A 269836-nucleotide genomic window follows, 5' to 3' on the forward strand; every position below is an offset into this window, starting at 1 on the left:
AAAGAAAGAAAGAAAGAAAGAAAGAAAGAAAGAAAGAAAGAAAGAAAAAAGAAAGAAAGAAAGGGAGGAAAGGAAAAAAGAAGGGAGGAAGGAAAGAAAGTGGGAAGGAGGAAAAGGAGGGGAGGAAGAAAAGAGAAGAAAGAAGGATGGAAGGAAAAGGAAGTTCATTAGTTCAAGGTTTGTTGTCTAGGGCTAGCTTTAGGCATAGGATGATTCTGGAACACAGCTGACATTACCAGCACCTAGTTATGCTGCATCCTTTGGCTTTGACTTCCATGGTGATAGATTTTCTAGAGATTCATCCCTTATTGTAGTAAGGTCCTATAGCAGCTCCAGCCTCCCAACCTTCCAGACTTAAATCCAATAGGAATAAAGAACCAGAAAAACTCTCATTGCATCTCACTTGCTCCAGGTGGGTAACATGCCCATCCCCTAAGTAATTGCTCAGTCCTACGTAATGCTGTGCTTTGTGCTTTGATTGGCCTTCCCTAAAGCAAATGCCTTACCCTTGGAACTAGAAGGAAAACCTTGCTTGAAACCTATGAACAGTCAGGATTGTGGTGGTGGTATAGGAACATCCCTCAAAAGCAGGGTTGGAATACTATTATTGGACAAGAGGTGGATAGATGCTTGTCAACAAAAACAGTAAGTGTGTACTCTAGTCACATACTGGTCATATTTGCAGTGCCTCAATACTTGGTAATATTATAAATGTCAGAAGATATATATATCTATATAAACATATGTATATATAGATATATTTCTAATGAAAATGGGAGGTGAGAAAATATGTTATAGATATGTTAGAAAATGTTGTGTGCATATATATAGCATATTTTCTTGCTCTACCATTTTCATTAGGAGAAAATATATCTTCTATGTATACCATCTTAAAGACTAAGAAACCTGGCAAGATAGTTAGAAGACTCTTTCCCCAAAATAAGTTGTCCTACTGTAATCATATATTCCACAAATCTCTGTTATGAGCATTAGTTTCACTTATCAAATGAACACATGAATATTCTGGTCTCACTTTACAAATATGCATAATAATAGGCTTTTGTATAACAAGATTCTGATTTAAAAAAATAAATTAAGGAGTAAAACAATTACAAAGTGATTTGCCAAGTGTATTTTTTGGGGGAGGTTAATCATAATAACACATACTGCACTATTTTTGTCAGGCACTATTTTAAGAACTATAAAACCATTTAATTCTCATCACAACTTGATGAAATAGATGCTGTGATTATCCCCATTTAAAACATGAGGAAACTGAGGCACCAAGAGGTTAAATGATTTACAACCTGCATAAGTTTTCACAGCTGGAAATAGCAGAGACAGAATTCTAACTCATGTTCTCCGGCCACAGAATCCACGTGCCTAAACATTATGCAATGCTTCTCCAGCCTTTTCCAGGAACCACTTGCTATCAGGAAACGCCAAGATAATGGGCAGTTTCTTTGACATCGTGGTAGTTGTAGGGTCACCCATTTCTGTACCATCAGTCCTAGCTAGTGAATGTGTCCTAGGATATTTAAAAGGGTGAACACAAAATGTTTTACCAAAACATCCAAGATATATGATGAGCAACATGTGAATATTTTTTCCATCTTAAAAATACTTTTATGCAATATAGATTTGAAATGAGAATCATAGTCTCTTATTTCTGATTTCCCAGGATGAAGTTTTCAGAAGGCTTGCACATTAGCTTTTCTTCCATTTGCTCTTGTTAACACCAAACTGACATTTTATGAGAATGCTAAATGGCATGTTACATGAAGTTTTTAAACTTCATTCAGTTGCATTGCTTTGCAGACAGGTGATTTTACGTTAGAACTTCTCAGGCCAGACATTATATATGGAAGATTCATAAGTAATTGGAAAGGCAAACAATATTAAGTAGTCAGAAAGGAATGAATATTATGAATTAGATTTCTAAATAGTGATAACATTTTTTGCCTTTCAATCCCGTCTTTTAAAAATTTTTCTCACTTATAAAAGAGGAACATTAATTTTCTAAATTAAAATATAAAATAAACCATTTTGTAGATGACATCTACAAAAATAATAGAGTTATCTGAAAGATAAAGTAATTATAAAACAAAGATATGTAGTAAAAATAGTATATGACTCTAATTTCTTTCCATAAAGATTCACTTTAGAATAATTACTCTAAGGTTCAACTTATACTGAAAAAAAAATGGCTTATTTAATCTCACAGACAAGGAAATAATTATATAATAGTTTATGTTATAATTAATGATTGTGGATAAGTGCTCAAAAAATTTAGAGGATTTTTACTCAAGAAAGCTGAGAAAGACTAAGAAATGTCTTTCTGAAAGTTATTTTTTAATCCTATTTTACAACTAATTTTTAGTTTTCTTCATTACATTAGAATAATGCTGGAAACATAAACTAAGAAAAGACTTGCTAAATGTTATCTGAACATTTATTTTTGTATTTTCTAGTTTACTTAATCCACAGATTTCAATCTATTTTTTCAGGAACTTTTTGATTGTCACTTACTGTGTTTTTACATCTTTCTCTCTTTAACCTCAATCCACTCGCTCATTTCTGTAACTAACAATTTTGACAAAAGGGAGAAAGTTCTGAACAACCAGACTTAGACATGTTTTTCCACTATAGATTAGGATCAGAACATAATAGAAAATGAAAGACATAGGTTTGGTATGTACTATTCAGATAAATCATCATTTTTCTTTCAATTCTAAGGTTAGTTCCAATATGAAAAAACTTATTTTCATCATTTTATATTCATAGTATAATTGTTGGGCAATATCCTTTATAGAAGTATAGGCATTCCTTTAAATGACTGTTGTATTTTTAAACATTATTTTTTTCTTTAACAGATATGCACACCAATATTATCATGATCGTGATGATCCCTGAGAAGTAGTATTCAGTGTAGGAAATAATCACTTTACATCCAACTTTCCTGGGAAAAAATAAATTACATATAATGACATATGCCTATATCTTTATCCAAGTAATTTTATTCTATTGCAGATAGTCTGGCAACACAGTTTTACATTCTTTCTTAATCTTTAGATATATTAAGTGCATGTTGGTAGACATCCATGAACTCCCTTAACCCTTCTTAAATGATTTATCAGCTGGAAGGCCACCTCTACTCTGATTACATATTTGTTTATTTTTGATGGCTAGATTTGCTAGAATCACAGAATTCCAATTCTGGATTTAATAGGCAAGCAAGAAAATTTCCCAAGGCATGGTCCTCCCCATAAAAGTGAAAAATTGTTCCAAATGCCTGAATATTTCCAGCTCAGTTTTCTTCATTCCTTCATTCCTTCCATTTCATTGAGGAGCTCTACCTATAACTTTTCCCCTCAGCCCTCACCCTCTTCAATGGGGGAGGAAAAAAAAGCAGCCTCTAAACTCCTCAGTGGGGTAGTGGGTCTGAATGTCCAGGCATCATCCCCAGGAGAGAACAAGTAGGCAGAGCCAAGAGCAGAAGGTCTTTGAAACGAAAAACAATGCTCAAAAAATAGCTACATTCCAAAATATCCCAGATACAAAATTTGTGCATGAGTGTGTGTATGTCCCTGTGTGCACCTCAGAGAGACAGAGAGAGAACTAGATATGAGAGAATGACACCATAAGAGACCATGGATTTGTGTCTTCATGTCATGTTAACATGGTCTAAATTCTGGCACTCTACTTGGTTCTCAATATTCGTTATCTCATTTAATCCTTGTGATATTTTGTAAGGGGAGTAGTGCTGTTGACACTTTTCTAATGTGGTGGTGATCTGGGCTTACGGAGGCTGTAAGGAGGGACTGCCACACAGAGCGAGCATTTAAACTCACATGTGTCTGATTTCAAATTCTAAATATGCTTCATCATCCCATTTTTGGAGAAATGTACCATTGATACACCAATTGAGAAGGGTAACGTGAAATATGTCTGATTTTTTAAGTCACTGGATCCCTATCTATACCTGAGGTATTTTCACAATACCATAAGCCCGCTGCTATTAAACTGCTGACCTACCATATAACTGAGTTTCCCCTTATAATCACGTTATTGTGGGGTTATCTTGACTTCTGCTGGAATAACATTTAAACTCTCTGAACCTTAGTTTTCTCATCAGTAGAAATCAAGGCTCATTTCGAGTTTTATGAAATAAATTTATAAGAAAAAACTAAGCACTATACTTAGGACATAGTAGATACTAAATAAATGCTGGTTTCTTTTTTCAGAGACATCTTAGTGATGTTTGTCAGTTCTACTTTTTATTAAAGTTATCCATGTAAAACCCATCTCCCCTATTATCTCATCTTTCTTATCTGAACCCATCTTTCTTTGTGGTTTTTCCACAATGTCCAGCATAGTACATCACCTGAGATAAATCATCCAGTAAATCATTGGTGAATTAACAGTTGTAGCCCTATATTATTCAGAAGCTCTCTTGTTCTTTTCAGTCAGGACACTTTCTTTTCTCATCAGTATATATTTATGTGTCATACACCAGCCTAATTTCAGGTTTCCAGTTTGTTTCTTTCTTTCAGCTATCCAGGGCAGTGTAAGCGCCGCCATTCTTTTATGGCCCCTCCACTGTTTGAGCTTACTTTACCTTTCTTAAAGTCAGACTGCTTAACAAAAGTCAGACTACTCTCTCCACCGCCTCTCCTCTCCACTACACACACACACACACACACACACACACTACATTCATGCGCATGTACACATGCATGCTTGTTTCTGCCTCCGTGGCTTATTTCACCAACCCAGACAGTTCAACATTTATTTGCCTTTCCCAATCTTTAAATTTTTCAGGTGCAATTGCTCTGAAAAACTTTAAGAAATCTCTTCTTCCTTTTCTGAATTTCCACTCTATGTACAGTAGAGAGTGCCATTTTTCTTAATGCATTCCTATACATATATTTTTCTTTGCTTCAATTCACTCCCAAAACATGTGAACTTCTAAGTCAACTTAATGAAACTATAAACTTATATTTGTCACCCTCATCCAAGAATCTTCAACCATTCTCCATGACCATTCATATAAAGTAAAAAATAGTCCTCTCCCTGACATTTAAAGAATGCTCCAAATTCCCTTTCCAATGACAACCTCTACTAGCACTTTATGGTAAAGAGGAAATAATTTGCTCAAGTTTTCCTAAACTTGCACCCTGATCTCTGGGTTTCTACTTCCAAGTTGCTGCTTATGTTGTTTTCACAACCTGAAATTCACTACAATTCAACCTGACAAGACAATAGCCATTTTAAATCTCAAATGTTACATTTCCCACGAATATTTCTACATCCTTTCAGCTGGGTATGGCCTTTCACTTTTTCAAACTCAATAGCACTTGCTTCTCACACACTATTTGTTGTATTTATGTAATTACCTTGAGGTAAGGCTATGACATACTCCCTTTGTGACTCTTGAAGTACATAAAGCAATACCCTGCACATAGTAGATGCTCAGTAAAAGAACTGGATAACAGACAATTTCAAAGAGACACAGTTTTAAACAAGCTGTCATGTTGCAGGGGGCCTAGATGTGCAAAAGGCTCTTCTGACCATAGAGGACAGATCAAAGACAAATATGAATGTTATAGGAAGAAAATCTGATTTAATATAAACAATAATGTTCAAATTCTTAGACCTGCCTTAAACAAAGTGACTATTTTTTAATAAGAAATAATTCTCAATTACCAGAAAGATTCAAGCAGATACTGTAGAAATCATGCCTGTCTGGGCTAATAACTGAAACATATAAAAGCAAAATACTTCCAACCTCCAGATTATATGATTATACATATTAAAAAAAAACAATAGGGAGCATCAAATTATCTCTTACTAAGAGAAGAAAAATGAAGACAGAATTTAATTATTAAGGTTTTTTACATAAATTCTGGATTAAAGATAACTCAACATCCAGGTGTTCACAGAACATGTTGTCTCCCTGATCAGTGGCTGTTCCTGCTTGGCTCTGGGCCCCAAGAGGGCAGGGAGCTTGTCTGGGCTTGCTGACCACCCTCCAGTCTCCAGTGCCCATTGCATCATGTGGTTTCTCCATACATACATGGTACTGAATTAAAAATGAGACATAACTTGCATTGGTATCACTAGATCAAAAGAGGTCAAAGAGAGGACACAGTAAAAAAGGATCATACCGATAAAATCTGGCTTGTTTTAAAAATACAATTAATTACTATTTCTTAGACTGCAGTAAGAAGACACTGAAGAACTGTTCTTCCTGCCTTTTTAGGATCAAGAAAGAATCTATTTGTCTTTGTTACTTTCACATTGTAAACAGTATATTTTCAGCAAATATGTCAAAACATTTGTCCAGAAACATCTCTTCCTTTTTAAGTTAGTTACCTTGTAGGTCCAGGCACTTAAGCCAAAGGTGCTATGGCTCTTTAGATGTCCTTCTTTTGGCATAGTCGCTTATCTTTTTAGGAAGCTAATTTACAGCTCTTTTTTTTTTTAACCAATCATTTTTGGCACTCAGTTTGTAGCTACACCTGATTTATGCAAACATCATTGATTTTGAGGGGCTCTTGTTGACTTGCTATTATTTGGTGGGCACCATGCTTTGAAGAAAAGGCAGTAACTTTGGAGCCAGATGAAACTAGCGTGCATGATTACTCTGCTACTTTCTTGCTGTGGCAAAGGACTTGGATTATAGTGAGGATTAAATAAGTAAAATACCCAGTACACACAGCAGATGCTACTTATCCAATTTTTCCCTGTGCCCTTAAAACTCTTACACATAGTGCTAAGCTGAATGAATAAGGCCAAATACAAAGACCAATATTTCAGAATTTGCAATGCAATGTATCACTTAACAATAAAACACAACTTTTTAAAAGTGCTAAGAGCCAGCTTTCTTCCAGATGCTTAGAATACAGTAAGTAACCAAACAGATCTGCCCTCATGAAGCTTGTATTTTATATATCCTAATGATACAGATTATGTACAAGTACTTCAACATGGAACAGAGCAGGTGGTGCTAATTTCTGTGGAAAAAGATATTGCAGGGAAGGGAGGGAAAAGATATCAGGGTAAGCAGAGGGGGAGAATGGTGCATTGAAAATTTAAATAGGGTGGGCGCCTGGGTGGCTCAGTTGGTTAAGCGACTGCCTTCGGCTCAGGTCATGATCCTGGAGTCCCGGGATCGAGTCCCGCATCAGGCTCCCTGCTCGGCGGGGAGTCTGCTTCTCCCTCTGACCCTCCCCCCTCTCATGTGCTCTCTCTCATTCTCTCTCTCTCAAATAAATAAATAAAATCTTTAAAAAAAAAAAAAGAAAAAGAAAAAGAAAATTTAAATAGGGTGCTTAGGGAAAGTCTGGCTGAGGAAGTAACATTTAAGCAAAAGGCCCCTAAGGACCCAAAGAAGGCAGCCAAGTCATGAGCCTTCCTGGATAATGGAGTTCCAAGCAGAGAAAATGCATGAAAAGAGCTACAGAAAGAAACTCATATTTGGAAAGGCCTGTAGAAAGGTAAATAGCACTGAATGAAAGAAACAGCCACACAAGACAGTAACAGCAACAGGAAGAAGAAAGTAGAGCAGGTAGCAGGGACAATGAGTACAACAGCAGATGCCGCCAACCTCAGTTAGGCCTGCCATCTGGTTGCCCAGCAGCTTCACCGGTGGCACCTGTGACATAAATGGCAAGATCAGAGCCCAAGCCAGACCCTGAGAAGCAATAATCATACCAGAAATAAAGGAAAGTTCACTGCCACTCAAATGTCCTGAGCCTGAGCACAGAACAGAATGGGGACATTGAAAGTGGGATGGTCATGCCCGGCTGCTCGGGAAAGTCTAAACCTGGATGACTATTTGCAGGGTGGACCCAGGAACAGCCCTGCAGATATGAAAAGTATAGCAGCCAAATTTAGCATCTAGAAACAGCTCAATGTCAGAGAAGCAGACAAGGCAAAATGCTGCCTATCCTTAATGCCTAGAAATATTTGTTGAAATTTTAAAAGATTAGAAAAGAGATAATCTTTCTGACCATGATGCAGTTTTTAAAATAGACCAATATAAAAGCAGCACCAATTAAGACATATAGCTACAAAACACATATTGTTACAAAACTTTTTGTTTGTTTGCTTTCATGTGTGGAAAGTGTTTCGGTAATGTATTTGTTCAACATGTTGGTAACCACCTTCACTGGCAAATTCCCTTACTTCTAATCACGCCTATATTTTAGAGAGAAAAATAGAGAATTAGCCATTCTGCTCCTCAGTTCACTTAATCTCTTGACCTGTAGGGCTTTTCCCTCTCTTTTTTTCCCTTCTTGTTTCTTCTCTCTTTAGAATAAAGGTAATTCCTGTCCTGATCAAATCAACAATGTTGCTGCTGGAATGAATTCAGATCATTTGAAATAAAATATTTTTTGAATAGCAAAGCATTATGACATTGCTCATTCATTTTCTTCTCTTTTTTAATATTATTTAATATACCTATTTTTGCCTGTAAGAATGAATGAAGAAATGATCTCTTGCATTCTATATTTGAAAGTTGCTCTATATAACTTCATGTATGTGAATTATAAAAGTATGGTCAAAACTCGTAAGATGGTTAGATTTTGAATAGCCTTCTATCCACGTACATAGATGTGATTGCCACCCCACCACATTGCTGCACTGCTTTCATCTGTAAATGAAAATATGAGAAACTGCAGGCTTGAGAAGGGAAAAGGGCAAAAGGCTCAGGAAAACATACTGCTTCCCTCCAATAAAGTAATAATCATTTGCCTTCTACATATTCATTTGCAAGCTCATACTCATGAATGACATTTCCCATTTATTTTTCTCACTCCCAACCAAACAAAATATACTGAAATCATTAAAAGTAGGGACTGATCTGTAAAAGCAGCCTCGTCACTTGGAAATTATCAAAGGGCAAGACATGACTCACACATTTTTTTGAAAAGTTCAAATCATGATCACAAATTTCAAACTGAATATTCTTTGATTTCTCATAAAAGACACACAGTGAGAGAGAGAGAGTGAAAGGGAGAGTGAGAAGAAGAAAAAGGAGAAGGAGGAGGAGGAGGAGGAATGTTTGGAGTTCTATAAAGAAAATATTCTTCCAAATAAACGAATTTATAAATTAGAAGATACGACTTAGATTTAGAATTAAACCCCTATTATTCTTTATGGCAGTGAGCAAATTTTTTCCCTTGTGTTGGCACCATAACTAACGCTAATTAAAATCATAGGTTTTGGACGCCTGGGTGGCTCAGTTGGTTAAGCGACTGCCTTCGGCTCAGGTCATGATCCTGGAGTCCCTGGATCGAGTCCCGCATCGGGCTCCCTGCTCGGCAGGGAGTCTGCTTCTCCCTCTCCCACTCCCCGTTTGTGTTCCCTCTCTCGCTGTGTCTTTCTCTGTCAAATAAATAAATAAAATCTTTAAAAAAAAATCATAGGTTTTGTGTTTGGAAGGGGGCCTCCCAATAGATCATTTAGTCAGACTGGTTATATTCATTAAGGACTGAACTAAAATCAGAGACAGATGGTTTTGTCTCAGATCTCAGAACAAAGATTTCACAACTTTTCTTGGTTGTCTATTCAACTTTTTAATCACTGATTAGCTTATTCTTTAGTTATAATCTTTGTCAATATTAACACTATTCAGACTATTTTTGCTACTGTTTCATTGGATGAAATAGAAGCTTCATACATATCCCTATATGGGATTTATCAGGGAAAAATTGCCAAAATATTTATTTAGCATTCTGTTTATTGACACTGAAAGGATATTTGCCTATTAGGTTAACCAATATCCAATGACTTCATTATACTTGTAATAGAATAAAAACATTGGCTAATGGTAGGCATGATGTCTATAATTTTCAATCTTCAGTCTGCTTTTCCACCTATCCCCTTTCATGTTATTTTGATTGTTAATGTTAATTTGATCAATCAGTTCCTGAGACAAAAGAATGATTAAAAGGCATGAACACACAGATTTTTAACATGTTGTATTCTAATTGTCATTCAATATAGAACATTTTCAAATTTTCCTTATGATTTCTTCTTTGACCCATGGATTATTTAGAAATGTGTTGCTTAATTTCCAAAATAATTGGCTTTTTATACATACCTATTGTTACTGGTTTCTACTTTAATTCTACTGTTGTCAAATACTCTGAAATGAATTAAGGCTTATTTCATGGCCTAGCATATGGTCTTTGATGAGTGTTTCATGTATACTTGAAAAGAATGTATATTCTGCAGTTGGATGCATTATCCTATAAATGTCAATTAGGTCTTCATGTTCGATAATTGATAGTATTATTCAAGTCTACTAACTTTTTTCTACTTACCCTATCAACTATTGAGAGAAGACTGTTAAAATCTCTAACAATAATTGTGTATTTGTATATTTCTCACTTTATTTCTGTCCATTTTTTAAAAGATTTTTATTTATTTATTTGAGAGAGAAAGAGCACGAGCAGGGCAGAGAGGAGCAGAGGGAGAGGGAGAAGCAGGTTCTCCACTGAGCAGGGAACCCGATGCAGGGCTCCATCCCAGGACTCTGGGATCATGACCTGAGCCGAAGGCAGACGCTTAACCACTGGAGCCACCCAGGCGTCCCTATTTCTGTCCATTTTTTCTCCTTTTATTTTGGAACTCTATGATTTTGTCATACACATTTAAGATTATTATGTCTTGTTACAAATCAGCCCTTTTATTCCTATGAAATGACTTTTTTTTTTTTAATAGGCTCCATGCCCAGTGTAGGGCTTGAACTCACAACCCTAAGATCAAGAGTCATATGCTCTACTGACTCAGCCTACCTTATATATTAATATAGTCATATCAGCTTTCTTTTGCTTAGTGCTTACACACTGTATCTTTTGCTATTCTTTTATTTTCAACCATCTATATATTATACTTCAAATATGTCTCTTAAAAACAGTATATCTTTGGATCTTGCTTTTTATCTAGTCTGCTGACAATCTTAAGAGTAGTGAAAATATGTACCCACAAAAGACCTATGAATGTTCATAGCAACCTTTTTCATAATCGCTAATGCCCAGAAACAACCCAAATGAACACTACTAGGTGAATGGAAAATAAATTAAGATATATTTATCCAATGAAGTATTACTCAACAACAAAATGTTATGAACTACTTATACATGCAACAAATGGTTGAATCCCAAAAAGGGTGCTGAGTGAAAGAAGCTAAAAAAAAATAGTACATACTTTATGGCTTTATTTATGTGAAGCTTTTGAGCAAAACTAAGCTAAGGTGATAGAAATCAGAAAAGTGGTTGTCTCTGGGAGCAGGAGGGATTGACCAGGAAAGATCACTGGGGAGGTAGAGATGTTCTCCATCTTGATTGGGGTGGTGGTGATAGTGGAAGAATACATTTGTCAAAACTCAAATGAATATGCTTTTTATTTTATGCAAATTATCCTTCAACTAAAGAAAATGGCATGAGCCGAAGCCACACTGTGTTTCTTCTACTTCTTGTTTCTCAGAAAGTCTAGTGACTACACCAAACCAGACCTGGGTAAGCTCAGACAAACCAACTTTTTTTCACTCCCTTGCTGATCCTCTTTCAGTTGAAGAGTATTCCTATCAGGTATCTTCAAGTCACTGTCTCTGTGTGGCTAGGATGAGAATATATGTTTCTCTGGTATGGATTTATACTTTAGGAGGAGGTACAATGCCTCTAAGATAATTAGTTCTAAGATAATTGGGAGTTTGGCATTTTGATCTTAATACCATCAATATTCCCTGCCCCCAAAGAATTAAAAACCTCATTAGATAGTCAAACATGTAGAAATTTAAATAACAGTACCAAGCCCAGTAACAGCATAAGAGAATAATGTACAAAAATAATACAAAGCAACTAACAAGACAGTATATGATTTGTTTGTGATAACAATGATAAACTTGAATAGATATTTTAAAAATTTTACAAAATGTTTTTATATACATTATTTTATTTTTATTAAATTTTTAAACTGAAGTATAGTTGATACAAAATACTGTATTAGTTTCAGGTTTACAACATAGTGTGTGGACAATTCTATACATTATGCAATGCTCACTAGGATAAATGTATCACCTACCATCTGTCACTACACAATGTTATTATAGTAGTATTAACTATGTTCTTTATGCTATACTTTTTGTCCCTGTGACTTATTTTATTTAAATGAATAACTTATAACAACGTAGATCAGGGACGTGTAAATAACTTCATCTTAAAAGAAACTAAGGTTTTAGTCAGCCTATGTCACTGACCATAAGCAAATAAACAACAGATTGTAAGGCTGCAACATTTATTTTGACTTTCCCCCAAAAAAGATTTATTCTATGTCTTTTGTTGCTTATAAAAAGTTATGGGCTGACATGATCAACAAAGACTTCTCTGATGAGGTGGAACTTAGGCTGAGCTTTAAAGGCTGGGCCAGAAATGGAGGACATTCCAAGTGGAAGGGAGATTATGAGAAAATGCCCTAAGCAGGACCTGGGCTCAGACGGACAAGAAAAAACAAGGCAGGTCAGGGCAATAGTAAATGAAAAGATCAGATGGACTGAACTAGATCATGTTGCAGATCTAATCAGGGAAAAATGATACAAGCCAAAGTGGAGATTATCAAAATAGAATGTCAAAGGTCAATGACAACTTGCTGAAGCTTTTAATAAGACAAGTGAAATATCAAGAAGAAAAGTGCATATTACAAAATATCTTAAGTATTATAAAATGTGAATATGAAAATAATAACACATACTTAAGATTACAGTTTTCATACACTAGTGCAAGTAGATAAGCAATAAGTGGGTTATAAAGAAATAAAGGAATTAGGTGTACAAACTTATTTAATATTAAGTATGGCGAAAAGTCAGAGTAAATGGATGAAAATAGTTAAATTAAGGTTAACAGAAAGATCAAATTCCCCTAATCACCTCAATCTTTTGAGCAAAGCACTGTGCCAGATATTGCTAAAAAAAGTTAGGAGAAAACAGCTGGAATTAGAAAATTCAGGAAAGAATAATAAGACCATTTGAATCATCACTGAGGAGAAACAGAGTTTGTTGGTTATTTACTGAAGAAATAGGATATTATAATAACAAAAACAGAAATTGTGGAGATGATTCTTAAAAATACATAAATTTAGGTAAAATTCATACATATATAGGATCTCTTACTATTAAATTAGCATTTTTCTCCCACTTAATAAAAGAGACTATGATGTCCTCATGTGAGGTCAACTTTGGCTTAAAATTAGAAAAATTTTTCTATCTGAAAACTCCAGAAATGTAACACAATAGAACATCATAATAACCAACATTTTGGTGTTGTTAGTCAACAAAAGCTAGTATTTGTTGAAATCTTACTAAGGCCAAGTACTGTTCTAAATGTTTTACATGTACATTATATTATTTAATTCAATTTTCAGAACTTCTGGGGGAGGAACAATTATTAACCTTATTTTACACAAGGAGGCCCAAAGAGGTTTCTTTCTTGCCCAAGGACAAATTAGTAAATAGAGAAGACAGAATGGGGACTTGGGCAACCAGATATCTGAGTCCAAGTTCTTAACCTCGATGTTTGCATAGTGACTAAAATCACCTATGTAAACTATAAAATGTTAGTCATGTCTCTACTTCCTGTTCAGTGTTATGATTTCAAAATTTTATTTTAGGTCTTCTATTATCAGGTCAGATTGTAACTAATACCATCTCTCCAGGCTTTATATCCAGTAGACCCTCATGTGGAGTATGAAGCCCATGGGTTGGAGTTGCTGCATGTGCAAATTGAACAATCTGGATTTTATACTAAGGACATAAGGAACATTGGGGAACACTATTCAGAAAAGCTATACAATCAGATTTATTTCTTAGATACTACTTTGATAGTATAGAAGAGATCTGGAATGTAAAGTCCTTTAGGGCAGGAGATAAGATAAAAAGCTATTGTAAGAGCCCAGACAAGAGACAATGTAGGCCAAAACAAGGCAGAAGCAATGGGATGAGGAGATGATCTAAGCATTTCTGAAGTTGCTTTAGTAAAATTTGAAGTTTGACTGCACATAGGTGGAAAAGGAGCTACTGAAGATGAAGAGGACTCCAAAGTTTTGTCTGGGGGACATGATACACAGGAGGTAGACAACTTCTGTCTTTCACAGCCCTCATTGATTATTCATGTTCTCTGAAGTCAAATTCCTTATGAAGCGACCCAAATTTATGGAGCAAAACAGAATGAAAGTTGTATTAAAGAAAGCTTATTCTGCCCTGAGATACTAGAGCGAGAGGAGGACAAAAGCAGGGATGGTAGTGAGGAATCTTGTGCAGTAAGAAAGCCAAGTCAGCTGGAAATTCAATTGTGTGTGTTCAGGGGCAAGGCGGTTAAGAATGAATGCTTCTATTATTTCACAAAAAAAAAAAAACAGAGAAGTTTGAGTGGCTAATAAATATTCTCTTTTTTAATACAAAGATATACAGGTATATGCTTTTTAAGAGTAGGTGAGTATTTCTGCAGTTCATTAGAATCATAGACTTTTTTTCTAGAACAAGGAGAAAAATGATGATCTTTCAGAAAAGGGAGTTGAAAATTAGATTATTAACTAAAATAAAATATTTAAAAATTATTATAGTAAAGAGAAATGTAATGAAAAGGTAAAAAATAACCATCTTCCTTTATTTAAATTTTGTTAGTCTGGCTGCACAGGAAAATAGTATTAAGAAAAAATATCTTGATATTTTAAACTGTCAATGAATATAAAAAGTGAGTGGAATTTTTGTTCAAAGGAAAGTTGAATTATAGCTTCATTAAGGAGGCCAGTAATAGGGGGGGAAAAACCACCAATACTTAAAGATTTAACAAAAGGCAGCGTCTTTGGTACGGAATGGGGTGGAAAAGCATGTTAAAAATTCCCAGTCATTAGTAGAGATGGGCGTGAAACAACACATACACAGAAGGTCAAAATGTCCACACCTGGGTATTTTATGAACTACAGTCTGTATCCTTCTACCATTTCCAGGTAGGATAGACATCTGGATAAAATACTATTTGGGTTTAAGACTTTGTATTGCAACATTTTTTTGCTTACAACATTTTCCATTAATTGCCAATTTAAAAAAAAAAAAAGGCCATTCCATTGGAGAGATAACCAAAGCACTCAAAAGCTACTTTTCATTGTATGGATTAAGAAACACCTTGGGAGGGGTGCCTGGGTAGCTCAGTCGTTAAGCATCTGCCTTCAGCTCGGGTCATGATCCCAGGGTCCTGGGATCGGGCTCCCTGCTTAGCGGGAAGCCTGCTTCTCCCTCTTCCACTCCCCCTGCTTGTGTTCCCTCTCTCGCTGTGTCTCTCTCTGTCAAATAAATAAATAAAATCTTAAAAAAAAAAAACAGTAAGAGTAAATTACTATTTATTACAAATCAACACTTAAGTAAGACTGAAAGATAATCCCTTTTCTCTTTTTCAAAAATCCAAAACACATTCCACATCATATGCAGTGATACACAGTGATGGAAGTGGTGGGGATGCTCAGGCAAGGTGTGAGGAAAGGTAAAAGAACTGGAGCAATATTGTCTGTGAAAGACAATCTGCTGCAGAAAAGATCCCCATGGTGCATTCCCAAATCACTCTCACAAGTGTACACCTCACTTGAGGTATTTGGCATATTTTCTACTGCAAATAATATGAGGTCAATAAGACAGAGAAAGTTAATAGGGTAAAGCCAAGAATACCCCCATTGAATAGCACACCGGTTAGCTAGTCTCTAAATTCTCTGTTTTACTAGTGATCTAGAACCGGAATGCTGAGGCAACTCTTGTGTTTTAAACAAGAGATTAACTTCATCCCTCCTTGTTGATCTCCTCTATATAGATTTTTAAGTGTGGATTCAGTCTAGCAATGGTTCCATTAATGGGAACTTGAAGAATTACAGAGCTAGAAGGTGCTTTAGAGAGAATGTAGTCTATTTCTTTCATTTTAAGGGTGAAAAAATTGAAGCTTATAGTATTTCAGAGTATAGATAGCTAGCATCAGATCTGGAACGAGAGCTGTTTTTCTAGCTTTTAATTCCGTCCTCTTTTCACTGGTAATAATTTGTTATTTCTGAAGAAAAGAAAAAGCTATGAGTTTTTCAAAAAGAAAGATAACAGAAGCAATTTGAACTGAAAGATTATAAAAATGGGAATTGTTTTCTATTAAGTAAATAAAAATATCTATTTATTAGAGTCGGCAAATATTTCTATTTTATCTCTTTACTCAGGAATAATCTTAGGATTTGAAGGCATTTACTTTTGGGTGAAAGTCTGTCAATCACAGATATCTAATCATTCTCCTTCCAACTCACCATCCTCTCGTTTGCCAGATGCGAGTGAAAAGAGCACTGCACACTGAAATGAGTTGAGGAAGGAAAACGTGGCTCGTTGCTAGAAACTAGGAAGAGAGTGTCTTTTTCTAGAACAGTCCACAGGAGCTGACTGAAGGAAAACCAAATATATCCAGGATTGTGGGCATAAGGAAGATCAGTTTAATTCAGAAATAAATGAAAAATGGGCCCACAGAATATTATGATCACAACTGGATCCCATGGCAAGGGTTGGAGCAAGAGTAAGTTTTGTTGCAGCAGGAGGACATTGAGAATATCACCAGTATTGCTGAGATGTTTGCCAGATGGCAAAGTGTATGCCCAGCTTACAACAGGTGCAAACAGTCATGCCAAAGAATAGGAATACTGCTCCCCATGAAGGCAACTGAATTCAGGAAATAATGCCTCACTTCCCAAGATCAGTCTTGACTGCCAAATCTACACAGTCCCTGCTGTGATTAGCTCCTATTTTTCTCAGGCCACTGGACCTTTGAACCGGCAAAGTTAAAACAAGTGGGAATTTAAAGCTTTCTCTTTGCCTAAAAGATTTTTAGATGTTTATAGGAAACCGATACCTGATAGAACCATCTCAAATCCCAATGTTATACAGCATAGACTATCATCTGTAAGGATGAGTAAGCAGAGAAAAATCAGACATGTAAAAAGAAGTCATGTTCAAAATAAGGGGCATATTCTTAATAATGTTGCAGATAACTCCTTGCGAAACATAATAACTACAAAAAGGAGAAGAGGACATTTTAATATTGAAATATACTCTGATTAAGAGAATATTAAAAAAAAAATTTTTTTTAGGGGTAGGTGCAGAGGGAGAGGGAGAGAGAGAAAATCTCAAGCAGGCTCCATTCCCAGTGCAAAAGCCCAACATGGGGCTCCATCTCATGACCCTGAGATCATGATCTGAGCTGAAACCAAAAGAGAGATGCTTAACTGACGGAGCCACCCAGGCACCCCAAGAGAACATTTTAAATATGAAAGTAAAGCTAACAGTTAGCAAGAGAGTCCAATTGGACTGCATGGGTAAATTCATAGTACAATATAAACAATAATCAGCAGATTTGGAAATGCAGAAAATTAAGTCTGTTAAATAGAAGACAAACACAAGAAGTTTCTACAGATTTAAGAGGGAAAAAATAGGAATAAGACCAGAAGATGCTATAATTAAAGATAGTAATTTCAGAAGGAGAAACTAAAGCCAACATAGTTGCAGCAATTTCTAATCTTAAGAAAGAATACAATCTTTATAGTGAGTCTGTAAATCAAAAAGGGTCATCAATACAAGTAAATTGATGAAAATAACCCCAAATCTGGATATATCCTACTAAGACAGGGAAGGTAAAAAGATAAATAAAAATTCATATCCTTCAAGTTGCTGGTAAGGCAAAATGGTTAGCTTCCAAGGAGGGGAAAAACACAAGCAAAACTCTGGCTGTATATTATCTTCCACCTGAAATTGCCATTCCTATATAAGGGCACTTTAGAAACATTCTCACACAGCAAGAGGTTAAGAAATATATCATCAATGTATCCTTTATAAAAACATGATTTTAAGGTATACTTTAACTCTACAGACAATAATGGAAAGAATGGGGAAATTGTAATAAAAACTCTTAGGACATGAAGTTAAACCATAGGGCTAAATTTAAATCACTGTTGTAAGCATGGTAACAAAACAATACACTTATAAAGAACATTTCTTTAAATTAGTATGAAATCCAAATAATTCTTTTAAAAACCAGGAAATAGTTGGACAAGGAAGGAAAAAATTAATATATTTATCTTACATGGAAATAGTTAATATGATAACTTCATTTATGATGCTGACAATTTCTTTTAAAATAATGCAGTAAAAAACAAGACCCTCTATGCATTCCAAATAACTAGGAGAAAAAAAAAAGAGATAGAAAAGAAAAAAAAGGAAAAATATAGTTGATGTAGTCCATAAGCAAATCAGGAAAAAGAATAAAGGATAAAAGTAGAAACCACAAAACAAGTTGTCAGAAGAGAGACCAAATATACCTAACATTTATGATAACAAATTGTGAATTGGTTTGTTCACATTAAATAACAAAAAGGACTAAATTAGATCACAAAGCAAAAGTTGAACAGATGCTGTTTATTTAAAAGAAGCATGGAACAAATTGCCCAAATTAAAAATAAAAAATGGACAAAAAATATATGAGGCAAATACAAACAAAAAATGTAGGGCTTACAATGTTATTAGAGACAAAATATATTTCAAGGCAAAAATGACTTAAATAGATAAATAAGGTAACTGCATACTTATAAAGGCAAATATTTCAATAAAATATGAATCATAAATTTATAAAGCTAATAATAGAGTATTATTATGCAAAACTATTAGAAGTTCAACATAACTGTAAAGACATAAATTCATTTGTCTCAGTTTTTGAAAGATGAAGTATGAAAACAAAGTAAAGGCATTAAAGATTTGAATAAAATTATTATTACTGTTATTTTAATAATTATATATTGAACTTTGTTCTGTACAAAGAAAACTTTCTTTTGTAATTTATAAACCTAATCAATTACATAGTAACAAAGCAGCAAGAAAACAAACGAGTAATTAAACAAAAAATCCTACCTCGATAAATTCTAGAAGGTAGAATTTAAAGACCTAACCTATATGTTTTGACCACAATACATTAAACTTACAAAACTTATTTTGAAATTTATAAATATTAGCAATTTTCTGTGAAATGGTTAACATATGAAAGTGAAATTATCAAAATGGCATAATATAGAAACTGACCAGGCAAATTATAAGAAGACAAATAGAAAAAATGTAAAACTACTTTAAAAATTTTTTAATTTTAATTTTATTTTTTAAAACTACTTTAAAATAATAATGTGTCATTTTATAGGTGAGTTATTGATATCTTCTAGAAAAGAAATATTGACGATATCTAGAAATACTTCATTTCTGCATTTTAAAAACTGACTCAGCATATTTTATGGAATTGTCCAATTCCTATGGTGTACACCTGAAACTAATGCAACATTGTGCATCAATTATATTTCAATTATAATAAAAAAACTCAAAAAATTCTCAAAGAATAAAAAAATAGAAAATCACCCAAAAGTTTTTTCAGAAAAAATATAAATTTGATTATAAAACTTTACCAAAAACTAAATCTACAGGGGTGCCTTGGTGGTTCAGTCAGTTAAGCATCTGCCTTCGGCTCAGGTCATTTATCTCAGGGTCCTGGGATCAAACCCTGCATTGGGTTCCCTGCTCAGCAGGGAGCCTGCTTCTCCCTCTCCCACTCCCCTCGCTTCTGCTCTTTCTCTGTCAAATAAATGAATAAAGTCTTAAAAAAAATTAAATTTACAACCAATGCCATTAGTGAATACAGACATAAAAATCTAAAATAAAATTCATCAACTACTTAATAAAATAACACACACACACACACAAAAAAAACCTAAGATAGGAATTTTAAAATGATGCAATATTAGAAAATATATTCATGAAATCTATTATGTTAGTGGATCAATAAAGAATATGAACTATATTCAGGTGTGAAAAAAGCATTTAATAAGTCTTATATTTATTTGCAAATTATTATAAATGTTCTTTCTAAAGAGAAATAAAAGAAACCTCACATGATAAAGTCTATCTGTCTCAAATAAAATTTACTTTGATACAATTACATCACTATGGGTACTGATTTAAATATATTTTAGTGATGAAACATTATAAATATTTATATCAAAGTTAGGAAAAGCTAGATATTTTCACTATTAATTTTTCCAAGAAAATCTGTCAATGTAATTAGGAGAAAGCATTGATTGGAAATAGCTAGAGGAAACCTGATTAGCAGAAGTATTGAAAAATTGGGGAGAGAAGATGGTGGCAGATTAGGAGAATCCTAGGCTCACCTTGTCCTATGAAAACAACTAGATAAATATCCACTCATCCTAAATACCCCAGAAATCAACCTGAAGACTGGCAGAACAAACTCCACAACTAAAGGTAGAAAAGAGGCCACATCAAAGAAGGTAGGAATAGCGGATACTCAGCTTGGAGGGAAACCAGATGGTGGCTGCTGCAGTGGGGAGGAAGCCCTGGTCGCAGAGAAGGGCAAGAGACAGACTAACACACAGGGGAGCATATGGGGAAAAAGAATCTCCATAGCAGTTGGCTTGGAAAGTCAGAGGGCCTGAATTTTGTGAGTTCTTGCAATCAGTGGGGCTCAAAGCCTGGAGTTTTAAAGGTCAGCGTGCTTGGCTCTGAGAGAGTTCAGAGGACATCGGGGATGCTCTTGGAGAAAAGGCAGGGCAAATAGCAAGTAGACATACATGGAACCAGCGATCTGGAGAGACCTGGAGCACACACTGGGGAGCATGCTCATCTTGCTCATCTTGAAGCATGTCCCAGAGAGACAGTGTTCATGATGCCTTTCACTTTTTTCTCAAGTCCAGTGAGTATTATGATCACTGCTTTAAATGCTCCATCAGGGGGCGCCTGGGTGGCTCAGTCATTAAGCATCTGCCTTTGGTTCAGGTCATGATCCCAGGGTCCTGGGATCAAGCCCCACATCAAGCCCCACATTAAGCCCCACATTGGGCTCCCTGCTCCGCGGGAAGCCTGCTTCTCCCTCTCCCACTCCCCCTGCTTGTGTTCCCTCTCTCACTGTGTCTCTCTCTGTCAAATAAATAAATAAAATCTTTAAAAAAACTTTTCTCTGAAATGTATGCAGCATGTCTTTCAACCTAGGAGTTTTGTGAGGCCTTGCTTCTGGTGGCAGTGGCAACAGGTTTCATAACACAAGCAGGCCAGAGCACACCTAGTTAAAATGTGCCGCATTCAGGCCAGGGATAAAACACTGCCCACAACAGGCAAAGAAAGCCTCTGCTGATGACTGTTCTAAAGGATAAAGCAGCTAGGACACAACAACACAGCACATGCAGCACACATGAGAGACATTCCCAGAAGCACGAGGCCCTGGGGAACAGGGGACACTACACAGCAGGTCACTACAGGACCTCCTCTTCATAAGGCCGTTACCCTCAAAAACAGGAGATGTGGCTGACTTTCCTAACATGCTGAAACAGACACAGACTTAGACAAAATGAGAAGATGGAGGAATGAAAGAATAGGGTAAGGCCATGGCAGAGGTCTAGGCGAAACTGATATAAGCAACATGTATGATGGAGGATTTATTTTATTTTTTTTAAGATTTTATTTATTTTTTTTAAAGATTTTATTTATTTGACAGAGAGAGAGATAGCAGAGAACAGGAACAAAAGCAAGAAAGCAATAAAAATGAATATTTTTGTAAAGTATCAGTCAAGGAATTCACAAAAGCAAGGGGAATGGAAGAGGGAGAAGTAGGCTTCCCGCTGAGCAGGGAGCCCGATGTGGGGCTTGATCCCAGGACCCTGGGATTATCCTTATTATCCTTATGATCACTGCTTTAAATCCTCCATCAGGGGGCGCCTGGGTGGCTCAGTCATTAAGTGTCTGCCTTCTGTTCAGGTCATGTTGGCAGAGGTTGGGCCAGTCTTCTGGAGGGGGGCGCCCACCATGCGGGGACTGAGGCAAAGTGACTGGGAAACACAGTTCCACCAGAGCATGGTGGGGGTAAAGCCTGATGTAAGCAAGTTAGGTAGCAAGTGTTGCTGCTGTGTTGGTTCCCTCAGGTGGCCCTGTGCTTATGCTGAGGGGTGGAGGAGGGAAACTGCACTGGCCAGTTCCTTTGTTACTGGAGGGGTCTCTCCATAAATGCTGTCTCTCTGGGACAGGCTCCAAGATAAAATATCAGTGAGACCCTTAACACAGGAATAAAAATGAAACAATCAGAAATGAAGAGTGTAATAAACAGGGTTAGAAACATGCTTGATGCAATGAATAGCAGGCTGGAAGAAGTAGAGGAACAAATTAATGACCTAGAAGACAGAGTAATGGAAAGTAATCAAGATGAACAAAAGAGAGAAAAAATAATTATGCAAAATGAGAATAGACTTAGGGAACTCAGTGACTCCATCCAACATAATAACATTTGTATTAGAGGAGTCCCAGAAAAGGAGAGAGAGAAGTGGGGAGGAAATTTATTTGAAGAGATAATAACTGAAAACTTCCCTAATCTGGGGAAGGAAACAGATCCAGGAGGCACAGAGAACCCCCAACAAAATCAAGAAAAGCAGATATACACCAAAACATATTATAATTAAAATAGCAAAATATAGTGAGACAGAAAAAAATTTTAAAAGCAACAAGACAAAAGAAGACAGTTGCATACAAGGGAAACCCCATAAGGCTATCAGGGGATTTTTTAGCAGAAAATCTCTAAGCCAGAAGAGAGTGGCATGATATATTCAAAGTGCTGAATGGGGAAAATCTGCAGCTAAGAATACTCTATCTAGCAAGGCTATCATTCAGAAAAGAAAGAAAGATATAGAGCTTCCCAGACAAACAGAAACTAAAGGAGTTCATGACCATTAAACCAGCCCTGAATGAAATAGTAAAGGGGACTCTTTGAGTGGAAAGGAATGATCCAAAAGTGATAGTAGAAGATAGGAAGCAAAAAAGCAATAAAAATGAATATTTTTGTAAAGTATCAGTCAAGGAATTCACAAAATAAAAGGACAAAATAATTCACAAAATGGAAGGACAAAATAAAATATGACAACACATTCCTAAAACATGGGAAGGAGAGGAGTAAAGGATGGGTTCAAACTTAAATGATCATCAACTTAATATAGATTGCTATATACAGAAGGTGTTATATACAAACCTAATGGTAACCACAAATCAAACCACTAATAAATATGTATAAAGAAGACCAAATATATCACTAAAGAACATCAGCAAACCATGAAAGAAAGACAAGAAAAGATCAGAGAAATCTTCAGAAATAACCACAAAACACATAATAAAGTAGCAATAAATACATATCTATCAATGATTATTTTAAATATAAGTGAACTAAATGCTCCAATCAAAAGACAGAGTGACAGAATGGATAAAAAACAACACCCATCTATCTACTGACTATAAGAGACCCATTTTAGATCTAAAGAAACCTGCAGATTGAAAGTGAGGAGATGGAGAATCATTTATCATGTTAATGGATTTCAAAAGAAAGCTGGAGTAGCAAAACTTATTTTGGACAAAATAGAGTTTAAAACAAAGACTGTAACATGAGATAAAGGAGGACATTATGTAATAATAAAGGAAACAATCCAACAAGAAGATATAACAATTGTAAATACTTATGTACCCATTATGGGAGCACCCAAATATATAAAATAGTTAATAACAAACATAAAGGGACTAATGGATAATAATACAGTAACAGTAGGGGACTTTAACACTCCACTTACATCAATAGACAGATCATCTAAACAGAAATAGCTTTGACTGACACACAGGATCAGATGGATTTAACAGATATATTCAGAACATTCCATTTTAAACAGTAGTATACATATTCTTTTCAAGTGCACATGGGACATCTTCCAGAATAGATCACATATTAGGACACAAAACCAGCTTCAACAAATTCCAAAAGATCAAAGTCATAACATGCACCTTTTCTGACCACAATGCTATGAAGCTAGAAGTCAACCACAAGAAAAAATCTAGAAAGACCACAACTACATGGAAATTAAATAACATGCTACTAAAAAATGAATGGGTCAACCAGGAAATAAAAGAAGAAATAAAAAATTACATGAAGACAAATGACAATGAAAACACAACAGTTCAAAACCTTTGGGATGCAGCAAAAGCTGTCCTAAGAGGGAAGTTTATTGCAACACAGGCCTACTTCAAGAAGCAAGAAAAATCTCAAATAAACAACCTAACTTTACACCTAAAGGAGACAGAAAAAGAGCAACAAATGAGGCCTAAAGCCAGCAGAAGGAAGGAAATAATAAAATTAGAGCAGAAATAAATGATACAGACACTAAAAAAAAAAAAAAGAACAGTTCAATGACATCAGGAGCTAGTTCTTTGAAAAAATTAATAAAACTGATAAACCTCTAGCCAGACTTCTGAAGAAAAAAGAGAACAGACTCAAGTAAATAAAATCATAAATGAGAGAGGAGAAATAACAACCAACACCATAGAAATACAAACAAATATAAAAAAATATTATGAAAAACCATATGCCAACAAATTGAACAACCTAGAAGAAATGGATAAATTCTTAGAAACATATAACCTACCAAAACTGAAACAGGAAGAAACAGAAAATTTGAACAGACCAATTACAAGCAAAGACATTGACTTAGTAATAAAAAAAATACCAACAAACAAAAGTCCAGGACCAGATGGCTTCATAGGCAAATGCTACCAAACATCCAGAGTTAATACCTATTCCTCTCAAACTACTCCAAAAAATAGAAAAGAAAGAAAAACTTCCAAATTCATTCTATGAGGCCAGCATTACCCAGCTACCAAAACCCGATAAAGACACCACGTAAAAAAAAAACCTACAGGGGCACCTGGGTGGCTCAGTTGGTTAAGCGACTGCCTTCGGCTCAGGTCATGATCCTGGAGTCCCGGGATCGAGTCCCGCATCGGGCTCCCTGCTCGGCTGGGAGTCTGCTTCTCCCTCTGACCCTCCCCCCTCTCATGTGCTCTCTCTCAATCTCTCTCAAATAAATAAATAAAATCTTTAAAAAAAAAAAAAAACTACAGGCCAATATCACTGATGAACATAGATACAAAAATCCTCAAAAAAACACAAGCAAACTGAATCTAACAAAACATTAAAAAAAATCAGTCACCGTGATCACGTGGGATTTATTCCTGGGTTGCAAGTGTAGTTCAATATTTGCAAATCAATCAGTGTGATACATCATATTAGTAAGAGAAAGGATAAGAACCATACGATCATTTCAATAGATGCAGAAAAAGCATTTGACAAAGCACAACATCCATTCATGAAAAAAAAAATTCAACAAAGCAGGTTTAGAGGGAACATACTTCAACATATTAAAGGTCATCTATGAAAAACCAAAACTAATATCATCCTCAATGGGGAAAAACTGAGAGCTTTTCCCCTAAGGTTAGGAATAATACAAGGATGTCCACTCTCACTACTTTTATTCAGTACAGTACTGGAAGTCCTAGCCACGGCAATCAGACAACAAAAAGAAATAAAAGGCACCCAAACCAGTAAGGGAGAAGTAAAATTTTCACTATTTCAGATGACATAATACTACATACAGAAAACCCTGGGCGCCTGGGTGGCTCGGTCGGTTAGGTGTCTGCCTTTGGCTCAAGTCATGATCCCAGGGTCCTGGGATGGAGTCCTGCATCAGGCTTCCTGCTCAGCAGGGAGTCTGCTTCTCCCTCTGCCCCCCTCCCCCCGCCTGTGCACACATACTCTCTCCCTCTCTCTCTCAAAAATAAATTAAAAAATATATTAAAAAAAAAGAAAACCCTAAAGACTCCACCAAAAAAAACCCTACTAGGACTGAAAAAACAATTAGTAAAGTCACAGGATACAAACATCAATGTACAGAAATCTGTTGCATTTCTATATACCAATAATGAAGCAGCAGAAAGAGAAATTAAGGAACCAATCCCATTTACAATTGCACCAAAAATCATAAGATACCTAGGAATAAACCTAACCAAAGAATTGAAAGACCTGTACTCTGAAAACTATAAAAGACTGATGAAAGAAATTGAAAACAACACAAAGAATTGGAAAGACATTCCATGCTCATAGGCTGTAAGAACAAATATTGTTAAAATGTCTATACTACCCAAAGAAACCTATACATTTAATGCAATCCCTATCAAAATACCAACAGCATTTTTCACAGAACTAGAACAAATAATTCTAAAATTTATATGGAACCATAAAGACTGAATAGACAAAGAAATCTTGAAAAAGAAAAGCAAAGCTGAAGGCATCACAATTCTGGACTTCAAGTTATATTACAAAGCTGTAGTGATCAAAACTGTATGTTACTGTCACAAAAATAAACACATAGAACAATGAAATGGAATAGAAAACCCAGAAATAAACCCACAATTATATGACCAATTAATCTTTGACAAAGCAGGAAAGAATATCCAGTGGGAAAAAGACAATCTCTTCAACAAATGGTGTTGGGAAAACTAGACAGCAACATGCAAAAGAATGAAACTGGACCACTTGCTTATACCATCCACAAAAATAAATTCAAAATGGTGTGAGACCTGAACCATAAAAATCCGAGAAGAGAGCACAGGCAGTAACTTCTCTGATATTGGCCATAGCAACTTTTCCTTCCTGAGGCAAGGGAAACAAAAGCAAAAATAAACTATTGGGAATACATCAAAATAAAAAGCTTTTGTACAGTGAAGGAAATAATCAACAAAACTAAAAGGCATCCTACGAAATAGGAGAAGATATTCCAAATGCCATATCCAATGAAAGGTTAGTATCCTATGCATACAAAGAACTGATAAAGCTCAACACCCCAAAACCAAATAATCCAAATTAAAAATGTGCAGAAGACATTAACAGATGTATCTCCAAAGAAGTCAAACATTTGGCCAACAGATACATAAAAAGATGCTCATCATCACTTATCATCAGGGAAATACAAATCAAAACCTTAATGCACAAATACAATTCACGTCCGTCAGAATGGCTAAACTCAACAACATAGGAAACAAGTGTTGGTGAGAATGTGGAGAAAAAGGAACCCTCTTGCACTTGGTGGGAATGAAAACTGGTACAGCTTCTCTGGAAAACAGCATGTGCAGCTTCCTCAAAAAGTTAAAAATAGAACTATTCTACAATCTATCAATTGCACTACTGGGTATTTACCCAAAGAATATAAAACCACTAATTTAAAGGGATACATGTATGCCTATGTTTTTGGCAGCATTATTTACAATAGCCAAGATATGGAAACAGCCCAAGTATCCATCAATTGATGAATGGATAAAAGAGAATGAAGTTGCAATAACATGAAGACTAATGCTAAGTGAAATAAATCAGTCAGAGAAAGACAAGTACCATATGATTTCTCTCATATGTGGAATTTAAGAAACAAAACAAAGAAAAAGAAAGGCAAACCACTGCATGGAGCACTGGGTGTTATGTACAAACAATGAATCATGGAACACTTCATCTAAAACTAAGGATGTAATGTATGGGGATTAACATAAGAATTAAAAATAAATAAATAAATAAATAAAGGTAAGAAAGGCAAAAAAAAAAAAAAAAAAAGAAAGGCAAACCAAAAAACAGACTCTTACCTATAGAGAACAAACAGATGGTTACCAGAGGGGATGGGGGGATGGGTTAAATAGGTGATGCGGATTAAGGAGTGCACTTGTGATGAGCACCGAGTGATGTATGAAATTGTTGAATCACTATATTGTACACCTGAAACTAATATAACACTGTAAGTTAACTGACTGGAATTAAAATAAAAACTTTTAAAAAAGGAGTATTGGGAAAAAATAGATATAATTAGCATAATTATCTACAAACAAAATTATATACATAGAAAAGCTAAAAGAATTAACTGAAAAAATAGTAAAAGTAATAGACTATACCTACAATGTAGATATATCTATACATTTTACTGTATAAGTTCATTCATCCAGATGTTTAAATACTGTCAAATACCTATACTTTGCAATTAGTACAATGTGAGTATATGGGCCAGAGGTCTGCTGCTCAGCTGCTAAAAGTTAGGCCATTTAGTAAATGTTTTAGGCTCGTGGGCCATATGGTCTCTGCTGCAGCTATGCAACTCTGTCCTAGTAGCATGAAAACAGCCATTGACAACACATGAACAAATAAACATGGGTGCTTCAATAAAACTTTATTTCTGGACACTAAGCTTCACATTTCCTGTTATTTTTACATGTTACAAAATAGTCTTCCCTAACTTCCCAACTATTTTAAACAAAAGAGGCTATAAAAGGCCATAGTTTGCTGACCCTTGCTATATGCTATAAGTGGCCTATTAGTGATGTTATCACAAATCAATCTGCAAGGTGCATTATGCAGATCAAAACGGCACTGTGAAAACCTGTCATGTCAGCAAGAACTTCATAACCTTCAGGAAAGAGATTTTTTTACTACCAGATATATAGGTGGGAAGAGTATTTTGAATATAAAGGTTAGGAATGGCAGGTAGGAGACAATGAGAGGTTTAAAAAAAAAATAGTTGTCATCTTCTCTTCTAGTTTCTATAGATGGAATAACAATAAATTCTGATGTCACTTTTGTCATACTCCTATTGAGATCAGCAAAAATTTCTCACTAAATATTTTTTTCATCTTTTTGTTTTAATTGCATGAGGCTTTTTTAAATTAAAAAGCCAATTAAGAAAGACAATGAATGTGAGTTTTCAGGGAGAAAATTAATAAGTGAAATGCATTTATTGCTTTTACAGTAACAAATCTTTAGAAATTTACTAATTTTTTCATTTTAATCTAATTTATGTTTCTGGTCACTGAAAAATGATCACATGTGACAGCAGGTAGATTATCTGTTTCAATTAATTTGTATGACATATTTGTATTAATAAGAGGCTTTCTTTGTATATGGAAGAAAATGTTGTCCTCTCATTTCCATTTTCATAAGAATTATGATACTAAATAATATCCTGAAGCATTCAGACATAAAGAATGCATGTACTAGACTATTTCCAAATACAGATCTCTGTGTCTTCTGTGTTAGTTTTATTACTTATAAATTAAATTTTCCTGACATGCTTCTATTTATTCTATTTTTTCTGTACTTAAGTCTTGTCAATGGGATTTATATAGATACTAAAAAATGAGATTATCTTTAAAATCATATTAACTAATTTATTACTACATCTAAGATCAGCGCTGGAGTCAAATTCATTGGAATCTATTATGGCTTAGACAGTTCTTAGCTATGTGACCATCAAGTTATTTAAACTTTATGTTTTTCAGTATTCTCATATTTTAAATTTGGTTAGAATAGTACCTAACTCACAGGGTCACTGTAAAATCAAATAACGAGTCATATCAATTGTTTCACTACTGCCTGTATTATGGTGAATTTTTCTGGTGGAAAAATAGACAATACAAAAGAATTTAATTGAAGGGATGAAAACACACACACAAAAAGACTATAATGCCTGTAAGGTTTAAGGGAAACCAACAAAGTGTTGGTAAGATTATACTACCCCAGGGCTAGCAATAGTAAGAAGCAAGAGGAAGAAATGATTATTGTAATCAAGAAGGAGTAGGAGTTGCTTGGCAGGAAATATGACCTTCACATTCTATCATGGCAGTCTGGAAGGGAGGAATGTGAGGAATAAATACCCTAACTTCATTCTCTTCCAACCCTCCAACCCTCCAGTCCCTGCTGGTGACTATCTTTGGCCATCTTAGCCAGAAGCCACAGGTCAAGGGGACCTCTTGATAGGGGCCAGCAAGGGACATCCCAGGTCTCAGAATATGGTGTAACGGAAGAGAGGAACAAATTACATGTATCCAGTACAGCTGTTAGGCCATCACCATTTTTTTGTTTAAAGTAGGACTATCACATTTCATTATATGCTACTAGTTGGTACTACTTGGAGTCTGTCTGCTAATCCAAACCACAAATGCCCCAAATATATTTCTTGATAATCATAGGAAATATGAGTTTAATATGATAATTCAACCTATGCTTCAGTTCACCAGGTAGCCATCAATAAAGCTGAAAATTAGTCTTCTCCCTTTGACTATAAAGTTGATAACATGCTCCTCAAATTAGCTTTTATTTATTTTTTTAAGATTTTATTTATTTATTTGACAGAGAGAGACACAGCGAGAGAGGGAACACAAGCAGGGGGAGGGGGAGAGGGAGAAGCAGGCTTCCGCAGAGCAGGGAGCCCGATGCGGGGCTCAATCTCAGGACCCTGGGATCATGACCTGAGCCGAAGGCAGACGTTTAACGACTGAGCCACCCAGGTGCCCCTCAAATTAGCTTTTAAAGAACAAATGACAGATGCTCACTGGTAATATTTGAGGTAGTTCCTTCCTTTAGATCATCAAAAATTGACTCACATAGAAAAAAAAAAGGTTATTGCATTAAGGATTCTAATTTGCTGAATGCCCTAGTCATTTAATATTTAATAGCAAAGTGTACTAGTTTCCTATGGCTGCTATAACAAAATCAATACAAACTTGGTGGCTTAGATAACACAAATTTATTCCTTTACAGTTCTGGAGGTCAGAAGTCAGAAATGAGTCTTACTGGGCTGACACCAAAGTGTTAGGAGAGGCTCTAAGGTAGAATACGTTTCTCAGTTTTTTCTAGCTCCTGGAGGTCACTTACATTCCTTGGTCTGTAAATCCTCCTTTGCATTATTCCAACCTCTTGCTTCTGTCATCTTGTCTCCTACTTGTTCTATACTTAAATATCCCTCTGCCTACCTCCTGTAGAGTTCTTGTAATTACTCTTAGTGTTCATCCAGATAATTCAGGATAATCTCCCTATCTCAGGATCCTTAACTTAATCACATCTGCAGTCTCTTTTGCCATACAGAGTAACATACACAGGATCCATGAATTATTAGGGCATGGACATCTTTGGGGCCATTATACAGCCTACTACAAAAGGCTATGAAAGTCCTTAGTTTACAAATTGAAAATTGCACACAAAAATCCCTATCTTTAAGTTCCCTCCTTCCCTCCCTTCCTTTCTCCCTCCTTCCTTCTCTCTCCCTGTCTTTCTCTCTCTCTCTCTCTCTGTGTCTCTCTCTTCCCCCACTTTTAATCTGTCCCTTTACTCCCAGGAACCACTAAGTGTAAAGCTAACACATATTAATTTACATTATAATTCAAAAGAAATGCAGTAGAGAAGTTAATCTTTCTATTCAATTTGACAGACTTATCAGTGGCTAGTCCAAAGGAATTCAGGATTCTCTAATCAATTCTCATTTGTTAAACTATCATGGAGAACTTTATGCCATGCAAGGTAACACAATCACTGGGCTAGAAGATACCCAACATATCAACATATGCAAAACTTTGCATTAAATCCCTGAGACAAAATTGTTGTCATGCTTTCTTTGAAAGTCTAGATGTAAAAATATACCTCCCCATTGATTTTTTTCTTTTATTATTATTGTTGTAGCTTGTAGTGTTTTGTTTTCTGACACTCCCTTTTGGAATCACTAATGTTCCACTGGTTCTTACCATCCATATATTGGAACATCTGCATACATGTCCTTTCTGACACCATGTCTATGAGCTACCCTATACCGAGATATTTTTTAAATAACATTTTCCTTAGTCTGTTTCTGTTACTTGCTATAAAGAACATTAGCTCATGACATATCATGTCCCTTCATTTGCTAGAAACATTGTCACAAAAACTAAAATATTATATACTGAAATATCGCCCAAATTCATTCACATTGTAGAATATTTTGAATTGTAAAATGTATTATATTGACTTATTAAATCATATCTTGTTTCATTTATAACTCTTTCTGGTCTTTAATAATGAGCAGAATTTTTTTTAAGAGTTAGCCAAGGTCAGGAATCTGAGAAACTGGAAGCTCAGGGGAAAATGATATTCTACATGGGATCAGAGATTAAATATATTGGCTGAGGAAGGTGTTATCTTAAACAATTCTGCAATTAAGGATTTGAAATATCCTACAAAATATACATTTCCTGCTGTCATGATGTCAAAAGAGTATTGTAATCTATATTTCACTAACTTCTATATAAGCTAGGTCATTTTATTTACTATGTTGCATTTTTGAAGATAGATAATGATGACTGGAAGGGATAGACCGTGGGTATTTTTGTGTGTGTGTGCACATATGTGTGACTATTGTTGATTAATTCTGTTATTGGTTATAAACTATTCATGGAGTAATAGAATTCATTATGAATGAGATTTGGAAATTGAAATTGTGTAAGAGAGACAGAGAGACCTTCTCACAATTATATTTATTATTTAAGTTTTCTCTGGAATTTTAATATATGCTTAATCTATATCCTTTTACAAATAACTATGTAGTCTACTAAAACACTAAATTTAAAAGCTATTTAACACAGTTATAATAAAGTAAACTGCAGAGAGCTATTTTAAGAAGTCACTTGAAACAGAACATAGTTATGCTGTGAAAGTAAGAAATTTCAAATAGTATCCTAATCGAAGTTTTAAATGACTAAAGCAGACATATTGATCACCTGCTATGGAAGGCAATATGTGTAGATACTGGGTAGCTCAGTAGAACTATAAGACACAATGTCTGTCTTTATACAGTGCACAATTTCATATGAGAGATGACCCAGGTATGCTTATATCTGACTAGCCCACATTATGACAAGTGAGAGACAGCTGCAGGATGCAATGGAAGTACAGGGGAAAATGTGACATCGCATATGAAAACATCAGAGAGAGCATTACAAAAGAAGTGATATTTGAGTTAGATCTAATTAGGAAAAGTTCACATATATTTTAAAATTTTTTCACTGAAACCTTGAAATCTATTGAAGACAGAAAAATTAGTCAGTGGAAGTTGTTTTCAGTATAAGATCAATTGGAAAGTGATACATTTTCTAATAACCAGTTGGCATATTTATTTAGAGGAAACTTTTTTCTTAAAGATTTTTTAATTTTTATTTATTTGACAGAGAGAGAGACAGCAAAAGAGGGAACAAAAGCATGACTCTTTAAGAGAAATAAACTGAATAATTTCAATTATATCCTAATGGTTTAGTGAAGTGATGTCAACATCGTAAGGCATCCTTCATATTTCCCTCTCCAACTTGCACAACAAAAATTCGGTATCCACCCCTGAACAAAAGTGCCTCCATGGAACTTGTGGGATCCAGTACTATATGCTGAGGGACTCGAGTCTTATAACCTGTGCATCAAGTAATAGGCAGAGAGACCTCAGTACCACTTGTAGTCCCTGCAGAAACCCATGAACTGGTTCTGGTCCCTCTCAGCCATAGTCTAGGAGTACCTGAAGAACACTGACATAGGCAGTCACCCATGGACAAGAAAGGCCATGTGTGGAAGTCCAGATTTCCAGAAGAGAATTTCTAGCACTATGGCATTAGTAAGTCCTACCTATCCATAATTACTCTGAATGTAAATGGATTAAGTTCCCCAATCAAAAAGCATACAGTGGCTGGATAAAGTAAAAAACAAAAACGAACAAAAAAAAAACAGGACCCAACTATATGCTGCCTACAAGAGACTCACTTAGCTTTACGGACACACACAGACTCAAAGTGAAGGGATAGAAAAAGTTATGCCATGCAAGTAGAAATCAAAAGCAGGGGTAGCACTAAACTTAAACAAAATAGACTTGAAGCCAAAAACAGTAACAAGAGTCAAAGAAGGTCATTATATAATGATAAAGGGGTCAATTCATCAAGAAGATATAGCAATTGTAACATATACACACCCAACATCAGAGCACCTGAATATATTAAACAATACTCACAGATCCAAAGGGAGAAATAGGCAATACAATAATTGTAGAAGATTTGAAGACCTCGCTTCAATGACAGATAGAGCATCCAGACAAAAACCAACAAGAAAACAATGGATTTGAACCATACTTTAGACCAAATGGGCCTAACAACATATAAAAAACATTCTATCAAACAGCAGCAGAATACACATTCTTCTTAAGTGTGCACAAAACATTCTCTAGGATAGATTGATTATATGTCAGGCCACAAAACATGTCTTAGCAAATTTAAGAATACTGAAGTCATACAAGATATCTTTCTCAACCACAATGATACGACACTAGAAATCAATAACAGGATGGAAGCTGGAAAATTTTCAGTATGTGGAAATTAAACAACAGACTTTTGAACAACCAGTGAGTCAAAAAAAAAATCTTGAAATAAATTAAAATGGAAATACAACACACCGAAACTCATGGGATGAAGCAAAAGTAGTTCTAAGAAGGAAGTTTAGTGATAAATACCTACATTAAAAAAAAATCTAAATAAACAACCTAACTTTACTCTTCAAGGAATTATTAAAATTATTATTATTATTATATAAAAATATATTTTTAAGTATAAACTAAGTACAAAGTTAGTAGAAGGAAGGAAATAACAAAGATGAGAGCAGCAATAAATAAAATAGAAACCAAAAAAGGTAATAGAAAAGATCAATGAAACTAAGAACTACTTTTTGGAAAAGATAAACAAAATTGGCTAGCCTTTTGTTGGACTAAGAAAAAAGAGACAACTCAAATAAAATAAAAAATGAAAAAAGAGACATGATTACCGATACTACAGAAATACAGTCATAAAAGACTACTATGAATATGCCAACAAACTGGGTAACCCAGAATAAATTGATAAATTTCCAGAAACATACAACTACCAAGATTGAATCATGAAGAAACAGAAAACCTGAACAAGCCAATAACAAGTAAGGAGATTGAATTAGTAATCAAAAATCTCCCAACAAAGAAAAGTCCAAGATCAGATGGTTAAAGATGAATTAATGCCAATCCTTCTCAAACTCTTCCAAAAAAATTGAAAAGGAGGGAAAACTCTTAAACTCATTTGGCAAGGCTAGCATTACCCTGACACCAAAGCCAGAAAAAGACACTACAAGAAAATTACAGACCAATATCCCTGAAGAATATATATGCAAAAATTCTTAACAAAATATTAGCAAACTGAATTCAACAGCACAAAAAAAGGATTGTATGCTATGATCAAGCAGAATTTATCCCTGGGAAGCAAGAATGGTTCAGCATATGCAAATCAATGATGTGACACACCACACTAATAGAATGAAAGGTGAAAAAACATATGATCATCTCAACAGATGCAGAAAAAGCATTCAGCACAATACAACATTCTTTCATATTAAAACTCTCCACAAATTGGGTCTGGAAGGAACATACTTCAACATAATAAAGGCCATATACAACAAACTCACAGCTAACATCATAGTCAATGGTAACAGATTAAAAATTTCTTTTCCTAAACAGGAATGAGACAAGGATGCCCACTCTCACCACTCCTATTCAATATAAGCACTGTAAGTCCCAGCCAAAGCAATCAGGCAATTTATAGAATTAAAAGGCATCCAAATCAGACAGGAAAAAGTAACACTGTCTTTGTTTGCAAATTATATGATCTTATGTAGAGAAAATCCTAAAGACAACCAAAAAATGTTGGGAGTATTCTGCAAATTCAGTAAGGTTGCAGAGTACAAAATCAACATATACAAATCAGCTGCAATTCTATACTCAAAAAATGAACTATCTGAAAAAGAAATGAAGAAAACAATCCCATGTATAGTAGCATAGAAAACAATAAAATACATAGTAATAAACTTAACCAAGGAGGGAAAAGATCTGTATGCTAAAAAGCACAAGACTTTGATGAAAGAAATTGAAGGAGACATTAACAAATGGAAAAATATCCCATGTTCATGAACTGGTGAATTAATACAGTTACAATGTCCATACTACCTAAAGCCACCTACAGATTAAATGCAATCCCTATCAAAACTCTGATGCCACTTTTCACAGAAATAGAGTAAACAATTTTAAAATTTGTATGGAACCACAGAAGACACCAAAGAGCCAAAGCAAACCTGAGAAAGAACAAAGCTGGAAGAATCACATTTCCTGATTTCAAACTATACTATAAAGCTATAGTGAGCAAAACAGTTTGGCACTGGCATAAAAAGAGACACATAGACCACTGGAACAGAACTGAGAGCCTAGAAGTAAGCCTGCACATATTTGGTCAATTAATATTTGACAAGGAAGCCAAGAATACTGAATGGGGGAAAAATAGTCTCTTCAATAAATGGTGTTGAAAAAACTGGATAATCATACACAAAAGAATGAAATTAGACCCCTATTTTACACCATACACAAAAATTAACTTGAAGTGGATTAAAGACTTAAACATAAGGCCCAAAAATGTAAAATTCCTAGAAAAAAACATAGGGGAGAATCTTCTTAACATTGGTCTTGGCACCATTTTTTTTTTTTTTTTTTGGCTATAACACCAAAAGCACAAATAAGAAAAGCAAAAATTAGTAAGTGGGACTACACCAACTAAAAAGCTTCTGTGCAGCAAAAGAAGAAATCAACAAAATAAAAAGGCAATCTACAGAATGGAAGAAAATATTTGTAAATCATATATTGAATAAGGAGTTAACATCCAAAATATGGAAAGAACTTCTATAACTCAATAACAACAACATCAGAAAGTAATCTGATTTTAAAATGGGCAAAAACATGAATAGCAACTTTTCCAAAGAAGACATCCAAATGAACAACAAGTACATGAAAAAGTGCCCAACATCACTAATTATCAAAGGAATGCAAGGCAAAATGACAATGAGATATTCATCTCACACCTGCTAGAATAACTATCATCAAAGAGACAAGATATAACAAATGCAGGTGAAGATGTGGAAAAAGGAAACCCTTGTATACTGTTGGTGGGAATGTACACTGGTACAGATCCTATTAAAAACAGTATAGAGGTTCCTCAAATAATTAAAAATAGAACTATCATACAATCTAGCAATTCCACTTCTGGACATGAAAAAGAATATTGTAAAGGTATTTACACTCCTTTGCTTATTGCAGCATTATTCACAAAAACTAAGACATGGAAACAACCTATGTGCCCATCAATGGATGAATGGAAAAAGAAGACATGGTATATATGTTTTATACATGCATACACACACACAAACACATACACCGGAATATTATTCAGTGAAATTATTCAGAAAGAAGGAAATCCTTCCATTTGCAACAACATGGGTGGCTTGGGGGATTATGCTAAGTGAAATAATTCAGACAGAGACAAATACTATATGATACAACTTACATGTGGAATCTAAAGTAGCAATCTCTTAAAAATAGAGACTATCTCAACACCCAAAGAACAAATAATCCAATCAAAAAATGGGCAGAAGACATGAACAGACATTTCTGCAAAGAAGACATCCAAATGGCCAACAGACACATGAAAAAGTGCTCAACATCATTCCGCATCAGGGAAATCCAAATCAAAACCTCAGTGAGATACCACCTCACACCAGTCAGAATGGCTAAAATTAACAAGTCAGGAAATGACATGTTGGTTAGGATGTGGAGAAAGGGGAACCCTCCTACACTGTTGGTGGGAATGCAAGCTGGTGCAGACACTCTGGAAAACAGTATGGAGGTTCCTCAAAAAGTTGAAAATAGAGCTACCCTATGACCCAGCAATTACATTACTGGGTATTTACCCCAAAGATACAAATGTAGTGATCTGAAGGGCCATGTGCATCCCAAGTGTTTATAGCAGCAATGTCCACAATAGCCAAACTATGGAAAGAGCCTAGATGTCCATCAACAGATGAATGGATAAAGAAGATGGGGGTATATATATACAATGGAATATTATGCAGCCATCAAAAATGAAATCTTGCCATTTGCAATGACATGGATGGAACTAGAGGGTATTATGCTAAGCGAAATAAGTCAATCAGAGAAAGACAATTATCATATGATCTCATGGATATGAGGAATTTGAGAAACAAGGCAGAGGATCATAAGGGAAGGAAGGGAAAAATGAAACAAGATGAAACCAGAGAGGGAGACAAACCATGAGACTCTTAATCTCAGGAAACAAACTGAGGGTTGCTGGAAGGGAGGGGGGTGGGAGGGATGGGGTGGCTGAGCGACAGACATTGGGGAGGGTATGTGCTATGGTGAGCTCTGTGAATTGTGTAAGACTGATGAATCACAGACCGGTACCCCTGAAACAAATAATACATTTTATGTTAATAAAAAGAAAATAAATAAATAAAATAAAATTTTTACTGATTAAACAAAAACGGAGACTAGAATGGTGGTTACCAGGGTCTGGGGGTAGGGGAAATGGGGAGATTTTGGTCAAAGGGTATAAACTTCCATTTAGAAAATATGTAAGTTCTGGATATCTAATGCACAACATTGAGATTTTAGTTAACAATAAAGTATTATATAGTTGGAAGTCATTCAGAGAATAGACTTTAAATGTTCTTAAAACAAAAAAAGTAATGGTAATTATGCGACATAATTGAGACATTAGCTAACACTACAGTAGTAATCATTTTGCAATGTATAGCAAATCAACATATTGTACATCCTAAATTTATACAGTGTTATATGCCAATTATATCTCAATAAAGCTGGACAAAAATCCTGGTTGTTTATATAAATTTAGTAAATGATATTTAACAACTATGGAATTAAAAGCACAAAATATAAGGTCAAATTTTCCAACTTAACTATAAAATAAACAGCACATAATTCCATATTATTCACAAAGCTAAAGATTTGCTTCCAACTGTAAACAAAAACAAAACATTTCCCCAAAATGTGGCATTGTAAACATTCCTTTCAGTCATCTCTAAACAAGGAAGTATATCTATGATATAAACACTAGAGAGCAGACAGTGAGGATACTGTGATGGTTGAGAAACAATGGAATCTTGGATCAAACACCAGCTTTATCACATTTGTAAAAATGAGACCTATACTTTCTTCAGGATTGTTATAAGAATTAAAGGAATCTTCACAGAGAAAGCTCAAGACACATAGCATATGCTGGATTGATATTAAATTTTTTGTATTTTCATTCAATGATTAAACTAGAAACATATAAACTACCAAAATTGAAATAGGAATAGAAAACTTGAACCAAAGACCGATTATAAGCAAAGAAATTGCATCAGTAATCAAAGAACTCCCAACAACCAAATTCCAGGGCCAGATGGCTTCACAGGAAAATTCTGCCAAACATTTAAAGAAGGGTTAATACCTATTCTTCTCAAACCATTCCCAAACATAGAAAAGGAAGGAAAACTTCCAAACTCATCCTATGAGGCCAGCATTACTCGATATCAAAACCAGATAAAGACTCCACTATAAAAGAGAACTACAGGTAAACTAGTATTAAAAAAACAAAAAACGAAAAAGAACTTATGTGCCAACACTGTGGTAGGTGCTTGAAAGACAGATTTGAAGATCAAGTTCCTTACTTTGAGGAGCTCCCAATCCAGAACAATGACAAATAAGCAAATGAAGCCCCATGAGAAATATACTAAATTTTATATAAATTAGAAATATACCACTAGCCAGTATTAATGATATGCTTACCCTCATGGAAGGCCAGATTTTATAATATTAATACACATTTCATTGTTATTGGCAGAAATACTGATGGAAACATCAGGCAGACTGTTCTGGGCATTTGTAAATGTGAATCAGCTCAATAAAAGTGAAAAGAGAAAACATGGTACTTCTTAGCATGCTTAAAAGATTATACTTTAAGTTTCAAAGATTCATTCACTTTTAAAACAAATATTATTTTAGTTCTTCTGTAAGTCAGAATACATTCTAAATTCTTGTGATACATCAGTGCACCAAAGAGATAATAATCTCTGCCCATTTGGAGGTTACATCACTGACAGAGGAGATAGAAATTATACAGTATGCTAGAAGGTGATAAGAGTTGTAAGATGGGAGGGAAGGAAGCAAAGGAAATGAAAGAATAGTAAAGCAAGAAACAAAAACGAAAGTACCATGAGTGTGGAGGATCAGAAGAATAAGGCTGGGAAAGGGGGATGAGATTTTAAATAGGATAGTCAGAGTGGCATCATTTCAAGTGACATTTGAGCACAGACTTGAAGCAGGTGAGGGAGTTAGTCATGCAAATATCTGAAGCAAAAGCCTTCCAGGAAGATGAACCATCTCTAAAGATGTGAGCATTCCTGGAATATTCAAGAAACAGTAAAAGTGAGTAAGGGAAAGAGAAACTGGAGATGAGTTCAGAGAACTAATGAAATGGAAACCAGATTCAATAAGGAAATTATAAGATAGGTTTTAGACCGAGAAAATTTACTCTTACAGGATTTTGAGCAAAGATGTGGTGTAATCTTACTTCTTCCTGCTGTGTTGAGAATAGATTGTGAGGAGGAGTAGAAGCATAAAGTCCACTTACGATATTAAGGCAGAAATCCAGGAGAGTCTTGATGGCTTAGACCAGGCTAGTAGCAGTGGAGGTGGCAGGAAATAGTCTGATTCTGGCTATGTTCTGAATATGAAATAAACAGGAATTCCTAAGGGGTAGGATATGGGGTATGAGAGAAAGAGAATACTCAAAAGTGACCCTAGAAGTTTTTCGCCTGAGAAACAGGAAGATTGGAGTTACCTCCCTGACAAGTAAGATGGGGGAAGGGTGGGGGTGGAGCAGGGTGGCCAGGGAGAGGAAAAGTTCAGAAATTTAGTTTAGGGATTGTTAAGTTTGAGATGTCTACCAAATATCCAAATCAATAAGCCAAATAAGCAGTTGGACACATAGATCTTAAGTGCAGCAGAAAATTGGAAGTAAACATTTTGGAAGTCATCATTATTTGTATGAGATTTAAAGCCTTGAGATTCAATGTGATCATAAGAAAGTGATGAAGATACAGAAGAAAAGAGAATCAGAGACTAAACCAGGGATACTCCCAAATATTGGCATTTGGTAAGGCAGAGTAAAAAGTAGAATGACTGTGAAGAAGTGAACAGTGAGACAAAAGAAAAACCAGGATTACAGGCTGTCCAGGAATCCAAGGGAAAAAAAGTGTATCAAGGGAATTCAGTGATGCATGATGTCCAATACTGCTGAATGATCGAGTAAGACAAAGACTAAGAATGGACCACTGAATTTTATAGTGTGGTGGTCACTGGATTCCTATCAAGAATTGTTTTGGTAAAATGTTGGAAATGAAAACCCAACTAAAATGGATTTAAAAGGGAACGGGGGAGTGGGAAGAAAAAGGGAGAGAGACAGAATACAGTGAACACTTATGGTAAGTATTTTTGCCAAGAGGAGGAAACAAATCGAGAAATACTTGATGAAGGAAAAAAATTATTTTAATATAGAAGCAATAATAAAATGCTTGCATGATGATACACTAAAGAGCTAAAATTATTGAAGTAGGAGAGAGAGAAAAAATTGCTGAAGGAATGCCCTCTTGTAGATAGGAAGAAACAGAGAAGATCTGGTGCACAGACACAGGGATTACTTTAGGTAGAAGCAGGGATAGTTGATTTAAGGTAACAGGTGGAAGTCAGATTATGGGGGTGTAGAACTTGGTAGGGAGGTACATGTAGTGATAAAAGTCTGAAGGCAAAAATCTCTTCTGATTGTTTCAATTTTCTTAGTGATGTAGGAACCAAAGTTGTCAACTGAGAATGAAGATGAGGTAGGAGGTGATGGTGATTTGAAGAGAAAAGAGCGGGTGTGGAATCCAAGTCCAGGACACTAGGTCAGTGAGACTCTGGGGAACTGTGGTATGATTGCTGGGCAGTATCAAGGGCCCACTGGAGGTTGTGCTTGTGTCTAGCTGCATGGATGGAGGCATGGAAAAGGGGAGAGTTGGATATGACTAGGATGGAGATTTTTCCAGATAATTAAAAAGGGGGGTAGTTAAGGGTGTATGTGTATGTAAGAACTGATTATTATAGATGGCCATAGAATTTAGTCTATTTAATAAAAGTAAAGAGGACATTCAGTAAGCGAGGACAGTGAAAAGTGTGGTAAGATCAATGCACTGGAGTTCTGGTTGGGTTAAAGGATTGTTTGAGTTGGGTTCACGATGAAATGAGGCAGAAAGATAGGTGGTGCAGACTACTTGAAGTAGAGATCATGGTCAGGTCAGTTATTGACAAAGAAGATATCTAAGATACAACCATGAGAGTGCATACCTGAGGAAGGGTAAAGAACACCACCATTGGAGGAAAAGATTTTAAGAAAGAGAGCTAAGTTGGTAATGTAGGTTTTCACATAAACAATATGTTGAAAAGCCATCTATATACAAACTGAAATTACCAAGATTTTGGGTAAGGGAGTCAGGCTGGAGATAGTGCCAGTGAGCTCAAAGCCAATTTCCTATTTTCAAAGAATCACATATTTGTGCAAATTCCTAAGAAGATGCATCTCCAAATGCACAAATATTCTGAATCAATATTTTATCCTGGTTTTGCTTTTAAAGTTTGAATCATTTTGTGATGCTAAGAAGAGACAGAGAGGAAGAATAAAGTACACACAAAATAAAACCCCTACAGAAAAATCTCACTTAGGATAAATATTATTATTATTTTTTTAAATGTTTTATTTATTTATTCATGAGAGTCAGAGAGAGAGAGAGGCAGAGGCAGAGGGAGAAGCAGGCTCCCCGCCTAGCAGGGAGCCCGATGCGGGACTCGATCCCAGGATCCTGGGATCATGACCTGAACCGAAGGCAGACACTTACCCATCTGAGCCACCCAGGCGCCCCTTAGGATAAATATTATTAAACTATATCCAAACAGCATGGATCTACATTAAAAAATACTTTGATATAAAGTATAACATTTAAACATAAAAGGAAAAATATCAGATGGTAAATAATGGATAACATTTTATTTGTATTTTTAGTATACAAAAGAAATTCATGATTACTATTAAAAATGCAAACTGAATAAAGGAAAATAAAGTAAAAATAAATTAAATATCCTACATACCAATCTCCCCATACAAATCCAGAGCTCCAAAATAACCAGTTAAAGACTCTGTATATTCATCCAAAATGTTTCTAAACATATGTAAATATATATCAACATATGTAATTATAACAGCCTTCTTTTCCTTTTTTTTCCCACAAATGAGATAACACCATTCATAGTGTTATGAAACCTGCTTTTTTCACTTCACAATATTTCTTGATCATTTTTCCATATCAGTATATAAAGGCCTAAAATTATTTTTAATATATATATGATATTTGTTATAAAGATGCATCACAATTGATTAAACCTGTCCCCATTAATGGGTATTTCGGTCATTCCCAGGTTTTTACTATTAACAAACAATGCCATAATGAATGCCATGTGTGAGCATATTTATAAGACCAATTCCTAGAAGTGAAAATGTTGCATCAAAAGATAAGCATCTTTTAAATGTTGACAGATACTGTCAAGTTGTCTTTCCAAAAAATTAATCACATGAACACTAAGAATTTTCCATTTACTTTTCTTCAAAATTTTATAATGGGTTTGCCTTCTGTGAAAGAAAGTAGATTACAACTATTATAAGGTTGGTGGTGGAAATTTGGACTATTGACTAATTATTTGAACTACAATCAAAAGAGTAAAACTGTAGGGGCATCTAGGTGGCTCAGTCAATTAAGTGACTCTTCATGGTTGTGAGTTCAAGCTCCATGTTGGTGCTCCACACCCAGTGTGGAGACTACTTAAAAAAACAAAAAAAGAGTAAAACTGTCAAGCAAGATATTTGATCTACTATACAAACTCACGTATAGATGAAAAAAAAATACATAAAGATATTCATGGCAACATTGTTTATAATAGTAAAAAATCTATCCATCATTATGGAATTATAAATAATTTGGGAAATATTCCTATAATGGAAAGTTATACATCAGTAGAAATTACTGAACCTTATGTCCATGTATCAAAATGATCAATTCTCAAAAACATCATTTTATACTTTTAAAAAGTATAAAACATTATACTTTCAGTATAATACCACTTGTAAAATTTTTAAAACATGTAAAACAGTTCATATTCTATATGTGTGCAAGTCATGTGGACTAAAATTTCACAATATGAATGTAAAGATTGTGCATCAAATTCAAAATAGCTGTTACCTAAGAAGGGAGTGATAGGATTGGGATCAATACTGAGTACAAAGGAATCTTCCACCATACCATGTTTTATCTTTTCTTCTGAGAATCTAAACTAATATGACAAAAGAAAATATGAATTTTTAAAAGAACAAATATGTAAAATCAAGTAAGAAATATATTTCCCAAATTCTGACCAGTCTCATTTTGTTGCCTTGAGTGCTTCAGGTAGACTTGGTCAGCAATGAAACCATATGAGTAGTTTTAAGTAATTAGTTCCAGAACCATCCCATTTGGTACATGTGTGCCCCCTTCTATTTCTGGCCCTTCTGCTGCTGCTCTTCAATTGCTCTCTCTTGTCTAGCGTGCTCAACTACTTATACATTCTTGTCTTGTACTATTGGCTTCCTTTATTGGATCCCAAGTAACATGTCCTAACTTATGCATTTTAAGTAATATATATATATATATATATATATATTTTTTAATTCTTTATAAATGACCTTTTTTTTTTCCCTGAAAGACAGGACAGAGATAAGTTTCTTTGAAGTCCTGTTTCAACAGATTACATTTTCTAATTCTCATTTCAGTGAGAATAGAACTTTTTGAAGCTCTATGCTCTACTCAGGGTTTCTCAATTTCAACTCCCTATGTTACAAGTCAAGACTTCAGCCTTATACTTGCACAGACTTTAAAAGTAAACCCTCTAGGAATTTGGACTTTTCTCTATGTATCTCTTTCTACTCCCCAGATCCCTGGGTCAGCTTTCATGTTTATGACTCAGGTTTTTTGTATCACTTTATTTCTGATTACTGAAGGCTTCTTTTTATTTATTTGGAGCTTAACCATGTATTTTTAAGGCATTTAAAAATTGTGTTTTATTGAGAGTTTCTAGATGTTGGCAAATGAGTTCTATGTTCACTCAACCCACCAAGTCGACAGAATTGAAGATTCTCATAGGTTTTGTGCAAATTATTACTTTTATTTTAGTAGCTCTCATTTCACCTTGAAATTCCTAGGGATATAGGAAGCTCTGATTCTGAGGATACAGGACTCATGCTGGATGCCATCAATACAGATCTTCTTCTGAAAGCCTGTGAATAAGCTATATCAAGTGCAAAAGGGTTTCCTGTACTCTGCTTCTTTCAGCTGAGTCTATGTTGGTAATAACAGCATATATTTACTAACACAGTTGTTTCAACATTCTTAGGAAGTCAGGCTCAAAATTCATAAAATTATGACATTCCTGGTGATATAACTAGGGATTCAATAAAGAGTCATTAGAGATTCCAGTTGATAGGTTTAGCAAGGCCAATAACTGAGCAGCTCATCTTCATGCTCTTTATCTAAACTGATGGGCCATTTTACATTTTAACTTTCTGACACCTAAGCACCTAAACCATGGACCATTAATTTAGGTAGACTGATCAAATATAAAACATGGCATAGTACTTTTTTGACTTTCCTCTCTTTCAACTGTTAGAAATGTGATGACCATATGCCACACTTTGCCTGAGACAGTCCTGATATACACGTTGTTCTGGAGAAATTATTAACAAACCACATCCTAGTTAAATGATACACTATGGTCACCCTGTCTAAATAAACAGGCTCCCCAGACTTCTAGGACTGTTGATGCAAGAAATAGCAAGTGTAAGTCTGGATACTTCTCTGGCATTATCCTATTTCAGGGCCATTTCTGAGCCACCAGAGTTGCTCAATCCAGCTGAGACACAAAAGGAGGAAAACATCCTAGCTTGTAATGTTGGGTTGATAGAGATACTATCCAGTTGGCCTCTAGCTGGTTTGCTTCATGCCTTACATATTTCACCTTTTGACATCAGTTATTCAGAGAAGGGAAATAGTGTCAGTCTTCTCTTACCATAATCTTATCATAAACTCTTTTTTCATGATATTCCAACTAATCCACTATTCTTTACACAAAGCCAAAAGGAACTTTCTTGTCTCATTGTCACTCTCCCATACAAATCAACCAACACAAGATGTAACAGGGCATAATTATACAATCACATAATTGCACACTTATCTGCTAATACCACCAAGACATGCTCATGCTGAAAGTGTATTATAATCCCAACTGAATTCTAGATAACAATACAAGATTTAATCTTTCCAAACTTAATAATTCAAGCAATTCAAAGTACTTCTTGAGGATGACTGCTTCCTAAGATCATTTTATTCCAGTAAAAAATTATATTTTAGCAAGCACAAACAGAAAGTTAACTAAAATTACGATATTTTTACCCTCAAAAATCTTTTAGCACATTCTGATAAATAAAACATATTTAAATACCCTTGATTCTTAAACCAGTCTCCAGAATTTTCACAAATAACCAATAGTTTAATAAAAGTTTTTTCATTATTAGTGTGGTTAGTAATGATATTTTCTTGCAAATAAAGAGCTTGACTTAGAAGTTTAGTGGAATATTACCAGGAAAAATCTACACCTTTGATTTGCGAAGTCTACCTTCACCTCTGCTTCAACCTACCTCTAAATGTAATAAGGAAGAGATGACACTACTGTATGTACATTAAAGGGAGACAAATGAATAACTTTTGAGATTCAGTATGATTTCATTTTGTGTTCTTAATGCTGGTCATCTTTCCCTACATAGAAATAATATTTCAATAGGCACTACTATGTTGCTAATGGTATTCATCATTATAATCAAAATGTACATAAAATTTGAGTGCTCCTTAAAACCAAGATAATATGAAAATACATTTTGATTATTAAAGATCTTATTGCCTTCATTGGCATATGACTTTTCTTTTTTGAGTCCTAAAGCAAGATCTTTCACCAACATATAGGCAAACCATATTTTTCATAAATCTTACTGCTATTATAAACAAAATTAGAGAAGATCATATTAAATTTGTATTCTACAGGTAACAGACATGTGAAGTAACTGCTGGAAAAATCCAAATCCACATTATTTCAAAATGCAAAACCTATATTAAATCTCTTGAATTTTTTTCCAAATGGGTTTCCCTTGTTTAAAACTATCATCAATATTTAAAGAACACTGAATTAGATGTACTAAAAATTTATAAAGCAAAAAGTGATAAAATCAGGGAAAGTAGTGGGGATTTTTTTTTCTAATGACAGCATCTGAAAGTGGTTTGGAGTTGATATTAAAGTATTTGCAACCTTTGTTAGAGAAGTTCTTCAATAGAAATTTTAGAAGACCTTGATGTATACCTTCTAGGATGTTTGTTTAGAGCAGAAATCTGAAAAATATTATTCCAAGACCTGCTTTGTATTTTGTATGACCTATTATAAAATTATAACGCTATAAAATAAATAATTTTCAATGGAAATTAACAACAAATCCAAATATAGAATCTGTGAAACTAATCTAAGCTGAGAAGTGATAACCTAGTTTTGCTGTATGGTAGCACTGCCTATGACCCTCCTGTGGGTGCGCAATAGCTGTTAATGGAATAATAATTAAACTGACTCTTTTCCTTCTCTTCACATATGTCCCTATAAAAATACTAATGAAACAGGGAGGAAAAGGCACAAGCTTGAATAATTAATTCAGATGCTAGCAAACCAGCCTGTAATAATCAAATTAGAAAAAAGAAGATGTGAGGATGGAATCAGAGGCCAGAGTGATTTGGCCAAGAGCTGAGGAAAGTGGGCCACTTCTGCAAGCTGGAAAAGGCACAAAGAAGTACAGCATAGAGAATATAGTCAATAATATTGTAATAACATTGTATAGTGACAGCTGGTGAGTATACTTATCCTAATGAGCAATGAGTAATGTATGTAATTGTTGAATCAATATGTTATATACATAAAATGAACATAACATTGTATGTTAATTATACCTAAAAAATAAATTAGATATGTATAATAGATAAAGTTTAAAATAGAATCTGTTTTTAAACAGGTCATTCTGTAAGAAATAGGTAACTGAAGTATATTCAATAAGCCTAATGTGAAACAATATTATTAGTTTCCAATTCAAGGATTAATGAAACTAAAAAATGCTCTATTGGAAAGTGTTTTGCTACTGAGAATTAATTATTTCTTCCAGAGAGTGCACATACCACAAATAGCTTTTTCTGAAGAAACAACTGATTTAAATAGAAGAGATATTTTATCTTACAGACAAGGTTTTAATTTCCAAGTACAGAGCACCTAAAGTGAGTTACATCAGCTTTCTTTTATATCACCTACTACCCCTTCTTCCTATCTCGAAGAAAAAACATTCTTGAATCTTCCCTCTCTCATCTCCTGTGGGACTTCAGTCTATTTTTTGTTTCTTCTTTCTTCATTTTCTCTCCACTGACTTCATATCTTTATTTTATGAAGGGGCTGAAGTTTTTCTAATCCTGACTAAAATCAAATTTCACTCAATAGTACGTTCCCCTCAAGATAAAAAATATTATCTATCTTTCCCTTCACTGGTAAATGTCTTAAAATTTAAAATTACTCTTCAGCTTTCTCATTTTCCGTTTAGTCCTCAGTCCAAGCCCCTGTCTCTGCAAATCTACTAAACCTCTTCTCTTAAAACCTATCCACGAACTAATAATAATAACAAAGTCTATCAGCTCCAACTCCATTCTCTTATTAATCAACCACTTTATGGGTTTGTTATTGTTTCTAATCCCTATTTTGGTAGTCCGTTTACTTGCTTTGCTTCCTAGGAAATTGTTATTCCTCCAATCTCTTCTATTACTTTCCCACAATTAATTAATATTCTTTCTAGACTTTTTTCACTCTACCCAATCTTAAAGTTATACTGAAGTCATCTTTACCTCACTTTTATTCCCCGTTGATGTTCATTTATGTGTGATCTAACTCTTGCCACAGCTTCATGCACACCCATATATTCAGCTTTTCTTTCTAATCTGATATCTGGACATAAAATTTTCACACTGTTAACAAAATCGTTTTTACCTCCTTATAGAACATCTTTATGTGAGAGTATGTGTTAGTATATCAAATACATAACATCAAAAGCCAAATTCATTATCTTAACTTTTGCTGCTCCAGAAAAAAAAAAAAAGCCACAACACTCTCAGGCTTCACTGATTGGATTACCATTCTCTGTAATTTCTCTATATGATGTCCTGGAGGTCTCCATTTGCCTGCCTCACCCCTTTGTTCCTGGAATGAGCAACTTTCTTTCTTTTTTTTTTTTAAAAAGACTATTTATTTATTTATTTATTTGACACAGAGAGACAGCGAGAGAGGGAACACAAGCAGGGGGAGTGGGAAAGGGAGAAGCAGGCTTCCTGCTGAGCAGAGAGCCCAATGTGGGGCTCGATCCCAGGACCCTGGGATCACGACCTGAGCCAAAGGCAGATGTTTAATGACTGAACCACCCAGGCGCCCCATGGAATGAGCAACTTTCTACATTTATTTGTTTATAACAAACTCACCCATAAAGATCTAATTTAACTATCATATCCTCTTAAAATTGTTTTCTCTGGGTTCTGAACTCCTCATGGACAGAAATTCTGACTGTTGGCTTATTACATCTCAGGATGTAACACAGTGTGCCTGATGGGTGCACATCATATACCTGTTCCATTCACCTTCTCACCTTTCTTCATTCTTACTTTGATGTTTATAATATTTTGAGGTATAGTACTATTTGTACGTGCATATTTCCATGAAGAAAACTCTGTGCCTTTGTTTATGTCTCAATCTCTACCATGGACAGTTCTTGATAGATACATGGTACTCCATGAATATTGTTTGTGTGACACATTTTATTTAATCCCTTTACTTTCTCAAGATATTGCAGAAGTAGGGCACAGTCTGTGCTTAGTAAGTGGAAAAAAAAAAAAAAAGGAAGGCCAGAGCATGGGATGATGTTTTTGTAAGCGTCAATAGACTAATCTATAGGTACAGTCTACTCTTATTAGGTAGGAGGAATAGAGATGTGGGCTAGTATGTGACCATCCATATCATTTATGGATATAGAATAGAATAATATACCTCATTGAATGGGAAAGGAGAATACTAAGAAAAGAGAGTCTCCATAGTTGTTTTAGTTTTCCTGGATGCTTTGTCAAGAGCCTTGAGAAAATTGAGCACTGTATACAATATGCCACTAAGTAACATAACATGTACCTTGAAAGAAACTATATTTCATAGAATTCACACACACACACACACACACACACAGAGTCAATATCAACACCTGGTATATGCCATTTGGATATGTCCACACTAGAGGTAAATTGTGTTACTGCTATGAAAGACATTGAAAACTGTCAATCAGTGTTCTAGCCTTGCTTCTGATTCTAATTTACCATGTGGCTGTGGGAAACCGAGTCTCTCAGTCACAGTTTTTTTTTTTTAAATGATGAAATAAATAAATGCTAAAAATCTCTGATTCTAAAAATTGCCATATATATAGAACTATGTGGAACTTAAAACTCCTTATAGGCCTCACATGTCAAAAGAATGGATTTTTTTCCTTTGGTGGTTCAAACCATTCTATAAAATCACGACCCATAGCTTTCACAACCTGTGATACAGCACAACTACCTCTTTAAAGAAAAATTATGAGTAAGATAGAAACATACTGATGCATCTCCATACCTGCCATCTCTACCACCACCATCACACAGACACATATACACACACTGCTCTTCTCAAAGAGACAGAAATGAGATATTTTAAAACAATCTTACAAAAATAATTTTTCAATGTTTAAAAATTTTACTTTAAATTGATACAAGTGACAATTACGATTTTTAAATGCAGGATTTCTAAACTGCTTTCTCCCTATTAAGTTGATAACAATAAAAAGGGGATTTAGGGGGAAATCATAAGAAGCAGCAGAGAAAAGCAAGGCTGTTGCATGCAATTTCCAGCTCCTGAGTCATTCCACCTTTTAGCACAGTTAATGTTACAAGACCAAAAATAATTTAAAATGTGAGTACCTTATACAATATCAACTAGTTTAAATGGCCTATCATCACAATCCACCGAAACCTAAGAAAAATCCATTTTCTCAGCAATTAATCTGTTTTTAGTTTTCTCCTTACATCCATACTGGGAGAGGGAGAGGGTCTGTACTATCATTCCAAGTCTATTAAACACATTACATAAATCTTTCATGGGAGAAATGACTTACATATTTTTTCCTAAAATGGAAAAAAAACCCATAAATAATCCATACCATCATTGCTGGCAGGAATTGTTCAGAAGGCTTTTGGGTTCAGAATGTTGGTATGCCTCTGATGCGTCTATCACAAGGCTCAGTCCTGGGCTTTGGCAAAGCCACTGCCATGTTAATCTGCTTCATTACATCTCTATAATTTGTTCACCTCATTAAGGAGCAGTATTTCCCTTGTGAGAGAAAGACCCATCCTTCACTTTGAAAGCTTTACCTTCCAAAGGTACACAAATGTAGTCATAGATGGGCGGTAAAGGCCAGAAAGCCAAATAAATATTAAAATACAGCATGTCAGAGTTGAATCTCATTTCAGTGCAGGAAGATTTAAAGATCTAGGGCAGCTAGAATTAGAGCTATTCAATCTTTTAGATCTAAATCCAAGCTTACAAAGCACAGACCTTATTTTAATTATCATTAACACAAATAACAATTCATGGATAGACCAAAGATAGAATCATGTTGCCTTACCTGAAATAAGGGAATTGTAAATCATAGCACAGAATCCATATATGTGGTGAATATAATAGTCTCCACTGCAGTTCTTCAGAATTTTGACTAAAGCAGAAGGTTAAAATTTCATATGTGCTCCATCCTCACTGAAGAAGGAAAAACAAGAAAGGACAGCTGCAGCATCCTCTCTGCTTCTTGCTTTAGCTTTCTGTTCTGACGCTCACTCGATGGTACCCACTGTCTGTTAGAAAGCAGCATGTTAAATTGAAAAATAAATAAATAAATAAATGTAAGCCTGCATCTTAGATGACAGCTCCATCTCCTGGCCAAAACTGGAACCATTTTCATTCAAGATCCTTTAGCAACACTGTATTTAGCAAGTTTGATTAAATGGTGTATAGCACATAATTCCACTGTATTTGAAATCAGCTACCTTAATTACTTATAAATTAAACATTTAAGAAGCATTAGGTTATACATTTTTAAAATTTGTAATCCTAATTTTGGGGTTTAGTTAAATTTATTTACATTATATTTAAACTAAATGGAAGCTTTTCATAGCATTACAAACAATGTTTACCTTAAGACTTACTTAACTTTATTTACTACCTTAAAAAGTAACATGTATCTCCTATAAAAGAATTTTAGATGCCAAATTTATCTTTGCTGGTACCTCTTCGTGGAGAAGTTGTTTAATTTTTGTTATTAGAGAAATTCTTGTTATGTTGTTATTTTTGCCATTGGGAGGCAATTTTGGAGGATTAAAGTTAATTTTGGACAATGAAATTACTAAAAGGCAAATGAAAATCTTTAGCCAACCCAAGTTCTTAAGATAGTTCAAAATATACGGATATCAATTTACATGCTATATGAAATTTGATAATTGTAGTAAATGTGTAGTTACACCTTCTTAGCAGGATAAGAGAAAAATTATTATGAGAATGCATTTGGCAAATAACACCAGTTACACTGAGTATATTATGTGTTCAATATAGATCTGTTTAATTAATTTTTCTGTTAGCAATTGTGAAGATCTGGTTCATTCTTAAATTTCTAATTCTTTCCGCTTTTTCACAATACCATTCAAATCTGGGGACAGGTATATGAACTAAAAATTCTCCCTGCTGAGGTCTTTTGATCCTAAAGCCTTAATCTTTCCCAGCGTTTGCATTAACGCTATCCGTGGTGCTGAAAACCAATTCCAGGACTCACAGGATTCCAGGCCTTAAACTGGTCTGAAATGTTGTCTTTGTAATATTTGATATAAATTTTATTTTTAAAAGTCTTATATCATCCAGAATAAATGCCAGGATCTAAGATACAAATATCTAAGTCATATTTTATTCACAGAATATGTAGTATACATGTTGACTGGAAGCCATAATGCTGATAAGTCTATTTAATAAAAATATGATTATCAGTCACATGTGTTTTGGTCCTTTATATAATACTTCACTCTGTCCTTGCTGGGGTTGTATCATGTAGCCTGTGCCAGCATTAGTGCCCCACTGAATAGATGGAATAGATGAGGATAACCAGGCCCACTTTTTAGTAACTTCTCCAGAGTTAACTAATAAGCAAGTCAGAAGCATAAATCTGATTCTCTAAATTTACTCCTATTTCTACAGTATCATTAAGATACATTAGTATTGTTTTTAAAATGCATTATTAACATTTCACAAAAAAATAAAGTGACTTGGTCACATTATTTAAATATGTATACTCAACTATTTCATTTCATAAGTTTTCTGCAAAAACATAGGATACTGTTATAAATTCTCAGGGCACATAAATCATCATCATTCTTCTCAAATTTTCCAGCAAAGCACTCCTAATGGCCAAGAAGCTTGAACTCATCATATTAGAGCTTGAGATGTCACAAGCATGAAATATCATTGAAGCTTCACTTTACCTTTAAAATCACAGGAATTTTATAATAATTTATATAGCATTTAAATATTTTTCTTAAAATGTGAATCATTTTTCCCATTGTTTTGAGGGTAAATTTTACCCTTTAGGAGGATGTGTCTAACTTACTCTGGGATTTTGTGTACTTCCAGGTATGCCACTGCATACAATATCCCAGGCTGAGGACCATGAAATGATGTGATGTAAAACAACTTATCTCAGCAAATAGATAATTATTTAAATTTTTTTCGTGTATTCCTTTCCAGCATATAACTTCAGTTTTGATGAATCACAAAACATAGAATTCAATATTAATAGGTTATACCTTTTAAAAAATTATGAAATATATTTGCATTCTTCATTTTTAGCATGCTCTTGTCAGTGTCACTATGGTAAATTGTAAACATTGTCACAATCCTTTCCTCCTCTCTTATTCATGTTGTTTGCAACGTGACTACTATTAGGAGATGGAGATTATCTTTCCATTTTTTATCTGGGCTGACCTCATGATTTAGCAAAAGAATATAGTGGAAGTGATACTGTTCCAGTTTCAAGTCTAGGCCTCAAAATTTCTTAAACGTCTTTTTTTAAAGATTTTATTTATTTGAGAGAGAGAGAGAGAGAGACAGCAGGGAAAGAAGCAAAGGGAAAGGGACAAACAGACTACACTGAGCACGGAGCCTGACATTGGGCTTGATCCCATGACCCTGAGATCATGACCTGAGCCAAAATCAGGAGTCAGATGCTTAACCGACTGAGCCATCCAGGCACCCCTAGGCCTCAAAATTTCTTGCATGCTTCTGCTTATTTTCTTGGAACCCTCCCTGACCATCATATGAAAAAGTCTGGGCTGCCTGATAGAAGACATGAAACCACATGAAGTAGATACAGGTTTCCTTGCTGTAAACTTCCAAGAACAGCTAGCCCCAAGCTGACCTGGCAGCCAATGCAGGTGAATGAACATATCCAGCTAAGACCAGCTAAGTCTAACCAGGATCAGCAGAACCAAAAAAACATGAACTAACTAAATGTTCATTTGGGGATGGTTTGTAATGTTCCAGACCCAATTTCTTCCTGCTCAATTCAATGTTACATTTTTCAATCATAATATTTGAAAGCATTTGAAAAGTTTGCTTACTTCCTCTTTCTTGAAATACCTTCCTCACTTGCCTTTGCCTGGCACCATTCTATAGTCTATTTCTTCTACACATGGCTGCTTCTTCTCAGTGCCTTTTGCTGCTTTTCCTCTCCACTATCCTACCTTTGAACATTGACATGCCCCAGAAAACAGTCTTTGACAACTTCCAAATTATTGCTCTAGCCTAGTCCTCTCTCCTGAACTATAGACTTATAATCAAATGCCATTTAACATATTTGCTCTCTATTAACTTGTCTAAAATGAGCTTTTGCATCTCTTGTAATATTCACCATCTTGGGTAATAGCAATTCCATCTTTTAATGATGTTAATCCAAAACTTTAATGTCACCTTGACTCTTCTACTTTCATACTCCACATCTAATCAATTTGTGAATACTGTTAGCTTCTCTTTAGAAATGTATCCAGAATCAAACTCACTACTTTACTATTTTATCTTGGCATAAACCAGCATCATTGTATTTTGTATCTTTGCAATATCTTCTTAACTAGTTTCTTTCTCTACTTCTTCTCTTGCCTTTGCTACAAGCTATTCTTAACTCAGAAACTGAAGCCATCCTATTAAACTGTACATCATATAATGTACTCCTCTTTTCAAAACTTTCCAGCAGCTCTCCATCTCCCTCAGAATAAAGCCAAAGCCTGACCAAATGCTCACAGTGTTCTGAGCACTCTGGGCCTCTTTACCTCTCTGATTTATTCTCTAGTTACTCTTGACCTCACTCATGCTACTCCAACCATTCTAGTGTGTTTGCTAGTTACTCAAACATGGCAGCAATGTTCCTTCTTCAGTAAGTTTCCATCTTTTGATCTCTTTGCCTGGAATGCTCTTCTATGGGTTTCTCATGGCTCACTTTCTCTGCCATTCTGGTCATGGCTCAGAATGACCTCCTCAGTAAAGCTAGCCCTGATCCCTACCACTACACCCTACCTCCCCTGTTTTTATTTTTTTCCTGTATTACTTAGCTGACATACTATACATTTTGTGTGTCTCTGCTAAGAAAAATGTAAGTTCCATGAAGGCAGAGATGTTTGTCTGTTTTGTTCATTGCTATAAACCTGGTTCATAAAAAAGTACCTGGAATATCAAAGCTGTCCAAATAATGAATGAATTAGACACAGAATATGCATATCATTTTTTATTACTATATCACGGAAAAGTTATTTATATGTGGACTCCATGTTTTCATTAAGAGAGTGTGAAATCAATGTGGTAAATAGCACACCTTCGAATAAATGATCATCCAAGATATTAACAGAAAGCTGAACTTACAGTGGGTATTCAATAAATATGTTGGGTTAATTATATAAATATTAAAAGTAGACCACTATGCTCTACAATTGTTTTCAATGGAGTTCTAAAATAATTTTGGTAAAATATCATTGAACAACTCTTATTTCATATTAGCATTTTTTGTCACTTTGAAAAAGACTTTGAACAAACTTTGAGGAGATTATTACAACTTTATTTTTATTAAAAATGTTTATTCTAATCTAGAATATATATATGAGACAGAATATATATATTCAGATATATGTATTCTGAAATCAACTTGACTTGATATTCTTTTAGCTAGCAACAGTAAACCAATAAAACATAATTTCTTAATGATACATCTTTCTGGCACTATTTTTTTTAAGATTTTATTTATTTATTTGACAGAGAGAGAGACCGCGAGAGAGGGAACACAAGCATGGGGAGTGAGAGAGGGAGGAGCAGGGTTCCCACTGAGCAGGGAGCCCCATGCAGGGCTCGATCCCAGGACCCTGAGATCATGACCTGAGCTGAAGGCAGACACTTAACGACTGAGCCAGCCAGGCACCCCTCTGGCACTATTTTAATCATAAAATCTATAGTTTTATTTTGGGAGCTAGATTTTCAAAATTACTTTAACTTTTAGGGATAAAAGCAAGTGTAGTCATTAATTTTATGTGTCAACTTAACTGGTTAAGGGAGCCCAGGGTAAACATTATTTATGGGTGTATCTGTGAGAGTGTTTCTGGATGAGATGAGCATTTGAACTAGTGGAACTCAGTAAAGCAGACTACCCTCTCCAGTGTGGGTGGGCGTCATCCAATCTGTTGAGGGCCTAAATAGAACAAAAGGTAAAAGAAGAATGAATTATCCCTTTTTCTTCAGCCTCCCTCCTTAAGCTGAAACTTCTCATCTTCCCTCAGGATGGGATTTGCACCATTGGCTCCATCGGTTCTTAGGCTTTCGGACTCAGACTGAATTACTCCACTGGCTTTCCTGGGTCTCCAGTTTTGTGTGTATGTATATATATATTATATATATAATATATTTATATATTTAAACACACATTTTATATAAAATATATATGTAATTTATATATATTTTATATATGTTTATATTATATATAGCTACATGTATTATACATTATTCTATATTTTGTGAATTATATATAATAATGATTATAATAATTATTAAATAATATATCATTTTACACATTTAAATGTATGTTTGATCAAAACTTGTACAATTCAAGAAATGGAGAAAGACAGTCTAGTTTGGGCCTAATATTTGTTTTACATTTTTCTTGCATCAATTCTTCCCATATAAAATATCTACACTGAAGAAATACAACCAAGGAAACACCTGAAAAGAACACCTAATAATTTATACAGTTTTAGTCACACTGAAATATGTCAATCTCTTTTAAATTATTGGTTGCCAACTTCAAGACAGTTTTAAAAAGTTGAACTTTATATCTAATGTTTTTTCCTGTAGCATTACCATTAGGGCATCACAAACCTTCAAGCTAGAAAAGGCAAATTTTTCATCTGCCTTCGGCTCAGGTCATGATCTCCAGGTCCTGGGAAGGAGCCCCACACCGGGATCCCAGCTCAGCAGGGAGTCTGCTTCTCCCTCTCCCTCTGCCTTAGAATAAATAAATCTAAAAAAAAGAAAAGGCAGATTTTTTTATACCATGTTCAAAGATTTCTAATACTGATAGAAAAAAAAAGGGTAGCTTTTCATACTAGTTCCAGTTAGTATGAATTGACGTTTACTAGTATGTTATCAAATGATGGATGAAGAAATAAAGGGGCAGTACAAATTCGGCTGTCAAAAGCATATAATTTCCATAAACAAAATATTACAAACAGAATATGTGTCATAATCTTTTGAAAGAGGAAGGATTACAAATAATTTTAGCAATGGCTAATGTATGTTGAGTACTTTTTATGTGCCAACCAGTGTGCTAGGCACTTTGCAAAGATTATCTCATTAAATTCCCACAACAGGTCTGTGAGCTAATTTTTTTTTCTTCCCTCATAAAGATGAAGAAAATAAATGTAAAAATCCTACAGCTTACTAGCTGTGTCTTGTGTCTGGAACTCCAATTCAGACCTCTATTCTCAATGGTCAGGTTCTATTTTTTTTTTATTATGTTATGTTAATTACCATACATTACATCATTAGTTTTTGATGTAGTGTTCCATGATTCATTGTTTGCATATAACACCCAGTGCTCCATACAGTACGTGCCCTCTTTAATACCCATCACCAGGCTAACCCATCTCCCCACACCCCTCCCCTCTAGAACCCTCTGCTTGTTTCTCAGCGTCCATAGTCTCTCAAGGTTCATCTCCTCCTCCGATTTTCCCCCCCCTTCATTTCTCCCTTCCTACTATCTTCTTTTTTTTTTTAACATATAATGTATTATTTGTTTCAGAGGTACAGGTCTGTGATCCAACAGTCTTACACAATTCACAGTGCTCACCATAGCACATACCCTCCCCAATGTCTATCACCCAGCCACCCCATCCCTCCAGCAACCCTCAGTTTGTTTCCTGAGATTAAGAATTCTCATATCAGTGAGATCATATGATACATGACTTTCTATTATTGACTTATTTCACTCAGGATAATACCCTCCAGTTCCATCCACGTCATTGCAAATGGCAAGATTTCATTCCTTTTGATGGCTGCATAATATTCTATTGTGTATATATATACACACCACATCTTCTTTATCAATTCATCTGTAGATGGACAGCTTGGCTCTTTCCATAGTTTGGCTATTGCAGCCATTGCTGCTATAAACATTGGGATGCACGTACCCCTTCGGATGACTACATTTGTATCTTTGGGGTAAATACCCAGTAGTGCAATTGCTGGGTCGTAGGGCAGCTCTATTTTCAACTTTTTGAGGGACCTCCATACTCTTTTCCAGAGTGGATGCCCCAGCTTGCATTCCCACCAAGAGCGTAGGAGGGTTCCCCTTTCTCCGCACCACTGCCAATATCTGTCGTTTCCTGACTTGTTAATTTTAGCCATTCTGTCTGGTGTGAGGTGGTATCATATTGAGGTTTTGATTTGGATTTCCCTGATGCCGTTCATGTCTTCTGCCCATTTCTTGATTGGATCATTTTTTTGGGTGTTGAGTTTGGTAAATTCTTTATAGATTTTGGATACTAGCCCTTTATCTGATATGTCATTTCCAAGTATCTTCTCCCATTCTGTCAATTGTCTTTTGGTTTTGTTAACTGTTTCTTTTGCTGTGCAAAAGCTTTTTATCTTGATGAAGACCCAATAGTTCATTTTTGCCCTTGCTTCCCTTGCCTTTGGCCATGTTTCCAGGAAGGAGTGGCTGTGGCTGAGGTCGAAGAGGTTGCTGCCTGTGTTCTTTAGGATTTTGATGGACTCCTATCTCACATTGAGGTCTTTCAACCATTTTGAGTCTATTTTTGTGTGTGGTGTAGGAAATGGTCCAGTTTCATTCTTCTGCATGTAGATATCCAATTTTCCCAACACCATTTGTTGAAGAGACTGTCTTTTTTCCATTGGACATTCTTTCCTGCTTTGTCAAAGATTAGTTGACCATAGAGTTGAGGGTCCATTTCTGGGCTCTCTATTCTGTTCCATTGATCTATGTGTCTGTTTTTGTGCCAGTACCATACTGTCTTGATGATGACAGCTTTGTAATAGAGCTTGAAGTCCGGAATTGTGATGCCACCAGCTTTGCTTTTCTTTTTCAACATTCCTCTGGCTATTTGGGGTCTTTTCTGGTTCCATACAAATTTTAGGATTATTTGTTCCATTTCTTTGAGAAAAGTGGATGGTATTTTGATAGAGATTGCATTGAATGTGTAGATTGCTCTAGGTAGCACTGACATCTTCACAATATTTGTTCTTCCAATCCATGAGCATGGAACGTTTTTCCCTTTCTTTGTGTCTTCTTGAATTTCTTTCATGAGTATTTATTATAGTTTTCTGAGTACAGATCCTTTGCCTCTTTGGTTAGATTTATTCCTAGGTATCTTATGGTTTGGGGTGCAATTGTAAATGAGATCGACTCCTTAATGTCTCTTTCTTCTGTCTTGTTGTTGGTGTATAGAATTCTGTGCATTGATTTTATATCCTGCCACTTTGCTGAATTCCTGTATGAGTTCCAGCAGTTTTGGGGTGGAGACTTTTGGGTTTTCCACAAAAGTATCATATCATCTGCAAACAGTGAGAGTTTGGTTTCTTCTTTGCTGATTTGGATGCCTTTTATTTCTTTTTGTTGTCTGATTGCTGTGGCTAGGACTTCTAGTACTATGTTGAATAGCAGTGGTGAAAGTGGACATCCCTGCTGTGTTCCTGACCTTAGGGGGAAAGCTCTCTGTTTTTCCCCATTGAGAATGATATTCGCTGTGGGTTTTTCATAGATGGCTTTTATGATATTGAGGTATGTACCCTCTATCCCTACACTCTGAAGAGTTTTAATCAAGAAAGGATGCTGTACTTTGTCAAATGCTTTTTCTGCATCTATTAAGAGGATCATATGGTTCCTGTTCTTTCTTTTATTAATGTATTGCATCACACTGATTGATTTGTGGATGTTGAACCAATCTTGCAGCCCAGGGATAAATCTCACTTTGTCGTGGTGAATAATCCTTTTAATGTACTGTTGGATCCTGTTGGCTAGTATTTTGGTGAGAATTTTTGCATCCATGTTCATCAAGGATATTGGTCTGTAATTCTCCTTTTTGATGGGGTCTTCGTCTGGTTTTGGGATCAAGGTAATAGTGGCCTCATAAAACGAGTTTGGAAGTTTTCCTTCCATTTCTATTTTTTGGAACAGTTTCAGAAGAATAGGTATTAATTCTTCTTGAAATGTTTGGTAGAATTCCCCTGGGAAGCCATCTGGCCCTGGGCTTTTGTTTCTTGGGAGATTTTTGATGACTGCTTCAATTTCCCTAGTGGTTATAGGTCTGTTCAGGTTTTCTGTTTCTTCCTGGTTCAGTTTTGGTAGTTGATACATCTCTAGGAATGCATCCATTTCTTCCAGGTTATCTAATTTGCTGGCATAGAGTTGCTCATAATATGTTCTTATAATTGTTTGTATTTCTTTGGTGTTGGTTGTGATCTCTCCTCTTTCATTCATGATTTTGTTGTTTTGGGTCATTTCTCTTCTCTTTTTGATAAATCTGGCCAGGGGTTTATCAATCTTGTTAATTCTTTCAAAGAACCAGCTCCTAGTTTCATTGATTTGTTCTTTCGGTTTCTATTTCATTGATTTCTGCTCTGATTTTTATTATTTCTCTTCTCCTGCTGGGTTTAGACTTTATTTGCTGTTCTTTCTCCAGCTCCTTTAGGTGTAGGGTTAGGTTGTGTACTTGAGTCCTTTCTTGTTTCTTGAGAAAGGCTTGTATTGCTATATACTGCCCTCTTAGGACTGCCTTTGCTGCATCCCAAAGATTTTGGATAGTTCTGTTTTCATTTTCATTTGTTGCCATGGATTTTTTAAATTCTTCTTTAATTTCCTGGCTGACCCATTCATTCTTTAGTAGGATGCTCTTTAGCCTCCATGTATTTGAGTTCTTACCAACTTTCCTCGTGTGATTGAGTTCTACTTTCAAAGCACTGTGGTCTGAAAATATGCAGGGAATTATCCCAATCTTTTGGTACTGGCTGAGACCTGATTTGCGACCTAGGATGTGATCTATTCTGGAGAATGTTCCATGGGCACTAGAGAAGAATGTGTATTCTGTTGCTTTGGGATGGAATGTTCTGACTATATCTGTGAAGTCCATTTGGTCCAGTGTGTCATTTAAATTCTTTATTTCCTTGTTGATTTTTTGCTTAGATGATCTGTCCATTTCAGTGAGGGGGGTGTTAAAGTCCCCTACTATTATTGTATTGTTGTCGATGTGTTTCTTTGCTTTTGTTATTAATTGGCTTATATAATTGGCTGCTCCCATGTTAGGCTCATAGATATTTACAATTATTAGATATTCTTATTGGATAGACCCTTTAAGTAGGATATAGTGTCCTTCCTCATCTGTTATTATAGTCTTTGGTTTAAAATCTAATTTGTCTGATATAAGGATTGCCACTCCAGCTTTCTTTTGGTGTCCATTAGCATGGTAAATCACTTTCCACCCCCTCACTTTCAATCTGGAAGTGTCTTTGGGTCTAAAATGAGTCTCCTGCAGACAGCATATCAATGGGTCTTGTTTTTTAATCCAATCTGATAGCCTGTGTCTTTTGATTGGGGCATTTAGCCCATTTACATTCAGGGTAACTATTGAAAGATAGGAATTTAGTGCCATTGTATTGCCTCTAAGGTGACTATTACTGTATATTGTCTGTGTTCCTTTCTGGTCTATGTTACTTTTAGGCTCTCTCTTTGCTTAGAGGACCCCTTCCAATATTTCTTGTAGGGCTGGTTTCATGTTTGCAAATTCCTTTAGTTTGTTTGTCCTGGAAGCTTTTTATCTCTCCTTCTATTTTCAATGACAGCATAGCTGGATATTGTATTCTTGGCTGCATATTTTTCTCATTTAGTGCTCTGAATATATCCTGCCAGTCCTTTCTGGATTGCCAGGTCTCTGTGGATGGGTTTATTGCCAATGTAATGTTTCTACCATTGTAGGTTACATATCTTTTTTCCCGAGCTGTTTCAGGATTTTCTCTTTATCTCTGAGACTCGTAAGTTTTACTATTAGATGTCAGGGTGTTGACCTATTTTTACTGATTTTGAAGGGGGGTTCTCTGTGCCTCCTGGATTTTGATGCCTGTTTCCTTCCCCAAATTAGGGAAGTTCTCTGCTATAATTTGCTCCAATATACCTTCTGCCCCTCTCTCTCTTTCTTCTTCTTCTGGGATCCCAATCATTCTAATATTGTTTCATTTTATGGTATCACTTATCTCTCGAATTCTGCCCTCATGATCCAGTGGTTGTTTATCTCTCTTCTCCTCAGCTTCTTTGTTATCCATCATTTGGTCTTCTGTATCACTAATTCTCTCTTCTGCCTCATTTACCCTAGCAGTTAGAGCCTCCATTTTTTATTGCACCTCATTAATAGCCTTTTTGATTTCAACCTGTTTAGATTTTAGTTCTTTTATTTCTCCAGAAAGGGTTTCTCTAATATCTTCCATGCTTTTTTCAAGCCCAGCTAGTATATTTAAAATCGTCATTCTGAACTCTAGTTCCGACATCTTACTAATGTCCATATTGATTAGGTCCCGGGCATCGGTACTACCTCTTGTTCTTTTTTTTTTTTTTGAGGTGATTTTTTTCCATCTTGTCATTCTGTCCAGAGGACAATAGATTAATGAGAGAACAAAATGCTAACAGGGTAAGAACAACCCCAGAAAAATATACACTAAACAAATCAGAAGAGACCTGAAACTGGGGGAAAAGAAAGGGAAAGAAAGAAAAAAGAAAAAAAAAGAAAAAGAAAAAGATAAAATAAAAAAGAATATGATCAAATATGATCAGGATGGTGCATAGATCAGTGCCACACACTAGATTTTGGGCGTATTTTGGTCTGTTAGACGAAAGTGCCTCCCAAAATTTTAAAGAAAGAAAAACTTACATATGTACAAAAATAAGGGTAAATATGATGAAGGGATGGAATATGACTGTAAAGATGAAAATTATAAAAGATTTTATAAAAGAAATTGATAAGAAGCTGGTTGAAAAAAGAAAGAGAAATTTAAAAAAAAGGGGGGGGAGAGAATGTGATCAGGCAGGAGACTAGAACAAAGCCAAACACTAGAGATTTAGGGTATATTTTGGTCTGTTAGAAGAAACTGTATCCCAAAATTTTAAAGAGAGAACTTATAGATAGATAGATAGATAGATAGATAGATAGATAGATAGATAGATAGATATACACCAAAAAATAAGGTTAACTACTATGAAGGGATAGAATATGACTCTAAAAATGAAAAATAAAAAAGACTTTTAAAAAAGGGATTGATAAGATATTGGTTGAAAAAGGGAAAAAGAAAAAAAAAAGAAAAAAGAAAATTAAAAAAATTAACTTTGAAAGACTAAAGAATCAGGGAGAAAAAAGCCATGAATTCTATGTGCTGTATTCCCCTAGTGCTGGAGTTCTGCCATTCTCATTGATGGGTAAACTTGGTCTTGGCTGGCTGTTCTTGCTGATCTTCTGGGGGTGGGGCCTGTTGCCATGGTTCCCAAATATCTTTGCCGGAGGCAGAATTGCCCCGCCCTTGCCGGGGGCCTGGCTAAGTAATCTGCTCGGGTTTGCTCTTGGGACCTTTTGTCCCTGCAAGTTTTCCATACAGCTTTGGAGGATGAGAGTGAAATGGCGGCCTCCCAATCTCCGCTCTGGAGGAGCTGAGAACTCGGAGCCCCACTCCTCAGTGTGCCCCCAGAGAAAAGCAGTCAATCACTCCCATCTCCCGGGTCTCCGGCCACACTCCGTGCTCACCCAGCCTGTGATGGAGTGTTTCTATCTCTGGCATACAACCCCATGTGGAGTCTCCAAACCCAGCTGATTGCTGCAGTGCGCTCCTGCACCGCTCCTCCCGGGGGAGGAAGGGGAGTCTCCCCCGATCTTCCGCTTGTTGGGTCCCTGCTGGAAGAGCAGTGGCCCAACTATGCCGCAGATCACGGTTTACTGTGCCCCGAGCTGAGAGCCCACTCCTCAGCTCTGTCTCTGCAGCCAGCTTCCCCGCTCCAATACCTGGGAGCTCTGCCGCACTCAGGCACCCCTGGTCTTTCTGTGACCCCGAGGGTCCTGAGACCACACTGTCCCAGCGAGGGTTCCACCCCCCGCTTAGCCACTGGAGTGATGTCCCTCAGCTGAGCAGACTTCTAAAAGTTCCGATTTGGCGCTCCGCTCTCTATCACTTACCAGTAGCGGCTGATGGAGGCCCCCTCCCCCGCCATCTATCTTCCCGAGTATCGCCTCGGATTCACTTCTCCACATGTCCTACCTTCCAGAAAGTGGTCGCTTTTCTGTTCAGAGTTGCTGCTATTCTTTTCTTCGATCTCCTGTTGAGTTCGTAGGTGTTCAGAATGGTTTGATCCCTATCTAGCTGAATTCCTGGGACCAGACGAAATTTAGGTCTCCTACTCCTCCACCATCTAGCTCCTCCTGCCCCCCCCCAGGTTCTATTTGAGTTCTACTTCAGACTTAGGAGATAAAAACACTGAACAAAATATTTTAATAAGCTTTGGAATTTATGTGCTTTTTGTTCTCAGCTCCAGGTCCTCACCAATTATGTGAGCCAAAAGGGCAGGATGGAAAAGGATGATCTTCCGGTTTGCTTCTCTTGACTGCATTTTAGAATGGATAATGGGTTTGCAACTGATTGAAAAACTAATACAGGAAGACAGAAAGAGAAGGCAAAGAGAAACAGAAGGAGCCAGAGTGATTAAAGTAAATAAACTGTCAAGAGATTAATGACTGGGAGAAGAGGGCAGAGTGGTGAAGAAGAGAAGCATAGGACCCCTGGAATTCTTTCAGAGATTCTTCTCTTCCCAGAATATAGTTCTTTGAAAGAAAGTGCAGCTTTCCATGATCAACTGAGTAAGTTCTCATACATGGCAAAAGTCTCATGTGATCCTGTTACGGACACCAGAAATACATGAATGCTGGTTGGTGGCTCCCTGCTGAGGATAACAAAAGTACAATCATGTTATCCTGACATCACTACTCAGGAGGGGCGCTTTTGTCCTGGTCAAAAATTCAACCAATATGATGCACCACTTAGACACACTGATACTCTCTGAATCCTATGACAAAATATGGTCACTTGGTGTCTACAAAAATCCCCGATAGGCAGAAGACTGATCATAAACTCCAAATCCTTTTTTATGGTTCTTATGGCAGCCATTTCATAGAGCCTCACTTTTCTAAGCTTATCATTATTATTACTAATAATGGTAATTCTCAGCTAAAAAATTTAGATTAAAAACTGCATTTGGTAAATTCCTAATTTTATTTCCTGACAAATTCACCTCTGTGAGATAAATAACAGAAGATAAAGAACTACAACCACACTTTTTTTTTAGAGAGAGTGAGAGTGCACACGAGTGGTGGGGGGAGGGGCAGACGGCAAGGGAGAGAGAGAATCTCAGGCAGGCTCCACGCCCAGCACTGAGCCCAATGTGGGGCTTGATCTCATGACCTGAGATCATGACCTGAACCAAAATCAAGAGTCCAAAGCTTAACCAACTGAGCCACCCAGGTGCCCCTACAACCATACTCTTAATTCAGCACAACAAATTTTAGAGGAGCTCACCAGGATGGATTATGAGATGGGATGGAGAAGTCAGAGATGATTAGAATTCTGGAGGCTGCATGGGGCAGACAGTCCTGCTCCGCACCTATATGAAGTATGAAAGCTGAACTAGGGAAGAGAGTCAGGAGAAGCCTTAATCACTAGAAGCAGCCCTTTCCCTTATTGGATTTATTGCACCACAGCAAGTTATAGGGACCTAAGTCACATAAGAACATTGTAGCATGGCAAATGAGAAAAATGAACTCAAAATAAAACCCTAGAGGATGGGGCCTGAAAGATGTTAATTGTTTTGTAAATGGAGCAGAGAAAGGAAGATAAAGTCTAAAGAAATTTCTGAGTGTCTCCAGGTTCACCTTACAGTGAGGATAAGTACTCTCTGGTAAGTTTCTGGAGATAAGAGGTGGCACTGCACATCTTTTCCCTTAACCCATGCTCTTATCGACTTGCCAGTTACTTAAAGTCACCTCTATCATATTGCACTTCACTGGGGAGGTGCTTTCGTGAGCCAGGCAAATCTACTAACTCATGGAAGATAAGGGATGTCAGGAATGGAGGAAACACCTAGAAAGGAAATATCACAGAATTAATAATTTTGCCACCTGGGCACCAAATAGTGTTCCTCCAGCATCCACCATCATTGGATGATGCAAATAAACCAGCAGAGAGCCAGCTTGTTTTTCCCTTGGATTTGGATCCAGTAGGTATTTCTTTGTTCTAAAAATTAATTGGAAATGGAGGCCTCTGGATGGATAAACACTGTTTTAGGAATATAGCCAGTCACTGTGATGTCAAAGTAGAGAGGAGGATTGAAATCAGAGTAGTAGTTTAAATGTTTCCTTTGAATAAGTGAAATACCACCAGCAGCATGGTATTATCCAAGATAAATAATATAAGGACAGTGGTAGGGGAAGGGGAATAGAGGCCCTTGAATAGGCCAGTCAGGTCCTCAACAGCTGTGTAGGTATAATGTCATAACTCCTCTTGTGATCGGCTAGGATCAGTTAGTGATAGATTCCGAGTTCAAGAAAATAATCTCAAAAGAAAGTGCTCAGGCTTCAAAGGAGATTTCATTGGTTAATTGATCTTACTATTTGAACAGGACCGGTTACCTAGAAAAACATAAATGGTATATAAATGGTATAGAGTTTTGCTGGAGGAGTAATATCCTTCTGGCATGTTGGAGTCGTAATTACTTTTAAGCCAGCTTGCAGAGCAGAAGTCAACAAGATCTTTGGGTGAGGAAGTCTTCAGTTCTCCCTGAAGACTCTAGATAGGGAAATCTTTGCCTTCTTGAGATCAGTAAGTATGACAAACACTGGGAATATGAGCAGTGACCCATCATTAGTAACTACAAAGCCCTAGAAATGACAAGATACATTGATCAAATCAGGATCTCCCAGAGTAATTGCCTCATTTAACCTTGTCCACACACTTTGCGGTCATGTACACGGAGTCCTGCATATTGCCAGAGATGACTTGAAATTCCCATTTTGATGTTTACCCTTCCACCAGTTGAGGTCTTTAGAGGACCTGGGGGAAAATGTCTGCAGATCTGGGGACATTTAACCTCTCCCTTTTTTGGATAAAAGGAGAACAGGGGCTGAGCAAGGAGAAGTTTCCATATGTGGCTCTGGAATAAGAAGGGGCAAAATTGTCAATACATCATAGTAAACTATAACAGAAATTAAATTCATATTACCATGAACAATGTGAGTAGAATAAAAGATGCTGGGATACAAAATGAATCCACAAATAAGGAGGATAAAGCTGTCAGAGGATATCCAGTATTTAGCAGTGCCTTTTTATGTTCTCCAGGATTGGTGGGCAGAGTTGTTGGAGGTGTGGTTTCCTCCAAAAGAGGAACAAACACTTGCAGATGAAAGAACCAAATGATGAGATAGAGTATTTGAACAATTATGATGACATACAGTATTCGAACATTTATGAATTATAGGTGGCATGACCCACTGAAATAGTGAAGAGTGCAAAGGAGCTATCAATAGATTCACAAGTAACTCAGGTAAAGAGAAGGCACTAAAATCTTTAAGTTCCACCTGATTTTATCATTTTACTTTGCTCAATGTAAGAGAGAACTTAATGATAACTATATGACAATGGAGAGAGCTACTCTGCAGAAAGGAATTTTTTTGAGTTCCACCAGAGTTTGAACACTTGTTAGAAATGCTGTCAAATGGATTTTGTACTGAAGATTTCTCACTGATGTAGGAATAGCTGGCTCCTATGATCCACTTTGTCTCTTAAATAACAAGATGCTGTGGCCAAAGCAAATATCTAAATACTCTCTTGTTTTACAAATCAGGAAACTGATTTCATATCTCCTTGAATTTATACCTCAGAAAAGGGAGGTGGCTTGTGAGATAGCAGGTGAAGAGAGAGAACTAGAAGCCCCACCACCTTATCTTCCAACCAGTTTTCTTTCCAGTAAACCAAACAGTCCCTCCTATGGAAAGGATATGTAGTTTTCTCATGGGAATTACAGTAAGAGTGGTTTCATTGCTTTGCCTTGCTTTGTGTGAAAGCATTTTATGTATTTCTAAAAGAGAATGCAATTAGAAAGAGTTGAATTAAGGAAATCTCTAACATTTTTCAAACTCCAGGGGAGAAGAGACAATGCTCTGTGTTCACCAAACCATTACATTTTCCTCTTTAATATACAACTAAGTTACAAATTCTCAGTTTCCTGGCAGTTTATTGGACTATGTGACTTATAATCAAGACAATGCATGCAAGAGTGATTCTCATCTCTTTCAGGATGGATCTTCAATCTTTCATGTGATTCTTGATAATCTCTTTTATTCCTTATATCCTGGCCAGGTCCAGTGGAGGATTCTGAAGAGCCATTAGATAAGATGGAATTGAGTCTTGAATCATCAATTATAGGAGTGCCAACCCAGGAGATAAAGAATAGTAAGGAAAATCATGGAGCAAGTATGCCTCAAAGCATGTGGAGTTGATTAACAAATCAGAATTAAAGAATCCTTTGGCATGGCCCAGTATTGCCTAAAGTGTGTTCCCTAAAAGTTTAGTTTTTCAAAATGTTAATGGATTTTCTACACAAAGGGGGAAAGTAGTTTTCTAGAGTCAAAAATGGTTTAAAGAATGTTGAGTATAATAATAGCATAAGCTGAGATACGGTAACAAAGTTATACCCTGGCTCAAAAAGGACAGAAAATTATCTCTCCCATAATAGCCTAGATTATAAAGGCAAGTTCATACATAGGGACCATTCTGCTGTTCTGCTCTCTCTCCTAGGGAACTGTCCTCATCCTCATGGTTGAGACTGGTTGACTTTCATATCCACATTCTAGCCCATGGGTAGAAAAAGTAGGTGGAGAACAAGCAATTTCCTTCGAAGCAAATAATGCAGAAGTTGTACATGTACTCAGTTACAATCAACTGGTGAGAACTCAATTGCATTGCCATGCCTAATTTCAAGTGAAGAATTTGGGTGGCCATGTTCCCAGGTTAATCTCAATTACTATGGGAAAAGGAGAGAACATACTTCGGGGGAAAACTAGCAGTCTACCACGTTGGATTAAAAATATTAAACAAGGGTGCCTGGGTGGCTCAGTTGGTTAAGCGACTGCCTTCGGCTCAGGTCATGACCCTGGAGTTCCGGGATCGAGTCCCACATCGGGCTCCCTGCTCAGCGGGGAGTCTTCTCTCCCTGACCCTCCCCACTCTCATGCTCTCTCTATCTCATTCTCTCTCTCAAATAAATAAATAAAATCTTTAAAAAAAAAAACCTTAAAAAAATTAAACAAATTCTTTTTTTACTGAAGGATTTCTCAAGATATTTAAATCACTATGTATATTACGTGTTCTATATTGTAGTGTTCTATAGAACATACCATCAGAAACATTATCAATTTCCTCCAGTTATAAAAGTGGGAACCTACTATCTACCTCACCTGCCACTGAAAGAACAAAAAAGTGGCCACTGAAGGAGACCACTACTCCAATCCCCCAGCTTCACTTCTAGAGTTCTGCTGGAATAAACTAATGATGTAGAACCTAATATAGCACTTTCTATCCATAGATTCCAAAAGGGAAACAACAAAAATAAAAACAGCAGTAGAGAACTTATCTCGCTGCTCCCAAATTTGTATATGTGCTTGGAAATAAACATAAAAGGCTTTCTTCAATTGAACTTTTTGAAGGAGAAAAACACTTTACCCACACGTTAAAATATCCACAGACTACAGTCAGTATTTTTAACACTTGTTAGTTAGGAGTCATACAGCCTTATAAGTTTAGAACAGAGCACCAGCACAGAAGGCTTAAAATATAAGAGTGGGAGTTTTGCTGTTGGGACAAATTTAATGGCAGTTGTGGTTACAGCAACAAAACTCAGGTTTTCTGCCATGTGCTAATAATTCTAGGTCTCTCTCCTGGCTCTCTATCTCACTCTGATTGCTCTTTTGTCTTGCTCCTTCTACTACCATTTCTATCTGATCAGATGCAGTATTTTAATTATAAAAAATATTATATTTGATCTGTTAGTAATGATAATAGGCCCATAGATGCAAATGATTATTTTAATTTGAAGTATAGTTAATAACACAATGTCACATTAGTTTCAGGTGTACAACATAGTGATTTCACAAGTCTCTATGTTATGCCTCGCTCACCACAAGTGGTAGCTATCATCTGTCACTATACAAATGTTATTACACCACTGACTATATTCCTTATGCTGTACCTTTTAAAATTATTAATTTTTAATATAAAGTGTATCTGAGATTATCCCTCTAATACCGTGAGTCCCACTCACTGTCATTCAGAGATACTTTCTTTAGAGGGGATGAAGGTTAGATTTACAGTTGGCAGGTTGGTGATAGCACTTTACTTTGGGTACAAATATGAAATTGGATCGCTAGCGTAAAGAGCAAAAATTTTGAAGCAGAAAAATATTACATGTCTCTGTTCCAATTATCAGCAATTGTGCTTTTTAAATAATTTCTACTAAGCACAGAACTAATTATGATTACCTGCCAGAAATCATTCATGGCTCACTACTGTCGAGGGATGAAGTCCCAGCCCCTTAGAATGGCAAGCAAAATCTTTGTGATGTGATTTCTGCTTGCTTTCCCTTTTCAGGTTTATCTCCTCTCCTCTACCATGTGCCATTAGCTTTCATATTACTGGATATTCCCAATCACAGTATACACTTTCATGTCTCCATCCCCTCCTTCATATTGTTATCTCCACTGTGAATCTTCTTTCTGTTCCATCATCTGTCTGGAAATCTACTAATCTTGTAAATCTCAGAACCTGTACAGACCCTGCCAACCATCTAAAGCAGATTCATCACTCCCTTCTCCCTTATCTTGGATATGGTATTATAGCTCCCTCTATCACCCAAATTCACAAGGTTGTTACAAGCCTCAATCAAATAAAGTTGTGAAGTTATTTCTGAAAGAACAAACTGCTACAAAATCAATTTAAATTATAAGTAGGCAGTGCCGGATAACAATCCCAAGAGAACCTTTGAGCTTCTTTGTTTTTCTCCTTTGATATTGACGTAAGATGCTGTCATACTGCAATATCATATTTATTTAACTTTTTGTCATTGCAGCCCCTCCTTCTTTTAGCCTGTCTCTGGGAACACAAAGAGCAGACTGCTAATCAGAAGAGTCCCAGCTGGAATGAAATTGACAGTGTGGGTGCTGAACAAAGTGTTATTAACACTGTGGGCAGAAGCAAAGGATCAGAGAAATGCTTTCTTCCTAGAAATAGCTCCTGGGCTCTCCTCCACCTCATTTGCACCTCTAGGTGTTAGTCATGTGGATTTAAAAAGATAGGACAAAAAAAATTCAAAACTGTCCTGTCTCTTTAAATAAAGGCAATCCCAAATGTCTGAGTACATGCAGACCATTGTGTAGATTCACTTAATGGGATAAATGTCTAATAGCAGACCCCGTGTTAGGTGTTAGGGATTCAAAGATAAACAAAAGCAAAATCTCTGCATCAAGTAGTTTACCTTCTAATAGGTAAGAAGGAAAATGAAACCAGGATTAGCACAGAGTGAGATACATTTCATAATGCAGACAAGTATAGCAGATGACAGAGCTAACAAATTTGAGGTTGGAAGCAAAGAGAAAAACCAAGAAAGGTTTCTCAGGTGAAAAAAATAACAAAAGTATTATCTACTAGTGTATTGATACAACACTCCACCCTAAACTTATTTTGTTTTTTGGCCCAGTCCTTCAGAGCATATGTTCTCTGAAGTTATCACTTGGTCAAATTCTTCTAAATTTGGGAAAATATTATAATCTACATTTGGAATTACCAGTTAAAGCACTTTCCTCTCTTGCCTTCTATCCAATCTGAATTTTAAACAAAATTTGATATTTATTTAAATATAACCTTAAGTTATATTTATTTTCTCTGCATATTTCTTTTCTTACAAAGAAATTTTTTATAGTCAAATATTATAAATTTTATGGCATTAAATGTTGCAGTCAATTATTTACAAGTTAAATTTTATTTTAAGCCAATTTCACTTTTTTTTTTTTTTTTAGATTTTATTTATTTGAGAGAGAGAGACAGATAGTGAGAGAGAGTGCGCAAGTGGGGAGGAGAGGGAGAAGCAGGCTCCCCACAGAGCAGGGAGCCCGATGCGGGACTCGATCCCCCGACCCCGGGATCATGACCTGAGCCGAAGGCAGACGCTTAACCATCTGAGCCACCCAGGCATCCTCATTTATGCATTTCTGAAATTATTAACACTTTCTAGTTTTTGAACAGATTGGAGACCCAGTTATAAACACAGAGGATCATTTTAAGTCCCACTACCATATTCAGTAAGGCCATTCCAGACAAATATTACAAGGTCAAAACCAGAACTAAACCAGCATCATTTGAGTAAAAGGCTAATGAGTAGAAAGCAATTTTGACTAGATTTTTAAGCTTCTTATATATTTCAAGGAATCCTGAAGTGTCCTTCTTCAGAACAGAGTCAATAAAAACAATTTATATCCACTGAAACTCCATAGTAAATGCAATGGAAATAAACCTGCTGCTTACAAAAATTTTTAGAAAAAAGTGATTGTATAGAATTCAAGTGGAAATTTTAAACCTCCCTAGAAAAATCTTCAAAAAGGTATAAGATGACCCTTATACTGTTGATTCCATTTGGGCAGTTGCCTTGTTGTGCACATAAGCTTATCTGATGACAAATTTCATGATTAATTTCAATATAAAAACCCTGCTTTTGTTTGAGTCTAGTCATCAGTGAAACAAAGAAAATCTCTTCTCTGGCAATGCACTGGACCAGCTTCAACTAGTAGGAAATACGAAAAAATGTAGTATAAGGCACTGCTTTTAAAAAAGAAAGCAATGAGGCTAAAAACAGAATGAGAGCCAACAATCACAGCGTGTCTCCTAGGGTGAAGAGCTAATTTAATGATGCTCTTTCACAAGTAAATAGTTTTCATTCATGCTTTAATTAATCAGATTAATGTAAGCACTATTTGGATGGAATAAATGTTTGTCTTTTCCATTCTTGTGTGTTATGATTTGCTTATTGGTATCTCAGCTCCATTTCAGAAAGCTTAGAGGAATAATTCTGCTTATTCAAGCATGCTGGCAGAGCTGGTTCCAACAAGAAATATCTCTACATTCAGAGTATGGCTCAAAGGTATCTGCAGAAAAAATACCATTTCTATTCAATCAAGCAAGAACATTTGTCCCAAAGTGATGAATCAAAAAAAGTAATCTTTTATAAGGCCCAGACTGCACATTCTAAATGACTGTTTTCTTATACCATGATATTCTTTATGTAGAAGACCTCCACCATCTCTCTGTATTTCCTTGTTAGGGTTGGCTTAAGAGTCACCTCTTTCTGACCCATCCTGACTACCTTGGCCCACACTGGCTTCCTTCTTTAAACTTTTTTTTTTTTTTGCGTTGATTCTGACAACAATAGGATGAGTATAGGGTCAACACGTTGATGTGTGCTAAGGCTAAAAAAGAATGTGGGCTTTGGAGCAAGATAGTGCTTGGATGAAATCTCAGTTCAGGGGCTCCTGGGTGGCTCAGTCATTAAGCGTCTGCCTTCGGCTCAGGTCATGATCCCAGGGTCCTGGGATCAAGCTCTGCATCGGGCTCCCTGCTTGGCGGGAAGCCTCCTTCTCCCTCTGCCACTCCCCCTGCTTGTGTTCCCTCTCTCGCTGTGTCTCTCTTCAAATAAATAAATAAAATCTTTAAAAAAAAAAAAAAGAAATCTCGGTTCAAATATTTACTAGGTCTGTGACTCTGGACACTTTACTTAACCTTTTTAGTATCAGTTAACTCCTCTGTGATACTCATGTATAAGGTTGTAAGTAAAAAAAGAAAGTAGCATACCGAGAACACAATAGATATTCCATAAATGTCACTGTAGTTTCTATACAAATGACGTCATAGACTATGACTATATATTAAATATATACATTAAAAATTCCCAAATGGCCCTTCTGAAATATTAAGATTCATTTACTTGTTTCTTGTTTAAAAGACTAATATTTGAACCCTAAAACAAAATATAGGAAAAGCAAAGTTTGCCATACCCTCACTCTTCTTTGATCCATACAATTTCACTATCATGTCCCAGCCTCTCTCTTTCCCCTCAGTAGGACCACTTTCCTCATTCAGGCACTCAATCCTTTCCTCATCGTTTACTTGCTTCCTAAAGAACCAATGAAAAAGGTGGTTTCTAAGAACTCAGACTCACAGTTTGTGATAACTGAAGAACTGCTCTTCAGGTGATTTTCTTTTTAAACATTTAAATCTTTATAGAACAGTCTGTTTCATAAATAAGGAATTTAGACACCACACAAAAAACATGGTGATATATATATACAGATGAGATTAAACACATACACACACACACACACTATATCTAGATCTAAATGTATACCTTATTAGTTCTCATTGTGCCTTAGTCCTAAGTAAGGCAGAGGTAACAGAAAGGAAAGAAGAATAGAAAAGAGATATTAAAAACATATATACTGCACAGTATTTAAAAACAAGATAAGACAAGGGTATCAAGAAAATTCATTGATCTTTTCAACAAATGGTGCTGGGTCTACTGACTTTTCACATACAAAAGAATGAAGTTGGATCACTTCCTTATGCCATGAAGAAAAATTAACTCAAAATATATCATAAACCTAAATTTAAGAGCTAGAATTATAAAACCCTTAGAAGAAAACACAGAATTAAATTTTCATTACCTTGGGTTAGGCAATGATTTCTTCACTACAACACAAAAGGCACATGTAACAAAAGGAAAATTTGAAAATTCAACTTCATCAAAATTAAAAACCTTTGTCTTTCAAAGAACACCATCAAGAAAATGAAAAGAAAACCCACAGAATGGAAGAAAATATTTGAAAATCATATATCTGATAAGGAACTTGTATCCAGAATATATAAAGAACTTTAACAACTTGACAATTAAAACACAAAAACAATCAAACAACAATAAAAAAAAACCCTCCACTTCCAAAATGGGCACTGGGCAAAGGATTTTTACAGATCTCCAATGAAAATATATAAATGGTCAATAAGTACAGGAAAAGATGTTCAACATCATTGATTATTAGGGAAATGCATATCAAAACCATAATGAAATACCACTTCACACTCACTAGGATAGCTATAATAACAATAAAAAAAACCCCAAATAGACAAGTGTTGGTGAAGATACGGAGAAATTGAAAACTTCCATGTGCTGATGGTAATGTCAGATGGTTTTAGAAAACAATTTGGCAGTTCCTCAGAAAGTTCAAAATAGATGTACCATGTGATCCAGCCATTCCATTCCTAAATATACTAGAGAAAATTTCGTATACCATACAAAATCTTGTACATGAATGCTAATCACAGAATTATTCATAAGAGCCAAAAAGTGGAAACAATTCAAAAGTCCATGAACTGATGAGTGGATAGTCAAAATGTGTTAAATCTCTATAATAGACTATTATATGACAATTAAAATGAATGAAATACTAATACATGCTATACGATGGATGAATCTTGAAATCGTTATGTTAAGTAAAAGAAGCCAGTCACAAAAGACCATTTAATGTGTGATTCCATTTATATGAAACATCCAGAATAAGTAAATTGATAAAGACAGAAAGTAGGTTAGCAGTTGCATAGGGCTGGAGATGTAGGGGCGGAGGATTGGGTAAAATGGAAAGTGACTACTACTGAATACGGGGTTTCTTGTTGGGGTGGTAAAGATGTTCTAAAACTGATTGTGATGATAGTTGCACAATTCTTTGAATATACGAAAAACCATTACATTGTACATTTTAAGTGAGTGAATTGTATGGCATGCAAATTATTTCTCAATAAAGCTGTTTAAAAATCAAATCCAGTGTGCTGGGGAAGGAATATATATGAGGAATAAGTTTAGGCTGCCTCTGTTTCTGGCTTAGATGGATAAAGACCTGACACCAAAAACTACCAAGGTAGGAGAAAAGTCACTGAGATAAATGTTTTCACCAAAGACAACAGGGAGTAGAATTCTACAGAAAAAGAAGTCAAGAGTGCAAAATAACAGAAATATCAAGTAACATAAGAACAGGAATATGTCCTTACATTTGGTAATTATAAGACAATGGTGACCACAAGGAAATTGGTTTCTGAGGAATGGTAGGGGTGAAATCAAATTGCAATAGTCAAGAATTAAACGAGGACTTGACCGGCCATTTTGCTCTCTCTCCTAGACTGAGAGAACACACGCCAAACATGACACCTAGATGACACTTAATCTTCTTTTCCTTCTCACCCAAACTTAATATCTTTGTTCCTCTTCCTCTGCCACATTGTACACAGATGTCAAGAATTTAGAGGCCTTTCTTCCTATACCCTTTCCCAATATGCATTCACAATCTTCAACTTAGAACCTGATCATAAATCCTGGCTCCAAGAATTTTAGGGTGCATGCCACCCACGTCTGGCATTGGGGATGTGTAGAAGCCCTGAACAGAGAGGACTGTGGCATAAGATGAACAAATCATTGAAGCTTCGTTTTAATCCAGGTCTTAAAAGATGAGATGTTAGAAGGATAGGGAGAGGAGAATGCAGAGATTATGAGTTTACTACATGACAAACTAGGCCTCAGAAATCTCAATATGCTTGGAAAATAAGTTAAACCTTACAAAAACAAAAGAAAACAGAATGGTCAATAGAGTTAAATATACAGTTTTGGTCTTGGATATAATAAAGTCTAACTTTACCCTTAGGATGAGGTGGATTGGTTTTAATAAAATTGCATCTGAAAAATTTAAGCATCTGGCTGCTTAGAATAAATCTTCAAACTAAAACATTATAGTGATCATTCTCTTTGGCTCTCTATATATCACTTTGTCATTAATGCAAAGCAAATTTAATTTAGCTAATAAAATGAAAAACTCTCAGGGGAATCTTTCAGATGAAATGACAAATGGGGGAAACACCCTAAGAATTGCAATTTCTACATACAAGTATGTTTTTATTGTTTTTAATCAGAGGTATAGCAACATGTAGGAAGATATTGCTTAACTGTAATAGAGTGTGGCTAAAAATTTACCTGAATTTGGGCTAGGGAGAGGGACTGTCCCTTGTTTGGGTCTTCAACTGCCACAAACATATTCCCTGCAAGATATCATCTTACACAGAACTATTTCCAGGGAATGTAATTTTAGTGGCTTTTAGATGTCACCACAAGACACCCTGTCTTTGCTTCACCATCCTCCTCCTAGATTGACCAACAGTAGGAAACTCTGTAAGGGATACTTGCTGTACCTGCCACTCTGCACATAACACCTCATCTTATGTCTGCACCCCAGTTTTTCTGTAGAGATCTTTCCTGCCCAAATTTTTGGTACTTAGACTTTGAAAAGATCCTGTATTCTTCTGGACACCAAGCCTGGCTCAAGATTAGACATGAATCTCAATCAGAGCCAGTGAATTGAAATATCAAAGTTTTGGAACTGTTTGAAGAGAGGGACACTTCCTTTTTTAACCGGACTAGAGTTGTTTGGATGTAAATCTGGAGCTCCTGGAGGCCATCTTGGCATAAAAGAGGAGACTGTAACCTAAATCCAATAGTGGAGAAAGAAAAGGAGAGAGCTGGAACAGAAATTGGGTCCAGGCAATTTCATTTGATCCCCTGGGTACAGGCTTGCCTCAAGTCATAGCACCTTCTGGACTTTCCAATTCTCTGAGCCACAAAGTCTTTTTGCTTAAGCCAATTATGAGTGTTCTTTCACTTGAAGCCAAATAATCCTGACTGATTTTTACATCACCACTTCTAAAACGCCTGTTTCCTGGCAGGCAAAAAAAACTGGGCAGTCTTTTTTATAGCCAGCTAAGGACCCTACATAAAAATAAATCATAAATTCAGGCTGGCTTACCAAACATCTTTTCTTTCCAAATGATATTGATTATTAATGTGATTGACTTAAATCTGTGTAAAACACATAAATGGAATAGCACAATATTAGAGAAACCTTTTTATTTGCAAGTGCTCTGGGAAAACATTATCAGATATGTGATAGCTCTCAGAAAGTAGTTTCAGTTATAGCACTTGAAATTCTTGTACTCAATTACAAATTTGGATTATTAAATGGAAATCTCATTTTATTTGCTTTTACCACGCACTGGGCTTTGCATTTGCTAATGCTTAGGACACAGCCTGTGAATTAAGCTTTAAGGAAAATGTCCTCTATCCTTCCTTCAATTGACCTCCATATTCAAAATGGAATGAAGACTGTCCAATAGACAGAATGTGCTATCTAAATGTAATGCCTTCAACTTGTGAAAAAGACATGCCAGACAACCTTGCTTTGTCACCTCATTTATTTCCCCCAAGTTTATGACTTATAAAATGAAGTCTTTCAATGCTTTCTTTATTAGCAGCTAGTTTGCTATTGTGTAGTAACACATAGAATTGTAGGACTCAGGTTTCTAGAAGTTATTTAATATTTCTCTATGTTTAAGATTGTGTGTGTTTGTATGTGTATAATTGGAGTTTGTCTACAACTTGAATCATTAGTCTCTCTCCATGTCACCAACCCATCATAATCGGAATAGACTTTTTTTCTGGAAGATCTTTTCTGTCTAGCTTATTAGGGGTGATCAAGAACTTAATTGATTTAACTGACTTGTGCTTTTAGTTCTATCAAACTCTGGGGTTTGGAGGTGGGACTTTTGGAGATGAGAACTTTGGTTTATGAATATGGCTGTCTTTTGCTGGTGAGTTTATCTAATTTTTGTTTAATACTCTTTACCACTCAGTTACTAAAAACTATCAAGTAGTTTAAGAAGTAAAATATACTTCCTTAATCTTTATTTGTTCTTAAAGTTATTGCTAGAAGTCTGGGAATTTGTAGGACAAATTTCTAATTAGTGAAGAAAAATTGCTCATGCTACTCCATCTTAAAAAAAGTGAACTGCATTATTGGCAGTTATCCTTTATGTCATGCCGCTTGTCAGTGATGATATAAACAATGCTAGGACAATTAATTTACAAGAACACTCTGCAAACAGAAGAACACAACAAGGACAGAATTACTGGAGTGTCTAATCAATTTTGCTGGTGAAAAGTTTGGTGGATTATGAAGATATTGGAAAATAAGTGAAACGCTGAGGCTTTATACAGATGCAACAGCTCACTACAAAGGATTTGGAGATGAAATGGGTGTGGATTAAACAGAGTAGGTGAATCAAAATGTTTAAATTGGAAATTTCAACTGAAGAAATAAATGCAATGCTATATTCCAAAGAAGGTGCCAGACATCCGTATCTGAATGAAGTTTCATGACTCTTACAACCTTATACCTCAAGGAAACAAAATTTGGTCTGTGGAAATTACAGGGGATTTTTGAAGAAAATTATCTTTGAAACTCCTACTGATTAGTTTCTAAAACACCCTCTAGCAAGAGAGAAAGATGGAGATAACCCCATCTTCACCTCAAGCATAGTTACAGGCATTTCAACAGAATCAACCAAGGAGCTTGATACAAGTCCCCAGCGTTTAATCAGGCATAGTGCACAGAAAAATCTAAAATGCTGCTTTGCAAATGTTGTTCTTGCAAAGCATGAAAAGTGGTTTCTGCACTGGAATTGGAGCCTATCTACAGAAATCGTTAGGAAAAAAACAGTAAGAGTTTCCATATGGTAGAGACAGTTAATGTGGAACCAGTTTTAAACCTTTTCAGTTGCCCACCTGGAAAGGCAATGAGATATGGACAAATAATCTACATGAAGTGCGTCACCAAATAAACAAGAGCCAAGGAAGCAGCACTTTCCAGGGGAAAAACATGCTTTGTCCTTGTGAAGGGAAGGATGATAGTCAAATACTCTCAAATATTCCCTTTAAAGAATCACTCTTGAAAGAAGGAATCACCTCTAACCTTTTGGCAATTCCTGAGATGATAAGATGTTGAAGCTGTCTTACAGCCTCAGCAGCCAAGTAAGAACTTTCCTTCCACTTTACATCTCTCCCATCTTTAATCAAAGAGTGGCATGCTGAAGAGGAGAGGGGGAATCATAAGGAGGGGAAAAAGGACTGCATTCCTGTTTCCACCAGAGAAGGAGAAAGTTTTAAGTTTAAATCAAGTTCAAAGTTTTATTTTCTAAGTGGGTCTAGATACACATAGTTAGTGAATTGAGAATATGTTCATTACAAAATGAGACTACAAGATTTTAAATTACTTAAAAGTGACCAGAAATATTACTGAGCATGTCCAAGATTTGAGCCATGAACAGAAGAAGAAATTCTTCCACTCTATATCTTTTTTAAAAACATTGAAGATGGGGCACCTGGGTGCCTTAGTCAGTTAAGCATCTGCCTTCAGCTCAGGTCATGATCTCAGGGTCCTGAGATGAAGCTCCACATCAGGCTCCCTGCTCAGTGGGGAGTCTGCTTCTCCCTCTCCCTCTGCTGTTCCCCCTGCTTGTGCTCTCTTGCTTGCCTGCTCTCTCTCTCAAAATAAATAAATAAAATCTTTAAGGAAATTGAAGATAAAAATGCAGCTGTCTTTGATATTATATGTTGTGAACCCTGGCTGTTCAACGTATATTTTGGCTATGAGTATTCTGCAAACATATTGATGGTCTAGTATTTACAGTGTCACTATGTATATAAACATACTTATTCCTAAAACTCCTGAATGGAAGTTGTTGCATATAATTTGTTCAGGCCTTTTAGTAGCCACCTAGCTACCAATAGAATGTTTATCTCATTTCGAAGCCTTCCAAACAATGGAATAAGTAGGACTAACTTTTGGGGAATTAACAAATAAGCAATAAAAATCCATTGGAAGAGTCTAGAGGAATTTAGAGGGGTATGAAAAATCCAAATCTTAGTTTTCTTGATAGTATAGGAAGCTGAATTATCACATTAGATGTTGATTTTTCTAATGTTTTCTATGTGCATATAAGAGGAAGAAATAATACAGTGGAGAGAAATCTTTACATAAAGTTGAGTAAAAACATGTGTTTGAAAAATAAAGTTTGTGAAGAAATATAGTAGTTGACAGTTTAAAAACCATACTGTCCTTCTATTTATCTTGCCAACAATCCTAGGAAAGAGATAAGACCAGAAAAATTCCTACACTTACAGATGATCTCAGGCCTGATTCTGAGATTTTCGCTAGTGCTCCTGGTAATTCATTCTCACTATTCATGAATCTGGTTGGTTATAAGCTAGGACTTGCAGGAGTACACCATGTGTAGACAGCCTGTCTAAGAAGAAAGGCAGCATAGAAGAAACTGAGTCAAAGATGGAAGGAAAGATTCCAGATACCATCATTTCAGGACATGGACCTAGATGTGCCCACAGCACCTCTAACTCCTACAATTTTTAGTTCATGACCTTGTTATTGTCCCTTTTGTCTTGAGTTCTTTTAAACAGGGGTTCTGTCACTTACAATCCACAGAGCTCTAAAATGCACATGGTGGCAATATAGCCCATGATTTCCTTTGACATAGTTTTCCAGAAGCACCCATTAATACACTTCACAGAGATCATTCTGTGTAAGGTGATTGACTACAGGACATTTACACATTTTAAAGCCTGCTATCCGATCATTTTTGAAGCCATTCCTATTTAACATAAAAAAGAAGGAATGGTTTTTCTCTGAACAGCAATTCCAGTCAGATGTCCCCTAGTGCTGTGCATACCTCCATCTTCAGATGTGTGTCATGTTAAAACTGCTGTGCTGTCAGTCTCCCTCCCTTGTCTGCAAGCTCCTTGAGGTCAAGGCCAGGTTTTATTCTTACTCATGTTCCATCATCAAGTAGAATGAGTGGCATATCTTAGGCTTTCAATAATGCTTGTTAAGTAAGCTTTGGTATTTTTAAAACATCAAAATTACTGTTGCAATTAATTCCTTAAGCTTCGAAGGTGAGGTTCCCTCTCTCAAGGTACTCTTTAACAGTGATATTACATATTATATTCTTTACATAAAACACCCTGAACATGTCTTTGATCTATAATAATAATCAAATAGCACAGATGAACGACGTGATTCTTATCTTGATGCTTCCATTCCTAAGAGATAGAGATAATCTGGCTCTACATTATTATTTATGTTTACAAACCTACCCAGATCAAGTGACCCACAGCCTTGCTTCAACATGCTGCTACTTCCTCTGCTGTATTCTTAAACCTGCATAAATAAATAAATAAATAAATAGGCTAGATGGAGTAAATTAGTAGTATCTACCTGAAGGCTGGGATACTGACACTCTTAAAACAGTGAGAATAAATCAACAACTAATATTTATCCAAGTGCTTACAATTGTCCAGCCTAGGCAGAGCACCTGCCTTGGTGTTAACCACCATTTACCTACTGTGTAAATGGCTGCCAAGCCCTACTTACTGCCAGGAATTATTTTAGAATCTAAAGTCTGTGTTTGCATTATCAGTCCTCCTATTTGGCTCCCTCCTGAGCCTCCCAGAGCCGTGCCCGCCCACCCACTCAGCAAGGCTGCCTGGCACAGGAGCAAAGCACTGTGCTAAGTCCATTTATGTCCCACAGGACAGCCCACCCTCATCCCACCTGCTCTACTTGAGGCTGAACAACCAGGTCCAGGTGTGCAGTGACCCATAGCAACAGGGACCAAAGCCAGCGCCACCTGTCTTGCTGGTTAACAGAAGGAAAGATTTTTCTAGAAGACTACATATTGCCAATTTGGGTAAAATTAAGGTCTCTACCTGGAGGAACACTTTGCAAGGGAAGTAAAGGTACTATTATTTTTCAGATAGAGATTTAAAAAAAACAATAGCTAGTGTTGCTAGAGATAACCTATTGCAAGAAAAATAGGTATGCAGGTGTCCTCCAAAAAATTTTAAAACATACTTAGTGTTAGCTATCAAAGGGGACATTAAGAATTGTTGGGATCTATCCATACAATTGAGTAGATCTATGGTAAATTATAGTTTCTCTCCACAGAACCAAACTTTGTATGCTTAAAGTTACTTCTTTGTCTTTCTGTTCTCCAGGCTTAAACACTATTAGCGTAATTAACATTTCCCTACAGGATTTGTACTCTGTTAAAAATTGTGTGTGCTACCCTTTTCATTTGGGTCAATCTTGAGAATCATTATACGTAAACTCTGTATCCTCCATTTTTAAATTTGTGTCCACACTTAGCAATTAAAATTTTCTGATATGAGCACTCCTGTTGTCTGTGGTTTTTAATTTTACAACTTTTTTTCCAAGTTCCTTAATTAGGTCTCAGATGAGAAATGCTGCAGCATTACAAAATGTATTACCTATTTTGTTCTCAAAGAAATAATCATTTCTTCAGAGATATCTGATTGTAATTTATTTTATGATTTTGTCCTACTCATTTCCATAATTTAAAACATAAACTGTTGTGTACAGGGGACCACATTAGAAAATTTAGAGATTACAAGGATAAGTGAGATATTTATGCTTCCATGAAACTTAAAATCTACTAGGTGATTTAGATATTTAACAATTATAATACATGCTTATACATAATAAATGCAAAAAGAGAGCAAACCAGTTCTTCTTCCAAATCCTTTACTATAAGAATCAAAGTTCAGGGGCACCGGGGGTGGCTCAGTTGGTTAAGCATCTGACTCTTGATTTTGCCTAAGTTCATGATCTCAGGATAATGAGATTGAGCCCTGCTTCAGGCTTTTTGCTGGCAGGGAGGCTGCTTAGGATTCTCTCCCTCTCCCTCTGCCCCTCCCTTCCCTGCGCACGCACACTCTCTCTCTGTCTCTCTCTCTCTCTCAAAAAAAAAAGTCAATGCTGTAACTTTGACATTCTATTCCAAATTCACCAGCTGTGTAATTTTGGTCAAGTTACTTGACCTCCTGGAGCCTCAATTTCTACATTTTTAAAATTAAAATGAAGGCAACACCTATACTTACCACATAGAGTTATGAGGATTAAATGAAAATAATACATGTGAAGCACTTAACACAATGCCAGTCACTGTACCCACTAAAAATGAGCAATTTAATATTTATTGTCATATATTTTGTGCCAAAGTGACAGAGAAGTTAAAGTTCAGATAGACAAATCAATGAAAACCTAAGAAGCAAACTGATTAAATAGAAGACTAATGGCATTGGGTAAGACCTTGAAGACTTCACTTCTGCATGATGGGGGAGGGAGACAATAAATCCTAAAAATAACAGTTTGAATTTCCTGTCACTGTAGTGGGATGGGGCACCAAAGTCAAAATAAAATATGTTCATAGAAGGCAAGGAAATGTGGTATTTCTTGCATGCCCAGGTTGTGGACACTCAATTGGACTTACTACCTTTGGTCAAGGTTGATGCCATGGAAAGCTAACTACCTGCATTTCTGGGTTGCATCATCTATTCACTCAGCAGCCACTCAGGAAAGTAGATTCCCCTAACTTGAATATTATAGTGTTTGTTTCAAGTCCAAAGGAGGGAAACATGGTCTAGTTAGATATCAAGTAAGAGAAAGGAGAGTTGCAAGAGACTCTGAGAAAGTACACAAAGTTTACAGCAAATGCACCCCAAACTTGTCACAACTACTAAAGCTGGAAAACTTAATAGAAAATAGCAGGTTATAAAAGCACAGTGTGAAGGAACAAGGAGGAGGCTAGTGTTTGAAAGAATGAAGACAAATTTAGAGAAGCAACTGAAAATAAGAGGTTTCAACAGAGATCCCTTGAAATGATGTGTAGATTGAGAGCAGTAGGTAATTGAGAAACAGGAATTTGGGCCCTCTTCTCTAGTACCAGCCTGGAGAGGGATAAGACTTTAAAGTGGAATGGCTGACTTTTATATCCAAAAGATGTAACCCAGGCACCTAGATTCCTAGCTTCATAAAATATTTTGACAAAATTTGCCAAAGACACAAGCCATTGCTTAAATGTTATCATCTTAATAAACCCTTCTGTATGATCACCCAACTTAAAATTACAACCTCCTACCCCATCGACTATTCTAATCCCTTTCAGTACATTTTAATTTTTATTTCTTTACTCAATACTAATCATCTTCTAACATATTATATAATTAATTTATTATGATTATCATTTATTGTCTCTATCTTCTCCACCCCTAAAAACAAGCTTCATGAAGGCAGGGATCTTTGTTTTGTTCGCTGACATGTTCCAAGCACCAAAAGCAGTTCTTTGCAAACAGCAGACACTCAATAATATTTATTGAATAACTGAATTATTGCAACCTATGCAAATATATGACCAAAGATTGAACCCCTCACTTCCACCATCATGCCCAGTCCCATGCAAGACTCTGGAACTTTGATATGATGGGTAGAGGTGCCCTGGTAATCACTGAAGTTGAAATTATCATCAATATTATTTTTCACACACCTGAACATAGACTGAAATTCATATAGACAACATAAACTCTGTAATATCTTTCAAATCCGAATTCTTTTGTCTATCTCCACTTTCTTTTTTTTAAAGATTTTATTTATTTATTTGACAGAGAGAGACACAACGAGAGAGGGAACACAAGCAGGGGGAGTGGGAGAGGGAGAAGCAGGCTTCCCGCGGAGCAGGGAGCCCGATGCGGGGCTCAATCCCAGGACCCTGGGATCATGACCTGAGCCGAAGGCAGACGCTTAACGACTGAGCCACCCAGTCGCCCCTTGTCTATCTCCACTTTCATCAGCTCATGCATACCATTACCTTTCTCAGGTCTACAACAGTAACATTCTATGTTTCTCTATGCCTTTCCTGCTGGCCTCCATCTATTAGATGGAGTGTCTTGCTTCTTTTCTAGATTTTTCTTCCAATCCCTCCCAGCCATCCCCCATCTTCATACTTTTCTTAACAACTACTCTTCCTGTCCACAGCACACTGGAAAGTTGCATTAGCCTATTTACCTTTGTAAACAACTTAAGAGTAATTTTCTGAAATATGAATATATAATTTCAATTGTGATTAAACTGATTAAAAAATAATTCCTTTGATTTCTTTCCTCCACTAATAAAATGAACATACAAACTGTGAGGGATTTTTTGGGCTAAATTCCTCTTTTAAAATTGATAATCTAAATAAAAGGTTTCATAAAATAAAGTTTTTATAGGCTTCCATAAAATAAAGTTTTTCAGAAAGTTCCACTCTCTAGACTTAGAAGATATATTGTCTAAGCACAGTTTCCTTTTTTTTTTTTTAAAGATTTTTTATTTATTTATTTGAGACAGAGAGAATGAGAGAGACAGAGCACATGAGAGGGGGGAGGGTCAGAGGGAGAAGCAGGCTCCCTGCCGAGCAGGGAGCCCGATGCGGGACTCGATCCCGGGACTCCAGGATCATGACCTGAGCCGAAGGCAGTCGCTTAACCAACTGAGCCACCCAGGCGCCCCACAGTTTCCTATTTTTAGCTTCCTATTTTATTGAGGTAACAACAAAAAATGTTAAACAATAAAAATTTAATGTAAGGTCAAGTAAATATTTTCAAAAATGAAAGAGAGCCTACCAAATTAAAATTTTAATTCTTTCCATATTGACTTAATCATGTATAGATTTGGACATACTTACTTGCATGAGCCAAATTTTAGAAGGCAGAATGAGAGATTGTATAAATGAATTTTCTAAGTGCTTGCTTGTAATTAGTACTAGATGCGAAGAGCTCATGGAAAAAACAACACTGCATTTTTCCCTTTAGCTTAGCTGATCTGATAGTCTGACAGTGTCATACTAACAAAGTTTGTGTAGGAAAAAAAGCCTGTTGCTTAGTCACAAAGCCCTAGAGTGGAGAGTGTGTGTGCATATGGGTAATTATCCAGTGATCTTTCCTGAGAGAAGCAGAAAAGTCTATCTCCAGTATCTGGCCATATCTGCTTCACATCTGTCTTTTCCTAACAAAACCCCACGGTAAACAATGGGCATTTGCAAGCATCTAAGAGTATTTAGTCATTTGAATGGATGACACATTCTCACTTCTAATAATTTGAACAATAGTATGAAAGATAATACTGAAAAGTTATAATCAAGTTGATACCTTGCACTTAGGTACAGATTACCACAGTTTTACACTATTAGTGAGGTGGAATAAATTTGCCTACCTTTTAAAAACAAAGTAAAATAAGTAAAATCTTATGCTAATTCTGGTATTAGATGACAAGGCTTTCCTCATTACTGGCTTTCTGAATGGAAGAGGTAATTAGTACACGAAGGTATGCATAGTCACACAATACCATCCTATGCATAACAGATATTTATTGAGCATGTGCTATGTGCCAGGCATTATATTAGTAAAGAAAAGGATGTAAAAAGGTAAATGTTTGCTCTCAAGGACCTCATAGTCTTGTATAAGAGTGTTGAAGAGGATGACTGGAAGCAGATAAGCCAACATTTACAATGCAGTATGAAAAATACTACCATACAATATAACAAAATATAACCAAATAACATAACGCTACCCATATATTCCGAAGAATGCAGATGAGCATTTGTAAATCATTTATGGAGAGAGCAGGATAGGATATCAAGTTCATTATCTTAACTGAGTCTTTAAGAATAAATAGCAGTTGGCCACATGCTGGAATGAAATGTGGATGAGAAGGGCAATGACAGAAATTTCAAACTGAGGGAATAGCAACTCTTGGCATAGTGGCCAACATACCTTCTGAAAATTGCAATTACATAGTTGTATAGCAACAACATGGAGGGGAATCTATATTGGAAACCACTTGAAAATGGAATATTTTTTACTCTTTTATAATAAGGGTAAAATATTTTAATATTACTAAATCAAAGGATACCTTATAGGTAATATTTTGACAGTTACTGTATCTGAGATATTTGAGTCCATGATATAAAATCACTTTGTCTACTGAGTAGACTTTAAATTGACAATTATCTTGTTTTTTAGACTGATTTTTACCACCATGTAATTTTGCTTTTCTGTACCAATTTTTACCACCTTAAAAACGTGAAAAGTGGGGTGCCTGGGTGGCTCAGTTGGTTAAGCGATTGCCTTCAGCTCAGGTCATGATCCCGGAGTCCTGGGATCGAGTCCCACATCGGGCTCCCGGCTCAGCGGGGAGCCTGCTTCTCCCTCTGACCCTCTCCCTTCTCACGCTGTTTCTCTCTCTCTCAAATAAATTAATTAAAAATCTTTAAAAAAAGGTGAAAAGTATCTATACTTCTCAACTTTTAGAGATGTTATAAAGTAAAAAAAAAGACATAATGAATGTAAAAGTATTGCATTATCTTTTATCAGAAGAAGACCATATTCCTTTTAATAATTTACAACACCTTATATATGAAACACTGGCAAACATGAGTTAGTGTCAGTATTTATCAGCAGAAGATTAAGATCTAAAATGGACTACCGAGGGCGCCTGGGTGGCTCAGTTGGTTGGGCGGCTGCCTTCGGCTCAGGTCATGATCCTGGAGTCCCGGGGTCGAGTCCCGCATCGGGCTCCCTGCTCGGCGGGGAGTCTGCTTCTCCCTCTGACCCTCCTCCCTCTCATGCTCTCTGTCTCTCATTCTCTCTCTCAAATAAATAAATAAAATAAATAAATTAATTAAATAAAATGGACTACCGAAGTGTAAAGGTACAGAGAACATAATGTGGATTATGTTTACTTAATAATAATAAAAATAAATGCAAGCATAGTAGTAGGTAGCTTTGCTATGAAGGTGACTAAAGATAGAAGCACCGGAAGCTGAATATAAACATGAATGAGGCCTTCCAGAAGAAGGCAGGTTCCAGAATCTCTTCAGACAGCAGAAAGGATCCATTCTAGACTCAAAAGGGAACAACTGAGAGATAAATGTAAATGGCATGAAGGTGTATATTTAATGTCTTTTTAATACCTTAACTGTTTTAAAAATTACACTAATAATGCACACACATGGAATTGCCCAAGGTTCAAACAGAACAGAAATATATACAGAGCAAATCCTGAAATTTCCATAGATTTCATCCTTCATTCCTTCTTCCCATGAGAAGTGAGAACTGTTAAACCCTTAATGTGCCTTTTAAAAAAATTCAGTATAACCCACATACAAAACAAATGTCCCAAACATAAATGTTGGACTCAATTAATGATCATGAAGTGAATCCTTGTGTTACCTCCACCCAGGTGAAGAAATAAAATTATACGAGCTCCCAGATCAGCCCCATTCTCAACATTCAAAAATGAATTAATGCAGGGTGCCTGAATGGCACAGTTGGTTAAGCATCCGACTCTTGGTTTCTGCTCAGGTCATGATTTCAGGGTCATGAGATTCTTGCCAAAGACTACCTTATCTCAAGATGATCCACTAATCTAACTTCTAGTATTAGAATTCATTTTACCTGTTCTTAAATTTAGTAAGAATAATCACAATGTCTTATTTACATGTGTCTGCCTTCTTTCTGCTCAGTGTCGTATTTGTGAAATTCATCATGTTTCAGGGAATAGTTTTAGTTCCTTCATTTTCATCTGTGTACAATATTATGGATTAAGAATATATCATAATTCTTTTATCCATTCTCCTATTGATGGAGGTTGTGATTCTACTCCTTTGAACAGTTTTCAATAATGTTGGGTACTCCTGTATTATACATTCTTATATATATGCAAACATCTCTATCATGTATACTTAAGAGTAGAACTCATTGGCTCACAGGCTACATTTAGGTTCAGCTTTAGTTGATAATACCAAACTGTTTTTCAAAGTGATTGTACTAATCTACATTCCTATGAGCAGTATATGAGAGTTTCCGTAGCTCCAGATCCTCACCAATACTTAGTAGTATTAGCCTTTATAATTTTAGCCATTCTGGTAGGTATATAATGGCACCTCACTGATCCAACAGGATAATAGTGTTCCTTTAAACATTGTTTTGGAAATAAGTCTAGGAAACAGGAAAGTGTGGCCTGGGTCTGGGAATTTTATCATAAAGTTTATAGATGCTATGAAAAAGTATCATTTGGCTATGAAAGCTTATGAAATTAAAACAGAGCCCCTAGAGTTAGAGCTCTACCCACAAAATTTTCGAAGATTCTGAGGAACCAGAGACTGAAGGAAGAAAGAGACCAACTCAAAAGTCCTAACTGAAGGTTATTAGTTCTATTCTATTATGAATTTCTATGATTTATGCAGGATATGTTTACAAAGTGTTGTCAAATACCACTAAGGTTCCAGAAGCCCTATACTTGTAACCAATAACTATTTTACCTAAACCTCAGGACCCACTTACTGAAGACCTGAAAATCACCTGTCCTTCCATCTGCAGAAGGAAAGCATACAACCCACAATGAAGCTAGAATCATAGCAAATTATATCACTCTTCTGGTCACTTCTCCCTTTTCTCCTTTGTATTTAAAATGATAAAACCTGCTCACATAAAATGAACTTCTTTAGCAAAAAAAGAGTAAAGATCTCTTTACTGACATTTATTTTTCTTTTTGCTCTAAGGTATATTGGCACAATAATTATCATTTGTTTTTCTTGTCTTATTCAAACTAGTTACTAAAATGTGGCCTAGATCAGTTCAACTTTCAAAAATGAATTAATGCGGGGAGCCTGGGTGGCACAGTTGGTTAAGCATTCGACTCTTGGTTTCTGCTCAGGTCATGATTTCAGAGTCATGAGATCAAGCCCCACATCAGGCTCCACACTCAGAGCAGAGTCTGCTTGAGATTCTCTCTCCCTCTTCCGCTCGTGTGCTCTCTTTCCACCCCCCCAAAATAAATAAATATTTAAAAAAACAAAAAACAAAAATGAATTAATGCAATCTATCACATCAATAGGCGACAGAAAGGAATTAATCATCCCATTTGTGTTTGATACTTACAACAGATTTCCTTTGTGGATATCCTTTGTTTTCACCTTATAATGTGGAATGATTGTATTTTCAGCCTCCACAAAAATTTGATTCTGGGATAGGATGCTACTCCTCTCTAGGCAGATTCACAGATGAATTTGAATGTTTTCTGGATATCATGTCTTTGTCTTCCTTGGTTTTCTTTTCCTTCCCTTCCCTTCCTTTCCTTTTTTTTTTTTTTTTTTTTTTTTTTTTGGTTGAGGGGAGCTGGAATATATGCTCAAATGACTTTTCATGAAAGGACAGAGAGAATCTAAAATTTTGTTGGTTAGATTATCTGAAATACCTTTATTTGGTTCTCATACAAGATGTGATTTTCCAGCTTGGCTGGGAACAAAACTATAAAACAATGTTCTCTACACCTTTTGATATCCTTCCTTCCTTGTTTCCTACTAACACTTATTGTTAGTAAGTCTGATGGTGATCTGATTCTTTTTTGTTTCCTTACCTTTTATGTTTTGAAATTTTATAATGCATCTCAATGTGTGTTCCTTTATATCATAAAGTGAATTTTTAGTGAGTCTTTTAATTTCTGGAAATTTTTCTTGTAACACATTTACTTTTTTTTTTTCACTTTGGGATTGATGCTCTTTTTCTTATCGTATTTTCATATCCTTGTGTTTAGTTCAACTTTCTAAGAGATGTCTTTAATTTTTCCTTTCAGACTACTTATTTTTCCTCTGCTTTATGTATGGTTTATATAATTTATGAGCACTCTTTATTATATTTTATTATTCCCCCAGTATTTCCCATTTCCCACTTCATAGATGCAATATATTTTTATTTCTCCAGGATATTGATTATACTATTTATATATTTACCTTAGCTCCATACATTGTCTTGATTCTTCATATTTACATTTATACTATTTTTGCATTTGGACTAGACCTAGGGGACCACTGTTCCAAATTGTAAGGTAGGGATGGAAAAGAGCAGAAGATATCTAGAAAAACTTTAAAGGGAATTCTAAATTAGGTTTGGACATTGGAATAATAATTGTTACTCATAGGCAGATCTAGTGAAGCAATTAAAAATATTAGCAATGAATATGTAAATCAGATGAGACTAATATTACCTGCAAATTCTATTAAATTTGGCATTATTTATATTTTTAATTTATATTGTTTATTATAGTTATATAAATCTATTAAATTTGTAATAATTCTATTAAATTTGTATAATGCTACTTGTTATAGAACTGCATTTTTTTTCTTCCTCAAAATTTCATCCTATGATAATTCTTATTGTCCTTAGAATAGTTTAAAACACATACACACATACATACCCATACAGTAATCAGTTCCTCAGAAAACACTATCAGAAAAATCTTTTGAGTATATGTGTATGTTCTTTTGAGTATATGCCCAAAATTGGTCATCAGAATGAATATACTTCTAATTATTATTACTGGTGGAGAAATTAGCATGGGGTGCTAGGGACTGGCAGAGTTAATGAACATTTAGTAAAGTAGTGGTGAGCAAGGATAATTTGGCTGTGACTAGAAAAAAAACATAAAAGTTCCTAGAAAATAGAAAATATTTCATGACAGAAAACTTACATAATGAAATAGTAAAATGTCATGAATTTTCATTAAATGTGTGAATAGCAGTGGTCTAAATTAATAAAAGATCATTTCCTTTATGCTTCTCCAGGACTCAGTGCATATTGGTGTCATATGCATGGTGATATATGAAGTACTAGTTACTGTGTTCTTACCTCACTCCATATTTGTTTCATCTGTAAAATGTGTATAATTCTTCCTATAGGTGAGGGTTAAGTGAATATACTCAAAGTGCTTAGAAGAGTATCTGACACATAATACTGAATAAATGTTGGGTTTTGTTATTGTTGTTATTATTAATGAATTTCTTCACTATTACCTGAAGATCTTCCCTCCACCCACTCCCCTCCAAATTCTGGCCAGATACCAAAGCTATGATTTCGTAAGTGGAAAGAATCATCAGATTCTTGCATTTTAAATTTAAAAGGTTTTGGTCTTAAGTGTTATAAGTTGAACTGTGTCTACCCTCCTGCCAAAAAAAAAGTATATTGGAGTCCTAATCCCCAGTGCCTCAGAAAATACCCTTATTTGGAAATAGGGTTTTACAGAGATCATCAAGTTAACATAAAAATCATTAGGGTGGACTCTAATCCAAAATGACTGGTGTCCTTATAAAAAGGGAAAATTTGGACACAGAGACAGGCATGCACAGAGGAAAGACTATGCCAAGAGATGTAGGGAAAACAGCATGGAAAGATGGAAACAGAGACTGCAGTTACGCTGCCACAGCCCAGGAATGTCTGGGCTACCAGAAGCTGGAAGAGATAAGGACAGCCTTCCCCTACAGGTTTCAGAAGGAGTGGGGCCCTGCTGACACCTTGATTTAGGACTTCTAACCTCCAGAACTGTGAGACAAGAAGTTTCTGCTGGTGGGAGCCACTCTGTGTGGTATTTTGTTACAGCAGCCCTAGAAAATTAATATATTAGGTATAAGACAAAAAGATATGAGAGGAAAACTTGTGGATCCAGTTTACTACTGGCACAGACGGAAGAGAGATCCAAACAAAATTTTGGGGGGGCTGGAAAGGAAGTTTGGGAAGAAGCAAGGGAACCCAACCGAAGAGGGTCTCTGATGGGGCCCCCTACATAGCTTGCTCACCCAGATTTAGCTAAACAGGTAGAGAGATGAGAAGTTGGAATATTCCAGGGTAGCAGAGATTGTGCCTCACTTGTCTGAAGCCCACAGAGCACCCATGCTCCAGGAGATGGAAACAACACAGAGATGGTGGTGTGCAGTGCCTCAGATGTGGGACTTGTATCAGTCACTTACAGCCCAGAGTGACCCTGGAAGCCTGCTAGCTGTGTTCCTTCCTTCCCCGAGGACAGGAACAAAAGTTACCTGAGAGGAAGAGCTGACAAAACCTGAGGTAGCTAATGCTTATGAAGAGGGGATGCTGCCATGCTAAATTGGATGGATGGTGTTTCTGGAACCAAAGGGGAATGCGGGCATGTTGGTAGATGTCCATATGGAGGGATTTTGGTGCCCAAAAATCATACAGGATTCTACACCTCATTGGATGCCCACATAGAAAAGCAGGAGGCTGGGAACCATACTCTGCTTTCTCCACATATGTAAGCATTCCTGGACTTAAATCAATCCCTGTGTAAGAAGATGGAAGAGGAAAATTGTACATTGGTTTAGTATAAACTTGAAATCATTGGGAACAGCCTCAAGTGACTCAGTCTACCTCTAACTGACTAGATTTATTTTCTGCCATTAGGCAAAATGTGGCTGGAATTAAAAACAAAGTAAATAACACTCCTTGAGCACATAGCTTGAAAATATGGTACCTGCTATATTTGTCTCTCCATTATACATAAGCTCCTTGATGTCAGGCACCATATGTTTTTATCTTTGTCTTTTCAAAGCTAATACAGCACTTAACATATATTAAGGTGCTCCATCAATATGAATATATTTTAATTAATTAGTGATAAACTAATAAAATTATAGTTGTTTGCTCTAAAGTAAATATAAAAAGTCAAATAAAATGAATAGCAGTTTCATGACAAACCTCTTTTAATAAACTGATAAAAATCATTTTCATTTTGCTTATGTATTGCATGCTTCAAGATTCTTACAAACAATGTTTTCTCAAGTATTTTAAAGACATAGATATAATTGATTTGAATTATCTCATGTAAGGTGAATTTAACTGTTCCTCATGTCATATACACACACCAAAATAATCCACAGATCTAACTTAGCTAGACCTTGCTAAAGTTTAGAATACCTTTCTACATTCAGATATTGTTTCTTGTAAATGTTTTACCAAAAGCAACACAAAAGACTATCAGTAAATGTGTATTACACTGTTCTTTAAGGAGTCAGATTACTCACTTGGAAAATAATCCATCCCATGAGAAGAAAAAATTTTCAGAAGACCAGCACAAACCACAAGAGAGATTTTTGCAGAACTCTACCTGCAGGGTGTAAGGTAATCTAAAAATGTAATTTTCAAACAGATATTTGTAGGTTTTATGTTCATTGTGATAGTTTATGAGTGAATAACCTTTGTAAACTTACAAAATATTGGTGAGGTACAAATAAGTGAGTATGGGAGTCTCTTTGTACATACTCATATGCAGGGAGATGTTACATTTTACCTTATAAAGAATAATGAGGATGTTTTTCCTTTTGTTCAATTTTGTGTGTCTGCCAGTAGATGGCGGTACCATGTTGAGAGCTGTCAGCTTCCCCCCCCCCCCCCCCCCCAAAGCTGTTTTCTGATATATGTTGGGTACCATAGAGTGAATCTCAGAACAGGAAGCGGAGGCATAAGCAGAGAGGATTCTGGAAAGGTCTCTTTGTTTTCTTGTCCACAGAGAAAGCAAAGAAAAAAACACTGTAATTAATCTGTAAATCTCTGTGGCCAAAAATCTGAACAACTGCAGAGAAAGGCACCTTATACTCTAACCATCTTGGATACGGGGCTTTGTTATGCTGTGATCTGTCAAGCTCTGTTTTATCAGGTAAGCTGGCAAAACATTTAATTATCTGCACCATAGAACCTAGCCACCAGATCATTTTTCTTATTTTAAAATCATCTTCATGCTGCTATTTTTGACCTAATGCTGTTTTAATTTAAATTTCAGGAACCGAAGTCATCATTTGATGTGTAAACTGCTTACTATTCCTTTATCTCTCAAAGGAAATAGAGCCTCTGTCTAGAAATGGTGACTTATGGTAGAGACTAGGCATCACTGATCTCGTGTTTTTGAGCCATGCAGATTGTTATGATTAATTGTATTCAAGGAAAATATTTTTTATTGCACAAAGCTGACCTAATGGATTTCGTGGCTGTACATCACCTATTTGAATGTCCAGTGTGCCCAGTATTTTTTAAACATAAATGTATAGTGAAATTGGAACTATCATTCTTGTGCTTAGTCTTTGATTTAACAGCTTTGGAGGGGCCATGTGTATAGGGAGTGATAACAATATAGAGGTATAATAATCTATTTTCATGGAGGGAAGAAGATAACCAATACTAACCATTAAAAAGAGATTTAACCTTTTAATAATAAAGTGATCCCTATATGCTCCATAATGTATTATTTCTTTTATATGTTAGTATGTTCATTTTTATATTAAATATTTGTCTTTAAATTAATTGACTTAAAGGGTATTGTATTTTCTTGATGAATTATCTCAGAAGCTTGATATATTTCTGTTTATTTTTTTCTGTGTAGATTTAACAACTGGTTATTATTATTATTAATTACCAGGGAGAGCCACTTGTGCCATAAAACAATTACTTACTTTATCTATAACATATATTTTCTGTAGTTTTCTTTAAAATATTTTAGAGCATAACCACAAATGTTGCATTCAGTTAGCAATCACATACTTGGAATGAGAAATTATTGGCAGAAAATCTGTAGGTATTAATTGAAAGAAGGGTTTTAAATATCGTAAAGTTCTTATTTTTTAATACAACAGGTGGTGTAATGTAGCATATGAGGACAAAGATAAAGGCATGAAGTGCTGGTAGGAATTTGCATGGAAAAATTTCAACACAAGCACTCCAAGTACTGTGTGTCCTATGTGAAATAAAGACCTGGGTTTCCAGTCATTACTGGTCAAAATGGCCTAAGGATAGAATTTGAGTATTTAAAAGCAATTGTAATTTCTAATGATATGGCAAAATACTGATTTCTCAATATTTTACACTGAGTATCAATAATATTCCCCCTAAAAACATAAAGTAGTGGTTGCCTCGGAGAAAAGCCCTGAATCTTGCGTATTTCAGAAGAACTCCTACTATAGGATATGAAGAAAACTGTTTCTTTGAAAAGGGTTCCCAGAAATGGATGTTAATTGGCTTCAGTGTATTGTATACTTCATGCTTCTCTACAGGGGACTGAATTTGAGTAACTTTGTGCTATGTAAACACAAGAGCTGGTCTTGACTGAACTGTTTTACATTTATGAATGGATGCTTATATTTTAGCCCTCGATATCAGCAATTTTTTTCAGTATAGTTGCAATAATCTCTTATTTGTCTATATACGTAGTCATGATGTGAAGAGCATATGTACACAGAGTTCTTCACAAAACTGGCTCTTTGAAAAATTTTGGAAATCAAACCTGTTTTGATTAAGTGATATATCAAGTAAGTTTGGGTATCTTACTCTTTAGAAGAATCTAACAGTGACTTCATTTGTAAGAAAAATACTTTAATTTTTTAAGAAGATTTATTTATTTTAGAGAGAGCACAAACAGGAGGGGCAGAGGGAAAAGGAGACAGAAGCTCAAGCAGACTCTGTGCTGAGCGAAAAGGCCAACATGGGGCTCGATCTCACGACCCTGAGATCACGACCTGAGCCAAAACCCAAGAGTTGGATGCTTAACTGACTGAGCCACTCAGACACCCCAAATAATACTGTAGTTTAACGGTGTACTACAGATAAATAGGTTGAGCACTGAGCTGGAAGTCTGAGTTTCTGATTCAAGTTCTACTAATGAGCTTTATCACCTCAGAAAGGACACCATTTATCACTGAAGTACATTTTCCTTGCCTGTACGGTTATTAGAATAAAAAATATATAAGGACACTTCTCATTTTTAAAATTTTATGATTCTAATTTACCTGGATTTTCACCAATTGATCTCTCAGCTTAACTGTGATATGATACATCTTTAACTCTTGTATATTGTATATTTATATTACCACTTGTTGTTGTATATTACCACTAATGGTGCACTAAACCTGAAGATAGAAAAATAGAGCACTAGATGATCCCAGGGTCCTGGGATCAAGTCCCACATCGGGCTCCTTGCTCAGCAAGGAGCCTGCTTTCTCCCTCTGCCTCCCTCTCTCTCTCTCTGATAAATAAATAAAATCTTAAATAAATAAATATATATATATTTAAAAAAGAAAAATAGAGGACTAGAGATGGTTTAAAGGTCCCTGGCCAGTTCCTTCTGTGGTGGAAACGACCGGGAAGCAATATGGAGAAGTGAAGAAGAGCAGGGCTGACAGACTGAATCCTAGCTTCACTATTAAATGACAAAGTATTTAAACTTTCTAAGCCTCTATTACCTCACCTATAAAATAGGAATGATAGCACCTAATGCTGCAGGATTGTGTAAATAAATAATGTCTGTTCAGTGTTTATTATACATCCTGGGACATGACTGGATGGTCACCCTCCCCTCTTCCCCTGCCCCCCAATATTAGTGATGGTGATATAATATCTTCTACCACAACAGGAAGGACAGAATGAAACTGCCAAGAAACTCTGTAGCTGAAAAATAATAATTCTCATCCTGGAAGAATGCCCTTGCTGAAACAACAACAACAAAAACAAATGTGCTCCCTATAATAATACGGATTAGTGCTAACATCCTGGGCATTTCCTGTGAATTTAAAGAACTCTCATAATACCTTCTAAAAAACCATTCTTTGGCCCAATGATACATTATCATGGACTCCACTTCAAAGCCTTTCTTCTTTTTAACAAATTAGGGGCAAGGAGCTTTATTTCACTTGTGCCTTAACAGATATACTTATCAGACTAAAGTCCTCTTTGAAGATTCACAAAGAAAATCTAGGTTTCACCGAGAACATTTAAATACCCCAAAATTTCTACTATGGCCATCAAATTACAGAGCCTAAATCCCAGAAATGACCACATGTGTTGGCTATGTGATCAACTCACAAACTCTCCTGCTTAAGTCCTATTAATGATACAATAAAAGGTGGAAAGGCAAATTGTGCCTGATGAAATTGTGGATATACTGCAAAATCCCTACTTCCCTCCAAATGTTTTCTCTACGTGCAGTTTTGTGCTCTTGACAGCTCTGTGCTCGTGGGATCTTTGGGAGCTACAGCTGGGATGGCCATTCAGCACCCCAGGCCTCCTAATCCTGCCCTTCAACTACCCTGGGCCTCTTTACACAGACTCAAGTAACTGCACTGTCATTTTCATCTTCATGGTAGCCAAGATGACTTAATGGGCTCACGACTAGACAGATGTGAGAAGGCTGAGAGTTTGGGAGGCTTAAAGACATTAAGGGAAGATTTCTCAATTACACTGTGCTCTGCCTGGAATTTGTTGGTTAGTCCGCCTTCCTTGATTCTAGGTAACTCCAGCTTTTGTGGTTCCTTATTTTTAGGGTTGAAATTAACTGAATGCACTCATAAATATAAGGATATGAAGACAAAGGTGCTTTTTTTCCCACTAAAGAATGAACACGTGACTAGATAGTGAAATTTCTTTGCATGAGTGCCTGTACAGATTACTTTTTCTCATTATCATTCATGTATAGGAACATTGTGAACTCACTGAAATTAGTGTTTTGTTTGGCATCTAAAAATATATTATTCATTCTACTTTAATATTGATGGTTGTTTTACAAATTCTCCAAGCTATGAAGATGAATTACCTACCTGCCCCTGAAATGTAATTTAAGATATTAACAGTACATTTCTGCACTTTCAGGATCTATTTTAAAATTTTGATTAATTTCAATTCTAAATTATCTTTGCTTCCACTTGAATTTTACCCCAGAAACAACTTTAATGGCAATTCAACATAGAATCTGGTATCTGAACTGTTACTTTTTGAGGTAGATTGTTGTTTGAGGTAGTTATAAAATTTGGGAAGGAGAAAAGCTAACTGGATTATTGCTCATGTTGCAAGATCATATATTTATCTTTGATTAGGAAGCTACTTTTTAGTTCAGTTTTACTTGCTGATATTTTTCACCCTGAGGTAACATTAACACATTCTTCGGATACATTTTAATGGAATATTAACAAGTGTAGATACCTATTTCAGAGCAGAATAGTGTTAATTTTCTTTTACTTGATAATATGGTAATAAAGAAAATCTGGCTCTCCTATTACGCAAAGACACGCTTTGTTCTATGAACTGCCTGACAAGTATCAACTCTCTGGGTACCTAAAATTTGAATCTACACCCAGATATATAATTAGCCACAGGAGAAAAATTCTTTAAAATCTACATGAATGCCTACTGGATACCACAAATTTTAATGTGCCCTATTTATTGATTGATTGTTTTTTATACTCTACCTCTTTTCTTCAGGATTTGAAGTGATAAAGGACCTTATAGAAAGAATTTTAAAGACGTTTCATCCCAAGACATATGAATAGAGAACAACTGCAAAGTAACTTATAAGCAGGTTTACAATGTTAAATATATATATTCTGTACAAATACAGTGCATATAAACATATGCCAGGTGGTGGTTTGGGTAAGGGAATTCTCAGGGGTTGTTTCAGTTCAGAGAAACCTTTTAAAAGTTTGGAGTTATTTCTGTAATAATTCAATTAGGTTTTCATCCTTTCGGAGACTGCATATAGGGAGCCCTTCATGTGATTAAGCTCCGTGCTGGAGCAAAGTGAAAGAAATGATGGTCCTTAAATTATTAAACGGTGCTTGAATATTGTTTTATTCAAAGGGTGAATTCAAAGATGGGAAGTCACTCTTTAAATAACTTTGGCCATTTTCTGCCAAGAAGCTCACTTTGGGGAATTGTAATCTCCTAATATTCAGAATATTCTTACTCAGGTTGTACAGAACATTGTGTCCTTTTCCTTTCCCAAGAGCTCTGACTGGAATAATTCACTAAATCCCAGTTATTACTGCTAAGTGACACTGTGCTTCTGATCTAGAACCCAAAATATTTTTTTTTAAAGATTTTATTTATTTGCGAGACAGAGAATGAGAGACAGAGAGCATGAGAGGGAGGAGGGTCAGAGGGAGAAGCAGACTCCCCGCTGAGCAGGGAGCCCGATGTGGGACTCGATCCCGGAACTCCAGGATCATGATCTGAGCCGAAGGCAGTCGCCTAACCAACTGAGCCACCCAGGCGCCCCTAGAACCCAAAATATTCTTGCATAGGGCTTAACAGGACACAGTTTAAGGGCTTAAGCCTCTAGTTAAGAACCAGTCATCTGTTAGTTTCTCTGTCTCCCCAGTGTTTTTGCTTGTGACATTTATTTTTCTCCTTGTAAATTATTTTTGTTTTACCTAATGAAGTGTTGAGCACTTTCTTTTCGTGGAACTTATATCATGGTTGGAAATTACCTTGTAAATAAATCTTAGGGAAACAACTCCAAATTTCTACATGGGCAGAGTAGGTAAGAAAAAGAGTGAAGCCAGCTAGGTTGAGACTACAGAACTGAACAGCCTTAACAACCATATCCTTTCCAAGGAGGGAAAGCTCCATCTTAGGGCTAGGAGACTGATGAATCAAACAATTTTTCCAAAGAAGCTAAAAATCCAGATTTTTATTAGAAATCTCCCTCTTGTTAAATGCTGTCATCTATTTCAAATTATTTACAATACTGGATAAATCCAACAAAACATACCTACAGGCAGGATACAGCCAAGGGAGTTTGGCCAGGTTTTTTTTTTTTTTTTTCCTTTTGCCAATCCAACCAGTATTTTTACCAGTGAGGAAAAATAAACCTGATGGAAAGGAAATGGCTTGAATGCATTTCGAGGCACAGCCACAATAACATTGATATTTCTTATCTACTACTCCAGGCCTCAACCAACCACCTGCGATTTTCCTATTACATTCATTTCAAACCCTTGAATATCCTATGCATTACCTCCCATATTTCTGTTTTTCCTGCTGATATTTAAGTCACCAAATTTTAATTATCATCATAGATCCTCTTTACCCCAGTTTTGTTGCTATTAGTGCTTCCCTTGCTGTCATTATCATGTTACTGATATGATAGTTGATATAATATGTAATATTCCCACTTCTGCCCTGTTCTGAAACTACTGAAATCTGTCTTTAAATTAAAATTCAAAAATCGATCCTTTAATGATATTTACCTGTTCTTGAGTCCCATATAGCCTCAAAGTTCTCAAATATCATATTAAATGATCTTTAATCATAGCCAACAATGATTACAGTTCAAGTAAATCCATTCTTAATGTTAGTTTTCAACCACTGTGTTGGGCTCCACTATCAATCTTATATATCTATACCGAAAATTAAAGTATATTATTATATCAACATTGGAAGAACAGACAAAAGTATAATTCACAATCACATTGCATTCTCTTTCATTGACATAAAAATTTGGTAGTATTAGATAAGAATACAAAACAGATACATGTGCCTGGAATGAGAACTTCTTGACCAGTAAATGGAAAATCAGAAAAAAAAATGAGAAATGACAAAAATTAGATTTTTAAAACCTCACTAATAAAAATAACAGAAGAAAAGAACAGTTGAAGGGAAATAGATATGCAAACATTCTGAGAGAAAAGAGAAAAAGGCACAACATGATAAGCTTTGGCTGCACACTGGATTCACCTGGGAAGCTTAAAAAAGAGCAATGCTGGCTCCATGTTAGACCAATTCTATTATATTCTCTGGGGCTGAGCCTGGGTATCAGTGTTTGTTTAAAAGCTCTGCTAGTATAGTTCAAATATGTGGCCAGGTTTGAAAACGAGCTGACTAAAGGAAGGCAGAGAAAAATAAGAGAAGCTAATGAAAGGTTGGCTAGTGAAGTAAAAGATAGCCGAGAAATGACTTTCAAAATAATTTTAAAATTCTAGTAAGTGGGAGTGTGTTAGGTAAAGAGACTATGCAAATACTTAGGAAAATAGCAAAAAATACATTCGTGTCCTATTTCTTCCTTGGTTAGAAAGGCTGGTATTTATTCTATATGTTTAAGCAGTTTTATATTTCAAATCTCCAATTTCCTACCCTTACCTCTATTTGAAAGTTGACCCAGCTGCTGGCTATGGTATATTTTGCAGACTAACAATGCAAACAATTGTGCATGCTCAGAAATAAGCACCTGTGAACTACAATTTGTACAACCAGAGATTCGCTCTCTTTTTATTCTGTACCTCATAAATTGCTCCTTTGAAAATTAAGTCTTAAATAATCAAATAAGAGTTTCTATTGATAGATACTCTTTGAATGTCCAGGTCATCCAACTGGAAACAAAACATTGATTTCTAATTTCTGAAACTGCTACTGTGGCAGACTGAGAGGAAAGGCAGATCTGTAAACCAACAAATTTCTTAAAGTCAAAACACATTTAAAAGTGTATTTTCAGAAAGTGATATTTATAAGAAAGAAATGAGTTAACCTAATAGCTAAGTGGAATTAATAATTAATTGCATTTCTTAAAAGGAATTCCATTACCAAGGTGAGTCAGCTTTTTCAACTCTTTAAGAAGACATTTGCAGGGTTAACACCCCAGTTGCTTTTTTATGTTGGCTTCTTGCGGCGCAGTCCTTTCCACAGCTGGGAGGAGACTGCGGTAGCCTTTAATAAAACAATCTTCTATGTCCTCCAGGGCAAATTATATCCTAAGTCTTTCCTCTAGATAAACATCATTTAATATTTACTACTTAACTCTGCTTTCTTCACAACCTCTACCATTCTGTCAACCTGTTCAGTAAAATTACCCCATGGAGAAAAGATCTGTTAAATCTCAAGATGAGAATATCCATATTTTAAGTCAGGAGGCTGGTGCTTCTACAGTAAACAGAAGAAATACAATATTATGTTTGAGGCTAGATTTATGATGGATGTCTGTGAAACAGTGCCTGGGTTCGTAAACTGGGATCGGATCATTTAAAAAACAATTGACGTCTTATCTTTATATACAAAGTACTTGGGTAGAAAACAATGAAAATATAAAAAACAAACCAGTGAAATGTTAATAAGAATTAAAGCCTGAACCAGAGAAGACATGTTTTTCAAAGAAGGCTCACCTTAAATTATTCAGTGAGTATAGAAAGTAAAAAATTTATTGTTGCTATAAACATTCCCTCCACCAACATGGTGACAACTGTGATAACTAACCTGATTCTTTAGGGAAAAGCATTTCAACTTGTCATTCAAAATCATTTAGTACAATTGAAAAGGGAAAGGGTAATGCTTAGGAGTAAATAAAAAACCGGCAGAGCACATCCAAATCATGATGCAGATCTTTATGCAAATTAACACAAAGGAGTTAAACTACACGACCAAAGCCAAAAAAGTGAACTCTCTCTTATACCTTTGTTAGACACATTGTTTACGAGGTGTCTTAAAATTATTCTGAGTCACTGTAAGGCACGTTTCTTTTAAACATCCATTAAACGCACAATAGCGATGATACGTCTCAGACAACAATCTATGAGATCAATTTAATCATAAAATAATACACATTTTTTCAACTATCCACATCTCTCAGGAAAGCTAAATTTAGAGAATCTTATGCCTGAGAAAATACTTTCTATTTATTCTCTTAAATTCTTCCCGAATAAAAAGTTTCAGGGCTAAATATTTAAAGCATAAAAAGGCACACTTAATGTGGGGACTCTGTACCTTCACAACCAGTTTTTTGTAAACCTAGAACGGCTCTAAAAAAAGAGATCTATTAATTTTTTTTAAAAAGGGGGGGTCACTTGAAGAATTAGTGAATTCAATGCCCAATATTGCAGAAGCAATTTTATCAGAATCCTGAATGACCCATGTCTTTGAGGAGATAATTCAGGGGGCACACCTGGAACACTGCAGGAACATCACAGATTCCGGTTCTGTCCTTTCTAGCATCTTCTCCCTTTAGCTTTTACATTTCTCCTCATGATCATTGCCCTTTCTAGCCAGGGTCTTACTTGCTAGATGTTCCACCCTGGGTAGAACCAGGATGGACAGGCTACACCCATCTTGGCTCTCATTAGCAGTTTGGTTGCTGCAAATCCTTGCCTGAAATACAAGTTTGCATCACATGTAATTTTTTCTTACCTGTGGCGTTCTGGTTGTCTTTAGCCTCAACAGAATTGATCACTGAACAGCATCCTTCCTGCCTTCACATGCAGAGACCTTCCACTGTGTGTTCCTACTGCAGTAAGTGGCATCATTGACACCTGAATCAGGGCAGTGCACACAGGCCCTTGCTCTAATTTTGGTGCCAATGATGTGCTCAGTGGCTGGGGGGGGAAAAAAAAAAAACGCTGACATTTTGGGACCTGAATTCAGATCCTAGAAAAAAATTTTCAGCTTCTCTTTACTTCAAAAGCCCCTATTTTGGCAGGGTTGGGAGGGAATTTAACCAAGTGACTTGTCATATTCACTGAAAATTAGACAAAGTTTTGTGAGTTTTTAAAAAAACTTCTATTTGTATAAATTTCTCATCTAGGAAGAAGTTACATGTATAAGAATTACATGAAGAAAATACATGAAGAAATCATGTATACAGAATTGAATATCTAGAGTTGAAAGGATGTGAGGGATATTTCTTTTCAGCAACCAACCGCCCAGCTATGCTGTACTCAAGGCATTCATAATATTTGTTCATCAAAAACACGGTTTTAATCTGAGCAAGCTCATAGTTCATCAAAGTATTCTGAAATGAAGATAGCCTCTAATAGGTATAGCGCAGCCTAGCTCAGTTACATGACTAGTCTAGTATTCAATAGTCCTTGTTCAGAGTACAGGACTATTGTTGTACCTATCATTCTCTCCCAGAGGGATGGATGTTGGAGTGTATCTGGTACAGAGTCCCAGAGTCTGAACACTGGAACTAGAGCTTTAGAAACAAAAGAGGCACTACAAATGAGCTAGTCAATTTTCCTCCTCTCCCTCTCTTTTGTAGATGTGGACAATGAACACCTAAGATGTTGAGTGTTCAATATGTCACAGCAAGTGATGGCAAACACAAGTCTAGAATACAGGTTATCTGAATTGCAGCCTCCATTCCCCTCCTGTTTTCCTCCCTCTCTTCCTTACCTTTTCATTAAATCTTGTTTCTAAAAAGATTGAGCACATCAAACTTTTCCATTCTGCTGGATTGTCTTCTGTGGCACCATCTGAGAGTGATCAGAGTGTATGGCATTATAATCATCTATTCGTGGGGCATGGGTAATTAGAGAAGGTCCCTCAAATGGCTGGGTTCTGACGGATGAAGAATCACATGACAGCCAAAACTCAGCCCCACCTAAATCAACCTGTGCTCCAGTGGAGTTTACCAGTAGAAGTGATCTGAAGGCAGTGATTACAACCTTTCTGCTCCAGGCTAGATAAATCTCAATCCTCTGTATTTTAAACCTCAAAGGAATGCAGGTAACATGTAGAAAAGTAAGCACCACCATCTTGAATGAATGCAAGTTGTACCTCAAGATCCTAGTTCTAAAGTTCCCTCAGGTTGCCAAGTGAAAAAGGCAATCAACTCTTAACACTCGGTTGTGAAAACAGTGTGCTGTCATTTTGATTACAGTCAGTAAACAGTCTGTGGTTGCCTGGAAAGAAGCTGCCTAAAGCACACGGCACCAGCAAGCAGTAGGAGAAACGTGGCTGAGGGCAACTCAGAGGCCTCTCTGTTATGGCCAAGGCGGCACTGATGTTACCCTGATGTTATAGATCAAGGATTTATTACTGGTCTGAGGATGCTGTTTGCTTTCTGTTTGCCATGATGCCAATTTATTTCAAAATAGAAAGCTTTCTATAATTTTGCTAGATTCATATTGAAATGTGGTTTCCTCTCCAGAAACACATGTGCTGCAGGCACACACCCACACAAAATGTTTGCTTATGGACAAAGTAACTTTTTCACTATAGTGTTTCTTGGTCCCAAATCCTATGACTTAAGGACAAAAACAACAATCTGACCAAGTAAAACAGAAAAATTATCCATCCAGAGACAGCCCACCACCCTTTTTGAGCATCAGAAGAGGGGACTGCCTCCCTTTTTAACTCATGTGTTTGTTGATGGGTTTCATCACTTGGAGGAGGATTGGGGGGGTAGAAGAAAGGGATATATCAGATCAGCACTATTCAACAGAAATATAATGAGACCCAGAACATACTTGGAAATTTTCTAGGTGCTGAAAAATAAGACAAAATAAACAAGTGAAATTAAGGTTATTGATGCTATGTTTTATTTAACCCAACATGCCCAAATACTATCATTTCAAGATTTGGCACTAGCCACATTTCAAGTGCTCAACTCCTGCATCTGGCCAGTGGCTACCACAGTGGACAGGGCTGTAAATTGTAAGATTTGTAACTTCTTGCTTACTGTAGTAGCTAGTCAACAAAATCCTTATTGACTCAAGGAATTTAACAGTAATGTAGAAATATAGTAATCCTTATTCCTCAAGGAATTTAACAGTAAATGTAGAAGCAATAAGGCACATCCTTAAGAACAACAGAAGATAGAATATTGTAATTATTATATGAATTTTAAAGACAATATGTGTGTGCTCTGGGAGTTTAGAGGAATGCAAAATCACTTCTGACTTTGGAGTGAAGGTAGGATTTTAACAGGCAATGACTGGTGGTGAATGATATTTCAGGCAGAAGGAATGTTTTTGAAAGCCCAAGGCCAAAGACTGGGAATTTTCAGGGAACGGCAAATAGATGAGTTTGACTAGAGAAGAGCATATATATAGGAAAGTATGTAAGATGAAACTGCAGAAACAGATGGTAAAGTATTTTTAGAGAGAGAGAGAGACTTTGATTACTTTTTCTAAAGAAAAACAACACTGGATTTGGTAGCACCATTTACTAGCCATGTAATCTTGGACAAGTTACTAATCCTCTCTGGACCTTATAGCTCCTTTATCTGCAAAATGAGGGCAATAGTCACATTTATCTCATAGGGTTATTGTGAAGATTAAATCAGCCAATCAGTGCCTATCGTACAGTAAGTGTTTAATGTCCTTTATTATCATTATTATTACTTCTCAAAGATACTTTGGAGTGGGGAATTCTTTGAGTGAAGCATTCAGTCTTCATTTTGCTTTGTTTTAAAGACAGTCTAGTAAGCTTAGCCTATTTATACAATTATCTTTGAGGTAAACAAGATTTCAATGCATGTATTTTGATCTAGATTAAACAGGACTACATAATTAAGAAATATAGTATCCATAGAGAATTTGGCTTTCATTGCTGTTTTTATTTTTGTTTGTTTGTTTTATCGTGTTAATGGTTGTGTGATACAAAACTAAGTTACTTTATTTACTTGACCAATCCCCTATTAGCAGTCATTTCAGTTTTTTCTAGGCTTTGTTATTATAAAATGTGCTGCCATAAGTAGAATACAAGTCTTTCTAAAGAGTACTTGTGGTTGAAATAAAAATTACTAAATATTGGGGGGAAACCAAAATTAAAAATCTGTTTATTCAAAAAATGTCTGCTGAGCACCTACTATGTGTCATACACTGTTCTAAGCACTTGGGATTCATTGGTGAACAAAATAGACCAAAAAAGGCAGATATTCCAGCCCCTGCAAGGCTTATGTTCTACCCAGGGGAGACAGAACATGAATAATAAACATTACAAATACGTAAATTATGTAGCACATAATAAGGTGATAGTGTTTTAGAAACCAACAGAATGGGGTAAGAAGCTGGAGGGGAAGCATAGTAGGTCTCTTTGAGAAGGTAAACATTTGGCCAAAACCTGAGAGAGATGAGGGAGTTAGGCATTCATCTACCTAAAGAAAGAACATTCCTGAGAGAGGGAACAGTGTATCTGTGCCTGGCAGGTGCAGAGGACAGACAGAAGCCAAGCAGGCTAAGAGGCAGTGAGGGAGGGGGAGAGCAGGAGGAGATAAGTTCAGCTAGGTAACTGTAAGCCCGTATCATAAGGCCTGATAGGCAACTGTAAGGAGTTTGGCCTTTTCTCTGGGTAACTCCTAAAGGCTTCTGGTCAGAGGAATGACATGATTTGATTTCCATTCTTCCCAAATTGCTCTGCCTGCTGGTGAAAATAGGCTGGGAGAAGGGAGACAGGAAGCTATTGCAGGCTTTTGTGAAATACTGCCATAAATCATTCCAAGGTTCTGGGTTCAGATGAATTATACCACAAGACATTAAATGAATGAACAAATGAGACTGAAGAAGCTATGACTGTCATCTCTGAGAGATCCTAAAAATGAGAGCAATATTAATGGCACATATATTTCTAACCTAAAAAAAAAATAAAATAAAATTATGGTTTCTGTAAACCAGTCATTGTCAATGTGTGATTCCTAGGGCAGAAGCACCAGCATGTGTACTTGTAAGAAATGCAAAATTGGGGGCCTCACTCCCATCTATAGAATCAGCTACTCTGGGGTAAGGCCTGGCAAGCTATGTTTAAACAAAAAGCCTTCTAGGTAACTCTGATGCTAACTATGAAGAACCACTACTATAAACTTAACTGGTGAAAATAGATGGACTGACAGTTCCTTTTCAATTTTAGGATAGTGGGTTTCCCATTTCAGTTTTTAACAATTATTTTCATAATAAAATTAAGTATATTCCTTGGGAAAAATAATTCATTTGTAAGAAGCATAGACTCATGCTTATGAACAAATAAATCTTTTAAATCATGGAGAAAATTTTGACATTTATTATATACCATCTCTTTATAAAAGTATGATGGGAAGTGCTAAATGATTTTTTAAATCCATGTGCAATAGGAAGTTGAAGACAAGGCGAACAGACAAAATGGAGGTGATAAACCTGTCAAGACTGTGGATTAATGAAGTTACTCTTTTGGAATGTACATTTAGTTCTGGGCTTCCTGGACTCAACATTTTTAGCACGAAGGCAAGAATGAATTTTATAGAACTCAGAGAAACAAATACCAGATTTTAGGTTAATGTGAATCACCATGAAGCCTTCTGATGGTCAAATCTGATCGGGGAGAATCTCTGGAGCACCCAGAGGAGTGGATGTATGGTTTACTTTCCAGACAAACTTCCTATGTTTCATTTCATAATACCTTGGTGATTTGGCCATTGGAACTGTCTCCTTGATAAGGGCCTCAAGTCTTAAAACCAAATGATGAGCTGGTAGGGCAGGATGATTACAGACACTGGAGAGCCAACCAGCATTCCCACCCAGATGGAAGGCTGCCCCTTCCCTGTGGGGAAATGCTGCCAGAGACCAGCTGGCAAAGTGTGTGAGTTCCTCAATAAGAGGCTTTGGATCTGCTTCAGCCTTTGCACAAAGAGCTAACTACGTCCCCAGAGTTTTATAGCTAATGCATGACAGAAATGGTTTTGGTCTGGAAAATTCTAAAGCAGGTACATCATATTATGAGTATAAAATAAGACGGATGTATTGAAAGAAAAGAAAATAACATAAATGGCCAAAAACAGTGAAAAGATAAAGAGGAAAGATGATGATTAAAAACAATGAACTTGGAGTAAGACAAAAATTTTTTAAAAACACTGGGACTCAGTCTTAAAGAATAAATAGTCAGGATAAACTAAAATACCACAAAAAGGAATATAAACAATTAAACTCACCTCTATAAAATTCAATTGTTGACATAAGCATTACAATTAATAACATTAATATAAATGGATTAAGAAAATTAAAAGCAAAGCAACTTTGTCCAAGGTTCCTCAGCTGGTGACACCTACCCTTGTCAGGGTAAAGCCTTATCATGTTCTTTGAGCTATCATTTCTTCATTTGTGGCATGAAGAACTTCCGCTTAATTTCCAAAATGCTGAAGTTCTATGAAGATAATTTCAAAATTTGGGGGGGATCTCCTGGTCCAATACTTGTATTAGATAATCTGAAAGTAAAGTCTCTGAACCATCCTATTTCATCACCTTCTTAATGGAATTCACCGAGTTCAATTAATTTTAGCCATTAGTAGAAGACTTAGTTGATTTAACCTTGTTTGGCTCTATTGTGCAATTACATTCAGAACATCTGGTAAGCATGTTACCTAGTGTCCCTTATGTTACGTCCTAAGCAAAATTTCTTTTCTCTGTTTAGTTCTCGGAGAAAGTTTGTCTCACAAACTTTATACACAGCTTTTAGGAATTGTTTTTGTTTTTTCCTAAATCCAGTGTGCTTCCACTTTTTCTTACTTACTGGGAACATTAGAGCTGAATCTAGCCTTGACTAAGTAAAGTACCCATCTCAAATTTCTAGTAACCTCTATTCATTTCCTTCAGAGCAGCCTTCTCAAATTGTAATCCACGTGCCACCTGCACCAAATTCATTTAGGGAGCTTGCTTAAAATGCAGATCTCTGGGCCATGCCCCAAACTTTTTCAGAATTTCCAGAGACTGAACCCAGAAAGCTGCATCTTTGACAAGTAGCCCAAATGATTCCTATGCTAACTGAAGTTCAGAACTACTTTAAAGAATCCTCATTCTCTAAATAACTCAATGAAGCCAATTTTATATTAGTTAACCTGGTAAGCCATGGTCTGCTCTCAAAGATGACTGAGACAGAGATCTTAATAAGACACAACGCAACTTGAAGTATGAGGCCTAAATTGAAGCATGAGGCCATATACAGAAATCACTACTATTTCCCACATATATTTGAGGTCGGCAAATCTTTCCCATTTGGATCCCAAGCCATAGGATATAATTTTTCTGATCCACGAATCAGTGATTTTCACAATAGGGAGAGGAGAGAGAACTCAAGAAAATCAGAACTTTGGGGGACACTTTCTTAAACTACTTTCCTGCTCCTCCTTAACTTCTTAGTTTCCTTGGATATTCACCCCTCCTACCTTATACCCCTCCCTGTTCCCAGACTAAAGATGACAAATATTTTGGAAATATATCTAAATGGACATTTTAGTTTTTCAACATTATGCTCATTATATGTCAGGCTGGAGATAAGGTATTTAAACCTTACTTCTTACTTGTGTTCTGGGGAGGAGAAGCAGCATTTATTAAGCTTGTGGCTGTAAAGAAGTGGGAACATTTACTGAAGGGCTATACATTTATTTAACAAATCAGTATTTCAAGCTCTGATGTATGGGTCTGTCTGATGGGTATTATTAGTAGTATAGTAATAACTAAGACTATTATTACTATTCTTGCTACTTCTAATACTACTAAAACCTCCAGCTTTTATGGAAAACCTACTTTATGCCACCTCTTGTATGAGTGACTTACAGGTGTGTGTGTGTGTGTGTGCATGTGCACATGTGTGCATGTGTGTGTGTTTGTAATACATATATCATTTAGCTCAAACAACAGCCCTGTTTCACTAGGTATTGTAATCCCCATTATCTGATGGGAAACTAAAAATTGGATTGGCTAGGTAACATGTTCAATGTGACGTAGCTAGTGATGACAGAGCTAGATCTGTGCTATTACCAAATGAAAGGTAAGAGAGGAGAGGCAGAGGGAAGGTCATAAAGGTGCCTGCATACTTTGCTAAAGTGACTATGAGTCACTGAAGGCCACTGACAATTTTTAATAAGGGTAGGATATGTGTTTTAGAAAGATCACTTTGATGACAGTAAAGAAAAGATTAGTGGCCTAGGAGTGAGTTTTCATCTGGAGACAAAGATTTTAAAAGACCATGTATAAAAGAAAAAGGTGAGATTTAATGGTTTGTTTGTTTATTTGCTTGTCATAGTAAATTGTAAAGGGAGATTTATTGGTGAGAATCCATTACCAGTTTGGCTTATAAGCTCTGAATAAGTAAACTGAGGTAAACATTGTTTTACATATCAATTGCTGGGGGTGCCTGGGTGGCTCAGTCATTAAGAATCTGCCTTTGGCTCAGGTCATGATCTCAGGGTCCTGGGATCGAGCCCTGCATCAGGCTCCCTGCTCAGCGAGAAGCCTGTTTCTCCCTCTCCCACACCCCCTGCTTGTGTTCCCTCTCTCACTGTGTGTGTCTCTCTCTCTCAAATAAATAAATAAAATCTTAAAATAAATAAATAAATATCAATTGCTGTTTTAAAAATTACATATATTGTCTGTCCTTTGAAATAATGACTGGTTTAGCATGCTAGTTTTTCATCTCTGCTTGTCTAAAATTTACTCTTAGAAGCCACTGAATAAGGCTTATTGGTCTTGTCTTAGTCAGCCAATCAGATGGGGTTTTAGGTGGAGAGGAAAAGGAGATAAAAACAAACTAGAATTATGACCCACAACACCAATGTAGACCACACACTCCATTGGTCTACTTCTTTGGTCTTTTGAAGAGAAAAAAGAAAGGAGGAGCAAAGAGGGGAGAGGGAGGAAAAGAAGTAGGAAGTAAAGAACAGGAAGATGCTCTGGAGCTCTGGCATGTCTTCAGAAAGAGTAATTAAATCAAGGCTGCCAAAGAAAAAAGAGCCCCACCCCCACCCCAGGATCCTGGCAGTGGTTCCTGGCCCCATCCTTCCTTGAGCACATCAGGGCACCCAGACCCAGACCCAGACCCAGACCCAGACCCAGACCCAGAGTACCCATTTCAATCCAAATGCCAAGATGCTGGACTAACTTCACCTGTTTCCCTTTCTACACAGATTATGGAGCAAGAAAGCTGACACCAAGCCACATCAGAGTTCATCAGGGATGAGATATCTGTCAAGGATTTGTGGCAGAGTGGCTTACGGGAATAAAAATACAGAATCTCTTCTAGGGATAGTATAAGAACAAATGAAATAATTCCCAGAAGTGGCCTGAAGCTTTTCCAAAAAAAGGTGCTGTAACTATCTAAGGTATCTAAACTACCAGTAGGTATAAATTTGTGTTTGCGGAAGGTAAACTAAAATCTCTATTAGCTAACAAGGTCAGCTGTATCGGGAGAAGAAAAAAAAAAAAAAAAAAAAAGAAGGCAAAAGAGTGATTACTTCCTTCCTTGCTAGTTTGTTCCTCCAAAGAGGCAAACACTTAGAAACATGGCAGAGATGACCTCCAGGAGTGGAATGATGCCAAAGGCCATTGATGTAAGAAAGATAAACTAACCCAGCTTTTTATTTCTTTTTCTTTTAAAAGAGACATTCATTCCATATGTTTAGTAAACTAACCAGGATTGTAATTACTTGCATTTTATTATATTTATTTGGTAACTGGATGCATAGCTCACCTATTTGCATTGGGGTAAAGGACATCCAAATATGTGGTTAGTATTTGGTTGTAAGCTGGCTTCTGAACTGGCCAAGTTTTTGAACTGACCAAGGAGTATTTACTTGTCTGGTGTCTCATCTGCAACTAACTAACTAGTCTAAAACTGTCTTAGTCAAGAAAAATGTTTATTGAATATAACAAGCAGTGCAGAGGTTGTTTGGGTCCAAGAGCTGAGCGATCTGTCAAGAGACCAAGGGTAAATCTGTCTCTGTGATCTGCAACTCTCAGTGTGTCAGCTTTGCCCTCAGAATAGCATCCCTTCTGGTTGTTAGCTGACTGAAGTAGTGCCATGTATCATACCTCAATGCTATAAGGTCCAGGGGACAGAGAATTTTGTCTCCTCCTTGGTCTCTTTATTAGGAGTGAAGAAACCTTTTATAGACACTCACTTAACAGGCTTCCCCTCACCTTTTGTTGGCCAGAACTGGACCACAAGCCTATTCCTGAATCAATGATTGGCAAGGGGCTTGGAGAAGGTGTCTAGAGTAGAATGGATGTTGGGGAGTTGAACACAAAAGTGTCTTCAGTATGAAAACATACAGTAGAAAAACTGAAGAGCTAATAAAACCAACAATTTGTCTATTACAATGTTGGCTTAATTATTATTATTTAGCAGTTGTCTCTCTGAGCTTATAGCTGTCTGATAAGGACAAAGTCACTGGGAACATCAACTCCTAGAAACTAATTATTATTTCCAAGATAAAGATTGTTCTGATGACAGAAATGAGTTCGTGCTTTCCTACTCAGCTATTTTTTTCAGAGGTATGCCATTGAGTCCAGGTAGACAAAGACAGAAATAGATTCTCTTATTAAAAAGTTAGCAAATCAATAAATAATGTTTATGAGTGGACAATCATGAGTTTAGCTAACATGCAGGGAACAATGGCAGAGAAAGTCTCAATTTCATTTGTATTTGGCCATGTCATAGTGATATCCTTGCTATACGTTACTTTCTTGGTAGGTTTATTCAGACCAATAGTATTGCATAATGCCTTGACACCACAATGAGAGCAAGAGGTAATGATAGATAAGAAGCTAGCCTAGGCTTTTAATTTATCTTCAAATAACTCTAAAGTACTTAAAATATATATCAATGTGTATCCATTAGCTGTGGGTTTTATGTTTGTTATTAATCCATTCCTGTTTATCTTCTACATTAAAAACAAAGGTGATGACTATACTGGTCTGTTTCTTAGATTTCACCACTCCATTCTTAACATGGGGCTGTATACATAGTAACCTCCCAGTGAGGTAGTGGACTTATCCTAATTCCATTTCAGAACACATGAACTAAAAATCTCATTTCATAGGTTTGGAGCCCAGGCTATTTCCTGAGCTATATGGGTTCAAATCTTGTCTTCTTGATTTACTACTTTTGTAACTCGGACAAGTTATCCAACCTATCTCTGAGACATAGCAACAACGTAACAGAGTTTTATCTATTACTACTGTTTAATTCTCAAAGCCACCTAGTTAGGTAAGCACACCAACCACATGTTATTCCAAAAATCTTCTGAAATATGGAAAATAATGTTTAATTCTGCCTTCGAGAATGTCCAGTGGTGGAGAGTGTGCCAAATGCTCTGTATATGCCTTTAATAAATTATTATTCTCTTTGTCACATATGCTACTTAAAAATATAGTAAATACCAGGTAATAATTAACCCAAAATGAAAACCCCTTTAGAAAATATTAATAACTTTATTCAAGGGAAGGGTAGTCAGTCCATTTTGTCTTTTAGATTATGTCCTTCCTATAATAGTCTCTCATTGATACCAAGAAAACACAGGATCCTTTCCTCAGCAATGGACCCAAACTTTCCCCCAAAATTTGCTCTCTCATCAAGGACATAAAAATACATTGTGGATTTTTTTTCTGATCTCTCAAATTGTATGACACAGAGCAGTTTTCCATCCTTGAAGATGGCAAATTTACAGCCTCTGACATAATTTTGTCTCCTTGGGAACAGACCAGAACTAATTGATTTTTGTCTGTAACATAATCATAAAGATCCCTACAAAGGGAGAGAGAAACTATTGATATTAACAGGTTATAGACCAATGCAATTTTCCAAACTGTCTGCTATTCTGGAAATTAGGCAAGATGAGAACTCACAGGCCAGATGACTAATGGGAAAAATAATACTTTTGTCCTTGCCATGTAATGCCCTGGCATATCCCAAATGTTTACCATGCCCTTTTTTTTTCAGATTCTGATTCATTAATAAATATTAGCTTTGGATTTGTATTTGTTGGTTTCATATAGTTTTAGAAACTTATGTTAATATCAAAGCATACAGATATGTGTGCCTGGAAAACTTAATTGAACTTTATAAATCTATTTTTCTGTAGTTATTTATATAAAGCTTAGATCTTTAAAATCAAATCACACAATAGTAAGATTCAAGATAAAAATGTCAACTATAATAGGAAAAGTCAGTCAAGAATAGAATGTGTGGAAAATGTTTTGCCTCAGAGCAACAATTTGTGTTGTCAGTAGATGTTTCAGTGAAGGTTACTTAGCTTCTCTGTGCCTGTTCTTCATTTATTTTAAATGCAGGGAGTTGACTAATTGTCAAATCCAATATATGCCTTTTAATTAGCATCTTCAAAATTCCTCTTTTGGCATCTATCTAACTGTTCTGACTTCATTGTCTAATTTTCCTTTCCTTAAAAACTGGTAGTCACAGGAGTCCAGCCTTTTCATCTTTCCAGTTTTTTCCTAGACAGTGTAATGCATATTCTTATCTTCAGTTTCAACCAGTGACTCTTTAATCAACATTTTTCCCAACCCAGACGGCTTTCCGATTCTCAGACCCATATTTTAATTACATACCCAGCTGTCTCACAGGCATCTCAAACTAAATAAATCCCAAGCAGAATTTATTATCATGCCCTACAAACCCTCTCCACTTCTCTGTTGGGTTAATGACAACTTGTGGCTTAAACCAATCTGGGATTGAGCTTTACCTCATATGTCTTCATCAAGCCACATATCAAGACATGATAAAATCTCACTGATTTTCTCTCTTCTAGTTTTGCATTGAATACAGTCCTCTGGCTATGGTTTGTTTTCTCTCTAACTTATTGGTGGCCTACTCTCTTCCAGGCACTGTGTTCACCTTCTAGGACGATTTTTTCATGTAATGTCATATTAACTCTATGAAGTATGTGCTATCATTGCTATCATTATCCTTATTATGCACACAGGGAAACTGAAGATTATGAAGGATAAAAAAAATTGCCCAAGGTCACACTGCTAGGGAATAGCAGAGCCAGGGCTTGAATACAGTTCTCATTGCCATGTCTAGGTCCTTAAATAATACAGTTACAGTCACATTCCCTTGCCTTCTCCTTTAGACTCCTGCTGTCCGTCTGTTTCTTTCTAGGGCAGTTCTCAAAGGGTGGTTTGCGGACAACTGGGGGTTCCTGAGTCCCTTTCAAGGGGGCAGTGAGGTCTAAACTATTTTCCTAATACTAATACCAAGATGACCTTTGCCTTTTTCACTGATAGCGCAAAAGTGGTGGAGTGACACAGCTCATGCCTTAGTAGGAAGCAAGGTAGCAGAGTCAAAGTGTAGGATGAATCCTTGTTTTCTTCACCACCACATACTTTTAGTATGAAAAAAGTGCCAGTTTACACAAGAATGTCTTTGATGAAGCAGTAAATATTATTCATTTTATTAAATCTTGTCCTAAGGAACATGTGTTTTTAATATTCTGTATGATGAAACTGGAAAAATACATGAAGCATTTCTGCTGCATGTTGCCGTGCCATGGCTGTGTCAAGGAAAAGCACTTGTGTGACTGTGAGTCAGGAGGTGAATAAGCCACTTTTTCTTTTTTTCATGGAACATCATTTTCACTTGAAAGAAGAACTGACAAACTATGGTTATTCAGACTCAGATATATAGCAGATATTTTCTAAAAAATGAACAAAGAAAAGGCCTGTCACTTCAGGAAAAGCAAATGACAGCATTCGTTGTCAACGTTAAAACTGGAGCTTTCAAGTGGAAATCGGAATTTTGGAAAACTTTTACCTGCCGCTGGGAACTAGACAGCCTCCCAATATATTATGACTTTCCTCATGAAATTAATGGTGATATTAACAAATGTGATTTTTGAATGTTAATGTAATTTGTCAAATTTGGGGAAATCTGCAAAACACTGCGCCAATATTTTCCAAATGATCCATGCATGAAGGTACAAAATCCATCCAAAAGGCAAAATCAGTAAAAAGTTCCTGATACAGTTTCAGATTCCACATTGAAACTAATTCAGGAAATTATCATTTGCAGAGTTTTGGTGTGTATCAAAGAATATTCACAAGTGCCTGAAAAGACAAGTAAAATACTCCTTCCTTTTCCAGCTACAGATATATATATATAGGATTTTCTTCATTTCAAAACAACATATCTCAACAGATTGAACTTGGAAGCAGATAAGACACTCTGGCTGTATTCCATTATGCCAGACAGTAAAGAGATTTGCCCAAATTTAAAATAAATTCCTTCTTCTCAAGCCATTTTTTTAAATTTGTGATAATATAGTTATTTATATTAAAAATATATTTTATATGCAGACATACAAGGGCTTATTATTACTATGTTAATAAAAGTTATAAAATCTTCTAATTTTTAATATGGTAAATATGAATAGATAAGTTCCCCATAAACAAAAGCTCTTTGACATTGTCAGTAATTTTAAGAGTATAAAAGGATCCTGAAACCAAAATCTTTGAAAATCATTGCTCTAGGATCAGCCCACCTGTCTACCCTTCATACTGCCACCATTTTTATAATCTTCAAATTGATCCTATCACTCCCCATCCATGGCTTCTTAAGTGTGCTGTACAAGACCTTTGGTGACTATATCCTGCCAGTGTTTCAGTCCTTGCTCTTACCACTCCCTTTTGAGCAGGTTGGTCTCTACCCATAACGAATTTCTTAGTTCTTCCCAGGCCCTCCCTGCTTTTCCGCATGCATATACTGTCTCCCAGTCTAACATGTCTCTACTGATGTGTCTTCCTACCAACTTTGTCCCAACTACTGTCACCACAAGGGTTGGTCAAATCCCAACTAGTCTAATAAAACTTCCTCAGGGAAACTTCTTTGAACTTCCCTCCCCATCCTTACCTGGGCAGAACAAACTGCTCCCATTTATGGAGCTCAGACAATAACCAGCTGTATTATAATTATGTGTCCACATCTCTCACACTGGACTCTCAGCTCCTTAAGAGCAGGGACCATGGGTGTTAATCCAAACACAGAGTTGATACATAGTAGTCCCTCAATAAATATTTCTTGAATAAATGATCCTAATCCTTCCAGGTTTAAAATTCTGTGGTCCATCTTATAATAGGGTTTTTTGAACTACAGTATTTTTATTGATTAACAGAGGGATGCATTTCTTCTACTCACACACATTCACACACACACTTTGGTTTTTAATCAAAGAGATCATCTCCTTAGGTCTTTTTTTATCTTTTTTGTCCTTGCAAGGACAGTTCTGGAGAAAATTTGGCATATTAAATTTGATATATTTTAATAAATAATAATGCACATATATTCATTAATAATATATATCTCACACCAAAGCATCAGTAGGAATTAATTTTTAAAACTCTGCTCTAATAGGAATATAAAATTATGTAAGAGGTCTATATAATAGGCTCACAAAGAACAAGAAGGAAGAAGAAAAAAAAATTAAAATAGAACTGCCATGGAACTATGAGATGTTTCTAAACAGCAAACCTGCAGGAGAAGCCATGAGAAGCTCCCCTCACTGTGATTTTTAATGTCTCAACCTATCCAAATATTGGGCAAACCTTAGTTCACCTTCGAGGAAAAGCCAAAAGACTGGAACTGGCCTATCTCCTCAGGATTTAGAGACAATAGTGTGGCAGTTTCAGAGACTTCTTTACTTCTTTTTGACCAAGACTCAAAATCTTTGTTCTAATCCTTGATAAGTGAACAGGAAGGTAAAAAATTATTTCTGTATAAATATGTTTTTAATAATTTTGTGATACCTTGTTCCATGTCATCTCAGAGAAAACAAAGTAATCTATACAGATTGTTAAAAATATTTCCACTTTAGATATTTTTAACCTAATTTCATTTTAAAACTTAGGAATCAAGAAAGTCCAGTTAAATGAGTATAACCGGTTATTTCTTTAGGGCAAAGTGTTGCCACATATATGGTAAGGTATTTGAATGACACTGAGGTTGAGGAAAGTTAAATGTCATAAGTAAACTGTTAATGACAGGCTCAATATGAACCTAGAACTCAGAATCTGATTGCTGCATGTTTTTCATTCCATTGTTAATAAAGAAACAAAAATTAGTTTAACTAAATGCTCAAATACAAAAGTAGCCTTTCTTCTCCCGTGAGAAAGCAACCATGTTTCATAGAAATGTCTTAAGATAGCTTTGTCATACTGTTTCATTTTCATTTAGCACTTGGTAAGAACCTTATCCATTCAGTTAATGAAAGGTGATGAGAGACAGGCAGATTACACGTCTCTGGGTATCTAAGGCTCGCAGTTAATATGCAAACTCCTCCTTATATTCAAAAGTATAAATGTGATTTTTCCATACAGCCTAGTGTTGGGCTATGTGGACATCAAAATGGACATAAAATGGCTAAAAACTTTAATTCTAGTTTGTGCCATTTGCCATGAATTTAGAAGGCACAAAATAAATAGTTGAATTAGAAGGTTTGAGAATATTCTATTTTTATAAAAAAATGAACCGACTTTTTATTTTGTGCCTTCTAAATTCACCCGATGGAGTACAAACAAAACAAAACAAAAAAACAAAAAATCCCCATCCCACCACAAATCAGAAGTCCTTTTTCAGAGCTAGTGCCAAAAATGGCACAGCTTTTTGACATCTGATATTTTATATTATAACTTACTTATACCTTCATAGTAGCAGAAAATATAACAATGTCATATTACAAATATTAATTCAATGAAAAGACACAGTTATTAAAAATACTTTAGTCATTGGAATAGACCAGGGAACTAGTAATTCAGATATAAACTCAAAAAACATATATAATGATCTACAATCATTTTTAGTCTATATCATTTTTCTTGTGTTGCTGTAAGATCTAGAGTTTCTCATTGTTTGTAAGCTTAGTATATCCATGCACTAAACAGCTAAGAATTAAAAAGCCATTTAGGGATAAACTACTATGGAGACCAGAATAAGTGTGGGGGCAGAGATAGGGTGGGTGGTTGGCATAGGGAAAATGTCACAGATGACTTTGATGATTATCCTGATGTCATGGTTGTAGATTGTTCTATAAGAGACTGATGTATTCACTGTATTTTGTTGTTATTGTTTCTATTTTCTATCCTAATTTTTTAAATGTGACTTCCGGCACAATGCAAAATAAAATAGCCATTAACTTATGTTTCAAAATACAAGAAAATACAAGAAACCCGGTTTCTTATATTTTTGACAGTTCTGTCACATTTCTAGCAGAATTTTTTTTACCTTTCCTGAAGAATTGAGCAGGTGTCTGACTTCTTTCCTTTCTAATCCCAGACAGTTGCTTGGCATGTGTGAATACGCCCCTGTACTTTGTACTTCCTAGCCCACTCCTGGAGTTCCATGGTCAGCTGTGGTTCCACCAAGTCAGGGCCTTACTTAAAGGAGAGTGGCTTGAATTTTGAGAATGCCTGAAACCACAACAAAGGAAATCGCTGAAGGAACAAAAGATAATTAGATGATGATAGTTGACACCAACACAGTGCTTACTAATTCCAAAACTATTCTAGACACTTAATGTAAATTAATTCATTTATTCCTTATGATAATCTGGGAGGTCAGTTCTCATAGCATCCCCATTTTATAAATGGAGACTGAAGCACTAAGGGGTTACATTTTGCAAAGTCATACAGCTCATAAATGACAGAGCCAGGGTTAAGAACAGAGAGAGTCTAGCTCCATAGTCCATGCTTCTAACCACTACACCAAATGGAAGACTTAGAAAGAATATGAAAAGTGTCTTGGAATAGTTGAATAACAGCAGACTGGAAAAGGAAATACATTCTGCATTGCCTCAGAAGATGCTTCAGAAGGATCCAGGGTAAAAAGCTGAAAGAAAATAGTTTTGGCGGGCACCTGGGTGGCTCAGTCAATTAAGTGTCTGCCTTCAGCTCAGGTCATGATCTCAGGGTCCTGGGATCGAGCCCCACGTCAGGCTCCCTGCTCAGCGGGAGTCTGCCGCTCCCTCTCCACTGCCCCTCCCCCTGCTCCTGCTCTCTCTCTCTCTCAAATAAACAAATAAAATCTTTGGATAAAAAAAGAAAAGAAAAGAAAAGAAATAGTTTTGACTTCTCTGTCGCTGCTGATGGTCAGACTTTGTTTGGAGAACCAAGGGTCAATGATGATGATGCTGATAACCAGGACAGTGGTTAGATTAGGCAAAACTTCTTTTCCTATTCTGAGATTTTATGAGTCAGGCATATACCACTGTATTTCCTTATTTGGAGAGCTAGTAAGATGTAATAAAAGGAGTGGCAGGGGGAATAATGGGTTCTTAAGTAATTTCACTGACAAGGATTACTGACATTACTCTTTTTACCAAAGTATACTATAATATGTTTTGGCTCAGAGGTCTCAGACCAGACTTTGATAGACTTATAAAATTGGCTTATTGAAAATCAGATTGGATAATGATGCTCCCAGGTTAAAATTTGTAGTGCAGCACTAAAATGTTTATATTTTTAATGTTACTAGATGAATCCCCAAATGAACACTGTAAAATGTTTTTACTGCGCACTGAGAAAGAAAAGATGTCTATGCATTGAAGAAGAAACCAATTTTTTCACCAAAAATAAAGTAATATTCCTTTCTTAATATACTAGCAAAGAAATCACCCGAAGAAACATTAAATGACATCTTGGTTGATTTTCTTAATCCCTCTCACTCACTTGCTTTCCTAACTCTCGTGCATCTTTTTTCTTGGTAGGCAATTCTTATGCAAGAAGCTACACGTAATTAAATGTGCAGGATGAAAAGATGGCACAGGCACTGCTGGTACCCCCGGGGCCTGACAGCTTCCGCCTTTTTACTAGAGAATCTCTTGCTGCTATCGAAAAACGTGCCGCAGAAGAGAAAGCCAAAAAGCCCAAGAGAGAACAAGACAATGATGACGAGAACAAACCAAAGCCAAATAGTGACTTGGAAGCTGGGAAGAACCTTCCATTTATTTACGGAGACATCCCTCCAGAGATGGTGTCGGAGCCCTTGGAGGACCTGGACCCGTACTATATCAATAAGAAAGTGAGTGTTGATTTTATACTTTCAAAAGTTAAGTTATATTTCCAAATTTAAGTCCCTAATTAAACACTAACATACTTTTCTCTGGCTCATATACATACTGTATCCTAAGTTTTCTATGGTTAAAGATTTTATACTTTTTATTTCCACTTTTAAACACAGTATAATAAACAGAAACATTTATAAGAAATGACGTCAAGATTTGGCTACAGTGAAGAGATACGAGAGATAAACAATTTCTTCAATTCCACAGTAACTGAGAGTCAAAACTAAAATTGACACCTACAAAGCAAAATATCTGTTATCACTGACATGTTTAAGCACATGGTAGACAACAGAAGAACATGCAAAAGAAGATCTATGGGCATATGTGCTTCTTATTTTTTAGTTCTTAACTGGCTTGAAGTTTCCTCACAATAGATTTGTATTCTAAAGGGTAATAATCTTACTTAGCATCCTCCTATAAGAAGATAATACATTGACAAGCACAGTCACACCTACTATTGTTAAAACATCACTCTGTGAAAAAAATCTCAAGAACAAAAGACAAAAAAACCCTCTTTTCTCTATCTACATATGATTTGAATCAAGTTATGACTATGCCTTCCTAATGCTATAGTAACCACATAATTCTGTCAGAATTAACTAGTTTTTTGAAGTTAAACCAGCTGTGAGTTTTATAGTAAATATATATATTTTTTAATGGATGACAGATTCTGCATCATCTAATTGGGTATTTTGGCATTTTATAACCACAATTTATATTTCACATTCATAAGCATAAAAACAGGTCTATTGTAGAAGCTAAAAATAAATAAATCTCACCATGAATTGATGGTATGTAGTTTAAAGAAGATATTGAATACCTTTATTAATCAGACCCAGTCCTTTTACAAAGAATGGTTAAGGAAATTGCATTCTCTAAGCAGTACGCAATTTAATCTTACAAGATCTGTGAGGGGTAAAGAACCTGACAGTGAACCATCCAGAGGTGGAACCAGCCCTACTGCCCTAAAGGAGGGCTTCTCAAACTTGCATGTGTATACACATCACTTACGGATCTTAAGATACAGATTCAGATTCCAGACATCTGGGTGGGGCTAGAGATCCTCCATCTCTAACAAGTCCTCGAGCGAGACTCCTGCTGCTATAATACACGGGCCACACTTGGAATAGCAAGCTCTAAAATGCTTTCTAGAAGGCATAAAACCAATTTAAATAGTTAAACAGGCCCTTTCTTTTTCCTTTGAAACTAGTGTCACAAAGGTGGCACTTAATATAGATTCACATTTTTTTTTTTTTCCCATGGGTCACAGCGTTTCTGTGGCAGCCTTTCGGGCCGGTGGGAGCCACGGGGTGGGCGGGCACCGAATTCGACACAGCTGCGTAGATTCACATATTTTTAAAAATAATTTATTCCAGTACTCCACTATAGAAGTGATAAGGAAAAATAAGAAATTTAGTTACTGTATTATTACACATGATGATGACAGTGAGACATCCCCCAAGAAACTAGAATAAAATTCTCCTTAAAATTACTGATTCAAAGTACATATTTGCCAAGATGTCTTTAAGAGACAGGTGTATGCTTACTGGGACATGCTTAGAAGTATTAGCTACTTAAAGAAAGGAAGTATCCTTAAGAAAGGAAATTGGTAAGATTAAGGAGTGGGGACAAACACCAGCATTTTCCAAGGGAAACAGATCTTTAGTAGTAGCCCTAAAAGCATTTTCCTCCGCAAATCAAGGCCATTTCATTGGAGAGGAGCTACACTGGGCTACCTAACAGAGATGTCATTAAACATTGTGCAACATTTGATTAGGTCAGCTTCTTTGGACTCCACCCTCAGCAAAGAACCTTATTATAATTTGTCCCCCCACAGATCTGCTTGAAAGGAAAGAATATGCTGGTTTTGCCACTGCACTTATTTCAGTCCATGTGACAGTAATACATCTCGTTGTAAATAAGTAGATTGGCATTCTGATTTTGTATGTCAGGCTTTCAGGCTTGGTTAATGTGCTGCTAAGAAACAGACTTGTTCTTTGTGTGCTAGCAAAGTCATTTTTTATCACCTCCCTGTCTGAGAACCAGACTTGGACCTTGATTTATTCCTAGTGGCCATGGTCCATCTTGGGAGACATCTAGACTATTTACTTTTTACTGTTGGCACACTGCTTTTCTTTATGAAGTATCTATAAACATGAAGACTGATGTGCTACTGAAGAAAAAGGTAGTTTGTGATTGTTAGGATTGAAGGAGCTAACCTAAGAAGCTCTTGGAAAAGTTCTGGAATTTAAAAACATGGTATGAAGTTTATGTTAATTATATGAATAATGCAGGTGAAAGGCGCTTCAAAACTGTAAAGCATTATGTAACAGTTTGCTGCCATTCATTATGATATACTTTACATACCTAATTTAATCAGATAATCAGATGAGCCACATCACAATGTATTTCAATAGTGTTTAAATTGACCAGGTAATAACTGAAGAATAGTGACAGTGATAATCATAATAGCTAACGTTTGTTGTGCTCCTACTTTTTCAGGCACTGTTTCAGTGCTTTAAGTGGCATAATTCATTTAATATTCCAAGAACCAGTCAAGCAGGTACTATGTTAGCCTCGTTTTACACATGGGGATGTCAAACCCAGAGAGGTTAGGTAACTTGCCCAAGTCACACACCATAAGTGGTAAATTCAGGAATTGAACCCAGGCAGTCAGAGCTCTTATGCACTAAGCAAAACTATATCTGGCATTTATTAATAAAATAAAACATTAAAAAATTGGTTGTATACTTTTTGGAATTCTCTGCTTAATATGATCCTATTCTGAGATGTGAATCTTACCCTTGCCTTGAGTAGTAAAAATTTTAGTGAACCTATAAGATGTATATTTATCTGGGAAAAAGCAAGTAGCATTCCAGAGTGAACCACAACTAGTTTGCCATACTTTCAGCTATAACTTTCATCACCTTAGTATCAATATGTAGTAATTTTTTTAAGCCACATCATTATTTATCATTACTTGGAGACCAGATTTTGGAGTTGACACTATTTATCCCTCCTCCAATTATCTGTCACTCTCTCCGATAATTTTCAGTTTAGGTACAACTCTCAATAACCTCAGAGTCCCAAATTTCAAGTGTCTTCCTTCTTATTCTTTCACTGTACAGGATATTAGTATTTTATTCCTCATTTCTCAGAACTCAATGTTTTGTGTTCAGCGGTGTTCCCCAGAAATAAACTGAAATTGTGTTCTTAAGGCCTGCTGTATTCCAGAACCTGCAAATTCAATGAATATGCCCTTGGCATGTCATTTTTAATCCCATTAGTTCCAAGAAGGCTGATCTTTTGGGAGAGCAGAGGATTCCATGTTTAAAGGGACAGTTAATTCCTGTGACACTGTTTTTGGAGATTTTTCAAAATAAATTCCTCTCCTAATGTTACAAGTGGTAACTGCTTTTTCAGGGAAATTGCCTTACAAAAGCATGAGTAAATGCACTTTAAATTATTGTGACTTTGGGCGCCTGGGTGGCTCAGTTGGTTAAGCAACTGCCTTCGGCTCAGGTCATGATCCTGGAGTCCTGGGATCGAGTCCCGCATCGGGCTCCCTGCTCAGCGGGGAGTCGGCTTCTCCCTCTGACCCTCCCCCCTCTCATGCTCTCTCTATCTCATTCTCTCTCTCAAATAAATAAATAAAATCTTTAAAAAAATAAAATAAAATAAAATAAATTATTGTGAACTTTACGTCATTGAATGCCTAAATGGATCTAGACTGTTTGTAATATTAAATGATCTAATCCTGCGAATTCAAGAAAATCCTTTAATGCATTTGTGCTTCAAGGGCAGTTTTCCCAATATCCACTGCCCCTTTTGGATGATCTCAATGCTAGTAAAAATGTTTACTTGCCCTCCTTATAGAATTGTTCAAATTTATAGATTGCAGTTCATGGAAAATGGTTGGTTAGGTAATGCTTGGCTCCATGGTCTTGAATACGAAAGGGCAGTGTACAGAGAAATTGTTTTCTCTGTCCTTTATACTCAAAATATAAATATTTCTGTCTACCTATTCAAACATTACCATGTTGTCAGTGAACATGATTGTATGGGATACAGCCCTTAGTTTAAGAGTAAAAACATACTATTAAGCAAATGGATATATTGATGTCTTAAAGGTAAATGGCATCTTAAAGGTAAGCCTGCACTTAATTAAAACAGTATTTATTTACAAACCACACTATTAAATACTGTGAAAAAAAATGGAGAAAAAGTAGATTACAGGCTTTTATGCTCAATAGTTTATAACAACTTCTAACCTAGTCTTCAGTGGAATGAACCCTACATGTAAATTGCTACTTGACTGTAATTACAAGCAACATGCCAATGTGTGCAAATTAATACACTAAGACTTACTGGTAAAGGGAAACAATTAGAGAGTGAGCAGAAGGCAGTGATTTATCTGGAAAGACATGATGGAGGAGGTGATTTTGATAGCTGAGGACATTTTCCGAGAGTAGGGCTTTTCAACCCTGGCTGCATATTAGAATTACCTAAGGAAATTTTAAAAATAATACCCATGTCTGTGCCCATCCTCCAGAAATTCTGATTCAATTGGTTATGAGTAGGACCTAAATATTGGCAATTTTAAAATCACCTCAAGAGATTCTAATATGCAGAGAGGACTAATAACCTTTGATATAATAGTTGGTGGGACTTCATTGTCAGGCCTCTTATGGACCTGAAATGGGGGGAATTTATATTAGATGACCTCTCAGGTACCTCCTTCCTCTAGGATTTTATGACACATTTTCAGAATCAGAGGGGGAAGCTGACGGGTTATGAGTGGAATTGACAAGTGAACTGAATTGGTTGGAGCAAAGATGCCTTAGTGAGAAAAACTAAAAGATGATCCTAGAGAGATGTGGTGGGTAATCACCGGGTAGCATGGCTTAAATGCTAAATTGATGATTATAGGTTTCAAGTCATAGAGTTTTAGCCACAAAATGCCCTTTGAAATGATGCATTTAATCCTAATTCTCAATGCAGCTGTCCCTTCTCAGTATTACCAGCAGATCTATAGAATCAGCAAAACCAGGTTATTCAGCCTATTTGAACATTTTAAAGTAGGACAACTACCGTAGGGAAAATAGACTTCATAAACTTTAGAGTTCAAAGACTTGAAATAATTAAAATTAAAAAAGATTATTTTAGTAGCAATATGTACAGAATAATATGAAAAAGTTACCAAAGCTGGAGACAGATGGTAAGCTTTAAATAAAATTGGAGTCTATAAAGTTACAATTTGATAAAAAAATTTGTGTAGGATCATCAGTTTGTATCAGAAAGTTGAAACTCTAGAGACAAATTAGATAATAGTAAATCATGTTTATTTGTAGCTATATGTTAATTTAGGGGAGAAACATCTAACATGTTTATAGTTACAATATACCAACTTGTTTAAACAAACAAATTTGAATAAACAAATCAGGTAAAAAGTTCTTCATGTGTTTAAGCTCTTCAAGTAAGCCACGTGTCTAATCTAGTAATTTTTTTCATATTTTCTTTTCCAGACTTTTATAGTATTGAATAAAGGGAAGGCAATTTTCCGATTCAGTGCCACCTCTGCCTTGTATATTTTAACTCCGCTAAACCCCGTTAGGAAAATTGCTATTAAGATTTTGGTACATTCATATCCTTTTCATGTGACTGAATGCTGGTACTTGATTTTATAGAAAATGCCATTCTTCTATATATATTTTTGTATATTTATATTTTACATATATTGTTTTATATATTATATGTAATTTCTTTGAGATTAATGGTGACATTATTTAATCTGTTCTCATTGATTTTTCTGCCATTCATAAAAAGATTAGTATAGAATGACTATTATGACTCTAGAAGTAAAAATGAACTATGTTAGTGAATGTGTAAATGAAACATACTGTGTAGAAGGAAAAACAAATCTACTTCACACTTTTATTATCCTCTAGACCATACATAACTATTGCTAAAGAAATGAAGTCTATTGTGGTTAGTATTATTATCTATGTTACCAAATGTTCACACTTTTATGCCTTAATTGGTTCTATATCTTCAGCACATGGGTCTGTTCTTCCTTCCTTCCTTTACTATTTTTTAAACTATATATGTGCCTATATATCTGATAATATATATTCAAAAATCACTGAACTTAAGACTACTTACAATAATAGTCAAAAACCATACAAAGACAGAATGGGTGTGGATTTCAAGAAAATTCTCCAATAAGTAATGATAAAATAGAAAGGTATTCAGAGGCTGTGTTTAACAATGGGCATTTTTTTTGTTTTTATTTAAATTCCTATTAATTTAACATAAAGTGTAATATTAGTATCAAGTGTAAAATTTAGTGATTCAACACTTCCATACAACACCCAGTGCTCATCACAAATGCACTCCTTAATCCATCTCCCACCCACCTCCCCTCTGGTAACCATTAGTTTGTTCTCTGTAAGTAAGAGTCTATTTCTTGGTTTGCCTCTTTTTCCTCCTATGATCGTTTGTTTTGTTTCTTAAATTCCACATATGAGTGAAATCATATGGTATTTGTTCTTCTCTGACTTATTTCACTTAGCATTATATCCTCTAGCTCCATCCATGTTGTTGCAAATGGCAAGATTTCAATCTTTTTTATGGCTGAGTAATATTCCTGTGTGTGTGTGTGTGTGTGTGTACACACACCACATCTTCTTTATTCATTCATCAGTTGATGGACATTTGGGCTCTTTCCATAATTTGTCTATTGTAGATAATGCTGTTATAAACATTGGGGTGCACGTATCCCTTTGAATTAGTATTTTTGTATTCTTTGGATAAATACCTAGTAGTACAATTGCTGAATTGTAGGGTAGTCCTATTTTTAACCTTTTGAGGCGCCTCCATATGGTCTTTCAGAGCAGCTGTACCAGTTTGCATTCCCACCAACAGTGTAAAAGAGTTCCCCTTTCACCACATCCTTGCCAACACCATTTGTTTCTTGTGAGATGTTATCATTTTTTTCTTTTTCAAATTTTTATTTAAATTCTAGTTAGTTAACATATAGTGTAATACTGGTTTCAGGAGTAGAATTTAGGGATTCATCACTTACATATAATACCCAGTGCTCAACACAAGTGCCCTCCTTAATCCCCATCACCCATCTAGCCCATTCTCCACCCACCTCCCTTCCATCAATCCTATAGTTAAGAGTCTCTTATGGTTTCCTTCCCTCGTTTTTTCCCCCTTCCCCTATGTTCATCTGTCTTGTTCCTTAAGTTCCACATATGAGTGAAATCATATGGTTGTCTTTCTCTTATTTTGGTTACAATAATACACCCTAGCTCCATCCACACCATTGCAAATGGCAAGATTTCTTTCTTTTGATGGCTGAGTAATATTCCAGTGTGTGTGTGTGTGTTTGTGTGTGTGTACCTACCAATCTTCTTTATCCATTCATCGGTTGATGGACATTTGGGTTCTTTCCATAATTTGGTTACTGTTGATAATGCCGCTATAAACATAGGGTGCAGGTGCTCCTTTGAATCAGTATTTTTTTTTTCCTTTGGGTAAATACCTAGTAGTGCAACTACTGGGTCATAGGGTAGTTCTAGTTGTAACTTTTTGAGGAACCTCCATACTATTTTCCAGAGTGGCTACCCCAGTTTGCATTCTCATCAAGAGTGTAAGGGTTCCCCTTTCTCCACATCCCCAACAACAACTGTTGTTTCCTGTGTTGTTAATTTTAGCCATTCTGACAGGTGTGAGGTGATATCTCATTGTAGTTGATTTGTTTTTCCTTGATGATGAGTGATGTCAAACATACTTTCATGTGTCTGTTGGCCATCTGTATGTCTTCTTTGGGAAAATGTCTATTCATATCTTCTGTCCATTTTTAATTGGATTATTTGTTTTTTAGGTGTTGAGTTTTGTAAGTTCTTTATACACTTTTTTCTTTGTTTTTGTTTTTTAAGTATGTTATGTTAATCACCATGCATCATTAGTTTTTGATGTAGTGTTCCATGATTCATTGTTTGCATATAACACCCAGTGCTCCATTCAGTACATGCCCTCTTTAATACCCATCACCAGGCTAACCCATCCACCCACCCCCCTCCCCTCTAGAACCCTCAGTTTGTTTCTCAGAGTCCATAGTCTCTCATGGCTCATCTCCCTCTCCGATTTCCCCCCCTTCATTTTTCCCTTCCTATTATCTTCTTTTTTTTTAACATATAATGTATTTGTTTCTGTGAGGTGTACCTCTTTATACATTTTAGATACTAATCCTTTATCAGATATGTCATTTGCAAATAATCTCCCATTCTGTAGGTTGCCTTTTAGTTTTGTTGATTGTTTCCTTTGCTGTGCAAAAGCTTTTTATTTTGATAAAGACCCAATAGTTTATTATTGCCTTTGTTTCCCTTGCTTCAGGAGACATTATCTAGTAAGAAGTTGCTATGGCTGATGTCAAGGAGATTACTGCCTGTGTTCTCCTCTAGATTTTAATGGTATCCTGTCTCACATTTAGGTCTTTAATCAAGAATGGGAATTTTATACAGATAGATTAAAAAAAGCCTTAGGGGGGCAGAGCAAGATGGTGGAGGAGTAGGAGACCTGGATTTCGTCTGGTCTCAGGAATTCAGCTAGATAGGGATCAAACCATTCTGAACACCTACAAACTCAACAGGAGATTGAAGAAAAGAATAGCAACAACTCTCTGAACAGAAAAGCAACCACTTTCTGGAAGGTAGGACGTGCGGAAAAGTGAATCCGAGGCGATATTCGGGAGGATAGACGGCAGGGGAAGGGGCCTCTGTCAGCTGCTTCTGGCAAGTGTTAGACCGCGGAGCAGAAAATCGGAACTTTTAGAAGTCTGCTCCACTGAGGGATGTCGCTCTGGTGGCTAAGTGGGGGGTGGAACCCTCACAGGACAGTGTGGTCTCAGGACCCTCAGGGTCACAGAAAGACTGGGGGTGCCTGAGTGTGGCAGAGCTCCCAGGTATCGGAGCGGGGAAGGCGGCTGCAGAAACGGAGCCAAGGAGTGGGCTCTCAGCTCAGGGTTGCCATAAACTGTGATCCACGGCACAGTCGGGCCACTGTTCTTCCACCAGGTACACAAGCGGCAGATCCGGGGAGACTCCCCTTCCTCCCCTGAGAGGAGCAGCATGGAAGCGCACCGCAGGGATCTGCTGGATTTGGAGACTCCACACAGGGTCAGGTGCCAGAGATAGAAACGCTCGGTGACAGGCCGGGTGAGCGCGGAGCACGGCCGGAGACCTGGGAGATGGGAGTGATTGACTGCTTTTCTCTGGGGGCACACTGAGGAGCGGGGCCCCGAGTTCTCAGCTCCTCCGGGGCGGAGATTAGGAGGCCGCCATTTTCACTCTCAGCCTCCAAAGCTGTATGGAAAGCTTGCAGGGAACAAAAGCTCCCGAGAGCAAACCCGAGCAGATTACTTAGCCAGGCCCGCAGCAAGGTCGGGGCAATTCCGCCTCCAGCAAAGACATTTGGGAACCACGGCAACAGGCCCCACCCCAGAAGATCAGCAAGAACAGCCAGCCAAGACCAAGTTTACCCATCAATGAGAATGGCAGAACTCTAGCACTAGGGGAATACAGCACACAGAATTCATGACTTTTTTCCCATGATTCCTTAGTCTTTCAAAGTTAATTGTTTTTAACTTTTTTTTTGAATTTTTCTTTTTCCCTTTTCAACCAATACCTTATCAATCCCTTTTTTAAAAAACATTTTTATTTTTCATTTTTAGAGTCATATTCCATCCCTTCATAGTAGTTACCCTTATTTTTGGTATATATATATAAGTTGTTCTCTCTTTAAAATTTTGAGATAGTTTCTTCTAACAGACCAAAATACACCCAAAATCTAGTGTGTGGCACTAATCTATGCACCAGCCTGATTGTATTTGATCATATTCTGTTTTTTTTTGTTTTGTTTTGTTCGTTTTTCCTTGTTTTTATCTTTTTCTTTTCTTTTTTTTTTCTTCTTTTTTCTTTCTTTCCCTTTCTTTTCCCCCAGGTTCAGGTCTTTTCTGATTTGTTTAGAGTATATTTTCTGGGGACGTTGTTACCCTGTTAGCATTTTGTTCTCTCATTAATCTATTCTCCTCTGGACAAAATGACAAGATGGAAAAAATCACCTCAACAAAAAGAACAAGAGGTAGTACCAACTGCCAAGGACCTACTCAATACAGACATTAGTATAATGTCGGATCTAGAGTTCAGAATCATCACTTTAAAGATACTAGCTGGGATTGAAAAAAGCATGGAAGTTATTAGAGAAACGCTTTCTGGAGAAATAAAAGAACTAAAATCTAACCAAGTCGAAATAAAAAAGGCTATTAATGAGGTGCAATCAAAAATGGGGGCACTAACTGCTAGGATAAATGAGGCAGAAGAAAGAATCAATGATATAGAAGACCAAATGATAGAAAATAAAGAAGCTGAGAAAAAGAGAGATAAACAACTACTGGATCACAAGGGCAGAATTCGAGAGATAAGTGATACCATAAGACAAAACAACATTAGAATAATTGGGATCCCAGAAGAAGAAGAAAGAGAGAGAGGGGTAGAAGGTATATTGGAGCAAATTATAGCAGAGAACTTCCCAAATTTGGGGAAGGAAACAGGCATCAAAATCCAGGAAGCACAGAGAACCCCTCTCAAAATCAATAAAAATAGGTCAATACCCTGACATCTAATAGTAAAACTTACGAGTCTCAGAGACAAAGAGAAAATCCTGAAAGCAGCTCAGGAGAAGAGATATGTAACCTACAATGGTAGAAACATTAGATTGGAAACAGACCTATCCACGGAGACCTGGCAGTCCAGAAAGGACTGGCATGATATATTCAGAGCACTAAATGAGAAAAATAGGCAGCCAAGAATCCTATATCCAGCTAGGCTGTCATTGAAAATAGAAGGAGAGATAAAAAGCTTCCAGGACAAACAAAAACTAAAGGAATTTGGAAACACAAAACCAGCCCTACAAGAAATATTGCAAGGGGTCCTCTAAGCAAAGAGAGAGCCTAAAAGTAACATAGACCAGAAAGGAACACAGACAATATACAGTAACAGTCACCTTAGAGGCAATACAATGGCACTAAATTCCTATCTTTCAATAGTTACCCTGAATGTAAATGGGCTAAATGCCCCAATCAAAACACAGGCTATCAGATTGGATTAAAAAAACAAGACCCATCGATATGCTGTCTGCAAGAGACTCATTTTAGACCCAAAGACACCTCCAGATTGAAAGTGAGGGGGTAGAAAACCATGTACCATGCGAATGGACACCAAAAGAAAGCTGGAGTGGCAATCCTTATATCAGACAAATTAGATTTTAAACCAAAGACTATAATAAGAGATGAGGAAGGACACTATATCCTACTTAAAGGGTCTATCCAACAAGAAGATCTAACAATTGTAAATATCTATGAACCTAACACGGGAGCAGCCAATTATATAAGCCAATTAATAACAAAAGCAAAGAAACACATCAACAACAATACAATAATAGTGGGGGACTTTAACATCCCCCTCACTGAAATGGACAGATCGTCTAAGCAAAAGATCAACAAGGAAATAAAGACTTTAAATGCCACACTGGACCAAATGGACTTCACAGACATATTCAGAACATTCCATCCCAAAGCAACAGAATACACATTCTTCTCTAGTGCCCATGGAACATTCTCCAGAATAGATCACATCCTAGGTCACAAATCAGGTCTCAACTGGTACCAAAAGACTGGGATCATTCCCTGCCTATTTTCAGACCACAATGATTTGAAACTAGAACTCAATCACAAGAGGAAAGTCAGAAAGAACTCAAATACAGGGAGGCTAAAGAGCATCCCACTAAAGAATGAATGGGTCAACCAGGCAATTAAAGAAGAATTAAAAAAAATTCATGGAAACAAATGAAAATGAAAACACAACTGTTCAAAATCTTTGGGATGCAGCAAAGGCAGTCCTAAGAGGGCAGTATATAGCAATACAAGCCTGTCTCAAGAAACAAGAAAGGACTCAAGTACACAACCTAACCCTACACCTAAAGGAGCTGGAGAAAGAACAGCAAATAAAGCCTAAACCCAGCAGGAGAAGAGAAATAATAAAAATCAGAGCAGAACTCAATGAAATAGAAACTGAAAGAACAAATCAATAAAACTAGGAGCTGGTTCTTTGAAAGAATTAACAAGATTGATAAACCCCTGGCCAGATTTATCAAAAAGAGAAGAGAAATGACCCAAATCAACAAAATCATGAATGAAAGAGGAGAGATCACAACCAACACCAAAGAAATACAAACAATTACAAGAACATATTATGAGCAACTCTATGCCAGCAAATTAGATAACCTGGAAGAAATGGATGCATTCCTAGAGATGTATCAACTACCAAAACTGAACCAGGAAGAAACAGAAAACCTGAACAGACCTATAACCACTAGGGAAATTGAAGCAATCATCAAAAATCTCCCAAGAAACAAAAGCCCAGGGCCAGATGGCTTCCCAGGGGAATTCTACCAAACATTTCAAGAAGAATTAATACCTATTCTTCTGAAACTGTTCCAAAAAATAGAAATGGAAGGAAAACTTCCAAACCCATTTTATGAGGCCACCATTACCTTGATCCCAAAACCAGATGAAGACCCCATCAAAAAGGAGAATTACAGACCAATATCCTTGATGAACATGGATGCAAAAATTCTCACCAAAATACTAGCCAACAGGATCCAACAGTACATTAAAGGATTATTCACCACGACCAAGTGGGATTTATCCCTGGGCTGCAAGATTGGTTCAACATCCACAAATCAATCAGTGTGATGCAATGCATTAATAAAAGAAAGAACAGGAACCATATGATCCTCTCAATAGATGCAGAAAAAGCATTTGACAAAGTACAGCATCCTTTCTTGATCAAAACTCTTCAGAGTACAGGGATAGAGGGTACATACCTCAATATCATAAAAGCCATCTATGAAAAACCTACAGCGAATATTATTCTCAATGGGGAAAAACTGAGAGCTTTCCCCCTAAGGTCAGGAACGCAGCAGGGATGTCCACTCTCACCACTGCTATTCAACATAGTACTAGAAGTCCTAGCCACAGCAATCAGACAACAAAAAGAAATCAAAGGCATCTGAATCGGCAAAGAAGAAGTCAAACTCTGTTTGCAGATGATATGATACTTTATGTGGAAAACCCAAAAGACTCCAACCCAAAACTGCTAGAACTCATACAGGAATTCAGTAAAGTGGCAGGATATAAAATCAATGCACAGAGATCAGTGGCATTCCTATACACCAACAATAAGAAGAAAGAGAAATTAAGGAGTCAATCCCATTTACAATTGCACCGAAAACCACAAGAGACCTAGGAATAAATCTAACCAAAGGGGCAAAGGATCTGTCTACTCAGAAAACTATAAAATACTCTTGAAAGAAATTGAGGAAGACACAAAGAAATGGAAAAACATTCCATGCTCATGGATTGGAAGAACAAATATTGTGAAGATGCCAATGCTACCTAGAGCAATCTACACATTCAATGCAATCCCCATCAAAATACCATCCACTTTTTACAAAGAAATGGAACAAATAATCCTAAAATTTGTATGGAACCAGAAAAGACCCCGAATAGCCAGAGGAATGTTGAAAAAGAAAAGCAAAGCTGGTGGCATCACAATTCCGGACTTCAAGCTCTATTACAAAGCTGTCATCATCAAGACAGTATGGTACTGGCACAAAAACAGACACATAGATCAATGGAACAGAATAAAGAGCCCAGAAATGGACCCTCAACTCTATGGTCAACTAATCTTTGACAAAGCAGGAAAGAATGTCCAATGGAAAAAAGTCTCTTCAACAAATGGTGTTGGGAAAATTGGACATCTACATGCAGAAGAATGAAACTGGACCATTTCCTTACACCACACACAAAAATAGACTCAAAATGGTTGAAAGACCTAAATGTGAGACAGGAGTCCATCAAAATGCTAAGGAGAACACAGGCAGCAACCTCTTCGACCTTAACTGTAGCAACTTCTTCCTAGAAACATCACCAAAGGCAAGGGAAGCAAGGGCAAAAATGAACTATTAAGACTTCATCAAGATAAAAAGCTTTTGCACAGCAAAAGAAATAGTCAACAAAACCAAAAGACAACTGACAGAATGGGAGAAGATATTTGCAAATGACATATCAGATAAAGGGCTAGTATCCAAAATCTATAAAGAACTTACCAAACTCAAAACCCAAAGAACAAATGATCCAGTTAGGAAATGGGCAGAAGACATGAGCAGACATTTTTCCAAAGAAGACATCCAAATGGCCAATAGACATATGAAAAAGTGCTCAACATCACTCAGCATCAGGGAAATCCAAATCAAAACCTCAGTGAGATATCACCTCACACCAGTCAGAATGGCTAAAATTAACAAGTCAGGAAACAACAGATGTTGGCAAGGATGGGGAGAAAGGGGAACCCTCCTACACTGTTGGTGGGAATGCAAGCTGGTGCAGCCACTCTGGAAAACAGTATGGAGGTTCCTCAAAAAGTTGAAAATAGAGCTGCCCTATGACCCAGCAATTGCACTACTGGGTATTTACCCCAAAGATACAAATGTAGTCATCCAGAAGGGTACGTGCATCCCAATGTTTATAGCAGCAATGTCCACAATAGCCAAACTGTGGAAAGAGCCAAGATGTCCATTGACAGATGAATGGATAAAGAAGATGTGGTATATATATACAATGAAATATTATGCAGCCATCAAAAGGAAAGAGATCTTGCCATTTGCAACAACGTGGATGGAACTGGAGGGGTTATGCTGAGCGAAATAAGTCAATCAGAGAAAGACATGTATCATATGACCTCACTGATATGAGGAATTCTTAATCTCAGGAAACAAACTGAGGGTTACTGGAGTGGGGGGTGGGGTGGGAGGGATGGGGTGGCTGAGTGATAGACACTGGGGAGGGTATGTGCTATGGTGAGCGCTGTGAATTGTGCAAGTCTGTTGAATCACAGATCTGTACATCTGAAACAAATAATGCAATATATGTTAAGAAAAAAAAAAAGAAGATAGCAGGAGGGGAAGAATGAAGGGGGGGAAATCGGAGGGGGCGATGAACCATTAGAGACGATGGACTCTGAAAAACAAACTGAGGGTTCTAGAGGGGAGGGGGGTGGGAGGATGGGTTAGCCTGGTGAGGGGTATTAAAGAGGGCACGTTCTGCATGGAGCACTGGGTGTTATGCACAATGAATCATGAAACACTACATCAAAAACTTATGATGTAATGTATGGTGATTAACATAACAATTAAAAATTTTTTTAAAAGCCTTATAAAAACTAAAAGAGAGAAAAAAGACTGGTTAACCTAGAGATACAGCAAATAGCACTGAACTTTTTGAGGTTCATTTGAATTCTTTTCATTCTATGGTTTGATATTAGCAAACATTTATAATTTTAAATAAAAGATTCACCCCAAAATAATCATAATCTTCCTTAGAATGAAGTCTGATTGAGATCCTAAGAGAACTTAATTACGGCAAATTCTCAGGAAGTTTACAAAATAGCATTTATATGTTAGGTATGGTGTGGAATAGGTACAGAAGGATATCTAGATGGCCCACTAAGTTCCCCCACAGTCTAAAGTAAAAATAAAAAGTTAGAAAACAATATTAACTTATCAGCAAAAAATTCTCTCTCCCTTTACTCTTCTTTTATCAACACTAAAAGAATGAGTCACATCACAATAAGACTATTAAGAGTACCTAATTACAGTAGAATTCTCAATGTAATCCTTAAATATACTGGGGTATACATTCTCAGGGTTTTTAAATTGTATTCATTAACATTTTGTCAGCCAATGCTGATTTTAAATCATATCTGAAGTACAACTTCAGATATAATTACATTTATATTTTTTACAATATACACTTATATTGTGAACTTACTAAAGAATGGTCATTTCCCCTTGCAGTGTTATTTCACATAACTGATTGGAATGCAAAATTCCCACTGCTTAAAATAGAGATCCCTTTCCATTAAATTCAGTTCTGTGAAATTTTACATTTCATGTAAAATGAAAAAGAGCAGACCAAGAACATATGACAGGCTTTGAAGTTTCTTATTACTTTTGCCATTGTTTTAAAACAAATAAGTAAGACAAATTTCACAGGTAACTTTGATTATTATTATTATTATTTTTTGGCATTGGATTGTTTGTAATGGCCATGATAATATACTAGCATTTATTCCTTAACTACAATCTACTTTATTCAGCATGCTTATCATGTGCACTATTTTGACCAACTGCGTATTTATGACCTTGAGTAACCCTCCAGACTGGACGAAGAATGTAGAGTAAGTAGGAATGACTTCTTTGAATGAGAAATGCACACTCAAATTCTCTAGCAATCGCCTATGGTTATGGTCTGACAAGTTTTATACTTTTTGGAGTCAGGCTAAAAACTTCTAAGAAAAAGTTATTTCCATAACATGAAAGAAGATAAGGGAAGTTCTTTGGGGGAGTTTCTCTTCTATGAGGTAAGTATTCTTTCCAACAAATTCATGATAGTATCTGTTTAAGAAAGGTTATAAATAGTATATACACTAGCTGGTAAACTAAACCAATCATTTAGCATAAAAGTTAAGATTCAATCATAGTTATGCATTTTAGATTAAAAAAAAAAAACAATGACCATTTTATGCACCTGGGTGGCTTAGTTGGTTAAGCACCTGGCTCTTGACTTCGTCTCAGGTCATGATCTCAGGGAGCCTATGCTCTGAGCTCAGCAAGAAGTCTGCTTGAGGATTCTCTCTCTCTCAAATAAATAAATCTTAAAAAAAAAACAAAAAAGCAATGACCATTTGAGTAATGTGATGAATAAAATTATTTTATTCTAGTATATTACCATCATTGTTATATTCTCATAAAACAGATTTAGGTGTTTAGCACAATATTATTATATTAGGTATTTTGGTTATATGTTATATCAATTATATTCAGGAAAACACATTTAGGTGTTTAAGTAACTTAGATATTTAGTTATATTTAGATATGTAGTTTATTTAGACACAGCATGTGTGCTAAAACACAACAGATGTGTTCCGTAAAAGAAATAAAACCTCTCTACAAAATCATAGCTCAAAAAATAACAGGGCTTAAGGGGAAAACATGATTAAGAGCAGATCACTCAAAACTTATGAAACTTTGTAATCAGAACAGTAATAAAAACCGTAACAATCCCAATAAAAAGATACTGGCCTAGTTAAAGCTCTACAGACATTTGTACCTAAAATCACAGCCAGAGACTCCCTTGGAGTCTCAGACTCCAGGCCTTGCTTGTCCTTTCTCGCTTAAGATGAAGACCTGGGGACATTTCTATCATGTCATCAAAATAATACACTTATTTATTATTTTAATACAAAGGAAACAGTCTAAGCACAATAGTTCTTGGGCATGTTAAACTAGCTCCTGCTTCCACTAAAAAAGGCTCTTATATGTCAATTCTCTTCATTATCACTAAGGTCTTCCTTTAACGCTAAGAATGTTTTATTTAAGCGTGAGGAAAAAGATGCCACTAATTGATTCAAAACATTAATGTTCTGGGGAAATTTTTGCATTAAGTAACATAATTTCTGCATTATAACAACACTATTCCTTAAGTTATCAGTCACATATGAGGTTATTCATGACAAAGAAACTACTTAGTGAAACAGAAGGTGTTTAGGTTATGTAAGCTATTTATGTATTGTATAATACAATGATAAAGTTTACTGAAAAAAAAAAGTTTCTAGTATGTTCTTTTTATTGTCATATTTTTTAAAAGTAATATCCAATAGGAGATAAGTTATGACAAATATTGCCACTTCTATTTCTGTTTTTATAGGCTTCTATGAGGATTTAATGCACTATCCTAAGCCATCATTTGTCAGTTTAACACATTAAAGATTTTTTTTTTATAGTAGCTGGGAAATGCTCCTTAGAAATCATTTTAGTAGAGAATCTAGTTCTTATGTTGAGGCAAGCAATTTAACAGAATTCTTAGTTATCATTTATGATTTGTGGATTAACAAATGGACATATAAAACCATTCTATATGTACTCTTCCTAGAAGAAATTACTGCAGCATTTAACCATATACAAATATCATTTGTATAACATTATTAAAAGATAGGTAAAGAGGACGTTTGCATATTATTACTTGAATATGCAGGTCTCTCTCCTTTCTTAGAGATAGAGAGAGAGAGAGTTGGGGGGGTGGGCAAAGAAGAAAGAATCTTAAGCAGGCTCCACATCCAGCACAGAGCCCAACGTGGGGCTTAATCTCACGATACTGAGATCATGGCCTGAGCCGAAATCAAGAGATGGATGCTTAACTGAGCCACCCAGGCTCCCCCAGCAGGTCTCTCTTTTTAAAGTCATTTTTAGAGATAACTACATCCATTATGAAAATGTTCTTACCCCTACAAAAGGTTTTTGACTTCATTCAGTGGGAAAACTTTGCACAGGTTTCCCGATCATTTATCAGGATCATTTATCACTTGACAGCAAAGTGGCAGGAAAACAAGCACAGTTCTGACATGAAAACAGGTCATTGATAGCATAAACAGTCTTGGTACAAAGAGGTGATATGCACAGAATAGGCTGAGGACTGTATGGTATAATGAGGGTCATATTATGAAAGGCAGGCAGATCTATAGACATCATAATTATAGGAAAAAAAACGTGGGTGACATGGACAGAATCAAAAGTATGATTAGGGGCCTAGTGGGGCAGAGCTAAGAAAGATCAAGTTCCCCTTGATTCTCACTTACCTGTTCAATCTAGTTTGCTAATAGGCACTTCTGAACACCTGTCCTGGGCAAAGCTCTGTCTCACATGTTAAGCTCCAGGATACCCTTCCTTGGATAGCTATCAACAAAAACAGGGATAGGAGTAGGGACTTTAATCCTAGCTAACTCAGAATTGCCTAAGCATAGACCATAGGGAATTAACCATTAATGTGATAAATGAAACGTACATTGAGCTGTCTCTTATGACTTTTCACAAGGTAGCCAGCTCCAACAGAAATGTCATGGTGATTATGTGTAATGTGCAAAGGTCCACACTAAAACACAAGTAAATATAAGCTTGGCATTGTAAATTATATCTTTTCCTAAAGAGGTCAGCTACTTCATAATAAGTAAAGATAGCAATTATATTTCTCAAAAAATCAACTGAATTATTTTAAAAAGGAGGAGGAATGTTCTTAGGAAAACTTCACTTGATCTTAGCCAAAAGGCTGAGAACTTGATATGAAGATTGCTGCATAGATTTTCTTATTTCTTTGTTCCCTCATATGAGAGAAATTTCTGCAGAAAACAATGCAGAAACAACTCTCTTAACTTTATTCACATATAAAATACTAGTAGGTGGGAAATATAATTAATTTTAATATGAGTAAATCAAATCTTTGTGGCCTGGGTGAAATAATCTGAAGGATAATCTTAAATTGCACTTTTTAAAAGAACACAATGTTGAAAAACAAGTACTCTTTCTCAACTATTTTTGGAAGAAACAGAAATAATATTGTCAACACTCAAAGGACAGAGGGCTAGAAATGCACTATATATCAAAAAGTAAATGGAAAAGCTTTTCACCATTTTGGAGGTTGAAACTTGAATGTAAGCATGTTTAAATGATTTGGCTCACTTGTATAGAAATGGTAGCTGATGCAGGTAAGAATCAGAAATTTGGTTTCGCTCTGAGTTTTGGTAATTGTGTGAATGCACACACATAAAATACTAATAAATTATAATTTTTCTTGTGTAGATATATATGAGATAAGCAGTTTTAAAACTCTATGCCTGACTCTTAAAGATAAAAAGGGGAAGCATATTTTCTAGATTAGACATGGGAAATATTCCTAAAAATAATTCTAATCCTTAATAAATTTGAATGAAATATTTTATTATAAATAAATAAGTCCAAGAAATTTTACCTCTAGAGCTATATTGTCTAATAAGGGAGACACTAGCCACATGTGAAACCTGAAATTTAGCTAGTCTTAGTTCTTGAAATAATATTTTCGATACATTGGTTTAAATAAAATATAATGTGAAAATTAAATTAACTTGTTTTTCATTTTTTATTTGGCTACTGAAAATTTGAAAACTGCATATTTAGCTTGTATTATATTTTAATCAAACAGTGTTGCTCTAGAGGGTCAAGCTTGATCATTATCCATAAAACACATGAAACTATTACTCTAAAGTCTAAATAGTTAAACAAGATCAGATTCTTTGGGGAAGATACTATCTTTTCAGGTTAACCCTTTATTTAGGCTTATAAGATTAATTAGACTAGTCAAGTCTTTGTAAATGGAAATATGAAATAAGATTTTAGCAAATTAAAAAACCACAGAAGGATAAGATTTGCCATATATGAAATAATGTATATTAACAGCTCAAACGAAAATGTTAATTTTTATTTGGATGCTTTTCCTAGGTACACATTCACTGGAATCTACACCTTTGAGTCACTTATAAAAATCTTGGCAAGAGGGTTTTGCTTAGAAGATTTTACATTCCTTCGTGATCCATGGAACTGGCTGGATTTCAGTGTCATTGTGATGGCGTGAGTATTTTTGAAAGTTGTTAAGCTCAAAGGAATGAAAATAGTTGTAGCACAAATCAGGTGGTTGTGACATATTTCAAATGCAGAGTTTGCTTATTAGCCAAATTAACCATATGCCTCATATATTTTGAGAATACACATTACAATACATATAGTAAGGTAAATCTATCTGGTAAGTGAGCACTAAACAATTACTCTCATGTCATAATAGCCTTCCATTTCATCAAAATGAAGTTATTCATTGAGCATAATACCTTCAACTGTACTTTGATTTCTTACAAACTTGTTCATATTAGTGAAAATTACATTGAAATAAGGCAACAAAATTTTATTCCTTAAAAGCAGTTTTCAACATATGGCATCCTGAGGTCTGTAGCAATTCCATTTGTTAAACTCAAGGGGCTCTATACGCCAAACCCAACTTTCATTCTTTATTTAGTATAAACTTTGCCAAAACTATCAGTAACTCTGATTTAATTCTACAGGTATGTAACAGAATTTGTAAGCCTAGGCAATGTTTCAGCCCTTCGAATTTTCAGAGTCTTGAGAGCTCTGAAAACTATTTCTGTAATTCCAGGTAAGAAACTGGTGTAAGATGATAGGCTCCTTGTATCTCCAACTTTTCTTGTGTATTATTGTGTTGTGTGTGAACTCCCTATTACAGATACGTGACAGAGTTTGTGGACCTGGGCAATGTCTCAGCGCTGAGAACATTCAGAGTTCTCCGAGCACTGAAAACAATTTCAGTCATTCCAGGTGAGAGCTAGGTTAAACACTGGGGCTGAATTTAAATACACTGTAATAATATTTAGATTGAAATCACACTTAGGTCATTAGACTTGTTGTTTATTATTCTTGTTTGTCAACTTCAAGAATGCCAAATGATGTTTCAAAGCAGTTCAGTTCCTAAAAGTTTAGAAATTACATGCTTATTTATAAAGTCAGCCTTTGAGTTTAACAGAGAATTGCATGAGTTGTCTATAAAAATACTAGTTTTGTGCATGTGTGTGCACTCTCTCTCTCATGCTTTCTCTCTCTTTTTGCATTTATGATGTAAAGTCTTCTCTTTTACAATCTGGAAAAAGCTTTACTACCATGCCTTTACTAACTTACTTGGGTTTCCCATTCACTGCAGATCTATTATGAAAATAGATCTCCTTTTATAAAGGAGAAAAGATTATTCTTGAACAGCATGGCATAGGATATTTAATATTTTAAAATTCTTTTCTCCTCTGAATTATTGCTACTTAGAGGCTGGTGTAAAGAATGGGTTGGAGGGAGATGCCTCATGAAACACAATCTGAAATGAAAAATAACTGCAAGTTCTTCTTTAGATGTTCATGACAACACATAAAACCACACACAAAAAAAGCTTCCTGCCTAGATATTTACACTTTCATTTTAAACCTCCAGAAAGCATACTATTCATAAATAAAATCTGCTTTTCATCCATTTCCCAAACCATCTGGCTATCCATAAAGCTTTGTGTCTAAATAGCCAGGCAACCATTTATGGGAAAAGAGAATGTGTGTGACTAAGAAGACATTACGGATTATGACACTCATCCTTGGATGACCTATTGCTGTCTCTCCTCAGGTTTAAAGACCATTGTAGGGGCCCTAATCCAGTCCGTGAAGAAGCTTTCTGATGTCATGATCTTGACTGTGTTCTGTCTGAGCGTGTTTGCTCTAATTGGTCTGCAGCTGTTCATGGGCAACCTGCGGAATAAATGCTTGCAATGGCCCCCAAGCGATTCTGCTTTTGAGACCAACACCACATCCTACTTTAATGGCACAATGGATTCAAATGGGATATTTGTTAATGTAACAATGAGTACATTTAACTGGAAGGATTATATTGAAGATGACAGTAAGAAATATTGCTACATTGTTAACCTTAGTGTTGCTGAATTTTCAACTATAAATAGTTGAGGCTGTGGGCTTGAAACCATTTTTGTAAATATACCTCATTGTGTCCACTTTGGAAGTAACTGAGACAGTCAAACTCTCATTTATTCCCAATGTCAGTAGGATAGATATGAAATGAAATAGTTTATTCTTTATATTAACAGGTCACTTTTATGTTTTGGATGGACAAAAGGACCCTCTACTCTGTGGAAATGGCTCAGATGCAGGGTAAGAAACACAATTTTAAAAAATCGAGAACAGTTTGGGAAAAAGCAGATAGGAAAAAAATACAAGGGTATTCTTACATGTATATAATAGTGATGCTACCTACCTAGTAAGTACCTTCTCTGTGTTAGAGGACTGTTATCACTTCTAAACTCATGGTCATTAAAATCACCCCTCTGGGTGAAGAACTTTTCTCCAGAATTCCATAGTTAAGATATACCTGATTATAACACCCAAGCGTGAAGACTCATAGTCTGTGTTTTTTGTAAACCCATCAGAGCTGTTTAATAAATACAGGGAACATTTTGATTGACGGGGGTATGTGTTGATGTGATAAGTTTTGCTGTGGCTGGAAAAGATCCAGAATAGAACATGATCTTCAGCAGTTGGGAAACTGCTTTGAGAGAGTTAGGTATTCTTGAAATAGCATGAAAACCCAGTGTGCAAAAGAGTCAAGGGACAGATATATGTCAAAGGCATGTCTAGGTCTACATGCCTAATAGTTCTTTTTGGTCACATTCTACAATAAGAGACATTTTAATATCTTAGTCATCCTGCTGGTCACTCATACTTAACATATTTTCCCAAGAGTATTTTAAATTAATTTTAGGTCAGGGTGTAGAGTAATTTTTTAGAAGCCAAGGATGGCAACAGTTAGTGACTCTTAAACCACAGAATTTACACAGAAGTATTTTGAGTCATCCTAGAAAATGGGAAATTCATGTGGCCATAAAGATGTAGTATTATTGAAAATGTATAACAGTCTGGATATGGTGTTTGGGGTATTATTTTCCTGATATTTTTCCTAACCTTTGTTAGGAGAATATAGTGAATAAGAGCATGAATTCTAGAGTTCATATGTATCTGGATTCAAACCCTAACTCCACCATTTACAAACTCTGACTTTGGAAAAGTGTTCTAAGCTCTCTGTATCTGATTTTATTTATTTCTAAAATGTGGAGAGTAATATTGTCTCTTAGGGTTGTTTTGGTGATTAATTACTTAATACACATAAAGCCCTTGATTTAGCACCTGGTCCATCATAAGTGTTTATTGCATTTTAGGTATTATTTTTATTATTATGATTAATGTAAAGGCCTAGATAAAATTTTGGATAAGGCTGGATGATGAATATTTTATCACTATTAAACCATAAGAATCACTTCTCTTTATTGAGTACTTAGTATGGGTTAGGTGATTTACATGGTAAAATTGATAGCCACTCTTGTTAAATATCAAATAAAATTCTAAAGAAACTACCTAACTTCAAGACTTCCTAAGAGAATACAGTAATGAAGACAGTATGGTACTGGGGAAGGAATAGATAAATAGTATCAATGAAACAGAACAGACATCCCCCACCCCCAAAAAACAGACCTACACAAATGTAATCAACTAATTTTTGACAGAGGAAAATTCAATTCAATGGCGACAGGAAAGTTTTTTGAACAAATCGGGCTGAAGCAATTGGAAATCCATATGCAAAGAAATGAACCTAGATACAGATCTCACGCCTTACACAAGAACTAACTCAAAATCATGGCTGGGTGATAGACATTGGGGAGGGTATGTGCTATGGTGAGCGCTGTGAATTGTGTAAGACTGCTGAATCACAGACCTGTACCTCTGAAACAGATAATACATTATATGTTTTTAAAAAAAGAAGAAGAAGAAGAAGATAACAGGAGGGGAAGAATGAAGGGGGGAAATCGGAGGGGGAGACGAACCATGAGAGACTATGGACTCTGAGAAACAAACTGAGGGTTCTAGAGGGGAGGGGGGTGGGGGGATGGGTTAGCCTGGTGATGGGTATTAAAGAGGGCACGTTCTGCATGGAGCACTGGGTGTTATACGCAAACAATGAATCGTGGAACACTACATCAAAAACTAATGATGTAATGTACGGTGATTAACATAACATAATAAAAATAAATAAATAAAAAAATAAAAACCACCGGAAAAAAAAAATCAACCATAGACCTAAATGTAAAATACAAAACCATAAAACTTCTTTAAGAAAGCAGAGAATATAATTTACATGACCTCAGATTTAGTGATAAGTTTTAAACACCAATAACCCAATCCAGGAAAGAAAAAATCTTAATTAAAATTAAAAACTTCTGCTTTGCAGAGACACTATAAAGGGAATGAAAAAATAAGCCATAATTGGGAGAAAATGTTTGCAAAATATTTATCTGAAAAGAAGACTTGTAACCAAACTATACAAAGCACTCTTAAAACTCAACAAAAAGAAAACAAATAGCTCAATTTAAAAATAGGCAAAAATCTGGACACCCTACAAAAGAATATATACAGATGGCTAATAAGGATATATAAAGATGCTAAACATCATTTGTCATTAGGGAATTGAAAATTAAAACAGCAATGAGTTACTACTATATACCTATTAGAATGGCTAAAATCCAAAAAAACTGGTAATACCAACTGCTGGTGAGGATGCAGAACAACAGGAATTCTCATTCATTGCTGGAGGGAATGCAAAATAGTGCAACAATTTTGTAAGACAATTTGGCAGTTTCTTACAAAATAAACACAGTCTAACCATATGATCAAGCAATTTCCCTACTAGATATTTGGCCAATTAACTTGAACATGCATGTGAGTATTTATAACAGTTGTATTCATAATCACAAGAAACTGGAAACAACCAAGATGTCCCACAAAAAGTGAATGGATAACTGTGATGTATTCATCCAGTGAATGGATATTATTCAGTGATAAAAAGAAAATGAGGGACACATGGGTGGCTCAGTGGTTAAGCATCTGCCTTCAGCTCAGGTCATGATCCCGGGGTCCTGGGATCAAGTCCCACATCAGGCTCCCTGCTCGGCGGGGAGCCTGCTTCTCCCTCTGCCGGCTGCTCCCCATGCTTGTGCTCTCTTTCTCTGACAAATAAATAAATAAAATCTTTTTTAAAAAAAGAAAGAAAATGAGCTATCAAGCACAAAAAGACATCGATGAACCTTAAATACATATTAATACATGAAAAGAAGCCCATCTGAAAAACCTATATTTGTCTGATTCGAATTACATGACATTCTCAAAAAGATAAACAATAGAAATGATTAAAAAAAATCGGTGTTTTTCAAGGGTTCAGGGTAGGGGGTCGACAGGGTGACGCATGGGGGATTCTTTAGAGTGGAAAAACTTCTGTATGATTCTGTAATGGTAAGCATTAAGCATTTGTCAAAACTCATAGAACTTAACAGGACAAAGAGTTAAGTGTATGCAAATAAAAAGAAGCATTTGTATGGTTGGGGTATCCCCGGCTGAAAAACAGAATGTAACAAAGGGATACAAATATATTTATAATGTATAAAATAACCTCACTGAAAGAGTAGGAGAATAGGTGTTGATCTAAACAACTTTGGAAGTGGAGTGTGTAAGGCAAAGGCAGAAAAAAAAAAACCACAAAACTGTACTCTAGTTGATAAAGTTGTTTCCCATGCTAGTATGGATTAGCAATCCTGAAACAACTATCCATGTATACTAGTATTGAACAATTAAGCATATAGATAGTAGATGATAGAAGCCAGCCACTTTTGGAATGAGAAGTTATAGTTACGCAAAGGTAGGAGTCTAGAATGATATCATGAGGTGATGAAATAGGGTTGGAAACAGTATGACCTCCTGTTTAGCTTAATAGAGGCACAGATGTTTACATATACATATACACGTATGTGTTATTAGAAGCCAGATCTGGGTGCTATGTTTATTGCTAAGGCAGTGTCATTGGTTCTAGGTCCTCAGTCGACAAAGCAAGGAGATATATGTGTATACACACACACACACACACACAAACACACACACACTTGTCCTGGGTTCTAATACTGTTCTCCAATAAAAGAACAAGGACTTCTTGGAGAAATCGCCGATTCTAGAGCAGGAAATATAAAAGATGAGTCTGAAGCATCTTGTAGTGCCACAAAGTAAGAAAATGCTAAAAAACAAACAGGACGCCTGGGTGGCTCAGATGGTTGGGCGTCTGCCTTCGGCTCAGGTCATGATCTCAGGGTCCTGGGATCGAGTCCCGCATCGGGCTCCCTGCTCCTTGGGAGCCTGCTTCTCCCTCTGCCTCTCTCTCTCTGTCTCTCATGAATAAATAAATAAAGTCTTTAAAAAAAAAATAAAAAACAAACAAAAACAGAACACACAGAACCATAGGGTTACATCAAAGAGATACAGGAGTCAATGGAAAAAGCTCCCAATGGCTAACACTGGAACAATTTAAGCAACAAAATAAATAAAACAATTAAATTAGAACTCAAAGTATGAAATGAATATCATGAGTACCTACTCATATAAAGAAATAATTGAAAAGGAAATAAATAAATAAATGAGATATAATAGATAAATCCCCCATGCAAAAAGAATTCCAAATAGTCTCTGTAAATGTTCTACTCTTAAGAAGGTGGATCCTAATGTGTGGGCTGCACATAGTGACTTTTATCCAAAGAATGCAGTATGGGGAAAAAAAAGAAAGAGTAAATGTACAGTGAAGAAACCTGACAAACATTACCTCCAATCAGGTGACAAAAGTTAGTATCAACAGTGATAAGTCATACTGATCATATGTACCCTTGATATGATGTGACAATAATGATATTTTACCTCCCCCAAAAATCCATCCCCAATCTAATCATGAGAAAAATGTCAGACAAATTCCAATTGAAAGACATTCTTCAAAATACCTGAAAGTATTCCTAAAACTATCAAGATAATCAAAAACAAGGAAAGTCTAAGAAACTTTATCAGGAGGATCCTAAAGTGACATGGTGACTAAATGTAATATAGTATCCTAAATGGGATCCTGAAACATAAAAAGGATATTAGGGGTTGCTGGAGTGGTAGGAGGGATGGGGTGGCTGGGTGATAGATACTGGGGAGGGTATGTGCTATGGTGAGAGCTGTGAATTGTGTAAGACTGTCGAATCACAGACCTGTACCTCTGAAACAAATAATACATTATATGTTTAAAAAAAGAAGAAGACAGTAGGAAGGGAAAAATGAACAGGGGGAATTGGAGGGGGAAACGAACCATGAGAGACTATGGACTCTGAGAAACAAAGGTTTCTAGAGGGGAGGGGGTTGGGGGAATGGGTTAGCCTGGTGATGAGTATTAAAGACGGCACGTATTGAATGGAGCACTGGGTGTTATAGGCAAACAATGAATCATGGAAAACTACATCAAAAACTAATGATGTAATGTATGGTGATTAACATAACATGATAAAATAAAAAAAAACAATTGAAGAACATGAAAAAAAGGATATTAGGGAAAAACTGAGGAAATCTGAATGAAGTATGGACTTTGGTTAATAATAATGTATCAATATTGATTGAAATGTACCATACTAACATATTAACAATAGAGGAAAGTGAGCATGGAAACAGGGCATTTATTCTGGGCCCTCTTTGTAATTTTTCTGTAAATCTCAAATATTCTAAAATATAAGCTTTATTTTATAAAGTTCTACAGAAGCGCCTACTGAAGTAGCTCATTAAGTGGTTCCCTACCCTTTGTTTTCTGGCCTTTCATTTTTAATTATTGATTCTTGCCACTTTGTAAAGAGCAAGACACTGATGAAGTCAGAGGCAAAAGTGTGTGGTTGCTGCCTCTTTGCCATTCTAAATGTCTGCAAATCTGACTCCTTGCATCCCAGTTTTCTATTGGTTTTCCTAATAAATTTCATCTAATAACAGTATCACTGTAAGCAATTGCCTAAAGTGCTCTGGAAATGAAGGCAAGAAAATCCATCATAGACAACAACCCTGGATTTTGAGAATTCCTATAAATCAACATCAATTGAAATGGCAATAATTGCCAACCTGACGCTAGCACCATTTCTCTCTCTTATAGCCAGTGTCCAGAAGGATACATCTGTGTGAAGGCTGGCCGAAACCCCAACTATGGATACACAAGCTTTGATACCTTTAGTTGGGCTTTCTTGTCTCTATTTCGACTCATGACTCAAGACTACTGGGAGAACCTTTACCAGTTGGTAAGTGTCTTAATCCATTAGGGCTGCTACAACAATATACCACAGCCTGGATAGCTTATAAATTACAGAAGTGGATGGCTTATAGTTCTGGAGACTGGGAAGTTTAAGATCAAGATGCCAGCATGGCTTCATTCTGGCAAAAGCCCCTTATTGGTTCATAAGCTGGCATTTTCTTGCTGTGTCATCATCTGCATAGAAGGGGCTAGGGATCTCTCTGGAGGTGCTTTTTATAAGGCATTAATCCCATTCCTGACAGCTCCACCTTCACCATCTAATCACCTCCCAAAGGCCCCATCTTCTAATACTATCACATTGGGCACTAGATTTTCAACTGGGGAATTTTGGGGAGACACAAGCATTCAGACCACAGCAGTAAGGTTCAAATTAACATGTGTGAGATTTAATTTTATGAACATAAATGAACTGACAAGTATCAATACTTGTTAGTAAGACTCTAGAATACAGAGGAGGGTCCAGTACAAAGCAAATATGCCTAGAATCCCAATTGTTCATTCAGTCAGTACATGTACAGTAAAAACTTCTTATATGAAGGACATTCTGCTAGGAACTATGGAAGATGGAAAGAATGTTCATGGCTTTGAGTTCATAATCTAATTGTAGATATAAAAAGAACATGTGAAAATATTTAAAAATCAATTACATAAAAAATTTCAAGTTAAACCCATGGTTAATTGGGGCTAGAAAAGGAGGAAAGAAAGAGGTTATCTTTAGATGGTGTAGTGTAGGCCGCCATGGAAGTAGAACTCCATTGAAAGGAATTAAAGGTAGTGTTCTTATTTGTTAATAGTGCCCCCCATTATAGACTCTAAGATTTTCGTAGGGTTTCGTATATATATCCAATATATACTAATTTGAAATGTGTGTTTGTATCAAATGACACTACAGTCAAGGCTCAGATTAATTTAAATGTTATTTGTGTGTGTGTGCACACGTATGCATGCACTTACACATGTGTTCATTTTAACAGCAAACAAATCTTGGTCAAAATACACTGGATGCTAAAAAGTATTCATCTCCTCACTACCTAATTATGGAAATCAAATCTTTATTTGGGGACATTATATAAAATACTGATGAAATTATCCTTTGTTTCCCCTAGACATTACGTGCTGCTGGAAAAACATACATGATATTTTTTGTCCTGGTGATTTTCTTGGGATCTTTCTATTTGGTGAATTTGATCCTGGCTGTGGTGGCCATGGCCTACGAGGAACAGAATCAGGCCACCTTGGAAGAGGCAGAACAGAAAGAGGCTGAATTTCAGCAAATGCTGGAACAGCTTAAAAAGCAACAGGAAGAAGCTCAGGTACTGAGTGATAATAAGCAAAGTTTTATTATTATTGTTACTGTTATTATTATTGTAAGTTTTAAGTAGGAATATTGTTGTAGCATAGAGGTCAAACCAGCTTTTCATTTGGTATACAGGCATTATCATTAGAAATAAGAGAAAGCTATTCAAACCTAAAATTATTTCTGAAGTTGAGATCAAAGGAACTTTTTGACATTATATATAAACAAATTATTTTGGGGTAGAAAACACATTCAAGATAAGGTAAACTATGAAAGTGTCTCATGAAACCTGAGGGGAGAATCTGACATTCAGTTTAATGTGAAAAGATGCATAACTGATATTTCCAACTATTCATTTTTCGCCCCTAATTATAACATTTAAGGTTTTATTCTGAAGTTAACTGATCTCAAATGTTAACAAGAAAACTTTATGTATACCTACTCTTAACCATTCTTTGGGGTTTCTGTAGCATAAAAGGTGTCTGCTACAGCCCCTATCGGGATATCAGGAAAGCATCTGCATTAGATGACAACTTTAAATTCTCATTAATATTGAAAGGCTATTTGAGCTCAGGGCATAGTGAATGGGGCATTCAAGTCTTGAGGGAAGAGACAGAACAGTATTTGCTAAAAAGAAAAAAAAAACACATAAATTGAAGGTGAAAATCATGGGAAGACAGTAAAATCTGACTCATGGTAGTAAGAGTTCCTCTACATCTTTATCCGTACTCAGTATGGTCAGTCTTATTAGCCATTCTACTAGGTACCTCATTGTTTTACTCTGCATTTTTTTAATGACTAATGATGTTGAGCATATTTTCATGTTATTTTCTATCTGTGTAGCTTCTATTGTGAAGTGGATGTTTAAATCTTTTGCCCATTTTGTTTTCTTGAGTTTCGAGTAGTCTTTATATATCCTGGTCCTTTAGTCCTTAATGATATATATGCTTTGCAGATATTTTCTCCTAATCTGTAACTTGCCGTTTCATTCTCCTAATAGTATTTTTGGATAAAAAGTAAATTTGGATGAAGTATACTTTATCAGGTTTTATTTGTTTGTTTGGTCATGCTTTTGGTGTTGTATCTATTTTTGCCAAATCAACATCATAAAGATTTCCTATTTTTATTCCTAAAAGCTTTATAGTTTCATGTTTTATATTTAGGTCAATGATCCATCTTCAGTTAATTTTTGTGTGAGGTGTAATTTATATGTTGAGATTTTTTTTGCATATGGATATCAAATTACTACATTACCATTTGTTTTTGTTGTTGTTTTTCTCTTTTTTAAATTTAAATTCAATTAATTAACATATAATGTATTACTGGTTTCAGAGGTACAGGTCAATTATTCATCAGTCTTATATAATACCCAGTGCTCATTACATCACATGCCCTCCTTAATGTCTATCACCCAGTTACCCCATCTGTCTACCCCCTTCCCCTCCAGCAACCTTCAGTTTGTTTCCTATGATTAAGAACCTCTTATGGTTTGTCTCCCTCTCTGATTTCATCTTGTTTTATTTTTTCCTCTCTTCCCCTATGATCCTCTTTTTTGTTTCTTAAGTTCCACATATCAGTGAGATTATAGGATAATTGTCTTTCTCTGATTGGCTTTTTTCGCTTAGCATAATACCCTCTAGTTCCGCCCACTTGCAAATGACAAGATTTCTTTTTTTTCTTTTTTTGATGGGTGCAGGTGCCCCTTCAGGTCACTACATTTATATCTTTAGGGTAAATACCTAGTAATGCAATTGCTGGGTTGCAGAGTAGCTCTTTTTTCAACTTTTTGAGGGAACTCCATACTGTTTTCCAGAGTGGCTGCACCAGCTTGCATTCCCACCAACAGTGTAAGAGGGTTCCCCTTTCTCTGCATCCTCTCCAACATCTGTCATTTCCTGACTTGTTAGTTTTAGCCGTTCTGACTGGGGCAGCACCATTTGTTGAACAAAATACTCTTTCTCCACTAAATTGCCTTTGAACCTTGTCAAAAATCAGTTGTCCGGATGTGAATGGGATTTGTTTATTCTGTTCTGTTCAATTGATTTGTTTCTCTTTACAGCAATACACATTCTCTTTATTTCTGTAGCTGTTTAATAAATCTCAAAATCAGATAGTTATAGCTCTCCAATTTTTTTTTCCAAAGCTGTTCTAACCATTCTAAGTCCTTTCCAGCTTCATAGGACTTTTAGAATTACCTTGTCAATTTCCATTCCATTAGTTTCTGTTGCTATGTCTTCAAGTTTATCATCTTTTCTTCTGTAATGTCTGCTAAACTATTAATCCTATCCAGTGCATTTTTCATTTGTTTTTGTAGTTTTCATCTCTAAAACCTTGATCTGCATCTCTTTTATATTTCCCATGTCTCTAGCATTTTGGACATACACAATATTGTTATAGTAACTATTTAAGGTCCTTTTCTTCTAATTCTAACGTCAGATCTTGATCAGTTTTAATTAAATTTGTTCTTCACTACTGGCCATATATTTCTGATTTTTTTTTTTTTTTTGCATTCCTGACAATTTTCAATTGAATTCCAGACATTGTTAATTTTACCTTTTTGGGGTGCTGGATATGTTTGTATTCCTATAAAAATCCTTGATCCTTATTTGGGGACATTAGTTACATTACTTATAAACAGTTTGATACTTTTCCATCTCAAAACCTTTGAAGATTTGTTAGGTAGAACTAGCAGAGCATCTAGTCTAGGGCTAACTATTCCCTACCACTGAGTGAAGATCCTTTTGAACACTCTACCCAATGTGCCATTAATGCAGTGTCTTCAAAACCAGTGTTACATGTATTTTGTTTGTTTTGGTGGTTGTTTCAGGAGGGACAGCAAATCCCTGTTACTATATCTTAGCCAGGAGCAGTAGTCCAAACAGCTTTTGTACATAGTGGCTTTTTGATACATAGTGTTGTTGTTGTTTTTTTTTTTTTTCAGATGGACAGTTCCAGATATTTAAAGCATTATTTGAATGACAGATTTATAGATTCAATGGGTAGAGTCAAAATTTAAGTTTTTAATAATTCTGAGTTAATTTGAAGATGCACAACATATAGCATTAAGTCCTTTTCTTTGGGGCATTTTTTGGTGAGACAGGGATTTGACAATGAACTGTTTAGCTGGTTACCCAGCCCAACCATATTCTTAGCATTTCTTAAACATGCTAGCTTTACTATTTTCCTCTTACCATTGGGTACAGAGTAGTATCATGGCTATATTTTAGTGATTTTATAAGGAAAGCTTTAAATAAGTTTGGTGACACTTAAAAATCTCATAAAATATACCTCATGTTTGGCAGAAAGTTCTACTACATTTCAAGTACTTAAGAGTTTATTTCAGATCACTATAAATAAAACATTTGTAAGAATGAAATATGTTATCTATTTACAGGGCAATTATTTATTTCAAAGTTTTAAATGAATATGGGAAATAATATTTGTAGATTGTACATAAATGTATTTTATAGCATTGGATTATTCTATTATCCTTTATAAAAACAGACAAAGCAATGTGCTTGAAAATACTATATAGATATATAGTACAGGAGTAAGAGTACATTCTGAAATTCAGCCACTTTAGGGTAAAATATAGCATCAATTAAAAGAGTAGTATCTTTTAAATTTAGAAGTAAAAGTGCACAATGTCTGTTAGAAGTTTAAAGAATCTAATTATCTACATCCTAATTAGGTCAACTAAAAAATGCGCATTCTTTTCACTTAAAAGTCAGTTACTGAATTCCAGTGATCAAATCATGATTTGGCTCAGCTTTAGCTTCATATGTACAAAAATTTAAACTGATCCTAGAGTAAATGATCCCAGTGTTTTAATTTGGACTGGGATGACACAGTACCAATCCAATTTTACCTCCTTATTGAGAACACAGGTGACAATGTGCAGTAAATAGCCAGTACTGAAACAGAGGAAGGTGTTGGAAGCAGAGAGGGAGACATAGTCTACCCATGAGATCATTGGTGCTCCACTGTAACTTATGTCTTTCTAACCACCTGTCACTCTTCAAAGGTACCATCTAGCCAATGACTTCATGAGGCCTAGCATCTCTTCCATTTTCATTTAGTATCTGTTGAAGGACCTCCTAAAGCTAGTCTTTGTTTAGACATGAAAAAGTAACAGTAAGCTCAGTGAACTCACAAATCAAGTGTAACTTTAAAGGATGATTGAGGACAAAACCCAACCAAAAAAAAAAAAAAATGTTTTACACTGAATCATCATAACTGTGCTTGGCATTTAATTTGTGGTCTTTAAATGCCTAATGGTGCCCAAGACAGCATATCCCATAGCAGTGTATACAACTCTGATAGGAAAAATTTAGTAGGAAGCTTGGGGACAAAATTAGAAATACTGGCATTTAAGAGAGCCAATATAATTAGAGGTAAAATTGAAACAGGTATTATAGTTAATGTCTTGTGATTCTGAATGGGCTTTTTAAACTGGATTTATGTTTTAAAGTGAAGTGTAATTACAAGCAGTCACGCGGCTTTATTTCTTAAGGACACACAAACACAGTTGAGTTATAGAGCTTACATTGAATCACACAGAAATGTTATAAGAAGAACTAGGGCACCTGGGTGGCTCAGTCGTTAAGTGTCTGCCTTCAGCTCAGGTCATGATCCCAGGGTCCTGGGATCAAGCCCTGCATCGGGCTCCCTGCTCCGCGGGAAGCCTGCTTCTCCCTCTCCCACTCCCCCTGCTTGTGTTCCCTCTCTCGCTGTCTCTCTCTCTGTTGAAAAATAAATAAAATCTTTAAAAAAAAAAAAAGAAGAAGAACTAAATGTTACTCCTCGAGTAAATATTAAGCATATATTTGTTATTTGTTACAAGAGGAATTCATCAAGGGGGTGCCTGGGTGGCTCAGTTGCCTAAGGATCTGTCTTTGGTTCAGGTCATGGTCCCACGATCCTGGGATAGGGCCCCATATTGGGCTCCCTGCTCAGCAGGGAGTCTGCTTCTCCCTCCCCTTCTGCTGCTCCCCCTGCTTGTGCACTCGCTCTTTCTCTCTCTCTCTGTCACATAATTTTTTTAAAAAAAGAGGAATTCATCAAGCCAGTGAAAGCAATACTCTTAGTCTAAGTAAGCAGGACATTGGTCTTGTCACAGAGATGGGTAGAAACAGGTACACAGACATAAGAGGTGACAGGAAACATCTGCCTTTGAGGGAATCGGCAAATCACTGGCAGTGGAACAATGACAGATTGAGTTGATGAGTGACACAGAAAATGTGTTGTGTCGGGAGGTTACCACTGTTGCCTTATAAATGCTTTAGTTTTGAGTTATTTGTACAGTTATCCAGAATAGGTAGGGAAATCATGTCTTATGCAAAACAAATTCCGGAAGTGATTTAAATGAACATGAGTTTCAGGATTATGGCAAAGGAATATTACTACCACTCCCTTTGTTTCTAACTACAAACAAGTCAATAAATGATTAATGCTATGTGTTGCACTGTGTATACAAAGTGGAAAGAATAATTAAGGGCTTTATTTGGATAAAAATAAATATATGTATATTCATTCTTTCAACAACTGCTGTACATTATGTATCTTCTATGTATCAAGCACTAAGCAACTATATTTAACTTGCTACAAATAAGTGCCTCATTTATTCACTTTATTTTATATATATTTACATTAGCCTCATTCATCTTTACAAAAGGCCTTTAATATTTCTCATCTTCTACTACTGACATTAAAAGTGATACTAATAATCAAGAATTAAATAAAAAATCTGGTTATATGACTGTATGTAATTCTGTAAATACCCAAATTCTGAATTACTGTTCCATTTAATTGCTAGGCATTGTCTTATACTGAGTCTTAAATTGAATATAGTATTCAATATAAACAAATATCTGTTTTCCATTTTATGTACATTTTACATTGCTTAGCCCAACACATATTTAATACTATATGTAGTACTATGGTTCCCATCCCTGGGATCATGACAATCCTAGAGAATTTGTATTTATAGCACCTTTAGATTTAAAACTTTTTTTTTTCTTTGTAATGTGTTGAGATGAGATTCAGAAATGGAAGCTACTGTGGAGGATTTGCTTCTCCTCAGGAAGAAAAAACAAAAAGCACATGTTGTCATACTCATTATAAATTTTATCTTCTTTCCTACAATGTTCCTGTTATATAGACCATTCTGACACATAGTTTTTTACAATATCTTGAAAATTCAAGTCTATATATGTCTTATTCTTCACCCACCCCAGTGTCTGAGACAATTGACAGAATGCCCTTTTCATCTTTATTCACCAAACACTTACTGGACACTTTTCATGTAAGGTGACATACTAGGCAATGTGTACAAATGCATTTGACAAAATTCCTATCTAGCATATATCTAGTGGAGAAAATAAAACAAAATGGGTAGATAAATTAGAGTTGTTTATATTTAGTAATGACATATGTAAAGAATTGAACCAGTATTCTCATAATTTAATCATTTCCACTTCCATGATCATATTTAAAAACAGGAATACACTTAATGAGAACTCAGCTTTGATAGGAACTATATCACTGTTTCATATCCTCTAGTCATGGTTAGATCACTTCCAGTCTAAAAATACTATTCATTACAAAACAATTTGCTGTGCTTCACCTTAGAGCTGGTTGTTTCTTTAGTACATGCAGAAATTCAAAATGATTAAATATACTTAGTGCTGAAACATAAAAAGAAAATATTTAAAGAAGATCTTATAATCCCTTAAATGATTATTTCAGGTACTTATTGATTGATATGTTAATCATTTGTTATTATTTATAACAGATAATTTATAAACATTAAAAAATTTAAAGCTAAAATGCTATGTAAGAAATTAATCATGTTAACTCTGGAATTAACATAACCCCAGGGCTGTGAACTATAGTACTAAGTGTAATTCAAATGAAGGAAGAGGTCAAACTAGCCAATATATTCCCACTACTTCTATCTAGTGGTAAAATAATACACACTTTAAATTCTCTGAGTTCACAAAAAGGGAAAAGAAGAAGTCTTAGACCTAGATTTAGAAGGAAAAAAATACCACTCGGTTGTTCACAATCACATGTGGGAAGAACAAGCCTGTGGATGGAATTGGAATAGTAATCAGACCAGCAACCACCACTAGGAGAACATTTGCTTTTAAAATGTAGAAGATATTTTTAAGAGAGAAATTTTCCTTGAAAATGAAGCTAATCTCAAAAGAGTTATTTTTTCTAAAGACTCTCCAAGAGATGCGCCAAACCAGACTTTTCCTGCCTTAATGCATAGATTAGCATATTGCTTTATACTGTTTTAAATTGTCATTATTAAGTAAACTCTCTAAGACACAATGGAATGACCAGAAGACACAATGTTTACCTATAGTCAGTAGTCTTAATGGCAACATTTGTACATAGTCAACTGTTTCCAAAATTACTTGTTGTAAACAGTGCCTGGCTTTGTCTTAAACAGGCAGTCGCAGCAGCATCAGCTGCTTCAAGAGATTTCAGTGGAATAGGTGGGTTAGGAGAGCTCCTGGAAAGTTCTTCAGAAGCATCAAAGTTAAGTTCTAAAAGCGCTAAGGAGTGGAGGAACCGGAGGAAGAAAAGAAGACAAAGGGAGCATCTTGGAGGAAACAACAAAGGAGAGGGAGACAGGTTTCCCAAATCTGAATCTGAGGACAGTGTCAAAAGAAGAAGCTTCCTTTTCTCCATGGATGGAAACAGACTGAATAGTGACAAGAAATTCTACTCCCCTCATCAGGTATGGTTTTCTATGAAGTGCTCCAGTTTGTTCTGTCATTGCTATTGCTTTGTAATTACTGTATTTTGTTTTGGTATATTTTTGTAATATCTGATATAAATGAGGGACAAGGAACTAACATTTAACATGATTATTTAATTTGTATCATAAGTTGTCTTTAAAAGAGACTTTTATTAAACCATAATAACTTTTAAGGCAATCAGCTTTAAACATACTCTATTTTGAGGCCATGTTTCTTAATTTTCTGTTTTTGGGGGGTACGGAGGGTAAAACTTACCTATCAGACTTCTCTCTTCAGTGAGAGTTTGCAATCTCTTGTTTACCTTTTTCATTTTGAGACCTCAAATGAACTTATTATCTTTGGATATGGGCATCTGCCTTTATTCTCTGAAGTTGTAATTGCCACATATGCATGAATTTTGAAAAGAAATGTCTCTGGATTTTGCCTTGATCTTTTGATATGTGAACCATGCTGTCATAAGTCTCCATTACGCTGACATGGTGTCATGCTATGAGACATTAGAATGAAATGATGACCTAAATGCTCTTGGAAGAGACCTAAATTGAAGACAGTCTATTTTTGCTCTGACTTAATGCCAACTACACAGTTCTTCAGCATATTTTCAAGTCAAAGAGGGAAAGTAGTTTTAACTCTGTTTGTTAATACATTTTATGGGTTGCATAATGTAAAGAGTAAATAATTATGAAATCTGTGGTAAGTACAGTTATGACTTTGAACACTATTTTGTTCCAAAAGAATTTCATGTGCCATGAATTATTAACTCTCTAATCATATTAATCTGGGTCAGTATTATACCCTAAAAATAATGCTTTGAGGGACACTATATAAATAAGATAAAGCAAAAAACTATATATCCACCAAGAGGTATGATATCCTTCTTATAAAGAACAAAAACTTTTTAGAAAATTGGAGTGATAAGCACAAATTCAGCATAGTGTTTAGCTCTTGGTTGGGAAGAAAGAGCATATGCAAGTTATCAATGGGTGTTTATTTTATCATTTGTATTGAATACGTAAATAAAATTTAAAAAATAAATAAACTCCATATTAATAACTTGAATTCTCATATTAGGAAAAAACAGATGTGCACACATGAGTAGTTAAAAGATAAAAACCATTTTCTTCCAGATAATGCCAATATCAAGAGATCTAATTATTATCTTGCATAAAACAAATATAAAGTATGGTTTAAATAAGTACCACACGTTTGGGATTAACTGGAAGCTCTACTGGGCAAGTTAGTTTCTCTGACCAGATTCTTTTGGCTTAAACTCTTACCTTGATATTTTAGCATTATTAGGACTATTAGGAGTCATTAGGATTAGGCGTTTTTGACACTATACCATAATGACTGACGTCACAGAAGCTTGTGTTCATATCTCAACTCCCAAGTGAGTACTTGGAGTAGTTACCCTACTCAAGTGACTTGTATTTTTGTAAGATTTCTGTAAAAGGGGGTAATAATGTCTACCTTAAAGATTTGTGAGAGATTAAGCAATATATAGAAACCTTATGTGACAAAGAGTAAAGCTCTTATTAAGTTAAAATTGGTGAATGATTCCAAATGAGGGAAACTAAAAACTTCTGAGTAGTTGCAATTATCACATAGGTGTATGCACAGTAGCAATATTTACATGAGCATATTTATATGTTTTTGAAAACAGTATTGTTTCCATCATTGTTTCATCACTGTGCTCAAATAGAAACTGGATTCAGCCAATCAACGAATATTTATTGACCACCTACTATGTGGCAGAAATAGTTCTAGAAAATGAAAATACTTTGTGACATCATGGAAATTTATACTAAAGAAGAAGCCAGACAATAAATAAGATAAATAAGTTACAGACTATGTTAGAAGGTGATAAGTGCTATGGGAAAAAATAAGCAAATCACAAAAAGGGGATCAGGAGCACTAAGTGGATGTAAAAATTTTAAATAGGGTGGTTTGGGAAGTCCTCACTGTAAAGGAGACATTTAAGCAAAGATTTTTCAGGAGGCAAAGGAAGAGACTATCTCATTGAAGAGCATCCCAGACTCACGGAAGAGCCAAGTGTAAGGCCCTGCCACGGCAGTATGCCTGGAATGCTCAAGGAGCAGCTGGGAGGCCTGTGGTGAGTGAACCACAGACAGGCAAGAGCAGAAAGAAATTAGGTGGCAGCCAGAGTTTTAACACTAAAAACAGAATCAGTATATACATATGTTACATGTAGTTCATTTTATAGTATTTGTAGATAGATAGTAGGTAGGTAGATAAATGGACAGACAGATGGGAGATATTTCAAAAGTAAAAGAAAGATCCTATTAACACTGATATTTACAAATCCCAGTAAAAACAGGCAGGGAGCATAACATAACTCATAAGCAAAAATATACCAGAAGCTGTTTACAATTTCTGGTTGTATAAATAAAAAAGGGCTCTGTGATAGTAAAGAGAATCAGCGAAGGTAGTAGGAATAGGAAGCAGAAGATGGACATGGCATGAGTTCAAAACAAATTTATCTTCTGAAAATGTGAGGGCAGGGAAGCCACCAATTATGGGTACCCTGCCTTCTATTAACATAAATTTTTAAATGTTATTTTACATTTATTACATTATTTTATCTTCAAATAGATAAATCATGTTCATAGTACAACATGAAAAGCTACTTAAGGGTGTACAATGGGAAGTGAATCCCCTCCAAAGATTTTAGCTATGTTGTTTGGACACACCGAGACAATTTCTTTTAAACCAGGTTTGTTGCCATAACCAAGTATAGTTGTTGATTTATTGAAAACACTGATAGGTAGGGGCGCCTGGGTGGCTCAGTTGGTTAAGCAACTGCCTTTGGCTCAGGTCATGATCCTGGAGTCCCGGGATCGAGTCCTGCATCGGATTCCCTGCTCAGCGGGGAGTCTGCTTCTCCCTCTGATCCTCCCCCTCTCATGCTCTCTGTCTCCCATTCTCTCTCAGATAAACAAAAAATAAAATAAAATAAAATTAAAAAAAAAAAAAGAAAACACTGATAGGTACATACAGTTAACTTGAAATGCTATTGAGTATTTCCAATACTCACTTTACATGTTTCCACGAGAACATCTTTATATTCTCTGCATCATCTTCTATCTGGACTTTTCCCAATTGATTTCAAGTTCAATCCCTACCTGCAGGATTGTGTTTTACAGACCTAATTTCTTCTATTTTCCCTTTTGTTAACAAAAATTATAAGAGAGAAAGTTCATATTTACCTTCTTGGAACAAGGCAAAAAAATAAAGATACCTGGGATTCATGTTTTGTCATGCCTGAAGCAAAGAAAAATGGCCTTTCGGTCCTTAAAGCATAAAAGCTTGTTTTCCTTAGAGAAAGGGCTGCCACAGCTGTGGGTATTCCCTCTACTTTGCTGCATCTTCTAGTGTGTTATTTTTGGTTTATTTTCTCTGAATACTATTTTAGTTATCTTCTTTTTCAGTCTCTGTTGCTTTGGAAGCTGTGCTCACACCCATTATTATACTTTCCAAAGAGTGAATAGAAGTTTCAAATAAAAGTCAAAATTCTGGAACGCTTTGAAAACACCCCAACATAAAAACATTCAAATTAAAGGCATGTACCAGATACATTATATACATGCACACATACCATATACTCTCAACCAATATAGTACAGACTGATTTTCAGTTTCCACAGTCGCTGAACATAGGTATACTAAGATGATTACATTGAACCATCCTAGGGATTAATGCAAGACAAAGAGTATTCTTCTAGTACCTGCATTCGAATCACCTGGAATGTGTGTTGAATATTCAATTTCCAGAGTCCTATTCCCTACTTACTGAATCCCAAGTCAAATAAAAAACAAAACGAAACAAAAAAAAAACCTGGGACCTAAAAATACACACTAAAGTTTTAAAACACAAGTCTGATAATGACCAGTATTATATTGATAATTAAAATTGAGTCTAAGGAAATTAAAACATTAACATTGTTTATTACTGGGGGTTGAGTTTAAGTCTTCACAATATCTGATTTCTTGATCACTTTGATTAACTAGAAAATCAGTCTAGCTACTGTCTGACATTGGGTAACCAACTGTGTGCAAACTAAGTATCAAAAAAGCACAGTCTTGGGTTGGACAAGCTGGACAGTCTATGTCCAAAGCAACAGCACATTTCTTAATGAATACTATCTTTCCAGAACATCACTATGACAGAGGGCAACACGATTATTCTGGTGCTTTGCAATCTGGGAAAAGCCATAAAAATAAAGCTAAAAATGGGGCCTAAGAAAATGAGCACGACCTAATTAGGCAGAGGATCCAAAAATAAATTTGATGGAGTCTGCCTTTCCTATGTTTTTTCCCACTAAAATTATTTTATTTGGCTTTATACTGAAGTTTGGAAGAAGAATGGAAAGGTACAGGAATGTTTACCGTGGCCATATGGATATGTATGCATATGTGTGTGTACATATATGTACATATATAGGTATATATACATATATACATGCATATATATATATATATATAAAACCCTGGCTATGAAGACAGGTAGGGGAGGTCCAAGCGGGGGGAGCAATGGGGAATGTCATTGTTAACAATGAGGAGAGTAAACAAAGATTCCACAGACTGAATAGAGATGTTTTTGAAAACTATGACCAAGGCTAGAATAGACATATTTGGTGCCGCTAGTTTAAAATTCATTCAAAAGGTGAAAGAATGGATTTCATGCTAAATCTTCATTTTCTAGTACCAGAAACCATTTACTCAATTTATTTGTGAACACATGTAATAAAAAAGTTTTGAATCATCCAGTTACTTTTAATAAAATTAAAGTGAGATCAAAAGAATAAGCTGTCTTCTACATTACCCTCCTCGGTAAAGTCATGTACATATGTCTTGCTTTTTTAATCTAGTGTTGAATTTTAAGTAATAATAGCAATTTATATGGCACTTTAGGAAGTCTCTCTGTTGTGTTTGTTTTGACATGTATTCTCTTAAGGTGAATCACTAGTAGCTATTTGGGAAACTATTAGCAAATTTGGAAGACAGCATCATAGGTAAGTTTCGTGACTTTTATTCCCACGTGGACAGAAATAAACAGATCCAGAAAAAGAGTACACTAATTTCCTTTTAGAATTCAAAAGAAGAGAACAGAGAGATAATAGTTTTGTTTTTAAGTCATTATCTAGAAGTAACGTATTTGGTACAGATATTTTAAATTTGAGCCAACAATCTCTCTTGAGCCATAATTTATTTTCCAAGTTGCATGCCCTTCAGATCATAGCATTTCAGAGTAAAAGCCATCTACTATTTGTTTAACCACCACTTCCTCCAAAAAGAATTATTTGTCCTTTCTGGCATCACATTCCACACCTATAACATTATGATAACAAAATCCACCTCACAGTATTGGAGTTAAGATCAAATGAAATGGCTGTGCACTTAGCAAATTGCAAATTAGGATTCTTAATCAGAAAAAAACACTCTTACTTAAATTTGCATTGTGGTCTTTAATAAAAATATCAAAACGTACGTGTTATCTATAAACTTGACTACCTGTATTTAAGAGCAAGAGTATTCTAATCCAAATGCAAACAGATTCTGCAATATTAAGACTTCTGTTAAGTAACTGTGTTTCCCCGCCCCCCCCAATTCCTTTCTTCCTTGCTCTCTCCTCAGTCTCTGTTAAGTATCCGTGGCTCCCTGTTTTCCCCACGACGCAACAGCAAAACAAGCATTTTCAGCTTCAGAGGTCGAGCAAAGGACGTCGGTTCTGAAAATGACTTTGCTGATGATGAGCACAGTACATTTGAAGACAGCGAGAGCAGGAGAGACTCATTGTTTGTGCCACACAGACACGGAGAGCGACGCAACAGTAACGTTAGTCAGGCCAGTATGTCATCCAGGATGGTGCCAGGGCTTCCAGCAAATGGGAAGATGCACAGCACTGTGGATTGCAATGGTGTGGTTTCCTTGGTGGGTGGACCGTCAGCTCTAACCTCACCTACTGGACAACTTCCGCCAGAGGTGATAATAGATAAGTTAGCTACTACTAACATTATACACCAATCTGAAATAATCGAAGCCTGGGCAGTTTAGCCTGTTACACCATCCTGCTTCCCCAAAATGAAATGCCTCAGAAATAATATATGATTTATTGAATGAAAAATAATAAATCTTTAGAACCAACTGAATTGTTTGGGACCATTAGCTTTCAAATGCCTTAGAGTTTTTAGAGTCCGAGAGAAAATATATCTGCAAATTCAATAGACCTACCAACATAAAATAATGGGCACTGTGACAACCAAATTGAGAGAAAATATATCTGCAAATTCAATAGACCTACCAACATAAAATAATGGGCACTGTGACAACCAAATTGTTATTATAAATGTGTGCTCTCACAGAATTATATAATTTTTATTCAAATTCTGGAAATTTAATATACTTAAAATTAAGTATTATCATGACCAATATATTGATAATATATATTGATATATTGATAATAGGCAGTTTCCATACATAAATCGGTATTACAGGGATGCTAAAATGTTTTGATGTGTATTAAAATGACTCTAAAATGTTTTGATTTCTTATAGGATGGCATATAGAAATAACCAAAGAAATCTCAGGAAAGCACACACATTTCATTGTACATCTGTGTTTGTGCATGGAAAAAAACTGGCCCATATACGTCAATATTGTCAATACAGCTTCAAAGAAAACAATTCAGCTTCACAACATTATAATCCTATTATTTTGGGGGCAGAAGACTGATCTGATTATTAATCATTGAGATAAGCTGAAAATAATCTCCATTTGAGTGAAATGAAACAATATATGACTTTAGCATGCTTATGAAAATTTCTCTGAAAATTCCAACAGGTTAATTAAAACATTCCTGCAACAAAATTGCCCTATACAGTTGCATCTAACTGGTGAATTCTTGTTAAACACTATCACCTGTGATAATTTTTTTTAAAAGTGCTTATAACTTAATAATAAACTCAGTATTTTATTATTACTTGAAAGTTATTACCTGGAAAAACTGCATGTAGCATGACTGTCCAAAGAAATGCTATGTGGTGTTGTATTATTCATAGAAAGGGTGGTTTGAACCATCAGTATTTGGTTTGCAGGGCACCACCACTGAAACGGAAGTCAGAAAGAGAAGGCTAAGTTCTTACCAGATTTCAATGGAGATGCTGGAGGATTCCTCTGGACGGCAAAGAGCCATGAGCATAGCTAGCATCCTGACCAACACAATGGAGGGTAAGAAGCAGGACATGAGATAGTCAGCTTTACAAGATGATATGCTTTGTGGGACTATTTCTTCTCATAAAATTACCAAAGTCAATTACCCAAGATCAGAACTGTCTAAGTAGATGATATATAAAATACAGTATTATCACACTGGTTACAAAAACTAATACTGTTCCTTTTCTTTTTAACTCCTTATCTTGTCTGCAGAGTGATTATTTCCCCCCTCCATGTTATGTCAGTGAGTTTTTATCATTATCTTACATTATCCCTAAACAATTAGAATATACACTTCCCTTCTTAAGGCTTGGTATGTAAAAGCACAAGGAAACATCTCTTTCAAGCTTTCAAGAACAGACTTGTTCTCCAGGCAGGGAGGCGGTGATGTGGTTGGGGGAGGCATGTGAATGAACTGAACAAATGAAAACCTGTGTTCAACACTGACCCTAAGAAAAGATCTCTTCTCCATCTTCCACACACACAGAAACCATTACATTACTCCAAAGGAGAGCTTACACAAATGCTTGCTGATTTTGACCCATGGGAACAGACAGCAACTAATACTCCCCTATTCATTCATTAGATAATTCTCCACTTAATGAAGTTTGGAGGGATATTACATTAGTTCTGTAATTTTGTAAGTCTTTTACATAAGTAGATTTAACATGCGTAACATGTGTTCTTTAGAATATATCAGATATATTTTGATTCTTGTCCTGTTGGCATGTATGATATCTGAACAGTCACATAATAACTACAACAGGTTTCACCCATTAAAATTACTAGCAACTTTGAAAAATATTTTATGTTAAAATTCTGAAAGATATGAGTAAATATGAATAACATAAGTAGATATGGGTTTGAATCTATACCAAAAAGGACATACTACATTCTCATTGTGTGCAAGATTAATGCTAATGTGGAGACATCAGAAGACAGAATTGGTCGCACACATTAATAAGGATCATAGCTTTAGACAGTGTTCTTAAATAGATACTTTCAAAAGAAATAATAAGTGTTTGATACATTTAATATTTCTGTAAAGCTTATTTAAAAATTGTTTGGCTCATTCAGTTAAGCATCTGCTTTCAGCTCAGGTCATGATCTCAGGATCCTGGGATCTGGCCCAGCATCCAGCTCCCTGCTCAGCAGGGAGTCTGCTTCTCCCTCTCTCCGCTCATGCTCTCTCTGTCTCTCTCAAACAAATAAATAAAATCTAAAAAAATAAGTAAGATAAAATAAAAATTGTTTTGATAAAAAGAATATTGCAATATAATCAATAATTACCTAGTTATTAGGTAATAAAGTTAGTTAATTTGAAGCAAAATATTAAATGAAGGTGTTTATTTTCTACATTTAATTAAAGGAGAAAGATGTTTATATGAAATTTTTAATGAATATTTTGTGAAAATATTTAATGGGATTGTCTTCTCAAGTTTGTTAAGCTAAGTAATATGAACTTCCATCCCCAGGTAGAAGCATTGATTGTATAAAATAATGTATAATCTATAGCAACAATAATTCATTTTTATTGTTATTTACTACTCTCCCTTTTTATTATTCCCCTAGAACTTGAAGAATCTAGACAGAAATGTCCACCATGCTGGTACAGATTTGCCAATGTGTTTTTGATCTGGGACTGCTGTGATGCATGGTTAAAAGTAAAGCATCTTGTGAATTTAATTGTTATGGATCCATTTGTTGATCTTGCCATCACTATTTGCATTGTCTTAAATACCCTCTTTATGGCCATGGAGCACTACCCAATGACTGGCCAATTCAGTAGTGTACTGACTGTAGGAAACTTGGTAAGTTCATTTGAAGTCTACTTATTTCCTTTGGTAGGGGCGGGAGATATAGACCAAAGTAAAAATCCATTTGTGCTGTGTAGGCAATAAGATCTAAAATTCAACTGGTACAAATGCTGATTGCTCAGACCAATGTCCTTACTAATTGACCATGGTGTCTTACCAGTTGTAGGCTCATTAAAATTTTTACTGTCGTTCTTGCTGAAATATAGGTCCAGAAAAACCATAATATCTAATTCTGGTTCCACAAAAATAGTTTTAATATACACAGCCTCTGAAGAAATCATGTTGATTAAAGGAAATATATAAAGATTTATTTCTGTATAAAAGAGAACATAGTTGTTTCAAATTGAATTACCTAATAAAATGCTTCAGTAGTATTCACACAAGAGAAGAAATAGTTGGTGAAATGGCATTTGTAAAATTTAGCCATACTTTTGGTTCAAATTATTTGAGCAGACATCTGTGTATGTGTATGCTGACATGTACATTTCCTCCTTTATATGAGAAAATTGAAATGTATAAACAAGTAAAAAAAAGGATTAATCAAGAGAGCTTCCTTTTTGGCACAAGACGGAAACAAACTCAAACTAGCTTAAGGGGAAAATAAAAAAAATTGACTCCTAGAATGGAAAGAAAAAGATGAACTACCAAACCATATGAAGGGTAATTTTGCAGTTGGGCTTCAGGAAATGCTTTAACCAAGAGCTTGGATGTGGGCCAAATGTTCACTTCATCTTTTGTCTCTGGGTCAGGAAACATGCTCAGCCATAGCTCACTGGTTTTACATCTTGTAACCTCTACATTGGAAAAAAACTGTATCTCTTTTTCAGTTCTAGTTCAAAGACTCACGATAGGACTCTTGTTTAGCATAGCTTAAGTCAGATGCTCACCTCTGGTTTAATCAGAGGCAGAAGGTGGAGCCATGTGAAAACATGACAGACCTGAGGAATCAAACAGGTGGAGGAGCAATTCCTAACAGAAGTTGAAAAGGGAATACTTGGCAGACAATTACATAAATGTCTACCCCATAAGTAACCTCAACTTTACTCCATTATTTGACTTAATAGAACACCTACCAGATTCTTGAGATTTTCTTCATCTTTGGCACCTATAAATGGATTTTTTTTTTAATGATTGTTCCTTGATCTTTCCAATCACTCCTTCTTTTCTGGACTTCTTATGTCTACTAAGGCTATGTTTTCCACTCAATGTTTCTATGTACTCAACAACTATAGGAATTATCTACTCTTGTGGTATAAGCTGTGCCCTGGTCCTATATTTCCAACTGTTACAGAACGTTAAGGATAACTTTAAACATAATATGTGACAGCTGAAAGATCATCTTTCTCACAGCTTATTGAAATTCCTAACTATCTCAGTTCAGTCTTATGTTACTTCTAGTAGTAGCCTCCCAGCTTCAAAGAGCCTTCCAACTTCAAAAATAGAAATCTAATAGCCATTTTTACTTACTTTTCCTTTATTTTTTATATATAAGCTGATAAGAAGATCCATTATTTCATCTTTCAAGGTACCTCTTTTTTAATCTTATAACTATGATTAAAATAATATTTTTAACACTCTGTACTCAGTATGTTTGCACTTTGGTAAAGTATCTATCATCTGTATTTATGGTTCAACAGTCTTACCTGATTTTCAAGACTCCCCATCTGATCCTATCCTTCCTATACGATCTTATTGTCCATAATCAGCCACTCTTGGCCCATCAGAACAGCCATGTCACCGTACCACACAAACACCACATGTTTATACAATTACATATGGGAAAATATTTCACTGTTTTCCACATTCACATCTAGAGTGTTCTGACTCAAATCACTTCATCTCAATTCTTCATATTCTTCAAGGTTATGTCCCATTTTTCCTTTGTATTTCCTATAGTGATTACATGGTTGTAGTTCATTAAATAACCAACTGGTTGTTTCCTACCCAAATGGGCTATTTGAAGTAGCATGTTTTCATGAAAGAATATGGGCTTTGGAGTTGGGTGGAACTGGGTTTGGCCTCTTTGCCAATGCTTACTAATAATGTAGCATCTGGACAAGTCTGATAAAAAATCTGAGTCCTTGTTTTCTATTTTGACACGAATATAATGATACCCATCTCCCGGAGTTGTTGTGAAGGCCGAATGAGGAAATATGAAAACAATACTGAGCCTGGCATCTAGCATGTGCTCAATAAATAATTTCCTTCCTCTAATCTATGCTATTAACCTTTCTCTGAAATACTGATGGAAAATAGTTCTGCTCTAGCTCCTGTATTTTTCCCAAGATACTGAACAGTCGGGGAAGTTGAAGAGTTGGGAAGAAATTTTGGAAATTTGCCAGAGTGAAGCAGGAAATTCAGGTTTTATAGAATTCCAATGTTGAAGCACTAGAGTTTGGAAGCACAGGATAAGAGAGGTTGGATTATAGGATGATCAAATGGAAAAGCACTAGACTAAAGCACCAAATCTGGGTTCAAGTCCAAAAGTCCATGCTAAATAACTGGGTGCTCTTGAAAAAGCCATTTAAATATTTAGGTCTGTTTTCTAATGAGTAGAATGTATTAAACTAGATGATTTTTCATGTCCCTTCCAGTTCCAAAATTCTGTAACTTAATGTGTAGCAATGGAGATAATGAGGTACAGAAGTAGGGTGGAAGACTGATGACTGACAGATTGTGGTAAAACCATTGGTAAGCTGAGGTTAGCAATGGGAATACAAGGCTCATCAGGATAGAGAGTGCACATGATAGGAAACAGACCTGAGTTAACTATTTCTAACCATAAGAGTAGGAAAATGTGTCAACTATTTCTATTAGCTGAGAGCTCCTGTTAATAATAATATCATACGTATAAGGTATTTCATAGTTTCCCATATATCTTATTTTATACCCATAAGCTTTATAATATTTATGTATAAAAAATTATATATGTTTATATGTAAATAATGTGTAAAAAATCAATATATAGAGAGACAGATAGACATAGAGAGAAAGAAAGAGAAAAAGAAAAAGAGAGGAAGAGGAAGAGGGAGAGAATATATTTCTTATATCATGGGTACTTAGCTGACTTTGGACTATACTATACACCATGGATGGTTGCATTGCATATTTTGTGGAGTTTATAGTTTGCTCATTTAAATAAATTTAGTTTCTATGGAGTAGTTATTACTATTCAAATGATTACATAATACCTTATAAAGAGGACATGAGGTTTGGGTTGAATTGTTAACAAAGGAACATCCTGTAAAAGACTTCTGGAACTTTCAGGTTTACTTAGATCAATGTGCCCCATTTGTATCCTGTTTCTGGAGCACATAAAAATTACATCATTTCTCTACTAATTGGATTGACTGATCAAATTTGAGTATCAGAAGACCTCAAATATCTGTTGAGTTTCTCTGAGATGCTCTTTTTTGTTTCTGTTTTAACCATTATAAAACCCATGCACCCACCTTAGAGATTTCATAAGCAAGAAATCTCCCATCAATCATAGTAGGTTAGACAACCTCTCTATCATACAAACATTCCCAACTAACTGGTATCTTTCTTCCGGGAATACAGATAGAGGTTTGTAGCTCCTACACTGATTACTTTTCTTACTATAACTCTCATTGTAACCAGTGATTAAGAGTCCATGATATCCCCTTATTCTGCTGGACCCTGAAGGGAATTCAGAATATGGTACCTGTACTAAGGATCTTATAGTTCATTTGCAAATAAAAGCCTAAAGAAACACAATTAGGGAAATTATTTCAATTAAATGGTGTGGTATAGGGTTTGAATTTAAAATCTCAGGAAAGGGACATGATAACTCTTTGAAGGAAAAAAAATAACTCTTGTTTATTGACGGATAAAACACTTAGGAGCCGAATCCTAAAATTCACCTGGAGGCATCTTGCATCAATGAAAGAGTGCTATCTATCCATCTAACTCCTTTCCTACTATCATATAAAGCTATCTTGTCTCCAAACTAATAATTTATAATGAGGGTCTTGTGTAATAATTATGTGTACACCAACTGCTAAATAAAATTTGGTAGGCAATACAATGTCGACAGAAATCCAAGAATTTTAGATGCAGACCTTATGAGTCATCTCAATGAATATCCTCATTTGACAGATGAGAGAAAAGAACACCATAAATGTTAAATTATTTCCCATGATTTTTCTTTAAGTGTATTTCAATTTCACCTTCCCCACCCAATCAACAACAACAACAAAAAATATTTAAAGATGTATATCCAAAAGGCATGGGAATAATAAAACTAAAACCATTAAAACAAGAAGCTAATAATAATACAGCAAAAGTAGACTACAGTTACATCAAATTCACTACAAAAAAAAAAAAATAGAACATCATCAATCTGGGCAAGTAGAGGTTCTGTAGAGCAAACTGACCAATATTCAGCCTTTAGAATGAACATTTCTCCTTTTAATGTCCATCAACAGAACTTTCCTAAGTAAATACTCAATAGGAAAACCTTCCCATTCCTGAAATAAGACCTTATTCCTCAACATTTGATCATCCTAAGTGTTGTGCCCCCCAAAACAACTCAAAATGCTCCAAATTTCTTTATTCTTGGTCCAGACTCCCAGGCTGATTCTCATCTCCATTCTTAGCACTTACACTTTTGCTATTTATCACGTGTCATCATGTACAATCGGTTAGGAACTTTTCACTGAACTTATCTCCTCACTAAAGAAGCTGGCTTAGGAAGCCTATAAATTCATTGTCCATAAGAAATTTATCAGCCTAAATGAACTAGGTTTATGCAGTCTCAGGTTTGTATATCTTAATTACTACTATATTTTGAAAGACCAGCAAAATGTCTTCCATTTAGGTGTTCAGCAGTTTTTTCCTAAATGAATGAGTAGCTACAGAAGCATATAACCCAAAGTTTCAAAAGACAAAAAACTTCTTCAAGAAAACAAGACAGAATTAGGCTAAGTCCAAACAATAAACATTTGATATGTTTTTTATTGTCTTGAATCTTAAAAATTCTTTGTGTTATAGAAAACTCAAAGGCAGCTGAATGTATGTTTATAAACCACACATTAGCACTTTTTATAAACCATACATGGGATTTACATAATCTGATACAAATCCAGAGGTTGCCAATTCTTTTTGTTCTTAGAATTTTTGCTGGAATTTAAAAATCATGTAAACAAAGGCATTAAATCAGTATGCTGGACTGACTTTTGCTAGAATGAGAAGGAATTTTTAAAAACTCGTAATCACTGACATTGCAGTTTAAACTAGACTAAAATGTACCAAAAAACAATACCAATGATTTTTAGAACCTAAACTGAAAATATTTAAAGATATAAATAAATATAATTTTAAATGCAAATTATAATTAAAATATTATTTTAAAAAAGGAGTTTCATGTTGGGATTACATTTTAGATGAAAGAATGTACATTTAAGGCATAGGTTTTTATAATGCAGGAGATCTGGTCATTTCAGAAGAGCTGAAAAGATCACCCTATGATATTTCTGTAGAAAGGAATATTTATAGAGATTTACCTGGATAGTTTCTACCTTGGTTTAATTCAGGTTGCTAATTCAAGCAGCTGCTTCTGAGACTTAGAATAAGAAATAAAATTTCTTTAAATCAGAATTTATTTTAAATTCACCAGGGAAAAAAAATCCTATGGTGAGTCATTCTATAAAATAAAAAAGAAATAATTTTCAGTGTGTATTCCACCATATATCCAGATTTTCATGCACTAGAATTACTTGAAAAACATTTTATTTCCACTTGAGTGAATGAATGATGAACTGAAGTTAAGCTATTTTTTCTGGGATGGGTATTTCCCTAAGGTCTTTCTATATTTATGAAAATAATGTTACTGCATTTATTTCTTTTTTAAGTTTATGTATTTGAGAGAGAGAGAGAGAGAGAGAGAGCGTGCGTGGGGGAAGGGGTAGAGGGAGAGAAATCCTCAAGCCGACTCCCTACTGAGCTAGGAGCCGAAGCGGGGGGGGGTTCTGCCTCTCCCAGGACCCTGAGATCATGACGTGAGCTGTCGGGTGCTTAACTGACTGAACCACCCAGACGCCCCTATGTTAGCTGCATTTATACATTTTTAAGAGTAGATAATGATTTCTTTTAATTAACATGATATTTTAGGAAATTTAAATAACTTTGATACCGTTATTTTGACAGAGTTCCTTCAAGGTAGGCTGATTTACCTTGTAAATGGTAAGCTTGACTTTATAGTTATAAAATGCAGCTTTTACTTATAGTTAATTAGGATATTTGCCTTAAAAGATTTTTTGCAAGAGTGATTTCATAACTCTTCATGCCCCTGGGTCTCTTAGCCTGTGGTTCTGAGTTAAAAAGCAAATTTTGAATTTGTTTCATTTTATTTCTATTGTCAAACACATTCATCCAACCATTCAAATAATTTATTAATTTTAATTATGGGGGTATGCATACTGAGAATGTTCTCCTGCTGCTTTCAATTAAATCTGCAGCTTCTTGCTCTATCAATCCATTAACCTTAATTCTGAGGCATGCATCCAGAGAATATTATCATAAAACATTTGTGGCAAACTCACTCTTATTTCAGGAATATTTACAAAATTACAGAAATAAGATGGTGTCCCTTTAAAAACCCACAAAGATCAAGAATAAAATATGGTTTTTACCAAATTTAAAATAAACTTAGAGTAACTTCAATTAACATGTAGATTCATTCCTAATGCAATAATACTTAAAACCAAAATTCACTGTGATTATGGGAGAAGGCTGGTGTACCAAAAAGGGGAGTAATTCAGTGGTTACTACTCACTATGAGATTTATTTTTTTTTATTTTATTTATTTATGTGAATGAGGAAATGTTTTAAAATCAGATATTCTTGGAATATCAAGCAGATTTGTTAAATAAAACAAATCCATTTAAAATACTCTCCTAGAAAAAAATGTTAAACTTATATCAGTTTGTCACATTTCTCCATTTTAAATGTTAAATGTTTTTACTCAGGACTATTTAATATTCTTTACAGATTCTTGCAGTGTCAAAAGTTTTTCAGTGTTTGTGATCTCTATTTTACTTTAGGTCTTCACTGGGATCTTCACAGCAGAAATGGTTCTCAAGATCATTGCCATGGATCCATATTATTATTTCCAAGAAGGCTGGAATATATTTGATGGAATTATTGTCAGCCTTAGTTTGATGGAGCTTGGCCTGGCAAATGTGGAGGGATTGTCTGTACTGAGATCATTCAGACTGGTATCTACTTAGATTATGTTTATATTCTATCAGTGGCATAAAATTTATTTCAAAAATGAATCAATGTGTATCTTACATTTACTATTAATATTTTAAATCTACACCAATACACATGATACTCTTAAGAAGATATATAAACATTCTCTTTAAAGTTAAGTGTGACTATTTTCTAAGAATGATAAAGATGGTTGAAACACTTCACAATGATTAGCTATCTAGGGCATATTTAAAAACACACATGTGCCTCAGATTAGGTTTTAAATTCACTCAAAAATTTTTTTTGCTTCAACTCTATAAAGAAATGCAAATAACAATTTTAGGCCTCAATTAACCTTAGCTTTTTTCAACCTTACTTATATTAGTGGGAACTACTTTAAAGGAAGATGTAGGGAAATATTTGATACCATTAGCATTTTAAACAATGGTCTAACAAACTTTTTTAAATTTGGCAAAAAAATTTATTTAAAAATATATAAAATTTTATTGGAAATTAAGTAAAATGTATATTTTTTCAAATTGAAAGGAAGCCTTTATGTACATTATTTTTATCAAATTGTTATTTTAGTTTTATTTTATATATATTAAAATATGTAAGTCATACTTTTAATAATTTTTACTCTAAAATATAGTCTGAGGGTGACATTAGTTTGCTAAAATCAATTCAATTTAAATGTCTCTAATCAAAATATTAATTTGTTTTCAGGGATATATCTATTGATGAATCAGGAATGTTTTATTTATCCTGACCTATTTTATTTTTATTTTTGCATTTAATGATTTGATTTATAATTTGTGTATTATTAACTATTTTTTTATTTGAATTTTAGTATGGTTTGAGATTTTATATCCCTCAGAGGTATATAATAAAACGGTATAATAATAAAACAATGTCTAACCAACTTCCAAAATTATACTGTGATTACTACTGAAAGTATCTTTTCACTTAATTACAGCTTCGAGTTTTCAAGTTGGCAAAATCCTGGCCCACACTGAATATGCTGATAAAGATCATTGGCAATTCTGTGGGGGCTTTAGGTAACCTCACCTTGGTGTTGGCCATCATTGTCTTCATTTTTGCTGTGGTCGGCATGCAGCTATTTGGTAAGAGCTACAAAGAATGTGTCTGCAAGATCTCCAGTGACTGCCAACTCCCACGCTGGCACATGAATGACTTCTTCCACTCCTTCCTGATTGTGTTCCGCGTGCTGTGTGGAGAGTGGATAGAGACCATGTGGGACTGTATGGAGGTCGCTGGCCAAACCATGTGCCTTATTGTTTTCATGTTGGTCATGGTCATTGGAAACCTTGTGGTACGTATATATTACAAATGCTCATAATTAAGAACAAGATCAGACAGTAGGTAGGAAGGTTGCCTGATGCAATGAATAGCTCTGGTTTTATCATCTAAATAACGCAGACTTAAATCCCAGCACTAGCACTCTGAGCTTGGGCAAGTTACTTAACTTCTCTGAGTCTGAAGTTTCCCAACTATGAAAGTTGAATAACAAAGCTGAAATCTTATGGTTGGTGTGAGGATTAACTAAAGTGTATCTGTGAAAGTTTGGGAGCAAAAATATTAGTTTTTCTTTGTTTTTTGAGGAAATGTTTTTATGAAGAGTAATTTTATCCCCATATTACCGTTATGGCCTGAATTATTTTTTATCCTATTATTACTTGGAGAAGAAAATGATCTCCAGTAAATCTAAAAATATAACTGTCTATTCTATATTGAAATTGCTCTTTACACATTCGTAGTTCATGTTGGCTTACTCAGAAGCATAAGCTTCATTTTACCAAATTTTGAAGATCAATTTCAATAAATTTTAGGGTACTATATTGTAGCTATGTATTGTAATTATTCAAATGACTTGGAAGGGGACAAAATATATCCTTCTCTGAATTTGCTTTTTAAAAGAAAATAAATTATTGCAGTTTAAGTTATTCACATGTATGGACACTGACCAGATTTAAGAAGCTTACTTTTAGTTCTGACTTAAAAGCACTAATGTATAAGCACAATTTGTATATTTATGTGTTTTAATGCTTACGTTTCTCAATTATGTGTGTACGTAGTGGTCTTCCTGCCATCAAACTTAACCTTTCCTTTGAGGCACATTTCAAGTAAGACTGATTTAAAGAATGTTTGTGGGATAACTGTAGACATGTATTTTTTCAGAATAGTGAATTAGGAAGCTCTAGATTCTGACCAAAATCTGATACAGAAATAAGGAAACAAACTAGGGCTCTTGCTTTGATGGGAAATGTGTTAACCTTACATAATTTGCATTTAGAAATTTCGGCTGTTATAAATTTGTGGCCACTGGACAAAGGAATTTATGTTAAAAGTATACTGTTTTAACACATTATCGCCAGGCTATCAAATAAATAAATTCATTATTTATACACATGAAGCTAGACAATTCTCTAGACAAACTGATAACATGAAGTAAAATGACTAGAATTTTTTTTCTCATTGGCCAAAACCATCAAAATGGGATTTTTGTCTCTTCACTGGCAACCCTGAGACAATTTAAGTCTTAGAAGTTCTGGTTTCCTGTTGTCCTTCTTGGTATGAAAGAACAGGCACTTGTTTTATCATATTGCCCTTACAGCAGGTAGAAGGTGTCAGGTCCTTTAAATAGTGTGTGATTAAGACACATGTCTGAAATACAGTAAGCATTCAAGAAGCATTTGTTGAATTAATTTTAGCAAAGATCTATGAGTACCCTGTTTATTATTTTATGTATACTTCATATTAATATAGCAAATTTTCTTTTTTTCGTTTAGGTTCTGAACCTCTTTCTGGCCTTATTGTTGAGCTCATTTAGCTCAGACAATCTTGCTGCTACAGATGATGATAATGAAATGAACAATCTCCAGATTGCAGTAGGAAGGATGCAAAAGGGAATTGATTATGTGAAAAATAAGATACGGGAGTGTTTCAGAAAAACCTTTTTTAGAAAGGCAAAAGTTATAGAGATCCATGAAGGCAACAAAATAGACAGCTGCATATCCAATAATACTGGAATAGAAATAAGCAAAGAACTTAATTATCTTAAAGATGGGAACGGAACCACCAGTGGTGTAGGTACCGGAAGCAGTGTTGAAAAATATGTAATCGATGAAAATGATTATATGTCATTCATAAACAACCCCAGCCTCACTGTAACAGTGCCAATTGCTGTTGGAGAGTCTGACTTTGAAAACTTAAATACCGAAGAGTTTAGCAGTGAGTCAGAACTAGAAGAAAGCAAAGAGGTAAGAATGCTTTTAAAGTTTTTGTTGCATTTCCTATGATAACCATCCATTATGGTTATTTAGTATTTTTATTGTGTTTATATGCATTATTTAAAAGTATATTGAAAGTCATATATACACGGCAGTGTTGGAAAATTATGAGGTATTTTTTATTGGGAAATCCATTCATAGAAATTCCAACTTTCCAAAGGAAATCATCATTCTGAATAATTTGTATATTCATCTTCTTGATAGTTTGAAAATCTGGCTAAAAATGTGGCCTGCCAAAAAATAAACCATATTTAATACATTCTATTCTATACACTGCATTATGCTCTTTAGACATATCAACGAACCATATTTTATTGATCGTTGTGAAAGTGTCCTCTCTTTACTGTCTATGTTAGGTTTTGCTCTGATTTTTTAATGTGAAACTTTTATGTAGTTTTTGTTCACCTCTGAAGTTTTACTGACTATGATAGAGTGTTATTCATTTATGAAAGTGTTACACATATTTGGAATGTGCAAGTAGCACTGATTACATTTTGCCCAGTCAAGGATGAGCAAATCCACAGTGTTCCAGATTAACTTGAAAATGCTAAAACCTACTTAGAAAAGCTCCACTTGAGGATTACAGATAAGAGGTAAAAGTTGAAAAGCTGCTCTTACTTATATTACTAGTTGTTCAAAATAAAACAAAGAAGAAATGGAATTGCTCTTACTGTACGATTAGAATTCACAGAATCCCATAATAGCAGGTTAATATATTAATTCTGCAATTCTGCATTATGAACAGGATTAAAATTTTTTACTATTACTTATTTTTGGACTTCTAATATACCAGTGGGAAGTAAGTCTAGCACAGAGTTATGAAAGTTTAGCTTGAGGGTATGATATTAGCACCACAGGAATCAGACCGATGATGTCTGATTTTGTGAGCATATTTTTAAAATTTCTCTTTTTAAGAATGGTATCCATAGAATTTGTATAAGTAATAAGTAGTTGACAATGTCAAAACTCATAGCTCTTGATCCTTTCTGGCATTTCAGTGCTGCTGAGATATAACAGTAAATTTGAAATATTTTTTAAAGGTAAAAACATACACAAAATGAGATATAATATTCTTGGAATTCCACTCAAAGTCCACTTAGTGAGCTCAAATCTAGTTTATATATTGCTCACTCTGATAAAATAAAAATTCAATCTAATTTTATTTTTCATCAACTAATATAGATTTATTTAAGAAAAAAACATCAACTAATGAGCAATTATTGAGCAGTTTTTGTGAACTCAGTACTCTGCTGGATACTAAGAGTAAGAAAGAGTTAAAGGAGAGCTCTATAATATAACTCCCTTTGGGAAATCTCACCATCTTTGAGGAAGCTGACACTAATTCTCAAAAATCATTAAAGACCTATTAAAAAGTTTTATCCTGCCAGACTGAATATAAAAATTATAGGTATTAAGAACAGCAAGAACACAGAAAGTTGCTAAATGGAAGAGATAAAATTAAAATAGACCTCCAAGTTTGGGTCAAATGAATGATCAAAAAGTCAAAGCAAAACCCTACCGAAGGAAAGCCACAGTTGAGAATGAGCTTGGTATCAAGGTGCAGCAGTGGAACAATCAGCATGAATAAAGTACTGGTTGAGAAGACAGTGGAAAATTTGTTTGGGTGAGTCAGGTATTTTCAGATTGTAAAGTCTCTGAAGTAAGTAGAAAAATTTAGAATGGCCTGCATAGTCAATACAGAGCTATTTATTCTGAAGCAGGGGAAAGCCAAAAAGGAAGTGATGTTTTAGGAAAGTTTATTTGATATCAATGAGTAAAACAGTTTAGAGTAAGGGATGAAGGGGTTTATCTTGAGGAATGTGGTAGCAATCATTTGACAGCAATGAGGTGATGAAATTCTGGGCTAAGGTAATATGTATGGGCACTGAGACCTTCTGGCAATTTGACAAACTAGTGAAGACTAGGAAATTGGAAAAACGGTAAGTCCACTCTCTGAAATGGCCTTTTTAGGAAGGTTACTAGGTTTAAGTGGGAAAAGGGAAGAATTCAATTGGAATATACTGAATTAGAAGTGACAGTGTTGGGGTTGCAAGGCTGGGTGAGAAATCAGGGTTTAAAAACAGATTGGATAATTATCTGATTTCTTGAAAATAGAGGAGCTTACCAAAGAAGTAATTATAAAGAGAAAATAAGAGAGGATTAGGAACAAGACTAGCCTGGGATCAAGAAGAGGTAGAAAAACCAAAGAGGTACAGAAATTTTGTTACATTAATATCATAGGTTTTATCACATTGGATTTATGGAAATTAAATATCTTAATTACTTTCTACCAAAAAGTTGGTTTCCAGAATATTTCAAAAACTCTAATGCCTACAGATATTTCAAATGACTGCTTAGAAAAATACCACCTCATTGTCATGCCTTTTTAATGGCTAGAAAATCATAAATTTGGTATACGGAGACACAATGTCTAGAAAACATTTTATCATCTGAACAAAAATTCCTTTTTGGGTGACTCTTTCTATAACCATTCTATCCTCTTCCAAGCTAAATTTTGGATTCATGGAATCCAAGTATAGAGTGTAATGAAATTGTTTAAAATGTATAGATATATTAGTGTGAAAATTTATCAAACTAAATATAAAATTAAATACTTTTATAAAGCTAGGATAAAATTTCAAATTACTTCAAATGGCAGAAATGAATTCAACAATAAATTTTATATGGATGATTTTTAAAATTAGTACCAAAAAAAAAAAAAAAAACCCTGAAAAAGTTAACAGGGCAATTCTCATATATGCTCACACAAAGATAAAAAGTACAATGTTTTTAAAAATAAAAAGCAAAAAATCAGCACATTCTAACATTATACAGTAGGCTTAGATAAATTCCAGGAAAGGTCAGTTTTAACCTGAAATTTCTGAAAACTGTTGGCACTGAACATAGGTCATGTTTCAGATGCATATTTATGTTGGTTGGGTTATTCTTTTTTAATAACTATTGCACACACATGTATACACACAAATGAAAAATAACATAGCCATAAAATAACATTTTGGTTCATGCTTCTTAGTTTTTTTACTGTAAGTAGAAAAAGAACATTGAGCTATATTTTGAGGCGCAAGAATATCCTTTATTTTTGCTGACAAAGTAAAAATCATACAAACTAAACCAACAGTGATACATTTCTCACTAAAAAATTAATAATAATAAGTAATTTAAAAAACTTGCCATACATTCTGCTTTAAGAAGAGGCAGTAAGTTAATCATTAACTTAGATGGTATTTGAAAACTCTAGTCACTCTACTCCTTACATTCATTTTCATAATACTATATAACTAGCTGTAGTGCAATTGGGGAGAAATGACCCCTAAAAGTTGTTCAAGATAAAGTATGAACTGCTGTTATTATTTTTATAATATATGTATTTTATGGATCGCTAACATAAACAGGCTGGTATGAAAACAAATACAAAGCTTTGCATGAAAAAATGTAAGAGAATTAAAGGTATGAATTGCAAAATAGTGATCTTTTTATCTTGGGAAAACTTGGAATTATACAAATCTTGTGACAAGATATAAAGTAGAATTTTGTTTTTATATTTTTAAAGTTCACGTTATCATGATTTCTTCGAATATTTATAGAACTATGAATTTTTACAGTTTAGTTTTTTAAAAGGTTTCATTGTCTTCCTAGGTGAGGATATGGAATAAATGTTCTTAAGAATCGTATCTGAAGTTGAATTCCAAAGCACAACCTAGCAATATCATACTGTGACCTTCACTGCTTACCGTTCTTACTTCTCACAGGGGTAAAATCAAGCTGGAGCCATCAAGAGTGCAGCTCTGGTGTTTTTTAACCAGCCAGAGGCTCGTGCCACCACTTTTACCCAGGTTACCCAAGCAAGTTGTACATGTACAATCACTTTCGAAGTGAATTTTGACTGGCCTGCATGCTACTCAGCTGTTCCTTCCCCTGCCATGGCAAGGAAGTGCTGGATGTGCCCAGCCGCTCTCTGCTGAATTGTGTGACACATCATAGCATGGTCAGGCGAGATGGGCAGTCCCACATCATATTTGATTCTGCTAATGAGTTTTCCAGTTTAGTCTTTTAAACTCTGAAAAGCAATAATTGCATGCTCTATAGGATTTATATCTATTTTGAAACATGATAGGAATGTTTAAAGTTCAATATAGTCAAGAATTTAAGAGAGCATGCATTTTTTTTTCTCTGCTTTTATTTCATTAAAATGAGACCACAACTTTTTGTTGTTGTTGATTCAGCCCTTATAAGTAAATTGTATTACCAAAATGAGCCTCATGGGATTTTTTTTGATAGTGCCATTTTCAGATCATTATATTCAGATTCATGAATATAATTTTCAACCCTTATAATTCATTTGCTCCAGACGGAAATGTGTGCTTTCATGGTTTTTTTTTTTTTTTGAAAGGCTCTATAAAAAATAAAAGCAGGGTTATCATAAGTTTTTGGATATGAAGGGCCATAGTCTGTATGTATTTGGGCACCACATATCTTGGATTTTCATGTAGTTTAGGAAAGTTTTTAAGCCGTTATGTCTGTAAAACCTTAAGTGTTCACTGCAACGTAATCAAAAAAAGGAAAGCATCATGATATGGGATAGTTCACTGCATCCCGATCATTAAGTAATTGGTCCAGTGTACCCACTTTCTTAAAAATTTCCCTAATCTACATTAATCTTCCCTAAATTTTCTACCAAAAACTGAGCAGGTAAAAAAGAGACATAGAAAATGTCCTGTTTTTTAGTATTAATTACAGCTTTATGAGGAGTAAAGGGCATCTCCCAAGATTACTATAGGTTTGTGGATTAACTAAGCCTTTAGTCTATTCTCTTGACTCAACCTTCTCTTGTTGATATCAGTGCTTACTGGAATCTCAGCCAGAGTGGGGGTTCTGGGAGGGAAATTACAATGGTAGAAGAAAGTTCCTGAGTATTGGCAATTTCAATGCTTTTGGTGAAAAAGAATATCTAACTAGAGTCCGGGGTTGTCTCTAGGTTTAATTCATACCTACTCTCTTCTTCCTTAGGGATAACTGAGAATTAGCTGGAGAATGCAACAAATTCAGAGATAAAATTATTAATGAAATGTAGAAAAAAATATATAGGTCCCTGATTTATGCAATTTTTACTTAGCACTTACTTTTAGTTTGGGGCTGTAAACCAACATTGGCCAGTGAAAAAAATCTAATTTATTCTTTCTTCACAAGCAGAACAGAATTAAATGGTACCAGAAAATTATCTTCTACATCATGTTTGTAACAGTATTCTCTCCTTTTCAAAGCCTTCATGGAAACTGAAAATAGATACTTGATTAAAATCCCAAGCACATGCCCTTCTGGAAAAGGCACTATGTTCTTTTTTCAGAATCTGGAGAGCAATGGAAGTACCTCTGGGCTTTCTCTGTCTTGCTCTCAGGGTCTTCCAAACACACTCTCTGTGAAACTGAACGTGAGGCAACTCTTCCAGAGGCACAGATGTGAATACCATTTTAAACCCATCTTGACCTTCGGAGAACTGTTTTGGTGCTTTCATGTACTTCTGTTGAAATAAAACCTAATTAAGGCTAGTTTAGATGGAAATTTTATCTTCTCAAGATAAACCAGCTTTTTCTTTTGACTTCTTGATGCCCTTTTACCTTCCTCTTCAACTACCACACAATTATTTGCACTTTCAAAAATCATGTCGTTATTAAGGCCATTTTAAAATTAAAGAAGCACCAGGGCTGTTGCACATTTAAAATATGTTGAGGCAAAACCACATACAGGTGGTTTATACTTTGAACCATTCAATAAGTGGTCTAGAAAATAGAGCTATTGGTTTTAATCTTGTTCTTCCTGCCTTGGACAAGCAGCCCAATGGCCTCCTGGTGTGTCTACCTGTTCTTTAAATGAAATATCATAAGTCAAGATATGGATATGCATCTCCAAAAGATCAGACTAAGGCCCTGATAGTATGTGTGACCAAAAGATTTTCCTCTTCTACTTGTAAAACAAAACTCAGAAGTTGTGAGAGAAATGGCTAGATTTTAAAGGCAATCTGTAATGGCTGAATCTTTTATTTTTGCCTCTTGAATCATACAGCAGTTTGTGAGAGTCAAACATTTGATAGCTGATTGAAAATAAATGAAATGTAAGCGCATTTCAGTGGAAGTAGGCCAGTTGCTAACATTCTCTTCTATCTCTGAAAGTTAAATTTCATTATTTAATTGGATAAAAATCAAGAGCAATATTCGTCACAAAGGGGAATTTCTATGTAAGTTCATGTTATTAGAGGGGGAAATGGTCTCATGGCCTTTATGGGTGCTGATTCTGTCATTTCTTATGAATGGTATTTGCAGTTGATCTTCTCGAAAACTTCATATTCAGGTACCATGTCTTTGAGAACATGGTTCTTGGATAAGCGTGCGGCTTCCACAGTATTGCGTCAGGCTTCTGCTATAGCCAGGCATGTTTTCTGTGGCTGAATTAGGCCTGGAGAATGTTGCATCTTAAAACCTGCTTTCCAGTGTGCATTTGTAGAGCATAAGCCATCATCCCTCTGTAGACTCAGTACTTTCTACAAGGGATGGAAGAATCAAACCTTAAGTGCCATAAGATATTGGAGGGGTAAGGAGAAAATAGTACAAGAACACAAGTCTGAACTTGTACTATACGGTTTTATATGGAAGCTTTCTATAGTTATGCCTATATAACTAATTATATTTTTCTAACTACTTCTGAACAAGTGTTAATTTGGTTATTTAGTATAGTATTGAGTTCCTTAATATGGAAAATTTCATTTCAGGTTTCTTTGCTTTTTTTTTTTTGTACCATTGTAGTATCACAGCTATGGCAATATAAAGAAAGTAAGTTATTCTTTGTATTTATCGTCAGTCACTTGCTTTTAAATCAGTTACATGCTTTTAATAAATTTGGAAGTCATTTTGGTATGGCTATGATAAGATGTATCACAAATTATACTCTACCAGAGTATGACTGCCAAGAATTGAAATTAATTAGGAAATGTTTAGATTACATAGATGGTATTATATCAACACACAGGATTTTAAATGCTTAAGTAGTTTTTAGGGCAGAAATTAATTATTTAAAAAGACAGTAGTAAAATTCTTTACATATTCGAGGACTTAAGCTTATCAAGCAGTATATAATAATTGGTAAATTGTTGTACATTAATAAGAACACACTCTAAGCTTTACTTTATAAAAATGTAAATAAATTCACAACTTTTGAAATTTTATGTGGTTGACACAAGATTTTTGTAACTTCATAGAATAAAATGTATGTACTTTCTTATGACAAAAAAAAATGTGCCCTATGAAGGTTACAACATGAATGAGCCTGATTCTCCAAGTTAAGAAGAATTAACTTTATGTCAACCTCCATAGGGAAAGGAGCCCCCCACAAAACACTTCTTAGTGAAATGAACCCTAGCCTACCAACCATCTTTTAAGCTTTGGTGCATGAGGGTCTAAAAGACTCTGAACATTCCTTAAGAAGCTTTCCAGAGTAGAAGTTTAAAAAGCTTATCCCTATTATCAGAATCCTGAATAACAGCGAAGCAGTTCTCCATGTAAAATGGGTTCTGATCATTTGAAAGAGCAGAATACATGTGGAGTTTTGGCAGGCGGTTGGGGGTGTCTGTTTTAACAACACATGTTATGCCTCATAATAACATGCAGATAGAGGCAAACAAACTCACTACTGACCCTCTACTTTACAATCTTTACAATATATAAATGCATAACCTCCATAGCTATTTAGAAAATTGGAAGTATTTATATCCAAACATGTTAACCACATTCACAAAAATATTTATATCTAAAGACAATACTAATAACAAAAATACATCCAGAGGTCAGTACTTGGTAAAGAGTAGATTCAGTTGTCATTCAGATTAGTGGCTACTATTACTTGTGCCATTTGGGTTTGTTTTAAGTATTTGTATTTAAATATAAGACACCTGTAGACTATATGGTAGACAACTATAATGCAAAAAATTGAACATTTCACATTATATTAACAGTGGTAAAATGAGAACAGTATGTTTTCTAGAGTTTTCAAATGGAAAAGTATACATTTATTTGTGTGTATATACACATATACTGATTACTTTCTTCCCCCCTATTTCTTTATTGAATGTCTGCCAATATTTTAGAAAAACATTTTGGAAATACCATGTGTTTTTAATCGCTAAAATATTATTAACTAAATAATCCCTATTCATTAAAAATGTATTTTCTAATACAACTAAATAAACTTCTGTCAAGGCCATTATTGAATTATACAACAAAGTAGAGAGATGAAATTATCTAAATATTATAATTCTCTCTATAAAAGTAATTCAAAAATGCAATCAATCATTTATTGGCTCTCTATAAATTTGATATAACTAGTGTCTATTCTGTACTTGGGTCTTTTGGTATTTGTATGTGTGTGTGTCTTTTTGGTATATATGTTTATGTACATAAATATATAATTTATACCTATGTATAATTTTATGTACATATATAATTTATAAATATTCATGAGAATATCTGATCAAACAAGTATAATGGCCTAACATTCTATAAAATCTAGCATGGAGAAATCATGCAAGAAAGAAAGGCTTCATGGAGGAGGTGGACTGTGACTAGGCTCAGAAGAAATTATCCAACTTGGTTTGACCAACAGGAAGAAGAAAACATGAAACTTTTTATAACTAATCTCAAAATAATTTGGTTTCTTACTGGATTTACTTATGCAGTGGATATTATTGCTGCCACTCATCAAATGCCATAGTGTTCAACCCATCAACCACCAGTGAAAATGGAAAGGAAGAGTTAATTGCTGAGTTCAAACAGCTATTCAGTTTTTTCTTCATTATATCAAAAGCTGTCACAGTTCTATCCAGTGGTAGCTTTCCTTAAAAGAATAAAGATATTCTGATTATAAGAAGCAGAAAAATCCTGGGGGGAGAAAATATGTCTTGGCCTTTCTTACCTCTCCAAAAAGTAGAGGAATTTAATGGTAAAAACTCTTGCACTATAATGATCCTAAGAACCATCAGCCAAAAATGATGGCCTAGCTTCTCTCGTTAGCATACTCCAGACTGGGAGGTATTTTATTATAGAATTATATTTTGACTTAGAGTATTTTTTCATAATATATTTAATTTTCATAATATATTTAGTTGGACATGATTAACCTCACCTTCAAAGTAACATCACAGAAAATATCATCTGGATAGTACTTTCAACTAGTTCACATTATAAAATATTAAACTACATTTGCATATGATTTCAGTAAATCAGGAATCTTGAGCCAAATTTCCTCCAATATGAGCAATGTTTAGGGAGTCATTTGGGGATTTTTCAGTAAAACATTAACTCTTTCAGAAGGCTAGGGCAGAGTGACCCCTACCACTTAGCTACTAAAGTTAAGGGGGCTTAGAAACCATTACCATGTCCATGTGCTGTTTTTTCATCCTAAAAGCTTTACATTGGTCAGGCTGTGTTGTACGTCATGTCTTTGCAACCATTTTCATAAAATACTGCAAATCCATAATGTCTTCCCAAGTGATCTCAAAGTACTTATATATTTATTCTTGTAACTTTAAGGTGGCTCTTCCTAACCATGTGACATGTCACAACGATTTATTTAAAGGAAAAATCCACAGCCTGATAACTATGTTGAATTCAGAATGTGCTCCTAATAAAAGTCTATACAGATTCTGCCCAATGCCATATACGAAGAAATTTCCATTTCATTTAGAATTCTTTGGCAAGTATTGAATTCATTTAAGCAGTTCAAAAAGAGACACAGAGAGAGAGAGATCCATCATTTTTCTGCTAGTAAAGTAAGAAGATTATGTAAGCCAGAGGAAAAATATAGCTCAAAGTTGAAATATAATGACTGTGACTAATGTTAATGTGCTGTTCTTCCTTTCTAAAATTACAGAAACATGGACAGTAGTTAGAAACAACTGGTAATGGTCTTTGCTCTGAAAAATTCCATCGTAAGAAGTGGAAATTACAATTTAATTTGATGCATTTTAATATAATCAGTAGTGAATGTCAGCATACCAAACTTTTATCAAATTATTTTTGATATGGCCTGAGAATTAATTTTTAAACTATTTCATATGGCATCCATATATAAATAGAGATCATAAAACAAATTAACCAGTACAATTCATCCTTTCCAAATCACCCACATTGAATGCTAACCTTTTTCTGTCTGAATCAGGTCAGTAGTTATTACATTGTTTTAAATATTAGGACTTTAATTATATTAAATTATTAGTACATAATTTATCAGCAATGTTAATAGAGTCAAGTGTGATCACTATCATTTTTTCACACAATGACAAAGAGTTTCCAAATTTGCTGAATAAAAGGGGAGAAAAAAAATCACAATTTGCAATGGGGTTTTGTTTCTAGAAATTAAATGCAACCAGCTCATCTGAAGGAAGCACAGTTGATGTTGCTCCACCCCGAGAAGGTGAACAAGCTGAAATTGAACCTGAGGAAGACCTTAAACCGGAAGCTTGCTTTACTGAAGGTAAACAAGCTCTACTATGATTAAAATGCAATCTCCCCTCTTTTCTTACAGCGACTGAAAATACCTCACTTGAGGGAACTATTTCAAAGAAATGGTAAAGGCATGTTTATCTTTGTTTTTCTCTTTTCTTCTGAAAAGTTAATTTATCTATATTTCCAGATTATATTATAGCAGTGACTGTGCCTGGACAAGTAAGATGATCTGACATGTCTTTTTTGTTGTTGTTTTCTTTATCCTCCAGAGTGTGGAGAAGCTAACCCTATGAGATAAATGGCATTCTGGAATGTCATCTCATTGATACAGACTGCAATCCCTTCAGACCTCATTGGCAGTGTTGTGATTTGATTTATAGATGCTGCAGTAATTACACCCCATCCTTCACAGTTTCAAATGTGGTTAATTTGTGCTGTGATCAGAGCTGTTTGGGGATGCAGATGTACTGTAGAGCCTTGACAGGCAAACAGTAGTTGTTCTCACAGCGATCAGTACAGTCTCTTGCACACAAATCAATAAAGATTTGCTGATTCAATGTGATTGGATTTAATCCAATGAGTAGTAGCTCAGAGTTAGAGCAAAGAATGGATGGAAATGAGAAATAATATGAAAACTAGGAGGGGGAGGACAAAGGAACAGCGATACTAACAAGATGAGTCATAGGTGTAACTAAGAAAAGCACTGAGGCTGAAAATAAATTAGCTTGAGAAAACTGACAGTGGCTGATACCTAGGAAGACAGGGGGCTTTTCTGTGCATGAAAAGAAGGAAGTGAAAAATTCAGGATCACATCAAAAAATTAATAAACAATTTGAACATGCAGCTTTTCCCCAAACCTGAGAGGTGTTCTTAGACCCTATTTACACCAATGGCCTTCAGGCAAAAAGAGATTCTAACTAGTGTTAAGAATGAATATTTAAGGGTGCCGGGGTGGCTCAGTCGGTTAAGTGACTGCCTTCAGCTCGGGTCATGATCTCAGGGTCCTGGGATCGAGCCCCACATCAGGCTTCCTGTTCGGCAGGAGGCCTGCTTCTCCCTCTCCCACTCCCCCTGCTTAAGTTCCCTCTCTTGCTGTCTCTCTCTCTGTCAAATAAATAAATAAAATCTTAAAAAAAAAAAAAAGTTTATCACCAAAAAAACAATAGTTTAAAAAAAAAAGAAAGAAAGAAACTATTTATAATCATGCAACTCTTGATAAAGTTATTCCTTGAATTTTAGGTGCCTGGCTAAATATATACCTCTGAGAATGAATTACTGTAGAGGAAGGATGCTGAAGATAACTAAGGAATGAAGTAGCCAGTTACCTGTAAATGATGATCTGAGATTGGCATGGGAGAAAGCAACAAAGTTTATTTTTTCCTATCTAAGATTAGAATATATTTTCTAGGAAAGGTGGAGGTGGGTGGGAAAACAAAGAAGGTGGGTAGGGTGATGGGCAAAATTGATAAAGGGGATTAATAAGTACAAACTTCCAGTTTTAAGATAAATAAGTCATGGAGATGAAAAGTATAGCAAAGAGAATACAGTCAGTAATACTGTAATAACTTTGTATGTGACAGATGGTGACTACACTTATTGTGGTGAGCACTGAGTATGTATGCGATTGTTGAATCCATATGTTGTACAAAATACTTTTTTTTCTAATTTCTTATATTTAATGTTATATTTTAGGATGTATTAAAAAGTTTCCATTCTGTCAAGTAAGTATAGAAGAGGGCAAAGGAAAGGTCTGGTGGAATCTTCGGAAAACCTGCTACAGCATTGTTGAACACAACTGGTTTGAGACTTTCATTGTCTTCATGATTCTTCTCAGCAGTGGTGCTTTGGTAAGTGAAATGCAAAGTGGTAAGAGTCAAGTTCTAATGAAATAACTTATTTTATGAAAATATCACAAAGAGACAATGAGTTTAAGATGCAAAAGAGGAGGTGTATCTATGCCTGGCAGAGCATGGCACCCAGGGTTTAACTATGCAAAATTCAGTACCTAATAAATCAGACCTATGAACAGCCAGATGGAATTTTTCATCTGGTGTTTATCTAATAGATGTTTTCCTCACTGAGACAACCATTTACAGAGACACCCTGTAACGACGTTAACTTCCATGTCAAATACCATCCAGTTCACCCTAATAATTATATTAACATTTATGGACTAAAAGTGTATTTTGTTTTCTTTATGTATAATCAATTTACTCTTTCAAAATAAGCCAGATCAGTCAGGGAATCATTGAAAGTAATATTGGAATAGGCCAAGTCTATCCCCCATTAACAGAACATTAATATGAACTCAGTTATTTCCTGAGTTCATATTATTTCTCTAAAAGCATGTCTTTATAGCAGTTAATTGAGATAGAGATTTTGGGGTGAGAGGCAGGAAAGAAAGAACATACTAAATCAGTAAAGATACTGACATTTCCTTGCCAATATTTTCTGTTAGTTTTAGTCTTCAGCTTTTGTCTGGTGTTTGTCAGATATTAGCCAATATTTATCAAATTACTGCTTTGTACCCAATATTATACTAAGCAATTTTATCAAGTATTTGGGGAAGGCCAGCCATTCAAATAAAATAAAAGCATTTTTTAATTCGCAGGCTTTTGAAGATATATACATTGAACAGCGAAAGACTATCAAAACCATGCTAGAATATGCTGACAAGGTCTTCACTTACATATTCATTCTGGAAATGCTCCTCAAATGGGTAGCTTATGGATTTCAAACATATTTCACCAATGCCTGGTGCTGGCTAGATTTCTTGATTGTCGATGTAAGTATCCTGAGTGATTTTTATGAAATTATTTTTTAAAGAGGCAAGTTTGACATTTCATATATTCCTGATTAAAACCTTGACTTTGAAAACCTAGCTTCACCAATGCTGACACAACTACGCAGTTAAAAAAAACTACAATAAACATAAAAATTAGGAAAGTTTCATGGGAAATGGTAGAAGAGGTCCTAAAAATGTGGACAGTGGTAAGGAAAACACAGAGTGTTCTATGCCACAAGCAGACAGTTCTTTTTCTGAAAGTTAAGGACCTCAAGGTAGGGAATAGCTAAAAATCTGTTGACAGATCTAAGCACTTAGCCTATTAACAGTTACATTTAAAAAAAACAACTCCAGGAGATAAAATCAAGACAGATTTGGGGCTCCTGGGTGGCTCAGTTGGTTAAGCATCTGCCTTCGGCTCAGGTCATGATCTCGAGGTCCTGGGATCGAGTTCCGCATCGGGCTCCCTGCTCAGCGGGAAGCCTGCTTCTCCCTCTCCCCACTTGTGCTCTCTCGCTCTGTTGATATCTCTCAAATATATAAATAAGTAAATAAAATCTTCTAAAAAAAAAAAGGACAGATTTGGGGCCAGGAATTGCAAGATTGCATTTTAATCCCTTACTAGAGTACCTGTTACTAAATAATGTTAAAATAACCCATTTACTGTATTCATTCGGTCACATACCCAGAGAGACAATATAAAGTACATTTCTATTCTTAAATCAGTAGTTAGATATCCCAGTAGCTATTCAGAAATTTACCATGCAAAGAGTTAGGTGTAGGAGCCCTGCTCTGAATCTGATTACCCTGGGGTGAGCAGTCATAAAAACATTACCAATTATAGGATCTGTCTGACTTGCAGCTTATTTTCTCATTCCAAGCAATGAAGAAGCACTGGGGCAAAATGACAGTCATTTGGTTCTTTGTAGTCTGTGATATTCCATTGCACAAGGTTTTACAGCCTCCCAACAAAACAAGGTACTTTAAGCACTATCTCTAGCCGTTCCCTAGCAATCATAAAGCACTTTGTTTTTAGCTCTAACACTTGCCAATAAGAATCAATAATTGCTGTCTGTGTACATTCATTCTTTTTATCATTTTGACAAGTGTGGGCCTATCTAAATTCTACTCCCCTTTCTCACACACATACACACTTAGAGTGCTATAACCAAAATGTGTTTAACCCTTTGAGTTGATAAGAAATCTGCTAGCAAGTCACTTTAATAGAGCAGAAATGATTTCCAATTTCCATGGTTGGCTTTTAATGGATAATAGAGGTCAATTTTAATGTTATCCTGAAAAGCTATCCATAAAGGGAAGTTTAATATTCTTATAATCTGAAGCTGGAATGAGCTTCAAAGAATATCTAAGGCTTTATTCTAGACATTAGGGAAACTGAAGCCTCAGTTTAAATAATTTTCCTAAGATAACACAACTACTTAGTAACAAAGCTGAGATTAGTATCCAAATTTCCTAATTCTCAATTCAGTTCTTCTTTACTCCAAGGGTTTCCTATCTAACTGCTATAAATGTAATACTCTATTTTCAGACTGGCTTTGGGATTCAGCATTTATAATCTCCAGCTTTTCCGTGAAATAATGGAACACTGAATACATTTAAGAATCCTTTTTGGTTCAGAAAGATTTTGTCATGCATGAAGATCATTTACAAATGTGATAGAACTCCAGAAAATTCTGAAATTTACTGAAATATTTACATTTACTAAAAATTTTACATTTACTGAAATACTACATTGTACTTCAAGTATTTCCATATATTTGGCCCATATAGAAAATATGAGTAAGATGTAAAAATTTCTCAAGAGCAGGGGTTTTGTAGCCTATTTGTATCCTTAGATACACCTAATATAGATACTTAAGTATCTATTGAATAATATCTAAATGAAGAGATTTAATTTCAAAGAAATTACTTCCCTTTTAGTGAGTCTCAATTAGTACACTGAAACTGGGTAATTAAAGTCTTCTACTTTGGGACAAGTTATGTTATCTTAAATGAGTCTATTCTTCTTTACAAAGCCAGGGCGGAAATATGTGGATTAATATAACCTCAGTAAATGTAGAGATAAAACTGTTTTTGAAAGTACAAGTAAAACCTACTTAAAAGAGCTTCACCAGTCCATCAGGTATATTGATGTAAAAAAACTAAAAAGCTACCAAAAGCTTACCAAGGGGGGAAAAAAAAAATCTGAGGTGTAAGTAAAGTACTTCAAACCAGAAGGAATAAGCTTTCAAACCTTAAAAAATTTGTGTAAAAAATGTAATCTCTTCAATTCCTTACCTAAAAGTAAAAGTAGACTGCAATGGGATATCTATCCAACCTCCTACCATTTATTCATTTATTTGATAAATGTGTTGAGCACCTAAAAAGGGCCATATGCCATTTTAAACAAAAGAGGTATGAACATGAACAGACCAAGCCCTATTAGGGCTTACACCTTGTGGGAGGAAGGAACAAACAGTAAAGAGGTAAACAAGTAATATTTAAAAATAAGCTATTTTGTCACAGGTGATATGATTGTTTTTCCTATTTGGGTTTTTGCTTCTTGGCTTTGTTTTTTGTCATGAAGAAATGTTTCACATTGATTTGGTCAAATTTATCAGTCACATTTTTTTCTCCTTCTTGGTTTTTGTTCATGCTTCTGAAGGCCCTTTCTTATCAAGATTATTAAAACATTTTTCCAGGTTTTTCCCCAGTTTTACAGTTTGAGTTTTGTTTGTGTTTCTTCATCCATTTTTATTTTATATTTTAATTTTTTACCAGTCTGAAATTTATTTTGGTATAAAGTGTGAGGTTAGGATCCAATATTATTTTCCTCAAAATGGTCTCTCATTTATTTTTTTCACCTCTCATTTGAAATGCTACCTTTATCTACATGCTAAATCTCAGCATGTCTTAGGCCTAATTTGGACTTTGTCTACTAACTTCTTTGTCTACTAATATGACAGCTTTAATTATTGCAGATTTATAATTGGTTTTAATTCTAGTGGGGTCAGTCCTCTCTGTTCTTCTTCTTAAAATAGTATTTTAAGTTACACTTTTTCATGTTAATATTTTAAAATGTATGTAGTTCCAAAAGACTCCTACACAACTTTTTTAAAAATATATGAAAAAAATTATTGGTTAGCACCTAAAATAATTATAGTATTGCTTATAATAGTATTTCACTTTATTCCCTTTTTTTTTGACATCAACAATAATATATCTGCAAATATTGAATTCTTCTACTTTTCAAATCCATATAGCTCTTATTTCTTTCTCCAGAAAATGTTAAAAAAATAACATTGGTAGTGGGCATAGTCTTTTAGCCCACTTTAATGAGAATGCTTCTAGATTTTGCCATCAAAATTTATGCAAGTGTTTGGATTGAAATGTATCATTGGAATGCATGGAAGTGATTACATGGTTTTCATTTCAACTTGCTCATACTGAACCTTAAAAAAAAATTATCTTTAGCCATTTTAAAGAGAAATACATTCATATTATATGGTTCATTAACCAATCACAGAACTCCTAGGGTCTTCTTCAGAACCATCAAATCCCGCCTGCATTATTTCTCTTTCTCAGTCTCACTGCCATAGGAATGCAGAAAGGTGTGGATGACAACTAAACCATCCCCCTGAAACTTCTAACAGAGAGTTTTATATATTTGCTATACTGTGAGGCACCTAGATTCATATAAATTTATACTAAAAATTCAGTCTTTGTCAAAGGGCTTCTGTTACACTTGCACACATTAGCAAGAGTGCCTTTTATGTTTAGCACATAAGAGATGAGGATAAAAATACTATATATTGAAAGGTTGGGGACATGTTTGCTGAGGTGGAAAACACACTGGACTAGAAAACAGAAGACATAAATTCTAGTTATGGTCTTGCCCCTTGCTACCTTTTCCTAGACTAGTCATTTAACCACTCAGACAGAGATAATAAGTAAAAAAGCACACTACCAATATGTGTTGGTATCTTCAAATTTTAAGTACATTGCAAATCTTTAAAATTATTTATTTCAAAATTGCCTTTAAGGTATATTAAGTTTTTTGCATTCGTTAACTCAATAAATGAGTTTTTGTCCTACACAAAACAGAATGAGGTCTATTAAAAGAAGCTCAGTTCACTAAGGCCCCACTTCTCTAGGCACTCACAGAGTCACCCCACTGTGGGGGGGGGGTTATATGCAAGTGGGTCTCCCAGCCTTTGAATCTCGAATTTCCTATCCATCTGATTTTGGCCATTGCCTTTCTTTTCGTTTCAAACCATAAACTTCCTTACTTCAGGTTGTGAGGAATTTGCAGCCACTTCCCTTTAAATGCCCAGTTCGCAAATAAAGGACTTGGAGAGCATGAGGGAAGTCTTCCGAAAGGAGATCCAGAAGCCTAAAGAAGCTGTTAATGTTTCCGAGGCAAAGGAGCCCAAAACATAGAAGCCTGCATGTTCTCGAATAACCTTTCCCATCTTTCCAGTCTTCTGTAGCGGCGAACAGTAGACAGAAATGACTAGCTCAATAAATTATCCTGCCACTAGTCATTTATTTTTCTGTTAAATTATCTGAGATGGGGGCGCCTGGGTGGCTCAGTAGTTAAGCGTCTGCCTTCGGCTCAGGTCATGGTCCCAGGGTCCTGGGATAGAGCCCTGCATCGGGCTCCCTGCTCCGTGGGAAGCCTGCTTCTCCCTCTCCCACTCCCCCTGCTTGTTGTGTTCCCTCTCGCTGTGTCTCTCTCTGCCAAATAAATAATTAAAATCTTTTAAAAAAATTTCTCTGAGATGTATGCTAAATTAAACAACAAGGAAAAAGTGGCTCCATTTGCTTTTAAAGCTTCAGTTCTAGTTTTTATGTCACCCTTTAAACCATGTGTTCTTGGGCAGATCAGTCTCCATCCAACCATTACAAGGATTCATTTAGATCCATTTTCAACAGCCCTTCTTGCAAAAATTAAGCCCCAGTGCCTTTAAACCATCCAGCGGATATAATGAATTAACTCCTCCTTATGCATCAAGGAAAGTACTACCTTTGTATAATCCTTGCAAGAACTGGGCACCTGGGTGGCTCAGTTGTTAAGCGTCTGCCTTCGGCTCAGGTCATGATCCCAGGGTCCTGGGATCGAGTCCCACGTCGGGCTCCCTGCTCGGCGGGAAGCCTGCTTCTCCCTCTCCCACTCCCCTGCTTGTGTTCCTGCTCTCGCTATCTCTCTCTCTGTCAAATAAATAAATAAAATCTTAAAAAAAAAAAAACAATCCTTGCAAGAACTGAAAAGATAGTCACTTAAACCATCTCCTGTGTTTTGTGGTTCAGATGAGGAACAAATTTTTGATAATGTATGCAAATGGTTAAGATATGGTTTTGAAGTCAGATCACTTGGGTTCAAGATCCACCCAATTTCACCTCTTATTACCATGCATCCCTTTTCTTGGGGGTGGGGTGAGGGGGGCTCAACTCCCTCACCAGTGAAAAGGCAATAGTAATGGTATCTACTTCTTAAGATTTATATGCATAAGGCACTTAGAACAGAACCCTGCATATAGTAAATGTTCAATAAATGTTATACTGAAAGAAAATCTAAGCAAATAAAGTGTCTTCCTCTCAAAAAAGGGCGTGTCTTCTTTAACCTTTCATATATTTAAATAAAATTTAGTATATGTGTAAATATCAGAAGATGTATTATCACTATGAATTATAAGTCCGGAAGTTTGGATAAACATTTCTTCATTATTATGAAACTACAACATGGTCTGATAACATTTTTTTCAGGTAAAATTATTCCATTATTTATTGATCCAACACATATTAACTAAAGCGTATTTAACCAGACAGTATTAGGCACAGTAAGAGAAGAATGTTTCATCCCAGCGCATAAAAAGTTTATGTGACCTGGAAGGGGAAAGAAGATATCTAATCAATTGATTCTATTAAATGGGAAATGCCTCCAGTACACATAACCAAGATACTACATAAGTTCAGGAGAGAAACCTGATTTCCAATCAATGATATTAAGCACAGATCCATGGAGGATCTGGCTATTGAACCAAATCCTGACTCATCAGTGATATATGCACAGGTTGAAAGGGGTTCCATGGGGTGAAATATCTTATAAAATGGGCAAAGGTTGTTTTCACTGGTAAGAAGAGCAATAACATGAAATGAGGCTGGCAATATAAGATGAATCACTACGTGGAAGATGAAGGCTGTGCCAAGATATGTCTGAATTTCATTTAGTTGGTACTAAAGAATAGACACCACATCCTATGCCTTTAGCAGACAGTTTATGTCTAGGTGAACTATTAATATCTTTTCTTTTTGCAGGTTTCTTTGGTTAGCTTGGTAGCCAATGCTCTCGGCTACTCAGAACTTGGTGCCATTAAATCCCTACGGACATTAAGAGCTTTAAGACCTCTAAGAGCTTTATCCCGGTTTGAAGGCATGAGGGTAAGAAGAACAAAAGCTCTCTGATGATTCATATCAGAATTAAATGTAGGTAATGATTTAGATACAGAGGAGTACCATACTCCTCTGATATTTACTTCATAGAATTACAGAATTTCAGAGCAGGAATCTTAGATATCATTAAGGCCAGCGGCCTGAAATTGAGATTTATTTCAACGGGTCCTCAGAAATTGTTTGTGGCAGAACTAGGACTGGAATCCAAGTCTTCTGATGATAGTTAAAGATGTTTCCACAACATCCAAAAAAAACATGTACTGCCATTTATTTCTTTTCATTGCTTATACATATTTAAATGATTTTTTACTACTGACATTCATCCTAGTAGGGGTTTTTCTTCCTCCCATTAGGAGGTTTGATTCCTCAAAAATCACTGGTAATGAATGAAAGGTAAATGGTTTTTGTGTGCTTTACTTCTTCAATTAATATCAGTAACAAAAATACTTGTTGTACAAGAAAACAACTCTAAATCGTAGCCTCTGATAAAATCTATACATCCTAAGCAACCAAAATAAGGGGTTAGAATAATTAACTAGGCATTTCAGGAAACCCCTGGGGTTTGTTTTAAAGATTGCCCTTTTAAGTGAGCATTCTGAATGAGTTTCACTTTTTCCATAGCATGTGTATTTTCATCTTTATTTTCCAGCTCTCTTCTTTAGCGTATACTTTATGCATCTACACATAAAGTACACACTTATTTAGATACACAACCACTTGTCACATCCCTCAAAACACTATTTAGCAAAGGCCAGGTTTGTTTAATACAGCATGCAAATGCACATGGATATTGAATTTCTCCCTGGCCATAAGGCTTTTATGTTAGGTTTGTTTAGAGCAACAAAAACACTGCAGCCTTGACTTAGAGATTCACTCATCAGGGATAATGAAACCACTCTCCAGACTCTCCAGAAGCACTGTAAACAAAGAAATACTTGTTTTTACATGCTAATTTCATTTCAGTGCCACTTGGTAAAAAAAAGTCACAAGATATAATTCATAAAAATTATTATACAATTTCAAGTTCTATTTGACCAATCTTTGCCATTACTGACACTACGTAAGCCCTCATTTGCTTGCATGGTTTCATATTAACAATTCCTTTTTGAGGGAGGATAGCAATGAACAAAATAAGAAACTTATAAATAAATTTGTTCTCATCTGAAAAAATATTCTGTTTGGCACTTTTATTTATTTTTATTTTTTTATTTTTTAAAGATTTTATTCATTTATTTGACAGAGAGAGAGACAGCAAGAGAGGGAACACAAGCAGGGAGAGTGGGAGAGGGAGCAGCAGACTTCCCGCGAAGCAGGGAGCCCAATGTGGGACTCGATCCCAGGACCGTGGGATTATGACCTGAGCTGAAGGCAGACGCTTATTGACTGAGCCACCCAGGAGCCTCTGTTTGGCATTTTTAATTCAATCCTATTGACAGAATTAATGTTCCAGCTATGAAATACAGTAAAATGTGTCATGCAGTCATTTGATAAGAAAATTTGTGGAGGTCATTTTACACAAATTTTAGTAACAAAGAAATATGGCAAGTATAATATATATAACTTAATTTCTAAAAGAAGTAAAATTCAAGTAGCATATGAAATTTTTACGTTTTTGGATTTCAGGATTTGATGTCAATTTAAAAATTTTTGGTGCTGATTTCTAACATAACATTTACATTATTTTAAAATAAAACAATAGTTTCATTTAACATAAATGCTTAACAAAAGAGTCCAATATGAATCAGATTAAATTAGATAAGAAAAGATACTGTCAACTTCCCTAGTGATTTCAAAATACATCTTAAGCTTTTGAATTTAATGAGAGGACAGGTAACTTAATTTCTCCTTCATGAAACAGGTCAGCTTAGGTTGATGAAGTAACATGTACCCCAAAGTGAACATTTGAGAGATTTAGAATAATAATGAGGACATATTTGGTATTTTTATGTCCAGAGATAAATTCCATCTCATTTAATATACTTTTTTAAATTAGGATTTACCAAAAGAGAAAAAAAGAACCTTGTAAATTCTTAACCCTATTCTTTATGGTTATAAAAAGTTGACTTGATCTGAGAAGGCAGATTTAAGGCTTTATTAATACTTTTTTTGCAAAGGGTTTGTTTAACCATGTTTTCAAATCATCATTCATTAACACTCTTGAAAATTAAAATGTATTGCTGAATGACAATTATTTCTTCTGTTGGTATTTAATGCATTTTTTTTCTTTTCTCCCCAGCATACAAACATTTTCTGACTCCATCTTACTACATCAGGTTTTTATTTCTTTTCACACTTTGTCATATTTTGCTTTCCCTAAATCCTTTAGCTCTTTAGTTGTGTCACTGTTTGTTTTCCCTCATCAAATATGTCCTAGAAAACATTGCGAGAAACAACTTATCCACCTAGATTTTTATTTAACTCTTTTCATGCCCATTTTAGCATTAAAAAAATAAATGAAAAGAATGGTTTTCATTTTAGCAATTTGTAAGCAGCCTTATCCTCATTTTCTCTTCCAGGTTGTTGTGAATGCTCTTGTTGGAGCAATTCCCTCTATCATGAATGTACTCTTGGTGTGTCTCATCTTCTGGCTGATCTTTAGCATCATGGGTGTGAATTTGTTTGCTGGCAAGTTCTACCACTGTGTTAACACGACAACGGGTAACATGTTTGAAGTTAGTGAAGTCAACAATCTGAGCGACTGTCAGGCTCTTGGCAAGCAAGCTAGATGGAAAAACGTCAAAGTAAACTTTGATAATGTTGGCGCTGGCTATCTTGCATTGCTTCAAGTGGTAAGTTGCCACTGTATGAGTTCTGGAAACATTTTCAAAATGTTTTACAAAAAATCATTTATCTGATGTTCTTTGTTTGAATAATTAATATCTGACGGTACAAAAGTAGTTGATGATAACACTTATACTATTAACTTAACTTGACTTTAAGATGTTTTGCAGTTACTTTAATATGTATTTCCCCAGTTGTTCAGCTTTTAGTATGTTTTAATATGGCCTTATATTCCTGCTTCCCAGTTTTTTTCTTATTATATTACTGAGTGCTACTACACTGTTTTTTGTTTTTCTTAGCAATCATTGCCAAAGGAGCAATTTTATATGTTAAAATAACAATGTACATATTTTAGTGATGAATTAAATGTTTACATTATTAGCCAGAAAATTTACTGTACTAACATTTAAGGGGTATGGTTCTACTATTTGCAGAAATACGAATCTTATGGAGTAGATTTCAAAATGTATGATGTTTAATAATTCTGACTTAATTGACCACATATTAACTAATCAGTAATTCACTAATGAAAACAATTGAGTTGTGTTTAAACACACTATAGGTTTGAATCACAGAGCTTATATTTTGGTATAGAAAGGATTTGAGACTGAGAGGGGTATTTTATGAATCAAGCCTCTAGTTAAATTTTTGTGTAGAAAAAAATTAGTATCTTCCAAGAGAAACAAAGAAAATGAATTCCAGACTCTAAATACAATCATATTCTACTTCAATTCAATTCCTTTCAATCTCTTGATAGAGAATTGTATTATATCATACAAAAACTTACTTGTAGTAACACTATCAGATTTTCATATGGTAAAATGGCATATTCTTGGATTAGGTTTTCATGCAGAATTCAAATATGTATTGTTCACAGGCCACATTTAAAGGCTGGATGGATATTATGTATGCAGCTGTTGATTCACGAGATGTAAGTATCACTCAAATACATTTATAGTTACAAGATTTTCCATAGTGAACATTTGTAATAATTTAAGTGAATGACCAAGGATTTTATACTAGATGCAATCAGGACATTTATAATTGCATACAGAAATGATCCTCTTAAGTTAATGCACTTCAATAAAGATGATATTTTGATTAATATATGTCTGATATACGTATCTAATATGGATCAGATGCATGGATCAGAAGACATCAAACTGGTCCATAAGTAAGACTCAAGATCAAGAACATTGCTCATGAGAAAGTAACTTGCCTCTCCCTATTCCTGGACAGTATGATAAATCAGAGTTTGTGAAGTTAACTTCCAAAAATATAATGGAAAAAGCAAGCAAGTTTCAGGGAAACTCAATTTTGAAAATAGGAATTAAAAAAAATTCCTCAGAACATATATGCATTCCTCTTAGAAGTTGATGTTCTATTATTAAAGCCTTATCTTCAAGAACCAACATCTCCAGACCACCCAAATTTAAAATGCTGCAAAAAAAAATTATAAAACTAATAATAGGTTCAAAACATTTCTTGTTATACCCCTGTTATTTACTCTAAAGAAAATGTACAGTAAACCACAATGGAAAAATATATTCAAGAACAAGCATAAAAATTACAAGCTTTCATTATCCTAGATCATACTAGTTTGAAAAAAGAACTTTTTTGCAGAACAGTAACTCAGGGAAAGGCAAAAATAACTCTAGATTAACAACACTCACCAAATTGTTAACTTAGTTTAAGTATTTATTATGTTTTTAAATATTATTTTAATATTTTCAATATTATTTAGGTAAAACTTCAGCCTGTATATGAAGAAAATCTATATATGTATTTATACTTCGTCATCTTTATCATCTTTGGGTCATTCTTCACTCTGAATCTATTCATTGGTGTAATCATAGATAACTTCAACCAACAGAAAAAGAAGATAAGTATTCCTTAGCTCTCAGCTTTCCCCATTCTGAGGTTCTGTCTGTTGTACTGCCAAATAATCAGGATACCCATAGTCAAGACAGACTTAGATCATTTTTATATTCTTTTCAGTTCACTATGTGGTCAGTTCAGCTGCGGAGTTTCCAGCCTCTAGCTGGTGGTTCCTCTCTAAGTTCATCCTCTGCAGAGCTGCTATAGTGTCTTTGTGACAAAAAATGTGACCACTGCTTCAAAGCATCCAGTGGGTCTCCTCTAATGCTTACCCTTGCTTACAGAGAATTTCAGGAATTATTTCCACCCAGTTTTCTAGCTTCATTTTCTTTCACAACACATCTCTATATCTACTTCCCTACTCCTCAGTCATTATCTGCCATCACCCTATCACACGTTACACACATAGCTACATGGATTTTTTTGCCCTTTCTGTACAAGCCACGCTCTTGTACCTCCATGACTTTACATAGGGTATTTTCTTTTCCTGGAATGCTTTGCCTAGCATACCTCTAATCATCTGTTAAGGCCTAGCTTAAGGGTATCGTCCTATATAAAGCCTGTTTCTGAGTCTTCAGGGTTTATTTTGATCTCTGCAATACTTTTTTATATATCCTTATACATTTTCCACCTGTTTTCATTTTCCTACTCCACGTGACAACAAGATATTGGTGTCTCATATATCTATTTAATTCTGATAAGTTACATTTTCTAGCACATGGAAAGTACTTAAAATTATTGAATAAAGAAGGAAAACAGTGAAATGGGCTAAGAAAACATTTTTTCTTTCACAAAAATATATTTGAGACTCCTGAGCCTCCTTCTAAACATAATATAATCAAATTAGGATCCTGTCCTAATCAGAGATTTATGTGATTATAGGTTTTACATAATAGTAAAGTCCTCAGAATTTCACATAAAGGAGAAAAGCAGTCTGCTTTTATATATATATGTGATAATTTCCATTTAAAAATTGAGAAAAGACTAAAGACTCAGAAATATTTTTGTATACGTGCTGTTGTAACACATGTTCAGATTATAACCAGTTTTATACTGTATCTTTACTTTGGAGGTCAAGACATCTTTATGACAGAGGAACAGAAAAAATACTATAATGCAATGAAGAAACTTGGATCCAAGAAACCTCAGAAGCCCATACCTCGGCCAGCAGTAAGAATTACTCATCTTCTTTAATATTCTAAACCTTATTTCCATATGATGAAATTGGCAGTGCTCTGGATGAGAACATACTGAGTGATATCACCACTGTATAATATGCCCTAATTGTAAAGTTCATATTGTTTAACACCATTCACAACTGCCACACTCAATAAGAATTACTAAGTTCTTAAAAAGGAGGTAATGCTCTTTACAGTTTGTCAATTGAAAACGTCCAACTTGAGGTTCCCAATAACTGCTTCCAAAGCAGCATTCGTATTCCTTCTGCCACCTACTGCTTCCAAGAATGTACCCAACCTTGTTTCATGGCACCCTCTTGCCATTTAAATAGATGGAGTCTGGAAAACTCCCACCCCACCCCATCACTTCCCTCTATACTATTTGTTCTCTCCATTTGTATGACTAGAAAATACTCTTAACCTTCTTGGGAAGGAAAAGGCCATCATCAAAATAGTTTGTTTCACCAAATACAGAGAAAAGAAAAAGGCTTAATCAGAATGCTTACTATGTAGAGCTTCATAATATATGAAAAGACATAATAACGATGGATTATGATCATAGAGCTGTACTCTAACTTATCTATCTTAGATGGGTAAGGAATAAGGAAACTGAGGCCCGCAAAAAATCGTACCCAAAGTCATAAAGCCTGTAATTGCCAGAACTGGGAGTTAACAAGCCCTCATGAATCCTATCAATGACTTCAGTTTACCATATTTTTAAGAGTTTTGGAGTTGATGTTGGAAGCGACCAAGGGGGGAGGTAGGGCAGGATACACAAAAGACCATAAATCTGCTTTACTGAAGGTCATTTAAATATATTTAAAAGAAAGAAACTTGGCCAATTCATGAAATTGATTTTCACTAAGCTATGAAATTTTATTTTATATTTTTATTCTAAATTATTAAAAATTTATTTTCCTAATAGAACTATATTTCATGACCATAAATGTATGTGACTCCTGAGATGATTGCTAATAAGACAAAGAAAAAATGTCATGCATTTTTGTTGAAGCATAGATAAAGAACAGATGAAGAAAGATAGATAAATAACAAATACACAGACACACATAGTTAGAAGAGGTAGAATAGATAATGACGGACATATTTTCAAAGAGGGAGAGATGGAAATAATATATAATATATATAATGTATAATATACATATAATATATATGATATATAATATATATAATATATAAACCAAAATTCCTAAAGTATTGATAAATGAATTAGGGTATTCATCCATCTAAAAGTCTGTCTGTATCAACCTACTTTGTAAATCTTCATTATGTTTTCATAATTTTTTTGTAAAAATTATAATTTTTTTTAAATCAAGCAAAGCCCATGCATATTAACAGCCAATTGCCACCAATTTATGTCTTACTGAGTTTTGTCTTCCCATGGAACTTAAATATATCAAATACGTTTTGTTCTTATCATATGACTTTTTCATTTCCTTCTCGTATTTTAATGTGAAGAGACATGGAGCACAAAGAATTGTTTGGACTAATGTGAGAAGGGTGTATATCTCATGGCCATATATGGAAGGACTTCACCTGCAGTTTTACTAGATCATTATTTATGAAATATGCATATTAACTTTCTCTCTCCTCTCTTTCTAGAACAAATTCCAAGGAATGGTCTTTGATTTTGTAACCAGACAAGTCTTTGATATCAGCATCATGATCCTCATCTGCCTCAACATGGTCACCATGATGGTGGAAACTGATGACCAGAGCAAATATATGACTCTAGTTTTGTCCCGGATCAACCTTGTGTTCATTATCCTGTTCACTGGAGAATTTGTGCTAAAGCTCGTTTCTCTCAGATACTACTACTTCACCATCGGCTGGAACATATTTGATTTTGTGGTTGTGATTCTCTCCATTGTAGGTAAGAACAGTTTAATTACAGAGAGGTACCATTGTAGGTAAAGCTCCCCAAAGTCTGACAGCTGTGCAACACGGAAATGAGATCTGAGAATGTTAATGTATAATTCTAAAGTTTACCACTACTGCTCATTTTCCTCTAACTGAAGAATGTAGGTATTCAAAAATAGAAAACAATATATTTAGAGATTTCAGAAATAATCTTTGTTTGTAATCAGCACATCTCATGTGTGGGGATAACTTTCCATAGTAAATGAGCGTATATAATCTTAAATTGCCATGACACTCTGAGATTATTTAATTTGTTGGACTTTCCAAAAATCTATATTGGTTTATAACGTTATAGAATCATTTAATAAAATTCTGTAATCTTTAATTACTAATATTAAGGAGTGGACCCAAATATTTAGTAAAAGTTTATACTCGTAACAATCTTGCTGTTATCATAAACCTTGCAAAGATAAAGCATTCATATAAACATAAAATATTCACTCTTTAGCTGATTTCTATATTTTTCTATAGGCATGTTTCTGGCTGAGCTGATAGAAAAATACTTTGTGTCCCCTACCCTGTTCCGAGTGATCCGGCTCGCCAGGATTGGTCGAATCTTGCGTCTGATCAAAGGGGCCAAGGGGATCCGCACGCTGCTCTTTGCTCTGATGATGTCCCTTCCTGCCTTGTTTAACATCGGCCTCCTGCTCTTCTTGGTCATGTTCATCTATGCCATCTTTGGAATGTCCAACTTTGCCTATGTTAAAAAGGAAGCTGGAATTGATGACATGTTCAACTTTGAGACCTTCGGCAACAGCATGATCTGCTTGTTCCAAATTACCACCTCTGCTGGCTGGGATGGATTGCTAGCACCTATTCTCAACAGTGCACCACCTGACTGTGATCCTGACACAATTCACCCTGGAAGTTCAGTTAAGGGAGACTGCGGGAACCCGTCTGTGGGGATTTTCTTTTTTGTCAGTTACATTATCATATCATTTCTGGTTGTGGTGAACATGTACATCGCTGTCATCCTGGAGAACTTCAGTGTTGCTACTGAAGAAAGTGCAGAGCCCCTGAGTGAGGATGACTTTGAGATGTTCTATGAGGTTTGGGAAAAGTTTGATCCCGATGCCACCCAGTTTATAGAGTTCTCCAAGCTCTCTGATTTTGCAGCTGCCCTGGATCCTCCTCTCCTCATAGCCAAACCAAACAAAGTCCAGCTCATCGCCATGGACCTGCCCATGGTGAGTGGGGACCGGATCCACTGCCTCGACATTTTATTTGCCTTTACAAAGCGTGTTTTGGGTGAGAGTGGAGAGATGGATGCCCTTCGAATACAGATGGAAGACCGGTTCATGGCATCAAACCCCTCCAAAGTCTCCTATGAACCCATCACAACCACTTTAAAACGCAAACAAGAGGAGGTGTCTGCTGCTATCATTCAGCGTAATTTCAGATGTTATCTTTTAAGACAAAGGTTAAAAAAGGTATCAAGTGAATATAACAAAGAGGCAATTAAAGGAAGGATTGACTTACCTATCAAAGAAGACATGATTATTGACAAATTAAATGGAAACTCCACCCCAGAAAAAACAGATGGAAGTTCCTCTACCACATCTCCTCCTTCCTATGACAGTGTAACAAAGCCAGACAAAGAAAAGTTTGAGAAAGACAAACCAGAAAAAGAAAGCAAAGGGAAAGAGGTCAGGGAAAATCAAAAGTAAAAAAGAAACAAAGAATTATCTTTGTGATCAATTGTTTACAGCCTACGATGGTAAAGTCTATGTGTCAACTGGACTCCCAGAGGTCTATGCCAAACTGACTGTTTTAATAAATACTCATGGTCAGTGCCTATAACAAGACAGTGACCTCTCCATCACTACAACTCTGTGAGTCAGGGTATCAACAAGATTGACAAGAGGTTGCTGTCTTCATTACCAGCTGACACTGCTGAAGAGAAACTCATTGGCTATCTAGACTGTAGGGATAACTGTGCAAAGTGATCGTTGTAACTACACCAAACACCTTTAGTACAGTACTTGCATCCACTCTATTTTTAACTTCCATATCTGCCATATTTTTACAAAATTTGTTCTAGTGGATTTCCTTGCTCCCTAATTCATAGTTTATTCATAATACTATGTCACTATTTTTGTAAATGCAATTTAAGTTGAGAAAAAAGCATATAAGAGCCCTGTGTTCCTACTCCATAAGTCTCTCGAATAATTAGCAAAAGTGTTTTGAGAGATAAAATTCGTGCTCAAAACCAGAAAAAAATATTCTAATGTCAATAATTTCAGGTACTTCCGTTTTCTAGATGGCTTTAATTTTGAAAGTGTTTTAGTCTGTTACATTTGTTTATATCTGAACAGTTATGTGCCTGTAAAGTCTCCTCTAATTTTTAAAAGATTATTTTTATGCAAATATTGTTTCCGCAAGTGCAAATTTTATTCTAAGTTCCAGAGCTCTATATTTAATTTGGTTAAATGCTTTCCAAAAACAAAATGAAAAAAATCTAGAAAAAGTATATCTAAAGTGTCACTTTAGAATAGTTGTCCCACTTTCTGCTGCAGTATTGCTTTGCCATCTTCTACTCTCAGCAAAGCTGATATTTTATGTCAATTCAACACACCCTGTTATGTAAATAGTTATTTTATCCTGCGGTGCATGTTTGGGCAGGAATATATATATATAATATACATATATTATATATATATATATATATATATTCTGCTAAACAATATCTTTTAAATCAAATATGTACCACAGTGTATGTGTCTTTTGCAAGCTTCCAACAGGGATGTATCCTGTACCATTCATTAAACATAAATAGTTTGAAGACTATCACTAATGCATGTTAATATTGCCTATGCTGCTCTATTTTACTCAACACATTCTTCACAAGCCTTGGTTAGAAGTCACATGTTGGTAGAGTGAATTCAAACAGCTCTATCCAGTATGTCAAGCAGAATAGCTTGCAGTTACTTAAAAGTATCTTTACTTTTGCATTTTTAATTCAACTTGAATGTCACATGGTGTCTCTCTATATTTCAAAGAAACACACTGAGTACTGCCTATTGTCAAAACCTATACTTCATATTTTGCTAAAAATATGTCCAAAACTTGTTTAAATATAAATAATGTAAAAATATGATCAATTTTATTTGTTGCATTTTGTACATAAGAAAATTATTTTCAGGTTGATGACATGGCAATTTATTTTACTTTATGCTTTTGCTTTTTATTTTTAATCACAACTCCAAACTTTTGAATCCGTAAGACTTTTCAATGAATAATTTCCTAAAATAAAAGTTAGACAATGGGTTTTGTGGATTTCTTTGTTATAATATATTTTCTACCATTCCAATAGGAGATACATTGGTCAATATTCAAACTTAGATCATTTTTTACCAACTATGGTTGCCTCAATATTACCCATTATTCACGGAAATTTTTTTTTACTCAAACTTTTGTAGTATTTGCTTATGCAGACTAGTCTTATTTTTTTAATTCTTGCTACACTAGAGCTATTAGAGGAATAACATGGGCTCTGTCCTTTTTAGCCATGAACAAAGTGGCAAAGTTGTGCAATTACCTAACATGATATAAATTTTTGTTTTTTGCACAAACCAAAAGTTTAATGTTAACCTTTTACGAAACTATTTACTTGTAGTGTACTAATGAACTGCATGCAGGGAATTGCTATTACTAAAAAGAATGGTGAGCTACGTCATTATTGAGCCAAAAGAATAAATATTTCATTTTTTATTATATTTAACTTCTTGGCCTCTGTTTTTTTTATTGATGGATGTTTAAAATATACATAATTAATGACACCTGTACTTGATATGACATTTGTATACATAAAAGTTCACATGGATTTTATAACAACCTAATATATGATCCACCAAGGAGTACTACAGAATAAAAGCTATGAAAAGCAGTTTTTGTGAACTTTTTTGTGTGCAAAGGATCAAATCCACATGTTCCAACTTGCAGTTTCAATAATAGTAGCCATTGACAATGGTTGTCAATACCAATTACTTCCCTTGGCTGTAAGCATTTTAATCTCAACTCCTCTCAGTGTTATTGATACCACCGCCAAATTTCTTGGTAGGTAGCAAAGGTTACATACTTTGTTATTTAAATGTGTTTTATGAACTCCTATTTACATATAAAGTATTAATGATGCAGTGATTGAGAATTTATGTTAACTTTTTTTTTTGGTCCCTTGGATTTATGTCATCTCAAAACAAAATGTTTATTCTCAGTGGAAAACCCCCGTTGTTAAGGCGAAGTAGATCTAAATATGCATTTCATAATTTCCTCAATGTAAATGATATAAACTGACTTCAGAGGAATTCATTGGCTACTTTCTGCTAAAGTCAATTTTCAGATCTCACCAACACCACAGAGAAGCCAAGTATAACTTTGCAAAACCCTTAGCCTTTTTAGGCATCCCATCATATAATCTTAGCCAAGTATTCTATTAATTGATATGCATTATAGCTAAATGATTGTCTTCTAAAATAATCACAAGAGCCTTCAGCTGAAAAAAAAAAATACTTTAAAAAATATACCTATCTAGCTAACAGATAATCTGAAAATACTGTTCAAATATAGAGCTGTTAATATAGCTTAATAGATTTTTTAAAAAACTAATTCCACAAGAAAAATGCTTCTATTATTGAACTTCATGACAAAATTGTTTAAAATAACATACTAGAAAAAAATTTAAAAATAAAATAACATACTAGAAATAATCAACTTAGACACAGAAATAATACTATGAAATTAAGGAAACTTAAACTCACCAATAAGTGATACTGAATGGCTGCCCTTTAGTGAGGGAAGAACATTTGTATGGAGGAAGAAAATGGGCATTCCAGTTTTTAAATATTATAGCCAAAAGATAATGGCTATATAAACTTATATGTTTACTAATTTCCAAATAACTAGAATACAATAAAATAACATGAAAATCACTCTTGTGCATTTCAAACCATTCAGTAGTAATCATAAAGAAAGTTCTTGCTGACCATTTTTGCAGAAATGGAAAATACCAAAAAGACTGAAACAAGAGTTCCAACACTTGTCTTTCAATATCAGTTCTGGCATCAAATTAGCAATGTTAATTCAGACAAATCAAATTCTGGCCCCTCAGGTTCCTCCTCTGTTGAAAGAGGCTATTGTCTCTAATAGGTCTTTAATTCTAAAATCCTATGTTCAAAGTCAACTTGTCTATTCAAAGTGATTAATCTTCCCTCTATGGGTAATACTTAAGGAAAAAAATATGAATTGTCAATAAACCTTTTAAAATATTCAGATAAACTTAAATAGACAGAAACACATTTGGCTTTGACCTTAGCCCCATTAAGAAGAAAGTTTTCTTGTCCTCAAAGATTTTATGCCACAAAATGAAGGATGCGTTAAATAAATGAAAGAATGGCTATCATTTCTTCTTAATGGTGTTATAGATTTTTAAAAGACAACACCTGATATATAACAAAAATGAGGGGCACCTGGGTGGCACAGTCAGTTAAGCATCTGCCTTTGACTTGGGTCATGATCTCAGGGTCCTGGGATCGAGCCCTGCATGGAGCTCCCTGCTCAGTGGGGAGTCTACTTCTCCCTCTCCCTCTGCCACTCCCCCTGCTTGTGTTCTCTCACTCTCTCTCTCATATAAAAATATAAATAAAATCTTTATATGTAAGTGTATATATAACAAAAGTGGTTAAAACAAAGCCACTAAAAATTTACAACTTTACTTGTAAAATTGTCTAGAACCACAAGTGTACTTGCTTCTTGTCATTAACAACTGCCACAAAACTTCAAGACGGGCTTAAGTCTTATATTCCCTAGAGTACTGTTTTTATTACAAAAGAGTAAAAGACACACATCATTTTCTTATACTAACATCTAAAACATTTTATTTTTTTCAAAAACTTTTGTTGTTACTGAGTCCTATGGATCCTTTTGTCAGCAGAGCTTCTCCCCTCCTCTTCTCTGCAGAATCTCTGTTCTCCATAATTTAGCCAGATGACATACTGAAGTACATATCTGAAATCTTCTAAACCTGACAGCACCTCATTGCTCAGAAAATCAACTTCCCCTTCCATTATGGAGTAAAAACAAACAAATAAATCCCTGTGTAATATACCCCTTACCTATTCTACTGTAACATCCATCATTGGCCACCACTCAACAACTCATGCCTCCTACCCCTCAGAATCACACACTCTCTAGTTACATAATGTTTTGACATCTCTCCTGTCTTGGACATCTGTCTACTGTCTTTGCCTGAAATGTCCTACCTTCTCTTTTTTTCCCTGGCAAATCATTGCTTATCTTTCAAGAACTGTCTCAAGTATCATCATCATTTAGGAAGCTTCCTCAGAGTTCCCCAAGTAGAAATAAATCATTTCTCCCCAGATTTCCTAATGTGATCATACTGTGCTGTATTACCTCCTTTGCATTTATCTCCTCTTAATAGATTGTAGCACATCCAATGTATGGGACACATGTCATTAATTTCGTCACCTTTTTTTCCTTTAGGACTAGCAGAATATGTGACTATCAATGTTCAGATATATTGCTAGTATAATTGATTCTTGCAGAAACACACAAATATATTTAGGTGCCAAACAAGAAATACTAATAAACTTTTTCAGGCCTTATGGAGGACAATTCTCAAATTTAGTAACATGTAAATTCAGACAATCCACCTTTATAATCAGCTAAATATATACAAATATCTTGGAAATACCGTACACCTAGTAACTATGTTTACAAGTAATGTTTTTTACCTAGCAAACACTACTGAAACAAAAACTCTATCAGTGAAATAATTAACTCTATCAGTGAAATAATCTTATTGAGTTATCTTCAATAGATACATGTTGCATAGATAAAAACAGACTCAGGTTTCATCTCACTATCTTGATGTAGATAACCTTAACTTTAATAATTCATGAGTACACTGGTAATACACTAATAACTTCAGGAATTTGCTAGATATATGTATATTTCACCATATATTGGGACAACTATCCTAACCTCCCCCATCATAAAATATCTAAAAATGGAGGGTAAAATATTGTTAAAAGACCATTTTTAATGTACAGTTGGGCTTACAAGAAAGCAAGGGAAATTCCCTGGGGCTAATGGAGAAAGGCAAACAAACACTGAAGTCAGATGACACTTGGTGAGCTTCTATTGATCCCAGTGACCTACAGCTTGGTTTAAATTGCCTACATACAAGAAACAGAACACAAAGATTTGGCTCCAGTATGGGTTAGAGATCCTGAATAAATTCAAGGCACATAACAGCTACACACTTTTTTTTCCCAAAAGCTACACACTTAATAAAAGCATTTTCAAAAATCAATATTGCAAAAGCAGACAGGAAGGCAACTTGGCAAGCAAATTTTTCTGTCTTGCCTTAGCTCTGAGTTTATGCAGAAAAGCCTCTCTTCAGACTCGTAGCTATTGGTCCAGAATCCACTGGGTTTATGGCCCAAATTTATATTATCTGCCTAGTACAGAATACTACAAGCCAAAAATTCAAGTTGCTAGTGGTGCCAGGCTTCTGTGAGAAACTAACTGAAATCCTTTCTGAAAGACCACACCTCAGCCCAGACCTCAAAGATTTCCCACAAATAAAAGTTCAAGAAACATGAAATCACAGTAAGAGAAATAACCAAACAAACAATGAGAAAACAAAGCTGCCAGATGAGAGATGGAGAACTTATCAACAAATTCTTCAGATATAGGATATAAGTATATTTAATAGCATTTTAAAAAGAGGAATTAGGGGCGCCTGGGTGGCTCAGTCAGTTAAGCGTCTGCCTTTGGCTCAGGTCATGATCCCAGGGTCATGGGATCGAGCCCCACATCAGGCTCCCTGCTCAGCGGGGAGCCTGCTTCTTCCTCTTCTTCTGCCTGCTGCTCTGCCTACTTGTGCCCTTTATCTATCAAATAAATAAAATCTTTAAAAATAATAATAATAAAAAATAAAAAGAGGGATTAAAGTATGAATAATGGTGAGAAATAAAATTTATAAGACATACTTGAATATTATGCCATTTCTAGAAATAAGGAAAGTAAAACCATCTGTAAGACTTAAATATCGGGTTACATGGAACTGAAGAGAGAAATCATGAATTAGAATCTGAAATACAAGCAAAACAGCAAAGGCAAAAAGGTAAAATGTATGAAACCCTTAACAGAATTTCAGTAAAGGTGAGAAGGTATAAAATACCTGGAATTCCAAAAGAAGAATTAACATATTAGGCAGAAGTGAGTATTTGATTACAAAATGATTAAGAATTCCTTATTATTGATAATAGACACAAATCCTAACATTCAGGAATCACAAAAATCCTAACTAAAATAAAAGAAAACCATATCCAGGCAACTCTTAATAAAATTTCAAGACAATAAAGTACAAGCGAAAACCTTAAAACTAAATAGGATAAGAAGACAAAACAGAACAATTCAACTATAACAGCAATAACAAAAATATTGTAAGAAAATGTCCGTTAAAACTAGTATTTTATGCCCAGAAAAAAAATATCTTTAAGAATAAAAAGAGGGGCGCCTGGGTGGCTCATTCAGTTAGGCGTCTACCTTCATCTCAGGTCATGATCCCAGGGTCCTGGGATCGAGCCCCACATCAGGCTCCCTGCTTGGCCGGGAGTCTGCTTCTCCCTCTCCCTCTGCCCCCTCTCCGCTCACGCTTTCTCTCTGTCTCTCTGTCTCATTCAAATAAATAAATAAAATCTTAAAAAAAAAGAAATGAAAACATTTGTTACTGGGAGTTCAAGAATTCTAATTATATTGTTCAGGAGGATGATAAAGATAGTAACTTTTAATTTTGCTTACAGTGCTTACTAAAATTTTAAGGGTATACATGGAAAGACAAATGGGATAAAATGATTAAAAGGGTACAGAAGAAAAATGAAATAGCTTGACATTTAATAAACTTAAAAGCACAAGGAGGAGAAAAATATGAAAAATAAGACAAATGGAAAGTACACAATAACCTGGTAGAAATTAATAATAGCCCGTTAGGAGTGCTTACTATGTTCTAATCATTTTTTCAAATACCTTACATGATAATTCTCACATTATCCCTATTAAGATAAGAACTATTTGAAGAAACTAAGACATGGAATATTCTCAAATTGCCCAAGGGATGCATTGCTAGGAAGAACAACAATAGGGATATTAATCCAGGAAATCTGGCTCCAGATACAATCTTTTAATCACTGTATCATAGTACTTGACACCCAGAATGACTGTGTTACAAACTCTACATGAAAAATCACACTGTAAGGGATGCCTGGGTGGCTCTGTCAGTTAAGCATCTGCCTTCAGCTCAGGTCACGATCCCAGGGTCCTGGAATCAAGTCCCACATTGGGCTCCTTGCTCAGTGGGGAGCCTGCTTCTCCCTCTGCCTGCCGCTCCCCCTTCTTATATGCTCTCTCCCTCTCCCTCATACACAAATAAATAAAATCTTAAAAAAAAAAAAAGAAAAATCACACTGTATTCTAAAAATGGTACACTCTGGAGAACAGCTCCAACACAGAATACAATGTAACACCATGGCATTGGTGATATCTTAAAAACATATTAATAATATGCCAATAATTACTAGTAAGTACATTGAACTGTTCAATTAAAAGGCAAATCAGGTTGATTTTTACAAGGCAGCTATTTAAAACAAATAAATTCAGAAACATAAAAATTCAGAAAAGTGAAAAAGTAACAGGATTGGGAAAATATCAGACAAATACTAACAAATATTCGTTAAAGAAATTGAGAAAGACACAAAGAAATGGAAAAACGTTCCATGTTTGTTTCTTTTGCTCTGCAAAAACTTTTTATTTTGGTGTCGTCCCAGTAGTTCATCTTTGCTTTTGGTTCCCTTGCCTTAGGAGACATATCTAGAAAAATGGTGCTATAGCCAATGTCAGAGAAATTACTGCCTGTGCCCTCTTCTAGGATTTTTATGGTTTCAGGTCTAATATTTAGGTCTTTAATCCATTTTGAATTTATTTTTGTGTATGGTGTAAGATGGTGGTCCAGTTTCATTCTTTTGCATATAGCTGTCCAATTTTCCCAACACCATTTGTTGAAGAGACTTTTTCCTATTGTATATTCTTGCCTCCTCTGTCATAGATTAATTGACCATATAGTCATGGGTTTACTTCTGGGCTCTCTATTCTGTTCTATTTTTTTTTTTTAAAGATTTTATTTATTTATTTGACAGAGAGAGAGAGAGACACAGCGAGAGAGGAAACACAAGCAGGGGGAGTGGGAGAGAGAGAAGCAGGCTTCCCGCCGAGCAGGGAGCCTGATGCGGGGCTCGATCCCAGGACCCTGGGACCATGACCTGAGCCGAAGGCAGACGCTTAACGACTGAGCCACCCAGATGCCCCTTTATTCTGTTCTATTGATCTACATGTCTATTTTTGTGCCAGTATCATATTGTTTTGATCACTACAGCTTTGAAGTGTATCTTGAAATCTGAGATTGTGATACCTCCAGTTTTGTTCTTTTTCAAGACTGCTTAGTAATTCCACTACTGGGTATCTACCCAAACACAAATTCAAAAAGATACATGTACCCCCATGTTTATTGCAGCATTATTTACAATAGTCAAGATATGGAAGCAACCCAAGTGTCCATTGATACATGAATAGATAAAGAAGATGTGGTATATACATACAATAGAATATTACTTAGCTATAAGAAAGAATGAGATCTTGCCATTTGTAACAATATGGATGGATCTAGTGGGTATAATGCTAAGTGAAATAAGTCAGTCAAAGAAAGATGAACACCATATGATTTCATTCTATTGTGGAATTTAAGAAACAAAACAAAGAAAGAGAAAAAGAGACAAACAAACAAGACTGTTAAATATAGAGAACAAACTGGTGGTTGCCAGAAGTGACATGGGTAAGAGGATGGGTGAAACAGGTGAAGGGGATTAAGAGGACAATTATCTTGATGAGCACTGAGTAATGCATAGAATTGCTGAATCCCTATATTATACACCTGAAACTAATATAACACCATATGTTAATTATACTGGAATTTTTTTATTAATTTTATTTTAGTATGTTATGTTAGTCACCATATATTACATCATTAGCTTTTGATGTAGTGTTCCATGATTCATTGTTTGCATATAACACCCAGTGCTCCATGCAGAACGTGCCCTCCTTAATACCTATCACTGGGCTAACCCATCCCCCCATCCCCCTCCCCTCTAAAACCCTGTTTGTTTCTCAGAGTCAACAAACAGTCTCTCATAGTTCGTCTCCCCCTCCAGTTTTCCCCCCTTCATTTTTCCCTTTCTACTATCTTCTTGTTTTGTTTGTTTTTTAACATATAATGTATTATTTGTTTCAAAGATACAGGTCTGTGATTCATCTATACTGGAATTTTTTTTAAAAGTACAAGTCTTATTTACTAAAATTTACATAACATTGCTGAAAACAATTAAAGAGGATCTTAGTAAAAAATTTAAAAATTTTTAAAAATGAAAACTAGAAAATAGAGTTTGATAATATAAAATTACTACACTATAGTAATTGTGAAATGAAGCTAAAGTGGTACTTAGAGATAAATTTATAAACAGAAATCTTTTTGTTAGAAAATAAAGATGGCTAAAACTTAGTGAGCTGAGGAATAATTTTAAAACAAGGGAATAATTCCAAGGCAATTAGAAGCAAGATGACTGACAGATAGATAGAAAGAAAACTTAATGAAATACAAAAAAAAATATGTATTAAAATGAACAAAAATAAAATTGGTTCTTGGAAATAAAATTAATATAATTTAGGGCGCCTAGGTGACTCAGTCAGTTAAGCATCTACCTTCAGCTCAGGTCATGATCCCAGGGTCCTGGGATCGAGCCCCACATCGGGCTCCTTGCTCAGCGGGGAGCCTGCTTCTCCCTCTCCCTCTGCCTGCTATTCCACCTGCTTGTGCTCTCTCTCTGTCAAATAAATAAATAAAATCTTAAAAAAAAATTAATATATTTTAAACCTCTGGCAAGACTGGCCAAAAATGGTAAATGATATGAGGAATAAAAAAGGCACAAAATCACAGGTATTGCTGATATTAAAAATAATAATAATAATGGAAAAAATGCAATAGACTGCTTTATACAAAAGTTGTGAAAAATAGGCAAAATAAATACATTCTGAGAAAATTAGCACACCAACAGTGAAAATAAAATAGTAACAAAAAGTTTTGTAAAACTTCTAATTTTTAAGAAGTTTAATTAATAGTTAAAATCATTGCCCCCCCCCAACCTACAAAGAGAGACTAGACACATATGGTATCAAATTTCAAGCAAATTTCAAGTAAAAGATAATCATATAAAAACTCTTCCACAGATTAGAAAAAGAAAAAAATATGCCCAAACCCATCCTAGAAGCTAAACTAAATGTTGATACCAAACCTAGACAAGGACAGTAGCAGAAAGAAAAATTACTGGCCAATTTTACTCTTAACATAAATGAAAAAAAAAATAAACACACACACACACACACACATATATATACATATATATATATATAAAATCCAAATCCATCAATATATTAAAAATGTAAAATAGATGCATCTTTTAGAATGGCAGAGTAAGAGACTCCGAGGACTCTCTCACTAGCAAAACAACTATTTAAGTGGTGAAAATTATTAAGAACAATTATTTAACTTCTAGAAATTCTCTTAAGAGTAAGTATATAGTGAAGTGAGAAGCATTTCTTCAAGAAAATCTACTAAATATCGTTAAGAACAGTGAGGGTCTGTGGCATTTGAGCCACAACTCACTGTCTTCCCCTGCTCCCAGTTCCATGTTACAAAAGCTTTATCCATTTTGAATTTATTTTTGTGTATGGTGTAAGATGGTGGTCCAGTTTCATTCACTCCAAGAACACAGGACTCCCTCTGCCCCAGTGCCCGGTCAGAGGAACAAGCTGCCTTTATTTCTCATCCCCACCCCCATTCCCACCCCCCAGCCACATACTGCAGAAATTCTATTCCAAATAGGCCTAACTGAGAGGACTGGATAACTCTTCCCCAACCCAGTCCCATCTGCAGAGTGGAAGTGCTACCCCATGCTTGGCAGCCAAAAATCCTGGTGTCCCAACAGCCCCCACTACAGCTTATTCACAGGGCACTGCTTCCTCTCCAGGTGGGGTAAATCTATAAGAGGGGCTGCCACTCACCATAGAGTGCCCACTCCTCAAGCAGGACTCTGCCTCCAATTCAGTTGCAGTGGTATGGGGATTCTGTCCAGAGGAGAAGGCAGGCCATAGGAGACAAAGAGCTCCACAACACTCCTGAGAGGACTGACTTTATTTGGAACAGAAAGTGCAGAACTCCATGTCTAAGAGTGTTATAGAAAACAATAGAAGATAATCTTGGTGGACGTTTATTAAGAGAATGCTAGTAGCTCCGTGTTATTAGGAGTTAATTGGACAGTTAGGTAGTCAGGGCCAGGGTCCCCAGCAAGAAAATATGGAGTCAGGACAGCTAAGATAAAACAGCACTAACATCCTGTTTTACAGCTAAGACAGGACCACACTAGCGTTTTGTTTTGCAGCCTCTGCAGAAATGACTTGTGCAAAACATCCTAAAAGAAGACAATTAACCGCAAGGCATTTGTCCCTGTCACGGGCAAGGGGCAGTTAAAAGACATAAACCTCCAGATGACAGCAAAAAAGACCATCAGCACGTCGACATTAACCTAATAGGTAAACAGATACCTGACCAAAACCCTGATAGCACAACTCAGCACACCCTGATTGCTTAAGATAGTTCCGCAAAAGAGCTCATAAAAACCCCTACACTTAGAAAATCCAAGGGCAACCCTCTCGGGCGCCCCGCTCCCTCTCCAGGAGCTTTATACTATCCCTCAATAAACTTTGCTTTGCTGCCCACCACTCTTCATCTGGTCTACCTCTTCATTCTTCAAAGCACCGGCCTGACCAAGAACCACCCCCACTAAAGGAGAGAGTTCCTGCAACAATGTTACAAGCAAAACAGCAGAACAGCCAGAAGTTTAATAGAGTGAACCAAGGAAAAGAAAGTTGAAAAGAACCCTCTTGACGTCACAGCCAATTCTGTGGGTCAAGAAGGCTGTATGCATGCACTAGGCTTCAGCCATTCAGGAGAAATCAGAACAAGACATGAGGCACACATTAAAGCCCCCAAACTACACACAAACCCATCAACACAGGACAGAAGGCTCACCTGCATAAGGGTTTTATTTTTTATTTTATTTTATTTTTTTAAAGATTTTATTTATTTATTTGACAGAGAGAGACACAGCGAGAGAGGGAACACAAGCAGAGGGAGTGGGAGAGGGAGAAGCAGGCTTCCCGCGGAGCAGGGAGCCTGATGCGGAGCTCGATCCCAGGACCCTGGGATCACGACCTGAGCCGAAAGCAGACGCTTAACGACTGAGCCACCCAGGTGCCCCTGCATAAGGGTTTTAAATAAAACCTCTGACCAAATACTGAACAATATTCTAACCCAAGGGTGACTCTTATTTACTAAAAATAAATTCAGAATCATTCCTAGCAGTCTGAAAGACTGTGTGCATGTCCAAGGTTGTACTCCCTCAGGAGCAGAGAGGAGAATTCCAAGTTACTAGTCCCTGTCTGAACATGAAGCCAAAATCCCAAATTCCCCAAACAGGGACAAGAGCCTCCAAGCTACATTCAATGGCAAAAAGTAAAAATCTAACAGGATAAGGGGGCTTAACTACAACCTTTAACTAATAAGTACTTAATGCTGACCCAAGGGCAACACCTACGTATCCAGGCTAAGAGAGAAAAATAAGGGAAAACAATCAGAGCAGGAAAACCAGAGCCTCACACTATAGAGGATATAGACTTTACAAAACTTGTTCAGCCAAATTTTGAAAATTAAAAAACAAGCAACCAAACAGTAACAACAAGCTCAGAGGGCAGGAGGGATCAGAAATTCTAGAGTCGAAAGGCACAATAACTACAGTGAAAAAAATATTCAAGGGGTTCAACAGTGAATCTGAGCTGGTAGAACAAAAAAGTCAGCAAAGATTAAAGATTAAAGTGAGGGTCTGTGGCATTTGATTAAAGATTAAAGGTTAAAGATTAAAGATCAGTAGCAATTATACAAACTGAAGAACAGAGAGAGAAAGAAATGAAGAAACATAAACAGCCTCAGAGAAATGTGAGACACCATTAGGCACACCAACATATGTGTAATGGCAGCCCAACAGGAGAGAAGAAAGAGAAAAAGAAAAAGTATTTGACGAAATAATGGCTGCAAACTTCCCAAATTTGATGAAAAACATTAATCTACACATCCAAGAAGACAAGTATTGGCGAGCACACAGAGAAATTGAAACTCCTGCACAATATTGGTGGGAATGCAAAGTGGTGCAGCGGCTATGGAAAATAGCATAAGGTTCCTCAGAACATTAAAAATAGAACTACCATGGGGCGCCTGGGTGGCTCAGTCGTTAAGCGTCTGCCTTCGGCTCAGGTCATGATCCCAGGGTCCTGGGATCGAGCCCCGCATCGGGCTCCCTGCTCTGCGGGAAGCCTGCTTCTCCCTCTCCCACTCCCCCTGCTTACGTTCCTGCTCTCACTGTATCTGTCTCTGTCAAATAAATAAATAAAATCTTAAAAAAAAAAATAGAACTACCATAAGATCCATTAATCCCACTTCTATTTATCCAAAAGAATTTAAATCTGGATCTTAAAGATATTTGCACTCCCATTTTTATTGAAGCACTATTCAATATAGCCAAGATGTACAAACCACCCGAATGTCCATTGACAGATGAATGGATAGAGAAAATGTGGTATATAAATACAGTGTAATACTATTCAGGAATGAACTTCCGCAATATGAGACAACATGGATGAACCTTGAGGACATCATGCTAAGTGAAATAAAGGCAGTCACAGAAAGACAAATACTGCATAATTCCTCATTTATGAGGCACCTAAAAATAATCAAATTCATAGATTCAAAAATTGGAATGGTGGTTGCCAGGGTCTGAGGGAGGGGAGAAATGGGGAGTTACTAATCAACAGGCATAGTTTCATTTAAACAAGATGAATAAGCTCTAGAAATCTGCTGTACAACACTGTACCTGCAGCCAACAATAATGTATCATACACTTCAAAATTTGTTAAGCACACATATCTCACGGTAAGTGTTCTCACCCCAGTAAAATAAAAATTTAAAAATAAAGCTTGTTGAGACTTTATAAATGACATATACAGTTGACCCTTCAACAACAAGGTTCGAACTGCGTTGGGTCCACTTATATGCATTGTTTTCTTGTTAAATACAGTATAGTACCATATATAAATGCATTTTCTCTTCCTTATAACTTTCTTAATACCATTTTCTTTTCTCTAGCTTACCTTATCGTAAGAAGACAGTATATAATACCTATAACAGGCGGTTTTATGTTATCAGTAAGGCTTCCAGTCAACAGGAGGCTATCAGTAGTTAAGTTCTGGGGGTGTCAAAGTTACACACACGCACACATGGGGGGGGGGTTGTCAGGGACTCTAAGCCCAGAGCTCTTCAAGGGTCAACTGTGGTCTTTTTCAGTAAATGATCTGTATATATTTGAAAACAATGTCTATTCCGCTATGGTCTATTCTGCTCCGGTGAGGTAGTGACCTATATATTTAGCGTTTAATCATCTCTGTTTTTGCTTGGTTTTTGTCTGCTTATTCTATTAGTTACAGAGAAAAACAGGTTAAAAATTCCTATGCAATTATGGATGTCTGTCTCTCTTTTAAATTTGGTCACACGCACCTGGCCCAGGATTCAGAAAAGCCAGAGGAGAGGCTCCAGATGGTGGGTGACATGTGGGAGAAGCGAGCCCCCTGCGACACAGAGACGCATAATCTGCCTGGTCCAGAACCCAAAGAAGGTGAAGAAGGAGACTGCCGGTGGCTGGAGGCGTCACAGGCCCCAGGGATACCCTGCGCTCACGAGTCAATCAGCAACACACGCAATTGGCCCATTGCTCCAGGCCATCCAGCGCCCTCAGAGCAAAATATGGCAGCCTTCCGTTTGCGCGTGCGCAACGCTGAGCCAAGGGCATACGGAAAAGGGCATTCTGGGAAACGTAGTTCTACCTTATCTAAGCTCATTCTGCATAAAGCCACTGTACCCAGCTAAGGAAGGGTCCAGGACAATTATGATACAATTGTAATTCATTTGATTCAGGATGCTAGTTGAAAACTACAAAACTATAAGAGACTGTTTAGAGACAAAGTATAAAGAACAGAGAGGCAGGAAAAAAGAACAGAGGGAAGATTATGGTACCAGCCCACGACAATTACCAGCTATAGCCACAGGGGGGAAAAAAAACAAAACCCACAAAAACCAAAAATCTTATTTTCTAGGAACAGACCTTATTTAAAGGAATAAGGATATATGTAAAATGTTGCTGAGAATTTGCAGCAAATGTAAATCAAATACACACCCCTAATGAACTAACTTGATAAATTTAGGCGTGATATAATGCATAGGGCATACATCTATATTGTCTAGGGGTAAAACAGATTTTTTTGTGAGGGGCTACAATTTACAATTATGCTGGTAAGGCCGTTAAAACAAAGAGCAAAGAAAGAAACATTTTTCCCTTTCAAATATTCATAATGTATAGCAACAATATTCCCAGGCTAAGGCAGTGTTTGGCTTTCCAAAGATCATTAACATTTAGATCATTTCAGGGAATTGGAGAACTAGAGACAAAGTTAAAAAGTTAACACAAAAGGGGTGGGGGAATGTGAAACTATGTACCAGATGCTAGAAAAATCCTTGTGATGTGGGCATTTTTGTTAATAAAATAAGGTTTTCGGTGTGTGGCTTTTGGGTATCAGCATTATGTAGAAACACAGTAAAAAAAGAGAGAGACAGACAGACAGACCGACAATTAAGCAAATTACGCTGGAAAGAGGGAAAATGAGGTGAGCATTTCCTCAGAAAAGGCCCCTCCCCCAGCTCTCAGAAGGTCTTTAGCTACGAGCAGCTTCCCGGAGGACGTAGGGTTGTCATGGAGACAGAAGAGGCTTCCTCCTCTGCCCTGGAGCAGAAGCAGCAGGGCTGGTTGAACAAGCCAAGGAACACAGTGGTGAGCCCTTTTCGCTGCTCGCAGTGGACATCAAGCAATAACCTAATCCACTGAAAGAGAGAAACGAAAAGGTATCAAATTCCACACCCCCCTACCCCCAACACACACATCCACACGATGATATTAGGGACAATAAGGATACTCTTTGATCACCTACTTACTTAGCTAAAATTTAAATAGATCAAAAAGCTATTTTTAGAAAAGTCATTTATTTCTTCTAAGGTTCAATAAAGGCAAAACTATTACTATTCCAGTATAAATCAATCTTTCTCTATAATAACAATAGTTACTGGTAATAAGAATAAACAAATAATGCTATAATAACATGTAAATTCTTCAAGAAAGTTGTATACCATTTTTTTTTTTAAGATTTTATTTATTTGAGAGAGAGAGAATGAGAGACAGAGAGCATGAGAGAAAGGAGGGTCAGAGGGAGAAGCAGACTCCCTGCCGAGCAGGGAGCCAGATGCGGGACTCGATCCAGGGACTCGATCCAGGGACTCCAGGATCATGACCTGAGCTGAAGGCAGTCGCTTAACCAACTGAGCCACCCAGGCGCCCCAGTTGTATACCATTTTAGTTACAGGAATCTTTTGGTGAATGCCAGTAGTGCGTACAAAAAGATAAGCACAAGTTAACAAATTTCTTAAAATTAAAAATGACTAAAACAGGCACAAATAGAATTATAGAATCCATCAATATTTATAAAGAATCTATTCTATTTTTTAAGAAAATTGCCCTATTTATATTATAAAAGAGCAAATTAATTCAACTGGAATTCAAAATGTAATTAAAAGTGAAAATATGAGTCAGTGATCTATAATAGCATTCTTTATATTTCAATTGTCTGAATGAACATAAATAACATTTCTTCTTTTATTCTGTAGTTTTATTAAATACAAAGCACAGTTACTTTGTCTAGAAAATCTATAGTCACACCTTCAATTTATGTTGATATCTTGTATTCTTTAGCAGAGAATGAAAACAGGAAAAAAAGTATGTAAATGAAAAAGTTAATAATAAACAATAAATTTACATGTAAATTATTCTTGCAAGCTAATTCCCTTGAGAAAATTTACAAAAGAAAATGAACACAATCACATTCTTGGAATTTTTAAGTCCTTATATAAAAATGCTGTGAATGCCTTGGTTTATGTATTATTCATGAACTATATACAACATTACAGTTACCAGTGTGTTTTTTTAAAACATTTACATGATGGATAATACAGATGGAATTTTTGACCTTTAAATAAGGAAACATATTTATTCACTGGAGAGTTTATGCCTCTGGATTCTGAGAGCACAATCAAGCATGTAAATAGAAGAATTTATAACATAATGCCATTCTGTTTGTTTCTGGGGAAAAAAAACATGGGAAACAAACCAGAAATGAATAAATGTTACATAAAAATGTATCTTAAGCTATATGAAAAGGCAAAATGCGCTTCTTAAGGGATACTCATTCTTGCCTAACTTTCTAAAAAGGGATATCCTGATCAATATTTAAGTTCTTCATGACTTTGGTGACATGACAATAATGTTAATCATCACAATAAAAGATCCATGTAAATAGATATGACGATGGCAATTTATCTTCAGCAAATTAGCTGATGTTCCTGGACTTTTAGGACTACCCTAACTTTTTACTTTGAAGCTTGAAACAATTGAAAATTTTCCTTCTATTGTCTGTTTATTCCCTCTGTCCCCCTTTCTCTCTCATAAGGAGTATGTGTGTGTATGTATACATCTAAACATTAAAGAGAAAATACATGTATGTATATAAACATGTATATAACGTGTGTATATAGAGAGAGATTAAACAAAAATATGTATTACACAATAGCGTTAGGCAATATAACACACACACAGAGGCTTCTCGTGTTTTCACAGAGGAAATTCCAAACCATTCTCCCTGAGGGAAAAGTGTGGAAAGAGTATTGCTCTGTTCACTTCTTTACTCCTTCCAGGGGAGGAGGAGCGAGATACCTGATAGGGGCTTAAGAGAAGAAACCATGAAAATGTGCTTCCACCTTCTGGGCTCTATTTCTTGGTCTTCCTGCCTGAAGGGAGATGGTCTGATGTGCTGTGAGCTGCAGTAACCCTTGCGGGCTGGCTTTGTTCCAGCCAAGAAGACCTGCGACTGTCCAGCTGTATCTGTGACTGGAGGAGAGCAAATTTGGCCCCGAAACGCAAATGTGTGTGTGTGTGTGTGTGTGTGTTATTTTCCCTCTCTTTATTTTCAAAGTGCACTTCAAGAAGTGAACCCAGCTTCAAATATTTAATGATTTCTGAATTTGTAGTTATCATACAGGGAACAAAACAGAACTTAATCAACTCTCCCAGATTCTATTTTTAATTAATTCTGAAGCAGAGAATGCTATAGAAATTTGAACACTAGAATTAGGCTAGTTGTTTTGCTCGTACTATGTGCAAGATTATTTTGAGTTCTAATTTCCTCATTTACATGGAGATGTAACGATAAAGCTCAAGAACCAGATTTTTAAAGGCAATTCATTTCCAACCTAGGTCTCCACTCCAAATAACATGATTTCAATACTGCTTTTTTTAAAAAATAAAAGTACATATATTAAAAGACTTCATTTCCAACTTTAAATATTGTGCTTTGAAAAGTATATCATTAAAGCAATCATTTTCCTTAAAATGACATATCTTACATTCCAGTTTAAAGTGGCCGACTCTCTTTAACTTCAAGAGGAATTTCTGCAACTCATTTTGGATTTGAACTTCTTAGTGGCCAGCTGATCGAAAGCAGGCTGTTTGCAGAGCTGTATCCTTCTGACGTTCTGGTCCAGTCTCCGGATTTCTCCATCTCTGGAAGCTGCAACATAAAATTCACTTGTTTATTGTACATACTCCTATATGCCCAGAATTATAAAAACCTGGAAGCCTTTATATTTATTTAATATCTCTTTCTTGTAAAAGAAAGTAAACCAATAAATATATAGGCACAATATATGAATGTGAAGAATCTCTTATTTTATCTTAATAAAGACTATAAATTGGTCAGAAAGAAAATAGTAAAACAAATACTATAGACCACTGTACTATATGCCCCATGTTTATCAAATTTTATCCTATTTGTTCCTCATAAGACCTCCAATGAAGTGAGTTGTATTAGTCCCATTTTAAAGATGGAAAAAACTGAGGCTCAGGATCACAAAGTCAATGTCAGCGCCAGCATTCAAATTTAGGTTGGCTGATGCCAAACCTGCCCAAAACAAGCTCTACTTAGTATATTGCCCGATTAGACATGTTTGCTTTTCCACTGCTAGCTCCAGTCAATATTTTCTCTGAAATCACGTTTTCTATTACTTAGTATTTATTGCATATACTGTTACGTAGAGAATCCAAAGGTGTGAGAGAAGAAAAAACTGTAGTTCTGCCCTTGAGCTTAAAATAATTTAATTTCAGAACCAGTTGTTCTGAGTTTAAAGCCTTGATCACATGAACTGTTCTGTTCTGGACATGGGAAAAGACGGGTGAAATAGACAGTGTCTTACCCAATTAGGGTCAGGCGGCATGGACATATACACAGAAGAAATCATTAAACACAGGCACTAGAAAATGAACCAAAAATATAAATAGGAACAGTGGAGAGGTCAAAGCAAAATTCAGGCAAGCTGGTCACTGATTCAGTTAACATATATATTGCACACCTACTGTGCCTGGCACAGCGCTAAATGCTGACGAAAGATCAGCCAGGGATATACACCCCCTGCTCTCACGGAGTTTACTGACTAGCAGGGGACACCAAGGCAAACAAGCAATGTCAGGGCGGTGTGATGAAGGTAAAGGGGGCCTTATAGAGTGCTCTGTGAGCAAAAAGTGGGCACTTAAGCCATTCTTCACTAGTTTCCTGTACCAAGGGAAATGTAAGCGAGCTTGAGGGATAAAAAGGAGTTAACTAGGTGGCAAGGCTAGAAGCGAGGGAACAAACCATATAATACCACAGGGCCCAATTCCTGGCCCAAAGTAGACATTTGTGACTCACCAAACTACCCCAATAAGTGAAGAGGGAGATAATCTCGATTCAACCAAGGAAGGAATGATAAACTGCTTGCTGTAAGAGCTTAGGTTTGAGGAGACAGTGCTAAAAGATTATGTTTTAAATCTACTGGTGATATTTTAAACTCAGAATAATCAGCTACCTTTTCCTACTACAAACAATGCCGCAATGATTAATCTTGTACATAGGTAATGGTGTTCTTCGGTAGGATATCTGTAGGATAAATTCCTGACAGCATATATGTTTCAATAAAACAGGCAGAGTCTGGCAAACAAAGGCACATAATTTCCGCCTTTGTGTACAGAAACATACATAAGCACAAACATTCATGTACATGAGAATATCTGTGGGTCGGGATTTAAAAGAAACTAGTACTATTAGCACCTACAGGTTTACAAGAGTTATTTTTTCATATCTATTTCATATTTCTGATTTTTAAAAAATTCCGATAATGAGGCTCCTCAAAACACACATTCACACAGAAGATGTATTCAGATACGCATGCTGATACTGATGAATCATGATAAACAGTCTGCTGAAGAAGAAATATATTCACTCAGTTTTAAGGTTTTAGTTAAGTTAAATAATATAAATGCCTCCTTTTCCGACAATGATTATTGTAATTGTATATAAGAAAGGGAAAACTACCACTGATAAGCGTATAGAAATGGAGGTATTCCACATTCAACTTCAAAATTATCTTACTTAGTGTTTTAATTTTTGTAAGTTTGCCTAGCTAACATGTAGGTCCCAAATCCATACACTTGGTGCTCTAAATGAATTAAGTCAGTTAATTCTCATAGCAGCCACATGACAGAGGCACTATTTTTATTCCCACTTCACAGATACAGAGACTGAGGCTTAGGTTTAGAAATAGAACCAAGATCACATAACCACTGGAGGGCTGGTATTTAAAGCTAGGTGATTCCTGAGCCCATGGTTTTAACCATCAGACTAAACTGCATCTTTCAGCTTTCTCATAATGCTGTAAAATTAATTTGACAAGATATAAAGTAAAACAAATTGTGCTTCGAAGTGCATAGTTTTTGCCATCTAAGATAATATCTGCTTTTATCTCTGTATCTTAAGGAATGTATTAAAGATAATGCCAATTAAAGGGGAAAATAAGATAGCATTTAGTGTTTTTAAGTAAAGACTTAAATCTGGATTAAATCAACTTGATTTCATCATATTTGCCCTATATGTACTGAATATATGTATATATATGCATATATATATATATACACACATATACATATACACATAAGGTCAGCATGCCAATCAAACAAGATTTTCATTTGATTGTTTGCAAGTACCTAGTCTTAGAAACTGTCATCTAAGTTCTGTTACACTTTAAATGAAGACTAAATCACATTCTTAGAAGATAGATAAATCCATTCCAAGCTACTAGAGAAGTAGAACAAATCTTCTAAGAGCATTCTTTCATTTGACCAAGCCCAGTACCCCTATTATCCTAATTAACAACTTCCCAGGTGTGAGGGATCTCTTGGTAATACTTAAGCACCCAAGAGTGTGAGATGGCAACAGAAATGGGATACATGCCTACAGATGGTTTCTGACTATTTGTGAATATCCAAAGGTTGGCATCTAAATAGAAAAAGATTTATTAGCTATTTTTCAAATAGTGGAAGACTATTATAACTGGTGACACTGTTAAGAAGGAAACCAAGATTATATATTCTGGAAACATTTTCAAAAGTTGCTTTAACTGACGGGAAGTTTTCCTAACAACTGTGGTTGTTTTTCACTGCCCAAATAAGGGCCAATTTGAAAATTAGAATTACTACTACTAATACATACAAATGGCATTTCCATTAAAAGTCTATTCTAGGGGGACGCCTGGGTGGCTCAGTCGTTAAGTGTCTGCATTCAGCTCAGGTCATGATCCCAGGGTCCTGGGATCGAGTCCCGCATCAGGCTCCCCGCTCGGCGGGGAGTCTGCTTCTCCATCTCCCTCTGCTGCTCCCCCTGCTTGTGCTCGCTCTCTCTCTCTCTGACAAATAAATAAATAAAAATCTTAAAAAAAAAAAAGTCTATTCTAGGAAAGGAAATGTTATAGTAGAGGCTGGGTGCTGCCTTGCCAGTTGGCAAGAAATCGAACATTTTAGCCTTGGATTAAGTATTAAATGAGACCTGGAGCGGATGGTGCTTGTTAAGCCACACTCATCCCTACCATTTGGACCAAGGTTAGTAAAGATGGACCGGAGCATATGTTTGGAAGGTAGTGATATTCTTTTATTCTATACAGTTTCTTCATTGCTTATGAATCACAAATTTTGTTTTGAACATTTTGCCAACATTTACATCCTGCTTTTGTCTCTTCATGAAAGAAGAAGTACAAACTTAACCGTACTTAGAGATGAAGTGCTCAAATATACCAATGAAAGTGGTAAGAGTTATTTTGTCCAGCAGAGGAAGTTTAAATGGGTTGTTTCCTATGTTTTTCAGTTTTGAAAAAATGCTTTATCCATCCTGGTTTGTCACTCACATACGGTGCAAGACTTGTTCTTCACTTGATTTTGGAGCTTGTAGGAAAGGTTAAAGAGCAGAAAGAGGCTGCTGAGTTGTGGTATGTTAGCATCATCCTGTGAAATGGCATATTAATAATAAAAATTAGGATTAAAAAATATAATGATAAGGGCATTCTTGGGAGGGTTGTCCCAAGAGGGCAAGAGGCATCATATACAAGCTCTAGCCCACTAGTCTACAAAGTTTATGATTTGGAAACTGACCCAGGCAGCAGTTTCTGGACAGAGACCCAGTTTCTATTTAAAGGTTAATACAAGGTCACCAACAGTGAAGTGCCACCTGGAGAGAAGCCTGTTCTCCTGCATCCCAGCCCTCCTCCGTATTCTGTATCTCCACCGGAATAACTGGTATAGAAAACTGATGTGACCGTGACAGCTGAGCAAAGGAAGAAAAAGTTCAATTCCAAGAAGCTCAAGCTGGTGAGATTTTAAGAGGATAAGCTGAATTGAAACCATAGAAAATATTGGCTAATTTTTGCCTAGTGTGAAATAACAGTATAAAAATAGTAACAGTAAAAATGATTATAATATCTAACACTTAATGAACTCTATGACTTGGGAGGCACCATGTTAAGGCTGGTGTAATTGGGTCATTTAATCCTTGTAGAGACCCTATAAGGTAGGAGCAATTGCGACCTCCATTTTACAGACAAGGAAAATGAGATTTGGAGAAATCTAAGAAGTCACTCTCCAAGATCACACTGTTTGTGATGAAGACAAATTCCTTTCACTCCTCCCGTTGAGAAGTGGGTCTATGAATCTGTATGGGTTCTGCGATTGCTTTGCTCAGTAGATCACAGCAGAAGTGATATTGTGCCAATTTTTGTACTGGAGCTCACATTCCTGTCTCTTAGAAAACTCTTTCTGGGGAAAGCCAGCCACCCTGTAGGAAAACCAACCACCCCAAGACCATTATGCTGTGAGGAAGCCCAAGCTAGCCAAGTGGAAAGGCCACAATGAGAGCAAGATCTTCAGTCGTCCTTCAGCTGTTACCCCCCAATCACCTCAAGCAGACATGTGAGGGAGTGTGATGGTTAACGGTCTGTGTCAGCTTGACTGGGCAAAAGGATGACCAAATAGCTGATAAAACATTATTTCTCAGTGTGTCTCTGGAAGAGATTAACATTGGAATCAGCAGACTGAGTAATGAAGGTCCTCTCACTAATTCGGGTGGGCATCATGCAATCCATTCAGGGCTTGAATAGAGCAAAAAGGCAGAGGAAAGGTGAACGCTCTCTCTCTTCTTGAGCTAAGATGGCCGTCTTTTCCTGCCCTCAGATGTTGGTGCTCCTGGTTCTCAGCCTTCCAAACTCGCACCAGGACTTATACCATCAGACCTCTGATTTTCACAGACTCTGACCGAATTTCAACACTGGCTTTTCCAGTTTTCCAGTTCACAGGTGGCAGACTGTGAGCCAATTCCTATAACAAATGTAGGCTCCAACATAGGAGCCAATTCCTATAACAAATGTCTTCCTTCATATATCTATACATATCCTACTGGTTCTGTTTCTCTGGAGAATCCTGACTAGCACAGAGAGGAAGTCTTTGGATGACTCTGCCCTAGCTGATGACCTCAACCACTTTAGAAACCTTAAGTAAAACCCTCCCTTCTGAACTGAAGTGATTCACAGAATTATGAGAGAAAACAATAAATTGTTGTTTTAGGTCACTTATTTTTTAGATAGTTTCCTACATGGCAATAGATAACAAGAACACTGTTATTAAGTGGTAAATTTAGACAGTAGCACACAAGACCTCTGCAGGTCTACCATTTTCATAAGAATACTAAGTCACCCAATAATATAAGATGGTAATTTGCCTTTTTCACCATGTTGACGTTTGCACTGATGGTGCCAAAGCATAGGTAGATAAAATTGGGGGCGTCTTAGCCTGAATCAAGGGAGTGACACCAAATAACATGAATAGGCATTACATTCTCACTCAGCCACACACAATTTTTTTTTAAATCCAAGTTTACTTAAAATGTGCTAGATGAAGCAGTAAAAATTATTAATTTTATATAATCTTGACCACTGTGTATATGCATTTTGAGTATTGTGTGACAAGATGGGAGGACACAAAAAAACCTCTGCTTTTTACCTGCCATTTTGAGGAAAAGCAATTGGTGATGGAGCATGGAGATAAACTAGCGGCATTTTTCATGGAACACCATTTTTACCTGAAAGAACAACTGACAGACAAGCTATGGTTATTCAGGCTTGGATATTTGACAGGCATTTTCTTGGAAAGGAATGAAATAAGCTTGTCACTTCAAGTCAAATAACTGACACTATTCTTGCCAGTGATAAAATTCAAACTTTCAAGCAAAAATAAAAATTTTGAAAAACTTGTATCTGCCACAGTGAACTTGACAGTTTCACAATACTTAAAAACTTTTCTGATGAGTTCAGCGATGTTATAAACACATGTAATTTTTCTGTATTGAATAATGGAATGTGTTAACATTGGGAAGGTCTGCATAATTCAGTGAAGTGATATTTCCAGCTGGCCAAACCCCCCCCAAAAGCAAAAAAAAAGTCACATAGGAGTTAAGATACATTCAAAGTACAACAACTTTTAAATGTCAGAGAGTGGGGCGCCTGGGTGGCTCAGTTGGGTAAGAGACTGCCTTCGGCTCAGGTCATGATCCTGGAGTCCCAGGATTGAGTCCCGCATCGGGCTCCCTGCTCAGCGGGGGGTCTGCTTCTCCCTCTGACCCTCCTGCCTCTCATGTGCTCTCTCTCATTCTCTCTCTCTCAAATAAATAAATAAAATCTTTTAAATAAATAAATAAATAAATAAATAATAAATGTCAGAGAGTGTGTAAAATTTACTGATTTGTTTTCAGAGCCCACATTGCAACTAACCATAAGAAATACCCACTTGTTGAGTTTTAATGTAGTATCAAAGAACAATGTCCATGATTATCTGTTAAAAAGCTCCTTCCTTTTCCAATTATTTATCTATGTGGGGTCACACTCTCCATACACTTCAACCAAAACAAACAACAGATTGCTATAGATTGAATGTAGAAGTAGATGTGGGAATTTAGCCATTTTCTATTAAGTCAGGCATTAAAAAGATTTACAGAAGTTTAAAACAGCGCCTCTCTTCTCACTGAATGCCCTGTTTTGGAAAACAGAATTGTTTTCACACACATAACACACATGCACACAAATACGCTATTTATGTTACCAAGGAACTGTTTTATTATAATTATTTAAAAATAAATACATATTTTAAAAATTCTTAATTCTCTTTTTCTTAGTTTTAACTTCTAATATGGTAAATAGCAATACCTATATAACCCACATAAGTGAAAACACATTGGGGTTTTCAATAACTTTTAAGAGTATAAAGGAGTCCTGAGATCAACTTGAGAGCCACTCCTCTAAAATAAAACATCACTTCACTCCACACACACATTGATCTGATTACACATCTACTATGAGGTAAGAGATCATATGGCCCAGGCAGCAAAGAAATGGGCCAAGAATCAGAAACAGGCCTATTAAAATCATCTACAGATGGCATCATAAGAAAAATTACAAGCGTATTCAATGTAGAATGGCCTGATGGTCACATATCAGAGGCACACCCATAGTAGTGCTTTTTTAATTGTTTCATTTACAATGCTATTTATTGCTGATAAACCCTTTGTACTAATTATACCCAAAGACTTCACAATTTATATTTATACCCAGAAACATACAGTATTATGTCATGGAGTTGTTATCAGATGTTAACATAGAAATTTTATCTTTTGTTGTACCCTATTGTCACTAAGCAAGAAAACTAGATAATAAACCTCTGCTTCACATTTATAACAATGTCATTCTTGGCTTGACAGCATGTCTCCTGAAAAACGTCACCGTTAGTTCCTGTCTGGAGAGTGGATTTACTATTCTCTGGGTTCAGACACTTAATGCTCCATAACAACATCCTTATGACATTTTTACAATCTTACTATTACATGAATGGCAAGAATAAGACTACCAGTAATAGGATGTATGGGGGGGAAATTACGTAATTAGAGAAAGATATTAGAAAAGGTGCAATTCTGTGTTATGCTTGGATTCTTTTTTAGAAAAATTTCCAACACAAATTTTCATCTGAAGCTTTTCTGGAGCAGGGCCCTTGGTGAAAATGCTGTTGGTAACTCTGCAATCTATTTTTAGTCTGAATTATAGATAATCCCTTTGTTCTGTTTACAGCCCACACATTCATGAAACATTCCCTCTTTTCCTAACACAAGAATCAGTTGAGGCAGTGCTCTGGGAGGAGAGTCGTACTGTCACTACCGGAAGTATGACTCATTTTGATAAGGAGTCTGCAGCATTTCATCAAGATAGCGTTGCCATGGCAAATAGGTACAGTATCTAGTTCCCTGTGAATCAGGGAGAATAGAATTAACACTTCAAGTTTATATGCAGTTATATTGATATAAATGCATGCATGCATGCTAAGTCAAATACTACTGGAGTTATGTCTTCCTTCTCTAAGGGGCTTATAGGAAATGCTATAAAAACTTTTTTTTTTTTCTGGTTGTATGAGGAGGGTCAACTGTTTTCCAAAATGACAAAATAACACTATTTTAAACATACGTTTTCTTACTCCTTCTGGCAAGTAAAGAATATTTCTTACTAATGGTACTTTCACAGATATAGGGAATGACATACCTTTAAATACTTTATGCTCCTTAAAAATTCCCATGGCTACATCACCTACTCTGTTTCAAATGTGTACTACTGAAAGACCCTAAGGCTTTAGGCTAAAAGCTATACTAATTTAAAAAAGAGTTTTCCATTTTTTTCATGAATAAAAAAATGTTTATGAGAAAGCACTGACTAAATTTGTGCTCAAAAAGAACGGTATATTAATTATGAAAAATTGGTACTGTATATAACCTAAATGTTTCTTTCAGCTCATTGTAAGTATTAACCCCTTGTCCCTTCATATCTACTTTCCTGCAGGGACATCCACAGACACTGGAAATTGAATTTGGTCCCCTGGGGATGTTAAATAGATCCAACAATGACATGGTTCAGATTATCTAAGGAAGTAACATGTGAAGTAATAAAACCCCAAGGGGTAACTTTCTCCATTAAAAACATTGCTTTTAATGTAAATAAAATTGCTACATTTTGAAATTAAAGTTTTTCTCAGAGAAACAGTAATATAGTCAGTTCTTGATTCACTGGGGTAATGGCTATAAGGGGGAGGTGGAATAAGAAGGTATAAGAAGGTAGGTATAAGACCAAATCAGAGTTAAAATATGAACAGATTTAACGTAAATACATTTGGTTAAAATGACATATATCATTTCAAAATGCCTTTACAGCTCTATAAACATTACACCAAAAAATAAAAATAACATGGAGGTTTAAGTACACTCATTAACACAGAAATTATTTTTAAAATGGCCAAAAGCTTACTACCTTGTCACAACTATTCTGTCACCATTTTTTACTTTTTAGCTTTCTTTTTTTCCTTATGGGTCCCACTTTGGTCCCAGGCAAATTACCTTTCCTCAGCCTTTTCTCCAGAGCCTGATTCCCCTGTCCTGACTCTGCAGTGTTTGTATGCACAAAAACACAAGCTCTCCTTTGCCTTGAACACGCACTCAGTTCCAGGGTCTCCCAAAGATGGTGTTGGCCCAGAGCGGAAGCTGCTCAGCAGCTACTAATTTGGCCAGAGAATGACAAGTCTGTGCTGCGGTAAACATAATGTGGTATCTGTTGATCACTCTCTAGTCCCAAGCAACAGATACCTCTTCAGTTATTGATGATTTGGGGTCTTAATTTTAAATGATGTGTCCCCAGATCGTTGGAATTAAACCCCAAATAGTGCATTCCATTAATTCACTCATATGTTCATTCGGCATTTACCGAAGGCCTATTACACGCCAATCACTGACTTCAATGACTTCATAGGTAAATAAGAGACCCACACGTGAATATTGATCATTTTAGGTAATGTAGTTTGAGCGTCATATTTAAGGGTTTTTTGGTTTTGGTTTTGGTTGCAGAATAATGGCAATCAATTTCGGATAGCTCAAGCAAACAAAAAGCGGGGGGGAATTGATTGGAAGCATAATGAAGTGGCTCATAAAATTAAAAAAAAAAAAAATCTTGGGTGCCTGGGTGGCTCAGTCAGTTAAGCGACTGCCCTCGGCTCAGGTCATGATCCTGGAGTCCCGGGATCGAGTCCCGCATCGGGCTCCCTGCTCAGCGAGGAGCCTGCTTCTCCCTCTGACCCTCCTCCCTCTCATGCTCTCTGTCTCTCATTCTCTCTCTCACAAATAAATAAATAAAATCTTTAAAAAAAATAAAATAAAAAATCTTGAACAAGCAAGCTTAAGAAAGTAAAGAAACCAGAATATCCCAGTAATCAGCGGAAGTGTACAGATGTCCCTTTGAGTCAGCAGCTTTTGCCTCTCATAGTCCAAAATATCCCATTTCCAGGAGAGAGAGGCTGATTATCTTACTTGAGTGGACAAGGTCAGATTCTACAAGCACAGCTGTTAAAAACTCATCTGGAGGACCTAGTTGTATCTGGCCATGATCCCTAAAGGCAAAGTAGACACTTGAAGATCAGAACTAGCCCTGGACAAAAGGCAATACACAGAGAAAAGCCACAAACAACCCAGCCTGGGAGCAGGGTCTGGGGGCAGAGGAATTGGTTAGTAAAACAACTGAGTTGAGAAACACCGCTGGTTGAGTAGTAGTTTGCTAGATGGTTCATGACATTAAAAAAAAAAAAAAAAAGCATTGAGAAAATGAAAAAGGTAGCACTTCTGGGAAAACTTATATATATTACTCGTTCATACCTTTTATTGCACTTATTTTGTTTTATTGTTATAATTTTGTTTATATATCAGAGTAAACTATGGATATGTGAATGGCCCAGCATCTAACTTAATTTCTTGTATACAGAGGTACTCACCTAAAATTTTCTATAAATGAACTGAAGGCAAAGGGGAAATCAAAGGATTTTGAGCTGGTTCTGACAGAGTCAGATTTGTGTGATGTTCTGTAATCATAGATTAGAGCAGGGTAAGACTAAAGACAAACAGGTTAGTGGAAGAGGCTGCCTAAAAACGCTACGAGCAGCTATGAATGCAGTGGAGAAGGGTGAATTGTGAATAAATCATATTAAAACTTAAGAGGTAAAGAAATGCAGGCTTGAAGATGAGTTTCAGATTTCAGAGTTGGTGAGTGGATAAAAATAGCAGTAACAATGTTTAAAGTAGCAAATATAAGTAAGGGGGAATGTTGATGCGGAAAGCAATAGGTTCCATTTAGGAAATGTTGTATGTGGGATAAAACTGGGACATCATAGTAGATTCAAACCCAGACCAACTGGCTCCAGAGGGTGTGCTTATAACCCCTAAACTGTGCAGTTTAACTCCTAAGGGATGTTGTGAGCATTAAATGTGCTAACAGTTATAAAGGACTTAGTATAGAGTTAAGGAATTGTTGAATTTGCTGTCATTGATCTTAAGAGTGGGAGGCTGTAAATCTTCACCAAAAATATCAAGATTGTGTTTCCACTGCTCAAAGCCAGCTTTTGATGACTTTGATCAACAAAGGACATGATGCGACTTCTTTAAAATCTGGCCCCAGCATACAGCTCAAAAATGCTTTCTCTTTTACCTTAAGTTAGATCCATCTTCAAGGACAATGAAAAGTTTATCAGGTCAGAAGGTGTGACCAGAAAAAGAAACTCTAGAAATGATGAAGTTATTTTTATAAAACTTTTCCTTACATGATATTTCTATTATATTCTAGAAACAGGAGTATTAAGCAGTTAAGCATAAACATTCAAATATAAGATCTGGGAATGTGGCTCAACTAAAATTTTCAAACTTTTATGATCATTAGTTTGTACTGAGCTTCTATTTCACATTTATAAAATTCAATGACGAAAAATAAAATGAATGATTCAGTCAATCTTTCCTTGGAAGCAAGGCTTATGTGTTATTCATATTAATAATTCTAGTGTTGGCACATGGCTATCACATAGTAGGTACTCAAAAAATTGTCTTTGAATTAAATTAATAGTATAAATTAGAAATATTTTTGAAAAATCCTTTAAAAAGTATATTTAGTTAGCTAATTTGTTATGCCCTGTTTTTACTGAAATTTTTTCTGAAAAGTATAAAAGTTCAAATAATTTAAACACATAATAACTGATAGTATAACTTTGACAACCTGCTAAAAATTATCTAGTTAACAGGGAACTCAGGCAAATTCACGTCTTCCTGCCATTGCTGTGGCGCTCACATAAGAATAAATAAAAACAGGCAAAGAAATACTAATAACTAATAAATGATAAACATAATAGGCCATGTCCAGTTTGGTCTGACATTGATCACAAAAAGAAAGAAATTTCTTTGATTTTGCTCTCTTTTTGCCCCACAGATATTAATAAAAGAAAAAGATGGTTAATCAAAATGGGTTGGCTTAATATAAAGGAGGGAGCTGAACTACAGCCTTCTGCAGAGTCATATAAGGAAATGAGTTCAAAATTGCATTTTCAATTAGCAGCTCTAGCAATTATTCATGAAACCTGAGTTCTGAACCACCTGAACCAAAGCAGGCACCAAAAAAGAAATAACCCATAAAATGTGATAAACAGGATTAATCCATTTTATTTAGCATAATAATTCTCTGACGCATTTTTATTGACTTGCTAAGCAATAGGAAAAAAAAACTATTTACATCATTTCTCATAAACACTGATGTACAGTCCTAGTGATAGAGTTTGTGCACTCTGATGACCCAGATTTTCAGATCTGCAAATCTTAACTACAAGCTTCTGAGTTTCTTCAAAATGCAATTAAAATTTAAATAAACATGTGGAAATATGCCCTTTTGCTTTTCACTTTCTGGGAAACACTGTGGTATGAACAGTCTAATATTCAATGCGCATTCATTTCATAATCTAAAATAGCCAAATGCAATTAACTCTAATATGTTTGGTGAAGTGTTTTCCCAAGAGAAACAAATATCATCCTACAGATTAAGGGATGTAAAATGAACCACCAACCCTACACAGAAATACGCTGATTTGATTTTTTTTTTAGTTTAATGGCATTTTATTGCAATACTAATCCTTGTTCCTTTTATTACCTTTAAATATTTAACTGTCTCCCATCATGAGCTCTCCAATTTCTTTCAGCTTGGCCTCAGCACAGCTGGGCCACTCTAAGAGCTCCCAGTTGTATAACTAATGAATAAAAACCATAGGAACAATGATCTCAAGAGTATATTGGGCTGCTGAATAAAGGAAATAGTCTCAGGCTCTCTAAGGACCTATCTCCCTTCCATAGTACTTTCTGGACTATTATGTAAAGAAGAAATTTAGGTTTAGAACATGGAGTTCAAAGGAATCCAGGCCAGGCCACTGTCTCCAAAAACCCTGCACTTCCTATCTATTTGCCTATATGTATTTCTATCTTACATCATCATCTCTCTATCTGTAGAACTACTCTACCACCAGAGTTTCAATATTTGACACATTATGGGACAAAGCCTATTATACAGACAGACAGGTATTAGGTAGATATTAAGGTAAATAAGATAGTCTCTGCCATACATGGCCAGTGTTTAATGTGGAAAACTCACGTAAAAAAAGTCACAATACTCTACAGGATGTGAATATAGGCTTTATTGTGTCCCAAAGGTATCCATCTTTCTTCTCATCCTAGACAAACAAAACAAAACTAACATCATCTACAAAGTCTTCCTCATGAAAGAAAAGGAAAAGTAAAAGTTCTCCCTAATCTAGTGACCCATCCACCTCTCACCAACATTTTAATCACTCAGCTAAACACATCGATATTCATGGCTTTATTAATTCAGCTCTTGGTTGTTTGGTTCTGTGTATACTTTTACTCTGTAGGCTTTTTGGTCTTATTTCATAGTTGCTCACTGTGCATGTGGCATATACATAGCATGACAGTTAAAAACTGAGTCTCTGAAGCTTTCCTCTCTGGTTTGAAACCCAGCTTATCCATTTCCTAACTATGTTCCCTTAGGAAAATGACAGCATTTCCATGCGTCCATGCTCATCTGAAAGTTTGTGTAATAGCAATTCCTACCTCATGAGGTTGTGTGTTAATCGTATTCTAGAAAACATTTTCTGTATATTATACTTTGACATCTTGGGACCTTGGGGACCCAGGAGGGGACTGACTCTCCTAAGGTTAGCTAATTCTCTGAGAGCAAACAACTTGTCTGCGAGCACAACTTTGATATGCAAACCAGCAAATCACAAATCCATACCTCTACCCACCTCCTTTGATCAGGCTCCTGCAGTCCAGAGCACTATCTGCCTGCCTTAAAACACCACAGGGCCAGGTCCTGAACAACTAGGAATCACCCCTTGAGCCCAGAGCCTACAGAAATTATTCAAACTCTCCAATCCTAAACCTGCTCGGTCTGTTTTACCTTGCCTCGCCGATTCCTTCCTGTGAAAACCATGATAAAAGCTGTTGACCATGCTTTCCCTGCACCCCTCTGCCTCCTGACTGACCTTTGTACCATCTCATAGGGCCCTAAGTGGCATTGTGTGTCCCTTCCTCCTGGGAACTGTGGGTAACCAGTTATATAATCAATGACAGTCTTCTGATCTGTTGGCTTCACAATACCTGAATAATAATAAAACCCGCATTTTAAGTAAGTTACAAATATTCAATTATATATTATATTCATTGCATATAAACGTCTTAGGACAGTGCCTCACATTATAAACACTCTAATATCAATTATTTTGTTTGGTCTTATTTTTATAGAAGAAGTACATGCATATAGACATTAAATAGCCAGCACTTACTTTCATTTATTCAGCTTACATTAATTCAACATTTCCTATTGCCAAAAATTATGTTAGACATCGAGGCAAAACATTGAACACAGAGTATGGTCCTTATCCACATGCTTACAATCTTGTTAACAAACGTAATACTCTACGCTGTTTCCTCTTGTTCTTCAGGAGTAATTAGAACTGTTGGGTTGATAGGCTATGCTTAAAAACCTTTTTAAAAATCAAATCAACTTTAAAGCTTACATCTTTCTAAATATTCTTCTTCGTATTATTCTAAGTACAGTTTTAACAGTATTAATTTTTGTTATTCATCTCTACATCAGTCTTTTCTCTTTTACCATTTGATGATAAGGAGAGGAGCCTAGAACATTATGGCAAATGATGACCATGGGAAGTAGTTACATAACATCCTCCCATTCACATATTTCAGACATTGAACTTTCAAATGGCAGCATCATACCACTGACTCGCAGCTAGTCATCGAATAGAATCCAAATAATTTCAAGCCCTCATTTTTGCATGGTCAGTCAGTCTCCATCTGTATAGTTTGCTTTTTGTTCTTAAATGTCTGCTACATATCTGTGAACTTCTCAGCTCCTCCTATCTGGTTACCAACATGTTAAGTATACTTGAGAGTATCTGCCATGCCATTCCCAATGTCACTAAGTCTCCTAAGCGACTGTCACTCCTGCTGAGTAAGCCTCACACCCAGTAACCCTGACACCTCCATCCGCAGATACAAAAACTAATGCAAGAGTAACCAAATCAGAACCTTTCTCTTCTCTCTCCTCTGTCTCACACATACAACGACTACAGCCCGTTGGTTCTGGGTAATAATGATGTGTAGCCCCTAGACTGGTAACCATGTTCATTTATTCAAAAAGATTTACTGAGCACATAAAGCAACAAACAACACATGAGCCATCCAAAAGCCTTCCTGGTGAAGGAGCGTGATCATAAGCAAACAACTGCATGAGGAATTATTTCCAAATCTAGATGAAGCTTTCCTTTTCTAGGGCCTTGCCCCGGAGAAGACTAAGAAGGGATGTAAAAGGACTGGATGTGGGATATGTTCTGCATTCATGCCTATGTGTTTTGAGGGAAGGAACTATAGAGAAGGGGTCCCTCAAAGAAGTAACTCCAAGCTGCAACTTGAAAAATAATTAGTTGGCCATGCAAAGGGGGAGGGAATAAACAGTTTAGGCAGGAGGCACCAGATGTGTAAAACCTCTGAGATAGGAAGGAGTTTGCAACAGGAGTAAAATGGAAGACCAGGAGGCTGGACCCTGGTGAGGAACGGGAAGAGTAGGGTGGACCAAGCCTTGAAGGCAGACAGGGGCCAGATCGTGACCAACCTTATAAGCTATTGTAAGGAATTTGAACAATGTATAAATAAAATGAATCAGTAGAAAGAGAACAAGGAAGAATGAAGCAAAAATAAGAGACCATGGGGCCCCTGAGCCATGCCCAGCTTCAGTTCTCTGCAACCTCTCTCCTCTTCAATCTACCCTCCATGCTACCACTACTGTGATCTTTGTTAATACACATTTTTTTCTTTTAAGATTTTATTTATTTATTTGTCAGAGAGATAGAGAGAGCACAAGCAGGGGGAATGGCAGGCAGAGGGAGATGCAGGCTCCCCGCTGAGCAAGGAGCCTGATGCAGGACTTGATCCCAGGACCCTGGGATCATGACCCAAGCCGAAGGCAGACGCTCAACTGACTGAGCCCCCCAGGCACCCCTGTAAATATACATCTTGTTTTACCACTTCCCTGTTTAAAAAAGTATGATGACTGTCCGTGTCTTAAGGATATAATCCCAGTATACAATATACTTTTCTAGAATCATCTTCTGCCACTTCATCCCATACACCCTGCATTTTAATCATACCAGACTATTCATTGTTACTTAAAAATGGCATTATATCTCCTTATTTTTGCTTATGTCCCTTCTCTTGTATGTCTTGTCTGCATCGGAAATTATCTGCAAGGTTCAGATGGCATCTCATCCATGAAGTCTTCTCAGACTATATTTTCTGTACTCCAATAGCATTTTATCCATGTTATTTATATGAAATTAGCATTTTAATGTTTATTTGTGCATTCTACCCTCAAACTATGAGTATTGTATGTGTATTTCATGTTGATTTTTCACTGTACCTAGTAACTAATACATAGTACCCAAAATGCTTAATGAATGAATACAGATATTAAATTTTGGTTAAAACCAAGACATTTTATTGCACTCCCAAACTGAATTTTACATATAATTATGATTAATGGTCTTTTTTCCACTGAGTCATCCAATCACTAGACATTAAGATGCAATAGAAGAGAGCTCTAAATTATATATTACAAATACATAATTTTTACTAGTTATAGATTTTTCTTACCTAAACTATATGACTACATTGAAACTATATACTTAAAAAGATGAGGTAATATATGAAAATGTTAATGAATCCTTTTCTGTAAAATAAGTGGTTCAAGGAAAGTAGTGAAGCAGAAGACAGGGAAGAGATAAAGAAAATCATTTTCCTTTTATAGTTAAGTGACAGAAACAACAGGCTATCCTAGGGAACTTTAAAGGCAATAAAAAGCTACCTGTCCAAAATAATCTTAGGAAACTTCTACTAATGGGAAATAAAATGAAATAAATAACTTTTAAGGAGTCCTAGCAGGCCTCTGATACTCAGAGTGTGATCCCTTACAGAAATCAAATACTGGGGTGCCTGAGTGGCTCAGTCGGTTAAGCATCTGACTCTTGATTTCGGCTCAGGTCATGACCTCAGGGTCGCGGGATCATACCCTATGTCGAGCCTCACGATGAGCCCCATGTTGGGCTCCTTGTTCAGCAGGGAGTCTGCTTCTCCTCTCCCTCTTCCCCTTCCCACCCATCCCCCTCCTGTTCGTCTCTCTCTCTCTCTCTCTCTCTCGCTGAAATAAATAAATCTTGGGGGCAAAAAAGAAATCAAATACTGTCAGAACCAGGAGGCTTTATTCTGGACACAGTTCTGATACATATAAACTCCTGGATCTTGGAGTTCACCCATCTTTCTTGGACCATTTGTCTATTTGCTAAATAATGAAGAAAGATCACACAAAATTACTTGTAGTTCTTATATAGTCTATGATTGTACATCTCAAAGACGATATTTTTGTAAGACCCAAATATAAACTACTCTCCATTAAAATGCTGATAAAATTGACCGTAGGATATTTTGATTCTGTCTTACACATATGGATGATACTGACACTACCCTTTTTTAAAACTGACCTTCTTGGCATCATCATTCCACACTCGGCTAATGCCCACCGGTTGTAACATAAACAAACATGCTGGCACTTACAGTATGCTCGGGCAAGCTGTTTCCCTAGAAATGGCTCCTGGGACCATTTAACTGGATTATAACTCCCTTTGCAGAATTCCAACAGCAAATTTTCCTTCCGGCTTAGCATCCTGCTGACCCAGTTTTCCACACAAGGTTGCCCGCAGCTCCAGCCGGTCTGCTACAATAATGATCGCCCCTCTATCACCTTTCCCCTACTAGGTGAGGAGCTCCCTCTCTGTGAGGATTGCTGTTAATGAGAGGTAACGACGTGCATATGTGCTCCTGCTTCCCACAGCCCAGGCCGACATCGTTAGTCGATCTTTAACAGACAACTATACCAGACTCACAGCTCTCCTTAGCAGAGCCTTACACAGAGCCACTAATAATCAATTAGGGTTGGGATCTGAGATGGAACCTGCCACCCTAGGCCAGATGGTCTCAACATCTGCCTCCTACCTTTAATATAAAATAACCGGAGAATATATTTTAGAATCTATTCTAAAATCACTGAAAAAGTTCAGAAATATGTAGAAAAAGCTAAGCCTAATTTGAGCTGGTTCTCCTGGTTTCATTAAATGTGTGTAATTAGAGCTTATAGGATATTAAGAAATTTTAAAAAGGACTATCTTTTCATCTTATAACCCGGACTCCGTATTAGAGGAAGATAAGATCCAATTGCCTTCATTTCCTTCTTTAATGATACTGTTATTGACTATATAACACACGGGGTCCATAGGTCTAAGGCAGAATTTCTAAAATTGAGCAATGACTAAGGAAAAGCTTGGCAAGTTTCTGATATCCATTAGGATCACAAAACAAATATCTCCATGACCTAATCCTAGTCGTCTGGGGTATAGACAACTGATGTCAAAATTTGAAAGCATTAAACTTAAGCTACCACCATTTTGTATTTCTTGTTGTGATTAAAAACCTCTTGAGCAAACAGTGTTTTCAGACCAAAAAAAAAAGGATGACCGAAGAATCAAGGTTGCTCTCTAGCCCAGAATAATTTGTAAATACAGGCTATGTTTAAACCATTCATTTTTTTTCTAAGAGTTACTTATTTATTTATTTTAGAGAGAGAAAGAGAGAGAGAGAACCCATGAGTGGGGGGAAGGGCGAGAGAGAATCTCAAGCAGACTCTCCCCCTGAGCAGGAAGCCCGACACAGGGCTCAATCCCAGGGCCCTGAGATCATGACCTGAGCGGAAATCAAGATAATCAAATTATCTGACTGAGCCACCCAGGAGTCCCTACATATAAACCATTTAAAAACAAGTGAGCAATAAAAAAAAGCCACAGGCTTTCCTAGCTGTATGCATTTTGGCTTGGTTTCTCTCAGCAAAGTGGTTGAATAAAACCTTACATATACACCAAGTTGTTGATCAATGTTGTGGATAATCCCAAATATGAGATAAACTAACATCCTTTTACTTCATCATCTAACTACAATATCTGACTTCACAAAGAACTCACGGATTTGGAAATTTTGAAAGAGTATGTGAAATAAGAAAGGAAAAATTATCATCGTCTTCTTGGCAGAGAAAAGAACCAATTTTGGGAGGTACCTATCTCTTCTTTGACTTATTCCAGCACCAGTCTAATGCTGGGCTGTCCAACATGGTAGCCACTAGCCATCTGTGGTGACTGAGTTCTTAAAATGTGGTGAGTACAAATTACATGCGGGACATATAAGATACACACTGGATTTTGAAGGCTTATTACAAAAAAGAATATAAATAATGGAAAACACTTAGGTTTTAAGATCATATGCTACATACTTGTCAGATCTTCTCAACAACCCTGTAATAGAGTGACCAGTGGTCCCAGTTTGTCTGCAATGAGGGGTTTTTAGGATGTGAAACTTCAGGTGCGAAAAACCTGAAAACATACAGAGGAAAACAGGATGAGCTGGTCACCCTACCTATATATTAAATATCAATAACCCCATTCTACAGATGAAAACAATTGAGGTTCAGAGAGTTTCAGTAATTTGTTCAAATTCACACTACTAAAAAGTGGCAGAGAAGGGATTCATGTTGTGCCTGGTCTGCATTACACAGTATAAAAAGTGTCTTCTAGGGATGCCTGGGTGGCTCAGTCGTTAAGCGTTTGCCTTCGGCTCAGGTCATGATCCCGGGGTCCTGGGATCCAGCCCCGCACGGCGGGCTCCCTGCTCAGTATGGAGTCTGCTTGAGATTCTCTCTCCCTCTGCTACTCCCTCTGTTTGTGCCCTCTCTCTCTCTCTCAAATAAATTTAAAAAAAAATTTTAAGTAAAATAAAATGTGTATTGTACTCTCTTCCCATCAGAGAAGATTGTTATGTGGTTTTTTTATTCATTTCTCTAATTTACACACGTAAAATATATAATAAGTGTTATTTCGAAGTCTGAAATAACCAGAGCTAATGTCACTGTCTGTTGACTTATTTACTTCTTATTAACTCTATGAGACAGGTACCGCTATTACCCCCATTTTACAGAGAAGGAAACTAAGGCAGAGATAGGTTAAACAACTTTCTCATATAACCAGATTTTCGGCAATTGGACTTAACCGAGCCAGTCTGGCTTCAGTGTTGTTAAGCTGTGTTGTTAAGATGGCCCTTCTGGGGCGCCTGGGTGGCTCAGATGGTTAAGCGTCTGCCTTCGGCTCAGGTCATGATCCCAGGGTCCTGGATCGAGTCCCACATCGGGCTCCCTGCTAGGTGGGGAGCCTGCTTCTCCCTCTGCCTCTGTCTCTCTCTCTCTCTCTGACTCTCATGAATAAATAAATAAAACATTTAAAAAAAAAAAAAAAAAAAAAAAAAAAAGATGGCCCTTCTGAATGGCTTGTCAGTGAATATTGCAGGTGCTTCAGATTTCCTGGTACTGGAAAGGGATAGGAAGAGCTGGGGGGAGTACGGAGAAGTAGCATGCTAACCGGGACTCCAAATCCACCTGTAAACACTAAATTCCACGAGATTAATATATTCGGGCTCCACAAAGAGTAAAGGTCGGGCCCTAAATACTTTTCATGTAACATTGTCATATTTGAATTCTTAATTTTTTATTTGTCTTCTGGTTCACTGATGTGTATTTTCCTGTTACTTTTAAAAATACATGGGTGATATATTTTCTGAGAATTTGCTTATGTAAAAATAAATTTTGCTGTCTTTATTCATAAAAGAATTGGTTTTCTATAAAATTTTTGAATTAAATCTTTTTCCCCTCTGAGTTTATAGAAAATTAGTACTAAGTTGGTTGTTTCATTATCTTTCCGCCAATATGTACATAGCGGAGGAGTCATCCAATGTCATCATGATTTTTTTCTTTTCTTTTTATTTAAAACCAATTAATTAACATATAGTGCATTATTAGTTTCAGAGGTAGAGTTCAGTAATTCATCAGTTACTTATAACACCCAGTGCTCATTACATCACGTACCCTCCTTAATGCCCATCACCCAGTTACCCCATCCCCTCAGTTTGTTTCCTAGAGTTAAGAGTCTCTTATGGTTTGTCTCCCTCTCTGATTTTGTCTTATTTTATTTTTCCTTCCCTTCCCCTACGTTCATCTGTTTTGTTTCTTGAATTCCACATATGAGTGAAATCACATGATATTTGTCTTTCATGATTTTCATTATTACGAAGGAGCTGCTTTTTATGACCTCAATGTTTTTGAAGTATTATAAGTCTACTGGGAATTTTTTTTTAAGTATTACCAAAATGTGCCTACCTATAGATCTCTTTGTGTTGTTGATTTTTGTCTGGAACATAGAGAACCCCTTTAACTGCCATTATCAACCCAGGACATTTTTCAACAATTATCTTTTATGGGTGCTTCTGATCCAATTATTCTAGTCTCTAGAACATTTGTAATCTTGAGATTGACTTTCCATTTTTGGCTTGTCAGATCTAATATTGCCCTCCTCATCTTTTTTTACTATTTTGCCTTTTTCTGTACATTCTGAGAGAGTTACTCATTGTTCACATTACTAATGCAATTTTCTGCAGTGTCAAATCTGTCTTTTACTGTCTCCAGTGTGAATTTTAATCCAGACATTGAATTATCATCTCAGCTTGCATATATATGAGCAGGGAGCCCGATGCGGGGCTCCATCCCGAGATCCTGAGATCATGACCTGAGCCAAAGGCAGACGCTTAACTAACAGAGCCACCCAGGTGCCCCTTTTTCTCTGAGGTCTTTCTTTCCCAGGTAATTTTTCATAATTTCTAAGATGGATTTCTTTTTCTCTTCAGTTATTCAACACTGAGTAATTCATGCCTGTCTAGATTTTCAACATTTACTGATAGAAAACATTTAGTGATGGCAAAGGAGCAAATTAACCCTTGCCCCCACCCTCAGCTCTGTCCTAATACAATCTCTCTCTTATGATCTATAATGTTATGGCAAGTAAATAAATATGTTCTCAGACCCACTCTCGGTATACTAGTAGCTTTTAATCTAGTGAGATCCCTCTGCATTGAAGTGGGACTTTCCACTACCCATCGTGTTCACTAGCTCTCCCATTCGATTCACAGTGGAGTCGGGACACTACAGGTCACAGAAAGGACTGACACCAGGGCTCCAGGCATCCTCTCTACAGGACTTGACTTGGATGGAGCATTGTTGCTAGAATGCAACATGAAATCTCCAGTAAATACTTTCACAACTACCCTCCTCCTGCCTAATATCCCCTCGACTGCCTTTACCGTGTATATGGGACTTGGGGGGAGACAAGAAGAGCAGTTTAGTCCTGCCCCAGTTTTTTGTGGGTTCAGACCCTCTCATGTGAGTGCATCTGGAGGGAAGAAGTAACAAGGTGGTCTCAAGAGGAAAAAAAAAATCATTTTTCTACCCCTTTCAAGGAGATAAAATCATAGTAAAACATCATAAAAGTAGGAGTCTATTTCTCGCACTTTAAAATCCCTTTTCGGACGCCTGGGTGGCTCAGTCAGTTAAGCAAAAGACTCTTGGTTTTGGCTCAGGTCATGATCTCAGGGTCGTGAGATCAAGCCCCATTTTGGGCTCCATGCTCACTGGGGAGTCTGCTTCGCCTTTCTCTCCCTCTGCCCCTCCACATGCTCCTGTGCACGCACGTGCACACTCCCTCTCTAAAATAAATAAATAAATCTTAAAAAAAAAAAACTTTTGTGTTTCAAAGGTCAGCATCAAGAAAGGGAAAAGACAGGGGGCACCTGGGTGGCTCAGTCGTTAAGCGTCTGCCTTCGGCTCAGGTCATGATCCCAGGGTCCTGGGATCGAGTCCCGCGTCGGGCTCCCTGCTCCGCGGGAAGCCTGCTTCTCCCTCTCCCACTCCCCCTGCTTGTGTTCCCTCTCTTGCTGTCTCTCTCTCCTTGTCAAATAAATAAATAAAATCTTAAAAAAAAAAAAAAGATCTTCAAGGGGTCAAACATTCCCCATCTTAATTCACTGCCATCAACAAGTCTTAACACTATTTGTACTCCCTATCAAAACAGGTGATTGCCACTCTGCTGACAGCATGTCCTTACTCTAATTCAGATCTGTACACTAGAGTTTCTTAACTAGTGTGAAGCTAATGGGTTATGGTCTGAGAAGGGATCCATCTCTTTACCCCTCATGGCTCCCAAAGCAGCCAGGGCTCCTGTGCTGGTGACCTCTGGCTATCAACACCCTGCCCAGGCTCTCCCAGTTTGCTATATAAATATTATTATTTAATCTGTGTGTAGCATCTTGAAAAAATTGGCAGCACTACTTTAAACTAATAATCATTAAGGAGTTTGGACTGTGGGGTCCACTTCCAGGTGATCCCCAGGCAGATTTAAAATGTAGACTCCAGGGGCGCCTGGGTGGCTCAGTCGTCAAGCATCTGCCTTCGGCTCAGGTCATGAGCCCCATGTTGGCTCCCATGGCCCTGTTTCTCCCTCTCCCACTCCCCCTGCTTGTGTTCCCTCTCTCTCTGTTTCTCTCTCTGTCAGATAAATAAATAAAATCTTTAAGGAAAAAAAAATAAATAATAAAATGTAGACTCCAGTGTGTTTTCCATTTTCATTTTAAGTATTGAACCACAATAATGTTTCCTTACCAACACCAACGCCCAACCAGATTTTTTATATTAGACTTAAAATCTCTCAGGATGCCTTTCCACATACAAGATAAACTGAAACTCCTTATCATGGCCCAAAAGGCCCTTCACAGCACCATCCCTGTTTCTCTTTGCAGTCGCCTCCCAGCAAGCCCCAGCATTTACTCTCTGCTTGACCTATACCAAACCCCTAATATTTCATAAACATACCATGCATGCTCCTTTTGTCTTTGCTGCTCGCTTTGCCTAATGTCCTGCTCCTTTGCCGACCTGACATTTTCCTATATATTTTTCAAGATTCAGAGTACACAGAAGTATCACTATAAAGGCTTCTTAGCAACAACTCCCCCATCTTCCCTCCATGTACACTTCCTCTCGCTTCCTATCTCCCTATTCCTAGGAAAGTTGGTTCACCTTCTCTAAGGTCCCAGATGCCTTACTGAATGTGAAAACTTTAATTATTGTACAAGTGCACTGTATTAAAGGTATCAGTTTATAAACCTGTTGTCATGAGATGTTCAGCTCCTTACAGGCCCGGAGTATGTCTAACCCACCTTTTTCTCAAAGTACAAAGCAAATGATGGAGCAGCGGTTACTTCTAGTTTTATTTGCTTCATACTCCCCTCCTTGAAATCCACTGCACCACCATATTCCTCCACCATTGCAGAACTGCTTTCTTTCATTTCTCTGCTTTCATGGCCACAAGATTTGGTTTTCGAGGATGTATGTGACCTCAGATTATCTTTCCTGGGATATAAATATTAGTCACTTAGAACACTTTCTTTTCTGTTTAAACTAGGAAGATATATGGGCGCCTGGGTGGCTCAGTTGGTTAAGCGACTGCCTTTGGCTCAGGTCATGATCCTGGAGTCCTTGGATGAGTCCCGCATCGGGCTCCCTGCTCGGCAGGGAGTCTGCTTCTCCCTCTGACCCTCCTCCCTCTCATGCTCTCTGTCTCTCATTCTCTCTGTCTCAAATAAATAAATAAAATCTTTAAAAAAATAAAAATAAAAAATAAATAAACTAGGAAGATATGGTATAGGAAGCTACCGAGAGTCATGGGTACAGACACAGACATAAAGATAGGGTAAGAGAGTGAAGCACGATCACAGAAGCAGGAGTGAGAGAGGGAGAAAAAGCCCTGAGGCACTGCAGACCCTGGTTTGGGGTTATTCAGGTCTACCATAAACAAACCTTTTTTTTTTTTTTTGCTTAAGTTGGTTCAACTGGAGTTTTATCATGACCCCAAAATGCTAACTAGCAGAGAAAGAAAATCAACAAATGTGAGGTAGCTGACAGATGAAGGAGGGAGGGAAAGAAAATTAAAAAGTCAAATGTCACAGAAAATCCTTTCAACTTCACTCAACTCACTCGGTATGCAAGAGTTTTTCAAACTTCTCGTCAGAATTATTAGTGTTGGGTGGCAATCATGTGTCAAATCTCCAGGATGAAATATAAAAATCTTTGTAATAAACACAAGAATCTACTCTGCAGGGGCGCCTGGGTGGCTCAGTCGTTAAGCGTCTGCCTTCGGCTCAGGTCATGATCTCAGGGTCCTGGGATCGAGCCCCGCATAGGGCTCCCTGCTCCACGGGAAGCCTGCTTCTCCCTCTCCCACTCCCCCTGCTTGTGTTCCCTCTCTCACTGTGTCTCTCTCTGTCAAATAAATAAATAAAATCTTTAAAAAAAAAAAAGAATCTACTCTGCAAATCATACAATAACAATGAGAAGAGAACTTTAAAACTCCTTGGTTTTAAGTTAAAACTTCTCTATTTATAAATTTAGAAATCTTCCAAAAAAAAAAAAAGATTAATAGTATGTGGTTATGTTAATTTGGCCACTAATTTCCAAAAGTTTGTGACATTATTATGAGATAAGAATAAAAGCAAATTGCAAATTTTGCTCTCTAAATTGACCAACAATTTAAAATATTGAAAAGTTAATATAAAAGGCTTTTAGAGTCTGATGGATATTTTGCAGTTTTGAAAAAGATAATTATTCTATATTGATTTTTTTAATTTTAGAGTCTAACAAACCATGTGTAGGATTTTCAGCACCAACACTTCCTTTAAAAAATACATATTCTTTAAATATTGGCCCATCAAATTGAGAACCCATTAGATTTTATCATCATGGAATATGCACTAAGAGCAATATGCTAGGTGCGGCCTAGAAGCTGCCGATCCAAAGTAATTTTTCAAATGGAAATGAATTCAGCAATCTAGGGAAATACTACCACAAAACAATGCCTTACTGAATCTCATTAAATCAATTTGGAAAGGCATATGGGTGGAAAGGTAAAAATAAATCAGCAAGATTAAAAAGGAAGTATATTGCTTTGTAACAAAGAGAAAGGAGGTGTAGCATCTGGTTGCCAAGTAACAGGATTTTAAGTAAGAATCATTTGTCTTCCTTATAGAATAAGGCAATTTTGAAGATTAGAGCAAAATACTGTTTGCATATGGTCCAGTTCACACAAACGGCCTTTCCCTCAACAAGACCTACTCCATCTTTCAGGAGGGAGATGAGCTTTCGCTGGAGGAGCTATTGCCTAGCAACAAGATGCTAAGAAGACGAGCTGAGTCCTCTCCAGAAAGAGCTCCCTCTCTCTCCCCACTGCACTGCAATGACCTCTAGCACAGACTGGTGCCCTTGAGAGAACCACCTTAACAACCAGAAAGCTACAGGAGAAGAGCTTTGCTAAGATCACTACAAGGTCTAAGCCGCTGCTTTTCTTTTTAAGCAGATCACAGTGCTCATGCTTCTGTGCTTAGAGCTACACAAAGCATTTTCACAGACATGCCTTCACTTCGTTTAAGCCCCTGCCTCTCATCGGGATTGAGGCACATGACTAACTACCTGACTGACTCCAGGCCTCAGGTCTAGCTGGTCTTACCTGACTGCCAAATGTTTGCTGAAAAGAATTGAAGGAACTCCATCATTTTTGCCAGGGGTTCGGGTGTTAAACCCACCAGCCCCACCCTACCAGACGCAGGGTCGCAAATCCTCTTTGAACCTCTTCTTCCCAGTGTGACTAGTCCTTTGCTCCTTTAACCCTTCAATCTCACCTCCTTGATAACGATTTTAAGTATTTTTTTTTTTTAATTGGGCCCTAATAAGCACACAGTGCTAGGTGCTGGAGATAAAATTAGGAACAAGACATAAGCTCCTGTGGGAGCTTATAGGACCCCATGGGCAGGCTGCCTGGAGATAATACCTCCACTGAGGAAGCTAGTGGGGCAAAGAGGTGGGAGTGGCTGGAAAGCGAGGTGGAGTGGAGGCGGGGAAGAAATCGGGCAGAGAGAACAAAGGCAACAGGAAACAGGGATCCTGAAGCCAGGGGACTATGTTACCCTCTATCCTTATAGCTCAGTATTTGTAAATTTTTAGTTACGAGTCAGATTGACTCAGTAACTTCTTGCAACCTAGCCTACAACCAAAAACAGCTCACACGTCTATTACAAAAGCTGTCGTATTTCACCAGTCTCTTATTCAAATTACATTTAATCAAAATGGACATCCACATGTTTCCAAACAGGGGACAGGGCTTGGAATGCACTCAAAATAATCATTCTTAAGGCTCTAGGACAGTAGAATAGAGTATTTACTTGTAAATCTTTTGTCACATTGTAAATATCCGAGAAAAAAACAAGAAATGTATTCTGAGCCATCCAGGTACTACCCTTGCAAATGTCTGTATTCACATGTACTCACCTACTCCTAAATGCAGGTCTTATTTTTCTTTCAAAGGAGAAGAATAGGCATGCCAATTGGCTATGCTTGTTTCAAAAATAAAACGTTTAATTTCTGAAGCAGTGTTTCTGAAAACACTACGCCCAGAACTAGAGCTTCAGGCTTCTCGGATTTGCTCTTTAGAGCTGGGCGTCTACTCTGCCTCTCTGCTGCCCCCGTGTGCGTTGACAGAACAAAGCAGCACAGCAAACCTTGTCTCAGAACAAACCTGCCAAGCGGTAGAACTTCAAGAAAGGAGGCACGATGCGAACAAGCACAAGTTTTCTCGCAGATTCCAGGAATCCGGATTTGTTGTGACTCAAATCACTGTGCGGATGGGTTTCTATTGACTAATATTTTCAGGACTTGTTTCAAAGAGAGGAGAATTTTTTCAATATCTGAAGACAGCTTAAGATATACATTTAAATCATATGAAGATCAAGAAAGGAGGATTTAATTGGCTAATTAAGGCTCCAACTTGTACAATTACAGAACAATTACTGCTCAGCCGAGAACCAAACTTCAATGGGGTTTTGGGGGTTTTTTTTTTTTCACCTTAGAAATGCTAAACCATTCCTTGCTAGTGGAATGGTATACATCAAGGACTTCATCAAGCTTTCTTATCTTACTAAAGCTAACTATATGTATTGCCTTTAAAAATAAGCTACTTTCAGAAAGTTGTATTACATACAAAATGTGAAAGAAAATTTCTATTCTGGGGCTAACTTTTCTAGAGTGCCCTTCAAATATGCCAACCCTCTCTTTATTTCTATTCTGTGCCTTAGAGATTACAAGTATTCCTATACCTTCACCTATCATTCCTCAGCAGATGGTTTGCAAATGGTTCCCTAGCTTCTCTTATATACTAGAAATTAACCTTTCAATGTCACACCCGTCTCAAATTAAAAGGATAACTTCTTCTGCCCCCAAACTTTCTTCCATACTGATTTTCCTATATTTGGGGTTTTCTTACCATCTTTCCAGTCTTAACACTCAAAATTTATTTTTGAATCCCTTTCCCTTTCCTCTGTATTCATTTTCAACCTGTCAATGCTAGGAACCCCACCACAAGCCTGCTTACCACTAGCTGGAGGCTCCTGGTGAAAAGTAGATGCTTAATGAAGATTTATAGATGGATTTTTGATGGATGGATGGATTGATAAATGGATTGGGAAAAAAAGATATTAGACAATCAAAATTTTGGGTGAAAAAAAGGCTGAAAGGATAGGTATGCTGTAACAGGGAGATGGAATCTAATTCAAGGTACAAAAGGGATAGGTTATCATGATGTGATTTTAAAGCTAATCTTTATAAGATAAGAAATGGTTAATCAAGTAAAAAGAAGGAGAAAAGCATTCCAGCCTGAGTGGTGTTCTCATCCTCTGAGGTAGGAACGAACCTGACATCTTCATATAATTGCAACATGCACAGAGGAGAGAGGAGGGCAAGATGATGAAGTATCCAGAGTGGAATGCTGGTTGAAGGTTTTTTTAATCCCCCTTTGGCATATTGATAGCTTTTTTTAGCAGGTGAATCATGCATTCATGCCAACTGCCTGTTCCTCATTTGAGATTTGAAATTTGAGATTGAAATTGGGTCTTACAGCACATGTGATTAGATTTTTATCCTAAGAGCAAAGAAAGCTGTGGAAGAGATTTAACCAGGGAAGTGACACGTTCTGATCTGAGCATATAAAATACACTAGAACCCTTCCATAACACAGTAAGTGTGGTCCAAAATGCTCACTGCCACGAAATGTGTTGTTGTGTTATGGTTAGGTTAATGAAGTGACCAGGATGAGCCTACTAGGACAGAGTGAGAGTCCAGAAGTGGTGTCCAAATTTCTCCAAGTCAGGGCCCGGGTTCCAGCCTCATTCAGCACCACCTTGTGGCAGCTGTTCGTCTAGGTTAAATATTGGTAGGAATGATTCTGAGTGCTACAGCTGGGATTTCGAAGACAGTGGCAGTAATATCAAGAATCTCATGTCTTGCTGACACCATGTAGGGAAACTGAACTGGAAGAAAACTGAAGACATGAAAGTTCCTCATCTACTTCCCAAGACATGAGTTCCTGGTATTTCCTCAATGGGCATTACCTTCCTTTCTTTGGGCCCCTCCACCAAAAGATGACAACTTTGGCCTCCTATTTGGGAGTGGGGGGAAGATAGAGAATAACAACCAATCACAAATTGCATTATATCCAATTTCTCTTAATTGTTGGTGGTTGTCATGGACTTTTATGGTAACATTCCAACTGTTATATGGAAACTGGATTATAGGTGGAAAGAGGTGGTTTAGTTAGCAGATCAGTAGGAGGCAATTGCAAAAGCTCAAATGAGAGATGAAGGTTTCTTTTATTTTAACACTTTTTTTTTTTTTGAGTAATCTCTATGCCCAACATGGGGGTCGAACTCAAGAGTCACCTGTCCTACCAACTGACCCAGCCAGGAGCATGTTTAAGGCAAAGTGGCATGTTTAATTTTTTATGATTGAGGAGGTATAAGCAGTTAGCCTAGATATTTCTTTGAAACAGTTTAGTAGTAAAGAAAAAAAGAGACAGGGCTATAGGTGAGAGGAAATTCTGTTTTTAAGATGGGATACATTTGAGAATATTGAGAGGAAGGTGCCAATAATGATGGAGGAAGCAATGACAGAGGATAGGGAAAAGATCCAAAATGTAAGATTCTTGAGGAAGTGAGAATGAGTGGCATTGAGAATACAGGAGAGGTTGACCTTCGATTAGAGAAAGAAGAGTTCTACTGTTGCCTAGGACGGGGGGGGGGGGGGGCGGTGCGGCAGGGGGTGTTGCAGATGATGGCGTTCTCACAGATTCTGTGGTTGAAAGTTCCCACAGCCTGGGTTTACACTCTTTTGTTAACCTCCAAACCGGTCACCCTGCGTTGGACCACTTTCTACTCTCCAACATTCAGCACAGTTTGGCAAATGACATATCATAAAGAACTACTTCAATAAGGTCACTTCTCCACTTAAACATCTTCAGCCACTACAAAGAAGGATCCGGGAGAGGAGGTGCTGGATGCTGAGTTAAAACCAGGTCAATATAAAGGACCTGGCCTTAGCTCAACTGTATATTCATGAAATCTTTTCACTCCTCTGTCCCTGTTTTACAAACTCCTTTCTTTACACATCCTGGCTTCCCTGAGTTGTTGCCACTTACATCATGACAGATCATCAATGATCAAGTTTCGGTTCCTTTTTATTTCCTCCACAACTTACACCAATGACTCTCTCGTAAGAAGCCTGCAACACTCATTTGGTTCTCTTCCTGTACTAATTTATATTGGAGTTGAAATTCCCATGGCTTTACCCAAGGCTTCACAGACAGGCACCACTGGTGGTTATATCTAAGAGACACCAGCAGAGTACTTTTTGCATTACACACACACACAAACACACACAGATTTGTAATATTTTGCAACAGTCATACAGAAAGGAAAACAGGAAACGAGACAAGAGGTCTTCAAGAAGTCACTTCTGCCACAGTATCATGCTAAAACTCATAGTCACATTTCCACACGAATGTTCAAAGTATATTCTCAATGGAAATATGCTCAAAAGAAGCCAATTCCGAAAGTCAGAAAAATTAAGTCGAGTCTAGTGCCCTAATTGTTTGACTTTGAGCAAGTCATTTCCCCTTTGGGTTGCAGGGTCCTCATTTGTACAAAAAAGGGAGAGAAACCAAATAATCTCCCATTTTTCTTCTAGTTATAACATTCTATAAAGCCCTTTTTGAGAATGAGGCTGATTATGGGTGAATAGGCATTTTAAGATTACAGAGATAGCTACCACAGAGTGATGATCTTACAATTCATAGTCCTTTCTTTGCATTTACTATGGAAGGAAAAAAAAGTGCTGAGTGGTGTTTTCATTCTCTCTGAGCCACATCGTCCTTCCTAGGGAAAGCCGACTACCACATTTAGAATACGAAGTGATTAAACCATAATACTCTTCAAGTGCTTGCAATTTGAGGCAATGTTTGATGATGAATGATTACATAGATAGCCCCACGGTACAACCTAATATGAAAAAATTTGCTTTTAGCTCAGACTCTAAGCATCAAACTATTCCCATAAAGAAAAACAATTCAATGTCCTTACTGTTAAACAGCAAATAATGACTCTAGCAACAATAACAATTATTTCACCCTTGCAACTTAGAGCAATTTCTGAGTAAAATAATCAGCTAACATTTTACTGAGTTTCTTGAAAAGAAGCAACACTTTCAAATAAAACACAGACATGACTCAGTTTATTGATTACATGAAGGAATGGACTCTTGAATAAATACACAGAGCTAAACTCTATTCATCTATTCACTAATAAATACATAAACAAAGACTAAGATTAGTCATTGTGTGGTTAGAAATTAAGGTCCTGGTTCAAAGAGCAATAGCACCTGAAGGAGGAAGGTCCTTCTTCTAGTGCGGTAGGCATAATAATGGCCTTCTAAAATGCCCACATCCTAATTCCTTGAATCTGTGACTGTGTTACCTTCCATGATAAAAGGGACTTTGCAGATATGATTAAATTTAAAATTTTGAAATGAGGGGTGCCTGGGTGGCTCAGTCAGTTAAGCGTCTGCCTTCAGCTCAGGTCTTGATCCCAGGGTCCTGGGATCCAGCTCCAGGTCGGGCTCCCTGCTCAGCAGGGAGCCTGCTTCTCCCTCTCCCTCTGCTGTTTCCCCTGCTTGGGCTCTCTCTCTCTCTCTCTCTGTCAAATAAATAAATAAAATCTTCAAAAAAATTTTTTTTGAAATGAAGAGATTATCCTGTGGTTCCAACATATTCAAAAGGACCCTTATAAGAGCAAGGTGAGAGGGTCAGAGTCAGGGAAGATGCTGTACCAGCAGAACTAGAGGTCAGAGTGATGTGGGCGCAGGAAACAATTATTTACCACAAACTGTTTTATTCTCCTTCTGTATCAATTCTACACACAGCTTTTAAAAGAGGTAAAGGAGCAAATGCAAAATTACGTGAATATATTTGTATTACTTTTTAAATGGCTCTGATAAGTCTTTTCATGGTTTACTTTTAGGTAAACATACTAGTTTCCTCTTGTTGCTATCACAAATTGCCACAGACTTAGTGGATTATGAATACTGTTAAAGATTTTCATGGAAAGAGTCATAGTGTTTTTTACTGTGTGTGTATGTGTGCCTAAGTTAACTGAATAGAAAATGCCTAAAGTTCTCACAAGTGTGGTTCAGTCCATCTCAACAAATTCTTTCATCGTTCTTATAATATGCTGAATTAAAGCCTCCTCTAGATGTTGTTAAATAGAGAAAAATGAGCCATTCGTGTCCACTTATCACCAATAAATAAGACGCAATTTTCTTCTGAATAGAAATAATTCACAGCTATCAGTTTCTGCTGGGATCCCACGTTGTGGTTGGTGCCGCGTCCAGCACTGGGAACTCAGAGACAAGGATGATGGCACCGCTGCGAGTCTCAAGGAACTCAGGTCACCCTACAGGAGGGGGTGATTTCAATTGTTTTATAGTTTTTTATCAGGCTAGTGTATCAGAGTAATATTTCAAGCTATTTCTACCCAACAACAGGTAACATTTTATCTGCCTCAAAATATCCTATGTGCCATTGTTTCAATAATACAAGTCCACTTGGACTATTTTATTTAGAGACACACTGCATCTTTGAATAAAAGATCAGAGCTCCTAATACAGATGTGATATTTATAGAGCATTAATTTTGAAAATGCTTCTTGACAGTGCATGACTTTCTTGCATGGCTGGATATGGAACTCAAAGCCTCATTTCGTCTCCCAACTTACAGTGGAAAATATTTATTTTACTTTTTTCACTGAAACCACAAAATTAAGCATTGTTAAATGTTAGCTGCTGAGAGATTCTATGTACCAGATCACCCAAAGATAGGAGCTCTCTCTCATTTCCATGGAGCCAAGGGTCTTAGGGAATCCAGGAATCTGTAGAAGAGCTTCAAGGAATTTGTTAACCCCTGGAAACAGCAAGCGATGGGGTGTGTGTCCTACATACACCCGCGCACCTGTATTCTTTCAGTGATAGGGTCAGTAAATGTCATCAGCGCCTAAAGGCATCTAAAAAGAGAAATATTGCCTCTCGGTGGGCTAACTTCAACAGGCTTCAAAGGATTAGATATTTGCAGTTTCCATTCTTACCCCAGTTACACCACCCTCATTATACCACGGTCAAATCATTGCATCTTTCATTGCTTCACATTTTTACTTCCTAAAACAGGGCTAAAGCTGATTCCCTTCAGCCCCATATTACTCAGGGCTCCACTTGGAGACAGAGGGAGGGAATAAACATCCAGACCTCACTCTCTTCTCCCTCTGACCTCATGCCAGACCTCTCAGCAGCTGAACCTAACTGTAAGCCAAAGTGCAAAGTTGCTTGGTGATATCCTCCTCATAGCCTATCCTTGCACAGAAAAAAGAAGGGTGGAGACGCATAGAGAGTAGATCCTGGGGGATGAGGCATGGTGAGTAAAAGCAAGCTATCTGGCACATGCCCTCAGGTATGAAGTTCTTAAAGTGACATGTACTGAAATGTGGTTTTTTGGGTTTTTTTAAAGATTTTATTTATTTATTTGAGAGAGAGAGTGAGAGAGAACATGAGAGGGGAGAGGGTCAGAGGGAGAAGCAGACTCCCCACTGAGTGGGGAGCCCGATGTGGGACTCGATCCTGGGACTCTGGGATCATGACCTGAGCCGAAGGCAGTCGCTTAACCAACTGAGCCACCCAGGCGCCCCTGAAATGTGGTTTTACACTTGCTCTTTCACCTCTTCAGGTTCTTATCATATGCCACCTCTTCGGTGAGACCTTCTCTCATCACCCTATTTGAAGTAGCGAGCTGCCTTACCCCTGCCTCTGACTCCCCACCCCCCTGCCCTGCTTGGAGTTTGATGGGAGCACTATCATCATTACACAGGCTGTGCACCTCACTTTTTTTGTTTTTTGGTTTTTTGGTCAGCCTTTCCCCCACTAGGCCATAAGCTCCAACAGCCTTTCCCCCACTAGGCCATAAGCTCTGTCTCTTAGAACACTGGCTATCTTCACTGCTGGCATCAGCAATATCCTATACCCAATAGATACTCAGTATATACTTATTAAACAAATGAAGGAAAGTATACACCAACTTTGGAAAGAAAATCCTCGTGCTGTGTTTTAAAAATGGAAACAGGCCTATTAATAATAAAACTGTTTTTCTTATTTCAAAATCACTACAGATGCCTACTGCTAGTTTTCACTATCCGACCTTGATTTCCTAAATCATTCCTTTTCCAAATTTCACTTTCTTTCTTTAATCAGCTCAGATATCCTTTTCTATGTAGTCTTTCCTGTTTTGTCAAAGGTGATTGCTGTGTCTGATGAGCTTGGGAGGAGAGTATCTCTAACCTTTATAACTCTCCTCACAGTTATTTGCATGCATATCTTACCAGCAAAACTGCATTCCAAGTTCTTCAAAGGGTTTGTGATTTGAGCAACGTCCATATTCTACAGCCCTGAGCACAATCCACTGCCTGTAACGGGTTGAAGAGGATTAGCCCTGGAGTCAGGGGACCTGCATTTAACTCCTGCCTCTGTGCTCGCCGCAACACGCTGCCATTTAAGGTCTCTAAGCTGTGTCATGGGGTAGCTACAAGGGTTAAATGAGATGATACATTCAAACCATTCGCCAATAAATGCTCAATAAGGCGTATCCATCATTAGCTTAGTGTGTGTTCAGTGTCTGTTAAACAAACGAATGGTTATAGTAGGATGTGGAAGAATGAAATCTGTACAAGATATAATCTTCCCATGGCCTTGTTTAGTGATGTATGGTGGGTCCTCTTTGTGAGCTAGAAAAGAAATCAAGGTCAAGAGTACAGGTCCTTGAGTCAGATTGCTCAGGATCAAATCCATCCCTACTATCTGTGTGACCATGACCAGGTATTTAACTTTTCCACCCTTGAGTTTTCTCACCTATGTAACCGACTGAGGACAGAGCCTGGAAGTAGTAAATGATCAAAATCACTAATTATTATAGACATTAAAAAGGACACCACACTGAAAAAAAAAAGTTTTCTTTTAATCTGATAGGCTGTTAGACATTCACAAATTTTATGAATTTAGTTTGCGTGCTAATAAATAAAGAGCTATAATTAATCTTTTTGGAGCCTGTCATCGCCATGGTCTTTTCTTTTCAAGATAGGATTATACCATAGACATTTAAAGAGAAAATCACTTCAAAATAAGCAATGTTCCAAGGAGGTAAACTATATCTTCAAAAATCCTTTTATGTGTTTGTTAAAAGTAATCCTCAAAGCAGCTGTTATTAAAACTTTCTACATTCTATCATCCAACAGGGTTATTTCACAATCATTAATAATTAATCATAGGCTTCTGATTCATTCTTGTACACTCTAAAAATAGATACCACGAGTAGGCTTAGAACCTTAGCAACAGAATATTGAGTATGCTATCAGCCTAACCTAGGTACCTACTCACATTTTGCAAACAGATCTGTCTCAGAATTGCTAAACTGGAAGGTATTTCGTGGCAAAATCAGACAACATGTTTTTCCTATTTGCAGTTATTTCAAACTCATCTCACTAAAAGCCTCAACATTTCTTCTGCTCTCTATTTGCCTGGCAGTAGGGAACAAAGAGCTTGTGCTACCATCTTGAGACCCTGAACATGGATCCCATCACATATGAAGCCTACTAAATCAGTACCAACCTGGCCAGTCACCTGATGGTGTTTCTGATGTCTACCACGTGACAGATACTTGAACAAGCTCTGATGAATGAGAAAATGTCATTAATACTGGTAGCACCTAATCTTTAATAATTTTAATTTAACTTGTTCAATAAGCAGTGTAAAGCATTATTCTATGTATTTTACAACTATGATTTCATTTAACCTTCATAACAACCCCATGGGGAAACTAATACAAAAGTTAAGTATGTCTCCAGGAGTCACACTTCTAATAAATGGGAGATCCAGAATTGAAACTCAGGCAGCCTGAGTCCTGAATCCAAGAAACCTAGGCCTTAAACAATCCAACAAACCAGTAAACTAAAGATCTGGTTAATAAATTTCTAGATAGCTCTTGGCTCAACATCAGGACAAATATGGGGATGGATTTGGTGTGCGTTTCATGTGAGTATATGTGTTCCTTAACTTAGTTTCAAAATACTCAACCAACCAAGTGATAGTCTACGTATGGATTTCACTAATATGAAAGAGTGCAAAGAGTTAAACATAAAGGTGGATATCATAGTCTGATACAAAGCAGCAGAGGCAACAACTGAAAAGACTCAAAATTTTACAAGTAGTCCTGAGCTCACCTAAGAGTAGAAAATAGCATTTCCTCTTTTTTCCTTATGAAAAAGTAGTCGCTTGCTCTTCCTCAGATAGATGGATAGATAGATAGATACGTAGATACATAGATGATGGATAGATAGATAGATAACAGACAGATAATCCTCACTTCCACCCAAATTTCTCTCCTGTTCTTTTTATCTCCCCCAAATAAGATAACTTCAAGCCTGAGCTCATGAATGTCTCTTTGGATACCTGCAGTGCCCAAAACAGTAGCCATGAAGTAATTAAAATAAGCAAGTTAAAAATTGAGTTGCTCAGGCCATTCACCGCATGCGGCTAGTAGCCATCATTGGACAGCACAGATACGGAGTATGCTCACCACCATAAAAACTTCTGCTCTAGAGAAAGATGGGGGCCACTATCAGTCCCATCCCCTGAAAGTGGTACTGATTTATCTTTTCTGATTTACTTTTTTGTGTGTGTCCTCACAGAGCCACACAATTAAGTTTAAGAAACCATCTACTAAAAACATTGAAATTATTTGGCAACATTTACTTCATCAGATACTTCGTTCAGTCTGCCAACATTCTCTGATCAAAATCATTGGCGAGGTTTCATGGATTTTTTTTTTTCTTATATGACATCCTTCCAAGTAGCTAAAAGTAGAGAGCTTAATATATGTAATTTTTTAACCAAAGAAAATACAATGCATAGCTTATTGTTTTCTTTACCTAAAAGTTTCATCTAGCCTCATTCATTATTAGGAAAGAAAATCACATCTACCATGTTGTCTATCCTGATTTATGCTCACCTCACTCTGTCTCTCAGAATTGTAACCAAATGCATGAAACGATTTCTGTATTTAACTTCCATAATATATCACTGATAGACTGGCAACAATTAAGCCACTGAGTTAGCAACTAATAAAATTTAGGCATGATTATTTTACCATAAATATTAGAGTAGTTCCTCCATAATTTCTTTTGCTAAAGTAAAGTGAATTATAATATCTATTAATACATTCCTCCATCAGATACTTAATTATCACTTATTATATACCTGATAAAGTATTAGGTGTGCCCTCAAAGTTCTTACAACACAATTCAACTCAAATTACTGAAATAAAAAAGTGGTATCTGTTGCACTTTGAGTTCCCATAGGATGATGGTGATTGCCTAAATTCAAATCTCTGCTCACTTTCTCCAAAACCACACAGATCCCAAAAGGGAGCAAATAAAACTAGCCATAACCCATGCCTACCACATGACTGGGAGACAGAGATTGCGACAAATACCAATTTACATGGAAGTAGCGTCTAAGCATCCAAAGCTGGAGAACCACTCCAGGGCCTAGGCCAGATCAAAAACAAGGAGAAGAGAGTGGGGTACAGCAGCAACAGAACCCACAACGATATAACATCACTCCCAGGAGGAGAAAGTTCCACATGGACTGGAGAAATGCCGGGAATAAAGATAAGACCTGCTAGATCAGAGCACTGGCTCCTGGAGAACTGAAAGGAAGGGGCAGAAAAGTGCACAGGAGTGGAAGCAACAGTCCTGAAAAAGGTACGGCCTCTGGGGGAAAGGGAGAGCTCTTGGTGGACGCATCCCTTGGAGGCTAGGTGGTAAAGGGAGCAGCACGTGTTGAGATTAAGGAGAACTAATAAACCAAAGAGACTGAGAATCAGAAGATACACCAACTTGCTTCTCCACAAAGAGGAAATTGTACTTCTCTGTCCAACAGAATAAGCCATTCTCAAACTAGAAATCTCAGTGAGCCTCTCCAATATCTCACCTTTGCATGGGGAACCAAGGGGATAGAAAACAACTTCAAACATGTAACAATCCAGAGAATACAGTCCTCATGAGGCTTCCTGAGGAATCTACTAGAGGAAGACCTTCAGCCAGCTTGATAGGAATTGAAAAACTTCAACAAGAGGAACTTGGTGAGCACTGAAGATATTTAATATACATATTTAATTACAGACTTAAGACTATAATAAAGATGGGGCAAAGAGATGAAAGAATAGTATGTACCTGTTAAATATTCTGACAGAATTTAAAAATATAGCTAAGTAAATGGGAGGAAAAACAGGAAAAGGAAGGAAAAAAATGAAACACATTTTCTGAATACTGTATACTGAGATCATCTTAAGCTGACAAATCAAATAGTAGAAGCCTAAATAAGGAATAAAGGGACTAAGGTAATAAAGGTAATCATTAGAAAAAATACAAATTTTCCTAAACCAAATTAAATACTCTGTCCACTCCAGACCCCTTAAAAAACAAAAAAGCAAGGAAACAGACCACATGGTGAATCATAGTAACTATCACAGTATGTACAGTAAATATAAAAAAATAATAAGAGTTCATTACTGATGTGACCAAACATATTAGTCATATCAATGTATGTCAATGAGGTTAATTTACTTATTAAACAGATTTTCAGATTGATTCACAAAGTAAAACCCAACTCTATGCTACATACTATCAACATCCTTAAGGGGTTTAAGGAATGTTAAAAATAAAGAGATGGACAAAGTTTTATCAGACAAATATAAATAATAAAAATGCAGGGTTCCCTGGAATCCTTGCCACCCTGCCGACATGTCTCAGGCTGAGTTTGACAAAACTGCTGAGGATGCTAAGCACCTCAAGACCGAGCCAGCAGATGATGAGATGCTGTTTACCTACAGCCGCTATGAACAAGGAACTGTGGGTGACACAAACACAGAGCAGCCTAGGCTGCTGGATTTCAAAGGCAAGGCCAAGTGGGATGCCTGGAATCAGCTGAAAGGAACTTCCAGGGAAGATGCCATGAAAGCTTCCAACAACAAAGTAGAAGATCTAAAGAAAAAGTATGGGGCACCTGGGTGGCTCAGGTCATGATCTCCAGGTCCTGGGATTGAGTCCCGCTCAATCGGGTTCCCTGCTCAGCTGGGAGTCTGCTTCTCCCTCTTCCCCTCCCCCTGCTTGTGCTCTCTCTCTCTCTCGCTCTCAGATGAATAAATAAAATCTTGAAAGAAAGAAAGAAAGAAAGAAGAAGAAAAAGAAAGAAAGAAAGAAAAAGAAAAAGAAAGAAAGAAAGAAAGAAAGAAAGAAAGAAAGAGAGAAAGAGAGAGAGAAAGAGAGAAAGAAAGAAAGAAAGAAAGAAAGAAAGAAAGAAAGAAAGAAAGAAAGAAAGAA

General features: G+C 36.0%; 2 protein-coding genes and 1 non-coding gene across 3 annotated transcripts in view; 2 read left to right on the top strand and 1 right to left on the bottom strand.

Annotated features, from left to right (window-relative positions):
- The first annotated feature begins 95835 nt into the window (after positions 1-95835).
- On the top strand, positions 95836-210848 carry SCN3A (sodium voltage-gated channel alpha subunit 3). Its single transcript, XM_035007868.1, has 28 exons — positions 95836-96053; positions 113790-113984; positions 123375-123688; positions 129257-129375; positions 140006-140095; positions 144225-144353; positions 145018-145109; positions 145950-146222; positions 146425-146488; positions 152367-152508; positions 153629-153835; positions 161279-161569; positions 167246-167542; positions 168706-168838; positions 170396-170634; positions 177705-177878; positions 178832-179188; positions 180666-181136; positions 191585-191705; positions 193370-193524; positions 194289-194462; positions 200781-200903; positions 203432-203704; positions 204574-204627; positions 205441-205578; positions 206640-206744; positions 208373-208643; positions 209162-210848. The coding sequence occupies exons 3-28, from the start codon at positions 123425-123427 to the stop codon at positions 210355-210357; spliced, it is 5952 nt and encodes a 1983-aa protein (XP_034863759.1). The 5' UTR covers positions 95836-96053; positions 113790-113984; positions 123375-123424; the 3' UTR covers positions 210358-210848.
- On the bottom strand, positions 124960-125072 carry LOC118012760. The gene has a single exon (XR_004679821.1). It is a non-coding gene; the product is annotated as a small nucleolar RNA SNORA5 (small nucleolar RNA).
- Positions 210849-269257: 58409 nt separating the features above from the next.
- LOC118011657 (acyl-CoA-binding protein-like) overlaps positions 269258-269836 on the top strand; it is a 14090-nt gene continuing 13511 nt past the window's right edge. Inside the window, exon 1 of the mRNA XM_035006534.1 lies at positions 269258-269515. Coding sequence (XP_034862425.1) covers positions 269258-269515 — 258 coding nt within the window. The remainder of the gene's footprint in view (positions 269516-269836) is intronic.

Source organism: Mirounga leonina, unplaced genomic scaffold (genome assembly GCF_011800145.1).
Source record: "Mirounga leonina isolate KUSES-001 unplaced genomic scaffold, KU_Mleo_1.0 Mir_151, whole genome shotgun sequence".
NCBI classification, from domain to species: domain Eukaryota; kingdom Metazoa; phylum Chordata; class Mammalia; order Carnivora; family Phocidae; genus Mirounga; species Mirounga leonina.

What these genes read in the sequence shown, in the direction of transcription:
- SCN3A (XM_035007868.1), top strand. Translation starts at nt 123,425, where the DNA reads ATGGCACAGGCACTGCTGGTACCCCCGGGGCCTGACAGCTTCCGCCTT. An exon ending in GCAATGGTGTGGTTTCCTTG is followed by an intron (nt 167,543 to 168,705) that starts GTGGGTGGACCG and finishes TTTGGTTTGCAG; the next exon opens with GGCACCACCACTGAAACGGA. An exon ending in ATCTTGCATTGCTTCAAGTG is followed by an intron (nt 203,705 to 204,573) that starts GTAAGTTGCCAC and finishes TATTGTTCACAG; the next exon opens with GCCACATTTAAAGGCTGGAT.